Consider the following 253527-nt stretch of genomic DNA (forward strand, 5'->3'; position numbering starts at 1 on the left):
CATTTTATTTCAGACCAAATGGTCTCCAGTATAGAGAAGAACAGAACAGGGGTTCCACTGGAGTTCTAATAGAGAACTCAGCACTTAAGCTTGTACTTTTTAACCACATACCTTTTTAAAACTCGTGTTGTTTTTTGTCGCTGCGTTTGCGTCTACCTGGATCATGATTTCACTGTAGTAACAGTGTTTTTATTTGATGAGTTTTATTTTGCTCTGCCCAAATTCTGCACCTCTGTAGGCGATATGGGGAAGCAGTCTCTTTGGGCCCCCGAGTCACAAGGGGCACCATGTGTATTATTATTTCTTTTTTACTTTATTGGTTATTCATTTGTTTTTGTTTCGTCACATATAAAACATACAAAAAAGTTCACAATATCGTTTCGTTCGTCGTAGCATTTAATCCGTTTCCTGATCAAAATGAAGTGTTTCTTAATTTTCAGTCTTACACGTAAAGTAATAGGATTGTTGTGGCTGGTTAAACTAGAACATATCTGTATTAATTTTAATGTTATTGCTGTTAAATTCTAATTGTTGTGCTCTCCAAAGTAAATGTAAGTTTGGCTGCGTCGTCAATGCGCAGGATATTTTTCCACATGCCTAAATGACGCAGACATGCGTTTCTTTCGTGTTGCCCACACTGAGAACATCGCACATCGCGCGCTCTCCATATGCCACTCAGCCTAATTTTCCGCTCGAGCGCCTTTTCTGAGCTCGATTCCCAGGGAGGGTTCAGCCTCGTGCCTGGCGCGTGCCACGCTAACAGCCCGCCCCCTCCCCTTCATCATCCGTTTAACCGATCCGCACGCGCCAGGCGTATGGAGGGGGATTCCTCTGGGGGGGCAGCGAGCAACAAGTCCCCAAAGACTGGGAGTGTGGGAAATGTCTGCGCTGGAGTACAGCGGAGTCTGTCTGCTGCAGTGCTGTTATTAATTTTCCACAAGACGCTTCATTTTTACCATCGCACGGTTTTGGAATATTGTCTTCAAAATGGCTTTAGAGTTTAAGAAGCATTTGTGTTAAATATTACAAAATTGATTACGTTTTAATGTTAAAAATGCCAAATAACGCTTAACATTAATATTTAAGTAAAAAGAAAAACACGTAAAAATACGTTCTGGAAATCATGTGGAATGATCGGTCCTATTTTTAATAAAGGCCACTCGACATGGATTAGTTTAATCACTAACATGTTCAGCTACTGAACAGTGTAGCAGCAGCTGCTGTTAACTGAGTAACCCCCATAAGTGGTTATTCGAACAGTTTGGACCCTCGTCTACTTGCTATTAAAATCCGTGTCATGAGGCGTAGACTCATTATCTTCTAACCGACGTGTTGAAATCCGTGCGACCCGGGTCGTGTGAGAGTTCCCAGGCGAGCGTAGATGAGAGCAGCTAACTGTCTCTGAGTGCTGGGAAAGTCTTCCCACCTGCATTCCGACAAGCCCCGCCCTCCTGTTTTACCATTGGCTTGCCGCTCTGACATACACAAAGTTCTACAAAGCTTCGGTTGCTTGCGAGTGTGAACTTATGGCCAATCCTGGCGCAGGAGGGCGGGGCTTGTCTCAATACGGGTGGGGAGAAAAGCCCCGCGAGGCTTAATCGAGCGTCGTTCAAACCCTGGGAAAAAAGCAGGGATATAAGTGGCACGCGTCAGGCGCGCGACAGTTATTCAAATTTCCCCTCCAATTATTCCCTTCAGGAAAGGCCAACCGAAGCGCCTATTGTATCAGCCATCTGGTGCTCCACACGGGAGAAACCAGAACAAAACAGAGCTGCTTCGCGGTGAGAGTTTTACACGTCACATCATGAAATCCCCACACTGACGCAGAAAAGGCGGGAAAGCAGTTCTAAAATGGCGCGTTAGAAAAACAGCGTTTGAAAATACAGCCTGAAAAAGAAAAGCTGGGCTAACTGAAACATAAGACCTGCCTAATCTACAGGGTGTTTAAACTGAGGGAAAATCAGTTAAACCGCACAAGTAGGACCGCTTTTATTCATCATTTGTGATAGAACAGGCCGTCGTTGTCCACTGCAGCTGCTGTCATAAACAAAGACATGCTTAATAGAAAAGGGGACGGAGGAGGAATTTCACTTTAAACTGCTTTTATGCTCGTTTCACACTCGGTTATATGTTTTTATGCTGTTTTTGAATTCCTGAGCTAATCGTTCCTTTACACTTGACCACAGCACTGCTACTGCTTGGCCCAATTGCCCATCTGCCCCTCGCTCATTCCTGCCATTACTGCCGTTTCACTGCACAGAGACTCTAAACAAGATATAGCAAAATACGGATTCACTGCACAGTAGATTATCTACAGTTTTATACCGCAGTCAGGGCAGGCTGTTTATTTGTCTAGTTTGTATACTGTGTGTTGTGTGTATTGGTATGGAAAAGATACCGGATTGTGTCTTTTATGTTCATTGCCGCATGTTGTCTCTGCCACTGTGTGTCAGACACATATAATCAGTTTGTGTAAATAACACGCCGTTCTGAACCCAAAGGCCTTTACTGTTATGTTCAGCTGGCCAGACTCAAAATATTAAAAATTCTTCAAAATCATTAATTAAAAATCAGGTGAAATCAGACCACGCAGACAGCAGAGGAAAATTTTTATTGTTGTTTCTGTGTGTGTGTGTTTAAAGAAGACGCCATACGCAGAAAACGCAGAAGAGTCTTTATTCCCCCCCCCTCTCTCTCTCTCACACACACACACACACACACACACACACGCACGCAATCATTCATCATTTAACCAATAACAGTTTATAGTCAAGCTTCTTTATGTTAGAAACAAAAGTATATAATTAATAAACCGCATTAAACATCGACATTGTATTTAAAAAGTTTAGGCACCCCTGGTCAAATGATATGTTTTGTTAACCCGTTCATCTACAACCTTAAACAAACTTAAATATGGATTTGTCTGCAAATTTTAGTCCACAATTCCTTTATTATTTTTATTTATTTATTTATTTTATTTTATTTATTTTTTTTGCAATGTATGTGCCGTAACCTTTGCACAGGCCATGCTTTATTTATTTCCCCATACGTTCAATTTAGCCAACAAACAGCATATTCACTTGTAACATTAAAGACTTTTTAGTTTTTGAGCAGAACCTGCTGTATTTATATTTGTGCCACACTGTTAACATTTGTTAAAGCTACATTTCTTTGCATTCTATGTAAAGCATTAACCCTTAAACCATTCAGATCCCTCATTTTCAATGAAGTCTTTTGTTCTCATGCTATCTGCTATGATTCGGGTATTGTCTTTTATTGGTCTTGCTATTGTTCAGGCTTACCATCTGCATTTTCACAACTAGACATAGTTTTTCTTCCAGTGGTTTTGGGGACAGCAATTAGAAATACCTGAAACATTCAAAAACATGCCATAGAAGATCACAGAAATCTTGACAGTCCATAATACAAACTGAATGCACACTATTAAAAACAAAGATGGTGAAAAGAGTTCTTTGGCTGGTGCCATACAGTATCCACTTTTCACTTTTAGTGTAATGCTTTTTAGACCACCAATCATCTTTCAACATCTAGATCAAAGTATGTTAGCAGCTATAACAGCCTATAAACATGCATGACTTTCTTCATTATTTGCTAAACCTGCATTTATTAAAACAACAGGCTCAGGCACAAAGTCTAAAGTACACATTTTCTTAGCCATACATAAATAAGCCTATAGCAGCTAAAAGGTCATCATAAACTTTCCACATGCCAAAAAATCAGCATGTCACATACATCCAAGAGATAATTTGAGGCCTGAAACATTATACCACTGGCAGAAATTGCTAAGTTGCTTATTTGATACCCTTTCGAAATATATACTAAAAACAACAGGTGATTCCTTAAAGGGAAATTTCACAGATTTTTCTAAATGTCTTTGTAATTCAGTGGTTGAGATGTAAACAAAGTAGTTCAGATTGGTTTGTTATGATTCGGGTTAATGTACTCAGATTTTCTTTACAGTGGTGGTGATAGGAACCAGGGATCATGATTTCTACAACACTTATTATCCAAAATCACTAGTGAATTATCCAAAATCTCTAGTGAACACACACATCTTCTTAGTTTGTATATATAACGTTGATGATGGTAAAAAAAAAGTGGTAAATCAGAAAAAATATGTTGTCTTTGGGGACTATTTTGCCTCACAGCGTCCTTCAAGTGCCTCTTCATCATTAATCTATATTAAAATACCGGATATTTTCCTCCAAAACCTGTCGTAAAACAATGTCTCAGGCATCAGGCAGAGTAATTGTAACCATTTCATGGTTTAACTTCCTGTGAGGGAGCTTTTAGGGGCGTGATGGTTTCCATCACCACCACTCTGATCAGTTCTGACTCTAAGTTTCTTTAGAGCAGAGCATTTCACACCAAACCACTCTGAATGACTTTGTTTACATCTTAGCCATTTAATCATGCAGAAAATAGGTGGAATTCTCCTTTACGAGACACATCTGTATGTCCAGTTACGGACAATGTGCTAGAACACATAACAATAGGATACAACATGTGTTGAAACAGATAACAATAGTGTGTTGCTAATTAACAAGTATTTCTGAGGATGTACTATAAATTTCAATTCGTCACTATCATAATAGTTAATTAATAATTCAAAATAGTTATTTAAGCCTACTTAAGCCTTAAAATGAATAGTTGATTTAGTGTAAGCCTAGGTTTTTAAGGGCTTATGCTATTCATTTAATTCTTTGCTTTAGTTCTACATTCAGTTTTTGAGTTGCATGGGTTACCTGTAGGTATTCTAACACAATAGCAGCATTAAAATGTTATGGAGACAAAATGAGTCTAATGAAGTGCAAAAATTCCTACATGTAGGCTACATTATTCAACACTATCATCTCTAAACCATGATTTTCTCCCAGGACTGAATGTCCTTTCCCCACATACCTACCAGAATTCTCAGCTGGGCTGGGGTGTGCTGGGCTGGGATGGCCTGGGATGGGTGGGAACCCTTGTAGTTGAAGTTTCTCACGCGGCTGGCTCGTTTCTTAAGACAATGAATCTCCTTGTGGAATAATTTAGTAAACAATTCATTGACAGTTAACTGTGAAACAGTATATAACATTACTGTGCATGATGTTAAGCCACTAGTGTCCCTGAGGTTATAATGAGCATGAGCCAATAACAAACCAACCTGGGCATTAATAAAGATCATTGAATAAGCGTGATGGGTTTTGGTAACAATGGGCCTCATTCTCCTCCAAATAAAATAGAATATTGGTGAATGAGGCCCAGTGTTCACAGTCCTTTAAAAATTGCCTAGTAAGTCTATGTCATTAACATGATTTACACCAACCAATATAAGTAAATAGATGTTTTTTCAACTACACTTTTAAAGAAGATGGTTCTTTAAGAGGTCTTTAGTAAAGGGAATGGTTCTATTTAGAACCACGAGCTCTATATAGAACCATTTCATGCTTAAATAGTTCTTTACATAGTGAAATGTTTCTTCAGATTGATGGAGGATGTCAAGACTGTAACAATATCAGAACCCTTTTTTTGTACTCTATAGAACCATATTCAAAAAGGTTCTGTATAGAACCATACATAACACATTCTCCATCAATCTGAAGAACGATTTTACCATGCAAATAGTTCTATGTGGAGCTCACGGTTACTGAAGAACCCTTGAAGAACCATATTTTTCAAGGGTGGAAATAATTGGGTTGCCTTAAAATGTCATTCACCTTCACACAAACACACATGATGCTGTCTGAGCAGCACTTGATTATCAGTAAAACCACTATGTGACAGCGATGCTAACCTTACAGAAGCTAATGCAATTTTACAAGTGAACGCAGACGCACCTAAATGAATATGAGCTCGTGAGTAATATGAAACTGCTGGATGTGACGGGACTCACCGAGCACGAGCTCCTCTTTCCTTCTCCACCTTCCTGCAGTCCTCGTGCAGTCTGATAGGGGCCGCGTGGCACGGAGGGCAGGCGCGTGCGCTCGTATTGAGCGCCTTTTCGCTCGAGCGCAAATGAGGACAGAGCACGCGCTTTGTGGGCGGGGAACATCTCCGCCCTCTCTAAACCTGCTCCATCAGAACATGTGGCCTCAGCGTCTGACACAAAAAAAAAAAACATACAAATGAAACAGATCAGTTCAAAATAACCAGAGAACATCAATATCATTAAAAAACGCCATGGTTTTACAGCAATGCGCAGTGAACTTGTATTATAAGCCTACACTAAGGCTAAAATCGTGAGATATTACCGTCACATTATAACATTATAATACAGATAATGTTATCTTTGTATTATCAATGAACAGAAGTGGAGCGAATCATCGTTGATTTCCAAAGAAAAACAAGTATCTCCAACTTTGCAGGAGAAGACAAAAACATTCCTAACGTTATATATATATATGCTCTCAATACATACATACATACACATATATATATATATATATATATATATATATTATATATATATATATATATGTGTGTGAAGCTGTCCCATCGTCCCATTTTTCTCTCTTTTCCTAAAATGAGACCGGCCTATATTTCTACTTAAACACCTTTCATCATTTCTTTTTCGCTATGAAAGCTTGTTTCCACACCGTCTTCCTTCGCCTCGTTAAGCACTACAGCTCAGAGCTGGAAAAGCACGAGTTTGCTGTCGGCTCGTCTCTATAATTCATTCTAATTGAGAAGCCATCTGCTCTATTGTCCTCTCGGCTCGTGCCGTTCTCGTGCTCTCAATATCAGCACGAGCGACCCTCAAGGCCCCCAGGGCCCCATCGACGAGTTTCAAAAAACGCGCCTTTTGTGTCCGTCCAGCACGCGCTCTGAAGCGGACAGGACTTCATAACAGTAATGCAACGAGACCAACGAAGACGACTAACTCAGTATAACAAACTCAACACGACCAACCGGTACAACGTAAAGACAAACAGCTAAAGCTGAAATACGATACAGTCACCGAGTGAAGCTGCACCTACAGCGGTCTGCTGACGCACTGAGGAGTCCTCCACTGCTCCAGGGCTCCTCTGCTCCATTGCTGCTCCTGAGCTGCAGTTATTGGCGGAGAAGGTTCCAGCATTGCTCCACGTCACCGAGTGTACAGCAAGAAGTGTTTGTGCGTAAAGTTACCTCGCCAGATGTTCACTCCATTTGGCTTGGTGTTTGGCGTGGCTTTTCTCTCCTTAATTAAACCCAAATTTCCTTCACACCGTGTGATGCAACGCAGGGAAAGCCTGCACTACTTGAAGACTGGCAGACAAAGGGTTTGGCTATCGGACGCGATTGAAAGCTTGATCCTCTCTCGGGCTTCGTTTGGGTCGCGCGACAAATAAACAAGACAGAAAAACAACAATAGCTTAGCTCAACAGGGCTTTGTGATTGTATGAAATGATTGATTGGAGGTGAAATTAAGAGTTATTAACTCTATATTATTATTAATAAAACGATTCATGAGTTCCAAAGCTTACACTGTTTGAAATAAAGGTTCTGTGCAGGCACATTTTTCATTCTTCAAGGTAGAAACAGTGTAAACGTTCCCTCAAAGGTAGAACAGTTGTTTTAAGGTTCAGTTGTGAACCTTAAATAGGTTTTCCGAGGTGAAAAGTATATATTTGTACCTTTTCATAATCTAATGTTTTAAAACAGAACAATAAAATAAAAACCAGGGGTGTGTGGAGTCAATACAGCTTAGGGTTCTATATAGAACAATTTCATGCCTAAATGGTTCTTCGCATGGTGAAATGACTCTTCAGATTGATGGGGAATGTGTTGTGCATGGCAAAAAGGGTTCTGTTGTTGCAAGCTTGACATTGTCACAATAGAAGAACGCTTTTTGGTGCTATGTAGAACCAAGTTCTATAAAACCTCACACAACACATTCTCCATCAAGCTGAAGAACCATTTCACCATGTAAGGAACCATCTACACATGAAATGGTTCAGTATAGAACCTATGGGTCTAAATAGAACCATTGCCTTTACTAAAGGACCCTTGAAGAATCTTCTATTAAAGTGTATGGACAATTATAATGATACAGGGAAAATGAAAATAAGAAATGCACTTAAAGATAACTAAAGATTGAGGCATGCAAACATATACACATATAAAATGCCATTAAATGAGTCAGATTCTCGATTCAATGTCATTAATTAAGAATTTGACTTCTTTAGCTCAGTTGATTATCTGTCAAAATGTAAAACAGGGAGCTTTATTGGCTTCACTGCTTTTAATTATTTATGAAACTTGTGATTTTAAAGGAATCCCCCCTCCCCCACCCCACACACAGGAGAGAAAAGGACGCTATACCCCACGTTCTTCCATCACACCACATCACCTCTTTAAACTGTAACAGATGCTCAGCATACAGCGTTAGTTTAGGCTTGGGAAGCTCTCGAGCAAATTTAGAGGGCTCATTTATTGGACATTAGAAAACTGGTAAACAGCTTCCCAAGCCAGTGCATATCAGTAAATCTCCTTTCCCAATGAGATTTGTTTAAAATACTCTAATATTTTGTACATAACATCTGTGCCTCCAGTTAAATGAATGTTAATAATGTTATTCACAGTACTGTACACAAGTCTACCCATCATTTACTTCAGCCAAAACAGCCATTAAGTACAAGTAATTAATTATTTTGATGTTTCTGAGGAGATCAGATATAAGACAATCCATTTGCGCAAGGAAGGAGAAACACAAAGCAAAACAACTGAAAAAAAGCTTTCAAAACTGGAGTTCAAAAAATGATTAAAAGATGTCGAGAAAATGGGACTCCTAACAACCGTGCAAGACCTGGCAGACAACCAAAGCCAGGGGCAGATTTAGTGATTCTGGGGCTTTAGGCAAAAGCCAGGAATGGGGCCCCCTAAATGACATTTTAAAAGTCTACACTGCAAAAAAATGATACCTTAGCAAGAGAAATCGTGTTAAATCCGGCTGTTATATCTAATTCTAAGAGTATCTATATCTAATTTCTAGCATTGTTACCTTAATAAAAATGAAATTTTCTCATTATATTGACAGATGGGCATGAAACAAGCAGAAGTGTCTGCTAATACAGTGAGATCATGTAAAGTAAGGTGAGGTAATAAAGTAGCAGGAAAGTAATGAGTAGTAAGATTACTTTTTTCAGGAAGCTGTGTGGAATGAAATCCCATTCAATTCTGAGAAAAGTAATTAGTAACTTGAATAGATGATTCTTTTTGAGTAATTACCCCAACACTGGTGCTGTCTATACTAACATTAGCACTAGCATTACGCATGATCTGCTGAGCCTGTGCAGCTCTCTCTTTTTGTGCTTTTTTGCTACACTTGTATAACTTTATTAGAAGAACCTCATCCTGCAGTGGAATTGCTGAAAATAATCACTACAATGCCAAATATCAGGTATTTTAAAAATGTATTTATATTTAAGAATATGTTACCTATCAACATATGTTAATATCAACATGTACAGTATATCTAATTTGTATTTTCATGGCTCATTAGGGCCCTATGCAGCTGCCTACCATGGCCTAGTGCTAAGACCACACTGACCAAAGCTGTCATCATCAGATTAACAGTACATGCTTTTATACTTCGCAGGTGTTCCTGTTCATACTTCCACTGTGAGGCAACACTATGGGTCTGAAAGGTTGTGTAGCTGTCAGGAAGCTGTTACTAAGAAAAGGAAAGGTGGAACGGGCATTCAAACAAGAAGCTGACTTCAGCTTCGTGACTCTTTAGGATTTGACAGTTTTTGTTGCTGATTAAACGTATCAGGAAACCAGCTGGAGATGTAAATGCAAATAATTCCATTCATCTCCAAATTATCCATATTCGTCATAAATCTCTCACTTTGCCTTTTCGTTAGCTACTAGCTAGGTGAGACTGTTGTCTGCGTTGCTGTGGTGACCAGCAATCTGCGCGCCAGCCTTCAGGGTTAAAGGGTGAATTAGCAGTTATACATTAACTCCAGTGTTTAAGATCATTTATTGTTCAAACTGTGTTAGAACGATTAGCAGAGCTTCATTTTACTGCAAAGGAGGATTATTTGATTTTTACTTTAAAATTGTGCTGTGCAGCTGCAACAGGGCAGTAAAAGAGTAACTAGTAACTAGAGGGACTCCAATGCAAACTGGTTGAAGTAGTCTTAGGTTAAAGAAATGTGTAATAAAACTTTGGTCCTGTCAGCAGGCCCTGGCCTTTTAAGGGTTTAAGTTTAGATATTACTCAGTAATTAAAGACTGTCATGATGTAGCTTCAGACTAACTTGAAACGAGCTACTCTCTGTCCTATTATAGCTCTTCTTTCATGCATTGAGTGACTAGGGTAAAATGTTCTTTTCTGCAAAATTTCTATAAATAATCACAAGTAGTTTAATGCAATGTTATTTATTCAACCAAGATACATAATGAATAAAATGGTTGAGAACAACAACCAAGTAACAGGTTAATTTCTATATGACAATGTCAGATGTGTGAACGGTCAATATACATGTCCTAGAACAGCTAATCAGTTAAGAAACGACTGTAAAATGGACTGCAGAGGTGTTTCTTATAGTTTCTGCAGTCACTCCAACTGCAGGTGTTTGTTAAAACTTGAACACCTTTCTGCATGTGCATAAGCACAATAACATCATTAGTCTTACAGCAACATTTGCTTGAGAAAATTAATATAGTCAAAGCAACTAGTTATTGTGTGTATAGGACAGTGGTCATAACCTAAAGTTCATTTAACAGGTTATTCAAAATACTATTTTTCAGTCTCACCTAAATTAAAACTCTTTTAATGAGTAATATGTGCCCCTTTACTTGTCTTTCATTCATAATCATACCGTCTGACGTCATTGCCCCGTCACAGATTTCACATAAAAGTTTCTGCCAAATGAAGTTATTCAAATGTTATTCAAAGTAATTCAGAGTGGTTTGATTGAAATGCTCCATCCTAGAGAAACTTACCAAGTCGCTCAACTGTTCACAATGGTGGTGATGGGAAAACATTTTCAGATTTACCACTTTTTTTAACATTATCAGCATTACAAACACACTTAAAAAGATGGTTCTTCCAGGGTTCTTCGGTAAAGGGAATGGTTCTATTTAGAACAATAAGTACTACATAGAACCATTTCATATTTAAATTGTTCTCTGCATGGTGAAACAGTTCTTCAGAGAATGTGTTGGATATGATGCTATATAAAACTATTGTCTTTACTAAAAAACCTGTGAAGAACCATCTTTTTTAAGAGAGTAAAAGAACCCTTTTTGGTGCTATATAGAACCATTTTCAGAAAGGTTCTATATAGAACCATATGCAACACATTTTCCATTTCCGAAAAGGTTCTTTGCCCGGTGAAATGGTTCTGCAGATTGATGGAGAATGTGTTGTAGATGGTTTTGTAGAGAACCTTTTTAAAAATGATTCTATATAGCACAAAACGATTCTGGTGTTGTGACAATGCCACACTTGTAACAATAGGAGAACCCCTTTTGGTGCCATAATAGAACCATTTTCAAAAAGCTTCTATACAGAACCATATACAACACATTATCCACCAATCTGCAGAACCACTTCACCATGCAGAACTCATGGTTCTATACAGATCAATTCTCTTGAAGAACCATCTTTATTGAGAGTGTAGACTATAAAAACTGTGAGAAGACAGAAAACAGAAGACACGTGTAGGTTCACTGGTGGTTTTGGATAGTAAATAAAATGGCTATATTTGTGTTGTAGGCAGTGTGACTCCTGGTTCCCATCACCACCAGTGAACCACTGCACATCAAACCACTCTGAATGCAAAAATTGGCGCAATCTTCGTTAACATTGTTCATTTAAAGTGATTTTCCTTCATTCACACTTACTTTTGCAGCTCGGCTGCAGAGCTCCGCTTACCTTTTTGTTTATTTGGTGTAAATTAAGATGCCAGCGTTCTTTTAGCCAAAACATGCGTATAGAACGTGCCATAAAGCTGCGGTTGCTGGCTCAATAAATAATTGATAACTAACTGAAACGTGTACCCAATGAAAGAATAAGCCTCTTAAAGGAAATTCGAGTTGCATTTGGAATGTATAGCCCAGTGATTGCCACCAAAAAGGGTTTAAACGGAAGGACTGCTCTGTTTCATTATTATGCGCCACAGAGCGGAGTTGCTGTAATTCAACCTGCTTCAGGTTCGATTCAGATTCTGTCCTCGACAGAAACAACACAGCCTTGTTCAAGCGTGCACAGATGGGACACCCACGCCATAAATATGCACAAAGATGGTCCCAACCGAAATTATCCGGTCCACCCCCCACCCCACCCCCCCCACCCCTACACCAGGAGTGGAACAAGGAGAAGCTGCAGTCTAATGACTCCCCTGGTTAAAGGAATGACGCGTGCACAGCGCGCACCATCCATCTGAGGCAACACACTCCAACAATGCAAACGCTGGTTGCGGCTAAAACATGTTTTATTTGAATTGCAAACGGGATCATATACAATAGGCTAAATGTGAGTCTAATAGGGGTCAGTTGCAGTTTCAAATACAATACAAATGAAGCCACGTTCACTGTAAACTTAAAGTAGTTGACTTATGAAGAGCATGCACACTTAAAATAAGCTACTTAACAGGTTCAAGCTTAAATAACTGCATATTTGAGTTATAGTTGCTTCTAATGTTCAGCGATCCACGCTTCTTTAGCCAGCAAAGTTAACCCAAACAGTCCAGTCATTTTAAATAGAGTTAACTTTAATCAGCTTAGTTGGATTCATCTCTCATTTATTTACCAAATAACGTCAATAAAGTTGTTCAAAGTCATCAATCAACACAAAACACCACCATAATAACAAAATATGTAAAATCCAAACTTTACATTGTAAGTAAAACATCACTATGCGAAGAGACCAATGAACATTTTGGGAAAATAATTTAATAGATTGAAACCAACAACACTGCTAAGAATGCTGCGAAGCTTTTTGGGCAAAAGACTCTTTAGTCTGTAGAACGTATCCAAATGAACTGATCTTAGCCAGAGTTACCTAAGTAACTAATGCATTAGCAAGAAATATAATGGAATAAGTTAGCACAACTGCACTGTATTTTACAGTGTTTAAATAAATGTGCCACTAGACAAACAAAGAGTGACGTAGACACAGGCGTGATTAAAAAATAGCTTTACAAAATTGTGATTATGAAAAAGCAGCCATCTAGACAAGCCAAGGCTTCGTGCGTAACCGCCCCCTCCCCAGCGATGGCTAATGCGGCTTGGACGCTATTTTTGAAAAAATAGTACGCTATGAAAATGCTGGTGGGATGAATGTTGGTGGGACGGTCCGGACGCAGAAGAGGTTCCAAAAGAGTTTGGCGAGACAGATTTGTGGGGGTGGTGGTCTTGGTAACGGTGGCGCGCTTTGGTCAGGGTCACAGGCTTCCATCTGTTACGCATTCATGGCTCGTGCCGAGCGCGTGAGACCTGCATCCATCAGACAAAAAAACTAATAAGGACTCCACGGCGAACGGCTTCATACGTGCCTTCAATGATTCTCCTCTGTTCCTACATGCTTCAGAACCGAACAGAAAGAATGGACCCAAGTGGAGACGCACCAAAAACGCACAGACGCACAGGGAGAACTCCTCAAACTGTAGTTATTATTAGTTTGCTTTGCATATATTGAGTACTGGGTTGTGTTTTGGACCCTTGCACACACACACACGCACCCGCCCCAGCCCCAGTGTTCATAGGGAGCTGAACGGCATTAAACAGCCTCGTTTGCATCCGTGTTTGTCATTGTAAAAGTTTACGCGTGTGTTAAGCCTTCTAGCGTGGCTTGGGTAGCAGCATGTTATCGTCTTCTGGAAATCGAGAAATTTGACACCACCCCCAGCTAGAGCCCACTGAGCCTTTCAGCTTTTCTTTATCAATGCAGCGTTGATTCAGGTGGGATATCAGGTCATAGTGGATGGGGTGTTAAATAATACATAAATAAGACACGTATATTATAAGCTCTGCATTATAAAGACATTCTTTTATTCTGTTTCCCATTAAAATGACTTTTGTAATGTAATATCCATTTGCTCTAAGCACCAGCTCAAAGTGGAACAAACAAGAGCGTCTTAATGGCTCATAAAACCTGAATCCATCCCATAGCTGTCATCAAATTCAAAGCTTGGAAAACCAACCCAAGGAAAACCAACAAAACCAACACGATTATTTAATATAATAAAATTATATCAATATCAAGTTTAAACGCGGATTCAAACTGTAAAGTCAGCAGACATTCAGAGAGGTTTTGCATTGTAAGGAAACTAATGGTTTACAGTGGTGGTGATGGGAACCATGATGTCTGCAGTGCAAATATAACCATTTTATTTTATTTTATTTTATTTACCATCCAACACCACCAGTGAACCTACACGTGTCTTCCGAGTACTGTATACATCTAAAGATGTTTCTTCAAGCGTTCTTTAGTAAAAAAAACTGGTTCTATATAGAACCATGAACACCAAAAGAGCCCTTTGTATGATTAAAGGGTTCTTTGCATCGTGAAAGCGCTCTTTAGATTGATGGAGAATGTGATGGAGAACCTTTATTGTAAAGGGTTCTATATAGCACCCAAGCTTGCCGTCGTAACAATAGAAAAACCCTTTTTTTGGTGCTATATAGAACCATCTACAGCACATTCTCTATCAATTTGAAGAACTATTTCATGATGCAAAGAACCCTTTAATCATTCAAGAGGTTCGTTGAGTGTATAAAGTTCTATATAGAAACATTTTCTTTACTAAAGACCCATTGAAGAAGCATCTATTTTGAGAGTGTAGAACCCTTTTTGCTAAGACTGTATGGTGCTGTTTTGCCTCTCCAATTGCCCGCATGTACCTCTCCGCCCTGGATGGATAACAAAATATATTGGTTTTATGCCAATATCTAATCCTAAAAAGCTAGTTTTATTGTTTCACTTGTTATATTGCTTTAATTTCTTGATAGTTGTAGTTTTATTGTATTATTGCCCTTTTTTGCTGCATTTATTTCATTTGCATATTTTATTTTTGATACATGTTTTACTTTGTATTCTGAAGCACTTTGTTACTTATTATTATTATTATTATTATTATTATTATAAAGCAAATTACAGGCTTATACTGAAAGCTGCATGTGCGAAATAAACAGTTTTTAAATATCTTATATAAAATAATTTTTATTTTTGTTTTGCCTTTGTTTTGCCTTGTTTTGCCTTTTAAAGTTGACTTATTGTGCACGACAAGCCTTGAAGCAAGCCCGTCAGACGCGGCGCGTGCCAGCAGTCCTGAATAAACTCAAACATCAGTCAACAGATGGTCGCTTGCTGCGGTGGGAATATCCACGGTGTTTTTTTTTTTAGTGGTGGGCGGACTGCTTGTATGAACTACTGTTCAAGCCTTGCGCTGGAGGAGGAGGGGGGGTGCAGGTAGCCAATCCTCGCTCTGGGGTTGGTTTGAACGCGGATGGGGGAGGCAAACCAACGCTCCTCTCCACGCCTGAGACCCTTATAAAAGCCCCAGCTCGGACAGTCCGTCCACAAACCGCTCTGTGCATCTTCCAAGCGCACATCCAGCAAAGGTCCAATCATGACTCCCAGCATTCTCAACACCTCGAGCCCCTCATACAGCTCCCCAATGACGGTGGCTCAAAGAAAAGAGGCGAACGAACTGAGAAAGGTGAGGACCACCCTGATGCTTCATCACTGAACCACACATGAATTCTCATCATAGCGTTCAGGCAGATTCTGATCACTGTTGCTCTGTTTTGCAGACTCTCAAACCACTGATGGAGAAAAGAAGGCGCGCGCGCATCAACGACAGCCTCAACAAGCTGAAGGCGCTCATCGTTCCTCTGGTGGGCAAAGATGTAAGCAGTCCCCTTCTAGAAGGAGAAATATCTCTACACTCTTCAAAAAGAAGGTTCTTTGAGTACCCATGGTTCTATATAGAACCATTGTCTTCACCAAAGAACCCTTGAAGAACCATCTTTTAAAGAGTGTAGCCTACAGATTCCCAACATAGCACGTTTTTGGATTCATGTACTAAACGTCAATCTAACGTTTGGAATGATTTCTCCTTTTGCAGACCTCACGCTACTCGAAGCTCGAGAAAGCTGATGTTCTTGAAATGACCGTCAGGTTCCTCAGAGAACTTCCCTCCTCGCCAGTAAAAGGTATATTTTCACGTTCAGTTGCATTTACTTTAGTAAGTGCCTTAGAACACCATGCATTCAGGCTAAACGTTGGCAAAACATCTAAACAGTCTTCCCTTCCTCCACAGACCAGGCAGACAGCTACAGAGAAGGTTATAAAGCGTGTCTGCAGCGAGTCTCGGCGCTGCTCCCTCACACCGGCCTGGACCGAGAAGCAGGTCTGCGGGTGAATGAGTTCATGCAGCGGGCGATGCTCTCCGCCAGTCCGGCGTGCCAGCACTGCTGCGGCCACAGTGCCTCGGCAGCCCCGCAGCCCCAGCAGCGCCTCCGCGGCCTCCAAGCTGTTAACACCCCACGCGTCCAGAGCACCTCCAGCCTCGCAACGCCAGCTCCCAGCCGCTCTCAGCCCGCAGCACAGGCCCTCAATAACAACATGTGGAGACCTTGGTAGACCAGAGCAGCACTGAGAGACTTGAATGAGAAAGTAGCCAATGACTTACCTTTCACTTTGTATAGACTACAACATAAGCACGTGAAGCCCGTTAGAGAGATTATGTTCAATGATGTATCTTGCTACAAACATGGCTTACTGAATGAATGCTTGTCAAATGAGCCAATGAGCACAGATCATGGATACTGTAGATGTGCCATGTATGGTGACTTAATGCAATCCTCTCCGGGGTTTCAAGGAAAATGGGTTGTAAACAACACAATTGTAAACCCCAAGGGTTAAAATGTATTTGATGAGGTTTGCACGATTGACTTTTGTATATTTGGTCTGTGCAAAGAAGCGGTAAACACTGTGTGTTAAAGTTTAATTGTGAAATGAATTTGATGTAAACGTCATTATTGTGAATCGGGACAATAAATTCACTGTGGAAATGTGGAAATGACTGAGCCTGGAGTTTTCTTTCCCCAAATCACTCAGAATCAAATCTCTAAACAGCTAGCAGATATAAGAACGAGTGACAAAGACTGAAAAAGAAATAGGCCAGCAGGTGTTGTCTGGTTCTGATACGGTGTTCTTCATTATCCTCTATAATAACAAACAAAGAAAACGTGATGGAAAGAGATAATACTGAGTCATGTGACGTCATATTATCCATCCAGAAAGGTGCCTCAGTTTGCGCGGGAAAAGCTTGTGAACTCCTCCCCCTTTGGAGATTCCTCGAAGAGGGCTTCTAGTACTCCACTGCAGACAGACTTACACATACAATTCAGACAGGTTTATTCATTTAAGCTTAATAAGGAGTGTCCATGCAGTATTTTTGCTGTAAAGCCCCTGTCAGCATGGTTTCACATGCTTACATTTTTGTTTTAATGGTAAAGATATGTCACGAAAAAAAAAAAAAAGTTTATCAGTATTACATTCAAGAAATAGAGCCCATTTAAATGAATACAGCTTAATAGTAGATAAAGGCTCCCATTCCGAGCTGCTGTCCGCTCAGAACTGTGTGAGTGATTGACAGCGGCGTCTCCCAGGCAACGTAAACTCAAGCGGCAGCGCAAAGCGACACCGCCAATCGTTGCGTTTCAGCCTTCCGCGGAGAAAAATAGTCCCCTCTTCTCCACCGCTCTCTGAATGGTGAGTAAAAAGTGCAAAATGGAGAACAAGCTGTCTAACGGTCATTTTAGAGATTTAATGACGTTTTTATTTTTATATTTTTTGATTGAATTAACACTCACGTTATATGGGTTTTGCTTCTACACTATTCTACTGCAAGCACTCAAAAGGAAAAATAACTAGCTTGCAGTCAGAGTTAGCCTGCCTCATAATACGGTGGGTACTTGTTAGCCGAGGTTAGGGCTAATTCATAAATAATTAGCTGGTGTTAAAGTTACTAGGATGTTCAACATGAGCTGAAGCGAATTATCAAAGATAGCAGCAATAATTTTAATATTAGCCAGAAGAACTGGATCATTTTGCTTCACCTGTAGCAAAAAGTCCTGGCCGATGCCAGTATTAGAATGTCACTAGTCTAATGAATCACAAAAAGTGTCTTTTTTTACAGTGTATGTGAAATCCTAGTGAAGGGAAAGCAATGAATTCAGACTGACTTGTGTTAACCTGAAAACAGGACAAAAGCATGATATTTTATGTTTTACCTTGTAAGATTGTTTTTGTTTTTTACAGTCTCATCTCTTTACAGTCCCAAATCTGATGCCTGTAACAAGTTCCAAAAAGATGGACAGGAGCATGTTTACCACTGTGTTACATCACCTTTTCTTTTAACAGCAATTGATAATTGTTTGTGGACTAAACACATCAACTGATTCAGTAATGAAAGCAGATTTTTGTGCTATTCTTCCTTTTTCAAGTCTTCAGGTGTGCAACCATACAGAGCCATTGTTGTTGTATAGTGTGTGCTTCAGAATATGCCACACATTTTTACAGCTCTGGACTGCAGGCAGACAGGCACTCACACTCTCTGATTCTGCAGCCATGCTGTTGTACCACGTGCAAGATGTGGTTTGATGTTGTCGAGTAAAAAAAGCATAGGCAGCCTGAAAAAGACGTCACCTAGAAGGCAGCTTATGTTGCTCCAAAATGTTTATACTTTAAGAGACCCTGGCTTTTGAACTTTATGCTGGTAACAATCTGAATGGTCCTTTTCTTCTTTGGTCTGAAGAACACAATGTTCATTATTTCCATAAACAGTTAGAAATGTTGACATGTTACACTACAATATAAATTTTCACTGTTCATCAGTCCTTTTCCTATGAGCATTGCATTTGTGGATGCAGCAGGAAATGGTGTTTCTTGCCAACATTTTGTCAAAATGTATAGCCATGGTGATGCCTATAACAGAAGCATCCTGGTTTTTAATGCAATGTTTTCTGAGGAATCAGAGTTCATGGACATTCAGGTGTGGTTTTCAGCCTTGCCCTTTATGCACAAATATTTTTTGGCTTCCCTGAACCTTAAGATGGTGTTTTGCACTGAAGAGGATGAACTACGTAAAATCCATGTCTCAGATTTTTTTAAATGCCTTTATTGCTTTTATTGCAGGCATTAATTTCATGATGAGTATTAGATTACATTAAAGATCTTTTAACATGTGTGTACATTTGCACTGTTCTTGGTTAAACACAAGTGAAAGTGGATTTACAAATCTCTGTGTTCTGTTTCTGTTTGCATTTCACATACTGTCCCAAGCTTTTTAGAATTGAGGTTTGTATATTGGTCTTTTGACATTAAAACAGTACTGTATCTGTGACTGTAAAAAAGTTTTAAGAAACAAAGCGAGGAAGAAACACAAAAGAAGAACACTTTTTAACAGCAAAATTAGTTAATTACTGTGTTCGGTTAGCTAATGCCTTTTTCTAAAATCTGGGCATTTTCTTCATTTCCTTCTCTTTTTTGCTGGCTATAATGAGATGACCGAGCTGACCAGCTAGTAATAAATAAAAAATATGGTGAAGGCTTTTATGTTAAATCTGACAATGATTAAAAAATGGCAAAATGCTACAAAATAATGTTAGCCAAGTTTCTCTCAGCATTTCACTGCCCACTTGCTTGGATATTGTAACATCCTGTCTTGCTCTGTTGTCTTTCTCCATGTCAGCCTTTGTTTTCCTGTTCCATGTGCTTTTGTTTACATAGGCCATGTATTTTTGTTGTTGTTTTGGTCTTTGTCTCCTCCCTGGTCCTGCTTTCTTGTCATTTGTTTCACCTGTCTTTTGTCTATTGTGTGTGACCCCATAACCAAAAAAGGCCTTGTTTTGGTGATCGATTTGTTTTCTAGTTTTCTTCATGTCCCTCTGTCTTTGGTTTTCTTTGTGTTTCAGTGTTTTGTTCAGTAGTGTTCTGTCTTGTCACCTTTGTGGATCCCTTAACGTTACAGATATAGCCAACCTTTTGAAGTATTCCACTGCATCCTGCTCAGTTTTTTTCATTTCCTTTGAGGTGTCACCATGCTTTTTCTACTTTTCAAATGACTCATGTAGGAAAATTGCTGCATTGCTAAGCAATGAAAATGTTAATGCTCTCTGCAGAACACTGTCTGTTGTATAAACTAACTCATGATTCACACTGCCATGCCAAACTTGAAAGGCTAATCTCTAATCACTCTACGACATTGATTGTTTTCATTGAGAAAACAGGGGCTGCACCGCTAGAGGAGAGAGCACTGACTTAACCCCAAATTGATACATATATAAACTTGGTTGTAATGTTTACAGTTTGTCTGTACATTCATATGTTTATATGTGTGAGGTTAGGCATTAGCCCTTAGTAACTGGCCTAAAATGGGCCCGGCCCACTAGAAGAGTCACCTCTGACTCTCCTGATTACGTACTTAGGCACTGAAGAAGTTAGAGAAAGCCAAAGGGGAGTGCAAAGGGCAAAACACATAAGAGGAATGCATAATGAAGAAATCATGTACAAACAGAACAAACAAACGGCACATTAATATCAGTACTATGAGGTACCTTGGAAAACAAAGGGCTGTATATACAAAGTACAAATACCTGGCAAAAACATTCACTGAGTGAGTTTAAACACAACACACTGGAAAGCAGGATAACAAGGGACTAAGCTAGGGAAACCAGGAGACAAGACTAATGCTGGGGTACTTTGCAAGCACTAGTATACGAAGGCTTCTCTTCAGTAAATAATAACATGCACTGAGCAGGCATTAAGTGTTATGAACTTGCGCAGTCTTTAGGGTGGATAAAATCACTGCAAGCCTATTCTCAAATAACCAGTTGGACACTCCTATTACAGATTCAGTTTCATACACTCTTAAGAAAGATGGTTCCTTTTTAAGAGTATATGAAAGAACTTTTTGGCTTTATAGTTTAAATGTCATGATTGGCAAAAACAGAACACTGCATTTCAGCACAGCATAAGGACCTCATCCCAATAGTGAAACATGGTGGTGGCAGTTTCATGGTTTGGGGCTGTTTTGCTGCTATTGGACCAGTATAGCTTGCCATCAGTTGATAGAGCTTGAATTCTGTATTGTATGAAGAAATTCTACAGGAGAATGTTCCTTCATCCATCCGTGAACTGAACTTTAACAGAAGGTGGGTCCTGCAGAAAGACAGCAACCCTAAAAACACCAGTTAGTTTACAAAAAATGACTGAAGAAATTTTGCCTTTTTTTGTTGGAGTGGCTGATTTGAAGTCCAGAGCTTAAACCAATAGAAATGTTGAGGCAAAACTTAAAGTGTGACATTCATGCATGAAAGCCCACCAACATCACAAAGCTGAAGTAGTTCTGTAAGAAGGAATGGACCTCCAAGAAGATTCCTCCAAGTGAATGTGCAGGACTGATCAACATTTACAGGAACTGTTTGGTAGACGTCATTGCTGCTCAAAGGTTACTGAAAGCCGAGGTTCATATACTTTTGCAACACTGACAGTATTGAATTACTTTTTCAATAAATGAATGAACAACTATGCAATTGTTTGTGTTATTTGCTTTCTTGAGTTCTCTTAATCCATTATTATGACTTAAATGAAGATCTGATCACATCATAGGTCATATTTATAAAGAAATTCAAAGAATTCTAAAAGTCTACACACTTCCCAGCACCACATTATTTACTATATATAATATATAGTAGTATAAGTAGTAATGTTACATATACTAATATGTTTATTCAGCCTTTTAAAAAGACCATTGCATGTCCCCCACTACTCCAACTCTTTCCCCGCACCTCTGTATTAATAAACCCTATATCCTACCCACTCCCATCTCCTAGTCAACACTAGCGTCTGGCAACCCCCTACTTTGAGGGGGGTGGGGGAAAGCAGCTGGTTATCCCAGTCAAGGTTTTTCTCTTGCTTGACACTGCAGAAAAAAAAACCTTCAGACTACTTTCACAATCATTTATTTACTGTAGGCCATACACATTACACAACACATTAAACTGATGCACTGACATAAAATCTGTACCAGTACTTGTTGCATTTGTGGCCATACTGACACAATGCAAACATTAATATAAAAATATATCACATTAAGCAGTTAAAAGCCTTTTGTAAAACAAAACTGTTGCTAATAGAGCAGTGCTAATAAAGAAAGAAATCCATCAATAACATTATAATCACATTAAAATGATCATCAGTGAAAAGTATTCACAGCAGTTTTAATATTATATACCATGGTACAATCTGTTTCCAGCAAATTAGTCATGCAATAAGACAAACAGGAGTAATAATATATATAATAGGAAATTGCTTTGGTTTATGTTGTTGCCATCCAACAAAATAATTCATTTGAGATGCTTTATTCTGGATTTCCACAGTGCAGAATCACCTCTAAGACTCTTAATACTCTCATTCTACTTAATTTGAGTGAAGCTTTTGATACAGTGTATCACTCTGTCCTTCTCCAGAGGCTCAGAGATGTGGGCATTGCTGGCACTTCATTTGTGTCTAATGGAAAACATTTCATTGCTCTCTACTTCTGTGGTTCCCCAAGGTTCTATCCTAGACCCAATGCTCTTTATCATCTACTCACTCTATATGGACTCAATATTACCATGACATTCTGCTAATGAAACTCAGGTATACTTTAGCACAAAGTCAATTCATAATTCACCTTTGACTCACACTAAGCTTGTTTACTGGAAATATAGACAAGGATGGGGTATACCCGAGCTCAACATTGATAAAAATGAATTTATCCTTACTGGCTCAAAATGCTTGAGTAAATTTTACATTGATAGCAAACCTATTTCCCCTTTTTCCAGTTGCAATAATCTGTGAAACATAGAACAGGACAGAAGTTGTTTTGAAGCGTTTTTGAGGTTTTAAATGATGTAAAATATGGCTTTTGCTCATCTAAACCAAAATTTTGCTTTACTTTAAAGTACTTATTTGAATAAAACCAGTAAAATTGCTTGTTACCACATGAAGACATTTTTATAGGTTGAACCGACAAACTACTCTTTTACAGCTTTTTTTAATGCTCAAAAACTAGAATCTCAACAAAAATCTTTCTTATCCTGCTGCTCAATCCTTCATTCATGCCTTCATTTTAGTCAAGCTCAATTCTCCCCTCATACCTCTCAGGCCTAGATCTCTCCATAGGCTCAATAGAACTAATCTGAACTCAACTTCTTGCTCACACTCGATCCCAGAACCACATGGAAAGTATTCAGTACAAAATCCTTCTTCTCGTATAAAAGGCCATCGGTAATCTTGTTCTCTTGTAGTCTTGATCTTTCTGATCATGCTTCCTCCTACATTCTTATAAAAACATGGTTCAAGTGTTCTTTAGTAAACAAAATGGTTCTATTGAGAACCATGAACACTCAAAGAACCATTTGCTTGCTTAAGTAAATGGTTCTTTGCATGGTGAGATGGTTCTTCAGATTGATGGAGAATGTGTTGTCTATGGTTCTGTATAGAACCTTTTTGAAAATGGTTCTATATAGCACCATAAGGAGTTCTTCCACTGTTACAAGCTTGACATCACAACCATAGCAGAACCCTTTTTGGTCCTGCCATTTTCAAAAAGGTTCTATATAGGACACATTTTCCATCAATCTGAAGAACGATTTGACCATGCAAGGAAACATTTAAGCATGTAAAAGGTTCTTTGATTGTTTATGGTTCTATATAGAACCATTGTCTTTACTAAAGTACCACTGAAGAACATTATAAACATCTTTACTTACTGGTTACTGAAAAATGCAATATAGATATTTCAGATTTACAGACAAGTAGCCTACAGCAGCCGTTATTCCTATATGTTTCCAGTGTAAAATGTTCTGAATGGCATCTTTGTTGAATCTAAGCTCATTGTGCCTATAAGATAGCAGACAACTCCCCTCCCCCACTTCATCTGATACAGCGTGCCAGTTACAAACCCCCTTGACACAGGATTATGGTCCAGGGTGTCTGAGAATACAAGTGAGACAATGGCAAACAGGAGAATGGAAAGAAGTGTATTATAATTCAAATGGATAAAGAAAGAAGAGCGTATACTGATTTCCCGATTTTGAGGTGTAAAACAGTACATGCTCTTATCTCCTTTTGAACAACATTGCAGCATTTTTATGGTATAGTCTTGAAGATAATATGAAGTGAAACAGATCTCAGAGACATTAGACTGATATTATGGTGGTGTCCCAGTATGAAGGTAGCAGAAATGTGGAAAGCAGTAAAGGGAAAGGGATGAAAACAAAAGACAAGAAAAGAAAGTTGAGACTATTGATATAAAATACAGTCAAAGTGAGTTTAAAGGGTCATAAAAAATGTGTTTGTGGTTAATTAGCTCAGTCAAATGCTGAGCTGAGTAAATGTAGTCTAAGATAACAAAAAACGCTTATCAAAAATAATATTTTTCAACAAGCCCATGTCACAATGTCCCTTTGCTAGCATAACACCAATGAGTCTTCTTTATAATGCATGTTATGATAAGAGAATACAGAAGAACAAGGAATCTGAGAGCAATCTCTCCAAGTCGTCTAGGTCCTTAGATCTCCTCCTTTGCCTCTTCACTCACTTCACAAGTGTTCCATGGGGTTTAGGCCTGGGCCTGGGATTGGCTTGATTCTATGGACACATTTTGTGTAGGTTTGGACATATGTTTTAAATCTCTGTCCTGCTGGAAAATCCAACCACAACCCAATGTTAGCCTTTTGACAGATGCAATCAGATTTTCAATTAAAATTTCCCAAACTTCATGGAGTCAATCCATAGGCAATGCCCTTTGCAGCTATAACAGCTTCCACTCTTCTGGGAAGCTTTCTACAAGATTTTGGAGTTTGTCTGTGGGATTTTTTGCCCATTCATCCAGAGCATTTGTGAGGTCAGACACTGATGTTGGACGAGAGGGCCTGGTTCACAATCTCTGATCTAGCTCATCCCAAAGGTGTTCGATCGGGTTGAAGTCAGGGCTCTGTGCAGGCTAGTCAAGTTCTTTCACACCAAACTCACCCAGCCATGCCTTTATGGGCCTTTGTGCACTGAGGTTCAGTCATGCTAGAACAGACAAGGGCCTTCACCAAACTGTTCCCTCAAGGTTGGAAACATAGAATTGTCCAAAATGTCTTACTATGCTGAAGCATTAAGATTCCCCTTCACTGGAACTAAGGGGTCTAGGCCAACCCCTGTAAAACAACCCATAACATTATCCCTCCTTGGCACAGTTGGCACAGTGCAGTCATGCAGATACAGTCTTGTCCATTAGACTGCCAGATAGAGAAGCGTAATTTCCACTGCTCCAGAGTCCAGTGGCAGCATGCTTTACACCACCGACGTTACCTGCCACAACAGCTGGTTTATCATCATTCTTGATTTTTTTACTGCTTTTAGTGCTTGGTGACATGGCAGATTTTATTACCAGCTGGTGGTCCTAAAGCTCCAAGGTTTGTAGTGCCGTCTTAAGAAGGTGTAAGTGATTCTTGAAAAGAAAGACACTTTTCTAGGCTCATCAAATGCCAAAAGGCTTGACTTCTCCACCTCTGTCAAATTAAGACTTAGGAACTAAACTTTTAGATGGTGTTCAATACTTTCTTAAATATCAATAATCTTAACTCAACACCTTAAGGCTTTCTCGTTAATTGAAGACCTGGTAGGCCACCAAATCTATCAACCTCAAAGAGCAGCAGAGAGGAGAAAATCAAGCTCCACTCTTGCTTCAGATCTGAATAAATCCACAGGTGTTTCTTTCTGTCTGTCCTTCCACTGTGAGAAGACAACTCAACACTAAGAGTCTGAAAGGATGTGTAGCTGTCAAGAAGCCCTTACTGAGATAAAAATAGATGAAAAAGAAGAAACCAACCAACTCCTAAGACTGAAACATTGGAACTTTGTCATGCCCAGTGAATGAACTGAGTGACTAAACACTGTAAACAATAACATATGTCAATAGTTGTATATGTATGGATGTATAAACAAAGTGTCAGTGCAATATGCAATATGTATGGATGTATGAACAAAGTGTCAGTGCAATATGCAGCATGTATGGATGTATAAACAAAGTGACAGTGCAATATGCAATATGTATGGATGTATAAACAAAGTGACAGTGCAATATGCAGCATGTATGGATGTATAAACAAAGCGACAGTGCAATATGCAGCATGTATGGATGTATAAACAAAGCGACAGTGCAATATGCAGCATGTATGGATGTATAACAAAGTGACTGCAATATGCAGCATGTATGGATGTATAATTAAAGTGTCAGTGCAATATGCAGCATGTATGGATGTATAAACAAAGCGACAGTGCAATATGCAGCATGTATGGATGTATAACAAAGCGACAGTGCAATATGCAGCATGTATGGATGTATAATTAAAGTGTCAGTGCAATATGCAGCATGTATGAATGTATAAACAAAGCGACAGTGCAATATGCAGCATGTATGGATGTATAAACAAAGCGACAGTGCAATATGCAGTATGTATGGATGTATAAATAAATTGTTAAGGCGTCTGTGTAATTTTCTTCTTTTTTCCTTTCCATAACTTGTAATTAACATCTTTTCAGGTAATTCAATAGGCGACATTTTCTCAGTACAGTATTTTACTGTATTGATGAAGGATATTTGAATACCCTTTCTTTCCTGCTCAAGTAAGCATAGCTACAGTTCATAGCCCCCTCCCCACCCCACTGGGCTCACAATAAAGCTGAAAGAAGAAGCTGGGGAGGAGCAACAAATTTCCAAAATTTACGCAAAAAAACCTCACACACTAAACTTCAAAGATATTACCAGCTATACTGAAGTTGCCAGGCTATATGAAATCAATCAAATGCTGAAAGAAATATCTATGATAGACAAAAACAGCCTAAAATGAATTAGGAATTCAGTTTTGGTCGAAATGAACTACAAGACAAAATTACCACTTCAAGTTTGGACAAAATGAACTGAAAGATGCTGGCATAAAGAGAACAAGTGGAAACAAAATTGTTCTATTGAGAACCATGAACACTCAAAGAACCATACACTCTGGATGTATAAATATTCATCATCGTCCTCTGCCGAATATGGGTCAGTCTGTTGTTTCCAGGGCTGGATTTAGACCGAGGGCTTGCAGCTATGAACATGTCCACTACTGTGTGATCAAGGCAAGTCAACACGAAAGTCAACAGTAAAGGTGTGCAAAAGGTTTTATTTAGAGTGATGCCAGAAAAGAACCACTTTTGGTTCCCTAAAGAATCTTTGAGTAGATGGTTCTGTGCATCCATGTGAAGAACCATTTAGGAACCTGTATTTCTGAGTGTAGCCAATTAAGGTGCACTCTTATTATTGCACCTGTACACTTACATCATTTGTAGAACAAAAATGTACCTGCACTGTACTCTGTTTAAAAAGATGGTTCTTCAAGGGTTCTTTAGTAAAGACAATGGTTTTATATAGGACCATGAACACTCAAAGAACTATTTGGATCTGTGCATGGTAAAATGGATCTTCAGATTGATGGAGAATATGTTGTATACGGTTCTTTATAGAAGTGTTTAAAAAAATGCACTGCCATTGTGACGATATCAAGCTTGTAACAACAAAAGAACCTTTTTGGGTCCTATATAGAATCATTTTCAAAAATGGTTCTTTGAGTGTTCATGATTCCATCTAGAACCATTCTCTTTACTAGAAAACTGATGAAGAACTCTTTTTTTTTAAAGTGAACATTTTTTCTGACAGGTTAAGTGCAGGAAACATTTGGGAACATTGGATATATTAGGGTGTGTTTGAACATTACAGTGCTAAAAGAGTTCTTTGAAGTGATACCATGGAAGAACCACATGTTTTCCTAAAGAACTTTTCAAAGGATTATGCTTTAATGATCCATTTTGGTATATGACACGTGTGAGTTTGAAGAACCTTTTAGAAGAACATTAGTGAGACGTGTGAGTCTGCCTTTCAAAGTATAAAGAACCTTTATATATTGTACTGGTTCTAGGGAGAATGCTTAACTGAATATAGAACCTTTACATTATGCATTGAAAAGTTCTGCACACTCACAAACCAAAAGTGGTTCTTCTATCTCTGAAAAACTCTTTGCGGCACCTTTTAAAAGACTGTATTTGTGTGAGTGTAAAGATGCTTTTTAAGAACCTTCAAATCGTGTAGAGGCTCTAAACCAATTAGTGTTCTTTTCTAGAACCGTACATCCAAGTCAAGAATGATTTATAAGCTTCATTTTGCATGTGAAGGAAATGGAGAGAAGGAAGATGAATAGAGTCAAAGTGATATTTTTTCTGAAACATTTTGCACTGAATGCAACCCTGCAGTTACACACACTCACCTGCTGTTAGACTGTAATACCTGTACAGCTCCTCTTGCAGGGCCCTTTTACGCTCTTAAAGTGTTTTTTCAAGGGTTCTTTAGTAAGGGAATGGTTTTATTTAGAACCATAAGTTCTATATAGAACCATTTCATGCTTAATTTGTTCTTTGCATGGTAAAATGGGTCTTTATATTGATGGAGAATGTGTTGTATATGATTCTTTTCAGAACATTTTTGAAAATGGTTCTATATAGTACCAAACAGGTTTCTTCTATTGTTACAATCTCAAGCTTAGGTAGAACCATATACAACACATTTTCCATCAATCGGAAGAACATTTGTTTGTATATGAAACGTGTCAGTTTGAGGAACCGTTTTACGGTTCTAAGAACCTCCAAGTGCCAGTGGTTCTTGGCACAATGCTGTATAAGAACCATTTTTGTTTTCCTGAAGAGCCCTTCAACGGATGATACCTAGATGAGACGTGTGAGTCTGAAGCTTATTACAGTTTAAAGAACTTCCATATAATGTAGTGGTTCTAGGGAGAATCTCTAAATTGAAATAGAACATTTACATTATGCATTTAAAGGGTTCTTCACACTTACAAATCTGCTTCTTTGTAGGAAACCAAAAGGGTCCTTCTATTGTGATAATATCGAGCTTTCAATAGCAGAAGAACGCTTTTGGTGCTATATAGAACCATTTTCAAAAAGGTTCTACCTACAACTTTATACAACACATTCTCCATCAATCTGAAGAACCAGCTCACCGTGCAAGCATGAAATAGTTCCATACAGAGTTTATGGTTCTAAATAGAACCATTCTCTTTACTAAGAACTATCTTTTTGAAAAGTGCACCTCATCGTCTCCACGCTCGGAAAACCCTTCAACAAAGGCTGTTCGGCGCGCGCAGATGGGCGACCCCACGCTAATCAGCGCTTCAGAGGACAAAGAGGGGCCCCAACCGAACGCCGTTCATGGACGTAAAAAAGTTCTTGATCTCACGGTTCCCGGTCATTAGAGGCCCCGTGGGGAGCTGTGGGGGCGCGTGCAGGGCGGATCGGTTACCAGCTTCTGCCCGCTGCGCTGTGGAGGCCAGTCTGTCGCCCCCACGCGGTGGTACTGCAAACATTTTACACTAGAAAATCTCTACAAATGTTTAAAAGGAGTTCGATTAATAAATAAACAAACAAATAAAATTAAATAAACATATAGCCGTGCACACGCCTCACGTCTTTATTGCGCACGCATGTGCACAGAAGGATGACTGTTTGTAGGACTGATACTCAACCAAAGGAACAAAGAAAAGCATCCCGAACACATAAGATGTATTTCTTTTCCATCACAGTGAATATATTCAAACTTTATAGAATTAAAAATGATCCTTTATTAAAGATATTGAATGATATTTCTTATTAAAGACAGCAATCTTCAAGAATTATGGACTCTTTTATTAATATGGCTTGTATTTTGTATTGTATTGTGTGTGTATATTTTGTATTTACTATAATTACTCTTTTTTTCCGTATTAAAGGTCGGTATTCTTACTTATCATCACATTAACTGCATTTCTGTGTAAACCCTGTAAAGCAGCAAATTTATTCTTCTTTTTCTTTCTTTCTCCAAACAACATCTGTTTTCAGGGCTTGCTAATGACACACACGCGTCGCTTTGTCCCAAACCCATATTCCCCCATTCCTGCCCATAAACATTCCCAGCCAATGACGTTGCGCAAAAATCCCCAAACCCAAACGCAAAGCGCTTCTGCTTTTGTCTCCTCGTCTGTAACCCAATGCCACGGATGGGCCACTGACGCCAAATATTTCTTTGAATAAAACTAAAGAACTATACGTGCACAAAAACTTCGTGAGACGACGGGCACGCGGAGGTGGGAGGGGAGAGCAGAGGGGGGTGTTGGACACGGATGGGGCCATCTGGTGTCCCCATGGCGCGTGCTGGACGCGTGGATCCCACGGGGGACCCAAACTGAAAATATGCGACGGTTTTCCATTTCACCCCCCTGCCACCCACCCCCAAAACGATCTCATGGTTCTAAACAGGACAATTGCCTTTGCTAAAGAAGCCAAAACCATCTTTTTTAAGAGTGCAAGTCGTTTTATTGAAGTCAAAAGCAAGTCTTCACTGAACTGAACCAAAGCAAAGCAAACGACATTCCAGATGAATAAAAGCAGCGTTTTCCATCGACAAACACTTCAAATCGACCTCTTCTCTTTTTCATCTTTCACTCTGAACGACTGGATCACAGACACCACAGTCTGAAGTCGTGCGTAAAAGCCAAAGCAGCCACATTTCATTATTACGCACGATGTATTCTAATACAGCACAGTGCCACTGATGCATGCACGGATACGAGTGCGTCCTGTGCTCAAAGCTTAACCCAAACGTGGACTCGCCCTGCAACTCCAACCCCCACCTCCTGTCCGCACACCCCCCCTCCGCGCGCACCACGGGTGCAGGTGAACCCCGACGTCATCGTAGGCATACGTCAAAGGACTAACTATTGTTTGCAAGCAGATGTTAGTCAAATGTAGCGTGGCTTGGGGATCTGTGCTTTTAATTTAAATTATAGATGCGCGTGCATGCAACCGCCCCCCCCCCGAACCCCACCACCATAAAGTTGGATAACAGCCCCTTGTTGATCTGTTCAGTTGTTTTCCCTCCTTTTTTGCCCCTCCCCCCATATAGGACACATTTAAATCTGGATTTGTATTAACAATGTGTTTTTATGCTACGTAAATATATGAATATTTAACTTAGAATGTCGAATCTTAAAGTGTGGTGAGATGTTGAGGATTGGTAAGGATTTAAAGACCTAAATCATTTGTCATACCATCAAGAGTCTGAAAACAAAGAAAAAGAAACATCTTTGGAGATTCCAAAGCTTTGCGTTAACATTTATTCGAGTTTATAAGTGCACTTAGGTTTGTTAATGCACTGTAAAATGGGAAAGGATGGAGATTTGGACTGGTTAATAAAAAGAAAAAAAGAAAAAACAAAAAACAAACCCCAAAACATTCCTTTTGTTGAAGAGAACTGAAAAGAATACAAAGAAAATATAAGTTTATTGTCTAACCAAAGCGAAAAAAATGATCTGAAAAATATTTTACACTGTTTAAAATCGGGAAAATAGTATGTATGTGTGTTAATATTACTGTGCATTTATCAATATATTTAACAATGAATTGCTAAGAAAATGAAAAGCATTTCAAAAGCGTACAAACACATTTCAAAAAGACGCTTGAAATCAAACGCTCAGTCTATTGTTCTCGAGCCCCCAACTTCAGCTGCCCCGCGCGCTTGGTGGGCGGCGCGAGACGCGCTCCGTGCAGATATAAGGCGCGCGCGGCCACTACACCGCCACAAGCTTCTCCGCCGCGAACTCAACGATGACTCCTCACGCGCCCAGCACTGTAGCCATGAGGAAAGAGGCTCTCGAGCTGAGAAAGACTCTGAAACCGCTGGTAGAGAAGAGAAGGCGCGCGCGCATCAATGACAGCCTGCACCAGCTAAAGACCCTCATCCTCCCTCTGGTGGGAAAAGAAGTGAGTTGAAGTTGAATTTCCCGCACAGTCTATGATTATAGTACATATGGCGGCGTCCACGACCGCGTACTATACTGATAAATAACGTTCTACTAATGCTGGTGATAGTTTGTAGTTTTGGATGCCTTTCTAAACGACATTCGCAGCTGCTGCGAATTATGGGTAACGTAGTTCCCAGCTGAGCTAACCGTCGCTTGTTTTTTTCGTTTCAGAAATGCCGCTACTCGAAACTGGAGAAAGCTGATATTCTGGAAATGACCGTCAGGTTCCTGACTGATATCCCAGCGACTCCGACAAAAGGTGCTTATGTTCTTCTCTTTATTCCATTAGCAAGAACCGGTGTGACGGTTCACATTCAGTTTACTCACTTTCGTATTTAGCTTCGGGCTATCAGCTGTAGCGTGTAGATACAACTTACACAGCGTTTAGTAGTACATTCTTTAAAAGGATGGTTCTTCAAAGGTTCTTTAGTAAAGAGAATGGTCCTATTCTGAACCATGAAATAATGGTTCTTTGCGTGGTTAAAAGGTTCTTGAGATTCAAGGAGACTGTGTTGTAGCTATATGGTACTATATAGAACCTTTTTGAGCACCAACAATGGTTCTTCTATTGTTACAAGCTTGTCATTGTAACAATAGCAGTACCCTTTTTGGTTCTATATGGAACTCTTTTCAAAAAGGTTCAGTATAGGACCCCATACAACACATTCTCCATCAATCTGAAGTACCAATTCAATCATTTCAATGCTTCTGTATAGAATTCATGGTTCTAAATAGAACCATTCACTTTACTAAAGAACCCTTGAATCTTTTTAAGAGTGTAGCTACTGAATAACGTATAATATCCTGATTACTGAATAAGTATTAAGACTAATAACTGAATAAAAAGCCTTAGCTTTAGCATTAGCTCCCTCAGTAGCCTAATACTTTGTTAGTAAACATCTTTTAACCGCGCTAAAAACTAAACCGAGTTCTTTCTTTCTTTCTCTTCTCAGAGTCTACAGACAGCTACAGAGAAGGTTATAAAGCGTGTCTGCAGCGAGTCTCGGCGCTGCTCCCTCACACCGGCCTGGACCGAGAAGCAGGTCTCCGGGTGAATGAGTTCATGCAGCGGACGATGCTCTCCGCCAGCCCGGAGTGCCAGCACTGCTGCGGCCACAGCGCCTCGGCAACCCCGCAGCCCCAGCAGCGCCTCCGCAACCTCCAAGCTGCTCACGCCCCCAGGAGCGAAATCCGGGCGAGCGTCAGTGCGCCGGTCTCTGGCGCCCCCGTGTGGAGACCCTGGTAGTTGCATCAAAACTCGGACTCTTTCCTTTCTGAAACAACAAAAAATGTACATAATCGCTTGTAAATAAGTCGTAAATAAGCAGCTGGTGTGTGCTGGCGTGCTCTTAATTTGACTTGGGATCAACCGAGTCAAATTTCCCTGAGTATTGTATACTTGTGCTACTTCGCTTAACCGGTCTCAACGGGGCTCGAAACGGTTGTTTTTCTTCTAGATCCTGCGCGTAACCTGTAAATAACGTGGTTCTGTTTAGTCCTCTTCGACGGGGGGGGGTTAAATGGGTGGGGGCTGTGGAAAACGCCTATGTAAAACCCCACGGGTTGTTCAATGTAAGACATTTGCACGTTTGGCTTCAGTATTCTGGGTTTGTGCAGATTGTTCGCATGTAAGCACGATGTGTTTCATTTTAAAGTCTCTTTTTGGGGATGTGCTGGTTATATCTTTGTATATGTATGTTATTCAGTACTTTTGAATAAAAGCAATGGGCTACCCAAATACTGTGTCCTGCTTTATTAAAATATATAAGCAATGAAGGTTTCATCAAAAGACTCTTTCAGAGGGAATGATTCAGAGAGAAAGGAAAACAAAAATACAACCTGGGACAGCTGCTCGGGTAAAACAGCCTATGAAATGAAGGCTCAACCAAGGGTGCCATTAAAGGGGATTCCACCGATTTTTCAAAATTTATCCAAAATTCAGTCGCTGAAATGTAAACACAAAAGCCAGTCAGAATGTGTTGATGTCTAATGGTGCATTGCAGAAAAACGTATCAACTAAGATTTCTTTACACATGTGGTGATACGAACCAAAGGTCGTGATGAGTTTTTAAATACTGATAATAGTAAAATGGTAATAAATCTGATACACTCCCTTAATGTATCTCTCTGCCATGTACATTTTAGGCCAAATTTGTATCCTAAAGGTATTGCAAAAATGTGTACACAGGCAACAGGCAACGTATTCATAAGCATTTCATGTAACGACGTTCTGTGAGGGAGCTTAGGAGGCATCAAACGCTTCAGACGTCTGGTTCCCATCACCACCACTGTGAACAATTCTGACTTGGTTACGTTTCTCCAGAACGGAGTGTACTCTGAATGACTTGCTTATATGTTTATGACTTATTTAATGCTTATACATTAACCATATTATTATGCACAAATTTTATAAACTCACTGGAACCGTCCTTTAATTTTAATGGGCACTGTATCATTGGTGTGCACGGAAAGCTCAGAATTAGTGTGGGAAAAACGCGGTCTCTGCTGCCACCGTGTGGTTACATTGGGTTATGCACGCTTGAACGGCGGGAGAGTTTCATCACATGTGAAACATGAAGGACCCATTAAAAAGCAACATCCTCCACAATATACCGGTTAAAAAGTACTAAAAAAGGTCAGGAAGGAGATTCTTCTCGCTCAAAATTGGCCAAAACCATTTAATAAAATACCCTAACCTTATTTTATAAACCCAGCTTACGCGTTTATGACAGAAAGGACGAAAACGCCACAGTGACGACAGCAAAGACTTTCTAGAATCGCGTCAGTTTCGAATTTTAAACCGTTTTGACCGTCGAGCGTTTCCTAAATAATTCACATCAGCGCTCGAGTGTCCGGTTTTCGTGACGCCTCTCTCTGTGATAGCAGCCCCGGCGAGCAGGAAATCGATTCACCCTTAAAACCCCATTTGGCTTCAGCCAAGCCAGCCGGGCAGCAGCTCTTTCCAGTTTGTCTCTTTCCTGCTCCGGCACTGGGGGTCGACGCGAGCTGTCCATGATGTCTGCCGCCAATTCTTCGCCAACCTCCCCGTCCATTCAGATCTGCAGGTGAGAACCCAGCTCTCGCCTGACATTGTACTTCCTTTCAGTGTCGATCACAAGATCTGCATCAGCGAGAGCTGTGAGAGGTGTGAGAGGCTCTTTCTCAAGTAGCTTAGCCTGCATCTCAAACGTGCAGCGCAGCTAGATAATCTCCAGCTTTTAGCACAGATAGCTAAGATGTGTATTCAGTATACAGCCGTGTTGGATCTCCATGTCTAAACGGTGTATAACCACTGAGAGGGGAAAACTGCGTTTAAGCCGGTTTGCCGATGCAATTCGACACCATGTAGCTCTTACCGAGCATGTCGCATGTCGTCTGTGATGACCTCAACAAATGATGCTGGGGCTGAGGCATGATGCCGGGACAGAGAGGCAGTCATACAGAGGACGATTCAGCTGCTGCAAGACATTTCATATGTTCAGAGAGGTTTATGTGGCTTAGATGGGGAGAAGATATGGAAAAGACATCATTTGACATTGAGATATTGAGCATGTATGTTAGTTTGATTCCAAACTAGACGAGCACGAAAAAAGGTGGACGTCACCTGAATCAGTCTCATCATTAATCCCTGTACAAACGGCATTAGAAACAGCGGGCGCGTTAATACCGGCTATTCTCTGATGCGTTATTTTTTGTAGGCCACCACTGTTCCGACAAACCCCGCCTCCTGCTCCGGGATTGGCTAGAAGTGTCTTGGCTCCAGCTCTCCGATTGGCTGGTTAGCTTCGACGTAAGCGGACTGCGCGTGATTATGGGCTACCAGCCAATCCTGGCGCAGGAGGTTGGATGTGCTATCCAATCGTAGCGAGGTCTGAGTTTGCCGGAAAACGAGTGGAGAAAGAACAACCGCTGGCTAAAGCTGCGTCCGAAACCCACACACAGTTATGCTGCACTTACTACACCAGTGAACGGACTTCTTTTGGCAGTGTACTATTTTTTACACCCTAGTTAGTGTGGTAGTTTGCGGTTTTGGACGCAGCCTACGGGTCTGAGGTGTTCGCCCTCTAGTGGAGGACAGTTTACATTCCTCAGCGTTCTGCGTAAGCAGAACGTCATCAAGCAGAGCACATGGGGGCTTGTTTCTTGGAAATGTTACGTGTTCCTGTAGGGAAAGTGATGGCTCGTCTGCTGATAGCCACCTCTAGGTACGTAGAAACTCGCGTTGGCAGCGATAAATCACGACGTCTGACTGGTTTCTGCGAGCACTGTTGAAACTAACTCGCACTGAACTCGCCTTGAAGTTAGTTTGTGCTAATCACTAACTCCTTTGAAGCTGGACAAACTAATAAAACTAAGCCCTTTCACCTAATTGTTCTGCTTTTTCCTGATCCCCTGTAGGCTGATTTAGCAGCTGCCGTCAGTGAAAGTCTATTGGAATGTTTTTTCTTCTTATATGCTGGAGGATTATGGATCCTGGTGTGCGGGCTTCTCATTCCGAATTTTTAGTGTGCTGCACATTTTTTCCCAGCTATTCTAGCTCTACAGAAGCAGGCATGTCACTACTCTCACTTTAGTGTTTCAGCAGAGCTCAGTATTTGCATTGATTAATCATTAAATAGAGTGTTTTATTTTTTTTATGTCGTCATAAACAAAAACAAACTTGGTACCTGGTAAGATAGACGCTCACCACCTCACTGACCGAATGAAACACTGTGTCTGAATGATCCTGTATTTATTACAGAGATACTTTGTATATATGTCCTTCTAGAAGGACCCTCTTGTGAAAAATAAAAGATGAATTTTATATTTATTGTATATTTATCTATGCAGACACAATTTTTAGAGAAAGTTTAATGTCCAGTAATCATTTGATTAGTATAATAGACTCAATGTCTATTATTGTTACAAATGCAGTCATTTTGAAAAAACATTTTGTTAAATATTTATTATCTATAAACTAAACATTTCCTGAATTTATTTCTGAATTATTATATATACATATATAATATGTGTAATAATACATACAAGTCTATGTACTTTACTTTGCCTTTTTTACACTAGATTGATTACACCATTTGTAAGTTCTAGATATAGTAATGTAAACCAAATAGTAATGTAAATACTTTGTTAAAAAGCTCTTTGTTTATTATTACAATATGAAAATGATTTAATATTTTAGCAGCCATTCACGCAGAAGTTCAGGCAGTTCCAAGAGTTCAGAAACTTTTTCATGCAACTGTACAGCAAGCACAGGAAACACTGAGTGTTTGCTTTGTGTCTTGCTAAATTAGGGATAATAAATATGATCGTATTTCAAAACGATATTTAGTATGCAGCAAAGAACATGTTTCATAACAAAACATTATTTGTTTTTAAAGTGTCCAGTCTTGGGGTTGAAGAGGTTACATCTACATTGTCATAGGATTACCAAGACCAGTGCAGTTCTTGCATCATATGAGGCAGCATGCTCTTACGACACTCCTCAGGTTACGCTGTAAGCACTAAAGGTACAAGAGTTTAGAACAGCAAAGTAGAGACCCTACCACTTTGTGTTATTTCATCAGTTTCTGCATAACTTACTCATCAAGATGTAAACAAGGCCATAGAGAGTGGTTTAATGTGAAATGGTACATTGTGGAGAAATGTACCGACTCTGATTTCTTTACAGTGTTGGTAACAGGAACCAGGAGCCGCAGTCTTTACAGTGCAGTTATAGCCCAAAATCAGAGTTGATTTCACATCAAGGCACTCTTACATGTTATAATTAAAGATTAGCATTGCCTTGATTTCCAATCATGTAACAAATTCATGTAAAAAGTTAAAAAGGCTAGGGCAGAAGAGAGGAAGCTACCCATTGCCTTTATCAGGATGTGCTGTGTGAGTTGAGCATGCAAAAAAGCTTCCATTTTGCAGTTCAGAATCGACCAGTATGCCTACACAAGTTATTATATGTCATGTTGAATATGGTAAAATAGTGTTTTTTTAATGTTTTAACCAAAAAGCTTTATCTCAAAACTATCATAAAACAATGCCTCAAACATTAAGCAGCGTATTTATACCAAACTCTTGTAATAACTTTCTGTGAGGGAACTTTTAGAGGCATTAAACACTTTTTGAAAATCTGGTTCCACCACTCAGCAAGTTTCTCTAGAGTGACGCATTTTGCGTCAAACCACTCATTCATTTGTTTGTATCTTAGTCATTTAATTATGAGGAAAATACTGGTACAGGTATACTGTAAGGGCTTCAGTTAGTTTCCTTGGCAGAGTTTAGGACCTATGTGTCAAACACCAGGCCTGCAGGCCAAGTCAGGCCTGTGGCACAATCCTATTCAGTCTGCAAAATAATTTTCATTTTCTATCAATATTAGCCCTTTTACCATGAGCTGCACTACAGTTCCCAGCATGCACTCTCCCCAACTAAAAATAAAAGATGCCAGGTGTCTAGTTCAAGCGAAGGGGCAGTTTTAAAAACCTACTGTACACTGGGGACATCAAGAGAGCCTCAAGGGAGACACAAGAAAATGATGTGAATGCGAATATATACGAATGTATTTGGATGAGGAAATCAGCTAGGAACACGGATGAAAGGCAGTAGCTTATTGTAAAGATTATATAAGCAACATAACTTCATAAGTTATGTGAACTTATGTAGCTTTCACTTGTAGATTTGAAACCATTAAACAACATAACCTGGCTGAGAGACATAACAGTGTAGCACTGATCATGGAATGGGAGAGGGAGCGTTTGAACTGACTATTGTGTGCAGACTGTAGCAACAATGCATTTGGGGAAACTAAATCCTAAGTGCACTATGATGTTGGGTTTGTGAGCTTGCTGAGCTGAGCTAATGCTACTTTTAGCTGAACTAAGTTACTTTAGGTTCGGCTCAATACTGCATCAGATTGTATTAAGGATGCGATCACCTATAACTGAGCTAAACAAGTAAACATAATGCACTGTCTGCAATAGTCATCTGCCCTTATATTTATCTCTTTGCATATTGAATTATGGCTGAATATCGTGTCATAGTTCATTATAAATCCAGAATAATGTCACAGTAGCATATATATGTATAGTCTACAGGACAGCGCTGATTGCAATAACAAAAATAAATCCAAAGTACACGAGAGAGAGAGAGAGTACAGCAAACACACCACATTCGTTTGGGCTGGACACACATTTTCTGCACTCACAGCTGTTGCACGGATACCAAATTCACCTGGTAGTGTGGATCGGGCTGATAATTGACGTCAAGGGCATATATGGAGCGTTTTAACTTCGAGTGTTGGTCGCCGGACTTAGGTTTAATTTTTGATCAAACCTCTGCTGCAACATGCTGAATGGCAGGATCTTTCTGAAAGAAGTCAGATGCTTCCTTCACTACAGTATACCGAGGTAGGTTTATGTGAAATCTTGTGATTAGATGGGGTGCTTAAGTGAAATCAAAAGCTTAAATTGCATGGACTACTCCCTGCGAATGATGTGAATGTTGTGTGTTGAAGTAAATATGTGCTGGCTTATGGTTTTGTGCTGATATTGTGGAGTTCTGTACTGACTGAGCTGTTAATATGACAAAAAGAATGGAAACAATAAAAAGTTTTAGGAGAACAGTGTCAACGTTGTTGCCTGTTCATATCCCTGTTCATCTGACATACACCGCCTATGATTATAAGAATGTAGACTTTCATTCATGTGTGATAAATAGGAAGAGACTGAAAAATTAAGCATTTCCTGTCAATGATCAACCCCATACGTCAGACGATCGCCATCTGGCACAAGTTAACTCGCTCTACTAGTTGGAAACACCCATCTATTTGATAAATGCTTACTCATTCTAGAAGAGAGGTTATCAAACAAGTCCTAAGCACATTTTTGCTCCCAATGCTTAAGGGTAGAGCAAAAATAGCAAAAAGAAGTGGTGTAAGAAATACTGTTGTAGAGAACTTTGTGAATCTTTTTGTACCTCAAGGAAAAAAATGACAGAAAAATATAGGACATTGACTTTTAAGCTAGGCTGTGGTAGAGGTGGGCTGAAATTATATACAATCAGAAGGAGCCAGTCAAGAAACCTTGAGAAATTCTGACCCAAAGAAAGTGTCAGAAGAGAAATGCTGGTGGATGAAACCACGTACTACATGTTTAAAAAGGCCAGCAAAACATAAAGAAAAATGTATAAAAGTGCACTTTTTTTGCTGGTGTATCTGTTTAAAAGATGGTGTGAAATGCACCTGTCTTTCCATTGATTTGAAATATAAATGAATGAATGTTTTAGCTTCTGGATTACGTCATTCTCTTGCCAGCTTACTATTATTCAGGAGGAGACGTTGCTAATTGTATGTTGTAATAACCACGATTAATTATTTAATTGTCTTTTTGGTCATTTTATACTCTAAAGCATCTACTTTGACTATTAGCCATTTTGCTTGCTAGTCAGCTTAACATACAGGTTGATTTGAAATAATTTACTGCAGTGTACACACTCAAAAACATCGCCCTTTACAGAGAATCATGTGCTGAATCATGAAAAGCATCAGTTTTTCTCTGTCAAGTGTGAAAATACTAGAAAAACTCATTCCGTTAATCGATAGTGGAGGTTATCACAAGTGCTAATAGCGTTAGCTGTAGCTTCCTAACTAGCTTATGTCACCTTTTACAAAGTAAGGAATCGACACATCAGCATACCGTTCTAGTTCTAGGTAACATTCTGTTGCTCTTAATGGGCTTTTATCTTCACCTGGAAGAGTAAGGAATCAACTAACTTCCTATTGGCTTTGGCTGCAAGAAGGGAATGCCCTCAAGTCCTTTAGGTACCGATCTTAGGCAGCTACTGAAGCCATAAACCTGGAACCTTTGGTACTGGACCAAGGGCCATTGAAAAAACACAGTTCCAGTTTTGTGCTATGAAAGGATCTCGTGCAGCGGTAAAACGCCTTTAGGCACAGGCTTCCTCAGACACAAAACCACAAAAAATTAATCAGCATTCGAAGAAGACCCCGGTGCCCCTGACCACGACATTGTACACTTTTGGCCACTAAAAATGTGGCCCGAGTTGTCGCTTCACTTGGAGACTTACTTGCATACTTTTTCTCTTCTAACAAACCAAGGCCAAGTTTCCCAAAAGCAAATTAGTATTAAGTTCATCTCAATTGAAAGAGTGTTAAGTGTGATGTTCACTCTAAGAATCATCTCTGTGTTGAGACGCTTTTGGAAACCCAGGCCTGTTTAGTTGGACAAGGAACAGATTTTTGTTCATTTGTTAACTTTAACCTCTGTGATGGTTAACGTGACGATGTGGTGACTGTGATGGTCCTACTGGGCTGAGCTGGTATTGATGTCATAGATGCTGTTCCATTAGCTAAAATTTGCTAGTAAAACTATATAAAATAAGATCTTGAATAAAAATTAAGGTGTTAAGCAGCTCAGCAATCATAGCAAACTCAATTGTCATCCTCACTCTTTCCCTTGCATTTGTCATTGTCACAGTGACAGTGAAAGTGTGCAGCTGCTTTCAGTTGACTTCAACAGCACGTTTACAGTGTGTGGTTAGGAAAATCAACAGTGCCTCCACGCCTCTTATCATAAGCGTACTAAAATCGCACCAGCCCCTTTTAAAAACATTTCCTGTCCATTTCCTCTTACTCAAGAGGTTGCCTCAGCAACCCCTGCTGCCGGGTGGCTCTCATTGGCTGAGGACCATGTGGCCTGAATCAGGCTGGATCAGTCAGAGTGAGAGCAATGTTAGTGGTGGAGGAAATGATGATGTCATGGCTGATGTTATGTAGTAGAGGGAGGGATGAATGAATGAGTCTTCTTCGGCTCAGAAAGGCTTCAGGCAGCTTCTTCCTAGTCTCCTTCTCTCTTGCCCAGGACTTTAGACTGATTTGACTGCTACCACACATGGCTCCTCTTCTTCAGCTTAGCAGGTACTGTATATGTACATCACACAACACACAGACAGATGTGATACTGCTCTCATATGTGGGCAGTTAGTTTCTTCCGTTTTCTCTCGGTTAATAACTGTCTTTAACAGTCAACGCACCATGTACCTCTGTCATTCTATTAAATGCTCTTTCTCTTACTTAAATTATAGTTCTTAGAAGCCTAAATAAACAGATTTATTAAAAATATCTCACGTTTTTTTCAACCTCCAGACGTGGCTCAGGTTACTTAAGGGGAAGTATGCAAAGTATGTGAACTTCTCTAGTTCTCATTCAGAAAAGCTTGCTACCAGACCAGTTTTGTATCACCAGCTCTATCAAAGCAGATATGTTTGTGTAGCACATAGTACCCTCATTACTGTCTTCAGGTGAAAGGTAATCTACTGTATCTAGAAGAACCGTACTGGTGGCCTAGTAATGAGACAGGCTAAACCCACAACTGGAAGGACATGGTGTTCCTGGTTAGGGTCTTGGGCAAGACAGAGCCCACCTGATCTGCTTGGTGATGCTGTGCTGTTCCCAGACTGAGCATGGTTGTGTCTGATTTCCATTGTAGGATGGATCATAAATGTGTAACTTCACTTTCTAAGCATGCTGAAGTAAATGCTGTTTCTAATGCTGTATGTAGCCATAATAAGATAAAGCAAAATAGCATCATACCCATGTCTGGGTAGTAAGTGCAGAAGCAAGTGCTCTGTATAATGTTGTTCTTGTACTCCCACAGATCGTCGCAGCATCTCCTCTGTCTTTGACACACATGAATGCGATGATGTCGACTAACTCATCCCTCAGAAACTTGAATTGTGGAATACAGGGTTTCTTGACTCGTGACTGATGTCCATTTTGTAAGGTCCAAATAATTAACCATTGATTCTTGTGTTCTCAGGATCATGCGTCCTGATGACGCCAACATTGTGGGTAATGTCCATGGTGGCACAATCCTGAAAATGATTGAGGAAGCTGGGTGCATCATTGGAACGCGCCATTGCAACACTCAAACCGGGGTAAGTTACTGTCCTGTGGACACTGCAGGTCCCACACTTTAAATCACAGAATGAAGCCTGAGATCCAGTCGTTGTCCCTTGTGCAATTTATATTGTGTAGTAACACAGAAGATAGCACAAAGTGCAACGTTGGGCTTTTGAGCTTTTGGATGGATTTGACTCCTATTATTTGCGCAATCAGTTCTACATAGGAAAGATATTCTGTTGTCCGCTCATAGGTTTGGTGGTCAGGTGGCAACTTCTAAATGTTAAAAAAAAACTGCATATTCAAAAACAAGTGCTGACCTGAATGGGAACCAACAGAACTTCTAGTTCTAGCTAATTTTTCCACCTTCTTGAGACAGCTGAAACCATCATAACAACCACAATTAATGTAAATGTCTTTTTGGTCATTTTAATGCTCTGCTAAAGCATCTACTTTGACTGTTAGCTACCTTGCTCGCTAGGTAGCTTATCCTCTTGGTCCATTTGAAATAATATACTGAAAAACATCTACATTTACATAGTATGATGTGCAAAATCACGTAAAGCTTCAGTTTTTCTCTGTGTGAAAAAACTAGCAAAACTCATTCTGTGCATCAATGGTGGAGGCTAGCATAAGTGCTAATAGCATTAGCGTTAGCTTCCTAACTAGTTTATGTAACCTGAAAGAACTTTTATAAACTGCAAGAAGACCCTCGAGTACCACGAAGTTCTGTTGATGCCAGTCTTAGGCAGGTATTGACAGTTCAGTTAGAGGACCTACAAAATACTGATAAACACTTTTGTTGTCTGTTTGCTATGTTTGCATTCAATTTTGGTGTTAATAATAATTTTCTGCTGTAATGCCCATAAAGTAGCAGTGTCCCCTTAGTCGAACAGTCTGTTTTTAGCTTTTTAATTGCATTTTGTGTATTTTTAGTTACGATATTCAGTCAGTTCTGACAGTGTAATTGCAATGTACATCATTTACTGGGTGCTTCAGATTGCTTTGAGTTTGAAATACATAAATGTTAATGCAAATGGGCCTTAACAGTCCAGTGAAAACAAAGTATGGCAGGTTTGTAAGACATTCTATTAGCAGGGAGTACCAGCACTCAGGAAGCAAGGGATCATTAACTTTATTAAATATTAAATATCATCCGGTATTATAGCATAAATTATAACATATAACATAAAATCCTGTTGTTGAATTTCATATATTTCAGAACTTGTATTTATAATATTTTTGTCAAAGTACTGCTCAGCCCTAGTTTGGGCTCAGTTCTTCTCTCAGATCAATGAAAACGACCATCTGGATGTGCTCTGCACCTGCTTTATATCTTCAATGCCTAATTGCATCACTTTCTTCTTGTCTTACACCTAGTGCATCATTTGTGTAGCTTATATAAGAAGAATTTTGGAGTACAGAGCAAATGAACTCAGTAATATGTTACAGCACTGAGCTGAAAAAGACACATCTGTTTTAAACATGCCTACACCCCTTCTACAATGGTGCCATAGTAATCTCTACAGTGAGAATTGCTTATTTAAAGACTAGGAAAACGTTTTTTTTCTGATGATGTAATTCTTTCAGCGCGTTTACATGCTCTTGGGTAATCAGATAACGGGAAAACTCTGGGTCCACATGAGTCGGGCAGTAATTGGATTTCTACTTTGCAACCCATCAATAAACTCACAAAAAAAGATGTGACGTAAACATAATGTAAAGCTCAAACATCATGGTGCTTTTTTTGTGGAAAATATGACGATACATCAGACTTTAACAGAAAATATGAATATACATCATCTGGAAGATTAAGGAAAATATGAAGGCATATCATCTAGAAGAACATCGATCCAAAAGTGATTTGTTGCTGGACTTGTGGGTGCTGTGTTAAACGCTACTTGGTGTTTACAGGATGGCAGTCTGTTTTTGCACATGCACAGACTGAGAAAAACAAAAGAAATCAGAGTAAGAGTATGCATGCACTTAAACCTGATTGCTAAACTGAAATCCAGCTCTTTAGCAGGTTTCTTAATCAAATTTCTAGACCTTAATCCAATCTAAGAAATGGGCGTGTGCTGTTTACATGACCATTTAATCAGCTAACTGATCGGATTATTAAGTGCATATAAATTCACTCAATGTCAGAAAACAAGGTACTGTACAGACACAAAGAGTGTGGATTTAGTGTACATGCAAGGAGATGTAGGTTAAAAGTAAGGTTTCATTCCTGTCCCTTGGAGACGATAGTCTAAGAAAGACTCTGCTGCTTAACTGAATGCTGAGGAAGTGAGCCACTGCTGGTGTGACTAAATGGTATTGCTGTGGGGAAATTCCAGTTACATTTGCATGGTGTTTTAACACCGCTGTGGTGTTGGTGGAGCTCAGTTTATTTCCAGTAAAAAGGCTATTAGTCATTGCGGTGTGTGTTTGTGGTTTTGGAGGCTGAGGTGTGTTTAGGAGGGATATAACAATATAATGTATCTTGTGTATCAAACTATACCATATTGTATAGTGACTAGCATGCTACATCTATACACACAGTGTTGTATTAAGACGCTAAAGCACAGATCTTGTTTGTTATTGTACTTTTATGTTGAATACTAATAAATTAAAAATAAAAACATGAAGATATAATGTAAGATGCATTTTCTGCTGCTTCTTATTTTTCCTTGGTCGAAAAATGTATTGAATCAAGATACCACTGTACTGTTTTGGATCGAATTCTGAATTTCGTGATTTGTTACACCTCTATCATTGTTTTCTGACTAGAATGTTAGCTGGTGGCTAGTGTGTTAGCTTGTGGCTAACATGGCTTCTGGCTAGAGCATTAGATAAATGTATAAAATCTATACATAGATAGATATAAAAAATATAAAGCTCAGCTTGTTTCAGTTGTACTTTTCGAATTTTGAATGCTCTAATAAACTGAATCATAAACATATTAATGTAAGGTGCCTTTTTAACTGCTCCTTTTTTTTGCTACATCAAAAATATATCGAGACACCATATCAAATCAAATTAGGAATTCTGGGAATTGTTTCACCCCTAGTATCGTTATTTTGTGTCCAGCATGTTAGCATGTGTCTAGCATATTAGCTTATGGCTAACATTAGCTTGTGGCGGGAGCAATAGATGCAAAGATACAAAGCACAGCTTTTGCTTCTACTATACTTCTATAATGGTGAATGCTGTAAAAAAACCGAATAAAAACAATGTAAGACACATTTTCAGCTTCTTATTTTTGCTGTATCCAAAAAAATGGTTTAAATTGAATTTTGTGAATTGTTGTTTTGTGACTAGCATGTAAGCTTGTGGTTAGTGTGTTAGCTTGTGGCCAACATATTAGCTTCTGGCTAGAATATTAGATCAGAAAACAAAGTACAGCTTGTTTTAATGATTGTACTTTTATAATACTGAACGCTCTAATAAACTGAAACACTAATGTAAGGCACTAATTTTTGCTGTACTAAAGAATGTTACAAATCGAGGCACCACTGTAATACATTGAATCAAATTCAGAATTTTTTTGAATCGTTACACACCAAGTATATTAGCATGTGGCTAGGGTGTTAGCCTGCGGCTAGCATATTAGCTTGAGGGCATTATAGTACACTAGAAAGCACAGCTTTTGTTTAATAAATTGTGCTTTTATAATGTTGAATGCTCTAATACACTGAAAATGGAAACATTAACAGATTAATGAAAAGCATTTTTTCAGTCCTTGTTTTTACTGTATCGAAAAATGTACTGAATCGAGACACCACTGTATCATTCTGAATTATAAAGCATTACATCTGTGGTGTTTCACCATTCGACAATGGCCTTCAGAATGGCTCAAGTTTGAGTTCAGTCTAGAAAAGGATCCACTGTACAGCCCTAAATGAGAAACGCTGGAAACATCCTTGTCAAAATGTTACTTGGCTTTAGTTGTTTTTGATAAAAAATTCAAATTATGCAAAAAGAAAGATTGTTTCATCTAAATATTTGCTCATTTAGGATGCCTCAAAAAGTGCAGTGCTAGCTCTGGCCACTAGAGGACAGCACACAGCCATAAATTGTGCAACACTGGCCATTTAAAACCTGCATTCACACTGTTGTGATTCTGTTTAGCTCTTTAATTGCATACCCATGTTTTTGCCTAGCAGTTTTAAAGTTACCAAGACATAAACACAGAACTGGTGCCGTGCAACTATAAAGTTCTGCTTTTAAACTGACAAAATGGCGACACTAACATATCTGTAGGAGCCACGTATGGATTTGTTTCTTGCTGATTTAAAATAACAGTGCCAGATCAACTAATCTACCTACGGAGTACTTGATGATTTTTTTTTTTGAAGCTTCAATTGATTGGTTTACTTGTAAACATGATAATACAAAGAAGTAGAGGCAAGTTCATTCAAACACAGTTACCTGAAGGAGGAGTTATAAGCTTCTTTTTGTTTGTCCGTGCAGGATCGCTGCGTGGCTGCCCTGGCTCGAGTGGAACGCACTGATTTCCTGCACCCCATGTTCATTGGTGAGGTGGCCCACGTAAGCGCTGAGATCACCTACACTTCCAAGCACTCCGTGGAAGTTCAGGTCAATGTTCTGTCTGAAAACATCCTCACAGGTTAGTGTCTATGAGAATATTCTGCCTCCTCTCAGTGTGCTGATTATATATTAACTGAGTGTTCTATTAGAGCTGGACAATAACATTATATTAACATTTAAACAATATTAACGCTAACGTGATGTTAGCGACATCCCAGTATATTTGTTGGTGTTTTCCTGAGCATATCCTGGATATATAAACTTTTATATATATATATATATATATATATATATATATATATATATATATATACTTTAAACACACTTTCCATTACAAAGGGGGCCTGATTAGTCCTGTTTAATTGCATTTAGTGCAGCACAGTATGCAAAATATTGAATACAAATAATTGGATGCATACTTTTTTTAATATTGTGATATTACATTTATGTCCTATTGGCCAGCTCTATATTCTATACACTTCATTCCAGACTAATTAGGCCTAAGCCTAGAATAAAAAAAGATTTTACTAGTATTACAAGTTAGTCCAAGCCTAAATGTAAATCCAAGCATGGCTGTGTATGTACAGTATATTTTGGATGTATATTTTGATGGGAAATTGCATGTATTCAGGAAAGGCTTGATTGTCACCTAAATGGTGAGATAAAGATGTTAGAAGTGATGCATGTTTTCCAAGATAAAGAATGCTTACTTTAAGGTTTTCTTTGCCAGACTTGTCAAAAGCATCATCTGGTGCATCTAAAAACAGAACTAAGTGATACCTACTTTGAAAAGTGTGCAAGTTTTAGTCATTCCCACCCACTAACTAGGGTTTCTTCCATCACATGATGATACCAAGCTGAGAGAGTAAAGTGTTACATGTGCTTTCACTGAAACCAGCCGCTGCATCTTTTCAAACTCCCGCTCAGACAATGCCATTGGGCAGCCCAACAGGAGGAGAATTCTAACTGCCAATTCCATCACATCAGCTAACAGATGCTCATGTTGGCTAGAACCACTTGGTAGTTTTATGCGTCACACTTTATACGACACTTTTTCTGAGCAGATCACACAAAATAAGTGCCTCAATTTTACACAGATGAAGTGTGTTGAAATGTAGAGAAGAGTCTTGACTGCACCTACCTTGCCGTGTTCTAAATTCATTACAAGAAACAATCTGATAAAATCATTAGTACTAGCCAGCTTTTGAATAGGGGAGGCTATGAAGGTATTCAAGATAAGAACGACTGATAGCACTTGAATGTACTTTTGGGTAAACACGCTTTGTTTTTTTCTCTAGTTTACATATGTCTTTAAAAGTCTGTTTGCTTTGATACAAGTAGAGTTTAGTCTGACCTGATCTGAACTGTAGAACATCACTGGTACAGCAAATCTGCAGCTAGCTTTGGCTGATTGGCAGTCTTGTACTGAACTGCATAATCATCTGTGGAGTGGATGAATCACAGGATTTGAAAATTATCCCACAAAGCAGTTGGTCGTTGATGCTGTCCGTTCCAGATTTACTGATTTACTTCTTCTGGAGTCATATGTGCAGAATGAAATCTGTAAAAACCTATTGGTTGGACAATTATAAAGAACCTTTTCAAGTACAAAATTTAATACTTCTCTAATACTATATAAAATGGCTTGACTTTTTGCTCTTTTCTCAACTCAGCTTCAGCAAAATCAGAGCAGAATGAAAGGTCTATTTGGCTTGATTCAGTAGACCAAAGCTTGGAATCTAAAATTGAACAGTTCACACATTTTCTCAACTCAGAAAGGCAGATTCAGTCCATCTCAAGATGGTACCAAAGCATTATGAACAAACTTGCCAGCAATTATGCTCATATTCTAATCTCTGAGTCTGAATCTGTTATGATTATAAATATAGACCCATTCAAAACCACGAGCAGGGCTAGCTCTCTTAAAAATGACAAATTCTTACCTTCAGAGATACTTCTTTGAAGGGGATAATGAATCAGTGGCAGTTAAAGAGAAGGAAAGGGAAGGCAGCAAACATATTAGGACAAAACAAAAGAGGTATCCCCAAGGTGCACAGCGTTACCACAGCAACAGAGTTGTCAAGGAAGCAGGGCTGCCGCGGCAGGGATGAGCTACAGAGTCGATTTGAACATTAGAAGGAACAGGCAGTGACAAAGACACACCATGGTGGGTCCTTCCAGGTTAAGATGAATGATGTCATTGGGAATATGAAAGGACTCCTTGCAAGAAAAGATATCAGCAAAGCTGGAGTCAGTGTGCATCAGCTGTATAACTAGCATTCATTTATTATGAGCAGCGTTGACATTTTGGGAGTGGTGCATTCCCTTAATGACAGCTCATAGACCTCTGTAAACTCTGAGTATACAGACAATACCAAAATGGTCTTCTTTTTTTACTTACTGGCTATAATAAGATACTGGCACGCTCAGTGATGGAGACATTTGACAGACATTAAGCAACAGACGAAGAAGTGTCCTAAGAAAAGGGTCTTTCTTTCAGGCCTCAGCGCCAGACTGTGATTTATAGTTTTTCCACTGCCTAAACAAGGCCCAGGCCTTAGATGGAAAGTCATAGTTTGACTGAAATCTACTCCACATCGTACTAATCATCCTGCTGAAGTCAGCAGCAGCCTTGAGGATATGAAGTAGACTGTGGAGGCCTTAGATAGTAAAGATGAAATATGGTATTTTATAAATAACTAGGAGTGCAAGTTAAACATGCCACACTGTTGATGTTCTCATCTGTAGCATATAGTCCTATACTATGAAAATAATGTTGACAAGTTTCCGTGTAGGTTAGAACAGGCACAGAGGTTTGTTGGCACAATGCTAACTTTTTGGTCAGTATGGGGAACTCTGAATGTTACAACCTCTTCAGGTGGGGATAACTTTTCTAACAGTATTCAAATGTTTAATGGCGAGATATAAAAAATATACTAATTTTAGTTACTCGAAATGGCAGTCAGCTTCATTTTGATATACACTCACCGAGCACTTTATTAGGAACTCCTGTACACCATCTCGTTCATGCAATTATCTAATCAGCCGATCGTGTACAGCAGTGTGTAAAGTCAAGCGGGACCTGCAGCTCCAGGCATATCTTCACATCAAACATCATAATAGGAAAAATGTGATCTCGGTGATCATGGCATGATTGGAGGTTCCAGATTGGCGCCATGATTTTTGGGGCCAGGCGGGCAGTTCTGTAGAAGAAAACATCTTCCAAAAAAAAAAATCAGACTGGTTTAAGCTGACAGAAAGGCTATGGTAACTCAGATAACCACTCTGTACAGTTGTGGCAAGCAGAAAAGCATCTCCGAATCTTGAGGCAGATGGGCTACAACAGCAGAGGACCACATCAGGTTCCATTTTTGTCAGTCAAGAACAGAAAGCTAAGGCTGCAATGGGCCCAGGCTCACCAAAACTGGACCGTTGAAGACGGGAAAAATGTAGCCTGGTTTGATTTCTGCTGAGGCACACAGATGGTAGGTTCGCCAACAGCATTAATCCATGGATCCAACCTGTCTTGTGTCAACAGTCCAGGAGAGTATTCCGTTAATTTGGGAGCTACTACACTAAATGATCAACCACCCATGGAAGTCAATTTAAACCTTGGGACATGAAGAAGTCCCAAATTAAAGTATGGGATGGGACATATATATGAAGAAACTCAGCCGAACATTGAGGAGCCAGGCCATGCAGAGCTTTATATGTAAAAACTTTGTACTGAACACGGAATGTAATAGGTAACCAGTGAATACTCTAAAGGATAGGGGTGGTATGATCATTCTTCTTTAAAAAGGCATTTTGAACATACCGTAACCTAGTGAGGGCTTTGAAAGGGAGGCCAGATAGGAGAACATTGCGGTAGATAAGTCGTCCAGCCCATACCTACTTTCACTTGAGCTGCATACTTTGTCCACCACTGTTCGATACAAGCCAATGATAAGAATAAATTAAGAAGAATTCCTAATGTTTAATTGATTTGAAAAAATCATTTAAAGTTTATATTTGTTTTTTGGTTTTAATTATGATGTCTGATTATTTCTGTTTTGTTACTTCATTCTTTAAAAATTATACTCTTTTAATGTTACTATCGTCTGTTTGTTAGCCAAGATGTTCAGTTTTTGTTTGCTGCTAATGTATACCTGGGATATATTCTGAATTATGACGTGTGTGAAAATTGTTCCGACCGACCCCACTCACCCCTGCGTAGAAAAGAACAGAAGAGCCTTTTGACTCACAACACAGTTATAATAGAAACTAAAGGGCAGTTGCATCAGTCTATTGTAAGCACTTGTGCTCTTATAATGGGCAGTTGCGTCAATCAAAGTATTATTTCAGTCTCTGTTCTTTTACTAAGTACAGAAAAATGCCTTGAAATGATTGTCAGTGGTAATTGACTGTACAATACGATTCAGCACATAGAGGTTATGCATGAAAAGCTGTAGAATTAATTTAATCTCTCTTGGCTTTTAGCTTAGATTATGTCTTTGGTCATTAAACAATATACCAGTGTTTGTTCTAAGAAATTCTGGCCACATCACATTTGCCTTAAACATGATAACAAACAGAATTAAAAGCCCTTTTAGACCAAGATTGAAAAAATAGACTTTTAAGGCTGAGATTCATTAGAACTCCCATTAATATTGCTTTACATCATTCAAGGTGTAATTGTTGGTTACAGTGATGATACTTTTCACTATACATGATATGATTATACATGTAATTCATAATGTACATTGATGGTCACTCCAGGGATCAGTCCCGCTGTTCTTAAATTGTCGTTGGGCTTTCTAGCACTGCATTACTGGGTGGTCCCGCCTTGTGTCAGCATTGCCCCTTTAAGGGTTCCTGCTGTGCCAGAGGGGAGCGCGAGGAACGGGAGCAGACTTTATGTGCCGCTGTCATGTTAGTTTAGTGTCACACTTCACACGCGCAGGCCACAGTTCCAGAGCAGCACCTGCACACACAGGCTCCAAATGCTCTCCTACGTATCAGGAGCTAACGCTAGCGTCACCTTCTGTTTCATGTGTGTGCGTTTAGTAATGAATGTTACAGCCGGCTGCATGCATGTGCAAACATACGCACACATGAGGTTACAAATAAAAAAATCACACATTGTTTTTGTAGGTTAGCCTGTGATGCTCAGCATGTCCTTCATGCACACACATGCTGTGCTCTTCTCAAAATATGTCCTGTGCTCTGTGATCAGCTCTAATAGCTCTACTAATCAATTCTCAGGAGCTTGAGATGCCTACTAAATAAATAAAGCCTACCAAACCACTAGGCAACATTCAAAGAATGAGTCAACTGCCCTTAGGAGGTCTTTTAATGGAATGTTCCAGCGTTTTTCGGTCTAATCTGGAGGCCCATTCCTGCCAGGTAGAGGAAGGAAAATTGCACCTATGTTTTTTTTTCTCTCACTCTCTCTGTTTCTGGCAGCAGTGTGTCAACATTTTGACTTAGTATCTTGAAATAATGATTTACTTTCTTGAATTACTGTGTTGAAACACTGACTAACTTGACAATTTGACCTTCTATTCTAATTTCAGGTTTTTTATTTAATATGTGAAGTTTAACAGCATTACAATACAATGCAATTACAGCAAAAATTCTTTGTCTCATGCTGTACCCACTTTGTCCCTATTTCCCTGCCTTATTAAAAATGAGATACTTGATACACAGGACTAATAATAATAATAACAATCAAAATTTTGACTTACTTTCTAGAAATTTTGACAACTCAATCTCTAGATATGTCAACTTATCAGAAAAGTCATTATTTCAAGATACTAAGTCAAAGGTTTTGAGAAAATGTCATTATTTTGAGATTCTAAATCAAACTTTTGAGATACCACAGCCAGAAACAGAGAAGTCAGACAGAAAACATAGGTGAATTTTTTCTCCTTTGTTTGGTGGGAATAGGCAGAAATTGACTCAATAAACACTTGTGATAGAAGCCAATGGGAAGCTGCCTCAGCATTTGCCAGTTAGCGTCTGTTGTATGTATGTTTTGAATCAATGGGTTTTCGGTTATTGTAGTAAGTGCAGGGAAACATGTTGAAATGATTGTGGTACAGATGCAGTAGACAGAGAATAGGTTGAATAATACTGGAGTTTTCCTATAAGCACTGACATGTGTATAAATACACAACCCAGTATATCCAGCCAGTAAAGGCTTTTTAGTGCTACATAGCTAATTTAAATGCAAAGCAGCTGTATTCTTGAATACTGGGAAAAAATGCCCATGTACCCCTGCTTCCTGGTATGACACACTCACTGTTAAAGGGTGTGTGTATGTGTGAGTTTGTGTGTGTGTGTGTGTGTGTGTGTGTGTGTGTGTGTGTGTGTGTGTGTGTGAAGAGAGAGAGAGAGAGAGAGAGAGAGAGAGCTGGGGCTGGGCTTAGGGCCATCACATGACTCCTTTCCTGGTTACAACTGCGCACACACACACACACACATATGCGCACATACACAGTCAGGGCAAATCTTGTCAGCCTCGTCTCACTCACACTCCTTAGGGGTCTCCTGGCTCCGAACGCAGGGGCCGTGATGATTGTGGCCGCAGGGCACCCCCCCCTCCACCCCCATCTATTTCCCTTAGTTTTCCCTCCACACTTCCACACAAACAACTACGCACAATACACACATGCAAAGTCACAAAATGCAAGGACACATTTGAGCCATTTCTCTCTCTCTCTCTCTCTCTCTCTCTCTCTCTCTCTCTCTCTCTCTCTCTCTCTCGCTGTAGCTCTCACTTGCTTGCGCTTTCGCACATACATGTGAACACATATGAACGTATGTGTTTATGCAAACGTGCTTGCTCAAATGAACGCGCACGCTTATAGACTCACATTTGCTTTCTAAGCGGCATAAAGCAATATGTTTCGTGTAAAATCAGAATGAGTATAGCAATTTGAATTGACTTTATAGGCCAAGCTAGATGTTATCTTGCAGTGATCAGACATTGCAGTTAAATTAAATTAAAATGAAATTGATAACAATAATTTCTCACGCATTTTCCTTTGACGTTTCCATTCATTGTGCAAGTCTCATGTCTGATCTCCTCAGGAATGTGTTCGGAATATCTTAATGACTGTTTTGAGTGGAAGTTAAATAAATGAAAGGTGGTCTCTGAGTTTTGCAAAGTGCTGTATGTATTAGAATAAAATACGATACTTACTCATGTGTTTTTATGTAAATGCATGTACTGTAATATATACAGTCTGTATCACAATACATGCGTGTTGTTAGAGCAGCACATGAATAAGTACGGTGGCCAGAGAAAGAGGAGGAATGTGTGCGAGATTAAAGTAACAGATGCCCACATGAGGAGCTGACCGTGGCTTCTGGACAGAGCTTAATTAAAATAGGAATTAATTAACTCTTTTCAGAAAGCACATCCAAAGTGTTTACAGGGAGCGTTTACAAACTCTTACTCGCCATATGTCACAGAGACCACCACAAGTCAACTGTTCCAATCACATTACGCTCACATACGTGCGTGCACACACACACACACACACACACACACACACACACACACAGTAAATATACCTCCCTGATGACCAAAGAAAGATATTCAGGTTCAGCAGAGCTTGTGCTAATTACTACTGTACTACAAGCTCTACAGGATCAGTAGACAGTGACACTGATTTTAGCCTTTGGGGCATGTGTGTGTGCACATTTGTGCGTGTGTGTGTGTTTGCCTGTTTGTGTGTGCATGTTTGTATGTGTGTGTTTGTGTGTGTGTGCCTGTGTCGTGTTTGTATGTGTGTGCATGTTTGTTTGTGTATGTTTGTGTATGTGCAAATACATATGTGTTTGTGTGCGTGTATATGTTTGTGTGTGCACGTGTGCCTGTGTGCATATTCCTATGGGTGTGTTTTTGTGTGCATGTGTTTTTTGATGCACGATGAATCCACATGTGTGTTTGTGTGTGTCCATATCTACTTGTGTGTGTTTGTGTGCTTTTATGTGTTTTTGTGCATTTGTGTATGTGCATATGTGTGTTTGTGCATGCGTCTTTGTGGGTTTGTGTTTATGTATATGCATATAGGTGTGTTTGTGTGCATGTTGGCGTGTGTATTTGTGTGTGTGTGTGCGTGTTTGTGTGTTTATGCGTGTGTGAGTGCGTGTTTGTGTTTATATGTGTGTATTTGTGTCTGTGTTTGTGTATATGCATATGTGTGTGTGTGTGCAAGTTTGTGTGTTTATTTGTGTCTGTGTGTTTGTGTTTGTGTGTGTGTGTGCAAGTTTGTGTGTTTATTTGTGTCTGTGTGTTTGTGTATTTGTGTGTGTGTGCGTGTGTGTGTGTGCATGTGTGTGTGTGTGCATGTGCATGCATGTAAAGCTGTAAAAGCGCTATGATCTGTAAAGAAACTGTACTGTTCTGCCTCACCATCTGAAATCATTCCCTTTGCTGGAACCCACAGTGTAGGTTGTTGAGCATTGTTGCAGGATTGAAAGCAGTGTGCACATAGTTGGCAGGCGTAATGGAAACTCTGATGGAGATGGTGATGCGATGTCCTAACATATTAAACAAGCCAACTATTTTCTCAGTCTACTGGCAACAAACTCTTCCTGTGAGGTCACTGCTAGTCGCTCATCTAAGCCGCTTTTGTCTGTGACTTAACTCCTTATACTGTAAGCATATTATTCAGTTAATAAAAATAATAATAATAATAAGAAGAAGAAACTTTATAGAGCACTTTTCATACAGATAGCAGATCAAAGTGCTTTACAGAGTTCAGCAACAATAGTAAAAGAACATAATGAATAAATAAATGTTGAATGCTAATTAAGATAAACTGAGACAATAACATACAATCGTATGCAAATGTTAGGGCATTCTAGAGAACACATTTTTATTTTATTTTTGCAGAGTTTATTTGCTGAATTTGGCATAATGGAAGAAAAAAAAACATAAAATGTGGCAAAAAGTTATAATAAATGCCTAATTAAAGGTAGAATTGAGTCCTGTAGTTCCACAAGCACAATAATAGGGTGAGGCCTCTCCATTCTTTCTGTAAATTATGTAAGATATTTGCAGAATGCCACTATCTGCAGATGTTGGAACATAAACAGACAGATATTCTCTGAGGTATGCAGGTGCTAAGACATTTAGAAAAAGTAAAAGATAGAAGTAGCCAGTGCAGGTCTTTGAAAATACGGGTGGTATGTGCATTCTTTCCTGTTATCGTTAGCATTTTGTACACATTGTAGTGTATCACGTGTTGTTTTCAGTGAAAGTACAGTGAAAAGAGCACTACAAATATTAATTCTGAAAAGTGCTATGAAACTACTATGTAGGCTATGTAGAATTAAGAGTGGGGGATTGAAATGTGGGCCCACCTACAGAACTTTGCAGAACTTTTTTTCAAATCTCTTTGACTGGCAATTCTGGAGCCACAAATGCATGATAAATTAACATCAGACAAAATGTTGAGCATGTTCTGTTTCCAATAACTTGTTTGGACGCATACACAGTATATTTATCTATCTTGCAAGAAAGCAGTGTATGTGGTAGGGCTGTGTATTGGCAAGAACCTGCGATACGATACATATCATGATACCTGAGTTACGATTCTATATATTGTGATATATTGCAATACTGTAAGCTAGGTGATATATTGTGAGTTTTTAAATCTAATTATAAAATAGTATAAAATAGTATAGTATAATATAGTATAAAAACACACCACCATATGCATAAAATCTGAGTAAAATACAATGTTTAATTTTTATGCAGTCAGAACTGCGAACTCACAGTTCCTGTAACACCCAACATCATAGCACTACTTAACGTTTGCCTATATCAGAAAATAAATAAAGTTCATTTTTACCTCCTTGTAGAACTTGGGAGGGTGTTGTATAATGAGGCTTCATTGGATTCACCATATTACAGAAGCCTTGCTGGGACACATTGAGCTGCCTGTAGCACATATTTATAGGAAGCACCCTGCTTAAAACCATAAGTAGGACATTTTGATAGCCTATACACGCAATACCCACAGACCCCAACACTAAATAACAAAAAAAACATGTATACACAACTTAAACTAACAGACAGCTACATGAACAACATAAATAGTCCCTTTTCAGGAAGGGCATGCACTACACAACAGTAAAAAGTCCAGCAGACAAAACTTACTTTACAGTACAAGTACGTTTAGTTATTGATGAAAAAATCTGTAAAGTAAGTTGTTTTAATTCATAGAAACACCTTTTAATGCCTTTTACTGTAGTTCGACAGTTTCAGTAGTTCAGCTAGTTATTCTGACATAGACTATTTTACCATAATAAAAAGGTTTTTTGTGAATTTACATTTGCATTTAACCTTTAAAAGAACTGGAACAGCAAACTACTGACCATTACATTTTACAGCACTTTGACAGTGTAAAGAAATTGTAGTTTGTTTTTTTTTACAGTGTAGAAATGTTTATTTGTTTTCACTGTAAGTGAATGTAAAATGTTTCTCTTTTTGATTGTGTGAAATTCATCCATCCTACATACATGGCTACAAACAGAAACTTTTAGGATTATTTTGGAGTTTATTACATTGGGTGATTATATATAGGCCACGTTAAGTGATTTGATAGGCCACATTGATCATTGGGTGATTTTATTTATTTATTCCTGTATTTATTTATTTTTTCGATTGCATTTGAAATGGTCAGTTAAAAATTCTTGAGGGAAGTGGACGCTTTTGTGGTCGGTTGCGTGGGTCTAAACCTGCTCATCATATCATGGAAGACACTTTGATGAACATACAGCTGATAACTGACAACTATACCTAAACTATTAGTAAAGTGTTATTTTACATTAGCAAAACTGGTCTTATTTCTTAATTTGCAGCAAGAAAAAAACGATTTCATGCAAAGGCATACCGAGCCTTTTGACGGGCCTACTGCCTCTTGTTGGAGAACAAGGCACCTGTGTTACAAACAAGCCACAGATTCATTAGTTTGGGCTTCACGCCTTGGGAGAGGCTCCTACTTTCGGGACTCTTTAATTTCACCAAGGCCACATCAAGAGGAGAAAAACCTCTCGCTTTAATATTCGAGGGCAACAAGTGAAAGAAGATAATGATGTCGTGGAGGCAGCCAAAGAGAACTACACCTTCTCTCCGGCGGGTCTTCAGCTCATCTAATTACGCTCTTAGTCACAGCTGCAGTGCCAGATTAATTTCCTTTTTTTTTCCCCTTCCCCACTTCTTGAGATGCACTGAGCCATCACAAGACCAGAGAGTTTTTCAGAACTTTCTCTGCTAGACATCTCCATGCGAAAGGTCATGGCGTTGACCGGAAGAAGTTCGAAACGCAAAGGAAAGCGTGCATTGATATCCAACCTCCATCTGTCCGCCACACTGTGCACGGACTATTTTTAGCCGACCGGTCTTTGCCAGCTGAAGACATGTAAATATCCCTCATATGTGGAAGCAGAAGACAAGCTGCCGCGGGAACCAATTAGAGGAGCCATTCTCTCACCATGGTAGCGGCAGGATCCCTGCGTGGTCGCCATGGCAACCGGCCTTGTCTGGATGCCTCGAATGGAGTGTAAAAATGCAAATGCTATTCCCAAACGCGGCCTGTCAGGATTCATCTCTCACTTTCCGCTGATTCTGTACAGTCAGACTCAGCTCAGAAATAATTTGCTCCGTGTTGACTGACTGTAAGAGAAACGAGCTATTTTTGTAGTGTCACCCTGTCGTAGACAAGCACGCTGTTGTGTTTTTTTTTCTTCACTCCTTTATATTCTTTGGTGTGGTGGCCTTGGAACAAGTGTTGGGATTTCCATCAAAGCTTGTCTGGTAAATGAAATCCAGAGGTTAGTTGGTCAAAGAAGAACACTGTCATCATAGAATGGTTTAAAATGTCTGAGCACTTTATGTTAATACACAATTTTTTTGAGAAGGCAAAAGGGTCCATTCCTAATTGAATGGTCAGTGGACAATTGTCCACTTTCCAAATTTTCCATTTTTTTGGTTTAGAACTGGAGCAGTGAGGCTAAAATTGCTAACAAACACTAAAACTCAATAATGAGCCAACTAAATCCTTGGTTTTGAATGTGCAAACGTGTTACCGCCACACTATTTGCTTTTAGTGTCACGTTAAATCTGGCAGTGCCTTTTATGAATCTGGACCAATATAATTTACTGTGAACTATAAACATGAACTAAACTGCAAGCAGCCATTTCCTCTGCCATTACTTGTACTTCTTGTTTGCTGTTTTCTTTTTTCAACATTTGATTCGATTTGTTTTACCTTCCTTTTGCTGTCCTCAGACACTGATGTGATGAGACTGAATAACTGGATAATGTAAAAATGGTATATTTAGAGCTGAGCGATATAGCAAAAATGTAACATCACAATACTTTAAGATGTTTTTACAACACATGATATGTCACAATATATATTTTTTCTTACATTTGGTAAGTTGGAACAGACAGTACAGCCAAATTTAAAAACACATCCAAAACTTTGAATATAATAATTTGTATTTAACGTTTCATACACTGCGCTGCACTAAATCCAATGAAACAGGGCAAATTATGCTGTCGTTATAATAAAGCGTGCAGTTGGGGAGTGTTTTCAAGTACTGACAGGACCCGCGATCCACTAAGAAAAGCATATTGTAACATATTGTGACATTTATCACGATAACAATAAATATTATCAGATTGCCCAGCTCTAGTATATTTTAAGGTAACTTGTATAAAATAACATGATATTGATAGTCTACATGACAAATAGCCTAAAGATTTTCTTAAGAAAAGACTGTCTTATAAGAATTTCTTAATTTTTTGACAAGAATTGTTAGTGTTTGATCCTTCTTCATTTTTTTCTGAAGAAAGCTTTCGTGAATCAGGCCCCTGAAATGGCTGCCCTTAGAAGTGAAGTTTGTCATACTGTGCTCTAAATCACATCAGCAGGTCAGCATGACCTTACTGAAGACCTGGATACAGTTTGAGAAGGTTGAAAGAAGTTTTGGTGATGTATTTTCACAGATATGATTTGGGCTATTTGGGTGACTATTGGGTTCTAGTGCTTGTTAGCAAAATAGCTTCAGTTTTAAAATAAAGAAGCAAATTTTGGACTCCAAACTCCTTGAGTGATCGATTACATCTAGGGTAAGTGAAAAATTGGCTACATTTGATTTTTTGCCTATTTCCTTAACATTCTTCCATAAATTTAAAAGATGTTTTGCTTTATATGTGGACGGAATATGCCTGGTGGTTCCTGCAGCCTGTGCCTTTTGTGCTTCTCGGGGATTGAGTGCAGTTGTCTTATCTGCACGCTTCTAGTTCTAAAAGTGTAGCGTTTGCTCTTCAAACATATGTGTGTCCAGTAGAAAACTCCATTGTCTCTGCAGGAAGAGGATGATGAGGTACTTGCTTAAGCAATAACTCAATAGAGTTTTCCAAGTGAGTGGAATGTAAGATTATTGTATTACATCTCTCTTTGTAGAAGAGTTTTGTTTTGGTGTTCAAGGTCTTATGTACTCTAGACACTAAGCCCTCAAACGTCTGTGCTGACTTGTTACTGGGCAAGTTATCTGGCCTTGGTAGCAGGATAAACAGGACACTGAGTTGCTGATAAAAATGAGCTGAAATGTGTTTTTTTTACATTATATAGGAAAGAACAGGGCATAAAGTTAACTTCTGGGTTAACAGGAGGAACTCTTACCGAAATGTGATATTAAAATGACTACCCTCTTGACCAACATTCATCCATTTTGTCAAGAGCTCTAAACATGACAGTCTGTTAATGTTGTGGTAATTGTTAAATCAAAATACATAATAGTGGATAAATATGTAATAGAAATATTCAAAATATGCTAATCAAACAGCTATATTTTAATATGTAATTTGAAAGTCAGCAGTAAGTAACTCTGTCTAACTTGAAGTAAATGTATGATCTGATGTTGATGGGGGTGGTTGGCACATTGACACTAGGGTTGATGATCCACATGATCAGGATTATTTTATATTGTACACTGCACACATAGTAAAAGGCATACTAATTAACACAACTGTAATGCAGTGTTTGTTGTATTGGGGCTCTACTTATTTTCTAACATTGAAAGTGTCTGGTTTTTCAGATGTTCAGCTGCTAGTTGGGTTATCCTAATGCATGCTATGCCTACTATACAGCAAAGAGTGACAATTGTGCCAACATCCCCCCTTTTATTCTACTTAAATTTGCCTTAGTTGCAGCTATTTATAGTAGTACATGTGGTACACATAGCCAGTGCTTTAGGTATCGTGTCAGATGACACTGTCTAAAAGCAAAGGCTCCAGTTTAATGTGTACATTTCAATCTGTCACTGTTCCTTTTTATTATTGTAATATCTGATCTTAAGTCATTCAGTGTGAAAGGTTCATAACAGTGTTCCTCAGCACTCGCACGTCGCTTTTTCTCCCTGAAATCACTCCAGTGGCACATAAATGCAGCCTACCCAAAATAGCCTCACTTGCACTTTGGAGAGAGCGAACGAGCTTCGGTTGGAGATGCTGAAGTCTCCATGACAACTAAAGTAACACTAAGCAGCTAGCAACCCACTTTGCTGAAAATTTATTGGAAGATGGGTTTGTTTCCGAGTGGCTCAGGACAACCCTTTACAGAGTCGAAATTGCTTTTATTGAGCCCAGGGCGTTACGGTTTTGAAATCTGCGACTCTTTTGGAAGTGAAATGATGGAGATAGTAGGGAGGGATATTTAAGAACACACTGGATATTGGCTTGATAAAGCTTTGGTCTTGCAAAGAGGACTGGGAGGTATACTTAAAATGATGGTTTAGCCAAAACTCAAATGAACACCATTTTCTCCTTACCCTGAATTTAATCGATCATCCAAAGTAAGGCTAATATAGCTAACAAGTAATGGAAGTTGGTCAGCTGGCAGCATTACTACCCTCTCAGTTTGCCTATTGCCGCTATGATTCCTTACTAAATCATGTAAAAAGTCTAAAGGCTCATTTAACTAACTAGCTTAAAAGCCCTTTAAACAGTGTATTGCTGAGCTTGGACATATTCGTTTTGATTGGTTTTCCAATGGAATTTTTGATTGGAAACATCCTTACTCTAAGTTAGTGTTCAATCACTATGACAGCTTCAGTTAGGACTGTATTCAGGAGAGTAGCTTTTACAGAGTTCATAATCTTACCGTATTATAGAAGCATCCTAACTAGACAAAATTTCCTATATTTAGGATGACCCCAATGGTGTCCTAACTGTTGTTTTAATCATCTGTTTCTATCATTTTTAAGCAACAGTGACATGCAGCATTGTTCACTATAAGCAGCGTAATGACATTACATTTATTTATATTGCAAAACTTCACGATCTCCACTATACTCTCTCATCACTTTTGTTTGTTAATGTTGCTAAAAACTCTAAAATAATACATAGATGGTGGAGACTGAGTTGAATGTTGAAGGCTAATATAGCTAACAAGTAATGGAAGCTTATACCAGACGGGTAGCATTGTGCAAACTGCATGTCTAAAATGTCGCACTTGCCTCAAACTGGGTCAAGTTATCTCAAATAGACTTGTTTATGTAAACAGTATGATGATATATGATATACCATTATCTATAAAAATGGTCAAAATCTCAATTTCTTTTTAGGTATTAACTAATCTGACCTGAAACTTTGGTCTTACCTAAGCTGATCCTCTTCATTAAGCTTCGAGTCCATACCTGACCCTGACCCTTCTAGCTTGAAAGTATGAACATGACAATATAAAAAACCATGTCCAAAATTGACCCGATCTTGCCCATCATCATCCAAAGCACAAATAAAACTTGGTATTTCTAGAGACACTGTGGGATAAATTACCATGTAGTGACAATAACAGCCGTCATTAGATCACAAACAAATGAAACGTCCTTTTGGCTGCACTAGACTGCACTTTCTTGAATTGATTTTGCTGTGTATTTACCTCACATCTATTTTCTCACGAGCATGGGCCTTGTGTGCTAAATTCTGTCAACAACATAAGTAGCCTGCCAGCTTTTAAGATTATGAATGTAAGGGGGAAGAATAAATTAAGAAGAAATACTAAAGTAGGGGAAATGCAAAGGTGGTCTAGGAGAACCCAAACATGACACTTAAATCCGACCCATGCCCAACACATATTTGGAAAATGATGTCAAAACCCAACTGAAGAGGATATGAGCAGTTGTGTCCTATTGGGTTTGGGCAGATATTTCAAGCTCTATTGTCTGTCGTTATGCCCAAAATATGCCTCTTTGTAAGTTATGCACCTCTTTCTCAGGTTCCAAGAAGGTGACCAACAAGGCAACTCTGTGGTACGTGCCCCTCTCAATTAAGAATGTGGACAAAATTATTGAAGTCCCTCCAATTGAGGTAAGACCCATTGTATCATATTGATTAATGCATCTTCTGTTTCCCTTTTAGGTACCTTTACAGAACAGACACTATTATGAAACTGCAGTGCCACGTTAAATTGTGATGCCTTGTCAGTTTGCTTTGACATATTAGAAAGCAGTTGAGAATTAGGCTTACAAGAGGAAGTGTAGTGGCTGCAGTACATTTAAGACCCTTTTTTCATGTAAATTCAAAGCACTGTTTTTTTTACAATGTGTGATGTGAAAACGCAGTTTTTCTGTTTTGAGGTTAGCGTGTGTATAATTTATTTGAGCATGTCTTATTCAGAAATCTCATTGTCTCTGTTCTGTGCTTCAGTGTGTGACTATCTGAATTTGTGATAGCAGAGAAATGAAATGGTTTGCAGTGGCCTTCTTAAGAGCATACGTGGGGGTTTTGTACTGTCAGCATTGCTCACAGTACTAGTGAGGCATGAGTGCAAGGTCATAGCAGTCTTCAGGACACAGGCTGGACACTTACTCTCAGCTCCTTAGTGACTATTGGACTGTACGAAGGCGGTCGTGCTGTAGGATAGCGTTACGTAATGTGTTATGGTGAAAAATGTGCCGGCTCCTCCCCACAGAAATTTTAGCTCCCACTCATTACAGTATGTTAAACATACAGTCTTATGCAAAAAGTCTGAAAAGTCTGAATTCCCCCAGTCAAATAACATGTTTCTAAGTGATAAATAATACTCTCTGCAGGGAACAAGCTTAAAACAAGCACATTTTAGCGCCTGATTTCTGTTAATTTTCTGAGTTTAACATATCAGAGAAAATCAGACATATAATGTAAAATGTGCCATAACTTTTGCACAAATCATTTTGTGCATTAAAATGTGCCAAATGCTGTAAAAGTAATAAATGTAAATGTAAAATGTGCAGATATGTGTTCTCTGTAGAGGATTATTTTCACCTAGAAAATCAACAAAATGTCATTTGACCAGGGGTGCCCAAACGTTTGCATACAACTGTATCTTGTTGTTATTTAAGTTTAGCACATCTGATGTTAATAGTGAATTTTCTGAAAGCAGGAAGGGGTACTGCAAGGGTCAGTTCTTGGGTCTTTCTGGTTTTTCTGTTTTAACTACACTGAGTGCAGCGCAAGTAGATTTTTGTTCATCAAGGTACAAACAATGTAAATGTTCCCTCAAAGGTTCAACAGTGGTTTAAGGTCCAGTTGTAAACCTTAAATGGGTTTTTCCAGGTGAAAAGTACATATTTGTACCTTTTCATAAACTAATGTTTGAAAACAGAACAATAAAATAAAAAGCCTGGAGACGAGACGGGGTGTGTGGAGTCAATACAGCTTAGAAAATATGATTTTAATGGATTGTAGTATGAATATGTTTCCTGACTACAAGTACTAAATGTACCCTTGAGGGGACCACCCCAGTGACAAAAGGGGTACTGCCCCGGTGACAGTTTAGTAGCTTTATTTCTGAGAGTGTATATATGACTTTGTTTAAGCCCTTAAACATTAAGAACTTGTGAGTGGACACTTCAGTTCCTCACTGTCATAACTACATACCTTAGATTAGTTTTTAGTAGTTACTGAATAATTCATTGTAATTGCTGGAAAAAGAGACTTAAGTTTAATAACAGAATAATATGGCTGAATTTCATAGGGTTGAATTGCACAGTTCCTAAGTACATTCAGTGGCTATTGTGTAAAACAAATGGTGTTTCTTTGTGTGCATTTCAGTACTCTAAACCAGACCAGGAAGAGCTGGGTAAAAAGAGGTATGAGTCTCAGAAATTTGAACGAATGGAGACCAAAGAGAGGAACGGCGAGGTCATCACAGCAGTCTCTCTCCCTGGTAATTCCTTCACACACTTTTGTGTCTATCTATCATGTTGTCCCTGTCCAAAGAAAAACAAGTATCTCCAAAAGATCACATTACAGGAGTGGGTGTAAACATTTTTACCATTTCAAGTTAATGTAAAAAAGTGTTATAAGTGATTTTTAGAGCTTTTTTATTGATCCATTTCTCATAGTATGTTTGCATAATTTAATGGAGCTGCCGTGTTTGTATGATGTAGAAAAAAAAAATTAAAATAAAAATGGAAATACATGTTTTTTTGGACAGCAACAATATATATAGAGAGCATTCTAGGTTGTCTCAGTATACTTTGGATGGTTAGCGACACATCTTGTTGCTGTATTCAGGCTTAAACTAGCACCTCATTGCTGAATTATGTATGCTGCTTTTTTCATGGGAACAGCCTGTTTTTTAACTCCATATTTCTGTTTTTTTATATTTTTAGACGGTTTAAAAAGGCCAGCTGCCTTTTATATTGTATGAACATTTCATTATAAATTAACCAGATTTTTAATTGCTCAGAAATAATCAAATATTAAAATAAATACAAAACGTATGAATACAATGGATAATTATTTTATGTATGTTAATGTGTTTATTTAACCCTTTCCAAGCCTCTACTTATGACAGTCCTACATTAATTGTACCAGTTACAATCAAACACCTGATTTGGCTTATCAGTGGTTTATTAAAGCTGCACTATGTATATTTTTTGTTTAAAGAAATATATATCCATGCGCTGCTGAGAGTCAGGCCTGAAATAATCATTTAAAAGCCAGAGGCATCAGGTCGAATTTCAAGGGACTTTTTGACTCGTAAAGAAGGTCAGACCCAAAGTACATACTTCACATACACCCTCAAATGACAAAGAATCTCTTGCTTTTTCAATCATCAGATTCGTCCACTCGAGGAAGTGGTCTGAAGGAAAAACCAATGTTACAAAATGTTGTTCTGTTGCAGGTAGTTACTCATTTCCACCAGAGAGGTCTCCAAATCCCAAAACATACATAGTGTAGCTTTAAGTTATATCAGGTGTGCTGGTGGTCAACTGGAACTAATGTATACAAGCAATAACTGGGGGCAAGGAGACATCTGAAACCAAACTGTTCTTTATCCTTGTTTAGAAGATAAAGAGCAACTCTGAAGTACTACTTTTTTGGGAGAAAAAGAAATTATTGTTACTTTTTACAGTATTTGTGTTTATTTGTACTTATTTGAAAATGTATGGTGTAATTAATGGCAGAACCACACTTATCGCTAAGATAAATGGTTTTAAATAATGTGCGCTCTGTACATTGAGGTAAAGAATGTTTATTTAACATTTTTCTTCCCTAACATGCTAACAAAGTTACCATTTATGAGTTTTTGTTACAGCAGCGATGATAAACTCAATAAACAATGCTTGAACATTTTTACCTCATAGTTGTTACTGTATCTAGTTCAGTTTCCCAGGAAAAAGTTAAAGGACTCTAATATATATTTTGCTGTTCGTTTTTTTTTTGTTCCTTTGCTTTTCCTGAACGCTCACAGAAAGACACACAAAAGGTAAACCTAATTTTAGCATCCGGCTAAGGCTTAAGTTAACAGTTGTTCCCTTATTATTGCTGCAAATGGTTTGCTCATGGTTCTGTTAATGAGTTCCCAGTAGCGGATAATTTAGTTCATTTACCGTGGAGCACAGTCATGTTCACAGCTGAATATCTTGACAATATATCTGGTGTTTCATAAAGACTTTAATGATTCAGTGTGCAGTGCTCATGGCTGTGTAATTTCCTCATGGCTGTGTATGTATGTATGTATGCGTGTTGTAGAGCCCTATACTGTTGGATTCAGCCAGTCAAGTCTCATCCACCTGATTGGCCCTTCAGACTGCACTCTGCTTGGCTTTGTTCATGGAGGTAAGGAACACTACAGCTTTTCCTGCTCTGTATTCACTGGATAACTTGTGAATATCATGTAAAAATCGCTTTTCTTAGAATTAAAAACCCTTTGGCTTTTGATAAATGATAGCTTTTTATGTTTTAGCTTTTTTTTAAGAAGGCTTTGAGCCACGTCTTACATCTTTACATACTAATGTCAGATGCGTAGGCTCAAAAAGAAGGTCCGACCCAATGTTTAGGTCTCAAATACAGAAACGCATTAAAATGATAAAGATATGATGAAATTGGTACGTAGTTCACTTACATCCTCAGAAGACAATGAGTGTCTTTGAATGCTCTTTCAATTCGCACTCATCAGATTCATCCACTTGGGGAAGGGACAACCGAAGCACAACTGACATTATATAATGTTCTTCTGCTTGTTGTGTGCAGTTCCACCACAGAGGTCTCCAAATCCCCCAAACTTATATAGTGTAGCTTTAACTTAAAATAACTTTAAAAATGTAAAAGGAAAAGTGAATTTCATATAAATGTCATTTTCTCGTAGAATGCCTTTAGTATAATATGACTGTGGACAGCCCTTTATGTTTTAAGGAGCCTTTATTATCTTTTGTCCACTGCCATGTTATAATAAAAGCTTTTTAATTCTAAGAAGATCGACATGGATATTTACTTTTGCACTGGATGTTCTTGCTGGAATATTTGAGAAGCTAAATGTCCAAAAACCAGATGATCCTCTTGGCTGCATTGCATCGCATGCTAACATATTAAATAGTCTGCCAAAAAAGGCACACTGTCCATAGAGGTGCATTCATTAGTATAGTATCAACAGTATGCTTGTACATGATTTTTTCATACGAAGAGAGCTGCAGTAGTGCTGTCCAGTTTTTTCTCGGTTTGGCTATTTTTGTAAAGAGGTTTGATGTTTTTTTTCACAGAAGGGGGCTGTCAGCCCCCCCTTTTCACCCCTCACTGCTTACTAGCAGCTCAACACGCAGTCACAACGCTTCATGGATCTACTTGGCTGGTTCCAAAACTGTACACTAAAGTTGTAAACAGTATGTCAATAATGGCACACCACCATTCGAAGTGCATTCATTAGTACAGTATTTATACTGTAGCGTGTTTGTATGGGACATTGGATGCGGCTGAAGATTCTTGTAGAAGAAAACAAAGAGAAGAATTACTGGAATTGGAGCATAACAGTGTAGTGCAGTGTAGAGAGAAATGTAGATGAAGTATATTGGAGTGGGACCTTCATGTCATGTCCTGTAACCTCCACTCACACGCACAGAGCGAGAAGTCCAAGTCGCTGACCTGAATGAGTTACGTAAAAACAACAACATCAGCAGCAGCCCAGCTATGCTCACACAGCATCCCTAATGAGGGAGAGAGAGAGAGAGAGAGAGAGAGAGAGAGAGAGAGAGAGAGAGAAGCTAAACTGAATCTAGACAAATGCTGAATCTTTATCTCCTAATTGGACAGATTTGCTGCCTAGTAGGGACATAAATCTCTGACCTCACTATCATGATTCTTTAGGAAATGATTCAATACATTATGAAATCGCAAACTAATTGAATTAAATTGTGACTGGAGGAACTATTTGCACAGTTTATGATAGTAGCTAACAGTTTATGATAGTAGCTACAACATGAACAACACACTGTGCTTTTTAATATTCCTATGCATGGTATTTTTATATTGTAAATCAGACTGCAAATTTAATGTCGGTGAAAAATATGGAGGTACATTTTTTTTGTTCATCAAGGTACAAACAATGTAAATGTACCCTCAAAGGTACAACAGTGGTTTTAAGGTCCAACTATGTACCTTAAACAAGTTTTTCCAGTGTAAAAGTACATATTTGTACCTTTTCATAACCTAATGTTTTAAAACAGTACTGCCCCTGTGGCACTTGTGTACCTTTATTTCTGAGAGTGTACTTTATTGAATATCAATGTAATCAATTCTGATATTTTAAAATCTGTGCAGTTGAATGGTCACTTTCAGCTTGGTGCATCATGATACATTGACATATTTTTACAACCCCTGCAGCCTAATCATAGAAGAATTGTGAGATCTGTAGATTTTTTACATGCCCTCTCTAAATTACATAGGCAGGCTATTGACTGAACTGCGTTTATTAGTAAAAACATTAGTAGGAAAGGAAATCACACACATATTTTTCCAGTTCTGTGCAAAAAATCAGAGACACCCATTCATTTATGTACATTTCAGTCAAAAATGTCCATTCATTTTTCAGGAGATTTTTTCTGAAGAGATGATCCACTTGCATAAGAAAAGGGAACGTCAATGGACAAATATAAAAAAAGAGTTTCCAAAAGTGGAGCTCAAAAAATTGATTAAAAGATTTAGAGAAAATGGGTCTCCTAACAACCATGCAAGACCTGGTAGACCGCCAAAACCGTCAGCATCAATTGAAACTTAAAGGCTTTTTCTTTGAGAGAGAGGAGAAAATCGAGCTCCACTTTTGCTTCAGATCTGAAAAAATCCACAGGTGTTTCTGTCCATCCTTCTACTGTGAGAAGACAAGTCATGTGTAGCTGTCAAGAAGACGTTACCGAGACAAGAAAATAGACAAAAAGCTTGCATATCAAACAAAGAAACTGCTGGTGTTCACAGAATGTTGAACTGACCACCACAGAGTCCGGACCTCAACATCACTGAATGTGTTTGGGCTTACTTGAATTGTGAGAAGCAGGAAATGCAACCAACTTCTAAGACCGAACTTTGGAGGTGTGGAAAAATACCACTGCAGATTTCTTTGAAAAACTGAAATCAAGTCTTCTGAAAAGAATGGCAGCTGTAATAAAGGACACACTAAATACTGAAAAATCGTTGGTTGTTAAGGCTTCTGTGGAATTTTCTGGTATGTGTTCTGCTGTTTTTTTTCCCTGATGATGTAAAATGAATGACATTTACTTAATAGCTGTGTTGACCGGATATCATATAAATGAAGGGTGATCTCTTACTTTTACACAGTACAGTAGTTTCAGCAGATCCAAGGACAACAGAGAGTTGTGTATTAGGGAATATATTTCAAGACAGACAAGAAGCCAAGAGAGGGGAAATAGAGCAATTAACAGAGGAGTCATGTCTCAAATGGAAGACATCATTTGTTTCAAGAATAACTCATAAACCCCCCAGGTCAATCAATACTGTTCCATTCTGTTCACATGCGTATGAGCAGATCATATTTCAGTACCATATGGCCAGTTTAGAAGGCTGGGTAGAGGTCACGTACATTGTGGAAGGTGAAGTAAGTAGAAATGGATCTGTATGAATTAGTCCTCATCGATTTCAGCAGAGTTAAGCATGATAAGTGGCTCTACCAAAGCTAAAGCACGCAAGAAGAGCTTTAAATGTGAACAAAGCAGCTTGTGTTTTCTCTATTGTGCCCAGCATAAAGAGTGATTTGCCAGTGGTGTTTATGTTGGTCTGCTCTGTTCTTTTTATCAATAAGGCATTCAAGGCCTAAAACGAAGGTCTTTTCAAAGAGAACAACTATCTTGTCTCAAATGAAAGCAAACTTCAAAAGCCAAGCAGTACTTTAACAACAGTGCAGCAGAAAAAAAAGCACCATTGATGTCTGTCAGCTCTTTTTTGGATTTCATCCCCTGTGCTGAAGATCTGTGGAGGAAGAGGGAAAGAATAACACTCCCAGCTCATTTATCGATTACACGGCCATCTGTAGTCAGCATCGACCATCTTCTTCTTCTTCTTTTGCACCAAAGTTCTGTCTTCAATTATTTGTCGAGTCCAGTTCCCAGGCCGAGGTTTCTGTAATTGGATAGCAAGACAGCAAACTCAATGAGCCTGTTTACACCCTGCATTAACTAAGTGTAATGTCCGGATTGTATTTGGATAAACTTTGCACGGATTCCATTTACACTTTCCACTAAAATGCGTCCCTAGTTCGGCCAGATGAGATCTGATTGTACTTTTCCCACATAAAAAGCAAGTCAGCACATATGTTGTTTCCGTTTCACTGTTGTTTGCTCTCCATTATGATAAGAGTGGACAAGCTTGGCTTGAATGCTTTCATCGGCCCAGAGTGCGTGAAGGTTCTTGGTATCTGGGGTTAACTTCAGCCTTACTTCAGCCTCCCTCTTTCATGTCCCATTCAATGCTCTTGAGATGAATGAGAGTGCTGACTGTCAGCCAGGCCTTATAGCACATTAGTATTTGACTAATGGCCTTGTGGGTGAATGGAAGTGAATCCGTGCAGCCATGTTCCATAATGTTGAAAAAAATCTAGAAATGATCAACAATGTTCAGCAAGTATATGTGGATGCAATGTTGTGTCCACTTACTTTTGACTATGTAAGGCATGTCATTGTATGCACTGCATAGCTCTGATACCTTGGCACTGACAGTCCAACTAGAAGGGGAAAGTTTGTGAATGAACCTTAAGTTGGCTTGACAAAGCCATTGCTATGAAATCCCAGGTGGTTGCTAAGATGTTATGTTATCCCAAGTAGTTGCTAAAGTGTTGCAAGGCTATAGCTATGGTATCCCATGTGGTTGCTAAGATGTTGCTAAGGGTGATTGCTGATTGCCATTTGTTACAAAAAAGGGAAAAAAATCACGTTTGAAGTAACGCTATGCAAAAACTGTGCGATTGGTCCTAAAAGCACAAGCACACTATTCTCATATAGGCTCTACTACCTTGCATTGTCACAAGTTTCATTGTTCTAGCTGGAAAACTATGATTCAAAACTGAAAACTGAGAAAATACAGAGAAAACTGTAGAATAATAAAACAGTAGGTTGGCTTTACCAAGCCAACTTAAATATCCACCACAGAAATATCCCATATGTGCAAATTTATCTCTGTGTCTGATTTCAACGTTTTATTTGAGACTTGAAGAGGGTAATGCTAGCACTGAACGTCTGGTCTTTGTCTTGGATGCTGGACCCCCACATCAAAGTGACTCAGCCCATACCAATGGGCAGAGTCTTGCATCTGTGTGTTTGCTGAAAATAGCAGCAAACGTTTCCTTCAGCAGTCCCTGCTAGATGTTCAGGGTTATTATTTTTCTTGAGAGTTGTATTTCTCAAGGGCATAGTATTGCCAGAAGCAAGCAGCACTGACACGTAGTTTAGGACTTTGAAAAGCTTCTCTAAATCTAAGCAGTTGCGAGATAAAAGATAGAGACAGCCAAATGGTGCTTATTTGTCATTTATATCTACAATGGCACAACATTGTTTTAGGAGCTGTATTACTTCATTCATCATATGCATTTTTAAGAAGGAATGGATGTGCATGAACTAAGATGCTGGCTAGTATTCACTTTTGCCTCAGATCCTCACCAAAAGCTCTAATTTCCTTTATCTTTGATATACTTTATGCGTTATGTTTTATTCACAAACCTTTAGCTTAAGGGCTAGCCTGTCAGAGTAACTGGCAAAAACGCTAACAGATTTGCAACTAGGCTAATGGCTCAAGGGGAGCCAAAAATGTAATCAGGATATTAATTAAGCTTAGTCATGGACCATGGACTTTTCAGTGGACCATTAAGGCACATCCTGCTTCTTAGTATTGTGTATCTACATTGAAAACAATACAACAATAGGTTATTATTAAGTCAGTAAGAAATGAGAAATAGAGAAATGGAATTCTAGGCTTGATGATAGAACTATGACCCCAAAATGCTAATGCTACTAATCATGAATGAGAGCCATTATGTGCCAGATAACATGATAAAAAATAGTGCCTGCTAGTTCTCATTTTTTCAAGTTCTATTCCCCCTGAATTAATATCACTTTTCAGTTTGGAACATTTTTTTAAAAGAGCAAAACATATAAAAGATGTTTCTTTGAATGTTTTACCTCACCGACAGGTTAGATCTCTTGTATTTTCAGTGCGAGATCAAGCTGACAGACTTTTCATATAGCCATTTGTGCCCATGTTCACCAGGGGTGCAAATAATTCTGGAATGTTCGGAAACTAGTTCTCAGTCTTGCGCTATTGTGGTGAGCGTGAAATCTCACTGCTGTGAGGCTAGCCTGTGAGCTCTGAGGAGTTCAGAGTGTGGCATTTCTTTTACAGTTTGTGTCACACTTTCTCACCTCCATATGGAGAATTTCTCTGCTGTGTCCTGTTGTATTGGAGAATAGGCCTTGTTAACCCCTGCCGAACATGTCGTCCGGAATACATTCAGAGACTTTGCCTTTGTCCTGTTTAACTTGTTAAAATCTGCCCCCAGAGTAGTCAGAACCTGTGCATGTAAACGTTGGGTGTAGCAAAATGCATGAGCATATGGAATTGGAGGTTTTTAATGTGCTACCATGTTTTCTATCACTGTATAAAAGAAGCGTGATGCTGCCTTTAGTGTTGGATGGGGCAGCGAGCATACACACCCATTCACAACAAAAGATCTGCCCTGATCAAATGTAAGTGCTGTTATTGTTAAATGGAAGCAACTAGAAGCACCGATATGTCAGCCTCAAAGCGGTAGACCACACAAACTCTCAGAGTGGGACCGCTGTGTAGTGTGTAAAAATTGCCTATCCCTCTGTTGACAGAGTGTCAAACTGCCTCTGGAAGCAACATCAACACAACATCTAGCTTCATAATGTGGGTTTCCATGGCTGAATAGCTGCACACAAGCTTAATATCACTATGTGCAACGCCAAGCGTGGCTGGAGTGGTATAAATCATGCCGCCACTGGACTCTGCAGCAGTGGAAATGTGTTCTCTGGAATGATTAATCACACTTCAGGCTCTGCCAGTCTAATGAACGAATCTGGGTTTGAGGATGCCAGGAGAACACTACCTACCGGAATGCACAGTGCCAACAGTAAAGCTTGGTGGAGGAGGGATAATGGTCTAGGGCTGTTTTTCAGGGTTTGGGCTCAGTCATGCTGGAACAGGAATGGGTCTTCCAACTTAAGACCCTTTCCTATTCCAGCATGACTGTGCCCCTGTGCACAAAGTGAGGTCCATAAAGACATGGTTTGACAAGTCTGGTGTGGAAGAACTCCAGTTACCTGCACAGAGCCCTGACCTCAACCCCACTGAACACCTTTGGGATGAATTAGAACGTTGACTGTGAGCTAGGCCTTCTCATCCAACATCAGTGCCTGACCTTACAAATGCTCTTTTGACTGAATTCCCAAAGACGCGCTCCAAAATGTTACAGAAAGCATTCCCAGAAGAGTGGGGGCTGTTATAACTACAAATGGAGACAAATTCCATATTAATACCCTTGATTTTGGAACAGGATGTCCAACAAGATCAAATAGATGTGATGGTCAGGTGTCTATATACTTTTGGCCATGTAGTATATGTCAATATAGTGGCTTCCGTGACGTTACAAAAAAATGATTTCAAAATGGGCCGTTTTTGCAGCTTGGTTTACATATATGGACCATATGGACTGGGGATGGAACGGTACCTTTTGAAAATTTAAAAATGTTTATAAACTCTTTCATTTAAAAAGAGCAAGATCTGTATGCTTATTACTGGTTTGTTCATCAGAAAACACTCCAGTGGCTTTTGTTATTATTACTGTTGATTTGTTTGCTTGCTCAAAATCGTAGTTTAACATAAATATGTTATTAAATATCTACAACTTTCAAATTAAAAAATCTATGTACTATACACATCAAAATGTGGCGCTTCAAGGAGAATTCCACTTATTTTCTTTAAATTCTACATAAATAAATGATTCAGATGTAAACAAAGTCATTCAGAGTGGTTTGGTGTGAAATGCTCTGTTCTAGAGAAACTTACCGAGTCAGTAATGTTCACAGTGGTGGTGATAGGAAACCAGACATCCACCTCTAAAAGCTCCCTCACAGAAAGTGATTACATGAAATGATTATGAATTCACTGCTTGATGTCTTGATACATTGCTTCATGTGATAATATTTTGGCTTAAAATGTATCTTAATTACTTTATTTTAACCTATTCATAGCGGAGGGGTGCATGCAGGCCGTTGTGAGGCAAAATAGTTCCCAATGAAATCTTACTTTTTCAGATTTTCCACTATTTTACCACCATCAACATTATGTAGAAAATCTCAGAAGACATGTGTAGGTTCACTGGTGGTTTTGGATAGTAAATAAAATGGCTATATTTGTGTATAGCCACATTGTGACCCCTGGTTCCTATCACCACTCTATCACAGCCTGTATTGTTTCTCTGTAATGAACCATTTCAGCAAACCACTTTCAATGACTTTGTTTACATCTCAAAGGCTGAATTATTCAGATATTTTGAAATATTGGTGGAATTCTACTTTAACCGAAATGTGCTTTGAGCTATTTACCTGATGATCTTCTCGTTCTCCTTGCCACTCTATTCTACAACTGCACAGCATCTCAGTACACCATTACTGTGAGTGCGTATCTCTGAGAGAGAGGGAGAGAGAGGGGGAGAGAGAGGGAGAGTAAAAGCATCAGAGAAAATGAATGGCTCAATTACACCAACATATTAGTGCCGTCAAAGAGAAGAGCATCCAGTGGAGAAGACACCATGCCTGCTGTCTGGGCCAAATCCATCAGCTGCAAATGCTCCTCCTTATCATCTTCTCCACTCTCTTCCCCTCCCAGTTTTTTCAGCGAAGGATGCTCTAGAACGCCTTAACGATGTTGGCTCAAATCAATTGCCGCTAATTAATTTGCCCTTGCTGAGGACCGGTCAGAGACAAATGGAGCTGTTTTGAGGTAATTCAATTAAATCTGAATGCGAATGAGGGCAGAAACATTATTTGAATTCAAAGTAGTGGAAAGACATGGATGGGAATAGAGTTAATTAGAAAGTTAATATCGAGAGTAAACGTTGTGCATTGCTGTTTATTAGTATGGGACCACCTGAGGTTGTTCCTGGAGCTCTGCCATCTAACGTGTTCTGGGTTGCACAGGTAATGTGTAAAACTGTGCATGAAGCATTTAGCTTCAAGCTATAGTTAGCTTGAAATTGTAACTTAAATTATTGCTTATAGTGAATATCGCTAGTGAAATTATAACTAGCCTACATTTAAATTTGCATATAGCTGGTGCTGTATCCTGTTCAAACTAAACTCATCTGTGTTTTAGCTTCTTTGCCTTTGACTCTTGAAAATGATGGTTCTTCAAGGATTCTTCAGTAAAGAAAATGGAATTTTCTTTACTAAAGAACCCTTGAAGAACCAACTTTTTCCAGAGTGTACATCAATCTGAAGATCCTTTTCATCATGCAAAGAACACTTTAATCATGCAAAGGGTTCTTTTAGTGTTCATGGTTCAATATAGAACCATTTTCTTTACTGAAGAACCCTTGAAGAACCATTTTTTAAGAGTGTACATCAATCTGAGGAATGCTTTCACCATGCAAAGAACACTTAAATCATGCAAAGGGTTCTTTCAGTGTTCATGGTTCTATATAGAACCGTTTTCTTTACTAAAGAGCCCTTAAAGGACCATTTTTTAAGAGTGTACATCTGAAGAACACTTTCACCATGCAAATAACACTTTAATCATGCAAATTGTTCTTTGAGTGTTCATGGTTCAATATAGAACCATTTTCTTTACTGAAGAACCCTTGAAGCCCCTTTTTAAGTGTGTGGAACAAACTGATTTGCTGTTTTTTTTTTGTTTTTTTGTTTGTTTTACTCTTTACTCTTTACTCTGTCTATGAGCACAATTACAGTATAATAAGAAAAACTGCAGAGGATTATTAGAGAACATCTTGCCTCTTCTCTCACAGATACAACCTCTGAAGAGTATAATCAGGCAGCTGTAGATGACTAACAGCTCATCACCATCGTCCCTATTCAGAAGCATTAAGATCAAAGTCCATGCAGGCTTTTTCGCTGTGTGACGGGGCGATGATGAACTGTGGGGCCGAATGCCCTCCCCAACTCTAACATTACAACCCTTAAACACTGTTATAAAGAAGTCAGTTTACCCTAGTACAGTGGTCCACAAGTGTGTGTAGGTGGGCATTTTGGTCGCTGTGACTTAGGCTCATCATGCATGTAGAATCTGGACAAAAATACAAATATTCAATTCAAATATAAAACAAAATAAGAAAAATATACCAAAATATCTCCAATTAACAGAATCCAAAAGTTTGGCCAGGTAACATGCATTTATGTACAGTGTAAGATGACAAGTCCTCATCAGTGTCCAATTTGTACCAGTTAGCTGTAGTTTAGCTCACACCTGAAGAAGCGGCCTCTGTTACTCATGCAGCATGAAGACTACTGACATCCCTCTGCTTTCAAGCGTACTCCTCTACTTGCTGCAATTTTTTTTAGCCTCCTACCCGCAGAGCTGTAACCCTCCAGCGAGCGCAGAGAGCAAGCCTCCAGACGCATCCTTATGTTAATTTCCATCTAAGTACCTTTTTTTGGCCATTTTTCAGCTTTTTCCTTCCCCGCGGTCAGCCAGATATCTGTTCGTTAACTCTTGCGGATACTTGAATATCAAAATTACATGGAATGCAAATAAATGCTTTTCAATTCATGGCTCAAAAAATGTCACGCCTGTAAAAACAACCAATGCTAAATTTTAAGCAGTGCTAACTTGGATAGAGTAGTAGTGCTAGCACCAACGTAGCTGGCAGGCTTACAGCTCCCACACACCACAGTACAGGTGTGATTCCAGATAGCTGTCACTCCAACACTAATCCTCCAACACCAGACCAACATAAGCCTCTAAACTTGTAATGGTGGAGCATCAGTTAGGCCCCCATATGTCGATCACAAGGCCTGCAGGCCAGATCAGGCCCGCAACACAATGCTGTCCAGCTCACAAAATTATTTTTCATTTTCTATTAATATAGATCTGACATAAAATTTGTGCAGGAACGGGAGAAAAGGAGCCTGGTTTGTTAGAATATGGAATAGGCTGAGGTTTGGGGTGGTGCTGTGGATTGAAAGACAGCTCAATGGGGGCTATGAGCAGCCAGAGCTGGAGAAAATAACACATTTGCCCCCCTGAGCCTTTTCTCACAGCTGGGTCTTCTACGCAAGGACATCTGGCACACATGCACAGACACAGACGCGACACTCACACAATGCCTTTGCTTCTTTTCCTCATTCTGTTCCTCACTCCCTGTCTGTACCTATCTCTCTCTCTCGCTTGCTCTCTCGCCCCACTGTAAAAGATGAAAGTGGATGGAAGCTCCTGGACGTCCTGAATGCTTTTCTAAAGGATCAGAGAGAGCAGGCACGTGTCTTGGGGGGGGTTGGTCTTTAGGTTTGTGTCTGGCCCTTGGCAGCCTCTGTTACTGGACACAAAGCCAACACGGCTGCTCAGACAATGGAAGCGAGTGACACACCTCTTTGGAACGGAATCAGCTCGTCTCCTCTTGTCTCCCTCCCTCCCCGTCCTTTTCCGTCCTTTTCGTCCTCATCTCTCTAATACTCTCAGCCTCTTTGGCCTTTATATGCTGTCTCTGTGGCTGTGTTAAAATGACAGGTTTGAAGTGGCACAAATCCATTGTTTTGTTTTGTTTTTATGCCTAAATTTCAGATCTGATTTTTACAGAGCTGTGTGAACATGAAATTCTGATCTTTTTAAGTCAGATTTGAGACACTTTTCCTTATGTAGTCGTTGATGGCATACGTATCTGGTACATGCTACTGTAATTCATTCAGTGGTGCTGGGGTTTGGACTCTGAAGTGGTCAATCCATTGTTCTGAGAACACCAGCAGCTCCTTTGTTGGATTTACAGACTGTTTTCTCAGTAACAGATTTTTTCAGCTACACATCCTTTCAGACCCATAATGTTGAGTCATCTTTTCTCAGTGGACGGATGGACAGAAACACCTGAGGGTGTTTTCAGATCTGAATCAAGAGTGGAGCTTGATTTTCCCCTTTCTATTAAAAATGAAAGCTTTAAAGGAGCAATATGTAAGACGATGCAACCTGTCGAATTCATACTCCACACAGTCCCTCCCCCCTCCCTCTTCACTCCTCCCCCTGTTTCCTTACCAGTCTAGAAGAAATGTTGCAAGTTCAGCATCAAACTTCATCCTCATACTTGCCAGGAGCTGGAAAGCAGCGTCGGTGTTAACTCTTGTTTTGCTTCTATTTATGTCACTTCTTTTCTTTACTGCTGAATGTGTTTTCTTGCCGGGTGGCGTGTGTGCTGCTACTTCATCCTCTCAGCTGGACTCATGGCAGATTTGACGCTACAGTGACTCACTATCGCTTCTTGAGTTACAAAGTGGTAGTATGAGGTAAGACAGGCCAGGGCTAGCAGGTTAGCATGCTAACTTCAGTAGATATCTCTTCAACACGACACATAGATGTGTTTGACATAACATAAAAACTGTTATTCTTTCACGTTCTTAATTAATTTTTTAGTTAATCAGATGACCAAAGCTGCTAATAAAGTGAATTGAAAGGTTTCTGAATTAAACATTGCTATGCAGTGAAATGTACTGGCGCAGGGTTGCATCTGAGTCTCAGTATAAAGAATATGAAGAATTTAATGAAATGATATGTTGATGTAATCCTGGTATTACAGATGTAGCCGCTACATGTAGAAGCAGTGAGCGAATCAAACACGGCCTAAATGTAGATGTCTTGGCGAATGTGCACTACAGTCCCATTAGGTTGAATGGGGTTTTGCAAGAGTTCTGTAAAGCTTGTCCGACTTCACTAAAAAACACGAGTCACTTATATACTCGGTTCTTTCATCTTTTCTGTTTCTCCCTTTTTCTCACCTCTGTTTTTTTTCTGCCCTGTTGTGTACTTCCTTTTCTCTTCTTTTCTATTTCTCCGTCTTTCCCTCCTCCTCCTTTTTTCTGTCCCTTTTTGTATTCTCTTCGTTTTCTTTAGCTCCCTTTCTCCGTTCCCATCTTACCTCGTTTCTTTTTTGCCCCATTTCTATTTAATTTTCCCTTTCTCTGTTTCTTTTTCTCTTTCATTTTTTGATCTTTCATCCCTTCTTTTTCTTCCATTTTCTTTCTCATCTCTCTACCTTTCTTTTTTCTTTGTTCCCTTTTCTCCTCCCTTCTTTTTCTCCCTCTTTCTATGTTCCCTTCTTTTTCTGTCCCTTTTTGTCTTCACGTCTGTCTTTCTTTCTTCTCCTCCATCTTTCTCTGTCCCCTTCTCTCTTCCTTTTTTCCTCTTTCTCTCATCCTCTCTTTTTCTCCCTTTTTCTCTTCCCTCTTCCTCTTTTCTCTCTTGCTTTCCTTTTTTCCCTCTTTTTCTCTTCCCTTCTTTTCCTCATTTCTCCCTTTCTCTCTTCTTTTCCTTTTCTCCCTATTTTTCTCTTTCCATCTCTATTCCTCTTTTCTCCTTCTTTATCTCATTTCTTTTTCCCTTTTCCTCGTCTCTTTTCAATTCTTTTCTTTTTTCTCTTTCTTTCTTCCTGTCTTTTTTCCTTCTTTCTCTCTTCCACTTCATTCTTCCTTGCTTTTTCTCCCTCTTTCTCTCTTTCCTTTTCTCCCTCTTTTTCTGTTCTTTCTCTCCTTCCTTCTTTTATGCTTCCTCCTCTCTTCCTTTCTTTTATCCCTCCTTATTTCTTTCTTTTTCTCCCATTTTCTCTGTTTCTTTCTCTCTTTTTTTGTTCCTGTTCATCCCTTCTTTTTCTTCCTCTTTGTATCTTCCCTTTTTTTCCTCCTCTTTTTATCTTCCCTTCTGTTTCTTCCTCTTTTTTATTTCTTTCTCTTTTCTCTCCTTTTTTCTCCAACTCTTTGTCTCTTCTTGTCCTCCTTTGGTTGGGGGCGGGGGGGAGGCTGCTTGCTAGCCGTTTCTGTGGAAACAGAGGTTGATCACTAAAGACAAGGAAGAAAGCAGCATGGGAGTCGGATGAAAACGAAACAACGGGAAATGAAACGGCGAGCTAACGGAGCGCACGTTGGTGTGCGCATGAGTAGACTCATGTAGGACGAGCGAACGTTTAAAACGTTCCCTGCTCAAATACGACCTGCCTAAGTGACAGGCTGCTATAAATAGGCACCGTGTGTAGGCATGACATGCAGGATCATGTCTTCCCTTCGTTATAAAGTTACGCTAGAACCAGCTAGAACCATCCCACACTGCCCACTGTACACGGCATTTCCAAAGCTTCACATTACATTTACATTACAAAAAATGCCTCCATTTGAGCTTTGTTTTCTGCTCACTGTCTGTCTGAAGACACAGTGAATGAAGTATAAATTAAGACATGTAGGCTTTCCTAACAGGCTAAAGGAACAGGTTTAAAGGGGCCATACCATGAAAACTGAATCCTTGCTTCCTTGCTTTTTTGAAATAAAAGATTTTTTTTTTGACATACTGTGTTTCAGAACAAACCATGCACTTCCTAGACTATTTAAAGAAACTTAGCTGAGGGAACATCCCTGTTTGAATTCATAATGTTTGTAAGATCGCAGTGCTAAACATATTTACACAGTCCATTCAGCCTACCCACCCACCCCAGCCCACCCACTCATAAAGTGATAAGGAGTGTTGTTGCTGCAGACATCGGCCCTTATTCATAGAGGTGGGTAATCCAAGTCCAAAAAGTAAAAACCCTCCCCAGGATTTTGTTCCAACTGCTTGACTTCTATAATTTGCTCAAACCAGCAGCAAAGGTGTTCAGGCAGTTGGAACAAAGTCCTGTGGGTCTTACCCACCTCTACTTATTCATCATAGTTGAATAAAAAAGAGCTCAGATTTGACCCTGTGTAATGACGTACAAACCACTTTGCATCTGATTCATGAAACTTTCGTACAAAGTGGGGAACAAACAAGTGCTCCCACTGCTGACCAAAGTTTAGTGTTAAAATTCCAACGACTGGAAAGAATAAAATGTGAAATAAACAAAACGTCTTTATTTTTGTTTTTATTTTTTAAGACAGTAGAATAATGTGACAGTGATTTGTTTTCCTAAAATAACCTATTTAAATGCTGTATTATTGCAGTGTATGAGAAGCTTCTGCACTTATGTATTTTTAAATGTTTGTCCGGTGTCAGTTGTATAAAATAAAAGTCCAGTGTGAAATGCCTTTAAGTGGAACTTGGAGTAGTTTGTTTTTATCAATGTGCGTATAAAATAAGTACATCCACTTTTATACTGGATTGCCATGTGCACAAATTATTATATTATAGATGATATTGATAATAGTTTTGGTTACAAATCAAGTTGTTATACAGTCGTTTTCGGTGCAGTCGTATGCAAAAGTTTAAATAGTTCCCATCAATTTACATGTTCTGTTGTATTTCTGTGTAAAAATAAGTTAACGTAAATAAGACATTCTCTAAAAAGAACAAGCTTACGTGTCATTTTTGAGAATATTTTTGTAGTTTAGCATAAATGTCAGTTATAAAATGTGCCATGACTTTTGCACAGACCCCATTTGATTTTCTAGTTTTTTCCCCAGTGTGTTAAATTAAGCAAATAAACAGTAATTCTGCATTAAAATGTGTTCTCTGTAGAGGATCTGTTAACTTATTTTCACTTAGAAAATCAACAAAATCCCATTTAACCAGGAGTGCCAAAACTTTTTATATTCAGCTGTACATCATGTAAATGTTATAAAAGAATAAATTACAAGAAAAGCTTAGAATATTGGCCTCATTGGCTTCCAGTGCTCATGCAGTTTGGATCGCGAATGGCCGTTGTTGACAACAAGATGAAGAAGGAAACTGAAAATAGCAAGTAGATGCATCTCATAACCTGCTGTATTGTAACCAGACCAAACGATCTAAGGGCCTTTTAAGACTCTTTTGACCTTCCCTTTCTCCTCACTAACCTCACTGCTGATCTGCATGAGCAGATGCTGACTCATAGTGGAAAATGCAATCTGGAACACAATAAACCAGCGACTTCTAAAAGCAAACCTGATCCAGCAGCTCTTAGACAGCCTCATCAATAGCTTACACTGGCTCTGCTCCCGTATACAGAAGCTTGAGTGTGTGTTTGTGTGTGTGTGTTTGAGTGGGGAGATTGCTTGGCCAGCGATAGAGAGTGTGTTTAGACAGAGAGGGTGTCCTTAAACCTTAAACAAATGGGTGCCTAAATGCATCTGGATTTTCTCTGGCCGAGCTCCTCCAGAAATGATTATAGTGCGCAGGCAGGCTACATCCATCATTACTAGTGTGTGTGCATTACGGCAAATCTCTTGCAAATACGGCTCTTTCAATGAAATATGAAAGTTGGGGGCAAAAGGGATGAGAGCTTATTCCCAACACAGTATTCCAAATTGTTTAGCAGAAATGCATTGCAATGCCATAGGTTTCATATAAACTTTGGGGTGAGGGGGGCGGGGGGATAAAACTGCTCATATGACCCCACCCAACGTACACTATATGCTTCTAGAAGCAACATCAGCACAAGATCTGTGCATCATCATCATCATCGTTAACCGCTTAGTCCAGATAGGGTCGCGGTAGCAGTTGGGAGAGCAGAGAATCCCAGGTGACCCTGTCCCCCGCAACTTCCTCCAGCTCATTCCCGGGGACCCCAAGCCGCTCCCAGGCCAACTTGGAGATATAATCCCTCCAGCGGGTCCTAGGACGACCCCGGGGTCTTATTCCGGTAGGCCGTGCCTGGTACACCCCCACCGGGAGGCGTCCCAGGGGCATCCGGATCAGATGCCCGAACCACCTCAGCTGGCTCCTCTCAATGCGGAGGAGTAGCGGCTCTACTCCGAGCTCCTCCCGGATGGCCGAGCTCCTCACCCTATCAAATAGAGTGTAGCCTGCCACCCTGCGAAGAAAGCTCATTTCTGCCGCTTGTATTCGCGATCTCATTCTTTCGGTCATTACCCACAGCTCATGACCATAGGTGAGGGTCGGGATGTAGACCGATCGGTAAACAGAGAGCTTCGCCTTACGGCTCAGCTCCCTCTTCACCACTACAGTCCGGTACAGCGACCGCATTACTGCTGCCGCTTGTCCCAGCCTGCGGTCGATCTCACGATCCTTCTTCCCATCACTCGTGAACAAGACCCCGAGATACTTAAACTCCTCCACCTGGGGCAAGTCCTTTCCCCCTACCTGGAGTGGGCATACCATCCTTTTCCGGGCTAAGACCATGGACTCAGACTTGGAGGTGCTGATCCGCATACCAACCGCTTCACACTCAGCTGCAAACCGCTCCAGTGTGCGCTGGAGGCATCCATGTGATCCAGCCAAAAGAACAACATCATCTGCAAATAGCAGAGACGCCACCCTCCGGCCTCCACACATAATGCCCTCCTGACCCCGGCTACGCCTTGACACCCTGTCCATGAATATCACAAACAGGAGTGGAGACAGGGCACAACCCTGGCGGAGTCCAACACTAACACTGAAAGAGTCCGACTTAATGCCGAGTATACGAACACAGCTCTCACTCCGGGCGTACAGAGATTGAATGGCCCGGAGTAGTAACCCCGGCACCCCATACTCCCGGAGGACCTCCCACAAGATATCTCGGGGAACACGGTCGTAAGCCTTCTCCAAATCCACAAAACACATGTAGACTGGGTTAGCAAACTCCCATGCCCCCTCAACAATCCGTGAGAGGGTGAAAAGCTGGTCCATTGTTCCACGGCCAGGACGGAATCCGCATTGTTCCTCCTCAATCTGAGGTTCAACTATCGGTCGAAGTCTCCTTTCCAGCACCTTGGCATAGACTTTCCCAGGGAGGCTGAGCAGTGTGATACCCCGATAGTTGGCACACACCCTCCGGTCCCCTTTCTTGAAAATAGGGACCACCACCCCGGTCTGCCAGTCCAAGGGTACTGTTCCCGAGGTCCATGCACTATTGCAGAGGCGTGTCAGCCACGACAGCCCCACAATATCCAGAGCCTTAAGCATCTCCGGACGAATCTCATCCACCCCCGGTGCCTTGCCACTGAAGAGCTTGCCAACTACCTCAGTGACCTCCACCAGGGAAATGGAGCTTGACACGCCAGAGGCCTCTGGCCCTGACTCCCGTGAGGGAGGCATGTCACCCGGATTAAGGAGTTCCTCAAAGTGCTCTTTCCACCGACCGACAATATCCTCATTTGAAGTCAGAGTTTCTCCACCCCTGCTGAATACAGCCTGGGCGCAGTCACCCCGACCACTCCTGAGTCGCCGGACAGTTGTCCAGAACCTCCTTGAGGCCGACCGAAAGTCTTTTTCCATGGCCTCACCAAACTCCTCCCACGCCCTGGATTTTGCTTCTGCCACCGTTGCAGCTGCCACCTTTTTTGCATGTCGGTACCTATCTGCTGAATCGGGAGTCCTTCGGGCCATCCAGTCCCTAAAGGCCTCTTTCTTCAGCTTGACGGCCTCCCTCACCACCGGTGTCCACCAGGGGGTTCTTGGGTTACCGCCATGACAGGCACCAACAAGCTTTTGGCCACAGCCTGCCTGGCAGCTTCCACAATGGAGGTTTTGAACAGGGTCCATTCAGACTCTATGTCCCCTACCTCCTCCGGGACATGAGAAAAGCTCTCCCGGAGGTGGGAGTTAAAATCATTCCGAACAGGGGCCTCCGACAGTCGTTCCCAGCACACCCTCACTATTCGCTTGGGCCTACCGGGTCTAACCCTCAGTCTTCCCTGCCATCTGATCCAACTCACCACCAGATGGTGATCAGTTGACAGCTCAGCACCTCTCTTCACCCGAGTGTCCAGAACATATGGTCCCAAGTCAGATGAAACGACAACAAAGTCGATCATTGACCTTTGACCCAAGGAGCTCTGGTACCATGTACACTTATGAACATCCTTGTGTTCGAACTTGGTGTTCGTTATGGACAATCCATGCCTGGCACAGAAGTCCAATAACAATTCACCATTCGGGTTTAGATCGGGCAGGCCGTTCTTCCCAATCACGCCTCTCCAGGTCTCCCAGTCATTGCCAACATGAGCATTGAAGTCTCCCAGTAAGACTATGGAGTCTGTAGTCGGGACCCTTTCCAGAACCCCGCCCACTTGCTCCAAGAAGGCCGAATACTCCGACCTGTTGTTTGGTGCATAAGCACACACAACAGTCAGAGTTTTCCTCTCTGCGATTTTAATACGCATTGAGGCGACCCTCTCGTCCACCGGGACAAACTCCAACTGTACTGCCGCCAGCCGGGAACTCGTGAGTATCCCCACACCCGCCCGGCGCCTCTCACCTTGTGCAACCCCGGAGTAGGAGAGGGACCAACCCCTATCCAGGAGTTTGGTTCCAGAGCCGATACTGTGGGTGGAGGTGAGCCCAACTATATCTAGTTGGTACCTCTCAACCTCCCGCACAAGCTCCGGCTCCTTCCCCCCCAGTGAGGTTACATTCCACGTACCAAGAGCCAGTTTCTGCCGCAGGGGCCTAGGCCACCAAGGGCCCCCCTGCAATCTCCCACTGCCTGTATGGCACTGCACCACTCCCCCATGCTGGACCTTGCGGGTGGTGGGCCCACATGGTCCCCCCACGTTGCCTCTTCGGGCTGAGCCCGGCCGGGTTACGTGGGCTGCCCGGCCACCAGGCGCTCGCCGAGGGACGCTAACCCCAGGCCTGGCTCCAGGGGTAGGTCCCGGTGACCCTCTCCCGGGCAGGGTACACGATGTTCTATGCCCGTTTTTCATGGAGGTTTTTGGATCGAGTTAGTCTGGGTCTTCACTCCAGACCTGTTCGCCCTGGGAGACCCTACCAGGAGCATGTTGCTCCCGACGACTTAGCTCTGAAGATCCCTAGACCACACAAGCCCTTCCGCCACGACAAGGCCCCGATCCAGGAAGGGCCTCATAAAATGGGTTTCCATGGCTGAGCAGCCACTCAATAAGATCAATTGGAAATGTGTTCTCTAGAGAGATGAATCGCGCTTCTCTATCTGGCAGTCTGATGAATGAACAGGTTTGGCAGATTCCAGGAGAACACTACCTTAGTGCCAACAGTAAAGTTTGGTAGAGGAGGGATAATGGGCTGAGGCTGTTTTCAGGGTTTGAGCTCCTTAGTTCCAGTGAAGGGTAATGTTAATGCTACAGCATACAAAGACATTTTAGACAATTACATGAGTCCAACTTTGTGGTAACAGTTTGGGGAAGCCTCTTTCCTATTCCAGCATGACTGAGCCCCTGTGTACAAAGTGAGCTCCTTAAAGAGTTTGGTGTGGAGGAACCCCAGTGGCCCGCACAGAACCCTGACCACACTGAACACCTTTTGGAATGAATTGGAATGTTAATTTTTCATCCAAAATCAGTGCCTGATCTCACAAATACTTTTGGACTGGGCACAAATTCCCACAGACACACTCCAAAACTTTGTGGAAAGCCTTTCTAGAAGAGTGGAGGCTGTTTTAGCAACAACTCCATGTTAACCCCTTAAATGGCGACTTAGAAAATCTGTGTGCGTGTTAAATTTAGTAAACAAAAAGTAAATGTGTATTAATATGTGCATGTCATTTGACCAGGGGTGCCTAGACTTTGCATATGACTGTACGAAACAGCAGTACAAGCTGTGCACCAGACAGCAGATCAGACCGTATGTTTTTGTATGTATATATTTACGCAGCAGTTTCTTGACAGAATGTAAATTTTTCTCTGTGTTTGATAAGGTATATATGTTGTAGCACCGCTCTTGTGACCCCCCAACTCTTCCCCTGCCGAGACCACATTACAACCCCCAAGGGAATCCTGACCCCCAGGTTAAGAACCCCTGATTTAGACACATACAGTTGTTAAAAAAGCAAAATCATTTTGAAATTTGTTTATTCCCACCAAATTTAATAACCAGTTAGCAATTACAGCACACTTTTAAGAAGTCACATAGATGCATTGAGTGGGAATCTTAGGAAGGACAATGTACTTCCCTCCAAACATTTGGAGGGACTTGCCCCCTCCGCCCCTCCCTCTTACCTATGCCTATGGTGTATTGGTTTCAATAACCAAGTATTCAGACGACTTTGCACATTTTGGGCCTTGACCAGTTCAAAGGGCTGACAGTGCCAACAATAGATAAAACTGAATAGCCACCATTATGTAAAAGCAGTCATGCTAATTTGTGGCTACTAACTATAATTTGTTATCCACGTTAGCATATTTGTTTTAGCTGTTAAGGTCACTGATATCTTGTTTGTTTGGAATTAGATTAGATTAGTCTTGTTTTAATGCTTCACAAATGGTTCTCAGGCTGTTTGCCAGGCCATGAGTCTGTCTGTTCATGTACTTTGTAGTGCAGATGCAAATAAAGTTGGTCCAGCAGGCCCCATGCAACGATACTTCAGGAGCAGCTGGAAACATTAAGACAATGGACAAATATACATAAAATCCGCGCCTCCTCGGGCCATTTGTGACAATACCCCAGAACCTGTTGCCATGGTAACATTTCATTATGAAGCAGTTCGGTTCAGGCCTTTTGATTACACCGCTATGATTAAAACACTGGCGTTGGTGGGGGAGAGTGGGGGGAGACACATGCAGAGAGAGGTGGGGGTGTGCATTTTTGAGTAGTAGAGTGGCAACAAATGTTATTTACAAGCCATAAGCACCCTTGTTTTTGTGCATAGGCCCGCTATTAAAACGGCCTGAAGAGGAGTAGAGAATTTGACAAAAGCGTGAGAGCACAGAGAAACTGTCGAAAGGTGACGCAGAGAACAGGAAAGTTGTTTTGTCAGCTTAAAGCAATAGTTTGGCAAATGGTCAAATTCACGCAATTCCCCCTTACCAGGAAGGTTTGGTGTCCAGATTTTTGTTTTTTTAGGTTTGCGCTGGAGCTACGAGGCTATGTTACATATGTACGCTAATTAGCATTGTGCATGCATAAATCTTTAGAAACTTGCCTCATACACTGTTAAAAATGTTGGTTCAAGGGTTCTTTAGTAAAGAAAATGGTTCTATATAGAACTATGAACACTCAAAGAACCCTTTGCATGATTAAATTGGTTATTTGTTGTTATTTACATGATTAACTGAATTCTGTGTCAAAGGGTTGTTCAGATTAATAGAGAATGTGCTGTAGATGGTTCTATATAGAACCTTTTTGAAAAGGGTTCTATATAGCACTAATAGAGGTTCTTCTATTGTGTTGATGTCAAGCCTATAACATTAGAAGAACCCTTTTTGGTGCTATATAGAACCTATTTCAGAAAGGTTCTATATAGAAACATTCACCGCACATTCTTCATCAGTCTAAAGAACCTTTTCACAATGCAAAGAACCCTCTAATCATGCAAAGGGTTCTTTGAGTGTTCATGGTTCTATATAGAACCATTTTCTTTACTAAACAACCCTTGAAAAAGCATCTCTTAAGTATGTACCACATCATGTTGTGTATCTCAAATACACTTACATTTGTGGTTTCTGACGCTGTATAATGTAGTGTTCTATAAAAATGAACAAAGGTACACACACTAGCTAGAGTTTGGTCTTAGTCTTGAGACCATAAGTTAACGGACTCACTCTTGTCTTGGTCTCAACACCATTTGGTATCGGTCTTGTCTCGGTCTCAGGGTAATTGGGCCCAGCTGACAACAATAATTCTGTCATTGTTGAAAATCAACAAAACCTTCAGAGTAAAACAGTCCTTTCTCTACATGTGTAAATGCAGTGTGCTGCCAGTTGGGGATCTGATTGATCATTTCCATGATGGCTTTACTGGGTATTATTAGTTTGTTGATGTTCTTTGGTTCTAAAATTTAAATATATCCTGAGGGCGGGTCAGAATATTATTATTACTGTGTTTTCATCTAATAACAAAAATGAATGTGTTTCGTGTATATAAAGGTTTAGAGAAGTGAAAAAGATTAACCTCACTGGTCATGCCATATTTGACAAAATGTATTATGAAATACAATATTATTTATTAATATTTATAGTGTCTAATGAATGATAATGAATGTATAATGAATTACAAATGAATTTCAATTTTTCCCCATCTTATTTTATTTTTTATATCCTGGAAAAAAGCTTAATCTGGTCTTAGTCTTGACTCTGACCCAACTGCCACAAAGCCTTGGTGTTAACTAGTGCCCAGCTCTAATGGTCTTGACAACACTAGATAGCAGTATATCATACATAAGTCTGTATGAGATTACCTAACAACTAGGGATGTGCATTCTGACTATTTTTGATATTTGAGTGTCCAAAGAGTTAACAAGCGCGTTATGTTGGCTGAAATTAGTGTACAGCTGGATGATTATTCTTTCAGGTGTTCATGTTTTCATCATGGTCATCATGTTTTAATTTTCAAAAAAGTCAGTAATTTTCATGTTGGATGAGTAACAGAGTTTTCCTTTTCAGATGAGGGCAGATGTTTGTCTGACAAGGACTCATCATCTTACATGAGGTCTTTTCAGTGGACAATCTGCCAACATTGGAGAAATTTGCTTCCAGTTTTTCTGTACTGAGCCCACATCAGCTACACTAGTCAGCCTAGTTGCTAATTCCAAACAAAGTACTACATCTGCCTCCTCAGTAATAGATGGATTACTTGAGTACCCATGCACATCCCTATTAACAGTGTTGCAGTTTGTACAGTTTTGTAGTTCGCACAGTGCTAATTGATGTAAACTTCAGTTTCTGGTTAGCTACATTAGCCTCGTAGCTCCTTTATGAAACTAAGGAAACAAATTCTGATCGGCTGCATTTGGGGTAAAGGGAAAAATTTTGTACATTTCATTGTTCCCTGAACTACTGCTTAAATGGCCACTTGGCTCAGTGCATTGTGGGAGAAAATTTGGGACTAATCGTCACTAGAAATCTAATCACTGAGCCGAGCACCCACAGCGAACTGGGCTCCTCCGGGAGTGGCGTTCTAATTGCCCTTTTCCCCTCTATTGTGTGCGCGGCTCTTTTTCTCTTTCTCTCAGTTCGCTGGGGCTCGAGACCGGAGCGTCACTCTTTCATTCTGCAGCCGAGGCCCCCTTAGGCTGGCCTGGCCTTGCCTGTCCTCTGCTTGGTCCCCGAACAGAGGGAGCGCTGCCCTTTGCAGTCACTCAGCGCCTGGCTGAGTAAGAGCAGGGCTGGAGCGGGTGTAGCGTCGCAGGCAGCGTGCCATTTTAGCGCAGCCGCCGCAGCCCTAATACAGATGACAATGCCTTGTTGTAAAGGCTGAGAAATTCACATTGCATTTTTTTTTAGGTTTTTTGAATATTGTGATGTTGGGAAGCAAAAAGTGAGTCAAAATAATTGCTCATATAAACTATTGAAAAATTAATTATCCCTCTAGTAATGGAAAGAGTGTGTTTAGAAGGAGAATCAAGGCAGTGGTTAAGGTTTTCTGGTTAGGCCTACTTAAGTAAATTGTCATATAACCGTGAACAGCCGTGCTCCACACATTTTTGCTTGAACTTGAATGAATGAAGGGGAGTCAGATTCGGCGTAGGACATGGAATTCGGCACATTTTAACTTTTTGAAAATGGATGCCCGCTGTGTTCAGCTACACAGTGAAGTTTTGTTCATTTTTATAGTTCACAGTAAGTTGTACTGTGTCCTAAACAAGCAAGTCTGCACACCCTTAGTCAAGACCTGTATGTGGTCTGAGTGCGTTGAGAGCTGTTTTGGAGATGTATTTGGGTGTCTATTGACTTCTAGTGTTTGTTAGCAATGTTAGCCTTGGTGCTTCAGAAGTGAAATTTGATGCAGTGGAATCAAAATGTGGATCCTTTTTTTGCTGTGATTGACCACTGATTAGGCAGCAGGGAAACCTTGGGGTTTTTTACAGCAGGTCAGAAGGTCTTTTATGAGCTAATTAAAATGAATGTACTTTAGTTCAGAGGTTTGATGGAATGACGTTCAGATGCAAGCATGGAATGACATGTAGTTAAAAAATTAAATATAGATCATTTGTATTGGTTCCCATAGGGAAACTCAGCAGTTCCAGAGTAGCAGTGTGCAAGCACTATATAAAGTAGATACAGTCTTAGCAGACAAACAGATACAAATAAATAAGGAGACATATAAGTATCTGTATATAGAACAGATACAGTGGTCAGTTACTGCACACAATACAATAAGATAACATAATGAATATTGCATGGCAAAGTGAAGCTCCATGATGAGAAGCAATGACAAAAAGTATCCTCTCACCATCATCTGAGTGAGTCATGGAAAGACTTTTATTTCACCTTACTGTAGGCAGCTAGAGATAGATGGGTGGGGGCTTTCATAAATTTAAATAACACGGTTGAACACCTGACTATTTCATCTCTTCTGGAAATGTATCATCTTTATGAGACGTCAAATGCCAGTGATTCATTGTTTGGACCCCCATTGTTCTTCTTTTGTTGGAGAGAGAACATTTTAGACCATCAAACTTCGAGCAGGAGCATAATTGCTTCAGACTGCATGATGTAGAAAGTCGGTTTTAAAAGAACAGTCTGTCCTCTTGACCACCACAGTAGCCTAGATTCAGCTGAAGAACTCTTCTTGAAAAACTGCATTAAATGAATATTGTAATGTAGTTAATCAGGGAAGAGAAAATGACTTTGCATAGCTAAAAGCATTAGTATCAGCAGTTTTGAGGCTGATTTTTGCCTGTACTTTTGTTCATATTTATGAACAACAGTATGTCACACAGTGTCAGAAATCATATAAGCAAGAATATTTGTGATAATTTACCAATTTAAAATGGTTTGAGTTGAGTGTGTGGTGATTTAGACCTGTAGTTTGCGCAGTGCTAATTGTTGGGGTCTGAGCTTCCACTGGTTGTTAGCTACATTAGCCTTGTAGCTTCAGCACAAAACTAAAGAAGCAACCTCTGGACACCAAAGTGTCCTAGCTGATTAGCTGATTATATTTGAGTAAGGGGAAAATCATGTAAATTAGATTTTCTACCAAACGTTTAGCATTGTGGTGCATTTTGGAAGAGTATTTGAGACTAAACTTCACAAGGAAACTAATCAACACTTTAGCCAGAAATGTTACTAATGCTAATAGCGGTGGGAAAAAGTAATTGATTCTTAGAGGCATTGCGAGTCTCTCTTGAAAGATTCTAAATCAATTCACAAAAATGTAATCAGATTTAAATGTAGGCTCTGCATTTCCCATTCTCACGCTCACCAGTGAACATTATAAAGTAAGATATTTTTGGCACAATCCCTTTTAGAGGAAAGAAAATGCAGGATCTCACTAATGCCTGCATGTTTGCAGTCACAGATCAAATTTATGACCTGAACACATAGTAAACATGACCCTATGTAAGAACGTGACACCTGCCTCTGCAACAACCACCTTGACAAATTGCTCACAGGCTAACAGGCTACACTACTACAAAAGCCAACATAGACCAGCATAGCTGGTCATCAGCAAAACCAGCATATGTTGTGTTTTGGATGCAGGTTTAACACCTTTTCATTCCAGCAGAAGAGATAAAAGAGCTCACTCCTCTACTGTCCACTTTTAGCTGTTATGGCTGTTGGAATAGTAAAGCCTGTTTTTTTGTCCGTTGAGTACTGAATGTTTTAATCACCACAGTAATGTAAGAATACATGTTGAGTTTGTACAGAGGGGCCTTAGATTGAGTATGTTTACTTGTACTGAGTATGTTTCTGGTCTAAGTTTAAGGCTAGAACACTAGGTTTTAGTCTAGAGCTGCTATAACTAGTATTAAAACCAGTCTGGATAAGTCAGGGTACAGCAACGCTAACTTGCTAACATAATACTGGGTCGCGGTGGGGTGCTGGAGCCTATCCCAGCTGTCATTGGGTGGAAGGCAGGATACACCCTGGACAGGTCACCAGTCCATCACAGGGCAGACAGACAGACCGACAGACATACACATTCACACCTAGGGGCAATTCAGCATGTCCAGTTGGCCTGACTGCATGTTTTTGGACTGTGGGAGGAAACCGGAGTACCCGGAGGAAACCCACGCAGACACGGGGAGAACATGCAAACTCCACACAGAAAGGACCCTGGTCACCTGGCCGGGAGTCAAACCCAGGCCCTTCTTGCTGTGAGGCGACAGCGCTACCCACTGCGCCACTGTGCCGCCTACCCTCATATAGTTCTCATTAAAGTAGAGGTTTCCAAACATTTCAAACATGCTTAACATAAGTGCATTACATTGGTGGGGAACAAGTTCATTACTGAGCTTTGCTTCCAAAGTGCTAAATTCCTTGTCCTCTAATTGGAGTTTATTGGGTCAAAATATATTTTCTAAAATTCAGCTCAGCTCAAACTCCAGCAATATGTTCCGCCAGCCATTTTCAAAGCGGATACATGAGTTTCCTTAAAAGCTAGTGAACAGTTCTTTTAACAAGCTTGATTTCATACACAACAGTTTTAGCAAAGGAAGGAATTAAGAGAAATCATGTACAAAAGTAACAAAATTTATACAATAGTAATTTTGCAGGAGGAGGGAGAAGGAAAGAAAACATTCCTAGCAGAAATGGGGACCTTAATGTGATAAATGAATAAAACCTTTTGTTTGCCTGTCAGTTTTGCTACAGCCATGTCCAGCCATTACCACAGTGCTACAGCTTGCAATGGTGTCAAGTTTGATACGGCTTCAAAAATGCGCCTTTCATTAAAGAAAAACCTTCCGTCAGATGAGCAGAGTAAAGCGCTTCCACGCGATAAATGCAGTGTTTAAAGGAAATAGGTGGCTACCATGTAGTTTGGATAGAAAGTATCCTAGCTAGTGCACTCGCTATTATAAATGATGTCAGCTAATGTAGCTGACATTTTAGTAAGTTACAGATCACTTTTCTTTAAAATTTACTAAAACTTCAGCCAAATTAGCTAATACGCTAGCTAGCTAGCATACTTGCTATCGACTGTTTCTACTGGTTTTGCCTCTTTCCCTTAAACACTGCATTTGCTGCTATATAGTGCATTTTCTCTAATGAAAGGCTCATTATTTAAAGCCATGTTAAACTTTATGAGCTTTTAGTAGGGGGTTACATACCTGCAGCTACTTATGAGACTAAACTAAAATTCTCTACTAAATTTCGCACCGCAGAGGTTCAAGGCTCAAATAAATCTTCTTGTGAACAACAGGGCCGTTTTTAAAACTATGAGAGGGAATTGTATTTTCGAGTGATACATGTAAGCCACAGCAGAGCCAAAAGCTCTAAATCTTGTCATTTATTTCACTGATTCACAACCACTCTGAAAGAAATGAAACGTCTGATCCATTTTGATTTTTAAGCCAAGGGTTCTGATGTTTATAGAAATATTAGCCTACAGTGAGGGAATGAGGCAACTGCTAGACACATGGGAAAAAAGGATGCTGTCACACACTCCTTGCACCAGTTTCCACCGATACGGCAGCATTTTTGCCACGGTAAAAGCAGAAAATCCTTTAATAAGGCTAAAATCTGGCACTAGTCTCTGGTGTGGGCTTGGCATTAGGGCAGCAGCCTTGTGTCTTAGGTGACAAATCTGCTCAAACTCCTTTTCAGAATAGACTCCCTGGTAAATCAGACGAGCGTGAACATGACAGATCATTTGTAGAAGGCTGCAGGTGGAGGCCGCTTTCCCTCCACCAAATTCTCCTGTTCAGTTTCAAAATGGCTTCATCCATCTCTTGCGCAGAGTGCACTTGCCATCCGTTTTTTCCACTCCCGTTTTTTCTTCTCCAGCAGCACTTCTGGAGGTGACACCAGCCTAGCGCTGTGAATTGTGGGGAAGCTTCCGCCACGAATTGTCGAGAGACACTTCGGAAGGCAGCAGAGGGTTTTTTTGGGCGGCACGTGTAAATTGAGGGAATCTCACTTTGAGATGAGACTCCCCTTGGGTACAGCTAACACCCCACGCTAAAGCAAAGGCATGTCTGCACTCGTGGAGTACTGGGAACATTACAAAACAAGCAGTCGCAGCTCTGTAAAACGGAGGGCAGTTCTGTATGAAAACATTTGTTTGGCTACGTTGTGCTAATGCTATGTGAATAGGAATAGCTTTGTATAGCAAAGAGTCAGTTAGCAACATGTACTGAGCCTTTTGTGCCTGGGTTCAGGTGCAAATAGGACACATTCTACCCAAAATAGCTAGCATATTGTGTACAAAACTGGCATACGAGCCTAAGTACTTTGTACAAGCCTGATGCATATTTGAAAATGCATTTGAGGGATGATTGCATAAAAATAAGTGGAGATATTGGAAGTGCATTCGAAGTCTTTCGAAACCAGGCATACATCAGTGTTAGTTTCTTCCATATTTGCTGTTAGTAGACTTCCTTTAACAATGGCAGCAGTCATAGTAAATAACCAGGGCTGCCAAAAGTGTGGCCCAGGGACCAAAATTGGCCCCTGAGGATGCTTGAATTGGTCCACTGTAAAAAGTTACCCTAAACTCACTCCTTCACCCAATCATAAAGCAAATATTTTTGTACTTCATATAACTATTTTCACTTTATGGTTGTATTTTTTAAGTACATTAGTAACAAAATAATGTAATGTTATAAAATACATGCCGACCTACCTTTGTTATTAGTATTATTAGTATTACTGTTTTGTCTTTTTGGCCCTGGGCCCACTACAAACATTGCACTTTGGCACCCCAAGACAAAAAGTTTGCACACCCCTGTGCTAAACAGATGGACAGTCTTTAAAGACATTCTGAAATAATATTCATCAACAGAATAACTTTTTTGTTTTTGAGTTTACATGTTTGACTGAACATTATTGTCTACTCCCTTTTTCATCCTATGGAATGATTTTTTGGGAAACAAATTCTTTTTTTGCCCAGGGTTTGTTGACTGCGCCACTATCTTACAGCCCCTTTTAAGCTCAGCATGAGTATAGTACAGTATGGGTTGCCCTGTGCAATTTTTGCGTTGTTAGCTACAGTCTTAGTAAACTAAATGTTAATTTCAGATTCATTGTGAACGATTCAGATGTATTATGACCACATAAAGGCACGTCTTGCACTTCGCATGTACGTACATCTGGCCCAAGTGTTGAATTTAGTTTCTTCCTATTTGAGCACTCAACCCCAAGGATTATTAATCTCCCCTTTCAACATTTGGGGTTGCTGCCCGCTTTTTCCGGTTTTAAGCCGTCAGGAGTGAAGGATCGTGTTTTAATTTTACCTGTGAATGCTCAAGGCAGTAATTTTCTCACAGAATTTCCCACACAAGAGAACAAAAAGCGATCGAAGACAGCTATATCCTTTCAAACGTTAATGGATCTTATAGCCATGTGGAGCATGTCAGCCTGAAGGCTAAAGACGAGGGGCATAAAAGCTCCTCGAATCCAAACAAGTGGAAATGCTTCCCGCTTGAAATTCTCCAGAAATCTCAAGATGAGTTCCTGACTGCTTGGAGAGGCACCAGATGCTTTCCCAGGGCCAGGATGGGTGTCAGGCCTGCCAGCTGATCTCGGTACAGAATCTGATGAGCTCTCCATGGGCTGTCCTGTGTCTATAATGAGAACACTGCTGTCTCAGTTATTGGCTTGTCTCCGGCAGAAGAGTTACTGCTGTGCCTCAGTCTACTGGAGAGGTTATTTGTGCTGGGCTAGATTTGGAGAAATTGGTGCCTGTGTGGTCCAATTTGTGTTCAGGTAAACAGTGAACTGATATTGTTTTGCTTTCATCATGTTTGCTATTGCTTGATGGACAGTGCTTGAACTTTGCAATACAACCAACTATTATGAAAATACCGATCAGGCATAACATTATGACCACCTCCTTGTTACTACGCTCATTGTCCATTTTATCAGCTCCACTTACTATATAGGTGCACTTTGTAGTTCTACAATTACAGACTGTAGTCCACCTGTTTCTCTGCATGCTTTGTTAGATCCTTTTACCCTGTTCTTCAGTGGTCAGGACCCCCATGGACCCTTGCAGAGCAGGTGCTATTTGGATGGTGGATCATTCTCAGCACTGCAGTAATACTGATGTGGCGGTGGTGTGTTAGTGTGTGTTGCGCTGGTCTGAGTGGATCAGACACAGCAGTGCCGCTGAGACGACATTGCTAAGTAACGACTTTGACAGCTGTAGGAGATGTTTTTACCTCTTACTTTGCGCACAAACAGAAAATGAATACTTTTAAGATTACATTTGACCCACAGCTGATTTGGTCAGACTCTGAAGATGAAACTACACTAAATTCCCAAACTGTCATCACCACTGAGCAGCTTTTCAGTCTGCAGCTGTGACAGAAGAACACCTAAACAACCTGGAATCAGCCAGAAATGAACCGAATACTATTCACCAAACAAAATGGGCTGTAAGATGCTTTACAGACTGGCTGGAACAAAACAAAATTAATAATGATTAAGCAAAAATGACAAAACTGAGCTAAACTTGATATTCCGGCAGTTTTATGGCTCAGTCCGTACTTCAAAAGACGAGGCTTACAGCAGACTGTGCAGCGAGTGAGTGGAGTTCATTACTCTGACATAGCAACAAGCTGCTTGTTAAGGAACTAAGTTTGGCGGAAGGAACTGCTAACATTAAAACATATTAAATGCGACGTTCACGGCCCAATTTATTTATTTATTACTTTATTTATTTAACTGCTGTATAAAAGCAATAGAACACTCGAGGTCATGTGTAATCGCAAATAACATCACAGCTGTGATGATCTATGGCACTCGACTTCGGCTCGTGCCTGCGACCAGCCGAGCCGAAGGTGAGTGCCGTAGATCATCACAGCTGTGATGTTATTTCGCGAATAACACACTCCCTCTCATGTTCTATTGCTTAAATATCGCTCAACCGTGGTTAATCACTAATGTTGCCGTCATGGATAGTTGATAGTGCTAAGTAAAAACAACATGCTATTAGGTCAGCCACAATGGAGATATTTTACTTTTGTAATATCAGATAAAATCTTAAGTAATTTAGGCTTATGAAGGTGCATACAATTAAGTCTGACAACATCTGAACACTACAAACATTCAAAATGCAACATTAGATAGAACAGATAGATTATAGACTATTAAAGGCAATCCTCAGATGATGTTCTATACAGACAGCATTTACTATCCATGATAATTTATACTTTTTTTAACTTGAGAATTTAGACTTGCACACCTTAGCAGCTTTATTTATTTATTTATTTATTGACTTATATCTACAAGAACACTTTGTACTTTTATGTAACTTTTTCATTTAAGAAAACTCACATATGCAATTCGCAGGAGGCGTGACCTTTGGAGCACTCTAACAGATTTGTACAGTGAGGCTATTGATTTTTTGATCCTAATGTATGCAGAGTGAAGGCAGCCTACAGTGCGTGAGTCTGAACACGGTGTGCGATCTGTATTCGGTGGAGGAGAGCGAAGCGAAGCAGATGGTGAGGTCATTGCAGTCCCACTGTGACGGTCCACTTTGTGTGACAAACAAAACGTGGGAAGACTCAAAACATCTGTCATTGTTCTCGCAGAGGCCTGCACAAGACCCAGCGTTTTCCGCTTGGCCCTGTGGGTGAACGTTCACAGTTTTGGCTAGCTTTGGAGATCGCGCCTGGACAGCATAAAGAGGCTTTCTGCGCAAAATCCATAATTTAATAGCTAATTCCAAGCTTTGAAAATGATTTGGAGAGCGAGCACCCAAACTTTCTGAAACTAGACAAAAGTAGTGAGTCCGAAAAGACACATGAATGTATCCATGGTTGTGTTCCAATTGTAGACTAAATGTACGAAGTACATGTTGTTTAGTAATGCAAAACATTAACATAATGTGCAGTTTTGTACTTATATATCTATTTAAACCAAAATGTTTTGTTGTGTTCTTTGTTTATTTTTATTAGTTTATTTTTGGTTTTCAGTAACTGCTTTCTTGATCATACTGCTTTAAGATAACAAAGAGGCTCCCAAATCGCAATTCTGCATTATTCACTGACCTTACTGTTTGCTAGCTTGCTTGCTAGCTATGTAATGTTAATCTGTCTGCCATGTTTTCAGGATTTTCAGCTGTGAGTAGCTCCTACCTTTTTGATTGGCTTTGTTTTTTGGGACAGAGATGCCTATTAACACCATACCGGCAAAGTATACATGTTAGCTTTTTGGAGTAACATAAACACTTGTGAGTATACTACTGATTATATATTCAAAGACTAGTATGGATGTGTCAAGTACTTGGTTAACCATTTGAGATGCCAGAGTTCAAATACTGAAATACTGGTGGATCATTCTCAGCACTGCAGTAAGACTGACGTGGTGGTGGTGTGTTAGTGTGTATTGTGCTGGTACGAGTGGATCAGACACAGCAGTGCTGCTGGAGTTTTTAAACACTGTGTCCATTCACTGTCCACTCTATTAGACAATCCTACCTTGTCAGTCCACCTTGTAGATCTAAAGTCAGAGACGATAGCTCATCTGCTGCTGCACAGTTTGTATTGGTCATCCTCTAGTCCTTCATCAGTGGTCACAGGACGCTGCCCACAGGACGCTGTTGGCTGAATATTTTTGGTTGGTGGACTATTCTCAGTCCAGCAGTGACACTGAGGTGTTTAAAAACTCCAGCCGCACTGCTGTGTCTGATCCACTCAGACCAGCGCAACACACACTAACACACCACCACCACATCAGTGTTACTGTAGTGCTGAGAATGATCCACCACCCAAATAGTACTTGCTCTGTGAGAGTCCATGGGGGTCCTGACCACTGAAGAACAGGGTAAAAGGGGGCTAACAAAGTATGCAGAGAAACAGATGGGACTACAGTCTGTAATTGTGGAAGTACAAAGTGCACCTATATAGTAAGTGGAGCTGATAAAATGGACAATGAGCGTAGAAACAAGGAGGTGGTCATAATGTTATGCCTGATTGGTGTATACACAGAGACAAATGGCATGGCTATATCGCTAACTAGGCTAACTAGGCTAGCTACTCTAGCTGATGTTAGCTAGGCCTAGAAACAGTGAAAATATAGTTCTCTGACAAATGAAAATGGCACATCGTTCATCTGAAAGAAGACGATGAGTCCTCATCTGCATCCAGTGCTGTACTGGTTAATCCTAGTAGCTCAATAGCTCATCTGAAAAGGCAGCCTCTGCTACTCATTCAACTCAAAAACCTAGTGATTTCCCTCAGCTATTTTTGTATAGTTAAACACGTTTTTAAATGTGCTCCTCTGCGTGCTGCTACATAACGTCACTTAAAAAGGTGAGCCTACAGCCCTACTTCATTGTCTTCCCTGTGATAAATAGATTATCTGTTCATTAACCCCATACCAATACTGAAATATCAAAATTAGTTGAAATGCTCATCCCTAATAATTAGTACTGAGAATACAAGTGAGAAACTGTGCAATACTTTTGACTAAAAGTAAAAGTTAAAACCAAAAACATGGAAATTTCATGCAGACAACCTTCCGCACCAGAAGGTCTGAAGCTCTGGCCTTTGTGTTTTTTGCCTCCAGCAGTTTTTGAGCATTTGGCTCTCATTAAGGTAACCACATTTCCCCGGAAGAGACGTTTAACTGAGAGTTAATGCTCCGTAGCTGCTTCATTAGTCACCAGGTCAGCAAGTGTCTCTTATTCCCTCATCAACACGATAACTGACCATATTAGCTCAGGGCATTTAGTGTGTAAACAGAAAAGATTTTCTCTTTTCTTCTTGATCATTTCCTGCAAACCCCCCAGCAGGCACGTCCATCTGCTAAAACCTTATTCAGAACGAGCCTAGCCGACTGCTAATGCACGTCTGATTTTACAATATTTACAGTGGAATCTAATGACTAGACTGTTGCCCATCTAATGACTAGCCAGAAGATTTCTGCTGGGTCACTGGGTGCAAGCAGGAAAGATCAAAGCACAGACAAATATATTTATAATTTTAGGCAATCAGTAAGTTATAAACAAACAGAAAGCTGCCTGCGAATAAAAACCTCAAGTCAGGATTGGGTTGGAACTCATTAGCTGCTAATGCCTGAAATGGACACCACATGTCAGTGGTGAGTGTTAGCCTCGTTAGCCCTTTTGCCATTCAGTTTGTGGATATTGTGTGATCTTACAAAATGCTAGTTACAGTCATACAGTGTTGGTCAAAACATGCTTGGTGTCAAAAGTTTACTTGTAGTTTTACACTGAGGTTACAAGCATAATGTAGTGTAACAAGGCTGTTTTGTTGAAAAGTAAAGAAATTCACTTCACTGTATGGAAATATTTGAGGCATCAGTAAAACCTGCTGAAAAGAATTCAGGCACAGTATCTTTTCAAAGAGCATTTCATGTTGACTGTATTGGAATACAACTACTTCGTGTACCCTCATTGCAAGCTGAAGTTAAATGCCAATTATATTTACTGCTACTACTGTGTCTTACTGTTTGGTGCTAACAGGTTAATACTGTACATTTCAGCCATGCTCATAGGCTGTATATTGAGGGCAGTAAGTTTGGTAGATAAAATCTGCAATCTGTACTGCTTGTTTCTTCCCTTGCCTTACAGTTTACCTTAGTGTTTATTCGACTTTTTCCGATCAATATAAATGAACAAGCCCACAGGCTCATTGAAACTTTGGATTTGTCCTATTTTTTGCGATTGAAGTTCTGTGTGATTTTAATTTATTTCTATTTTTTAATGGGTAAAGCTTTGATTGGGTATTGTATTAGTTCTAAAGATGAATCTATTTTGTCTTTTGTACTTCTTGTTCATCAGTCATTGATTAGTAGGTTAGGCCACACCTCTGTAATTGGGTCCAGGAGTGACTAGAGTTCTTGTATTTATTTGCTTCTGACTATGTGTTTGTGTAGGATGGAAGTCTATTGACTGAAATGCCTTGTTTCTATCTAACCTGTGCACTTTGCACATGAGCATCTATGTCTGGCAAATAAAGAAAAGCATCTGATATGTGAGACTAAAATCTTTTTAACTTTGTGGCTTGTTTTTTGGCCCCCTTTTGGGTGTGTGAGTCATTTGGTTACTTGTACTATGTGTAGTTGTTTTTGACCTACACACCCAAGTCCAAATGTTTTAATGGTAGTTATTGCATTAAAGGTACAGTTTTCATCTTTAAATGTGTATTTGAAACATTAACGTTTTAGGCTTTCAGTTTGGGGCTTATAGATCTCTCCTCATTCAAAGAGATGGACGCCTGTTAAAACTAGAAATAACTGCCCATGGCGTTGCTAAGAGGGTCGCTGAATGAACAGACTTTCCTGTAAGGACTTTGTTATTGCTGCAGTTCCATTCTGTCTTCCAGTCTGGCCCACCTTCTCCCCTCCATGTCCTAGTTCCATTTACGCAATGTGAAAAGAGCTGAAGTGATCATAGCATATCACTTATGCCGTGGGCTTATGCTATACATTTCACAAACTCCCCCAAAGAAACTGCATCAAAGCCACGAATGATTGTGGCTTTTTATATTACTTCCGGTATTGGTAAAAGTAGCAGTTTAAAGCTAGATTTTTGCAAAGAATCACAATGCATAAGACAATTAGGTTCTTGCTAAAAATAACCTCTTTTTCCCCTCTCTTAAAAAAACAGTCAGCACTGCTGATTACATTGCATAGAAGATCTGGAAACATATCCTGTTTTTTCCCTTCGTAAGTAGAAAAAATACTGCTGCTGGGACTCAATGTAGTAACAAGATAAGCATTTACTATTCTCTGTCCTTTCATAAAGGAATAAGGAGGCCCATATTTCACTGATATGAGAATGCTACGCGAGTCAGATAACGCAATCTGAATGCATTATAAAGGTAGAAAACTCCATATGAGGTATAACTTCATCATTCTTTCCCTTTTTTTGCCTTGGGTTGTTTTGTTCAGACTGCAAGGTCATTACTGTGATGTTTTGGTGTGAATACAGATTCATTCATCTTACCTAAGTCCTGCAGTGAGTCTCCTGTCATAGCTGTTTTTACTATTAGGCTGTGTATAGGGCATTTCTGCTGTATTCGGATGCAGTAATCTAATGTGCTACTTTTAGCCTGGATAATGCGTTGGAGATGGTACCTGCAATTTTGAATAAAACCTATTAAGCTCTGATATGGGTGTTTTTTTCCTTTAAAGCTCCGGTCATCATGGTTTCAAATAAATAAGTATATGTACATCAACCCCTTAAATGGCCAGAGCCCAGCGGTAGGCCCAAAGTTTTATTACACTCTGCTAAAAGCTATGAATAGCTCAGCCAGTTTGCACTGAAGTCCCCATGTTCACTGAATAATAAGACTTAGTATGTAATAAACCTGAGATTTTAAGGGGTTAACACAATTTAGTAGGAGATAAATGCTTTAAAAATTCTAAGATGCTGCCTGCTCACAACTGTGTGGGCATGTCAGAAATCAAAATGATTGACAGTGACATCTCCCAGACAATGTAAATAAACAGCCTGGTTTCAGTGGCAGTGGTAAGCAACGTCGCCAATCATTGCGGTTCAGCCGTACACGTTTAAGCCCCTCTCAATAATGTGCCTTATTGTGTACCATGCCTTGATGTTAGGAGGGTACTCTGATTGGTACTTGTTATTGAATTATTGACTATGATCAATATGATCAGAATTGCATATTGTGGCATAGTGTGATGTAATTAATCACAAATGCGATACATAGTGTTATATTGCCCACCCCAAATTGATGGACAGCAAAGTGTAAGCCCTATTGTCCATGAATCCTAGTGTGGCACAGTGCTTCCAGTGAGAGGTTTTCTGCCTAGCCATTGGAGTTGTTATATTGGATCTGCTGAAGTAAAGCTAGCAGGGAACTACATCAAACAGTCACAGGGCTAGTGTGTATGCGCAGGAGGTCTCTGGACACGCTGAAGGTATGAGCAGTGTGCTCCTCTAGATTTCTCTGGCACATACAGTATTCCACAGCCTACATGCACTGCATGGTACATCCTGTTACCCCTGCCCAAACCTCCGTTCTCTTCCTCCTTAGTGATGTGATGTGTCCAGGTTCTGGAACACTCGAATGGCCCCTAAAGAGCCGTCTATAAAATATGGTGCGTTATTTGCCCATCTAGGGCAAACCAAGTGCATTTCCAGCTAGTGAGTTTATTCCTGTCTGTGGATGCTTCATCTAATCTCTGCCATCCCTGCGGATCTGCAGATTCCCATGTCAGCTCATGCACCACGTCTGAACTCCAGCTTGAATGAATGGATTGTAAAAATAGCGTTGTAGAGCATCTGGAATGTGGCATGGGCAAATTAGATGGTTTAGTTAATAGTTCATAAAAAGAAGGATGAAGACTTGCTTGAGTAGGGTTTTAGATTGACAGATTTAACTGGTGCTGTTCTTTAAACAGCCTCTTCTTTCTCCGTCAGATTCAATGTGCTGCAAAAAAACTAGGTTTAGCTAAATAACTGAAGAGTAATTTGATGTTGTGATTCTAACTTTTAATTCAAAACACAGCTTTTTGAAATTATCACAATGTTAGCCTGTAGCTGTTTTCATTTAGTAAATACACAGAACTCTGAAATATGACTGACAACTGGGTTGATTATGTGTGCTGGGCAATTTTGGAGCATGGAATTTCACTTTTTCATCGAACTGTAGTGCAGAGACATCAGAATGTAATGCGCTCAGTTCTTTAAATGGGGTGGAACATTGATTGCAAATATTAGAAGTACCTTAAAGCTTAAGCATATATGACTGGGTGATTATTAACCAAAGTAAGATTTGAAAAGAAAAGTTTCACTCCATAATATATACATACATAATGTAAACTTATTTAAGCTTCTGTTTCCTGGCAAAAATACTTTGAATCTGTGTTAAACGTCGCGTTGTGAAGGTCTGCTGACCTGCAGGTCAAAGCCTGCCATATTTGTAACACACTGCTGTCTGTTGGAAAATCTCGGCTTCGGCTTTGCGCTTTATATTTTGCTCAGTGTGCAGGCTCTCAACATTCTACACACATTTGACATAAAATTTTATAAGGTATAATCACCTTCTACTGGGCTGGGATGCTCATGGCTTGTTTTTTGTGTTCTTGTGTGGGCAGAGATTTTTAAAAACGCTTTGAAAACTGAGGACAAAGCACTACATTTTTAAAAATAACCAGACACGGCTTTTCTCTGACCAGCGAATTTCACCCTGACAAGAAGCGGAAGTGTATTTTGTTTATGGTTTTTTGTGTTTATCCTCATTATTAGCATTAGGTGGAAAACTGTCAGGTCAGTAAAAAAGCCCGGGCCACAAACTTGGTGACGAAATAATAATGATTGAAATGAGAAGAGTTTTCCACTTGGCTATTTCTGTTCTGTCAGTGTTCTAGTCAATGTTTCCTCACCAGCCTTCATTCACTGTAGGCACAGCTGGATTTTGTTGTGTGAGGGTTTTTGCTCCCCCTTTTTTCTTTGAGGGGGGGGGGTGGCATGAGAATAAATATCAGACGATATGTTGACTGACCCATCTCTTTAGCTCTGCTCCTCACTGTCTTTCTTATCACCATTATCATGTGGTTCCATCAAAGTGAAGTTCCTTCAAGAAGCAATTCTCTGACCAAGCCAGCATTTAGCAGATTATTCTTCTCCTCCACATAGCAGGACTTGGCCCTACTGATAGCATCTACATCCATTTACTTGTCACTTGAAAACTGTCATGAAGCTTCGGAGCCTACAGGCAGCACGTCAGCTCCATTAGCCTTGTGCTGTGCTGTGAAATTGCTAACACTAACCTGGGTTTTGAAAATAAATGGCCTACACCAGAACACAAAGTGTAGCAGTGACTTTTGGAAATTGAAATCATGTCATCGGCCCAGTGGTGCAAAAATCTTACTCAGTGGATGTGTCTGGCCAGATTCGGGCTGATTTAACAGCTTTTGTGACAGGAAATAATCAAAAAGAAGATGACTCAGGCGCTGTTGGTATTGCGCTGCTGTCAGTCCAGTGTAAATGTTTTGATTCACTGCTGTATCGAAGCCAGGAGCTTTGTCATACTGAGAACGCAGAGCATTCTGTAAATTTTCGCGATTTTTTTGGTGTCCAAAATTCCCGCCCACCTTCAGTACCATGGCTATGTTCGTCACACTTTCATCCATTAGCATCCACAGCATTTCAGCTAACAGATTATAAAGCTCAGTTGGTTATATAAAGATGTAGAAGCAGACAGAGTAGTGCCTCTGAAAACATTTCATTGTTCAGCTTTACATATTCAGTGTAGACATACACGTTTGAGAAGTGACAAAATATGAATAGCATTGTTTTTTTCCTTCACATTTTACAATAATCAAACCAGAGCTCTTTAGCCACTGGCTGTTAAAACAGTATGTTTTAATGTCTAGGAGGAGAACTGAGCACTAAAAGCTGTCTCTTCAGATAAGCTAGCACCAAAACTAACACTAGAGTTAGTAGGAGCAATAATACATCTTGAGGAGGACGCGTTGTCTTGTAAATCCAGTCCTTCAATAAAACAAGCGAACTTCAATAAAACAAGCACGAGTGTGAATGAGTACTGTACATTCCTGTTCAATCAAATTAATCAAGCTAACTGTCAACACTAATTTTAGAGAAGCTAGTTTAGCTAGCTAACTAATCTTAACAATGTTCTGTAACGTTATCAGTGTTAGCAAACACAGCAATTCAGATCAAGTTTAGCTTAGCTTATCCAGCATAAGCCTGCCCGTTAATAGTTTTGCCATTGAGCTGAGTTAGGTGTTCCACAGAGTTTAACCCAGAACTTTTTCAGCTTAAAGAATGAAATAAAAACAGCACTACCCTCCATATGGTCTGGAAGGCGAGTGTCTGAATTATAGGTTCCTCAGTAAAGCCTTTATACAATTTCTTAGTGTGATAATTCTGACTGATTTGCTGCCACCACCATTCTCACAGCAGGTTTGTTCTAAAGGTTTCCAAGTTTGATTCATTTGCAAATGGTCAATTGGTGTGATATGAGCTTTCATCATTCATTAGTGTCAATAGCATGTAGCTCTAAAGCAAAGTACCAAGCATATCTTGCCTCATCAGTTACTTTTATTCATTTTTTGATGGCCAGTAAAGGTCATTAAAGGTCACCAAAGATGCATTTTTCCTATTTTTGCCAGTGTAAGTTAATGTCAACATTTTACGTTATCAAAAGTCCTAGAATCTTCTCTAATGTCTATTCCTTGTTCATCAAGAAGGTCTCCATTATAGTCTTTAATTAATGTTATCCCATGTCTGACTTGACATGTTGCAGCATGGCCAGTAGTTATGGAATTAACGTCACTCAAGTGGTTTCATATTCATGCATCAGATTGATGTTTTGTGTCAGTTGGGAATATGCATGAAAGTCTGCGCTATTACTTTATATAATGCGAAGGCAGTTTGCTGTGGGGTCTAATAATTATAGTCATTATGAAATGAATTTACATGTTTATGTAGATCGATATGGCTCATTAGCGTGCTGCTTATAAAAATGACTTTTGATGACTTTAGAAGCAAGATGCAGCAGTAACCCAAACCTCAAAAAAAACAGCCAGAGCACCAAGAACAGCCATAAGTGACGTGTTTTGATATCTGTTTTTATTCATTTCCAGGTGTGACCATGAAGCTGATGGATGAGGTAGCAGGCATTGTGGCAGCCCGTCACTGCAAGACCAACATTGTGACTGCATCTGTGGATGCCATCAACTTCCACCGCAAGATCAAGAAAGGTAAACAGAAATATGAATTACATTAGAGAAATATAGGCACGTTATGACGTGCCACCAGCTGCAGCTTTATAGTCCTAATTCAGTAGTCTTTCATAGCCTGACTGATATATTGTTTGAGGCAGTAAAACTGGTTCTGTCATGGCAAATTCATCTTATTGAAGGCAGAAGACTGAATGAGAAATCATTTATTATTATTAAGCTTGGCCGAGGGGAGAAATCACAGCTCAGTTCTGCATAGTGTTCCTCAAAAAGTGTACATAAGTTTAAAACAATCATAAGTAATACAGTGTCTCAAAGATTTTGACTGGGATACATAAGAGGGTTTTTTTTAACAAAAGTGAAGAATAAAAGCATAAAAATATAAAATTCTTTCACAGTTCCGTAGATTGGATACACCAATAATATCTCTTTAAATGTAACCGTTAAATGAAATCTTTGTCCAAGAATGTGATGTTACTTTTAACAGTCACCAAGCATAGTGCTAAGTGCTACAGTAGATCTCACTTAATAGTTCAGCTTTGTGATAGTAGTTCATGTTCTTTACCCGTTTTAAGGGTAAGTTTTAAGAGATACTGTCATATGCAAAAGTGAAAAGAAGTTAACATTTTCTACAGTGAACTTAAATATGCCATTTCCCTGCAAAGTTTAGTACAAAATTTATTTGCTAAGTTTAACATATTGGGGAAAAAATAAAGCACAAAATATAAAATGTAAATGTAACTTTTGCACAGGCCACATTTTATATTTTATTTTCTCCTCCAGTATGTTACGTTTAGCAGATAAATCATAATAGTGCATTAAAATATGCAGAAGTGTGTTTTCTGTTCAGGATATGTTGACTTATTTTCACCTAGAAAATCATTAAAACATGCTATTTGACCAATGATGGGCAGATCTTTGCAGATATATCGTTGCTGTCCAAAGAAAAACAAGTATCTCCAAAATAGTAATTTTACAGGAGAGGGCAAAAATGCTTTTTACTTTCAATGTAAGTTAATGGAAAGAGATTTTATTCTAAGCAATTTTGGAGCATTTATATTGGTTCAATCATCTTGAAATCTTCACACAATGTAAAGGACAGCCGCTGAGCTCAAATGATGCAGAAAAGTGAAAATCGCAAAAAATGGAGATACATGTTTTTCACTGGACAGTGACGATATGTAAGGTTTACTTTACTTTTAAAGTAAGGCAATGGAACCAGACATCTTTACAAGAAATTGTGGGTCATTTCTTTTGGTCCATTCATCATAAAAATGATGCACAATGTAAAGGGCAACAAGCATTTTTTAAGCTATGCCAAAAACTGAAAAACAACAAAAATGGAGATATGAGGTTTTGTTCCGATAGCAGCGATATATTATTGTTAGTTTTTGCTGTTTATTAAAAAAATGACAATCGAAAACAAAGGAGCACAAAAACTATCTGAAACTATATCTGCTAATAGTATTGTTTTTTGAAAATTTTAGCATCTTAAAATTGGTATTGGAATTGGTGACAGAACCTTTGTATTGGTCAGGCCATAGTTCTTATGAACACACACACACAGAGTGAACGATGCCATTAGTGTTTTTACGCATGTCATCTTTTCCGTATTCAGTCACATGGAGCTTCTGACTTCTTGTGTCTACATGTCAGCTTCCTTATAAGGTGTTTCCTGTCCTCCACCTCTGGGAGACAGCAACCAGTGAAATGAATCTCTCGTCCAATCCATACCAGGCGCTGGCTATATTTATATCTCAGACGACCAAGCAATATCCTACTCTACAAATGCCAGATTGGAGTATCATGTCTCCAGAAACAATAGCTAAGATACTTCCAGGACCGCTTTGATGGGTAAAAGTATACACAAATGCTGACAGAGCATCCAAATAACTTAGATAAACAAAGCAAATGGAGTAGTGGAAAATTAAATGGACGTAAAATACGCCACCCACTGCATTGAAACCGCTGCAATTTTCTGCCTCCTGTACAGGATAAGGTTGTTATCTGACAGCTTACTGTGCAAAAAGACAAAAAAAGAAGTCTTAAGTAGCCATAGCTTCCGTAAGAGGCAATAGATAAGAATTGTTAGTACTGGAGAAGATAGAATTGTTCTCCTGTCTTCATTTAAACAATAACATACAGTATTTATCGATGTACTTGAGAGCTCAGTGCTCTTTCAATGCTACAACATGGTTCATAGTTTCAATATTGCTGGTGAATTGGCTTGTGCATTTGAATTCAACTGGGATGGGTAGAGATGTTACAACTAGCAGCTCTAAAACAGTTTAAGAGTTTTATTTATTAACATAATGTCGCTGTTGGGACAAAATTTTATATCTCCATTTTTGACATTTTTTAAAATATATGTATTTATTTATTTATTTTTATAAAATTTGAAAATGTCAGGTGCCCATTACATTCAGTCAAAATATCATGATGAATAAACCAACAGAAATGGCATAAAATCTTGTTATATTAAATACTGTGAATCATGTTTACTTCTCCTGTAAAGTTACTTTCTTGGAGAAGCGAGATTTAGTCCCAACAGCCATGACATGTGATCTCGTGCTTGCGGAAATAATCAGCATAAAGTTTACTCTTTTGCTATTTCGTTAAACACAGCGTGTGTTGAGCGATGTTAGGCTTGATTGTATTTCTCATTGTTATTGTTCCTTCAGGACATGTTGAATAAAACCATGTTTAAATTATTTAGTGTATATATTTGATACAACATTTGAAGGGTTTTGTATTGGATTTGAAGATCAGAGCTGATAAATATCAGCCTGACCATTAAGAACATAATATGACTGATAACAAGACTGATTTTAAGGAGCTAAACAATCACATAGCAGAAAATATCAGCCAATAAATAATGTACTTTAATGAAAAATGAAACAGCCTCCAGTAGTTTTAGTTAAACAGTGCTTTATTTACTCAGTTCTTAACTATAAGTTGTCAAATATGATTTCTCAGGCTCCAGTAACCAGCAGAAACTCACAAAGTTTGTTATATAAATATTACATTAAAATATTAAATTAAAAATGTAGGGTTTAATTCCCCGCCCAGGCAAGAACACAGCATTTACCAATAAGAGACCCTGGGCAAGACTCCTAATGCTACATTTGCTGGTTAACATTCTGGATAAGTATGTGTCATAAATTCAGTGTAAATGTATAAACAAGCTACCAAATATTAGCGCTTTTTTGGCAGTCAATACCGATAAATCCAGAGGATTGCAATATTGGCTGATGTTATTGGCCAACATACATGCATCAGTCAGACCTGAGTTAATTAAGCTGTTACTATTTAATTGTTTTTCTGAGGATTCGGATGACAAATGTTTGATTTTTTGTCATACGGTTTGGTGTATCATGTTTTGTAAAACTGCACCTCATATCAGTGTCAGAATTCTAGTATTGTGACAACCCTACTGCACAGTACAGTATAACAAGCCATACCATGTAGTGCATGTGCGCAGTGGGCAGTTCAGTAAATGCAGTATTACTACAGTTGACAAACTAGTTTTATATATTTCTTTTTTGCAGTCTGTAAGCTAAATTGCTGTTTCCTCCGGCCTTCCTTTTTGAAACCGAAGGCGTCTGCAACCGGCTATTGTTTCACACTGAGCCAATGAGTGAAGATGAATAATTGATCACATTAATAATTGAATCGTTTGCTTTCTCCATGGCTCATGTCTGGAGACATCTGTGATTGAATTTATATTTGTCTGGAGCCAAAAAAAAAAAGATCAAATGATTGACATGCTAATTTTATTGACACTGAGCAACAAAGATGTTCATTTTGCAATCTAAAAAGAAGCAGATGTTCCATTCGCATCATGATAACACTGCCATCAGTTTAAAAATGCTTTCATAGTTTGTGTCTCTCCTTGACGTGAACTCGATAAAGCTTTTATCATTGTGAATTATTGACTTTCCTCTGAATCTTCTTTCAATGCTAAGGTAGCTCCAGCAATAAGCAGTCCTCAAATTGCTCTGGCTTACCACACGGCATCGCCAGAGCCGTCTCAGCAGCTATAACAGGCATGACATCACTACAATACAGATGTCACACTGTGCTCAAGTATTTTCTTTTAAACATTTCAGCTGAAATGGCTGTTTATCTTGAACTTTGCTTGGAACGGGGAGGTGCTGTATACATTAGTTTCTAAGGTTCAGTAAACAGCAAATTAAATCATACTGTGGTTATGCATGGCAGCATCGGCAGTAACAATCATCAATGCTGTTGATGTTTTAGGACCCGCGGGGCGCTGCTGAGATTGGCTTTACTTGTGCTTTCTTGTGCCGACTGCTGGTTTGTATCAGAGTGGAGTCTGCCAGCAGGAACACTCTATTATTGCTTTTCTCATTTGCAGCCATAAAATAGAAAACGACTTCACTATCAGTAAAACTAATCAGGAGTCCTTTATGGTTTATCAGCTAGTTCTGTTTTTTTTCCCCTCATAATGACACATTCAGCACCATAACATACAGATCCACATCCACAAAATGCTTAAATAGAGCTGAAGTTTTCACAGCAGTGGATGGCAGAAGACTAGACTAAATACAGGATGAACATGCTTCATGTGGCAGTTGAATGAAAGCTATATTTTTAGGCAGAAAGTAACAAATTAAAGCTAATCTTGTTACTTGAGTACTGTAAAATGTTCCCTTTCACATATTTTTGACTAAATAAGTCAATAATTCTGTGTTGTGTTTTGCTGTTTTCATTTTTCATAAGCATTACAGACTTTTTTTTACAAACGTTTTTCACATCGCAACTTCCAACATGAGGCAACAAAGAGCTGGCTAGCTAGCTAATCTTAGCTGTGTAGATACTGTGTTCTTTTTCTTCTTTTACTATTTTCCTTTTTATCCTGTCATTTACAAAATCAGTCATCACAGTTCTGAAACTAAAGCTTTGCTTATATACTCTACTATGACTGCCTGTTAGTTAGCTAACACAGCTAATCTGAGCTAACGTTCTAGGTAAGATAACTTTTGGCATTTTAACCTTTAAAGCTAGTGAAAGCTTGAATTGGACTTCAGCTAATACATTCCAATAAATGCCAGTTAGTTAGCTGTTAGTTGTTTTTAAAAAGCACTACAGAGTAAAACCTTTTCACAGCCCAGCTTCCAACATGAGGAAACATGAGGAGGCTAGCCAGCTAATCTTGGTTAAATAGGTACTCTGTTTTTTCTTCTTTTACTATTTTCTTTTTATTTTCTTATATGTTCTACTATGAATGTCTGTTAGCAAACATAGCTAATCTGAGCTAACATTCAAGGTAAGCTGTTTGCTTGGTAGCCTATTGAATGTGCTTGCTTGGTAAGCTAGTGAAACCTTGAATTCGACCTTCTTTCTCTGAGGTAAATATTCTCTTAAAGTAAGTTAAAGTAATTGGCCAAGGAGGTTTTTAGTAGTATTTAGCTTAACTGCTGTTTTTGAGAGCAAGGGAGGTTTTTATAAGTGTCTGCATCTCTATAAATGACCAAAACATGCATTTACTACCATATTTACAATACAATTTTTGTAAAAGTGCAAAATAATAAAATTATTGTGACTAAAATGACCATGAGAAGGAATTTTCTAACTTGTCTCTATCACTCCCAGAAAAATGACTCTACAACTGAATAGAGGGGCATATTGGAAGCTGTAAACAGTCCTATGGAGCGAGTTATTTGTTTTGGCTGCTCAAATTCAGCACTCGGTGGCTGCTTGAATCCTGCGTGGAGAAATAGCTGTTGAGACTCCATGAGTTTTCTCTATGAGGCAGAAGTTCAAATGTTCCATTCCATTTCCTTTCCACACATAACTGCTGCTCTATTTATGGTGAAATGGAAAATTTGAATAAGAAGCTGGCTAGCTTTAGCTTTGCGTTTTGTCCTCGCTCTGGTGACTGACGCTTTTGGGTGATCTCTTCACATTTTAGCAAATTTTAGCACGGATGTCTGATCCTAGCGTTAAGTAACGTAAGCGCACGGTCACTGTTTGATCTACCACTCTTTGCCCGCTCTTTGTACTAATCCAAAGTGGTCTAACCAAACCAGTTTTTATTAGTTCCAAGAGCTGCTCGGTGGAGTGTTTTTTTTAAACGTATCTTTACTTTTAGGAATACCATGGATTGTATTCAAGCCATTTCTGATATCATACATTTTCTATTTGATTTACAGCTTGTATCGTCTCACGACCCCCGTATAAAACAATAATATTACCATGTATATTGTGACACCTCAGTACTGAGAAACCACATTATTAGAGACGCATCCTAGCCAGACCCTACCCCCCCAAACCCACTGTTCTGCCACCATAGGAGATATGCCATGTGAACATTTTTGTTGGCAACGGTTAAATGATTTTAGATTCAGGTTTTCTGTCTCTGTATAAAAGATGCATGAGGCTTCCTTTCCTGTTGGATGCACCAGGTTGTTTTCCCCCCAAGCAAATGCATAAGCTCATTCAGGATACAGTTCAGATTGGTAAGCACTTGTTGATGTATTTCTGTTCTTGTGTTTTCTTGTTCAAAAAGGGTAGTTTGTGAAACGAACTGAATAAAATGCGTATTACATCACATTTTGTACAAAATAAAGTCTGCTTAAAGGGTTAAAAGACAGAACTAGCTGTTTTTGCCTCTGTATTACAGTTAGGAATGTGTTTAATTACAAAACACTCTATTAAGCTCTGTTGAACTAGTGCTATAACACAGTAATCTACAATGAATATAAGTGGCAATTAAAGTAAAAAAAGCTTGAATTATGCAGGAGTTACTCCACTATCAAATCAAAAAACTGATGTTACGTGAAACTAAAACAGTACTGTGGACCTTCGCGTTCCCTTGGGAGCTTGATTCATTGTTTGATCTCAACTAATAGGCTCTCTTTCTCACAGAAGGTCTTCTCCATAGACTGATTCTAGCTTTATGAGGCAACAGTTATGAAAGCAATCAAAAGTAAACTGTTGCAGGACAGAAGGCAGAAAAGGGGCAATGTGACTTAAGAAATTGGAGAACTTAGTAACTTTTAAAACATAATAAAAACATCTAGCGGGAGCAGGAAAACTACAGAAACTATTCATGCTTTGGTTTCGGCTAGAAAGAATGTCGGCTACAGATATTAAAATGTAACAAACATCTCGCCTCAGTCTCTATTTGCATGGAAAAGACAACACATTAAAGATGACAGGAAATGAATATTAGTATTAGATGACCTCCACATTTTCTGCTTCTAAATCACAGATCATCATGACTCCTATTCTGTGAAAGTGGCAATAGGCACTTTTCTCCACTATACCTAGCAATTCTGAGCTCTAGGGCCTTGTTTAGCTATTGCAGCACTCTGCTCAGCATTTGATTAAATGAAGTGTATTTACATTTATGTGATGTCTTTATCCAGCATCCATTACAAGAGCAGTGCAGTAATGAAGCGCCTCCATTATAGGGCCACGTTTCATAGGGCAGGTACTGAGGCAGGGCAGTCAGAGACGGGGCCTGTGTAATGGAAAAATAAAAGAGCCAAAGTGACGCTCTGGGAGGAAAAAAAAAGAAAAACCCTTGGATGATAAGATCAAAGTCGGCAGACATGAAGCTGCAAGCAGTAATTGTACGTTTTCGAAGGGGCTGCTTTTTCCTGGTAGTGAACAAAATGTCGCCAGGATAAACATACAAACCCACTCACATACAAGGTTTGAGAACGCTTACATGACGTCACAACCCAGCTGCACAAAATCACTGGTTCTGCATGCTGAAGGCCATAATATTTTATTAGCATTAGCTTGTGTTTGTCACAGCCTTGCACATGTTAGTCTATTCTTGTGCAGTAGGATTGTCTAATATTAGTCAGTACCCGACATCAGCAAAACTGACTCTGCAGTGCAGCGAATGTGTACACCTCACCCTCAGAAAACCAATAAATCATACATGATCAATGGACCTAACACTTAACCCTGTGGCACCCCTGCAGGTTGTGTGATCACAGTATCTGGACGGATGACCTTCACTAGTAACAAGTCAATGGAGATCGAGGTGTTTGTGGATGCTGATCCATTGGCGGAAGCCGAGAAGGGGAAATACCGGGCAGTCACCGCCTTCTTCACTTACATTTCACTGGACAAAGACAACAAGCCCTTGCCTGTGCCCCCACTGAAGGTAGGCAACAAAGAGCTCATTACTGTATAGCATTGTAGCATTGCAGAAGTCTTTCTCACTTTCTCGCACTGCTCTGAAAGACAGATAGGGAAGTCATTTGATTGTGATTTGTGAAACTCCTTTTCAGTCAAGCATTTATGTTGTAGAGCTGCTTTCCTATGGGGATTTAAATAAACTAGCTCATTTATTCCTTTAGAACTTGTTTTGAGACTCCATTAGTCTGCGATTTCAGAATATTTTGCCAGGATATGGCCGACCACTGAATAAATCCATCTCTTGGGAAAAGATACTGTTTTCTCCCTGCAGCTTCTTTCTGTCCTCTTTGTGAAGAAACATTGAAGAGTGTATGGCTATTTTGGGGTACTTTCAGTGAAATTAGCTATTCGGATTGTTACTTATTGAAGAAATCTTTACTCACTCATACTGGGCTTGGGTTCTTTTGGCAAATCCCTGAGCAAATCTGACAGGTTTCTATACACAAGATTGCTACGAAACCTAAGAGAAAGCTTATCACCCTTGTTTAGCATGTTAATTTCCTGTCATTCATTCTACAAAACCAGCCCTGCTTTAATATGAACTTCGGTTTGCTTTCTGTTCTCATCAAATACAGGACAACAAAAAGAAGATTCACTGATTGTCATTAGCAAGTCAGCATTCTTTGCAGCTGAATGATTAACTAATGTGCTACTTTATATGTTCATACACAACTTGCACAACAGGTTCTCTGTCTTTCTGCAAGACAACAAAAAAATAGCTACTGGTGATGCAGTGAAAGGAATGTTCTTGGCTAAAACCCAAAACTGAATTTCAGGCCAGATTGGGCCAAAAACCAAAAAAACAATAAGTAAAAGCAGTGTACATGAAATAAACCTAAAATGATTACAGTACGTTTACAGTGGTGTGTACCACGAAATCCATCTTCCAACTTTGACAACGGTTGGTCATCCAAGGCAGTGAATTCCATTAATTTTTAGCTATACTTTGCACTTTGGCTCTGTTATTCATTAATTTTTTTGTATTTTTTTTTTATCACAAAAGCTACGTTCTGTTGACATGCTAGCAAAGACTTTCCTTTTTTCTTCTGTTATTTTGCTGTACTTTGTGCATCAAGTGAGTTGTCATGTTTTCGTATGTTGTATCAAAGCCGTAGTGGAGTTATTGGATGTTGTACCCCCTCAACAGCATTTTTAATCACTATTTCTCATTTTCATTGCCATAAAAATTATTGGTAAAGTTTTTTTTTGACATTTCTTGTAGGCCTATTTAATGTTTTGGTCAAAGTTTTTGGCTTTATTACTCTTTTAACAGAAAACTGAAAGTGCCAATTTTGACCATTCACAGCCAAAAATATTTGGTGGCTAAAGTTTCTCCATTAGCTATATATTATCAATTATACAGCTACTACATTCAGGGCTATTTAGCGCTTCCACAAATAAATTGCTATGCCAGCCTGGAACAGAATTGGTCAACTAATAGATATCTGCCTTATCCTAATTCTTTTGACTTTTAGTGGCTGTAGGCGTATTTTGCAGCATCTGTGGACTATAAAGATAACACACATGTATATATATCGCTTATATATTTAGTGAACGAAAAACATAGGAAGCACTGCGCATTTTTAAGCTGACAGCTCACATTAGCATGCATATTTTCCTCAGCATCTAAAGGCTGGGTAGTCAGTCTTAAAAGGCTTATCTGTCCGACAACAGAGTAGCTGCATTCAACGTATGCCTGTTTCTAATCAGTGCAGCGCATATATGTTAGTATCATGGTGCTTCCTGCATCTGCGTTATGGCATATTTAGATGTTAAGTGTGGCAGTGGGTTTTTTTAGGATACGGACCCTGCTGGGCTGTGTATTTTGGCATTACAGATGGTGTGGTGTTGTTAAGTTAGGGCACAATTTTCAGAACCTACTATCCATCTTCCAGATGGGCTCTGTGCTGTGGGAGAGCTTCTGTAGATGTGTTTGCATCACAAGATGCTCAGTATCTGTCCTTCTGTTATATAACAGACTTGGAGACACCCAGGAGGTATATTTACACTTCAGTATGCTGCTCTGTGTCACTGTCTGCCTGAGACATCTGCAGGTCTCAAATGATTCATCAATAGGATCTCACAACTGAAAGACCTTGTAATTCTTTTCTCTTTTTTGTGTATTTTTTACATCATTTGGTAAAGCCAGCCTTTACTTTGTGCAAGCAATGTCCATAAAATTCCATTACATTAACTTTAAAAAACATTAAAAGTAAGAATATTTTTACTTCTCCAGTAAGTTTCCTTTTTCGAGTTATGAGGATTTGGCAGTGACTTTATTTCAAAATGGCTAATGTTAAGGTTAGGGGCAGACTAATTTGTTAAAGCTTTTCTCATTACCTAGCCTTAGGGCCACTAAAAATTTAAACCGTTGCTTTTAATGAAGGTGCACACACTGTTGCAGGGAAAAGCAATCTAAAGTCTTAAAGAAACACAGACAAATGCTAGTTTTCTAACTTTCTTTTCTTGAAAACAATTAAAAATCAAGAATTAAGTCATTCTTTGGATAACAGTTTTATTCCATTAAATCTATAGGAGTTAAGTGTAAAAGGAACTTGAGCTTAATGTTCAGCACTCTCACTATGACACATTTTATGTGGTATAGCTGCGCTTTGTACTATGTGCTATGCTATGCTACTTGATGCTAATTTGATGGTTCTTCGTTTTCTAGTGCAACTTACGTTAAAGATGTATCACTCAAAGACAGCAACCACAGATCAATCAAAATGCCACAGCTAATCCTAGAGTTAGTGTTAAAACTAACAATAGAGCTAATGCTAAAGCTAACACTCAAGCTAATGTTAAAGCAAACACTAGAGCTGATGCTAAAACTAACACTAGAGCTAACACTAAAGCTAAACACTAATGCAACCCCATTTAGTTGGGACGCTGTGCAAAATGTAAATAAAAACATTATGCCATGACATGCAAATCATATAAACCCTATATTTAATTGAAAATAGTACAAAGACAACATATCACATGTTGAAACTGAAAAAATGTATCGATTTTGAAAAATATATGCCAATTTTGAATTTGATGCCAGCAACATGTTTAAAAAAAGTTGGGACAGGGGCACGTTTACCACTGCGTTGCATCACCTCTTCTTTTAACAACACTGTGTAAACATTTGGGAAATGAGGAGACCGATTGCTGTAATTTTGAAAGTAAAATGTTTTCTCGTTCTTGCTTGATATTGAATTTCAGCTGATCAACAGTTTGGGGTCTGCTTTGTCGTATTTTTCTATTCATAGTTTGCCAAATTTTAATTTTCAATGAGTGACAGGTCTGGACTGCACACAGACCAGTTTAGCACCTGGACTCTTTAACTACGAAGCCATGCTGTTGTAATACATGCAGAATGTAGTTTGGCATAGTTTTGCTGAAATAAGCAAGGCTTTCCCTGAAAAAGATGTCGTCTGGATGGCAGCGTATGTTGCTCCATGACCTGCATATATCTTTCTGCATTCATGATCCCTTCACAGATGTGCACATCACCCATGCCATGTTCACTAATGCTTTGTTATATCATCACGGATGCTGGCTTTTGAACTGTGTGCTGATAACAAGCCAGAAGTTCCCTCTCCCCTTTAGCCCAGAGAATGCGGTGTCTATGCGGCATCATTTCTGCATCCTGTTTAAATGTGATTTCTTCTTTGTGTGGTAGAGTGAATGTAGTGAATGCAGTGACAAACTGTGTTCACAGACGATGGATTTTGGAAGTGTTTCTGGGCCAATGCAGTGATTTCCACTACAGAATTGTGTATGTTTTTATGCAGTGCTGCCTGAGGGCCTGAAGATCACAGCCATCCAGTATTGTTTTTTTAGTCTTGTCCCTTGCACACAGGGATTTCTCCAGATTCTTTGAATCTTTTAATGATATTATGTACCGTAGATGATGAAATCCCCAAGTTCTTCGCTATTTTAAGTTGAGAAATTATATTCTTGAATTGCTACCTGTGCGGTGAACCCCTCCCCATCTTTACTTCTAAAAGGTTCAGCCTCTCTGGGATGCTCTTTTTATACCCAATCATGTTACTGACCTGTTGCCAATTAACCTTTACAGGAACTGTCTCAGTCAGCCACATTCCTAGTACAGTGAGCATGATATGTTATGGCATGTTAGATATTTCTAGATTAACAGGGAGATCTTGGCTTGAGTTTTCCATGTTACACATACACCAACTGCCTACTTTTTAAGTACACCTACTTGTATCTACACTTGTCCATTTTGTCAGCATCACTTACCATGTAGGTGCACTTTGTAGTTCTACAATTACAGACTGTAGTCCATTTGTTTCTCTGCATACATTGTTAGCCCTGTTTCACCCTGTTCTTCAATGGTCAGGACCCCCAAAGGACCACCACAGAGCAGGTATTATTTGGGTGGTTGATCATTCTCCACCACCCACTAATACTACAGTGACACTAACATGGTGGTGTGTTAGTGTGTGTTGTGCTGGTACGAGTGGATCAGACACAGCAGTGCAGCTGGAGTTTGTAAACACTGTGGCCACTTACTGTCCACTCTATTAGATACTCCTACCTTGTTGGTCCACTTTGTAGATGTAAAGTCAGAGATAGTAGCTCATTTATTGCTGCGCAGTTTGTGTTAGTCATCCTCTATTCTCAGTCCAGCAGTGACTCTGAGGTGTTTAAAAGCTCCAGCAGCACTGCTGTGTCTGATCCACTCAAAACACTCAGCAAATGACATACATTGCAGTTAACTAAGTTCGTGTTACCTGTCAGTACCGCTAAGACTGAGAATCCATATTTTTATGTGACAACAATAGCAGACAATACACTCACCAAGCACTTTATTAGGAACACCTGCACACCTACTCATTAAGATAATTATCTAGTCAGTCAGTCATGTGGCAGCAGTGCATAAAATCATTCAGGGCCACCAGCTTCAGGTAATGTTCACATCAACCATCAGAATGGGGAAAAAATGTAATCTCTATGATTTTAACCGTGGCATGATCGTTGGTGTCAGATGGACTAGTTTAAGTATTTTAATAACTGCTGATTTCCTGGGATTTTCACACACAACAATCTGTATAGTTTACTGAGAATACTGCAGAAAGAAAATAAACATCCAGTAAACAGCTGTTCTGCAGACAGAAAAACATTGTTGATGAGAGAAGTCAAAGGAGCATAGCTAGACTGGTTCAAGAAGACAGACTATGGTAACTTAGATAACCACTCTGTACAGTTGTGGTGAGCAGAAAAGCATCTCAGTATGCACAATACCTTGAATCTTGAGGTGGATGGGCTACAACAGCAGAAGACCACATTGGGTTTCACTTCTGTTAGCCAAGCACAGAAAGCTGAGGCTGCAGTGGGCCAAGGTTCACCAAAATTGCACAGTTGAAGACTGGAAAAACGTAGCCTGGTCTGATGAATCTCGGTTTGTTCTGAGACATAGATAGTAGGGACAGAATTTAGTGCCAGTGAGTGCAAGAATCCATGGACCCAAGCTGCCTTGTGTCAACAGTCCAGGCTGCTGGAGGTGGTGTAAACGTTTAGGGAATGTTTTCTTTGGGCCCATTAATACCAATCAGTCATTGATTGAATGCCACAGCCTATTTGAATATTGTTGTTGACTAGTGCATCATTCATGGCCACGATTTACCATCTTCTGATGGCTCTATCCAGCATAATAATGCATGAGTGTTTATCACACAGCACTACTCTCAGTGGACAAACTAGTCTAGTAATTCTTTATACCTTAAGTTGTAGCTTGTTTAATTTCTTGTCTTGCCTTAGAGATGGATGTATTTTACCCTCTGCTTATAGTGATTCAAAGATAGCATGCTTTGTTGTACACATTTGTGGAGAGGAGAAGACTGAAGTCTAACCTGACCTAACTTTATTTTCTATCATACTGGTTCAAGGTTGTGCTTTCTTTTAGCGGTACCACTGTCAATGGATTGTGGCAGCCATTAACTTCATGTGTAGCTCCAACACTTCCACAGGTTCATGACCCCTGGTGACCTCATGGGCATGATTCCAGAGACTTCCTTTTCATGGATATTTTTTCTTGCTCAATGCTGTAATGTTTGGTGGAATGTGTTTATATTTCTTTTATTTTACATTTAGCAAAGATGTGGTCAAGTGGCTGTAAGGATATGGACAGTTTTGTTTACATGGAAAGTCCATTGTATAAGCTCAACACCGTTGGGCTAGAAGTAATATGTCATTCAGTAAGGACCATACTGATAAGTGCTGCCATTTAAGTATTTACAGTCCAGGAGTTTCTCAATTAGAAATGTAAATGAAGATGTGAGTAAATAAATAATAGTCTTAAAATTTAGCATTCAGATAGAGCAGATTAATTGATTATAATTTATTATAACAAGTCTAGTATGTAATCATTTTTTGGCCAAATTTAAAAAACTGTCAAAGCTGTAAGTTGTTTGTGATTTTAGCATGAAAATGACTAAAACACATGGGTAATTGAGGTGGAACTGTTTAGTTCATTGAGTTCAACAACTACGCAAATACAGGTCGTCCAAAAACTGTTACATTTTTTAACTGCTGGTTAAAAATGTGTTTTTACCATACCAAGGACAAAAGGATGATATGTATGAAATTTGACAGACTTTATTTACGACCCCACATCTGTTTTACATTCTAAAAACTTTGCCCATCGTATGTGTTCTGCAGGCTCCACTTGTGAACTAAATAAAAGCTGACTGTTATGGTTGCTGATATGATAATGATAATTTACACTTATTAACTTTTTGCCCACCGTTCAAAAAGCTAGTGAAGAAAGAAATCTGAACATGCTCACTAAAACATGGCCTGTGTGTCACATTTCAGTAGCGTAATCTTAGTTCTGATTTGCCATCTGTGCACTCAGAGTATTTGAGTCAGATTTACACCTCTGCTTTACACTACAGCAGTCTCAAACCAGTCTTCAGGGATCCCCGAACAATTGGGGTGCCTGAGGACCATTTTAAGAGCTACTGCATGAGTGGTTTGCATTGTTTTGCAAGTTTAAAACCCAAACCTACATTTATTGCCACACCACAAACCCAGTACTTCACTGACATACCTTTACCACTAGTGTTTGGGCTTTGCTTCATTCACACTTGCATCCTTTAAACACATTTTAACAGGATGCATGCGTTTTCATCTGACTCAGAAGTGAAAATGGCAGAATACTGTAGCTCCTGTGACGTTTTTCTCAAGTGAAAACTGAAACCTCTGCTGTAATAACATAATTCTTACAGGAACATTCCACTTTGCCAGCAATGCTGTCAATTTTGCACAGTAGCTGCCATGCACGCTCAAAGGAGCAGTTTTTACCACTTCTCGGGTGCTATGACGCTAGAATAATGAGCAGTACAGCTTATAAAATGTATATATTAATAGAGCTTTGTATGAATGGAGCTTTTAGCCACAGTTAGCAAGACTCTTAGTTAGGCTTTGCGTGCAAGAGAGAAATTGCATAAGTGTGCAAAATTTATCTAGGCACAGTCTTGCAAATAATAATAAAAATAATAAAATAATAGGTTAAATTTCTATAGCACTTTTCACAAACCCAAGGACACTTAATAAAAACAGAATCAACAAAAAATTAAAAACAAATCTACTACACAAAAAACACCACTCACTAGAAATCAAACCAGAGCCGTGTACATGGTAAATCCTGATATTTTGTCAGGCCTCATCGTGCTCAGGTCGGGTAGCAGGCCTCTGCTGTAGAGTAAAGTTGAGCTCTAGCTTGTATGTTCACAGATTTTCAGATTTATTTAGGGTACAACATTTTCTGCTATTTATCAGCAATGTGTAGTGTAGGTGTAGTGTATGAATCATGACAAATCAGCGAGGCTGATGACTGTGGTATTTACAGCCCTGTAATTTTAACTTTTGATGATTTTACTTTTCGAGTGTGTGCTCCTCTAGTCGTAAAAATGACAATTTAATGGTGACGTGCATATCCATGCTTATGATTACATTACTTATGTTAAGAATGATGTTTGGTGGCATATAGATCTCCATACAGTCGTGCATAATTGGCAGGAGAATTCAAAATGAAAGTTAATAGCTTGATAATGGTGAAGTGGGTAGGACACTCAACTGTGAGGTTAATTACACCCCCTCAAACTCTCCTATAATTCGAGGTAGCCAAAAATCATTCCCACCCTTTAAGGTATGTTTTCCGGTTTTAAAATGCAGCACAGTAGCTTCTGAAGGTCATGGCTGGTAATTACAGCCGATATAGAGTTAGCTTTCTGTCTTCCACACAATAAAATCATTCCTTAGGACTGCCACACCTTCCTGGAAATCATATCATTATGTATTCTTCTGCGCTACTCAGTCGTTCTAGGGTCAGTTCTGGAGCACACATTTTCTACAGCTGCACGTCCTGCACCCTCAAATGTCCCAGGGGCTTTAGCAGTGCTCATTTTCATTTCAATTTTTCCCCCTTTATCTCTCACTCAGATCCTGCCTCTGTGTTCTATTTCAGGAATGGCAAAGATAAGCCTTCTTCTTTGTTTCTCTCAGTCTACCAACATGCATCAATTTGTTCACACCATATTATCAGGCATATTACATCTTTATTCCTATTCTCACTTAAAGTATTGACAGAGATTACTGTGCAAAAGTCAGGGACCAGCCTGCATTTGTATATTTCATTTCCAGTCAAAACATGTTCAGGAGATATTTCTGAGGATGTTAGATAAAAAAAAACTCTCTAAAACTCTACAGAAGAAGGCAAAAGCTTTTAATATTAGTTATTGTAAATGGATGGCAGTTTTGGGGCATTTTTTTTTTTTGGTCTGTTCATCATGAAACTTTCATGCAATGTGAAGGGTGGCCTCTGTGATCAAATGATGTATGAAAAGAAAAATCTTGAAAAAAAAATCAAAAGTTAAAACTGGAGTTCCAAAAAAGTTGTTACTGAGAAAAGCAAATAGGCAAACAAAGAAGAACATCAGCAAATAAAACAAAGAAGCTGATGGTGTTCTCAGAACAATGGACTGACCAGCCCAGAGTCCAGAGCTCAATATTAATGAATGTGGTGATTTCTTGGATCATTAGAAGCAGAAAATGCAACCAACTCCTAAGACTGAACTTTGGAAATGCAGGGAAAAAATCCCTGCAGATTTCTTTGATATATATGTGTATGATATATATACATACACATGTTTTCTGCTTTTTCCTGACATTGGAAAATTAAATAATTTGTGTATGATGACTGTTTTGACAGGAAATTAAAGAAATGGTGGTCTCTAACTTTTGCACAGTACTGCACAATAGGAGCCTTTTGTCTGCTTTTTTGGAGCTACCGTGTTTTCTATCACTGTATAAAAAGCACAATGCTGCCGTTTTTGTTGCATGCACTGCAATAGTGTGCACACATTCAGAATTGTGGTTTTGTGTTGATTGAATAATAAAAAGTGACTGGGGAATATTTATATTCATATGTTTGCTTCCTTAAAATGGTAGCTTGACACAAAATAAAAATCTATGAATTGTTAGGTCATGTTCTTTATGATCTTCTCATATCAAAATAAATGCGACAAAAGCACTAAGAAATCACATTATTAAAAAAGTAGATTAAAAGGCAGAACCAGACACTTTTTGCTTCAGTATTGTCATGTATGAACATAAGACCTTTGTATTATCATCCCACTACTGTCACATTAAAGAGAGAGCTATTCTTCCAGATTATAGCAATTTTTTTTTTTTCCTCAGTAATGTCTCTCTTATGAAGAAATATAAAAAACTGAAGACAGTTCAGTGTTAAAACTAAGCCATGAACAGCTTACCCTAAAACAGGTTGCCAAACCTTTTTGTGTTGGAGAGGGGGACAAAGTGCAGTGTTTGTGGTGGAACAAGAACCAAAAAGACAAAACAATATGGACCATTCTAACAAATTAATTCAAACGTTGATCCCTCAAAAAAAAAAAACTATTTTAAAAAATACAGTTAAGCCTTCAGACCTTAAATATTTACAAGGATTATGTTATGATCTGTTTAAACACAAGGCAGTAATTGAGATGGTAATAAGCTAAATCTGTACAAATATCTGTACAATATTGTACCATGTTTTCATGTCACCACCGAAACAGATGTAGTCCATAGGCGAAGCTTTGTTTTAGCCACGCCCCTGCATTTTAAGCAGGATGTGAGACTGCATGCCTGACCCTGTTGGCCACATAGTGAGCAGTTAGATCCCATTGTTTTGAAGTAAGTGTTTCCCAAAGTCTGTAAATCAGTGCGTAACCAGTGCGTGGTCACTACCGAAACACACATTTTCTGCATAACGTAAACTTTTTAGTGTTGTAATGGCAAATATTATGATTTTATGTGATTGTGCAACTGCAGAAAGCTATGTTGGCTAGTTACGCACAGGCTAGTGTTTTTGAGTTCTAGCTAAAAAGCTAAAGTTGTCACTACAGAAACAGTCATTACCAAAACATTTGATAATGTTTCGTTAGTGTTATTATTGTTTTGGTAGTGACAAAGAGGAGTGTTCAATAAACACAGTTAAGATCACTCAAAGCAAGATGATTTTAGTCCGATATGTGTTTTTAACGCTGAATTTGAATCAGTTTGGTAAAATGATTTAGAAACAAAAAGAAGATGGATGGTCATTCAAAAAAAGAAGGATGGTAGTGTAAAAAACACTACAAAATATTTTGTTACTCATTTTTTAAAATATAATTTTAAAGTCAAAGTCAAAAACATCTTTGTTGTTCATTCTCACTACAGATGTGTTACGTGAAGAATGAAATGTAGCAGCTGCAGGACACGGTGCTACATTTAACACAGAAGAGCAGCTGACAACCGTGCAAAAGACAATAAATGCAGACAGTAAATTATACAAACACCATATAGAAATAGGAAAATAAGAATGGAAGACATTATATAGAGTTATGTAGAGTATAAAAATATGTTTGTTGTTTCATTTGATGAGGGGATAGGGTTAGGGTAATTTTCTGGAGTGCCTAATCAGACGCCCACACTGTAGGCAACACAGCTCTAGAACAAAAACTTTCTCAATCCAACTTTTGACCTGATCTCTCGCTTCGTAAGTTGCACCGCTGCCATATGATTACAGGTGTGACATCTATGCAAGCGTGTATGAAACTGTGTGCATATAGAGCAATATTACAGTGCAGTGCTGCTGCCCAGTGTAATATAGGAGCTGCTGCCTGATTTGGCCTGTCATGGCTAATCGATTAAACTCAACAACTGGATCTAAAAAAAATTGATTAAATTGATTAAAATTGATTAGTCGCCTCTTTGTCTACTGATAATGCACATTTTAAACTCTCTTACAGTAAGAAACAAAGTCTGGTGGACGCATCTGTATGCACTGTTTTTTGCCAAATAGTATCTGATATATAATCTATATTCTACTTTTGGTATATATATGTGTATGTGTGTGTGTGTGTGTGTGTGTGTGTGTGTGTGTAGAACCCTTTTCAAAAAGGTGCTATATATAACCAGAGTTCTTTGCATGTTCATGCTTCTAGATAGAACCATTTTCTTTGCTAAAGAACCACTGAAGAATCATCATTTTTGAGATTGTACTCTCTCTTTTATGTACCAAAAATAATCATTATTCATTTTTACATGAGCAATTATAAAGGCTGGTTTGTTACTATGTGTTTAAGACTGATATATGTAAATGATTCTGTTCTGATTGGCTGTCCTGTACTCAAAAAGCAGTCCAGACTGAAACACTCCTTATAACTTCAGTGTAAATGGGTGCAGCTGAACTGCTGTAGGCTGAATAGTTTTGACCTTATTCAGACATAAATGCATGATATGCCAGTGACAGAAGGTGAGCTCTGTAGGTGCTGCATCCTCCCCTGCCTGACTGAAATCCAGAGTGGCCATGCTGTGCAATATTAAAACACCACACTTAAAGCCATCTGTGTGCACTGCTCTGTAATGCATGTGCAGACTCCGAAACGCATGATTGGTATAAAAATAACTCCGTATAACATCACGTCTAAAAACGTATTCAGCTGAGGTCTCCTTTCTGCAACTGGCTGAGCACCCTTCATTTAATTAGAGTTGTCAGATGTGGCCGTTGGTAAGTGTGTTGCGGGTTATAAATAGCATATCGACAAGGCTGCTGCTGCTATTTTTTGACTTCAGGTGTTTTTTTTTCTCGTCGTTCCCCTCCCAAGTGAAAGATCTGTCTCTATTTTTAGGCTTTCCAGATTTAGTCCTTCACAGAAGGGGGGGGTTGTGGGATGGGGGAGGGGAGAAGAGGAGGGATGGAGGGAGGGTTGGAGGGATGGAGGGAGGTCTAGGCATATCCCGACTGGCCTTGAATGCCACGGTGCACACAAAGGCAAAGCACAAAAACACAGTAAGGATCACTCAAAGGGCCATGTTGGCCTTTTTTGCAGCCGCCGTCCACAATAGAGGCTCCTCTCCTCGGGACAGCTTTCCGAGGACGAGGCGGGATGAAGAAGCGAGAGCAGATAAAGGGGAAGACTCAAGGTTTTATTCTTTCCTTTCAGTCACCGTCCTTTTTCCAGGCCCATTAGCGCAGTCCCTGCCGCACAAAACAAGTTTCGTTACCGTAGCAACCTCTGGGCTGGCGATGTGAAATTCGTGTTTATTTTTAGGCACAGCTCATGTAGTGTGTGTACACTATGAGGTTAAAGTGGGCGCTGATCACTCGTTTCAGGGGTTGCACCGCTGCCATTACCGCAGATTCTAATTAGAGGTGCGATATCTATGCAAGCAGCTATGTAACTGTGTGCATATAAAGCAATATTACAGTGCAGTAGCTACTGCACAATGTAATATTGTAGCTGCTGCATGTTGTAATTTGGCCTGTAATGGCTAATCGATTACACTCAACTTACTGGATATAAAAAATAGTTGATTAAAATTTAACCTCTTGATAAACCAGCAAGGATTAGTTGGCACTTTGTCTAAAGATAATGCACTTTTCAATTTCTCTCATAGAAAGAAACAAAGCCTGGTGGACACACCCACATGCACTGTTTTTTTTTGTTTTTGTTTTTTTTTGCCAAACAGCATTTAATATGTAACTCATATCCTACATAATTCATATCCTCCTTCCCCTTATATACGCTGATGACATTTGTGTGGTTTTAGGCACCAAATATAATAATTATAAGAATGTAATTACTGTTTGTTACTATGCCTTTAAGACTGATATATGTAAGTGACCCCTGTTCTGATTGGCGGTCCTGTACTCAAAAGCAGTCCAGGCTGAAACACTCTTTATAACTTCAGTATGAATTGGTGAGGCTGAACTGCTGAAGGCTGTATTAGTTGATGTAAGTTAATGTGATGTTCGTGTCTGGTTTTCGTGACATCACAAAAACAATAAATTCAAAAGGGGGCCTTTTTTTGCAGCTTAGTTTCCGGATGTGGTCTGTATGTACTGGGGAGTGAATGGAGCATTTGAAAATTTATCAGTGTTTAATCAGTAAAACAGACTCTTTTGTCTCAAAAAAGTAAGGAAAATGTGATTTCACATGATATTGGACCCATTCCATGTCTTTCAAGTCTTTCCAAAGGCTTCCTTGTTCATCTTTTCCCAAAAATGTATTTTGATATCTTTGAAAGATGTGTGGTTTATTGTTCAATTAAATCCAGTTTTGTGTATATATATAATAAAATATAATGTATGAATATAGTAGCTGCTGCCTGTTGTAGTATAACTGCTACATATTGTGATATAGTAGCTACTGTCTGTTAGTGTGAGATATTTGAGAAGATTAGATATAAGATAATCCACTTGCATTTTAAGTCTATAAGTCAAAAATTCAATAATAAGTACATTTTCCACTTCACTGTAGTCAGTGCACTTTAGCTTATTATAATATCGCTGCCATCGGAACAAAACCTTGTATCTCTGAAATGATCATTTTGCAGGAGATGGAAAAAAACAACCTTAATTTTAATGTAAGTCAATGGAACCAGACTTTTTTCCAAGTCATTTTGGGACACTACTTTTAGTCCACTGACTAAAAGATCTAAAAAAAAAAAACACAGTCCTTCCACTGTGAGAAGACAACTCAACACCGAGTCTGAAAGGATGTGTAGCTGTCAGGAAGCCCTTACAGAGAAAAGTAAATAGACAAAAACGAAAGTACATTGAAGTTGCTGGTGTTGTCAGAACAATGGACTGACCACCCCAGAGTCCAGACCTCAACATCACTGAATGTGCTTGAATTAATTTGATTGTGAAAAGCAGAAAATGCAACCAACTTCTAAGACTGAACTTTGGAGGTGTGGAAAAATATCCCTGTAGATTTCCTTGAAAAACTGAAAGCAAGAGTCCTGGTAATAAATAAATGTAATAAAGTAATAAATGTAAAGGATGGACACACTAAATACTGAACATTTTAATGTATATTTAGTTGTTGATGCTTCTGTGTAATTTGCAGTTGAATATATATATATATATATATAACTTTATATATATAACTTTTGAACGGTACTGTAATTACTGCGACATATTGTAATACAGTAGCAGCTGCATTTTGGATTATAGTGGCTATAGTGGTGCATGTTGTAACATAGTAGGTTCTTGACAGTGTAATATAGTAGTTTCTGTATTGTGTGTTATACCAGTTTCAGCATAGGGTGATAGTATTTTTTGCATAGTGTAATGTAGTTGCTGCTGCTCAGTGTAATATTCTAGCCACTGAATATTGTAATATAGCAGCTGCTGCATATTGTAATGTAATAGCTGCTGTGTATTGTAATGATGATAATGAAATCATTCAGTAACATATGCAGAGAAGCATGCATGCACACTACCATGGCACATACATATGCACATGCACATGCTCACATAGGCATCCAAACGCAAGAGTGCCATCCTAGTGAAAAGCAGATGCATTATGCACAAGTGCATTTTGGCTATGTGATGTAAAAAATCAATGCAAATTAACGCAGGCTTAACATGCAGCAAACAGTATCTGATTTATTTAAACCTTTTGAGGGAAGAGTTTGAAGCAATGGCTGCATGTCCCTGGGCCCACGTCCAGGTGCTTATTTTCCATTTTACCCCGCCATTCACTATTTAGTGCCACCGTGCTGAGATTGGCATTTGGCACACGAGTAAGACCCCTGTCTGCTCCAGCAACGGGCAGTGCCAAGACAGTCCAGACTTTCTGGCATTTCTCCATCGCTGTGAAAGCTAGCACCTCACAGTAAGTGCATCATTGTCACATGAAACTACTGTATCCAATAAGGGATTCAGTCATGTGTAAGAACTGTATTATGAAGTAAACCAGCTAATTGCCAATAAAGCAGTAAGCTATGAGAAGCTGTATTTTAGTTTATTTTTTCCTTATTGGTTGAGGGATGTTGCACCACACAATGGCTAACAATTCTTTTGCCAAGCAATGTAGTTCATTAACAGTAGTCTGTGGTTGTCAATTAACGTAATCAAATAGTTCAGTATTCAGTGGACAGCAGAATGGGTTTATATAACTATATTAGTACTGAATTCCACTTTGTTTGCTATCGTATATATGTGTATCAAAGTATACAACGACTTTGAATGTAGTTCAGCCAATCGGTTTTTGAATCTAAATTGTCTCAGTTATATTGCTGACCAGTGGAAAACCTGGACAGTCACTTAAATGGATCCATATTTGCGTTTTAGGGAACTATTATATAGATGCAGCATAAAATTGTAAAATGTAATCCCAGATTGATTTCAGGGTGCTCTACGATCTCCCAGCAAAAACTGAATGGCGTGAAATAAATGTGTAGCATAGAAAAGGTTTGTCCTTTTTTCTGGTCCCTAACCCCTTTTTTTTTCTTTTTTGTTTTTGTGCTTTTACATCCGTCTCTGTGGCTTAGAAGAAGAAGCCAACATGAGCCCTGTTCAAGCCTTTTGCAGGTTTGCGGGAGTTTTTTGGACCACCATCTTTATGCTTTAATGTTACATGCCCATGCCCCAGTAAAAGTTACTGCTTGATGATTAGGTCTGAAATGCAAAATCAACGTTTTACTGATGAAGATATGATGACATAAGCAGATAATTTACATACATCTTCGGAAGACAAGTCCTTCACCAAGTTTTCACTGAGTTCTCTTTGAATGCTCTTTCAACACACTCTCAATCATCAGATTCATCCACTCAGGGGAGGGTTCCAAAGTCCAACCTATGTTACTCATTGCTCATTGGTGCAGTTACACATTTCCACCAGAGAGGTCTCCAAATCCCCAAAATGTACATAGCGCACCTTTGTTATGTAGGTATGTTTACAATGTTCTCGGGCCTTTTGTGAACTTATTATGCTTTGTAAATCGATTCAGACTGTTAGGAGAGAGCTGTGATAGGTCTAAGAATCTGTTTTTCCTACCTCTAATTCAAATACTGAAGATCTATTTGTGTTGGAGACGAAAAGGCAAAGAAAAAATGTATTTGTGAAAAATAAAAACCAAGCAGCCTCTGTCGTGTTCACAAATGTCAGTAGAAGCTGGTAGGCCAAGAAGAAAGTTAGAGGAATGTAGATTTTCAACCCCAGTGGAGCTGCCTGAACGGTGCATTTTCTGCCGTAACACCCTGATGCTGTCTGAGTAGGTCTGCAAAGGTCACCAAAATAACAAGTTAACCAAGATACTGTGAGGCAACAAGCTACAGTGTTTTTCATTTGTGTGACAGCTTCAGTAGCACTAACAGCGGGAGAGCAGCAGTTTGAGAATGTTATTAATCATCTGCTCTCAGTCGCAGATAGGGAGTCTTTTAATGAATCATGAGGTAAGTTCAAGTAACATAGCTGTTATGCAAATCCGATGGCATAAATGTGCAATGTTTTTCTTTTGATTATACCAAATGTGTTGAACTTGAACACATCCATGCTATAGGGGTTGGCATCTGCTCTTGTAGTTTTGACATATTCTGCTTTTCAGCAGCACAGATGAGTACAATATTCTGCAGAATGTCTTACGAAGTGCATGGATTTCATATACAGTAGTGCTTGTAATTGTGATTTCTTACTTATCTATCGTTAGATAATTAGACTAATTAGTCCTCCATGGCATGAAGTCTTTTAGTGAAAAGATTGAGAAATTCCTAGTTGCTAGTTTGCGATGTCTAGAGGAGCGAGGTAGGGCCTTCTGTGCTTGTGTGATTGATGAGTGGAGAATTTTCATGCATTCAGTGATTTGCAATGATAAAATTAATTACAGTAAATTTTGTAAAAATTAATGGATTAATAAATAAAATGGGAAAAAAAACTCAAATACGAACACTTGACCCTTTGTACAACTCAAAAATTGCTAAGTCAGTCTGTTCTTCCTATCTTGGCCAGAAAAGGACTGGCAAGAGAATTCTTTTTAGGGCCAACAATAACTTTGAGAGACTTACAGATGTCAATGACTGAGAGAACACTGAACAGAACTGACCTCAGTGTCTCTGTGACAAGAAGGAGGCCATTTAAAGACTTGCCTGAGTTTGCCTGAATTTCCCAGCCAAAGTGTGCTGTGGTCACAAAAATAGATGTTTTGGATTAAATGCTATGTGATATGATTGCTATAAACACAACACAGAGCATTACCCAGTCAGTACTATCTATATGGTGAAGCATGGTGGTTGCACTGGCATTCAATGACGTTGCCTTTACATATTAGGCACTAGAACCCTTGTTAAAGCTTCAATATGTAAGTGTTTTGGGTTAATATTATCATTACTGAGTCAAGACAAAAAATTAATGGTGTTTATGCACTGCTGTGAGTTGCTCTGTAAAGCCTGAAAGGCATCGGGTCGGATTTTGTGGGAGTTTTTGGACCACGTCATACATCTCTATGTGTAAAAATCACATGCACAAGCTCAAAAAGAAGATCTGGTCCGATGTTTTGGGGCTGAAATGCAAAATCAGCATGAAGATATGAGGACAATAGTAGGTCATTCATTTACATCCATGAAGGACACGTCCTTCACCGAGTTTTGACTGAGTTCTCTTTGATTTCTCTTTCATCGCACTCTCAGTCATCAGATTCTGCTTCAGACTGCTCAGGGAATAGACCTGAAACATGACCTGTATTATGAAATGTGTGCAGTTACACATTCTCTAAATCCCCAAACTAACATAGTGTCGCTTTAAAGAAAAATGGGAGCATAATAGCAGAATAACAGCACATATTACAAGAAAACCCAGATATTAAAATAAATTTATTTTTCAGCAGTCCCAAGAATAAAACACAAAAAATGATCAAAGAGGAAAGCAAAAGTGACCTTGTGGTGGCTTCAGAAAGTGGCTTCAGAGTGCTCCAGATTCTGAGGGCACTTAAAAATATGCAGCAAGCGTTAATAAAAACTGATATCTAGCAAGGTGGCCAAGGAACTTCAGGAAGTTTCTCAAGAGAAACAGAGATAAAATTCCTGAAGTCAGCATGCAGATTTGGCAAAGACTTGAAGCTGAAATTGTTGCTTTAACCTAATATGGAGGTCATGTGTGTGAATGCTTCTTCAGTTTTTAAATAAAGGGTTTTTTGGCTTTGTGTCAGTGTATCTTACTTAATTCATACTTTTCGCAAGCAACTGTACATGTGCCATCTTCCAATGCCTCCTGATTTTTTACTTGCTTCAGAATTTTTAAGCTGATTTTTGGGGGTAGTTACAGATAGTGATTACTTGGTTGTGTTTAAGCAGTAGATTAATATACATTTGTCGTATAATAATACAATATAGCTTTTGCTGCATTTACATTATGCTGGAACATGAACGATGGCAAATCAGATATTCCATGTTTTTCAAAGGGGCCACCACAGCCAGCAGCAATGGCAGTATACTGACAGTGGTTGATCTATAGCCTTGTTTTTTTTTTTTTTTGTTTGTTTGTTTTTTTTTAAACCACCCCACACATTTTTTATGGCTGCATGCTTCTTTAAGACATGGTATAATTTTTTCATATGCCAGAATGTAAATGTATCCCTAGGGCAGCAGGATATGAACATAATGCTAGTAATGCAGTTATAATGCTACATGTTGTGATTGCGATAAGCCCTGCAATATATTATAAACACTTGTAAATCAGTAAGGGGCATTGTTAAAAATTGGCCTCAATATTATTTCTGAAACTGTGTTTTTGACCAGGATAATATACTTTTGTTTGATTACATTGATTTGTTTGAGTACATTTTTTCATCACCTTCATCCGGAAATATCTTAATATAAATGTCTTATTATAATATCTAGTTGAGGCACTTGTACTACACTGCACAAAACATTGTGTTTTCACTTGCATATTTAGCCTTCTGCCAAAAATGTTTTATAATATTGCGATAATGATTAACGATGTATTGTGCAGCCCTCAGATACACCTATTTACAAACCCCAAGCTAAGTTGATCTGACTGACCTCTGCTGTCCTATTAAATGTGTTATCATCACATTATGTAATCGGTCACTCAGTGATGGCACAATGATGTCCAAATGGACACACTTCCGTCCAGAAAACTCAGTGCACTAGTGCTGGATTAATTGCCTCTCTGATTGCATAAAGATGCCACTTTGCGGCTGTTGGTTCATTCGAAGCGGCTTCCGGTGTAATTTGTGTAATTAAGGAGCCAAAAGGCTTGGGGGCTTTGCAGCAAGAGATGATTATGCCCTCCACAGGACCCCTCCCAGACCACATCCATTTCCCTAATTAATAGTCAGGCGCTCAGCGTCAGCTCTCTCTGGCGTGAATGCATGTGCTTTGCCGGGTCAGGTGATCCTTGCTGATTCAAAACCTGTTCCGTCCAGTGAAAATGAGGCATCTGACTGTGCGACCAAACGGCAGCTCAGCGTTTTGTGACAGTTTCTGAGCATAGCATCCACTGCAGTTTTTAGAATTTAGTATTTAGGACTCAGCAACAGTCCTGCCTACTAGTGCTGTGACAATGTGTTGATGCATCATGGTCTGTTGATCTATAGGTGTGGATTCAGTTGCATCAATTTGGGGATGTTAGATTTACAGAACCTACATGTACATGAAGCATTCATGGCATATTCATAAACCGTTCAGTAACAACCCATTATAATTACATCATTACATCATTTTGAAACTTTCATGTAATACATTCATTAAAGAGTAATGAATTGAAATCTTGCACAGTGATGTTTGATGTGTACTACAAGATTAATTTATAAACTAACATATGCAAATACAATTCCAAGCACATGATACTCAAAATACATCCATAATACATTCATTAATGATCCCTTAATAACTGTCAAAACGCCAGTGCAAAGTAATGAAATTGTACCATCGGTACATTTCAACTGCATAGGTTTCACAAAATATTCACAGTCCATAAACGCTATAGGAACACTTCATGTATATGTAGATGTTGCAGTTCACTTAGATTTCATATCAATCATAAATGCACTGACCAGTAATGAATGTAATTTCTCAAGTAGGTCCACCATGTGCTTAGTATTGTAGGCTGTTAAAATTATTTATGAGCATATCAAGAAGTACTCATTAAGCATCAATGAATTTTCATTTCATTACATCATTTGTTTAGTGCTTATTAAAGAATGTGTTTAGAAAATGTTTCAAAATTTTCAGTTGTATGCAAAGGTTTAAACACCCCTGGTCAAATCACATGAGTTTCTAAGTGAACACTTCCTTTACACTTCCTTGTTTCATGTTTTCCCATTATATTAAATTCAGCAAAAAAAACAGTAATTATGCAGTAAAATGTGCATGGAATTTGACCATGAGCACCTAAACTTTTGTAATTGTACAAATATGTTGCGCCACAAAGCTGAATGTAGGGAAAGCTGCGGAAGAAACAACAATCCGACAATCAGCTTATCTGCAACAGAGGTCACGCTTACACACAGGCTAATGTTCCGTCACCGCAATGAAACGCCACTGCTGACACAGAGCGCCAAAATCTCATCAGTGTCAGACTGGATTAAACAGGCTTTACTCATGTGGGCTTGTGGGCCATTACAAATCAAATTTTATCAGCTGACTTGCAAAAAAGTCTTGCGACTTTTCAGCGAAACTCCTGTCATTGCATCAAACATGTCAAAGGTTTGTGGACATCTACTTTTCAAAAATGTTTCTATGAGCAAATAAGCATTATTTTTTGTTGATTTGCAAATGCTTAACGTATTACAGACCAAGCAGGCTTATTTTGAGGAACACAATGTGCGACAGTATTTGTGACAGTCCTAGCTTGAGAAATAACGCCAAACCCCACAATGTCAGTGTTTATCAGCATTCCAAACTTTTAAGTGTTTAAGCTACAGTATTGTGCAAAAGGCAGAGAACACCTTTCATTTATTTCATTTTCTGTCAAAATGGAAATGCAAGTTATTAATTTTTCTGCTTCATGATAAAAGCAGAAAGCATATATATTATACTCAACAACTAAATATAGTATAATATTTCTCAGTATTTAATGTCCGCCCTCGGCCTTTATTACACCTTCCAGTACTTTCAGGATACTTACTTTTAGTCTTTCAACTAAATCTGCATGGATATTTTTGCACACCTCCAAAAGGTTTAAATTAGTATATTAAGCTGTGAGAACTCTGGGAGTGAGAGTTATTACCCTTTCTGATAACCAGTATCTGCTTCTAGTACAGTCACCTCCTCAGAGGACAAATAATTTTTAGAACGCTCCTATGCTACTTAGCATTGATAGCACACTACCTTTATCTTCTCAGTGTATCAGTTGGCCAATTTCACTTCCATGTTGATTTAATAGCAGCTCTTAATGGCTATAATCCCCCCCCCCTATCAGCGCTCCTATTTGATAGTGTCTCACGCTCTCACGGCCTATGCAGAAGATGGTCATCTTGGCCTTGTGCCGGGCGTTCTCTCTGACTAAACTTAATTTAATTTGTTCAAGACAAGCATGGCTGCCCTCCCCCCATAGCACACTCCTCCCTTCACTCATCCCGAGCCCCCCGAGCACCAGGGCAGCCAGTAGAGGGGGTGCTTCTGTGTTTTTTTGTTTTGTTTTTTTAAACTGGCTGTTCTCATGCACAGAAGCGTCTAGATTTCATATCCAGGCTGAGATGAATGTATAAACTGTGTCTTGGGAGTAGGAGGCCCTCCACAGGAAATAGCTGCGTTCCTTCTCACGGATGGCATTATGGATTCACTGTTATTTATTTTTTACCCCTTTAACCTCTACAAGTGTTGCCCGCTAAGCCGCTAATAATTCACTCGTCCTTGTTTTAGCCTTCACCGATAAAACTGCTTACTGATGAAGCTCACTGTAAATTTACATGCTCACATGTATTGACTGGCATCAGCTTGTAAATATCACCACCCAACAAATCCAGCCTAAAGTCATTTGTAAGTTGTAATTAACGTGTTCATCAAAGCCATCCATGCACTATGTAGCCTATATTTGGCATGATACAGGGTGATTCAGAAAGATTCATCCAATTTCAAAATGATTTATTTCACTTGTAAATCATCACAGAACCATGCAGTAAACTGTAAATGGTTTAAATGAGCATGAAGTTTATCATGTAAATTTACAAGTTGGGTGTTGCTGTACTCGCGGCTCTTTCAATACTATTTCGGAGATCATCCAGTGTTGTGGAACCAATGACGAACGCTCTGAGCTGTTGGAGGTTCACTGCTGACAAAAATCACGTTGCACAGTTATGACGGACTCACTGTTATTGAAGTGGAGAACGCAAAACGGTTTCTGCTCAGGGGTCTCCATCTCCTCGCCGACTGAAGGGAACCATCTTCCAGTGACAGTCAGAAACTCTATGACCCCCTCTTTTAGTTGGAATGTGATTGGTTCCTAGGTGCCTCATGGTTGTAAAATTACTGCGCTTTGAAAACGAATCTTTTTGAGTCATCCTGTATTGTGACATCACAGTCATTATGAATTTTAAAAGGGACTGTTTTTGCAGCATAGTTTCTAAGTATGGACTTTGGTTTAAAACTTTAACACTGTTTACATAGTATGCCAAACATGATCTTGTGACATCACAACCATGATGAATTGAAAAAGAACTGTTTTTGCAGCTTAGTTTCCAAATATGAATTGTAGAACTGCAACGATATTGATTATCGTGTCAATAAAAATAAAAATAAAAAATAGCTGCCAACAAATGAGGCTTGATGAGGTTTGCGGTCCTTATTTACATCAGCTGATTGAAAGAGGGAAAATACAGTTGGCAGAGACTACAGTACTGGGTTATTCACCCACTTAGTCAAAAATATGGGAACACTTCTCTTTAACCTCATCTAAAATGATGGTTGCTGTAAATTGTGCAAAACCAAGCTCACCTTGGTATGGCAGCACGACTGCGCGAGGGTCTAGAGAACATTCATTTCTTAATTCATTAATATTACAAAAGCTCAACATGGAGAGCAACTGCAAAAAATGCAGTGAAGCTGTGTTAGAAGTTAAAAACGGTGTGTCACTGTCTTCTTTACAGCTAGTTCTGTTTTAGTTTAGCAAAATGAACTCATTTGGCTGAACGAATGAGCTGCATTTTTGTTCAAACTGCACATTTAAATAGTACTTAGCTGTTAACAGAGTGTTTGTGTGCTAATGCATGCATTCTTGAGAGATCTTTTAGTCTTCCACCCACGAAAAACAGAGTTTATTAAAAAATTTATGATTGATTTTTTTATTATTTGTGCACTTTTCCGTTTTTGAGGGCAGTGCAGAAGATCTCTTGGTACACCCTTGATAAAAGTCTTGCAGACTGCTAGCTGCACTTTTTTCCCAAATAATCGTTTAGTCAAAGCCATGGAGAACCGATGAATCAATTATGGAAATCATCATTAATTGCTGGCTTAATGGACTGTATAGATTGGAAATTGAATTGTACATTTTGAAACTTTAGCAATGTTTATATTGAACATTAAATGTATTAAAAAAAAAAGTGCACAGCAATTTACATGTTTTTACCTGCACATAGTAAAAGAATAAAAGCTGTGTGCTGAAGCTACTGTCCATTGGCTTCTCTTACAATAATAACTGGAGTGTATCTTTAAAGAATTAACCATTGAAAGGCTCTTTAGGTAAATAAAGGTGGTTCTTCTGTGACATTGCTCCCAATAAACCTTTTGGCATGAGGGCAGGTCATAATGCCAGGCCTCATACGTTTCGTCCTGTTGTTATGATGTCAGCACTCACCAGCGCTCACACCTTTGCATCAGCTTTTAAACAGCACATTCAGGAAAAGCAGCCCAAAAATTGCATGCTCCAAGCTTTTAATCAAAGCCAACCATGTACCATGTGTGTTTACAGCACAAAATTACTGTTTTACATTTCTGTGCATGTACTACAGATTTTTAGCTGATGTCCTCATCAGCCAGGCTGCTTCAGTTGTCATTGCACAGTTCTTTCCCGAAGGTTTCCTACCATCTGCCACTGCTGTGCATGACTGCCTGGTGACCTATAGCCAATGATGAAAATAGCCACGGTGCAGAGGGCAGCTGGGAACCGACAGCCTAGCATGTACTGATGCTGCTTCATCTTTCAGCCTTTAAATCTGTGAGGATCTTGATTTAGACCTTCTTAATTTTGAATGAGAATATGTATGTAGAGGTTCCAAGTGTTTAACAGTATTAGCGTCCTGCCAGTGAAGGTCTGATATTCCTTTGAAGTGAACGTACACATCAGAACTCAGTTTTTAATGAATTTAGATTAATTAATTTAATAATCTTCCTGTGCAATTCTTTAATAGGACTATTAAACTACACTGTAGACTGGGGTTCAGTCCCCTGCCTGGGCAAGCACCCTACACTAAACCAGTAAGAGTCCTTAGGCAAGACTCCAAACACTACCTTTGCCATCCTCTGTAAAATGATCATATTGTACGTCGCTCTGGATAAGAGCATCTCCCAAATGCTGTGAATGTAAATGTAAAATGATTGAAATAGCCATCATCTAAAGTGTTTAATTTACCATTATGATACAGTTATAACAAAAAAAAAGAAAAAAGAACTTACTGACAGAAACCAACAAGAATGCTAAGGATCTCCACCCCCACACTACAATACTGAAATAAACAAAAAACAAAAGAACAAAAATTGTGACAGTTGAGTTATAGTTCTAGAGATGTTTAACTGTTTGATTCCAGAACCTATAAAGCTTTATTCCTACATCTTCCAGAGTTCCTTTGTAATGTTTCAGTTGGTACCACACCCCCCTCATCATCATCTTCATCATCGTCGTTAACCGCTTAGTCCAGCCAGGGTCGCGGTAGCAGTTGGGAGAGCAGAGAATCCCAGACGACCCTGTCCCCCGCAACTTCCTCCAGCTCATTCCCGGGGACCCCAAGCCACTCCCAGGCCAACCTGGAGATATAATCCCTCTAGCGCGTCCTAGGACGACCCCGGGGTCTTGTCCCCGTAGGCCGTGCCTGGTACACCCCCACCGGGAGGCGTCCAGGGGGCATCCGGATCAGATGCCCGAACCACCTCAGCTGGCTCCTCTCAATGCGGAGGAGTAGCGGCTCTACTCCGAGCTCCTCCCGGATGGCCGAGCTCCTCACCCTATCAAATAGAGTGTAGCCCACCACCCTGCGAAGAAAGATCATTTCCACCGCTTGTATTCGTGATCTCATTCTTTCGGTAATTACCCATAGCTCATGACCATAGGTGAGGGTCGGGATGTAGACCGACCGGTAAACAGAGAGCTTCGCCTTATGGCTCAGCTCCCTCTTCACCACTACAGTCCGGTACAGCGACCGCATTACTGCTGCCGCCTGTCCCAGCCTGCAGTCGATCTCACAATCCCTCTTCCCATCACTTGTGAACAAGACCCCGAGATACTTAAACTCCTCTACCTGGGCAAGTCCTTCCCCCTACCTTTTCCGGGCTAAGACCATGGACTCCAGACTTGGAGGTGCTGATCCGCATACCAACCGCTTCGCACTCAGCTGCAAACTGCTCCAGTGCGCGCTGGAGGCATCCATGTGATCCAGCCAAAAGAACAACATTGTCTGCAAATAGCAGAGACGCCACCCTCTGGCCTCCACACATAATGCCCTCCTGACCACGGCTACGCCTTGACACCCTGTCCATGAATATCACGAACAGGAGTGGAGACAGGGCACAACCCTGGCGGAGTCCAACGCTAACACTGAAAGAGTCCGACTTAATGCCGAGTATACGAACACAGCTCTCACTCCGGGAGTACAGAGATTGAATGGCCCGGAGTAGCAGCCCCGGCACCACATTCTCCCAGAGGACCTCCCACAAGATATCTCGGGGAACACGGTCGTAAGTCTTCTCCAAATCCACAAAACACATGTAGACTGGGTTGGCAAATTCCCATGCACCCCTCAACAATCCGTGAGAGGGTGAAAAGCTGGTCCATTGTTCCACGGCCGGGACGGAATCCACATTGTTCCTCCTCAATCCGAGGCAGAAACTGGCACATCCCCCTCATCTACCACAAATCACTTAGCATTACAACTTAAGTAAAGAGTCAGTCAGTATGTCAATGTGTGCAGGAAAATCCAGTCATTGTTGTGTATTGATTAAAGACAATAAAAAAGAGCTACCAATTAATATGTTGCTGCTGCTATAAATAACCTGAACTGCGACAAAACTTTTATACCAGCATCAAATCAAACTGGAACTCAGTATATTTGTGGTCACTCAACAGAAACAGAAGACCCGAGCTGAGGTAGGCTGTCTGTAATACAGTGACAAATCACTGCCTTAGCTTCGAGAAAGAAAAATGCTCACTTGATAATATTACAAAGTCTTTGTCACTGCTTAGTAAAGTTACCTGAAATATACTTAGGTAAATTCGTTTGCATTCATGACCTGCCTTCATAGGCTCCACTCGCCCAAAAAATAGCCATTTCCTTAAATCAGTAGGCAGAGACTTATGCCGCATGCACTCCCCATTGGCAAATAACACAATTATTTTATCAGTTTCAGGATGTAGAGCCAGAGCTTTCTGTGTTTTTACTGTTTTTTTTCCACTGTGTGAAATATGCACTAAGCTCTCTTTGTTTTTTTGTTGCATGCACTGGTATTTTTTTCCAAGCGAATGTGCAAGATCATTCAGAGCACAGTACAGTTCAGCACTTAGTATTGATCAGTTTAATCATAATAATGATAAAGCATGACTGATATATGACTTATATTCCAGTTTGGTTTTTTTTTCTTATTCAAAGTGTTTTCAGCTCTGTTAAATCACATCAAATAACACACAAGCGCACTGTGAAATCACGTTATTAACAGAAAGAGTAAATAAAATGGCCGTATTAGCCACTTTTTTGTGTTCATTTTAATGGTTTATGAAACTATGGTAGTGCATTCAGGACCATTTGGACCATATTACATTATATCTGCCAGTATTATTGATTATTGGAATGTTTCGATTTTAAAATCAGTTTTGGTATCGGTGGCACAATTTCAGTATGGGTCAGCTCCTAATTTGCATATCCTCTGGGATGGGAGAAGTTCAGACTACAAATCTGACCTTATAGACTGTACAGAAAACCATGAAGCAGAATGGTTAGAGGAAAAGGATGGAGAAGAGATAACTGCATTCTTTGTGTTGAATCCCAAAATAGAAGTGTGTAAGAGTGTGTGTTTGTGTATGTGTGTGCGTATGTACCCACATATGTGTGGTTTAATTAACATGAATGCATGCATGCATAATGTGTTTACATGTGTGTGTGTGTGTGTGTGCCCCCACACGTGGTTTAATTAACATGAAAGCATGCATATATAATGTCTGCATGTGTGTGTAATCTCTGATGCAGCTATATAGCTATTTAGGGCAGACTGAATGGAGTCTTTTGTATATACATATACACTTAAATTCACATAATTTGCCAGAAGTGGTTTCCTCCTGAGTTGAATCTTTCGCTTCAACATGAAATATGCTCAGTCGGAGAACTACACTAGTGTAATTAGAAGCTTAGTAGAACAACATGAAAATGAAAGTCTTGCTGTGAATAAAGAAGTCTGTCTTTTTTGGTGTGATTGTGAATGTGATTAAAACATCCATGATGGCTCTGTGTTCAGACCATTTAAAAAATTAGTGGTGGGCAATATAGCAACATATTGTCACTATTGTGATAAATGATGCGTATCTTGAGCATTGTGAGTATCGTCAGTGCTTCTAGAAGAATGAACACCTGCATATATTATACATTTATAATAAATCACAAAATCTTAGATTTAGACTGATCAGAGAGGCTATAAGCAAAAACAATAACCAGTGTATCATCGATGTTGGAACAAAACCTTGTATTTCCAAAATGGTAACTTTACAAGTGAAGGACAAAATGTGCTTTATTTGTAATGGAAGTTAATGTAATAAGATTTTTTCCAAGTAGTTTTAGAGCATTCCTGTTGGTCCGTTCATCATGAAATTCTAACACAATGCAGGGGGCAGTTAGAGTTTTCAAAGCATACAAAAAAGTAATTAAAAAAAGACAAGAGTGGAGATATAAGGTTTTTATGGGACAGCAATGACATATTAACACTATAAACTGCATAAAAGCTGATCGGGTGTATGTCTTTACCATATTTTGTTAGTCTATTTATGCCAATTGTTTGATTTTTTTTTCCCTCCTGTTCCTTCATAAATAATGGTATTTTGCAAAATTTGAGTAAAAAGGTCATCATACCCCCTTTTCCCCTTCTTCAAATGTCTCTTATCTGTTCCAGAGTTTTCACAGAAAGTATTGATAAGCTATGTCTTTTAGAGTCTGTGTATCTTATACAGACTCTAAAAGTACCATGACATTATAGTCTTGCCATATCACTCACACTTACAAGAAATAGTGAAATGTCTGTTATGAATTTCAAATGTATGTGTTCAAGCAAGAAAACTGGTATAAATTGTTAATATACAACATTATTAACTAGGGATGCACCAAAATTTCAGTCACCAAAAAAAGAAAAAATGCAGAAAAGTCTGGCCAAAAAAGCAAAAGCTTACACAAGACTACAATGAAGTGTCAAGGTCTACCACGTAATAATCTTTGAATGGTAATAAAAATGTAAACTAGGGTTTGTTTCTTTCGCTGTCCTGCACTGGTCATCACAGAAGTGTTCAAACAGTTTGAGCAGTAGCAGCCTTTAACTTGCATGCTTTTTATCATTAACTGATTTAATGAAAATCTTTAATGGATATCTTTAACTAAATATCTTTTCATAATAAACCTTTTGACGTCTGTTTTTGGTAGTTGTTACTGCAGATGCGTGGGTTTGTTAGATCCTGCTAAATTGACTAACTGCACGCTAACAGCACACAGGAGACAACTAAGAGGGAGTTCCAAAGCCACATCCTCGTGCTTTACATATAAATAAAATTAAGTATTTTCTGTAATTATATATATTATAACCCATTGGGTTCTCTGTTGTTTCTTGATTTTCAGTTTTGGTTTCAGTCAAGGACATTCATTTTGGTGCATCACAACATAACATTGAAAATCCTAGTGGTGGAAATAAACAAAAACTGCTCATAAAGTGAATTTCTACATTAAAAATTACTGTATAATGACATGCTTGCCGGGCACATGCTCAGTATTTAGTGATTATATTTGGCTGTCAGCGTAAACAAGCTTAAAAAGTTGATAATTTATGTCTCTCTAAACTGTGCTCCACCACATTCATTGTTGAGATCTCCACATGTCCACACCCCTACCCAGCCTTCTGCGCTGAGGCAGCAAGTGACAGCAGTGGCCATTAACTTATAAAACCAACATGTAGAAAGTGGCCTTTTCTTCACTGAGGAATAAATGACAGTGTCTTTTTTTTGTACTCTTAAAAGTTGTCTTTCAATCTGCCTCGGGAATTAAATTAAATTGGAAAAAAGGAGTGAATAATGTCTCCTTTAAGCAGCTAACAGGGTCTAGCAGTGCTATTGTAATTCAAGCCGGAATATTTCCTTAATGCCTTGGGGCTTTTTTAAGACCCCAGCGGCAGAGAGGAAATCTACACCTCAGCCTCAGAGCCACACTGTGGCACCGCAATGAAAGTGATGTGTTTGACATGTTTCATCCAGTCAAATTCCTTGTGGTTTAATTAGCACTGTGTTGATTGTGCAGAGTGAAGACGCAGCTGATGCTCTCACTCACACACACAGATAGACACACATACATAGAGATTCAGCTTAAGCTGACAGGTGTTCTTCACACAGGTGGGAAAGTAGATGAAGCTCATACTGTCAGATTTTACTCCAGAGACTGGAGCTAGTAATAATTAATGACACACATTGTATGCCTGTCTGAGCTTCTGTATGATGTTTTGCAGCGAAGGCTCTCTGGGGACTCCAGTTTTGATAGATCAGGTGATGTTCATGATCACAGCACATCAAAACTGTTGGCCAGGAAGGGTTAAAGGAATACTCTAGCAATTTTTCAGCCTATTCTCTATCGGCTGCATGTGAAGCATAAGGTCAGTTACCATGTACAAGCTTTCGCAGATGAGTTTTATGTTCTTTTTCTAAAAAGGAGGTAGTGAAATGAGAATTCTTGGCCGAACATGAAATTGAAATTCAGGACACACTGTGTTGAACATTAAACAAAAAGCTGTCTGGATGTCAAAGCAGTGAAGACAAACTTGTTAACCCCTTTTCATGATAGCCATAAAAAGAATGCTGAAAGGAGAAAGCTACAGTTGTGCTTTCTGTTTTGTCTCGGTACAGCCTTCTTTTTGGAGAGATGTGAATTGTTTCCTCAGCAGGGGGTTCTCACCCTCCCCTTTCACCCCTCATTGCTCACTAGCAGCTCAATACAGAGTCCCAACATTTCACACAGAGCCAACAGTATTCTAGTTAGTCTAATAACTGAGTTACAATGAAAAATATGTTGTCTGATTATATTCATGAAAAATATCCTAGGACCCTTTCCTTTCCACCGTTGGATGGCAAAAGTATTACAGTATGTGCTATGAATTCCAATGTCAATGGGCAAAAGATAAAGGTTTTGTCTTCTAATGAATTCTATTATTTCTTAGTTATTCTTTGCACATTGCCATTAAAGTTTGTGAAGTTTCTAGTCATGTTAAAAGTTGTGGCTACAGATGGCATTGCTGTATTAGCACACACTTTTCTGATCAGCGAAGGAACAGAAAATCGAATCACTGTTTCTAATTTTTATTAACATAGTTTTTAATTTTGACATTTTGTTGTAGAACTGTTTAATTTTTTTCAGTCAAAATTTCATCTTTTTTCTCTTGCAGTCAAAAACTTAGTGCCCTTTTTTTACCATTTTCAACTGAAGATTTTCAGTGGTCAAAATTTTGGTACATTCCTAATATGGGCGGAAAATGTCAACGTTATTGTAAATGATAATCACCCGTTTGCTGATGTGGCAGATTAGGTTGATGAATGCTCGAGTATTACTTTGACGGTAGAGTCCTCTTGATTTGCTGTTGGTTTGAAAGCACTGCACTTGGAGTCCATGTGTTAAGAGGTTAAGCCATAATCATACATAACCAGTGGCTAATTTATTAGGAGCTCCTACTGTATCTGGTAGCTCCACCTTACAATGTACAGTTAGACTCAGTCCCATCTGTTGTTGCACAATTTATGCCTGTGTTCCTCTAGCTCTTCATTAATGGTCAGTTTCTGACCACAGAATTGCCCTTGGCTAGATATTTTTGCATGATGAACCACTCTCTACATATCAGTGACACTTTTGTAAAAACCCCGGTATCATCACTGTGTCTGATACACTCATACCAGCTCCACACACACTACCATGAGCTACCATGTCAGTGTCTCTGCTGTGTTGAGTTCACCACCCAAATTACAGGGACTTTAAGCACTGAAGCATTGATGGCCATAGAGATGACTACAGCAACCGGAAATAAATCTGTGTTAATGCCGTAGCCATGGAAACCAGTGTCACTAAGCAACAACTGTAACTTCACGGCAGAGTGGAGTGTATCATTTTGCTCACCTGATGACGTTCACTCAGTGGTCACTTTATCAGGTACCTTCTATCTACATTCACTGCAACTTTTATCAGCTCCACTTACCATTGAGGTGCACTTTGTAGTTCTGCAATTACAGACTGTAGTCCATCTGTTTCTCTGCATACTTTGTTAGCCCCCTTTTACCCATTCTTCAATGGTTAGGACCCCCACAGGACCACCACAGAACAGGTATTATCTGAGTGATGGGTCATTCTCAGCACTGCAGTGACACTGACGTGGTGGTGGTGTGTTAGTGTGTGTTAGTGTGTGTTGTGCTGGTACAAGTGGATCAGACAGAGGTTTTAAACACCTCAGTGTCACTGCTGGACTGAGAATAGTCCACCAACCAAAAATATCCAGCCAACAGCATCCTGTGACCACTGATGAAGGACTAGAGGATGACCAACACAAACTGTGCAGCAGCAGATGAGCTATCGTCTCTGACTTTACATCTACAAGGTGGACCATTAATGTAGGGGTGTCTAATACAGTGAACAGTCAGTGGACACAGTGTTTAAAAACTCCAGCAGCACTGCTGTGTCTGATCCACTCGTACCAGCACAGCACACACTAACTCATCACCACCACATCAGTGTTACTGCAGTGCTGAGAATTATCCACCACCTAAATAATACCTAGTCTGTGGGGGTCCTGAACATTGAAGAACAGGGTAAAAGGGGACCAACAAAGTATACAGAGAAACAGATGGACTACAGTCTGTAATTGTAGAACTACAGAGTGCTCCTATATGGAAAGTGGAGCTGATAAAATGGACAATAAATGTAGGTACAAGGTAGGTGGACTAAATAAAGTGCCCGGTAAGTGTATGTTTAGAAAAATGGAAAAAATTGACTACTAATCAGTGTCTTACATACTGAACAATCACATTAAATTGTAAAAGTTTTCTTGATGTAAACAAATTTTAATTGAGCACACATGACAAACGTGAAATTAACTCACTTAAATCTCATATTTTATATATTATGCAAATATGGAAAAAATATTGTTTCTGCTATAGTAGGGCTGTTCGATACCAGAAATTCTACAATCAATTCAGTTTCAAATTCTAAGCGACAGGAATTGATAGATGGGTTTCCAAGGGTTGATTCCAAGAGTCAATTCCACACAACATATTTTTTTTGATTCTGAGTTCCAAAAATCAAGACATAAGCCCCTTTCACGCATGCAGTTTTATACAGAAATTTAACAGTAATTAAACAGGAAGAGGTTTGGTGTGAACGCAAGCTGGAGTTGAAATTAATGAATGCAACAGTTTACCTGCGCAAGACCGATTACAGTTCCTACAAAATTGCTGTGACTGCTCATGTGTAAACAGATGCCAGATCATTACTGGGAAAACAATGTTGTCTTGATGATTTTGGTTTAACAGTATTTAGTTTTCAGGTTTCACAAATAATTTTTTTTTTTCATTTCTGTGAGGCTTTCACTTTTAGTACCAAAAAACATCTCAATTGTTAGCCACTTTCTTGTTTTCTACCTTGCGCAAAGCACAACAAAGCCAATATATTATTGTGTGAGTTGTGGAAGGACACATTTTTCAGACAGGCTTGCTAGACCACGACTCTCACTTTGTGTGTGCAAGGGTGCAAATACAGTCTGAAGGTTTGGAGTCGACTCTCAATTCCCAAATACCTGGAATCAAAGAATGGACTCTTTTGGGGATCAACTCCCATCCCTGTGCAGTAGTAGAAGAACAGGCAGCAGCGAGCCATAGCTATTCCTGTCACTAACATTGCTTAAAGTCCCTACTATCTGGTCAGCAGCAGTCCTGTGATCAGAAACTGACTAATCATGACTGAGGCACAGGGCAGCTTACGAATGGCATTACAACAGACTGGCTACAGTCTGTAACTGTGCACTTAAAGTAGACCTATAAGGTGGTTGAACCTTATAAAGTGGGCATAAATATACTCTGAAAATGTACTTTCTTTGACTCTATTTACAACTGCAGTCAGGACTTTATCCTTTAATTTGATTTATAAATACCTCATAAGCTGACCTTCAAATGAAGTGTTACCGGAAACTTCATCAAGCAGATGGTGAAAGGTCTCACATCTGTCTGACTGTTCTATGTGCTAAAATGAGTCATTTCTCTCTCTCTCCCTCTCCCTCTGTCTGTCTCTCTCTCTCTCTCTGTAGCTGGAAGGTGAAGAGGAGCAGAAGCGGTTTGAAGAAGGAAAGGTGCGGTACCTTCAAAACAAGGCAAAGAGGCTGGCGGATAAGGAGCAGAAACAATGACACATTCCTCCAGAAAAGCAACATATGGTATTGTAGAGGAATATTCCAAAATAGTCCAATACTGTCCTACGTCGTGTTATTAAAAACGTCTCTCTTACTTGTAGCTGACTAAATGGAGGGGAAAACAAGTATTAGTATACTTGAATTGAATCGTTCTTTTGACTTCTGTTGTTTCACTGCTGCATACTAAAGCACTTTGTGTATGTGGATGTTCTCTGAAACTTGAGTATTATATAACGTGAATCCTATTTTAACTCTAAAGAGATTTATTTATGAAACGCTTCAGTCATTCTGTGCAAAAATGGAAAACAACACAATGCACTAATAAAGGCTTGCGCATGTAACCTTAACCTGTGTAGCATCATAATTCTTCATTGACCAAATGTGTTGCATTGTGGTTTATGAAAATGTCTGTTTTGGTAAAAGATTACTCATCAAACAGTTATCGACAAAGAACGCGGTCACTCTCCCCTCGGTTTTTCACATAGTTTCATAATAGTCTGTTGTTTTCATAGCAATTCACAACCATAGCATTTTCTGGAAAAGTGATAAGGGAAGGTGAGGTAGAGCTGAAGGCCTTTTCCCCTTAAAGTGCAGTTTGATGTGTTGCTATTTTATCCTTTAGCCAGATTGCTAAACCTAGATTCCCTTATACGCCTCAATCAGTCAGTCTTTACTTTGACAGATCATCACTTATATAGGACTCTCTTATATAGGACAGTACACTGCAATTCGAAGTGCCTTATAGATTGACACACAGTTAGAACAAATACTTAAAAAATGCTAAAACAAAAATGAAAATCGATATAATAATAAATAAATAAATAAAAAAACTTACATTATGTGGAGATTCCTCACATTGTTATAAAGGAGTGGACAATATGACAAAATGCATCATTATGGTGATCAATTGTCACATTACATCACAATATGCTTGTCTAAGCACTTTGTTGATGTTGTTAGCACTTAAAGAGCACTGACCAACTGCGTGTTTCGTTACAAAGAGAGCACAGTTAGTCCTTAGTTTAATTGCGTTTATTGCAGCACAGTGTGTGAAACATTGGAAAAAAATCATTCTGTTCATTGTTTTGATGGTATTTTTTAAATGTGGTACTACTGGTGCTTTTTTGTCTGTTCCAACTTATCAAACCTCAGAAAAACTCAATATCGTGATGCATATTGTGTATCCGGAATGTATTGAAGTATTGTGATATTATATTTTTGCCATATCGCTCACCTCTACTCTAAAATCTCTTTCAGAAATGAAAAAATGGCTCGTTCAGACTAGCGGTGTGCACGGGTACTCGAGCACTCAGTTAACCATTCGTGGTTTCAGTATTTATATATTGAAATCACTATTTGGGTATTTGGTACGTTTTATCAAGGGAAAACAGAAAATATACATGACAGCTTTGCTCATTTTTGCAAGTATGTCAAACTTTGCTACTCCAAAAGAATAGTACCTGAATGTGAGTGCATTATTAAGGACGTGGATAAGGCAGAGATAGCGCGGCTGTATCACTAACTAGGCTAGCTACTCTAGCTGATGTTAGCTCCAGACACATTGAAAATCTATATCTATTTGTCTGCATACTTTATTAGCCCCCATTTTACCCTGTTCTTCAATGGTCAGGACCCCCGCAGGACCACCACAGATCAGGTTTTATTTGGGTGGTGGATCTTTCACAGCATTGCGGTGACGCTGACATGGTGGTGGCGTGTTAGTGTGCGTTGCGCTGGTACAAGTATAGAAAGAAGGAGGTGGTTTTAATGTTAGGGCTGATCAGTGTACTCAGTGAACTCTTACGGATATTTAAATATCAAAGTTGGTCAGTATGCCCATCCCGACTTCAGCACTATCCACTGAAAGGTTCTTTATGCAAGTGGACTTTCTACAGCGTCAGTCCAAGAATGCTTTTAGGTGGCTTTGTTTTTCAAAAATGTTGTAAAAATAACTTGATAAAGCAAATACGTAAGAATCAAAAAGAACTGAGGAATTAAACGTTCGAAGAAAACTAAGATTTTCCTTATTCCATCTAGTTGGAACAGCACCGGTCAGCGCTTGAACCCGAGTCAGGTGAAGAGGTGTGAACAAATGTAATGATTTGTAACAGATCCCCTTGTCGGTCGCTGCCTCTGTTTCAGAGTATTATCGCAGAGGCCTGTCCGCTGGCCCATCAGCACTGCTCCCCTAGCGCTGCCATAGACAGAGAGATCATAACTTAGCATGCAGCAGCGCTGACTCATCCTTCTGCCACGGCCGATGATTGATGAAACACGGTTTTTCACCCCCCAACCTCCAATGACAGAAGTGGGAAAATTACTGAGTGCAGATCCCCAAAGGATGCTCAATGGCTCAAGCTGATGTCAGTGAGGTCGAGGAACATTTCACAGAATTATGTGGCAATGGAAGGGTGCCAAACACTGACTAAGACTTTTTTTTCTTTTTACTTTGGGTTTTTTTGAATGGTTGATCCAGTTGAGGTAGTAATAGATGACATCATTTATACCCCATGCAATCCTTAGTGCTGCATATTTTCTCACAGCAAATATTTCCCCACTTCAGTGTGTGTAATGCCTCCATGCGATAAGACGTTTCATTCATCCCAACACTGTCGGATTAGCTCGATAAACAGACTTCTCAAATACTGTGTTGATGTTCTGGTTGTTTGAAAATCGCTGACTGTACAGTCAACAGCATAATACTTGTGGTTTGTTTGCAGATCAGATACACAATACTAGCTTGGGAATATAGAAGGGATTTGTTTGTTATTTGAATGTTTATGGGCTCTTTTTGAGGACTTTTTTTTTAACACCGTCTCAAAACATACCATTCACTCACCAGTTCATATGGTCCATCTATTGAAACTAAACTGTGAAAACAGCCTGTCTTGAATTCATTATTTCTTTGATGTCATGAAAAACCAACACATTTACATATATCCACCTATTTTGGCTTTAACAGTATAGCTTCACCTATTCACGCTGAAGTTAAAAGGAGTGTTTCATCTGGGCAGCTAGTCAGAGCGGAGAACATTTGCATATATCAGTCTTAAAGGCACTGTAACAAAAATAGACTATTTAATTTTAAAGGATAAAGAGAGGCTGGAAAATAACCATGTAAAAATGCATTGTTTTTGGTGCATAAACCAACACAAACATATATAAAATACAAGAATATAAAACAACTGGATAAAACAATACAAGAGAACTGGAGGATATGAACTTTTAATGTGAGTCAATGGAGCCAGACTTTTTTCCAATTTTGGGCCATTTCTGTTGGTTTATTCTTCATGAAATTTATACAGAATGTAAAGAGCAACAGGTATTTTCAAATGATGTCAAAAAGTGAAAAACAACAAAAACAGAAATACAAGGTTTTCTTCCGACAACAGCAATATATATATATATATATATATATATATATATATATATATATATATATATATATATATATATATATATGTATATATGTATATACGCACATATATAGTAACTGCAGCAAGTGACATAACATATTTTGGCTAAGGGCAATAATAACAATGTATAATGCTGTAAAAATAGCATTTCCTGTGATGCTGAAACCCATAATCTGAACCTTTTATGAGTTGCATGCCACCCCTGATAAGCGCATGCATCTTTCTTTGTGTCTATAAATAGAGCATTTCCAGCTTAATCAAAGGGAAGGAATAAGGCTATTTATATCTTAGAGTGAACTTCATAGTAGTCTCATAGGATTGGACAAGAGGGAGTTGGGATGAGGGAATAAAATCTGTTCAGCTGGGAGAACAGATCATGTGATTGGATGAAAATAAACTACCCAACAAAGTCTCAGATGACATCATTCAAGCAGCACCGAGCCTTCGAGTTTTCCCACAAAAACAGAATCATATTTGTGCTTTTATGATTACCAGGCTGCAAGATCTCAACACTGATTGCATTTGGATCTACACTATTTATCCACTGATAATCAGCATTAGTTTTACAAGAGCTTCTACTCCAGCACTGGAGTTGATAAAGGATCTACAGTCTTCAATGAACTGAATAATGTGCAGAACACAATGTTATCTAATGTGGACTGACTGAGGATTGGTTCAAAGAGCTCTGCATGAAACTAATTGAAGAGAATTTAGACAATATAATTGCTGTTGCCTCGAAAGCACCCAATTTGTCTGTGCTAATGTTGCGAGACAAAAATGACAGATCACTGATTTCATAGCATAAAACATTTATTAGTCAGCGACCAGCATTTGATTTTTGCACGTTCATTTCAGTCTCAAGTCCATTACGCTCTGTTTCACATTTACTGCTCAGTGGCTGCTTAAAGAACTGCTTCAGCCAAAAATACCAACATTGCTAATAATAAATGGAAACTAACAAAGCATAGCTACTTAGCATAATCTCATTAGCATGCTAACTGTCCCCGCCGCCTTGTGTTCATTATTAGGAAGATTAGCTATTTTATTTAAAGTATTTTGTTTACACAGAAGCATTTTTAGAAGGAAAAACCCAAAGCTAGATACAAGACTGCTTCAACTGAAAGTACCAAAACTGCTAATAACAAATGGAGGCTAATGGAGACTTGCTAACCTCATTAGCATGTTACTGTTCCCTCTAGGTTGTATTCTTTACTAGCAAGATTAGTAACTTTGGTTGAAGAATTCCTTTATCACAAAAGTCTTTTCAGTATGGAAAACCATACTGAAATGCAAATTCTGCCTTAAAGTCGTGTCAGAATGTCATAATTACAATAATATTTGCCCTGATTTTTCAGTGAGCCCCAGCTATACACAGCACATCCATCTTGTTTCCAACCAAAACCATTGAACACATGTCAAATCATACTTACGACCTCTGAAGTCATAAGTAGGAACTTCCGAGAAGGTCTTTAAGGTAGCATAAATGCACTCACAGGATCTTTGAAGTAATGGCTACTTGAAAGACTGCTTCAACTGAAAGTACCAAAACTGCTAATAATAAATGGAGGCTAATGGAGACTAGCTAACATGATCTCATTTGCATAACTGCCCCCCCACTAGCTTTTATGTTCATTATTAGCAAGATTAGCATTTTTTGTTAAAGTATTTTAAGACTTTTGTGCAGGGAAAATCCAATGCTAAATATAAGATGGATTCGATTGAAAGTATCAGAAGTGCTAATAATAAATGGAAGCTAATGGAAACTACCTAACATGATCTTACTAGCATGCTAACTGTCCCTCACTGGCTTGTGTTCATTAGTTAGCAGGATTTGCAGTTTTGGTTGAAGCACACAAGCGCTGAGGCTAAATACAGACACACACACTTTCTGAAGCAAAGACCATTAAATGAAAATGATCAACACTGTTTTAAATGGAAGCTAATGGAGACCAGTATACCATTTGCACTGGCCTTAATTCATTATTAGCAAGACTAGCATTTTAGGTTCAAGTATTCCAACACAAGCCGATTCTGCAGGGAAGCTGCAGAAGCTAAATATACACCCGATGCTAAATATACACACACAAAACTGGCAAAGCTCATTTATCTGTGCTTTTATTAAGCTTTGTAGGTGAAATATGGGAAAATGGTGGCTACTATGAAAATGTCAACATGAAAGTGAATCTAGGTGAGAGGATATCCTCAGAGTCTCTGCTGGGCGGTTTGCACCGGCGTGTGTGTGGCTACCCGGTTCTGCTGCTGGAGCTTCCGGAGAGTTCCCCAGAGCTCCATGGAGCAAAGCAGAGAAGAGAGAAGAGGGCTGTACGCTTTGCCCAAGGCTATGATATGGGGGTGGCTGCCTTCTGCCATATTTTTCAAATTTTCATTTCCAGGTCACCTGGCTCTGCACAGGAGCAGAGCAATTCATCATTTCCCCATCGTCTGTGACATATGTGCTTTCCTGTGTGATATTTTATGGAATATCAGGTACTGATCCTCCATCTCATTTCTGATCAATATTTAATGAGAAAAAAAAAATCTCTTACTTGTATGTGGGAACCGAACCATCACAAGTCTTTTTGTCTGCATTCATGCATTGTAGTTGTGAAACATATATTTAACAAAACCCCACATTAAAAGAAAAACACACTTGCTAACAAACTCATATATTAGATGTGTAAAATGTGTGACAAATAAAAGTCCTTACTTTGATGTACCTTTAACATTTACATTATGTGGAGGTTCTTTAACAAATATAAAAAAGCCTCAAACATTTCGGAGCATCACGTCCCAAGAAACACCAGCCTTCTAATATTGGCAATTGGATGGTATAGTGGGTAACACCTCTGCCTTCTATGCAGTAGACTGGGGTTCAATCCCTGGCCTGGTAAGTCCCTGGACAAGACTCCTAACACTACCTTCACCTACCTATGTAAAAAGGATGAAATTGTAAGTGGCTCTGAATAAGAGTGTCTGCCATAAATGTAGAAGAGTGTGAATGAGAAGACGTTGCATGTAGGTATCGTGCACCAACCTGATGCCAGGCCATCCACTGATTGGTTCCTTAAGGCACCAAAGGTGGTTCTTCTGTTGCATAATTCCAAAAAAAACCTTTATGGTACCTGTATTTTAAGCAATGTAGATGAATTGAAATGCTGTCACACCTAATGCTCCACTCCGTGATCCTGCAGGATGTAAATGTCCTTCATTGCTGCCACCCTTTTCTCTCTCAATGACAGCTGTAGCACTGAAATTATGAGTGAGCTGCCATAAACTGAAGATTTACCAGTAATAGCATCCAGCCAAATCATTACACTACTAATGGCCTTTCATTTTTCCTCTGCTGTGTTGGCAGCTTTCCTAAAAACTGCACCGCCAGTGTTTCTATTCCATGCACAAATACACAAACTCACAGAGGAGTGAGTACATTATCCGGCCAAATTTCTGTTCTACACTCAAATGAAGTCATTTATCAATAGCTTCCATTAATAGTAATCTGGAAGAGTGAAGACAAAATGTAAATTAAAACAAATGTAGCCTTGAACATTTCAAGTGGGCAAATATTTGATGAGGCTTCCCAAGCTTAAGTTCTGAAATTAGTAGTAGAATGTAGAAAGCCAAAGGATTAAAATGGTTGAATTCTCCTTTATTCCTTCTTCATTGCACTGAAGGGTCTTTGCTACTTTGTCTATTCAAAACCCAACACTCCTTTACTTTCTGCGGCACAAGTGGTGCCTTGAAGCCGAGGTTTCAAAATGGATATTTTAAAGTTTTTTTTTTGCTTTTGTTGCAATTTTGCCTTTTGAGAAGTTACAAAAGCCTAGCATTACTGCCAGGTACAAATGCACACAAAGGGTCAGTAACAAAACAGCATTTAGGGTCATGGGGGCCAGTGCTTCACTACTTTTGGAAAAGCCTGTCTAGTCAATCTCTAAAAGCAAATGGATGGTCTCATGTATTTCAACCCTGCAATCCACAGTCAGCAAGGCTGCATTCTGTGCACCACCAAACAAACTGCTTTAAAAGGAACCATTTCAGTCATAGCAGTGCCTCTGGACAAAGCTATGTGGAAGGTTATTTTAAAGTGTATAAAATGATTTGTTTTTTTAACTGATATGTCCTGCAATTGTTTTAGCTGTTCTCAGTCAACTTCACACATAAGGAAGTTGCATTTACTTATGTATCATCTGAATATGAGGCTTGAGTTTTTGGTTTGCAGGTAGGCCTGTGCACAGACATTTTGGAGGGCGGGGGCTCAGGGAAGAAGAAGGCAGTCTTTACATGAATGAAACGTAATTTACAGCATATGACAGACACTGTTATGTAGAAAAACAGTCTAATCATGTTTCAGAGAAAAGCAAAAGTGTTAGGAGTCTTTCCCAAAGCTAAAATGTTAGCATTTCTATCAGTGCCAGTGTTTGGATCCTACTCTGTCTAATAGCTAGGCATTAGTGAGCTATAACTCTCCTTAAGGCCCAATCTCATTTCTTATTTTTACCCTGCCCCTTGTTTTCGAGTGTCACCTTGCCTCTTGGAACTGAGTTACGAAGGGGTAATGATTGAAATCTTCCCCTATGAAATGGGACCCTCAAATAAAAAGAACATTACTTCATTAACAGGCTACTAGCGGTGCTCTGTAGGTGACCCTGCCAGTCTGCAGTGATAACAGAGGAGAGTAAAGTTCAGCAACCTGGCTGCTGGGCTTTAGTTACATTTAGGGAATCATATGCCTTCAAAGAGGCAGATGAGACCATTATTATTATTATCGCCCACCCCTAATTCTTCAGTGATGTGAGGCTGAAGTCAGTTATTCGGCAGCTTCTCGTATGAATTTTTCCTGATCCACCTTAATTGGAGCAGCAGTTACATTCTGGCACTTCAGCCGTCAGAACTGCTGCACTATTTAAGGTGGAATGTTTAAGGTGGATTTCTATGCTTGCTGTGAAGAAAATGACTAATTTATTGAAAGGATATTAGATGTATAAGATAATACAATAGATATCGTAATTTCTTAACAGAGAAAATTCTTGCATTTGTGGGTTTCTTTGGTCGCTTGCTCGGCCATCTTGCTAGTTTTTCTTTTTTTCTTGTAACACTCTGTTTGGAGTGCGCCTCTGAAAAAGCCCTAACACTTCATCCTACCCCTCCAACTCAACAAAAATCAGGACACCCTACACCTAAACATGAACATGCAAAACGGAGGGGTATGGGCAAGGGGTGAAATGGGATTGGGCCTAAGTCAGGGGTTACAAAGTACCAACCTGCAAATATTTTTTTTTCCTATATGTTTACATTTGACAGGTAGATTTCCTTTACCCTCCTGACCCTGCAGTTGGTTATAAAATCAGCTTAGACTGATGCTTACGGGGTTAAACAAAAATAGAGTGTTGCAGAACCATTCACATGAAAAACCTGATGCAACATGAATTCTGTATATAGAGTCGGTATGGCTGTAATTTAGCTACAACTAACTTATCTATTATTCTAATTTAGACTGATAATTATTCTAATATTCTAATTTAGATGCCTTTGTGGATTCATTCATGTAAATACAGCTTGTCATAAGAAGGAAATGAATGTAATTATCAAAGGAGACCACTGGGAATGCAGATTTGACCACTTTGTCAACACTTTACTCACAGTAGCTTCACCCATTTGGCAGGTAACCCCAATGCTATCACAATAAGAGTCCCATATAATTGCACTGTTGAATGTAAGTTTACCTGGTTTAATTGAATGTTAAAATATTTATGAAACATTATGTATGTTATTTATGTTACTACTACTAAAAATAATGATGATGATTATTATTGTTGTTATAGTGATCATTATTATTATTAGTTGTTGTAGTAGTTGTGGTTTGTGGTGACAGAAAAACATTGACTAAGATGTTCTTAAACAAGTGTATATGATGCATTCCTGAAAAAACTTTTCCCTGCATTTTTCCAAATGATTTAACCCCTATTTAATATTGCTGGTTTTTAAATCACTGCTAGTTTGTAGGGCTACAACACAGGAACACAATTAAGCCTTTGGGAACTCTATAATGACAATTCATTTCCTTCAGCTACATATATAAATCCCACCCATACATGTGTTCAAAAACTGAGAAGACTAAGAAGAAACTGAGACACAGTTGGAAGTATCTTATGTAAGTTTAAAACTCATGGTATAGCAGCAAACCTACCTGGGCATGGAAGAAAGAGCAAACATGTCACCAGGAACAATCAGACATTTGAACAGAACATCTGAGGAAAAACCCTTGCATTACTGCTAAAGACTTGCAGCATGACCTGACGAAGACTGGAACAAAATGTAAGCAGACATGTCGTGCTCCACTCTTGCCCAAAAGTACATAAAAAGTCGACTTGAATATGCAAGAAGGAATTTGGACAGGCCTGTGGAGTTCTGGGAGACAGTTTTATGGAGTGATGAAACTAAATTACAACCATTTGGATCAGCGCTATGTCTGGCGTAAGAAAGGAAAGGGTTGTGACAAAAATAACACCATCCCCACGGTCGAGTATGGAGGTGGGTCAGTCCTGTTGTGGGGTGTTTTGCTGCTGTTGGAACTGGCAATCTTGACTGTGTGACTGACATCATGGATTCTTTGAAATACCAGGCCATTTTTGAGGAAGAATGTGTTGTCTTCAGTGTGTAAATTGAAGCATGTTGATCACTGGATTTTCCAGCAAGACAGTGATCCAAGCACACATCCAAGCTGACCAAAGCTTGGTTCAATGATTGGTTGTGAATGTCCTTGAGTGGCCATCTCAGTCCCCAGATTTAAATCCCACTGAAAATCTTTGGTGTGGTTTAAAGAAAGCTGTGGTGCTATGGAAACCAAGGAACATTAATGAGCTGGAAGCTTTTGCACATAAGGAACAGGTAAAGACTCCAATAGAGAGCTGTCAGGAGCTTGTGAGCACCTACTGGAAACGTTTATTAGAGGTTAGAAAGCGTAAAGGATGTGCCACAAAATACTGACTTTAGAGGTTGAACAATTTTGTACATGGACATTTGTGGAGAGAATGTTTTTTCAATTGAACTTTTTTAAATTCGACTTCATGTTCTCAAAATCACTTGAACATGTAGTAATACACCTTCTTTGTTTAGTGAAGCCTTAGTTGATAGATTTTCATTTAATTGTATATATATTACCAAACTGCCTTGCACTTTAAGGGCGTTGAATATTTTGGGTGTAACTGTTTAAACATTATATGGACCAAAAATATTGGGACACCTACACATGACACCCACAGGAGCTTTCATGACATCCCATTCTAAATCCACCAGCATTAATATGGAGTTGGTCCCTCTTTTGCAGCTATAACAGCTTCCACTCTTCTGGGAAGCTTTCTACAAGATTTTGGAGAGTGTCTGTGGGAATTGTTGAGCACTGATGCTGGACGAGAGGGCCTGGCTCACAATCTCCATTCTAGTTCATCCTAAATGTGTTTGATGGGGTTGAGGTCAGGGCTCTGTGCAGGCCAGTCAAGTTCATCCACACCAAACTCAGCCAGTTATGCCTTTATGGACCTTGCTTTGTGCACTGGGGCTCAGTCATGCTAGAACAGAAAAGAGTCTTCCCCAAACTGTTCCCAGAAAGTTGGAAGCATGTAATTGTCCAAAATGTCTTGTTATGCTGAAGCATTAAGATTTTCCTTCACTGGAACTAAGGGGTCTAGGCCAAACCCCTGAAAAACAGCCCCATAGCATTATCCCTCCTCCACCAAACTTTACCGTTAGCACAGTGCAGTCAGGCAGGTAATGTCCTGGCAGTCGCCAAACCCTGACCCGTCCATCAGACTGCCAGATATAGAGTAGCGTGATTCATCACGCCACAGAATATGTTTCCACTGCTCCAGTGGTGTGGCTGAAATGCCTGAGCTCAATAATTAGGAGGTGTGTCTCAATACTTTTTTGAATATAGTGCATGTAAAATATAAAAAAAGTTTGGTTCATAGAAATATCTTTGACTACTCTGTTGCTTGGCATAACATATTGTTAACAAACTGATTATTATGAATTACTAAATTTTTTAAGAACATTGCAGTTTTACCATATTGTGCCAATAGGCCACTTGCACTTTCACACTATTTCAAGAAACCTCCTTTAACACAGTGTCTCATGGTTTATCACTATTTTATGGCTTTGAATGTGGCTCAGCCAATCGGCTTCTGAAGCATCCTAACTATCTGTTTTTACATTCCATTCCTCTATTTTTAGACTGGATTCATAATATGAATGATGTGGAGTCCATTGATACAACATGTACATATCTGTGTGAATCATGGGGGAGGCTCAGTGTTATGTAATACTTGAGCAACCAAGCTTACAGAGCTGTTGGCTTCCACTGTGCTGGCTTTCATTCTTGTATATTTCAGTTGTGCAGAAACCTCTTTAAAGCAAAACCACTGGAGCGACTGTTATGATGAAACAGTCTGAGTGTGAATGTTCAATAACCCTCTCAGTTTATACATTTTATACTTGATCAGTGTCTAGGGGTTGTCATTGTTGTGGTGCAATGTTTAAATTCATTTCCTTCCTCTAAAATGAGTGCGTAGGCCTGATGCATTCATTTCATCCATGGTGTGGTTGTGTAGGCCCGATCCATTTGTTTTTTGCTGTTTTTTTATTTTTTTCATTTTTCAATCAGGACTGTGGCTCATGAAAATTTTGCAGCACATTAATTCTGGTTGTAACAGTTGCCGTTTCGTTGTGTGTAGTTTGACTGCAAAATTTTAAGCACCTAAAAAATGACTTTTCTCTTCAGGCCCACAATTCATAAGGTGGCAGAACACAAGAAGGTTTCTAATGTGGTGTGCAGTTGTGTGTGATGAAATTCCTTTGAGTTTCCATTAATGTTTTAAACAGAATCAGAAAGGAGAGAGTAAGCCTTCAACACTAAACAGGTTCTACTGAGCACTGCTTTAAACATGCCTTGGGATCATTAACTGAGCCTGGATGGATGCTGTATGGCCTGTAATGTCTTTTCTTACCATCGCAACCAACAACCTCCTTCAAACCTCAGGAGGCTGATGGAGATGCAGCACCACACCTATGCACGAACGCTGCTGAATTCTAATGCGCTACTAAATGCTCCTCAGTGCTCTTCAAAGGGGAACACTCTGCTCCTTAACTGAAATAAAAAAGGGACCACCCAAGGGCTTCAATACCATTTTTAATTAACTCTAAGAGGGACCTGCATGATGGAGACACGTATTATTACAGAGGAGACTACTGCAGATTACACACCATCTACAAGATGATGACAAGATAGAAGACGAGGTACAACTGGAGCCAAAAATACCCTAACAGTACAAGTATGGTGTTGTGCAAAAGTCAGAGACCACTCTTTCATTTATTTAATTTCCTGTCAAAACGGCTATTAAGTACTTCTTCATACAGGTTCAGCCTCAGAAGTTGCATTTACTGCTTCTCACAATGCAACTAATCCCAAACACATTCAAGATGCTGAGGTCCAAGTCCCTATTTTTCTCTGTCTTTTAATCATTTTTAAACACAGTTTTGGGAACTTTGAGAACTGTTTTTGTTTGCTTTTACTTATTTTACTTTGACTTTCCTCTTCCTCATGCAAGTCAGTTATCTTACATCTAACCTCCTCAGAAATATGTCCTTTAGCCATTTTAGATGCACATGAGAAAGAAATTTGTAGTATGTGGACTGTTGAACATCCCATCTCAAAACCAATGGGCTTTAATATGGAGTTGCCCCCCCTTGACAGCCTTCACTCTTCTAGGAAGGCTTTCCACAAGATTTTTGAGTGTGTCTGTGGGGTTTCAAAAGAGCATTCGTGAGGTCAGGCACGGAAGTTGGACGAGAAGGCCAGGCTGGCAATTGATGTTTCTGTTCATCCCAAAGGAGTTGAGGTCAGGGCTCTGTACAGGCCACCAAGCTCATAAAAGCATCTTTATGGACTTTGCTTTGTGCACAGGGGTAGAGGAAAAGGCCTTCCCCAAACTGTTGCCAAAAAGTTGGAAGCATATAATTGTCTAAAATGTCTTTGTATGCTGTAGCAGTATCATCACCCTTCACTGGAACTAAGGGGCCCAAACCCTGAAAAACAGCCACAGACCACCCAGACCATTAATCACCCTGCACCATGCATTCTAGTAGGTATTGTTCTCCTGGCATCCGTCAAACCCAGATTCATCCATAGACAGATAGTGAAGCGTGATTCATCACTCCTAAAAACAGGTTCTCCAGAGTCCAGTGGCAGCATGCTTTACACCACTCCAGCTGACACTTGGTATTGCGCATTTTGATCTTAGGCCTGTGTGCAGCTGCTTGGTCATGGAAACCCTTTTCATGAAGCTCCCGACACACAGTTCTTGTACAATTGTTGCCTTCATAGACAGTTTGGAACTCTGTAGTGAGGGATGCAACACAGGATAGGTGATTTTTATGTGCTATGAGCTTCAGCATGTGCAGCCCCACTCTGTGAGTTTGCTTGGTCTGATTCGTAACTGAGCTGTTACTAATCTCAGATGCTTGCGTTTCACAATAATAGCACTTACAGAAATTTCATGAACCAACTTGTCATAAGGGTGGCATTCTATGAGAACGCCACATTTAAAATCACTGAGCTTCTGTATGATCCATTCTATGATCTAGTCTATGATCCATGCTGCCAGTGTTCATCTGTGGAGATTGCAAGGCTATGTGCTTGATTTTATACACCTGTTAGCAATAGGTGTGGCTAAAATACCTGAACTCAATTATTAGGAGGGATGTCCACATACTTTTAGCCACATTGTTTAGCTAAGGCTTCTTGTGTGAATGCTAGTGCCTCTTTGAAGGGACAGTTTTTGTTGCAGCTGTAGCTTTTACCTTAAAATTGGAAGGATAGAAGAGTTAAAGTGACAGGGAGCACATAAGTAAAGAGTGGACAAATGAAATACTGATAGACTTGATATTACTCTCAGTGTTGGGGGCTTTGGTGTATTTTCTGGTTACATGTTTCTTGCTTTTTTTCTGACACTGAAAAATTAATAACTTGTCCTTAATGACTGTTTTGACTGGAATAAATAAACAGTGTCTGACTTTTGCACAGTACTGTAGGTGTACAAGAATACACCATTAAATACAATGAATATAAACATATAAACAGAATATAATAAGATGGTGTTATAATAGTTTGTGGGGACTATGTAGACATGTATATTGCATATTTTTTAGATTAGTTAAAGGTAAAGTTTCTATGTGAGGTCCATTTTCATTTTTTTTTCCTCTTTTTATTTTGACCAGGGCCAATTCGATTCTAGTTAAGCCACTACCACCCACTACTAGTGTAAATATTAATAGTGGGTTGACTTGCTAGCATTGCTGCATTGTATAATTATAAGCCGTCATAAGCTGGCACTCCAGAAGAATGCAACATGATGATATGCTATTTATTTGATAAAAATACAGTGAAAAACACTTTGAACTTATCCATCATCCATCTGCTGTGCGCTACTCAGACACTTACAGACCATAAATCTGTTTCTCTCTTGGGAACTCTGCCTCAAAACATTGCACTAAATTGACCAGGGCTGGCTAAAAGATTACGCTACTCAAGTTGATATTAATAATGACTGAGCTGCGATTTAAACTCAGCAGCACTCGCGTCCCTGGTCTGGTTCATTGAGTTAGTTCTCATGTATTTTTCTCACTGGCTGCAACAGCAGCCTCAAGGGAAGCTTTATTCATGCATTCACCAACTCATGAAGAAGACAGTCTTCCCTGTCTGCGTTACATAACAGTGCTACAATGTCAATGGAAACATGCAGCGTTAAAGGGGATGCGTGCAGCTCTTGAAATATCATTTGGCCATTTGGTGAGATGTGCTTGTTGAGGACATGAACATTAAAGGAATACTCTGGTGTACAGATCTGCCACATTTGTACCGCATGGTTGTTTACCATAAACAGTCATTATGTAACACATTAAAAACCCATTGACTCAAAACATACTTGTATAAGTCAATGGGCAGTTGCTTCACGTTGAAAAACCCCTTCAACAGCGTTGCTTTAATAGTTGTGCTTTCTGTACTCAGCGCTCAATATTACTATCTTACAGAGCTTCACAAACTACAGTTCAACCTTCTGCATCCAGTTCAGAGGCTTCTGATTCTGCTCCCTAATGGCCACATGAAAGAGAATCAATAAGAGGATGAAGAGCATGCATACTCATTTGGAAAGACAATTCCATCCAATGTAGCACTGCATATGTAAATTCTCCAGTGGTAGTGGTTTAGGAGAATTTTCACATTATAAATCTAAAGGCCGACTGGACATCTGGAATTGGTAGCCCATACATCTGAAGAGAAAGCCCACTGAAAAATGGCTGTACACCCTTACAAATTTAATTGCCACAAAATGGCTGTTTGGAGTGGTTAAAGAACCACTTTTGCTTCCCTAAAGAACCTTTCAAGGGATGGTTCTTTAAGAGGGAATTCCACCAATTTTTCAACACTGCTGCATGATTCAGTGATTGAGATGTAATCATTCAGAGCTGTTTGATATGAAAAGGTTCACCATACATTCTTAAAAAAAGATGATTCTTCAAGGGTTCTTTAGCATGGGAATGGTTGTTTAGAACCATTTTAGTGTCTTATAATAATGATTTACTATGTCATAATTATGACTTAATATCTCGTCATTATGACTTTTTAAAATAATGACTCAATTATTACTTACTTTCTCAAAATTATGACTTGCTATCTCATAATTATGACTTAGTATCTCATAATAAAGATTTACTATGTCATAATAATGATTTACTATGTCATAATTATGAAGAACAATCTCATTATTACAACTTTATCATAATTATGACTTAATTTTTCATAATTGTGACTTTTTAAAATAATGACTGTCATAATTATTACTTACTTTCTCATAATTATGACTTGCTATCTCATAATGAGATTCTATCTCACAATTATGACTTAGTACCTCGCATTTTTGACTTGCCATTTCATAATAATGTGATCCTATCATTATTATGATTTAGTATCTCATAATTCTGACTCAACATCTCATAAGTATGGCTCACCTTCTCATAATTATGACTTAATATCTAACAATTATGACTTAGCATCTCATAATGATGATTTACTTTTTTCTAAATTATGACCTACTTTCTTATAATTGTGAGAACACGTTCTTATTATTATGAGATGTTAAGTCATTAATATGAGATAGCATGTCAAAATGACGAGATGCTATGTCATAATTTTGAGATACTAAGGCTTAATCATCGAAAACTTTCTCATAATTATGACTTATTAAATGGCTGTATGTTTTTCTCCAGTGGGCTTCCATAGTTTTGGCCACACTAAGAGCCAAAACGAGAAGAAGAGCGCTGGGGTCGCGCGGAGGAGGTCTCTGATGGAGGCAGCCCTTCATCATGAGCTGAAGAAGAGGAGCATGGATTCGGCATGTGATCCACTCTTCCTGTCCATTCACTGCCTCCTCCTCCAGCTGCTCAATGGGCGGTGTGAGAGGAGGCTGCGCGAGCACGGCGGCGCGGACGCCTTCCCTGCGCTCCTCCGCGCGCTTCAAACGCCTTTTAACGGATTTCTCGCAAACGAGGGTTGCTGAGCGGCACGCGGGCGCGATGAGGGATGTACCGTTAGACCATTTTTGGCCATACGGTTGCCATTTTTCTCGCTCGGCGACGTTAAAGCTGCAACATGCCAGTTTTTGAATTGGAATTTTGAACACAACAAAACAAAGGAAACTCTGGACATAGCAGGAGTGGAGGAGCACGGAGGAGCACGGAGGAACATCTGGGGTTCGGTTTTCGACGAAGTGTAGTCGAGGTACGTCGCGAAAACACACTACAAAAAAAACAGTACGTTTCTTGCTGATGGGTGATTATGGGTAATGAGATAGGTCTACGATGTGTTGTGCTCATAGCCATCTGGAAAACATTGTGTTTTTTAGTTTTTTTGAAGCTAAACTGACTCTGTGGAGATGTTTTCCACAGCTGCTTTAACCCTCAACCCTCCCCAAGATACTTCCGAACGTATTGGTGCTGGAGGACGAGGCTGAAGTTGGCTTCTTTTTCGAATTTTCCGTTCCACCTTAAATGGTGCAGCAGTTACGCTGAGGCGCCAGAATGTAACTGCTGCACCATTTAAGGTGGAACGGAAAATTCGACTAAGAAGCCAGCCGCAGCTCTGTTGCTGGAGGCTTGCGAAGTGAATGAGAGTGGTTTCAGGGCTGACGTGAGATGCTCAGCTATTTCCAGTATCACAGCATGAAAAGAAGCAAAGCTAAAGCTGCTGATAGCCTGTTATGGCTATTCAGTTGCCTGTTATGGCTACGTGCAAACCCGTGCAGCTAGAATGGGTTTCTATTTGTAATTACTAAAGCCCACTGTGGCTGAGAAGCAGTGTGTAATGTTACTGTTTTCTGATTATTGCCCATCTCAGAGGAGAACCTTCAGAAAGCTGTTACAGAACCCACTGTCTCCAGTTTCCATAGAGTAAGAACACTGTGAGAACTCAAGGTCTGCTCATCTTTAATGGCTTAACTATGGGCTTCCATTAGCCACATTCAGAGCACACGCTTTATGGCTGTGCACAGCCATCATCAGCTTGACAGTGAGTAACCATAACAGTGCGCGCCCCTCCTCCCCACCCCGGTGCATGTAAGCTCAGTGCTATTTAGAACAAAGAAATCACAACTGGAGTGCTGATCTGTACAGCCATCGCCTCCACACTGTTCCTCTCAACAGACTCTAGTTTATGTTCATACCGCCTTGAACGCTCAAGGATTCCATGAAGAACTTCTCAATGTATGGTTCTCTCAGGAACCATTTTTGCAAATGAGGTGTGAACCTTTGTAAAGTTTAAAGAACCTCCATATAATGTGAAGTTTTTTTTTTCTCATAGCTGTAAGTCCAAGCCAAGAACCCTTTAGGAAGCCTTGTTTTAAAGGTGATTTTTTACGATTGCTACGTAAATAAATTGTTGAGATGTAGAGTCATTTAGAGTAGGGCTGCTCAGTTATGGCAGAAATCATAATCACGATTACTTTGGCCAATACTGAGCTCACAGTTATTTAACACGATTATGTATTGACTGTAAACATCATGCAATTATGGAACTTTTTAAAAAATGTGTCTTTTTGGCAGAATTTGAAATATTATTAAACTGTAAAACAATAAAAACAAATGTAAAAAAAGAATAAATAAAATGTATGATATATTATTTATACACATATGTACATTTAAATAAATATTAATTAAATAGTAATTAATAAAATAAATAAACTTAACCGTGTTGTAGTGCACTTCCACAGCCTACTGAAAACTTCACAACATAAAAATAATAATAATAATAAAAAAAATTTAGACCAAAATAAATTAGGCGACGTAAGTTTAAGCTTGTAGTGAGTGGCGAACGTGCACTGCTGTAAATGAAAGGAGCGCGCTGGATTTATAACACGAGCATCATGGCGGCAGAATAATCATTTTATCTCGATTATCTTGTTTTTATAATCGTTGGAACAAAAAATCATAATTGAAAATAAAATTTGATTAATCGCCCTAATTCAGAGTGGATTGTATAGAAACTTACAGACTCAGATATCTATACAGTGGTGGTCATAGAAACCGGGGGTCTCGATGTCAAAGTGGCCATTTCATTAACGATTTGTGTATTTTTTACCTGCATGTGTTTCTTCACTATGAATGTAATGTCAAGAAATGTTTTACTTCAAACTTCCAAACCTGTCACCACCACTACTGAGCAATTCTTACTGTGGAATGGAGAACGACACTGGCACAAAGGTATTAAGTGCCTTGGTCCCATATAAAAGAAAGAGAACGGACCAAAACAGCACTTGCTTTCCACTTGCAGGTCACTGTTATCTCAGACTTACTGTAAATGGTTCTAAGTTGTATGGTGTCTAGACATTTGCTAATCACAATCCTATTAAATGCTTTAAAAAAGCTTAAAACAGAGAAAGCTTATCAAAGTGGATGCACATATTGTTACAGCTGAATGAGTGAGTCAGTCACCTGTGCAAATGGCTTCCTCATATGGTCCTACAAAGTGATTTAAATGTAAATTCCCAAGCTTAGCCCGTGAGCCGAGAGGTGTGGGGGGGTGTAATTATAATCTGTTACTGAAATCTTAAAAACGGGTACTTTGAATGTTGTGTCAGAGTGAATGGAACATCATTGCAAGGAGAATCTGTGATGAGTCAAATCAGAAGATTTGCTACGGCGAGGTAAGCAGTTCAGGAGGTGCGTCCCTGGGTAATTTCCCACGGGTTTAGAAGCTAAGTCAGTCCGTGGAAATCAAGCAAACAGATGAATCTCAAACACCTCTGTAATAGACTCGGTCGTCCCCAAGGTTTTCATGTAATCAAAAGTGCATTTTGGATCACAGAACTTTCCCTGATGATTGACATTATTGATTTTTTCCCAAGCCAAGTTGATTAAGACAGGTATGTAGATAAATCTTGAAGGGTTGGCGTACCAAGTGTAGCTTTGCTGGATGTGATGTAAGGATGGTTTGAAAATGCACCAAAATGGAAATCGTAGGCCAATGACATTTAGCATTATGAGGAAATATAACATTTATTTCTGTAGGATTACAAATGCAATAAAATGAGTACATTTTTTACAGTAATCCAGTGACTCCTAAATGCTGCTCTTCTGTCACCAAACATCAGTCAATACTTAACATCTGACCGATGTTTTTAACGAATAAATCATTGATGCCCAAAGAAAAACAAGTATCTCCAAAATGGTAACTTTACAGGAGAAGGGAAAAAGTTGTGTTCAATGTAAGTTAATGTAAAGAGGTTTTATTCTAAGCAATTTTGGAGCATTTCTATTGGTCCAGTCGTCATAAATGAAATTGTAGGTGATAATTAATTGTCATATAAATAATTATAATTAATGATTTAATTGTCTTTTCTTGTTCATGGCTTGTAACTATTAAACATAAGCCTCAAGGGGCTGAATTGGCTGATTAGCCACATTATTTGCTATCTGTGTTTACGTAGTAGCTAACCCTGATTGTACTGTTGAATCAGCACTGTGCGGTTAGTGTTGTCAGCAAGCTTACACATGTCTACAATTACACAGATTCATATGTAAGTTAGGCAAAGCGACATGTTCTTCATGAGACTGAAAAAAGCAAAAAAACAGTTAGAATTTGTAGTTTTTTGTTTTTCATCATTTCCGCAATGTCTCAATGAATGAATTTAGTGCTTTCTTTTATTTACATTTACTCACCACAACCCAACACGCCCAATTCACATTGTGTTTTTTGCAGCACAATATGACTGCAAAATCTACTGACTGTGGAAAATTATTGCAGTCAGCTTAAATAATTACGATCAGGCGATTATGTAATAATTGTGACAGGCCTAAATGTAAAGGACAGCTGCTGTGCTCAAATGAGAAAAATAAAAAATGGAAAAAAATTTTTTTTTGACAGGAATGAAATGTTAAGCAGTTATCGGCTGATACCAATATAATTCTGAGATCATCTTGCGTCCCTGATAATTCTGATAACTATATACAGTTATCCTCTTTTTAAAAAGTCACGGTGATGCGCCAGACCAAAGCCTGTTTACATAGTCATAATCTAAACAGTATCATGTTTGTTTAAAATGACAGAAGGCGCTCATCCGCTATGCATTACTGCTACTACGGCTTGTAACGGAAGAAAATGCTATTGATGAAAAAAAAGAATGAGTCAGATCTAATTCTGTAATAAATCCAACTTAAAATATCCAAAAAATCGCTTGTATCAAAAACTGTGACAGTTTTGGTCACTAACGTCATCATAGGACATTTGCCTACTGTCCCATCTACAGTTTGATGACAGAAATTTAATCCACAGGCTTCAGTGAGTGGGTTATATTCAGTCAACTACTATTGTGACTGGAATGTGAAACAAATACAGCAGTTATTATGCTGTATGGTCTTCTACTTGATCCACTTGACATCAGATACTTCATTTCCCTTCATAGCTGCTTCAGGTTTCTGTCTCCAAGATTCAGGCTTTGTAAGCAGGAGCTCTCCTGGCAGTTTGCTTCTCCGCTTATTTGTTCATGTAATTTACCATTTTACAAGTTAAACATTTTGTTGCTGAGCACAGTACTTGGCCCATCCATATTCATTAGATTAATTAGCTCACTTTGCTGTCTCTGGTGCAGCGTTTCGGGTACAGTTAGGCTGGTTTAGTAGTGAATTATGCTCAAACTCACTGGAGAAATTGATGTTTGAAAGTACCAAAGACTGATACAGGGACATGTGGGGTGGTGCACTGAAATAGCAGAGTTGTCCTACTAACATTATCAGCCATTTTGGAGGGTCAGTGCATTCTGTAATGAAATCTGCTGTGTATATGAACAAATCTATTGAGTTTTTGGAATTCATTTAAAACGAAGATTCCCCGAAACCAACATTTGACTCAAGAACTACAGAATAGCCCATATTTGCACTGACATTATATAACAATAACCCTCTGGGGTCTAAAAGCATTTTCTCGATTTTTGCATTTCTTTCTAAATTTGCCTTTAAAGGTACTTGCATATCATATGATACCCATGTGTTTCGTATCAAAATGTTCTGTTATCTTCATTACTACTTTCCAGAACTTCTACAGCATTCTACATACCATTTCACATGTGCCTCTGATGTCGACTAAATCAAGAATGAAGGGTTGCAACGTGATGAGGAAGTCCTTACTGATTTCCTGGGTGTCCATTGTTCAGTATCACACAAAATGGAGATGGACACACAAATCCACCAATAACACATGGTGAGAGGCAGATGAGGTGTATCTCCACCCCTCTTCATAGCCTCATAACTCTGGGTGTGAGTCATGTGCGATCTCACAATAACATGGAATCAAAAGACTCTTTCTGTGAGGGAGCTTTTAGAGGTGGACGTCTGGTTCCTATCACCACCACTTTGAACAAAATCGGCAAGTTTGTCTAGAACAGAGCATTACACATCAAACCACTTGGAATGACTTTGTTTACATCTTAACCAGTCAACTGTGCAGAAATTTTGAATGGTGGAATTCCCCTTTAAAGGCCAAACCATATTGTTTGGTGATCATCTCCAGTTCACATTACACTGATCACCTGAGAAATCCTGGAAAAATAAATATATCTGCTAAAACACTCAGCTCACTCCTTTCACCATAAGAGATCCAGATTGTACTGTCAGAGCAGCTCATTTGGTGGATATTATATTGAGGCAGAGAAAATCATTTAGGTTCCATGTGAAAAGACTAGGGAAATATTCAGCAATATAATCATGACTAAATGAACATTACTGTACATTAGCACTGTGGGCGCTGAGTTCATATTGCCAATATAATACAGTCAGTGAATGAAAATTCTTTATAAATAGTGCACTTTCTTTTTATACAGTACCCAAAAAAGGTTTAAAGATTGTCTGGCCTTAAGGAAACCCCCCTAAAAGCAGAGCAAACGGAGGAGACTTTGGGAGTAGGCAGAATTGGCAAGGGAGCCCGTCTTCTTCTGATACGTTTAGGCCTCCGTCTTTATCCTGTGTTCGTTCTATGCCTTACATGGAAGACGTGAGTCAGACGTGAAATCAGTCTCTGACTTCTCTGATAAGTAATTCGTATTGTGTTATTAGAACCATCGAGCAAAGGTAGGAGGATTTAATGCAGAACTGTTTGTGGCTTGTTATTACATTAGTTTATACAGAACTTGTTATGTGACGTGGTGTCAGTTTTAATAGGTGAATGTGCCTGTGCCATGGTGTGCATTGCTCCAGTTGTGGGGGGTAAGGGCTACTCGGGTAAACAGGGTTGACTGACGAGCTGGATATAGACTAAGGCTGCAAGCTGGGGCGGATTTAGTTTTTCTGGGGCCCTAAGCAAAAGACAGGAGTGGGGCCCCTGAATGCACATTTTTAAATGGTGTGACTGTCATCACTGCAAAAAATGATACCTTGGAAAATGAATCTTAAATTCAGTTGCACACATTATTTATTATTATTTATTATCCCTTGCATTTCCATACAACAGACAGTTCACTGTATATAGAATACAACACATAACTGCTTACTCTAACAGTATGTAACATACCTTATATATTGTGTTTAAAGTATTATGTGTATTTATATATATTTATATATCATTCATAAATATTTTTATAATTGTGTATATTTTGTTCATATAGTTATATATTTCATAGATATGTCATGTTTATGCCTGTTATTGCACATTTGCACTGTCCGTTTTGCACTATTGCTACTATTTGCACTTCTGGTAGATGCTAACTGCATTTTGTTGCCTTGTACTTGTACTGAGCGATGACAATAAAATTGAATCTATCTAGTTGAAATAGCTTAGATTTTTTTCATTTTGAGATTGTTGTAAGGATATTACAAGATTATTTCACTTATTTCTAGGCATTTTTACATTTTTACATTATTTTAATAAGTGAAATTGCCTCACTATACTGGCAGATCATGTTGCTTGTTTTAAGAAATAATGCATGAAGCTAAATTGTCTGCCAACATACAGAGTAAAAATGAATCTGTTTTTTAACTTAAAAAGTAAGTAAGCTGGTTACCATTTTTGAGTTCATTGAACATCAAATAATAAGTTAACAATGTAAAACACATATTATTATTCTGTTAACTTACTGTTAAAACTATTAGAAGGCAACCAGGTTACTTGTGTTAAGTAATGAATCAGTAATGAGAAATGAAATTACGTCTTCCAGGAAATAAAAAGTCACATAATCTCATGACAGTTTTCAGAGATGTAATTAGTAACTTGTAATGGATTACTTTTTTGAGTAATTACCCCAACAGTGGATCTGTCGGTACTACCATTAATGCCAGCATTATGTACTGTTGAGTAGGGGTGGGCAATATGGCGATTTTCACAACACACTTTCCTGAGCATATTGTGGATATTGTCTGTATTTAAAGAACACTGACTAACTTCGTGTTTCATTGTAAAGTGAGCATAAGTAGGACTGTTTAATCAGATAATTAAACAACTATTAAACATTTTTTATATGTGGCACTACAGGTTCTATTCTGTTCCAACTTATTAAATCTCAGAAAATGCATATCTTTTATTGTGAAAATGTTTTAAAGTATCAGGATATAATATTTTTCCTCTTTCTTTTTATGTTTCTTTGCTGCACTAAGACGACTTTATTCGATTTTCTCTCAACACCCGGAAAATCATGCAGGAGAACCTCCTCTCCACAATGTAGATTATAGTGTAATTGCCTTGTTTATACCAGTTAGTCTTTAAGCAGTTGTGTCATCAAGTATCCACAACAAAGTCCGTTATAGCTATGATGGGGGTGAGGCTGCATTGAAATGACTGAAAATAATCGCTATAATCACTATTAAAAACTATTTATTAAAAACAGTCCAAATAGGTTATTCAACATCAACACATACAGCATATCTAGGCTGCCGCCTACCTTTGCCTAGCGCAAAAAGAGTGCCTCGGCTGCAAAAAAAACGTTTGATATTTGATTATTTATGTGAATTAATGGACTAATAACTGATAAATTGGCTTTTATGTGTCCTGCAAATGAAGAGCTGTAACAATAAAATGTTCTGACAATGTTCTGACAAACGGAAATACGGTTTGATACAATATATAATCAGTGTTAAAGTTTTAAGACGTGGCACTCAGTCTCCAGTCCATACAGTCTATACATGGAATCTAAGCAGCAAAATCAGCACATTTTGAATTTACTGTTTTTATAATGTGACGAAAACCAATGCATTTACATATATCTATCTATTCAGCCTACAGCCGCCCCTTCACGCTGAAGTTTTAAGGAGTGCTTTTTTGAATGTGGCACAATACAGAACAGCCAACTGAGTATGGCGGTCATTTGCATATATCACTCTTAAAGATACAGCAACAATAACAGCCTGTTCTAAATCTAAAGGATGAAGAGAGGTTGGAAAATGGTCATGTGAAAAATTAATGATGTTTTTGATACAGAAAACTTCATATGTGGACTTCAGGGGAAAAATAAACTACTAATAATGTTGGATATGGGCCCTTTAACAAACCACCAGACCAGCTGAATTTTCACACATATATGAATCAGTTTCACACATAAATGACCACCATTAATAACAAAACCACTACTTTCCACCCTCCTGTGCAAGATCCAGAGCCTGCTTGGTTGAACATGGAACTGCATCCGATCAGATTTTGTCAGAATTTGCCAACTGTAACAGTAACAGTACCAGCGCGATAGTGGAGCTAGAATGCTCAGAGAATTTCTCCATAGTGGCGATGGATGGGTTATTAAAATATGGCTTCACTTCCACTGTCAGTGCTGACAACAGTAAAGAATCAGATAGCAGTGATGACTACTATGTTGTCGGTTTTCACAAAAGGTAGACACCACAAGCTCAGTAGTAACTCATTTAAAACACAATATTCAAAAGCACAGCCGCATGATCTTCAGTGATCTCAATAACAGAGTAGAGTAGGGCTGACTGATCAAAGCCTGATGAAGATGGAGGTGGGTCAGTGGGATCAAATGATAAAAATCTTCAATCTAGCTGAATATATTGTGGAAAACAAGGATCCCTTCACATCCTTTCCTGGTTTGACAGGTATAATAAAAAATGGAGCATACTTGAAGGGCTCATAGCTGAAAGCAACATCTGTGGTACTGAAGCGTGCTTGTTAATGTAATATAAATGCAATGTACATACAATAAACATGCTTCTATTATTGTGGCCACAAATGTTTCATTTTGGCTGCAAGATTCATTGCTTTGTTGATCAGTGGTGAGAGCATATTTTTGTATCTGTTTGCCCCTGCGTAGGACAGTTAATGGCCCTAAACACATTGGTTTCCTGTCCCATATAATTACATTTAGGCATTAAAGGGCCTGTATCCTGGAAAACCAAATTTGCCTCACTTTTTATGAAACAAAAGAGTTTGATGTTTTTCAAACTGTTGCCACAAAGTTGAAAGCATAGAATTGTCTAAAATGTCTTTGTATGCTGTAGCACTAACATACCAAGATTATTATCCTTCCTCCTCCAAACTTTACTGTTGGCATTATGCATTCTAGTAGGTATCATTCTCCTGGCATCCACCCAAAAAATCCAGATTTATCCACCAGACTTCTAGATAGTGAAGCTTGATTCATCACTCTAGAGTGCATGTTTCCGCTGCTCCAGAGTCAAATGGCGCCATGCTTTAAAAAGCTGACGCTTGGCACTGCACGTAGTGATTTTAGGTTTGTGTGCAGCTGCTTGGCCATTGAAAGCCATATCATGAAGCTCCTGACACACATTTCCTGTGCTGATGCTGCGTCCAGGGGCAGTGTGGAACTCTGTAGTGAGTGATGCAACAGATGATAGGAGAGGTTTACGTGCTATATGCTTCAGCACTTGGTAGCCCCGCTCTGTGAGTTTGCATGGTCTACTGCGTCATGGCTGAGCAGTTGTTGCTCCTAGATACCAACATTTTACAATAATAGCACTTACAGTTGACTGGGGCAGATCTAGCAGGGCAGAAATAGTCAAAGACGGCGGCTTTCTATGACAGTACCACGTTTAAAGTCACTGAGCTCTTTGCAATGGAAGACCAGTTCTGCTGCCATTATTTGTCTTTAGAGATTGCAAGGCTATGTGCTTGATTTTATACACCTGTTAACAATGGGTGAGGCTGAAAGACTTGAACTCAATCATTAAATCTGTTTTAAAGGCACAGAATGGTCTTATAAAAATGAAGTAGGACAGTTTTTGGCACAATAAACCACAAATACCAGAAGTGGAACAAAATATAATACAAGAAAAATGTAAGATATAGGCCATTTAGTTATACAATAAGAGGTCACAAAAACATATTGGAGTTGTAGAGCCACAGCAGACTACAACGAGGAACTATATTTTTACTGTCCAGACATGTCCTGGATGTAACAAACTTGCTTGACTGAGGGCGAAATTAATTTACGAGAAAATCCCCCTAATCCAAGCCTGCTTGACTCCCTGCACTGTCAAGACTGGCACGGCCCCCTACCCGCGCCTTTTCACAAGCGGGCCTGCTTTTTGTCACGGTCCTGCCAGACGCCCTGACTTTCATTTTGTTTTGGAAACTCACTTCTCACTGCAATTACAAGCAGAGTGTTTTCACTCGGGTCCCTGTCCCCGCAGATGCGCTCTTCATGCTCCTCTCCACATGCTATATCAACAACGAAACAGAAGCTACTGTTTTTAATGAGCCCATAATACCAAGGCTGCTACACTTTGATCCACCTCAAGCAGGGTGTTAGTCTCTCTCTATATATATTCCTCGCTCTTTCTCTTTCTCTCTGTCGTGCGCTCACACTGGCAGTGACGTTGATTTTTCTGACAAGGCAGAGCCACCAGTGTTTTCTACGGCCTTACAGACCTGTGCTTTCTGGCAACACAAATTCATTTTAATCAGCATGCTTCTGTAAAAAACTCAGCTGCGTGAAAAGATGTAGGTCAGCGTCACACCCTGAAGCATGGAGACTGACGTGTTCTGTTTCAGAGGCGTAGCTGGGGTGAGGGGGCCAGGGGATTTGGGGTTTGAACTACCCTGAATTATTTTAGCCCAGCTACAAACACTTATTCATGAATGTAAACACGGCCTACGTGAAGCATAGCCGATTGTGTCACTTATGTCAAATAAGGTTGTTTTGTGCTACAGTGATTTTCAGAAAGGTAAACAAATTCATCATTAACAACTTACATATTTAAACACCCGTCAAATGAATGTCCGTTGGCTTGTTCACTCCATTTTATTGGCTACCAGTTGCTATGCTATCAGGCTTAACCCTCCTTCACAGTAGCCATAAAATGCAATTTCTGCCTGTTTTGGAGGTCCCTCAGTTTTTGTGCTGTTCATTATTTATCTTCAGTAATGGTGATGGAATATGTTTCAGTGGAATTGTGTGCGATGTACAAAACCGGAAGTGAAATGTATGAGGAAACAAAAATTTATTGAAGAGAAGCCGTTTTTCACTGGGGCAGTTTTACACAATTTTTGATATGAAGAAAGCTGCTGTGTGTTTTATCTCAGTGCAGCCATCTTTGTAGAAAGTTATGAGCTGGTTTTGGAGCAGGGGAGCCTACGCCTTATTTCTCACTAGCAGCTCAACAAAGAGTCACAACATTGCACAAACATGGGGCCAACAGTGTCCTACTTAATTTGATAGCAAAGTTATAGGGAGAAATATTTAATTTGCCACAAGAGAGCCTGCAGAAAAGGGGTTTACCAATCAGGAATATTTATTGTTCCCAATGGTTGGAAAGCTAGTGGACATTCAGTAACACAGTTGTAATTCTCACATGTCCTAATGTGGTTGATATGGTAAGGTTGGTTTACAGTCTTAGCCACCATCGTCTCTCATCTTTTGCATGCTAATCTGGTCACAACTATCAGGATTATGTCAGTTCTTTTCTGATTGCTGTCCACACGTCTACTGCTGTACAATGGGTTTTACCACCGATGACCAAACAAACAATCCTTTCTGAGCAAAAGTAGTGTATTGTGAAAAGTTTGTGAAGTTCATGGCGTCTTTATTGAAGATTTTTTTTAAGCATTTAGTAGCTTTTAAGCAAGATATGCTTGTGTTTGCCAGTGCATGCTGATGTGCTTCCTACTAGAGGTGGGAATTATTACAATATTGTTTTCTTTTTCGTAATCAGTTTTGTTATCATGATACACAATATGCTTTTTGAATATTTCATGGACATTGTCAGGACTGACTCACTTCCTGCTTCATTACAAAAGACAGCATAATTAATCCTGTGTGATTGTATTTAGTACAGTGCATTATGTGAAATGTTAAATAAAAAATACTAGTCATAGTTTTAGAACAGCTTTTAACCTGAATCTGTAGAGTTGCCCTTTCGATTCCGTCTTGTTACAAGATCGTATGTGACTCACATCCGGAGCTGTGAGGCTATAAGGAGGGGTTGGTCATGTGTCTGTCTTCGAGTGTAATTGGTGGATTTGTGTGTCCATCTACATTTTGTGTGAAACTGACCAGTGGATGTTTAGGAAATCACTTACCCAATCAAGGATTTACCCATTATGTTGGAAACTCTTCCATCTTCACTCAATCTCCAGCTGCTGAAGTTGCTGCAGCAGTTTTGGAACGTAGCAACAAAGATAACAGAGCATTTTAATGTGAAACATAAGGCATTTTCATGTGATATGCAAGTGCCTTAAAGCCGAATTTAATAAGATATGCAAAAATCAAGAGAATGCCCATATTGTCATACATATTATGTACTGTCTTTTAAGTATCGTGATATGATATATTTCCAAACTGGCCAAACCTACTTCCCGCGGGTTTGTTTTTCTTGTTAGCCCTGGTTTGAATTGCCTGCCCTACACCTTATTGTGCAAGCCTGTCAAAAGTTAGCAGTTAACCTTTTTAAGGGCCAAAATGTGACGTGCTTGCTAGACTTCTTGGCGGTAAAACAAGCCTCAAAGTCATTGTGAATCAGAAGTCGTAATGCATTTTCCTTCGTTACTGGAAGGGTTCATTTGTATGAAATTTTCCTGCAATGTTGTTTTTTACAGCTAACAATTCTGTTAATGAGGTTCTTAAGAAGGTTTCCTCATAAATGCGTTTCTGAAAACAAACAGCTTCTAATGCATGAGCAGTTAATAAACCAGTCAGAAGCCAGTGGTTTTGCTCAGCAGTACTTAGCTCGTAATCTTGTTTTTCTGAGTTAAGCACTGTTTTAAGGTGGGTCTCTGAAATAGCTGAGCATTTTCACTCAGTGATGGGGGGGGGTGGCTGGTGTTTGAAACATAATAATATTAGTTAATATTATTCCCCACCTGCTGGCGCACGGTGATGTAACAACGACTTTTTAGTGGCTGGGCAAAATTCATTACATTTTGATTAAGCAATAAAGAGAGTTTTATTTTTTAAAAGATCTAAAGATAACCTTGTTTAAAGGTAAAGGTTACCTTTAAACAAGGTAAAAAGTTAGGTTTTGAGTTCAGATTGGCTGCTTATGCTCTGCTAATACGTTCATCTACTGCCTGACATCAGCCCGAAACACATGAGCTCATTGCATTTATCAGTTTAGTGTTAAAAGTTACATTTTAGGCAGGCCTATTCAGAAGCCCCCCCCCCGCCCCCCCGTCACTGTCTCTGAAAAGTAGGATCAGGTTTGCACACACACACATAGACACACACAAACACATGTTCTGAGTCAGATCACAGTCACGTTGTTCTTGGATGTTTTCCACATGTTTTTTTTCACATGCATCCAATTTACATACTAATAGCAAAACTGCAATACATGCGCACAAAGCCGCTTGTCCCGCAATCTTGAGGCTTTTTGAATTCTTAGAAGTGCGGATGCATGTAGCCCCCCAGTTCGAGTGCTGGCGCTTGCGAAGCAATCTGATTTGCAAAACCAGTGCATTACTCATGGATAAGGAGTGGGAGGGTATCTAATCTAATTCCGCTCTCTTACGCAACACCCATGCAGGCTCCTTCATTTAAATTCTACTCTCAGGATTACAGCTAGCATGTTGTCTAACAACTGCACCCTACATTCGTTTTGTTTGCTTAACAAGTACCCGAACCGTCGCAATAGGTCAGACTTGGCAGCGTATTGCATCGTGGCTCACTTTAAACGCAAGGGATTTTTGTGGTAAGCCACGTATCAGATTCAGTCACTTTTTTTTTTTTTTGAAAATGAGAACACTCTGAAAACAGCATGATGACAAAAACGTTACCAGTTTCCATAAAATTGGTGCAATTAATCATTCGAGCTCAGTAAAAAGAGTTCTGAAATAGTCAGGCTATAGACATTTGATAAGTGCACTCAAAAATAGCCAATACAATGAAAATCCATCTCTGACTCACCCAAGGTTATTTTTTTTCCTCATTGTTCAAAGCCCAGCGCCTCAGCTGAATGACTGATTTATGTATCTGATCTGGACCCCGCTGTCATTCTCTATTCTGTGTGAGGTGTTGGTTTTGATACCGCACCTTCAAGTTCTGTACACTGCCAATGGGAGAAGTTTCAGCGGATTGAGAAGGAAGGCTGAGGTGAGAGGAGTGTTTTTGTGGCTGAGGTGAGAGGAGCGTTTCAGGGCACGTTAAAGGGAGTTTCTGGCAAGGCTCCAAAAAAAAGAGGCAGACAGAGGTTTTAAGAGATGTTCCCACAACCTGGATGTGATTCATTATTCAGTGTGATTTTAAAAGAGAAGGTAATGTCAGTTATTTACTTCTTTTTTGGAGCAGAACCACAAATTTCTGGGCCCTGTGTAGCCATGGGCTGTATTAATGAGCACTGGGATAATGTGAAGTGCTGATGTTATGCAAATTACTGTTCTTTTGTTCTCTTTTATGTGCTATGTTTTTTATTTCTTCACCTTGATTTAAAGCTGCACTATGTAAGATATTTTTGTTGAAATTGAATGAAGTAGCGTTACTGAGCCAGGAGGAAAGAAACTGTTAGGCCTGAAATAATAATTTTAAAAAGTCAGAGGCATCGGGTCGGATTTCACAGGAGTTTTTCAGACCACATCATAGATCTTTACATATTAATACCACAAAATCTATGTTGTACTGATGAAGATACGATGATAATAGTGATCATTCATTTACTTCCTCGGAACACACATCCTTCACCAAGTTTTGACAGAGTTCTCTTCAAATGCTCTTTTAAGGCACTCAGAATCATAAGATTTAACCGCTCAGGGAAGGGGTCCGAAGCATGAATGATGTTACAAAATGTCCCCTCTGCATGTTCCATGTAAGTACAGATTACCACCAGAGAGGTCTCCAAATCCCCAAAACTTACATAGTGCAGCTTTAACTGTTCTCTTTGTACAATCATTCTAGTCTATGGTTCGTTGAAAAATGTACACAACAGAAAATGGTATATACAAACAGTATATCAACTGATAAACTACACACATACATACTTTGTATGTAGGAGTGGGAATCTCATCTGCGATAAAATGCGCTGTGATGTGATGACTTAAGATCCAGTGGTAATGGATGTCCACGCAGCACGTTACAGCTGTCCTACCTGTTTTCTTTAGTGATTTCATAACTTCAGTTTTGGCCTCATTGTAGAGAGTGGGGGGTCACTGTGTCAGTACAATATCTTCAAGAAGGGACGCTGTATCTCGGCTCCAAAGTGTGCAACATAGCGCGAAAGCCCTGGTTCTCAACGACTGAGAACTGGCTTGCAAACTGCAGGTCACATAGCAACACAACGTTTCCTGGCAGAAAGCGGCTATAGCTAAAGCTTAAAGCAGAGCAAAGTAAATCTGTGTTTTCGTTTATATTTTTTAGCCTATACTAGGACATCAGCACATACTGAGACATGGACATGGCTCCCAAGGTGGTTTGATTTTTGTTGAAAGGAAAAAATGGCTCTTCTTAAGATTGGGGTTGTCGACTCTGGACCTGACCTAGCTTTTAATGCAAAGGATGCCGGTTGGATTTCTCGCTCATCCAGTTGTGTCGTTGTTATGTGCACATCACAGAGTTTCTGGGCGCTGCACTCCCCCAACTTCCAAGTTCCGCCTTTTGCGTTCCGTCAACATTACGTTAAAAATTAAAACTTAGAAAATAAATTTTTGACGTTTGTGAATCGATTCAGAATCGTTCACGTCCGTATTGCAATGCATCTAAGAATCGAATCCCTCCCCACCCCTATTTATATGCCACATGGAAAGTTCAGAACATAGATTTTCAGTCTGGTGAATGTTTCCTGTCTTCATTTTCTATAACATTAATTACATAGAATTTAAAATGTTACACCTAATCAAACTTTTTAGTCCAGAGCCCCCAAAGACCTCCTCCACCTGTGCAATGAGTTCCTCCAGCTGGACCATATGGACTTCACAAACTAGCACTTTGTATGCCTGTGGACATGAAAGATTCATACAAGAATGCTTTACAGTTAACACTTGATGTTGTCATATACTGTCAAAGTCTTCTTGATTGGATCCCACTAATGTTGTGCTACATTGTCAAGTAGTGAAGTCAACATTCTTTTGATGTGATGGTAGAATGAAGCTAATGCACACTGTGACATGTTGTAGGTTGTTATGTTTAGTTTAAATGGCAATGGATATTAAAAATACGTTGAAAAGGCTGTTGTTGAAAGCAACACAAAAATTCTTTCTTTATTCTGTGTGAGGTGTTGGTTTTGATACTGCACTTTCACATTTGGTGAGCTGTCAAAGGGAGAAGTATCAGCAGACTGAATAGGAAAGAGGTGAGAGGAGCATTGACTATGGTAGTTGTCACATTAGAGTCCTTGCAAAGGAGAGACGGAGCTGACAAACCCAGTCGGGTCGTTCTAGTGACTTTAGTCAGACACTAGGGGGCTCTTGGCCTGTGTAGATTTTCAAGTCAGACACAGCCCGCATAGTTAACTCACAAGTAAGACAAATGGATAAGTTTGGCTGGTGTAATGCTTGACCTCAGATGCTCCTCCCACATATCTACACGGACCATCTGATGTTTATTGCATGCAAAGATAGCCACAAGTATTGATGTTTTGTCAGTCACACACTGACTGTCCACACAATTGTGCTCATGCACTTCTGTGCACTGTTTGTTTTATCTGTCCAATGTGAAACTAATTTTTGTCGAACAAGTCACCTGTAGCAGTTGCCTGCTCTCCACACCATGACAACAGTGATCCTTTCAGAGAAAGACAGAAGCACTAGATTGAAAGATCTCCCATGTTTAAAAGGTTATTTAAGAGCTTTGTTTTAAGCGTTCAATAAACTAAATGTTTTGTGTGTTTGCCAACAGGCATTCCATTTGATTTGTGCCATTCGTGGCAGTGGCATGTTTGTGGCCGGTCATTTTGCCAGTCAGAGGGGAGTCATACCAGAAGAGGAACATACCACTCTCTCTGATAGTAGTCCCAAGTCTGGCTTGAGAGGCTAGGTGGGTATAACCACCGATAACACAGTCTGACGCCTAGTGGGTGAATGAAAAGTAAATGAAGAAGAAAAACAAAGTCAGAGAAGTGGCGGCATTGCAAGACGTATCTGCTATCTTTGCTTTTTCCATAAACCAGAGCTATTGAGAGACTAAGCCGATGAAAAGGTTAACGGTAAACCACAGAACATGATGTGAATGGTTTGTTGGTGTGTGTCTGTTGGTGCTCTGTGAAGCTTTGAGCCCAGGGGCCCAGGATTTATTACTCCGTCCCCAGTGTCCCTTTAATAGACTAGTTGACATCAGAAAACAGAAAAAAAAGAGAGCAGGTAGAAAAATTTGTCACAGGGATAAGGTTAGAAAGCATGGAGGTAGAGTTTCAGATGTGGACTTTCTCCCAAAGCTCACTTATTTCATAAATATTTGAGTTTTAGATCTGCTTCTGTATTCCACTCCATGTATGAGGTTGGTACAAATGAGAACTTTCAGTTCCCTGCAGTCAAAAATCTGCTTTAACTGTGATTAACTCATTATCGTGATAGTGCATGACGAGTGCGGTGCCTGAGTCACATCACAATCAGAATCAGAGCTTTCCAGCTTGAGAAATGCATTTCCCAGGGGCTGTCAATCATTTTTTATTTATCCTGGATTTCCAGATAAGCACAAAGGTGGAATTTAAAATCGAGGTGACATTTCAATAGCTTCTGGGTCAGTGATTTGGAATAAGGTCAGTAATTTGGAATATCATGAACTGTCTGCAGTTTAATGACAAGGTATTCATAATTTAATAACAGATCAATCATTGGTCTGATGACTGAACTATAGTCGAAGCCTACTGGGCCTGTTAGGATATGCTTTATAGATGTATTATAAATCCAAAAGAAGCTTATTTACCAGAGAAAGAGAAGGTTCCACTGAGTAAAAAAGGTCTGTCTGAAAGGTCATTACACCAGTGAGCATCAATGCTAAGTAGACAGCTTAAGTATAGTGTATGATGAGTGAATCAAAGAACTGTTCGCTCACCCAGTGGTAAAAACCTAACATCTTAGTAAAGGGATGTTACATCTTATCTGTATTTTATGACTTCAGTCACAAATTTAGCAAGAAGCAACAGCCTGTGTTAATACTACTGGTTAATGTTAATGGTATATATTGGCTGTTAGATAATGCAACTGAAGTAGAAGGCGTAGTATTTAATGTTTGAATAGCATTTCACCAGCTTTCTTCGCTTTCCTAGCTTAGGCTGTTTTATACTACTGTCCAGTATTCAGTTTTTTTTATTGGTTTTTTGTTGGGATAATTGCTTTCTTCTTTTTATTATGAATTTATTGTCTAGGTGTGTCACTGCATCATATTAGGGATGAGTCATTTTCAAATAGTCATGAAAATCAAATAGTAAATTAGATTGTTTAATAAACAATTTAGCAAAGTGATGTATTCTCATATCTGAGAACTATGAGATATCTGAAATCTGTCCTCTACCAGAAGGCAGTGTAGAGCTAGCATCTTACACCACATTGTGCTGCGCAACAGATACAGGCAAAGCACAGCTGAGGCTCATTATAGGTTTCATGCAGGTAATTGATGAAAATCACGTTTGGGATCAGCTAACCAGCTCTTTACAAACTCTCTGTTTTCGAGCTAAAAGGTGAAATAAGTTAGGAAGTGACTAGGCTAGTAATGTTAGCTGAGGTAGTAGACAATTACAATTTGTCTTTTTATCCTTAAGACTTTAGATTTAGAATCTCTGTTAAAATTTTAAGTTACATGTTTGTCCAACTGTGGCTTTCTGTACTGTGGTTCTGAATTAACATAATTAATAGAGAGATACTGAGTGGTGCTTAGAAACAGTGAACAGTGCTGGAAGTTGCTCACTGGCCTTCATTAAAAACAATAACTTAGTATTTTTGTATGCCTCAAGAGTTCTATGTGGAACTTCTTCCAAAAACATTAAAGTGAGGTACACTGCAAACAGACTACCCAGTCAGAGATTTTTTAAGGGGGGTGGGGATGATTTTTGGAATAGTTTTATATATAATATGGACAAACCTCTTTTTAGGTGGCAAATAAACACCTGCTGAACATGTCTAACTTGTTGATTTGTATTCTTCTAATTGCCAAGGAAAAGGTTCACAGCTGCTGGCCTGAAAGGGATATTTCTCATTTGCTCAGCTGTAATAGCTAGTTGGCAGGTATTTTATGCCAAATTTCTGTCAGAGATTGTTCTTTGTTCTATGACTAGCTGAGGTTTTCATTAATGTCCTCATATACTCTCACTAAACACCATTCTAAATCCTGAGTAGTGGCAACTTGCAGTAGCAAAAGCTTTCAGCTACATCTAAACTTGCACTTGCTTTCTCATGCATGTATACATTATCCACAGCCTATAGCTGATTAAAATTGTGTGATCCAATCTTTCTTGCTGTATAAATGTGTTGTTCATTCTTCTGTTGCTTGCTAACCACATGGGACCGAACCTCCTGACCTTGCTTTGCAAATGAAACAAAGTTAAGAGCCAATTAAAAAGGTTTCCCTCTGGCAGCCACCCCCACTGGACAAATGTGTTTTATTCTAACCATAAAACTTAAAAAAAAGCAATGATATCTGAGTTCAGAGTCAGTTTACAGTCAGTTAGGACTGTAGATTTATCATACTTGCAAATAGTAGAGAATGGCCAATTTATGCTACCTCTAACCAAGGCCATCTTTCTAATTTAGGCTGAGGAAATCAGCTAGATCGCTTACCTCTGCTTTCTCACTCTGAGGTCCTAGAGTAATCAACCACCCTGGTTCAAGTAGTCTGAGCACTTTATATGATGATCCAATGCAAGTTTCTCAAAATAGCTTTTACATTATCTCACATTAATTGAAGAAATTCAGAGACCGCTGAAAGACAGGCAGTCATATCATATGCTTTTCAGAAAACTAGTACATTTCTAATCTTTTCCTGGAAAACTTAACAGAGTCACTTAGAGCCACAATAAGCAGTCACTGAAGCCATATTAGCCAGTGTTCACTTGCTGATAAAAAGAACAAAACCATTTGAGGATTAGAGTCTATTGTCTTTTGAGGCTTTGTGACAGACTGAACAGGTAGGGCTTTCCACTGGAGTTGCATGCAGTTAAATACTGTTGGTCAGCAATAAGATTTGCCCAAAGGCATGTTTGAAAATTTCCCTTTCTTTCTCAGAATGTCAAGTGTTTACAGTCCCAGCACAGGCAGTCATGTTTAAGTGGCAGCCATATCGCGCCTGCTTCTCTAGGCTGAAGCTTTATTGGTGCTGGGATACCAGTGAAACAGATGAAGTGCCATTAAATCCTGTGCTGGACTATCAAACAACTGTGTTATATAAGTTGTATTCTGTGTTGTGTTGTGTGTTACCTCAGATGTCATGTCAACAAGCATGGCAACAATTCATTAAGAAGTGTTAAAAAGGAGTCCAAGAGAGCATAATTGGCCTTGCTCTCTCTGGGTGGGTAGGATGGCCCTCCCTCTCCCCACATCGCACAGCATGATACTAGTCAACAAGAGCGCCTGTTAGCTGACTCAAAAGTATTAGCAGTTAGCGTTCTCCTCAGGGCTGGAAGCTTACCCCAAAAAGAAATGATTCCTTGATTCCAGGCATTGGGGAATTGAGAGTCAACTCCAGATCTTAGTACTTGATTCCGCACAGAGACAGTCAAGTTTGCCCACACATGTGTGCATATGGAGTGTCAGATATTCAGACATCATCATCAGTGTCATCATCTTAAATCGCTTGGTCCAGCTAGGGTTGCCGTAGCAGTAGGGGAATCAGAGAATCCCAGATGACCCTGTCCACTGCAACTTCCTCCAGCTCATTCTGGGGGACACTGAGCCACTCCCAGGTCAACTTGGAGATATATTCCCTCCAGCGGGTCCTAGGACAACGACAGGGTCTCGTCCCAGTAGGCTGTGCTTAGTAAACCTCCAATGGGAAACAGCCAGGAGGCATCTTAATCAGATGCCTGAACCATGTTAACTGGCTCCTTTCAATGTGGAGGAGCAGCTCTACACTGAGCTCCTCCCGGATGACTGAGCTCCTCACTTTTTTACGTAGAGTGAACCCACCAACCTGTGAAGAAAGCTCATTTCCGCCACTTATATCCGCAATCTCATTTTTTCGGTCATTACCTACAGCTCATGACCATAGGTAAGGGTTGGGATGTAGACTGACCGGTAAACAGAGAGCTTTGCCTTATGGCTCAGCTTCCTCTTCACCACTACAGTTCAGTACAGCGACCAAATTACTATTGCGGCATTTTCCTTACTAAGGTCAAATGTAATCAACATTGTACTCTTTATTTTTGCCAGATGGCCTTCTCTATACCTTGGTTTTTGAAATCAAGATTATTGTGTGGAATCGGCTCTTGGAATCCACTTCATTGGTTCCTGTCACTTGGAATCGAAAAGTTTTCTGAAATAGAACAGTCTTGGTTCTCCTTTATGCGATTTGAGCTGTCCAGTGGTGTTGCATTAGTGGCAGTTCTAAAAGTTACAGTGGAGCTCTATGACTTGGGTGAAGAACGTGCTAGCCTTCACCATCATAACTTGGTATCATCATGTGATAATGGGGAGATTTATCTAACAGGTGAAATAACAGTGACTAAACTGGGGAGAAATTCGGGTAAAAATCCAAAGGTCCACATTTGTTCTCTCAAAGAGAATGTTTGCTTTGAAATAGACAGCCATAAACCAAAGCTGTGCATTACTGAGCATATTTTTTTATTATTACTACTTGTCATGTGACCAGAACCAGTTACTTGCAATCCATCCATCATTTATGTTTGCACTGAAGGTAAACATTTTATTTGCTGGATTATCTGTGCAGTAACTTTATACTAAATATTAGTTCTTAAATTGTCTTTGTGTGAACAAAGAGCCAAAGGCTTTTTATAGCATCTTAAATCTGTTCAACTATATGATACATTTCAACTTTAGCACCAATCTTCAATGTCATTTTGGCTTCAGTAGACCAAATAAATTACGTGATAGATTAGTCAGAGGACCTAAATTTGGCACTTTAATGTAACTACAAATTGGTTATCTCCATAATAGTCTTAAATAAAATTATACTCATCTATGTCATATGGTTGCTTGTTGTTGCCATTATGATAATGCTTTGTGAACAAAAATCACATTCCCCTCTCAAATGTAGTTACATTTAATTAGTAATAAAAAGATTATATGAGGCTGACCAAAAGAGCTCTCTTGGACAAATACTGACTACTATAAACTGACTACTGTAATTAGTGGTCAGGATGTACATTCAGGTACAGTGCCATGTGTCCATCTGTAAGATGCCATCCAGTAATAATGCTCTTTCTGAAGCCCTTTCCTGCCTGTGAAACATCAGTTCTCAGAAAGCATTGCTGTAGCTCGTTCCAGGGACTTCGGTAACATTATGAAAAGCGAAGATCTGCCAGTTGTTCCTTGTATACAAAACTTAATGTCAACCTGACAGTGAAATAGACCATGTAAGGATATGGCTGCTTTGTGAAACACAATAACCAACCATCACTATCCTTTCTCCTCCGGCTCTGAGCTGCTCTGGAGGGAACAATATCGGGCTGATTATCATATTTTGCTCAGCGCTGCTTTGTTGGCACATGGGAGCAGATGGGCTGATGCTTTGCTGTCTTGCTGTGTGTTTTTTTTAGAAGACAACGCTGTGGATGACACATATAGGCAGCGTGTTTAACATACGTTCTTGTCTCATTTAAATGAAGATACGGTCGTGAATTAGCTGACGGTCTGACTGAATGTATTGAGTCACTGGTTGTCTGTGTATGCTAATGATTTGTAGTCGTTTCCTCTGCTCTGTCGCCTGTAACACATTTCACAACTGTGTTGAGGACTGCACTTGAGCAAGGGTGTCATGCACCTAATCCTCGAGTCCACAACTTTGTGTTTATTTTGACATAATTTAAAACATAGGTTACCAACATGCTAATTAGGGAAAGCTGACTTGGAGCAGATAAAAGTACAAGATACATCTACAGTAATGTTTAGCTTGAGAGCCTTCATTCTTTACCCAGTACCTTTACTCCAATTTAGGTCAACTGAGTAAACAGCTCAGCACACTTGGAGGAGAACTTTACATTAGTTAACAGATGCCTGTGTTGGCTAGCATCCCACTTAGTGAATGGAGGAAAGAGAGGTTCATCCTACCCACGCAGAGAGAGCAAGGCCAATAATACTGTCTTGGCTACCTGGCTTCCCTGCTGGAAAAACCAACCTAGATCAGCATAGCTGGTCACCAGCAAAATCAGCATATCATCTCTTTCCAAAGAATAACAAATATTTCCAAAATTGAGGAGACAAACATGTTCTTAACTCTTAATGTAATTTAATGTAAAGAATTTTTATTTCAAGCAGTATTGGAGCATTTCTATTGGTCCATTAACCATGAAATTTTCTCACAATATAAAGGATAGTTGGTGTGCTTGAATGATGTAGAAAGGTGAAAATCAGAAAGAGAAAGAGATCTTTATTTTTTGGGCAGCAATGGTATGCTGTGTTTTGGATGCTGGTATGCTGGTCAACCAGCATGACCATGCTGGCTGACCAGCTGAACCAGCACTAGACCAACACTAAACCAGCATAAACCAACTTAGACCTGCATGGAAATCTTTTTTTTAGCAGAGGCTCCAAGCTCTGTACAGTAAAGTCATGCCTTTCATATCAATATTGTTTTAACATGCCCTCACCATTTCCCAAACACCACCTTAAGGGCTGTTCCATTGAATAACTCATGTGAAGCTTGGTAGATGAACCCTTGGAGGTGCAAGGAATCAAGAAGCATAAATGTAGATTTCAGCAGCCAAACTTGCAGAGAAATCATTGCAATCTGATGCAATTCCCTTTTCAAAACTGAAAATAATACTGGACAAACGTGTGTGTAAGCCAGAGCAAAAGTTACCTTAAAATACTTAATATTTCAAAAACTATAACAGTTTGTTCAAACTGGGCTTTATGACACAGGCATTGCGCAAACAGTTCTCATTCTAAGACTGACGCTTAAGCCAGACAAAGCAGTTATTATATGTTTTTGTTTGTTATGTTTGGACTTTTAAAAAAGAGTGTGCTTAGCTAGTTAATTAGCTCACTTGACATTCCTATTGAAGAATCTGCTCCTCATTGTTCACTCTTCCCATTGTCCTGTGAGTGCCCACTTGTCTAACATAGGTTGTGGAGTTGTGTGGCAAGGGCATGTTAAAAAGAGTATTGAAAATACTGAAATAGTAAATATTTCAATAAGTGGGACCATCTGTGTTGTCCTATATCAGCAGTGTCCAATCTTATCCACAAAGGGGCCATTGTGGCTGCAGTTTTTAGTCCAATAAAGCACAAGCACACATGATCGGTTGTTTAAAGGCTGAGAGTAATGGAATAAACAAATATTGTTCAACGGCCTGATTTGAATGAAACGTGCAGCCACGCTGGCATTCTGCAGATTAGATTGAGGATCGAAGATTGAAGGAAACCAAGTTGCTACCCAAACGTGGAGGGGAACTTGTATAGCTTAGTTGTAGTTTATATTGGGGGAAACAAGTACAATAGGTATCCAGAATGTTTCTATAATCTAAATAAGGTATAATTACTTGCTAAAAACAACAGAACCAAAATATTTGTGAGGCTGTGGCTCCTCACAGCTTTAATGCCCTCAGCCTCTCTGCATTCCAGCATCGGAGTAGGAATTCCTTTCTTTTGGAAGAGCACTACAGTTGTCTTCTGGGTATCAGCATTTGAGCAGATTGTAGTGCATCTGCCTAAATAGTTTTAAAATGCTTCATTCAAGACAGTCATTATAAAGTAAGTTGCTGTAGGTGGAATTTTGCAGACTTTTTTGTTTCACTGTACCAGCCTATGATTAGGCTTGTCCATATTGTCTAGACGTCAGTTTTCTAGATAGCTGACACTTTGCCTCTAACTTGTCACCCACTTGTCTTGCCATGACTCCATTACAGCATGCTGACCATGTGTCTCAATTAGCTGTCACAGACTAGCGGAAAAGGCCTCTCTGACCATGTGTCTCTATTAGTTGTCACAGACTAGCAGAAAAGGCCTCAGGGCACTGCCTCATTTCATTGCTTCTTTTCATTAGTAAGGCTTTATTTTTTCCACTTTTTCTCCCAAGAATGCCATCAAAAGCAGCAAGAAAAGCTATCAAAGTTTGGCACTGCAGTAAACAGTGAGCACAAAAGAACAGTGAGCACAGAACCAGTTACATTTAAGTCCTAGAGGCTTATTACTTTCAAATAAGTGCTTGTGCTCAGCCCCAATATAAAAGAAAAAGTACAGGACAAATGCAGAGAAGTGTAGCTACATAAAACACAAGAAAAAAAATGGACTTCTCCGAATCCACTAAGCCCAGCAAGCTGGAGGCAAGAGTTAATTTGTTGGTGTAACGAAATTCAAAGTTTGAATTCGTTAATGCTCCAGCAGTGGGACTCATTTGGCTCTCATATTTCTTGCTTTATTTTTCTTTATGTCTCGCTGCCTCCAGCCCCCCTCTTTCTCCAATCCCTCCTACATCTTTCTCCTCTCATCTTCACTCTGTATTTCTCCTGTCCTCAGCTTCCCTCTGGCTCAGGCATCTCTCTCTTCTTTTTTCCTTTATTCCTCTCTCCTCCACCTCCTTTCAGCTTTCATTCCATCTTCCGATCTTCAGCTCTTCCTCCTTCTCTTCCCACCTTTCCTTCTTTCCATCTGGCATTCGCGTCCCCTTCATCAGAGGATTCCTGAAGCACACTGGCTTGACTTGGTCCCCTTCCTCCTCCTCATCCTCCTTCTCTTCCTCCTCCCAGCACTGGAACCTCCATCCAGCCGTTACGCTCCTCACCTCAACTCAGCTCAGCCTTGTTTGTTACATAGCACTTCTTGTACTTTAAAAGTATCACCAAAGTAGACTTCCATAGTATTAAACGAAATGATATGAAGGAAAGTAAAAGAGTACATTAATAGATGTAAAAATACAAAGTACAAGTACAAGAAGTGTAAGAATTAAGGTTGAAAAAACTTGAATAAAGTCAGAAGTGTTCACAATGGTGGTGATTAAGTGTAATGACTTTAAAAGCTCTCTTGCAGAAAGTTATTACACAAAATGGATATGAGTACCTTGCCTGCAGCCTGGGACATTGTTTTACTGTAGTTTTGATGATAAAGCTTTTTTTTTAATACATTCATGGCAGAGAGGTACATGCAGGGCATTCTAATGCAAAATAGTTCACAAAGAAAAAAATATATTTTCAAATTTACCACTATTTTACAATTTTTTTGGACGGTAAATAAAATAATTAACTAATGAAATAAATAAATAAAAAACAAGCCCTAGTTAATGTGATCACTGCTGTAAAGAACTTGATAAGTTTATTTAGAATGGATAATTTCACATCAAACCACTCTGAATGACTTTGTTTGCAATCTAAATGATTGTAATATGCAGAAATTTAACAAATTCCCTTCAACATACCCTTAGATTCATAAAGCCGTGTCTTAATTGCAAGGCAGGAATTTTGGAATATTTCCAGTCAAAATTGCCTAAAATTAATGATAAAATCTTGTTACATTAATTTACACTGAAAGTTAAGAAGATATTTTATTTCTCGTTACAAACAGTTTTGTTACAAATCGTTGAGGTTTTTTTAGAATCATTCAAACACTGATTGCTAGATTGTTCCATAATTGTGGTCCTCCTACAAATGCCTTCTCTCTCCTATAGATGATTTGACCCCGCCCCCCTTCCATCTGACCCGTCCAGGAGAAGGCCCGCCCGTCCCAGTAGGAATGCCCCCTCTGGCCCGGTGCCAAGCTCTGCCCGCTGCCACGCCCACTGCTCCTCTTCCTCTTGCCTTCCCGCCCCCTGCCGCCATCACCGCCATCTGCAGGCTCCTGCATCATGAAGGATGAGGTCATCAGCACCAACGCGCTGGCCTGGCTGGTGTGCTCGGGCGTGTCCATCCTGGCCAACGCCTGGGGCATCCTGAGCGTGAGCGCCAAGCAGAAAGAAGTGGAAGCCACTGGAGTTCCTCATCTGCACGCTGGCCGGCACGCACATCCTCAACATGGGCATCCCCATCACCATGTACTGTGTCATCCAGCTCCGGCGCCAGCACTCCAGCTACGAGTGGAACGAAGGCCTCTGCAAGGTGTTCGTCTCCACCTTCTACACCCTCACCCTGGTCACTTGCTTCTCCGTCACCTCGCTGTCCTACCACCGCATGTGGATGGTGCGCTGGCCCGTCAATTACAGGTGAGGCCCAAGATGCTCATGCTGGTCTTTTCTTCTGGCTTGTGGAACCGGTGGTTGCCATGGTGGCAGCTGAGCTGGTAACTGTTGTCTTGGAGATTGATTTGCAAAGCTAAATTTGTTTACATTGATTTTGGAGTGTGTGCTGATTGATTGTTTAAGATTACATTTTTTGGATTCTTTATTTGTGAAGAGCAGTCATTCTATTCTGTTATGAGCTGTAATAGGAGGGATCACGGCTCCTCCACTATAGTCAGTGTAAACAAACTCTTTTGAGCCTTAAAGAAAAACATAAAATTATTTTCCTTTTACTCCAGATGTAGTCTATCAGCCACATACAGCAACATACAGTCTAATTTAAGACAAAGTTTTTCATTACAAATGATATTGTGAGCAAAGCAATGTGAATGAACAGTAGAATCTTTGAAATTTTAACATAAATTTCAGAGTGTCTTAGTGTTTATCCCCCTTTTGCTTTAGTGATAGCATTCACCTGAGCTGACATGGACTCTGATCACCAACAGTGACAAAAATCCTCTAATAAGTAGATCAAATCCAACTGAGAGTTTCTGAACTCAAGTTTTAATAGAACGAATACGACTTTTCTTTGGTTTTAATTTTTCAAAATTCTCAATCTTTCTGTTAATCTGTTGCAGATTAAATTAAAACAATCCTAGATTTTCAAAGTGGTCTTAGACTTTTGGACCCCACTGTCCCAATGTTTGACTTAAAAGGCCCATTTTCACTTACGGTCCACTTATGACACCTGTGTGGATGTGTATGTAAAAGCAGTCAGAATTTATTTTTGCGTGACCATTTTCCAACCTCTCTTTATCCCTTAGAATTAAACAGGCTGTGACTGTGCCTGAGCCTGATATATGTAAAATAGTTCTGATTGACTGTCCTGTATTGTGCCTCAATCAAAAAGCAGTTCAAGCTGAAACACTCTGTATAACTTCAGCTTAAATGGGTGGAGCCAAATTGTATAGCTTAATTTCCAAATAATATACTCTATGGACTGAATTAACAGTTATTAAAGTTAAACAATGCTTATATAGCACATCAAATTGTTTTATTTCAAAAAGTGAGGAAATTTAGTTTTTTTCCAAGATATTGACTCTTTAATACAAATGGAGAAAAGTACAAATGAATTTCAAGCTTCAGGATGGCTTACAGCAGGGGTGCCCAGTCCTGATGACGTACCTCCTTCAAGAGTTTAGTTACAACCCTCCTCTAACAGACATGATACAGTTCATCAAGGCCTTCAGTAGTACCTGAGTATTAGAGCCAGGTGTATCCAGCCTTTACTAAACTGTGCTTTTATTAACTGATTAAGACTCAGTTCACTTTGTATCACTGTGTTTTCTCTAGAGTCTGGTTCAGTGTCTCAAAATTACTGGAAGGTAAAGTGTTATTTATTTATAATTGTATTATTATTATTATTTATTATTAATATATATTTAGTAATTATTATTGTGATGTGTGAAAAAATAAACATTGTAGGAATAAAAAAATAAAAGGTAAAGCAAAGAGAAAAAGTCACCCCAAAATTCCACATAAACCCCCATTTTTTGAGATGATCGCAATTTTTCAATCTGACCACAGTTATTTTCCACAGTCGTTTGATGGCACCGTAATATCTTATTGCAACAAATGTGAACTGGATGTGTTTTTCAGTAGTTGAGATTTGAGCTAAATCAATGTAAGTAAAATAAATCATTCTTCTAACTGTTCTAATTCTTTTAACTGTGTGCTATAAATCATTAAGGGGGAATGTTTGTTAATTTTAGAACGTATGCAAACATATTGCAAAACTATTAATAAACAATTTTTACATTTCTACAAAAATAAATGGTTAAGATCTCAGTCATTAAGAGTGGTTGGATGTGAAATGCTTTGTTCTAGACTCAGAATTGTTCGAAGTGGTGGTGATGGGAACCAGTCTTATGATTGTGCATCCTTAATTTTTATAGATAACAATAAGTCAAACATTGTCAGAACCCACATAAGCAAGAATATTTGAGATACATAACAACTTGCAACACTGATGCAAGTGTGTGATGATTTAGCCATGCAGTTCCCATGATTTAGCCATGCTACTTGGTAAAGTATAAAATTACATGACTTGCTCTTCATTTGCCTCATAGCTCCAGTACAAACACTAAAGAAACAAACTTTGGAGAAGAAACATGTCTTGACTGATCGACTACATTTTGGGCTAAGTGGAAAAATGATGTACATTTTCCACTGATCTCTACTTTAAAATACAGGCCTTTCATAGCAGAGGCTGCTGGGTTCTTGCATTCAGGGCTTTGCTTATTCATTTTCTCAGAGGAATGTCTCCACTTTTCCACTTTTAGATATTGCAGTAGTGCCAAATCTATATTTATGCTATGCTTTTGCCAAAGAGACTTGTTAATTAACTGCAGAACAGTCCCCATGGAAGAGGCTGGGGTTAAGTGCTTTGCTTGAAGGCACAATAATGGCAACGATCAACCAGGACCGTACCTGACCTCTTGAGTTAAACCCTGACCACTGGTCGACCACTGTGTTGTTCTAAATTTCCTGATTGTGACCTAAAGACAAGCAGATGATTTAATTTGAACTATGCAATGCAAGGACATTCCAGACTGTATTAGCTCTTGGTGCATTAACTGTTCCATTTTTCTGTGGAACCCTTGAGCTATTTTCCAGGTGCCTTGCTACATCCATTAACAGTGGACAAATCAAGTGCGTCATTTGTAATGACTGAATGTCTAATGGTGATATTTCAGCTTAGTTATCTAGCTTGCTGTTGACCCTGTGTTTGGTGCCATATTCACAGTAAGAGAGCTGATGTAATCCAAGATTGGCACATCATCTCATACAATATAATAATATAGCCTCAGGTCAGTCTCCTCTCTGAAGAGTACAGTACAAACTTAGAAATATACTGAAGGAAAAAAGACACAGCTCTGCACTGCAGTCTGCAGAAATTGTCTAACTGCCATATAATTAGCAGTTAAACTGGGGTATTCTATTACTTCAGACCCTAAAACCAGTTACAGATCTACCATTATTCCAATTATTGGGTGGACATTTTAAGGCTAAAACAATTAACTGACATCACTGATAATGCTGCCAGTAAAAAAAACGGTGACAGATATTTCTGTAGTCAATTTATTTTTCGTTTACATGATGTTCAACCTAAAGTGAGTTATCGATTTAACCTAAAGAGGAAGCAGTTCACTTGTAGTGTCATAGCTATGTGAACAGATAGCAAAAGAAAAAGGAAACGCTTCCACACCTTACTTTTTTACCTTTAGCCATAATTGTTCTTTTTCTTTCACTATCTGCTCACATAGGTACAACGATATAAGTGAATTGCTGCCCTCTTCAGGTTAAGATATATTTGTTGACCTTTATATTGTTGACATTATAAATAGTATTGAATGATTGTTTTAACCCTACAGGTTTCTCTGTTGGAGACAAGTGTGTGATTTTGGCTTATGAGCCCATATCAGCTTTGTAGCTCCTGTGCAATTTAAAGAATATAACAAGAAACTACATTTGGGGTAAAGGACAATTGTGTACTTTTTTTTTAATCAAATATATCAAATCTATTTTAAAAGCTACATTAGCTTTAAATGACTGAGCAATCATCAGAGCTAAAGACTGCTATAAGATGTCTGCTTTATACCATTATAAATTCATTACCTTGTTTAACAGTTGGGCTCAGACATGGTTTGAAGGCATTATTTTGTTTTCTCCAAATGCAGACATGTCCAAATGTAGGACAACAGGTGAGAAACAACTCATTAGACCATATTACTTTTTCTGCTACTCAGGAGTTCAAGTTTTGTACTCTTTCTGATTGTGCATATTCATGGATTGCATCCAGGTAGGAGACCTGTATTTTAAAGATGTCAAAATTTTTTAGACTGTTTGTTAAATAACTGCAGATTTTAGAAAGACCTGCAAACTGTTTGGTCTATTTGAAAATCTATGACTTCATTTACACCTGGATGTTTCAGGTGTCTTGAGCATCAGGATTAGATCCCAAAGGAGATTATCCACGTAAAAATGCACATGCACCCAAAAATGCACCCAAGATGCAGTTAAAACAAATTTAAGTCTGATCATTCAAACCACTTCAGGACTTAGAGGAGTATACTGAGTTTAATTCAGTAGCCTTTATGGGCCTGAGCTAGTTAAAATAAAGTGCCAGTTTGGTTAATCTTTAATTCAGCTTATTGTTATTTATCGTGTCTGTACAATGCATTACATTAAAATCGAGACCGCAGCCATTAATTTGAGTAGAACATTTGTATACGAGCAAATTTGCATATTACATGCCACAAAGCAAGTAAATTTCAGTCTGAATAACTGGTGACACATTTGATTACCAAGTGTAAATGCATGTGGTTAACCACTTATCAGATTACAATCCAGATGCAAGTCACATTAAACGGCCAGGTGTAAACAGTGTCTATTAGTTGGCTCAAACATCAGTGCTCTCTTTTGATTTGTCGACGACTTTAATTGCTAGTATATTCTGCTAAATCGGCAATGTGACTGCTTTATACATTTTGAATAAAGCTACACTATGTAAGCTTTGAAGATTTGGAGACCTCTCTGGTGACAATGTGTAATTGCGCAAAACATCACAATTTTGTAGTATGGGTTGTGCTTCGGACCCCTTCCCCGAGTGGATGAATCTGATGATTGCGAACGCGTTGAAACAGTATTCAAAGAGAACTCAAAGTCAAAACTTGGTAAGAGACGTCTTCTGAGGATGTACGTGAATCATCTACTATTGTAATCATACCTTCATCAGTACAGTATTGATTTTGCATTTGAGACCTTTTTTACAGGGTGACTCGCAGCAGCACACGGACTCCATATTTTAGTGTTTTTAGCGAATTAGTAATGCTACTTCTTTCAGCTTTGCCAAAAAACATCTTACATGGTGCAGCTTTTAGTTACTTCCAAGTTAGAGTCCTTTTTCATGCAGTGTTTCTGTTATTTTGTCCAAAGATCAATCCCATCTTGAAAGGCTTTTTCAGTTAAATGCCTCTGATGAAGCCCAAGGCACCAAAGCGCTTAACTGTATCGTGCTCTGGGTCATTCAGACTTATCTTATTAATCATCATCCTTTTGGTCAGATCAAAATGGCATATCCAGGTAATCCAGCTTCGCTCTGTGGTGTGAAGAAAGCTGGATCTGCCCTGCATGATGCGACAAAGCTGTCAGTGCATTCAAAACTACTTTTGTCAATGCTTTTTAATCTCATTTTGCTCCACTTTCTTTTTTCTTTTTTTGTCCTGTGCTGTGGTCATTAATCTGTTTCCAGGACTGCCTTGTTCTCCCATTGCAAAACGCCGCACAGAATCATTTGCAGATGAATGCATTTCTGGAGCACAATGATGAAATAAATAAAGAAGAAAATGGGCACTCGTGCTCCGAAAGCGCCATTATAAAGCGCCATTAAACAAACAAGGACAAACAACATTGTGGTGAAAGCATGAGCGGGTACTGCAGTCAGCTTGGCGAGAAAAAAAAAATGCAACGTGCAGAACGAAGAGAATAGTAAGAAGTGCATGTTACTGCTTTGCTGTCTAAACATCATGACAGTGGATAGTGGTCATATGTATATTGTCTGAATGCTACCTGTAGTTTCAGAATATTTTCCTGGGAGCAGCTAATGAAATCTTCATAAATGTTACGAGGCCTCAAAGCACCTTCGCCAAGTGTGCCCTGAGTGCATGTAATAGTCTGTCTAATAGCCTGGTTCTGTGAAAAAAGGAATCTGATGCCTGTTTCTAATTTTGCATCTTGCTACCTAATGGAATCTAAAAGCTAATGTACCTTTTAAAATAAATAGAGCGGGAATTAATTCTTCAAGTCAAATGTCTTTAACGGAACAATGTAGCAAAAAAAAAATAATAATAATTTACGCAGTTTACCTCTTATCTCAAATATAGTTGATTAGCACATCTTTAGTTCTTAGGTTTTGCACTGGAGCTGCAAGGCTAATTTAGCTACCATGTAATGAAAGAAAATACCTCACCAATTAGCCCATGTTTCTCCAAAGTACTCTGCATTTAAGAAATGCTGTTTTAATTAATGAAGAGTTTAGTTATTGTCACTTAATTGATATTGGAAGAATTCGTTTGTGACTGAATACAGTTATGAGTGGGCCAAAGAATAACTTGTCAAGTCTACAAGAAAGCCCAAATAGATCTGCATTTGATTATTAGAGACTGAAGGATGCTATAGGAAGTTGAATGCTTATGTCTACAAATATCCAGAAGGGGGAGCTGTTGTTGGTATCGCTACTTGATCTATGTCCCTTGCTCGATTTGCACCGTGCATATGCACCATTGTCATGCATGCACAGCGAACATTATTTTTACCAGCACTACCCGTAGCATTTTACAGACATTTCTTCAAATTGTTGTTGAGCTGTGACAAAACCACCATATTCTTCAGTAGTAATTATGTGCGTATTTTGCACTCTTTCCTGCTCATTTGGTGAGCTATCCTACTTGTTCATCATTCAAAACACACAGCGTTAAAGTGCTTGTACAGGCATATAAACAAAGCTGGGCAAAATACAGGCTTAATCTCAAATGGCTTCCTACTCCCTATGTAGGACATTATATAAGGGCTTTTGCACACAAACAGTGCATTAAATGTCTAAATAAAAGCTATTCATGTTCAGGTATAGCTGCACAAAATTCTTTCTAATATTTAGTGCCCCATTTGGTTGCATAATTTCATGACCTGCACTCTGCACTACATAGAGAAAGGAATAATTTGAGATTTGGCCACAGATAAAACTAAAAAAGCTAAATCATAATAAGAGTAACGTTGAGCAGATTTTTGTCTATATCTCTATCGTCTCCCGGTGCTCTAACCTGAATGATTTTACCCATAGAAAGAATTTAAATACGAAGTAGTATTATATAGTGGTGTCAGCATTAAACAACCCAAGCTAATCTGCTAATACAGCGTCATAAAAACATGCGGCATGTGGGGTACAGACAGAGCCGGTTTAAGGCCTGGCCACTCCTGTTATATGAAAAACATGACTGCAAAACAGCAGAGGGCCAGGACGCTGAAAGTGGGGGTGGTGAGGGTGCAGCAGCAGCCCCAAATTTTAGGATTGTCTAACTTCAACTGCTACAAAGTAAACTAATTTGAATTCATAAGACAAAGCCATGCTTGTTTTCGAGTAGAGCTTGTGATTTAATGATATATTGATATATTTTCAAAATCTACAGTAGCTGTGTGCTGTTTAAATTTAATGTGTATATTCATTAAAGCGAGTCATTTCGTTTCCCCTTATTACTGTTGGCTGCTTTAGGGACCTGTCACGTACATGTTGAGATGCAAGGAAAGAAAGTGTGTGCAGTACTGTAGGCCAGTCCCAAAGCAGACTGATATATCAGGGTGCAGTTTGATGGCCACTTATGTGTCTCACCACATTATGGCAGAGTGACACGTTACGTTTAATGTAATAAAAAAAAAAAAAAATTAAAAAAGGCAAATGCTTTTGCATGACGTCACTTTTCATGCCACATATATACTGGATTTAAAACACCTTCCCACGTCCCTCCCAGAGGGCGCCCACGATTTATCCCTAAGTGAATAGGGATAAATTAAGCTAAATGGCTAAAAACGACACATTAAAATACAGGGTGATTTCGGAGATCATCCGCTGTTGTTGGGAGCGGTGGCACATAAACAGAATTCTTAACGTACCCCCACCAAAAAAAGTCATGAAAAGTCAACGTCATGAGATCTGGTGATGCTGGTGAGCTTTTTCTTGGAACTGTTTGTACCAACGACAAACGCTCTGAGCTGTTGGAGGTTCACTGCCATACTGACAGTCAGAAACTCTATGACCCCCTCTTTCAATTGGTATGTGATTGGTTCCTAGGCGCCTCATGGTTGTAAAAATATAGCGCTTTGAAATCGGATAAATCTTTTTGAATTATCCTGTAGTTTCTAACCACTTGTCTAGAACCTCCCTTTAATTTTGGAAAGTAGAAGGATGTATTTCACCAAAAAGTAATGAAAACCGACTGTTTTTTTTCTACAGCAGACGGGTTTTAGGCAGTAGGATGCTAGCATTACTTCTACTGAGTGCCGTTAAGTTGGCATTTCAGCTACTGAGTGTTGATTGGTTGACAAGTGGAGCAGCTCATTGGCTGAATGAAGCGGTTCTTGCTCACTGACGTCATAAGCGTACATGAGGTGCCGTTATAAAGTCCTATAGCTGGAGTTCAAAAACACTCAAAAATATAAGAGTACGATGTCAAGCTTGTAACAAATGAAGAACCCATTTTTGGCACTATATAGAACCATTTTCAAAAAGGCTCTATATAGAAACATATACAACACATTCTCCATCAATCTGAAGAACGAATATTCTATGTTAAGAACCATTTAAGCATCCAAATGGTCCTATATAGAACCATTGCCTTTAGTAAAAAAGCATTGAAGAACCATCTTTTTTTAAGTGTGTAGTCAGTCATTCAGACTTCTCAGTCACGTCCATGGCACGTTAAGGAACTCATGTTTTGTATTAATGATAGCAAGGTAAAATAATATACAGACCTCTCACTGGCTATTTGGCCTGCTAAACGCATCTTCTAAACGCTGAATTAAACACCAGGTTGCTAGGCTGAACGCAGAGACGTAATTATGGTACTGTGGAAAAAGCGTTTGTACGGTGTCAACTTCTTTCACCCTTAACTTTCAACATTTACAGTTTTACATGTGAGAAGCTGAAGCTCTGAGAGTCTGGCATCAGCTTTTGACAGTTTCAACTATTTTTGTTAAACTGGTTTTGAGCTCTGTTGTCCGGTGACCAGTTGGCTGTAAAATGTCTGATTAAGTCTCTCCCCAAAGGCATTTGTTTCGCTGAATAGATACAGTGCCATTCTGGCCTTATCACTGCACTTTGGCTACACTGGTCTGTGTTGGAGAGGAGAGATCTGTATGTGTTAATAGTAATAAAGAAAAGGAGGCCAGATATTACAAGTTTATGATGTCAGGTGGTATGAGCAGTGCCACCCCCTAACCACCCCCCCAAGTTGGTATGAAACCAATGCCACTGATTTTTAAAGATAAAGTTATGTCATACAATGTCAACTACTCTTTTAATTCTTATACACCAAGGAACTGATACCAGTAAACAATGGCTTTCCCATTTGAGTCCAAGAAAACTGCATGTGAAAATGAATAGTAGCCATCACTGTCAGACTGAGTTGTTCATAGACTCAGTCCAGAGACACCTTCTAATCTACTCCTACATAAACCCAGGCTGCCTGAGGACACGTTTGCAGACATCACGCTCACCGATACGTTTCAAGACGCTCCGGCACCTTGAGCCACATTGACAGCCTCGGACACGAAACTATTATTTGTGGATCAGCAAGCCAAGGCCTTGTGAGATTCTCGGCGGATTTTAGCCATGAGTGAACGAAGAAGGGAGGGGGGGGAGAAGTTTGTCTTAAGAGAAAAGTCAACATGATTCGCCTCCTTTGTTGCCCAGCCGCCTGCTGCTTTAATATGGGAGCGTAGCTTGCGTTTCTGCTGCACTGGAATGTGCAGGCATGAAATATAAATGGATTCTGTGCTCTGGAAACCAATGTTTCAACATCTGTTCTCGTCAGACTATAACACCAGGGCACTATCTCGCTCTCTCTGTCTCTCTGTCTCTCTCTCTCTCTCTCTTTCTCTCTCTCTCCCTCTCTTATTCCCTCTCTTCTTGGTTGTGGCTTCAAGCAGCGCGATGACGTAAGTCTCCCTCGTGGCATCCTCAGGCGTTTGAGGAAAGGCTAGCATTATGACTCTGAGCTCCCAGAGACCTACTTCTGCTCCTGCTTCCTCCTGGCTCCAAGCTGGTTAAAAGGAGCATTCCAGTATTTTTCAACCTTATCTTTATCTGCCAACTTTTGTATCAAACCGCTCAATACCACAGACAATCACTTTGGCGTGTTTACCTGAACTAGGAAAGACCAGAAAAGAAAGTGACTCCAAATTCATTTCTAATAGAAGCCAGTGGGCAGTTGCTGAATTCTGTGAATAAATATTTGAATACGTGCACATCCATGGCTAAAACAAGTGCCACGTTGCGCTACTGATGTTGATTCTAAATCACTTTTGTGCTCTAGATCAGTTATGAAACAACATTGGCAGTATAACAAATAATTCAATATTACACTAATGCCACACAAATAATTTTTCAATTCTTAAAAACTTCTATTACTGCAGTAAAACCTCATCAAAACCATCCTGCTTTATCTACAGCAAGAACCATTTCTTAAAAAGCCAACTGACCTAAAACAAACAGCAAAACTTCCCATCAGTTTCTTTACTCAGATGTATTGAATTATAAGATAACAAGAAAATGTTTTAGAAAGAACCTCTCAGTAGTGCAAAATTAGTCACATGCGCACATTCAGTAATTCAAAAACACCAGAAGACTTACTTCACAAGATCTTCTTCTTCTTCCTCAGGGTTCTGAACAATAAAAACAAGAAATTAAGCTGTGTTCTTATCCAGTCGTTGTACGAAGAGCACAGAGATAAGAACATTTCTTTCTCATTTCCCAAACACTGCTGAATGTTATTAAAAGGAAAGATGATGTAACACAATGGTACACATGCCCGTGTCCCAACATTTTTGGAACATGTTGCAGGTATCATTATTTATATTTTTCCTACTGTCCCAACATTTTGGGAATTGGGTTTGTTGATATTTTACTGACAGTATTCTGCAGCTGCACATTGACTTCTATTATAAGTGTTCTTAGAGTCAACAGGATTTCTGTTCTTTCTTAGGCAGGTTTTAACAAACATGGAGGATGCTATGCTCTCCTCCTCCTCCTGCTCCTGGGTCCTCAACTCCAGCCGACAGCTGAAGAGCGTGGAGGATGAGTCAACACCTTGGCCCTTTCCTTCTTTCTTTCTTTGTTGTCCTCCTCCATCAGCGGCGTCAGGCTCAGCTCATTGACTTGGGTGAAGGCAGGAGAGAGGCTGAAGGACAGGAGACAAATAGGAGGAGAAGGGAGAAAGAGAGAGAGACAGAGATAGAGAGAGAGAATAATAGGCTTTGAGGATGAGGTGTATATCACTTGGCAGGTTTCAGAGTCCTGAGCGATATGCCTGGCCTGAAAAACCAGCCAAATCTATGATGGTGGCCACTTAAATGTCATTGTTTTGGTAGGTTAAGGACAGAGTTCAGAGAAATCCTATTTGCAGTTTTCCCATTACCCCAAACATTAGTCGACTGAGCAAGACATGTTTGGTGTTCAAAGTTTACTTCTTTGGTTTTGCACTGAAGCTTTTAAGTTAATGTAGCTCACAAGCAATGGATGTCTGTGTCACTGAGATCCTCTTATATTAGCCTCGTAACTCCTTTAATTATTTTTATCTGGTATTTTTACCTGGATAGCATCACTAGAGCAGTGTTGATAGGGCACGCTAATATGTTTCATATCATAGTATCAACAAAGAAAAACTGAGCAACCTATGTGTTCAATATTAAGGCAGAAGCTCTATTTGAGACTTGTATCCAGTTGAGAACCCTCAGGGCCTTCCAGGCCTTCAGAGAAGGCCTAATAATTTCTGAAAAACTAAATATCTGAACTTAAACTTCTGTGATGGCACCACTAATCATGAAAAGCACAGCAACACTTAGTGCTTTTGAGACGACATCTTTTCCAGGAACGCTCATGCATATTTCAAGAAGACAACGCAAAACCACATTCTGCACACATTACATAGGCATGGCTGCCAAAGCGGGTGTGGGTGCTGGACTGGATGCTTGCAGTCCTGATGTGTCCCCAGTAGAGAATGTTCACGCATTTTAAAAAGCAAAGTGTGACAATAAAGACCCCGTACTGTTCATCTTAAAACGTCAAGAAAAAGTTATACCTGAAACACCTTATTGCTTGATGTCTTCAGTCCCTATACGTCTTTTAGGGGTTGTGAAAAGGAATGGCAACATTACAAAGTGGTCAATGCTTTACTGTCTAATTTTTTTCAAGTATGCTGCAAGAAATGAAATACGTGTTGATTTTAAACAATAAAATTCATGAGATAAAGCATCAAATAATGCTGTTGTATTGTTTTAAATGTAATGCTAGTCAAAATAATTTACAAATCACTGTTTTCAGTTTTAATTTCAACATATCGTCCCAACCTGATTTGGGGTTGCACATCAATAACCGAGTACAAGTGGTAGCCTAACCATTGAGTTTCAGTTCTTTATTAGAAGTGGAAAACAGTGGCAGGTCTAGGCTAGAGCTGGATACTAAATCACTGTAAAAGTGCTGCAAGGTAAAATATATATCTTTTACAAGCTTTAAATGTCCATGTTTAATCTATAATAGCCAAAGAATAATCCCATAAGAGCATAAGCAGTAATTAGCAAAGAAGTGTATTTTTCCTTGTTTTTTTAAATGTCCAGGTTTTGACATTTGTGGCCTGAACTGGACCTGGCTCTAAAAATCACAGTTCACCACTGCTAATATTGCAGAGGGTTATAATTGCAAAATCAATCATCCCAGATTCTGCCACTTTATCATTTAAAACAGGGAAAGCTTTACAATTTTATGGGTAACTAACATGGCAAATTCTTAATTCAATATTATTTATCATTTAACATCCTTTGCATTGAAATTGTGTTAGTAACATGTATGCAAGTAGTAGTAAAAACATTTTAATTTAAATACACAGCATTTGGCTTTTTAATGGTAAGTTAGACAAGAAACCTGTTCCGAAACTTAGAACTTTAAGATCCTTAAGGTTTTTCTTGGGTCTGCAAGAACAAAAGGAACAAGATAAACATTGTTCACGGTGCTTCAGGCTTTCATATATTTTAGAAATGTTTTAAGCATGGCTAGGCTTTAACACTAGTAACACTGGGGAATACTGGGAATGCTTTTCTGAGACTTGAAGCACTCCATGTAGTCCATGTGCTATTTACATTATAAATGAGGAACATTTTAAATCTCATCTTAACCCGTAAATGCACAGGTACATGTTTTGCATACCTTTTATAACTTATATCTAACTCCAACTATATGGCCTTGATAGTGTAAAACTGTCACAACATTTCATTGACAACACCAGAATACACAAAACAGAAAGGTGGGTACAGTGAGGTCACTCTAAATGCTTCCCATTTGTTGAAGTAGATAATGTGCCTTTCTAGCACTAGAGAGCGTTCCTCTCTGTCTCTCTTTCCCTCACTTGTACACGTGCAGGGGTTTTCAATTGTGGTAATGGGTGCATTCTGCTGCTATATACTGCATATACCGTACTGAATAACACATCTAATAAGTACATCACCAGTGGTGCTATATATCATACTATTTAGTACAGTAGTATAAATTTTATTTCTTAGGCGGCTTTCAAAAGCAATTAAAAATGTATCTTCAGCTGTTTTATGCGTTGCTTAGCTTACAGAAGACACAGTGCATTAACTGTAGGTTACCTTAATTTTGTTTATTACAATGCCAGAACAAACAGTAGACTGGAAGATTGGTTGAAACTGGAAAATGTATAATGTTCCTTGTAGAAAACCTATATTTTATCCTACATCGTTCGTTATACAAGACACAACTAAATAACCCAAAGACAATTTTAACCATTAAAAAAAGCCAGAGAAGATAGTATTACATATATAATAAAGCATGTATTAGATGCTTGCTTGACACCCCCGACCTCCAAAGGGCCCCAGATTGTTTGATTTTGCCACCGCTGAAATCTGGCAATTCCAGCTAGCCTAATGTAGCTAATGTAGCTAACAAGCAGCCTAATGGAACTTTGTGGCTACCAATTACCAGACAAAAATAAAGGCTAAAAACAGTTGCAGTGGCCATCCTGATGCCTGAATGTCCATGCATTTTTTTCATGTCATAGCAGTATGTCATACAGTGTCAGAAACCATGCAAACATCTGTTTACTGAAAAACTGAAAAACTCAACACAGTTTAAGGCAGGTTTGTGATAATTTCGCAATGCAGTTTACACAATACTAAATAGTGGTTATAAACTTCTGTTACTTGTTGGCTACATTAGCCGTAGCTCCAGTGTGAAACTAAATAAGCAAATGTCATACATCAAATGTCTTGGCTGATTGACCACATTTGGAATAAGGAAAATTATGTAAACGTGATTTTTTTTTTGCCAATCTGTCCCCTAAAGGCTAAATCTGTTAACTGTTTATTGATCTTTTGTTATTCATTATGTTTTTTGCAGCTATTTTAGCCACTCATTCTTCTTCTTCTTCTTCTTTTCCCTCACTCCCAGGTTGAGCAACACAAAGAAGCAGGCTGTGCACACAGTTATGGGCATCTGGATGGTCTCCTTCATCCTGTCCACTCTGCCGGCCGTGGGCTGGCACGACACCAGCGAGCGCTTCTACGCCCACGACTGTCGCTTCATTGTGACGGAGATTGGCCTGGGCTTTGGTGTCTGCTTCCTGCTGCTGATCAGTGGCAGCGTGGCCATGGGCGTCATCTGCATCGGCATCGCCCTCTTCCAGACCTTCTCCATCCAGACGGGACACAACGTGGATAAGAACAAGTTCAACGTGCCCACCATTGTAGTGGAGGACGCGCAGGGCAAGCGCCGCTCGTCCATTGACGGCTCCGAGCCCATCAAGACCTCTCTGCAGATCACTTACCTGATCAGCGGCATCGTCTTCATCTACGACTTCCTCACTGGCTTCCCCATTCTGGTGAGTGAAAGCAGACATGGCGGGGATGTTAATGAAGGGTTTGATCATGAATTTGAATACGTGAGTTGAATTAATCTCCTTGGCTGAGAAAGACTGGTGTGTTGGTTGGTTGAAAATAAGTTAACACATCTTCTACGAAGAATACACTTATTTGCTGAATTTAACATATTTGGGGGGGGTTATTATTATATATTATATTAAATTATGGGTTAGATTTTATGTTTCATATTTTCCCAGTACTCACCACACAAAGAAGAAATGTGCACAATTGCAGAAAAAATGCCATATTTACGTTTCCTGTAGAGGATGTGTTACATTATTTTCACTGTGGAAATAATGAAAACATATGATTTGACCAGGGGCACCCAAACGTTTGCATATAACTGTATTTTTGACAATGCGCATGGCTGATTTTCAACTGTGGTCCCTGAGTCATGATGTTATAAAGCAGAAAAAAAATCAATAAACAAAATAAGAGCTTCCGTATAAAGTAATATTGGAATCATAAATAAACAGAAGGCCCATACTCAGGATTTTATATATTATTTATGTATGTATAACACAATCATAAACCCTGTATAGCTATTTGACATTTATGCTTTACAACTGTCTACCCAAATATTCATCTATGTATAAAACTCATAAGCAAATTATGTATGTGCTCTAAATATTTAATGCATTTTTATGCAAGGGCCTTAAGCTAAACTCTCACTAGTATTATGCATAATGCACAATACATATTCTTATAACTGAATTGAAATGTTTAGAAAAAAGTTGGCTCTTGGAAAGGCATTGCTGTTTCATTTTGACATTCATGACTTTTTATCCTGGAGTATAAAGAGTGGAAGTGGTGTTCAGATGTGTGCCACCTGTGCTCCATGGAAAAGATTGATGTGTCTGTGACAAACTGGGCTGGATTTGTCCCCGGCTCCGGCCACTTAGAGAGACTGTGAAAGCTTTCATCCACTATGGTGGAGCAAGGGCTCTGTGCTTAAACTTTAATGACCAATTTCCAGTTCCACGCTTGTCAGCAGTGGAGGAGTTACTCTTAGATCAGTGGTGTGCTTTTTATTTTTTTTACTCAAAGAGACCAGGGTTCCCGAGAGAGAGGGAGAGAGAGAGAGAGAGAGAGAGAGAGAGAGAGACAGAAGATGAGGTTGTGAGGAAGTCGAAGTAGTCTGAAGACCACAGGATTATTCATCTCTGGAGAGCTGGCAAAAACACTCAACAGAAAGTTGGCATAGCATTAAAAAAAAAGCTTTAAAAAGTGGTTTGCTCTTAATTACAGAAGTAATGTTCCCAATGGATCACAGAGGTGCTTATGTAGACTTTATTATTATTAAATGAACCTTTGCATTTAACCTCATCTAGTGCTCTAAGTGGGTCAGGTTACCAGAGAGCAAGAGAGAGAGCTAAACAACAGTGGCCTTGAGAGAAGCTACACATTTGTTTAGTATTGTGTGAATAGAGTAGCATGATATGGACAAACCAGTAGTATTTCACTACGCAAATATTTGCACACCCCTGGTCTAATTACATGTTTTCTTGATTTCCTAAATGAAAGTTAACACATCCTCTACAGGAAACACACTTAAATATAGCATTTCCTGTGTATTTTAGTGCACAAAAAAAACCAAAAAAAACATGAATTAGGGTTGGGATATTTACCGATCAGGCATAACATGACTTGTTTCTATGCTCATTGTCCATTTTATCAGCTCCACTTACTATATAGGTGCACTTTGTAGTTCTACAATTACAGACTGTAGTCCACTCTATTAGACACTCCTACCTTGTCAGTCCACCTTGTAGATGTAAAGTCAGAGACGATAGCTCATCTGCTGCTGCACAGTTTGTGTTGGTCATCCACTAGTCCTTCATCAGTTATCACAGGATGCTGCCCACAGGATACTTTTGGCTGGGTATTTTTGGTTGGTGGACTATTCTCAGTCCAGCAGTGACACTGAGGTGTTTAAAAACTCCAGCAGCACTGCTGTGTCTGATCCACTCAGACCAGCGCAACACACACTAACACACCACCACCACATCAGTGTTACTGCAGTGCTGAGAATGACCCACCACCCAAATAAGGCCTGCTCTGTGGTGGTCCATGGGGGTCCTGACCACAGAAGCACAGGGTAAAAGGGGGCTAACAAAGTATGCAGAGAAACAGATGAACTACAGTCTGTAATTGTAGAACTACAAAGTGCACCTGTATAGTAAGTGGATCTGATAAAATGGACAATGAGCGTAGAAACGAGGTGGTGATAATGTTATGCCTGATCGGTGTATAACGGTCATGAGGTACACCATAGTATTTAAAATTGATGCCAGTATTGAAAAATTATGACAGTGTTTAAAAATTATGATGTGTCAAATTCCTGTTTCACATAAAGGTGGACAGTATGACAATATTTTATCATTATTGTGATCAATTTTATTAGCGTGATACACAATATGCTTATCTGAGGATATCGTGTATATCGTCAGCACTGCATGTTTCATTAAAAAAAGAACGTAATTAGTCTTGTTTAATTGGTAAAAATCATTAGAGTTTTTAATGGCTGTATTTATATGTGGTACTACCTTTTGTCTCTGTCTTGAAGTACTGTGATATGGTACTTTTGCCATACCACCCACCCCTAATTCCACATCTGAACAGCTAAATAAACACATTCCACTCATTTATATTTTGGAGGGGATTACTGATTGGTGATGTGGGAGGTCAGATGTGGGAGGGACAGATGCTTTTGTAGGGTTTACTGGCTCTAACTTCAGGTTTAGCGCTGCTGCCATGACAACGCTGAATGATGGTGCTCGCGCAGTGAAAAAAAAACACATGAATTCCCTGAGTGTTCTTACTAAGGTCGCATGGCTGTAAATCACATATGTATCCATTTAGAACAACATATGAAAGTGGTTCAGATCTGATTTAAAAATAGATCAGATGGGTGTGTTCACACAGCTCTGAAAACATTTGTATCTGATGGCAAAAAATCGCATTTGTGCCACTTCAGTCTGGTACTCTGAATGTAGCTTTTCTTGCACAATTGTGAACCATCATGTTAGAAATATTAGAAGTGAGCAAAATAATCAGAATTAAGCAATGAGACTTATAATGTAAACATAGCCAAAATATATGGCTGGTTAGAAGAATAATTTTAAATGTTTTCATGAAGCTCACAGTATGGGCCAAATGACTCCTTGTGAGGAAAGATGAACTTTCAAACTGACATTCAGGGAAAATTATAAAGTATAGATGGTATGGTTTCTCCGATATTAGCACTTTGGGCAGCAGAAACTTTAATGTGAGAGAAACTCAACCAACTGAAAATTGTCATTAGATCATCTTTTTCCTTGCTTACGAAAGGTTTGCTATAATAAACCCTTTAAACTGTCAACTTTTGAAAAGTCTAAGCTATAATGAGACACTTTTGCCATCTTCAAAAATGTCTGGTGTATATTAATATTTATTTATACTTTTGAGTTTTCCCATTTGGCCACCGAGTACCACTATATTGCCACTCTACCCAGCACATGGTCCACAGCCTGTGATTTTAATAGTCTGTGGTGCATACGCACTTTATAAGCTATGAATCTGGAACTGATTTACATTTCGCCTGCTGAACCATCTTCCAGTGGCCCACACAGATGCATTGTATGTAATGACCCTCACTGTTTCCACTGGGCTGTTGAATGGCTGACTAATGACTCCAGACTGGAGCAGATTTATTGCATGCCTTTGTGAGAGAACTCTCCACTTCAGAGCACTGGGGCCTCCAACGCCGCCCTAATGCCATATACTCTTTTAGAAATAAAGGCTCCTAACTGATTCTAAGCTGGGATGTACGATTCTAGGAAAACCTCTAAATGGTATAGAACAGAGTTGCCCAAAGTGTGGCCCATGGCATGCTTAATTTAGCCCTCCATAAATTCCCCACCTGCTCACCCCATAAGAGAATAAACATACTACATACACAACATATAAAAGTATTTTTGTTCTTTTAAAATAGGATTTTTTAGTTTTCAGTTTAATTTTAGTATCAAAATGCAGTGCAGTGTTATAAAATCTGTCACACTTGCTGTTGCTTTATTTTTATTAAACAATTGTATTTAAACTTATACAGTGTAGACTGAAATACTAGAAGTGAGACAACAAAGAGTACTTTAAAATGTTTTATTCAACATTTGAATAGTATTTTTATTTAAAGTAATTCTTTGATATGTTATCTGCCTGTGATACATACATTTGTACAACTTCCTACAAATTAGTTGAAATCTGTTTTAGAGTAGTACTTTTGTTATAGAATAATTTTATACACTCACGCGTGTAAGGTTTCAAGCACGGTCAGACGCTCGCAGATGCAACTTAAAGAAAGGGCTTTACTGATAGAAACAGAGTTCAAAGTCGTAGTCGATAACCAGGCAGAGTTCAGATCCAGAAGGCACACAAAAGATACAAAAATCAGCCAAGGCAACAATCCAAAAAGGGAAAAGCAGTAGCGTGGTCAAAGGTACAGGCAAGTGGTCATAATCCAAAATCAGAGACAAATGCAACCAAATCCAAAGGGAAGAGCAAAAAGGGCAGAGACGGGAAAACGATAAGCAAAGGTCATACACGAAATACACAACAATGAATAAACGCTCAGTAGATCTCAAACTGGATACAATACTTCACAACTTTACTAAGCTAAAGCCCTTTTTTACCATCTACCATGTGTACAGTCATTTTCATAAACAGTAATTGTACTTTGAAATGTGCAGTTCTCTGTAGAGGATGTGTTAAATTACTTTCACTAAGAAAATCAAGAAAATGTCGTTTGTCCAGGGCGCCCATACTTTTGCACATTTTCAAATGCTACCACTTATGCTCATCACATGATCACATTTTTAACATGGGAAGTGTTTATGCACATGTGAAATTCATGTGACATTACTGTAAAGGCTGGTGCAGAACCTTTTTATTATGTGGAGGTTCTTCAAACTTAAAAAAGGTTCTTCACACTAACAAACTATTGTTCCAAAAAAACATCCATGAAGATGTTCTTTAGGGAACCAAAAGAGTTTCTTGTTTGTCATCGCTTCAAAGAACCCTGTTGGGCACCTTTATTTTTAGGAGTGCAGTGGCCAAATTTTAATGGAAAATGTACCTTGAAAGAAACAAACAGGTTGTTAATTCAGATGTACTATGATACATGCAGTTTACAAAACTACATTCCATAAAATTCATAATCTAGAAAAATAAATGTTAAGGCCTTAACAGTTTAGTGCACTGGTCACTCGCCCTCTTCCTGGAGATCTACTTTCCTACAGAGTTTTGTTCCAATCTGCAGCTAACATGCTGCCCGTCCTCTCATGTAACGCCAATGCATCTGATTCAGCCAATTAAAGATTTCTGAAGAAGTTAATCACCTGGAGCAGGTGTGGCGGATTGCAGTTGGTTCTACACTCGAGGACCAGGGTTGATGACCACTAGCTTAGTGTATTCCTGTAGACACAAGTAAATAACTTTAAAGAACCCTTTGGTTCTTGCATAAATATATTCATATTCTTGCATATTTCCACCCCCAAAGGAAAACAGAAAAACATTTTTGATTCTGTTGTGTAGCTGAACAGTTGCAGACATTTAACATGCAGGTGTCATCAAGGAGCCTCAAGAGTCCATGCATCTTGCTCCAGTTGTGTCAGAGCTTGCTTTATTATCCAACTCTCCTACGAACAGTCCATTAATATTTAACACACGCCTGTTAGTTTTCCATTTTCTCTACCTCTGTAACAAAGGCCAGTATGTCTTTTCCTTCCGCTTTGCTTCTTCTGTTCATTTGTTATACCCCTGCTTATCACTGCCTCATTTTTTAGTAATTAATAGAATAGCTCATTTCTTTAATGTATAGTTACACTGATATCACACTTCAGGCACATGCTTGAGGTACATGAAAAAATGTCCACAAAGAGGTTATATTTAGAGTATTTAGAGTTATGTCAGGACATCCACAAGGCCCTGCTTCTTTCTACTTCTCTGGAATAATGAGCTATTTAAATGCATTGACATCTATAGCACATCACACTTCATTTATGACTGCTTTTATGGAGAGCGCATTGAACGTTAGCTTACGGCCCACCTGAGTGCCCTTTAGAGCATGCTTCACAGCGATATGCTACACATGCTTATGAGTATGTATTATGAAATGTTGTGATAACTAATGGGGTGAAATAGATACTTAAAGGCTCTCTTGTGTAACTGGCTGAACTAAGCCTTGCATGAAGTGGAATGGCTATGCTAATAGTAGCATAACATTGGCTTTGGGAGATTAAGCACTGAAGCTGTTTCACTAGCCTATGTTTCTCCACCCAAATTGGGCAAGTGGTTATGATTGTGTTTTCAAAAAAGAGCTGAAATCAAAGAGTGTATTCTTGGCGGGAATATACCAAGACAGAAAATCAGTAACACTTATCTGGGAGAGCGGAGCCTCCTTCACTGTGTTTATTCATTAGTGCAGTAGCTACACATGGCTTACGTCACACCAGTGGATAACGTAGAATCTCACTGTTGTCGGAACAAGACCTTGTATGTCCATTTTTTACTTTTTCCAGTTTTTGACATAATTTGGTACCTGTTGCGCTTTACCTTGAGTGTAAATGTCGTGATGAATGGACCAAAAGAAATAACCCAGAACAACTTGGAAAAAAGTCTGGTTCCATTGACTTACATTAAAAGTAAAGTGTGATTTTTCCTTCTCCTGTAAAGTTATCAATTTGGAGATATCAGGTTTTGTTCCTACAACAGCAGTAAGCTCATCACTACATCGTACCCTGTGAGTGATGCTAAAAACTTGAATAGACAAATAATGCTACACACTAAAACAATATGCTGAGCACTACATCCTGCCCTGTGAGTGACACTAAACTCTTGAATGGAAAAAGAGTGGGATAGAAAGACAACATGTCAATGACTATGCCATGCCCTGTGAATCATGCTAAAGCTGGGACAAAAGTGCTACATTGTACAGGAAGACAACATACTAACGTTCTTATAGGAAAGCCTATTCACTTGATGGCCATCTTTTCAATGCCACCGGGCAGTTATTTCCAGCCATTCAAAACCAGGCTCCTATCTGTTTGAATGGGAAGAGATGAAAACACTCAAAACTGAAGGTCAAATTACTGTTTCAGAAACAGATTTGCAATCACTGACAAAATCTAACAAAAAACTTCATAAATAGTTTGGCTAAATAATGCACAAAAACATGCTTTTTTGTGTTGTTCTGCCTACTGCACTTAAGCATATCAAGTTTTCCCCACTAGCAGCTTTACCATCAAGCTGACTGGCTCTTTCCCATTCTAATTTCAACCATTGACCAGTCTCCTCCTTTATAATGATACTATTCACTGTGGCCATTTACTGAGAATGATGCTAAACCCTTTGACTGAAACTGTAATGTTACATCTATTAAGACAACATGCTAATCGCTACATTCTTTGCTGAGGACAATGCTAAATTTGTGACTGGAACAAGATTCTTACTCTTGAATGGAGCAGGAATGTTACATCTGATAGTAAGACAGTGTGCTACTTGCTACAGTGTCCAGTGAGAACAATGCTAAACCTTTAAATGAAAGAAGAGTGTTGTTATAGTAAAACAATATGCTAAACACTTCAGTCTTCACTGAGAAAAATCCTAATCGCTTAAATGAAGCTATAATGTTACATCTTACAGTAAGACAGTATGCTAAACGCTATACTCTTCACTGAAAATGGTACTGTAGCGTCATTGCAGGAGAAGACCCGGAAAACACTGCACACTGGGGTCTTCCGGGACACAATTACTACAAACAACACAACTACACTAATAACTTATCCAAACACCAACAACAAATGTCCCTTTTAAGCCAGGAGTGTGGCAACCTTGCATGGCCACACTCCTTGAACTCCCTACAGGAACAGGGCCTGTGCGGACACCACAATACTAAACCCTTCAATAGAACAATAATGCTAATCACAAATTCCATACCTGAGAATGACGCTAAACCCTGGAATACAACAAGAATGTCACATCTTAAATTAAGAGATGCTAACAGTTACATTCTTAACTAAGAATGAATCTAAACCCTTGAATGAAGCAGGAATACTGCATTGCACAGTAAACATGCTAATTGCTCCATTCTGCCCCATGAATAATGTTAAACCCTTAACTGAAACAAGAATGATATTTCCTACAGTACAATAATAGCACCATTGTTACAAGCTTGACATCAAAACAATAGCTGAATCCTTTTTGGTGCTATACAGAACCTTTTCAAATAGGTTCTACATAGAACCATCTACAGCATATTCTCCACCAATCTGAAGAACACATTCATAATGGATGTGAACTGTGCATGACCAAAGGGTTTTTTGAGTGTTCATGGTTCTATATAGAACAATTTTCTTTACAAAAGAACCCTTGAAGAACCATCTTTTTAAAGAATGTGTAGTAAGACAGTATGCTAATTGCTACACTTTGAACTCTGCTGATGAGATCTGGTCACTTCTTTTACAGGTGGTGAGTTTTGCTAGTTTGAAGTACGACCGCTCCTACAGCTGGATGGTGCTGTGTGTGCTCTGGTGCTCCATAGCTCAGTCCATCCTGCTCCCCATGTTCCTCTGGGCCTGTGACCGATACAGGGCTGACGTCAAGATGGTCTGGGAGAAGTGCGTGGCCATTATGTCCAATGACGACGTGGACGAAGGTAAGAGCCACTGGGAAAACATGTGCATGGTGCCAGAAGAGAAAAGGATGTGGATAAAGCAGCAGGAAAAGAGGGATTAGGGGAAGTTTCCCCTTTTCATGTTTTTCATAGAATTAGGTCACCCATCAGACATCATTTGCTGTAAATCTAAAAATGAATTTGTGCTGAAACTGGAGAAAGGGTTCATTTAAGAAGTGCTAGACCTCTCTTTGGGACAGCCAATGATTAGTCTTATTGGATTTATCATGTGACCTAGTTTTTCTTGAGAGAGAAAATCTCTCCCTGATATAATGAGAACTGTACTTTTCCTGCCTTAACAGAAACAATGAGAAGGCAGTGACTTTTCCTGAGGCACTTTCAAAGACAGTTACTTTAGTAGAATTTAATAGTGCAATAGATTGTAACAGAGCATAGAAGTCGATTGTTGTCTCACTTGAAGTGACTGTATTCACTTTACAAGAAATGATAGTGTCAACTGAGCCATAACTGATGCACGCTTCACCTGTAATGTCAGTTCTTTTTGTATTGTCTTACTTGTTTCTGGAGGTTACTGGTTGTTATTTTATTCAGCTTTGTTTAATTTAATAGCTTAATATAAAAAGTAAATGTGAAAACTTTATTTTAACCAACGTTGGGAGGGTGAATTATACTGCAAATAAAGTCAGGTCACATGATAATAACATTAGGCGAAACTTTCTGTCCTAGGGACAGTATTACATGTATTACATAGTGTTTAGTAACAGGGAGACATTTTGGATTTTGCATCTTGCCCACCTTTTTAATCCACTGTCAAGGGATTAGTAATTATAAATCAAATGTGCAACACGTTATTTTAATTTTTTTATTGTGCTCTTAATATTACCAGTGCTTCTGCTTCTTTTCAGAGGGCTTGCCTTGTATAACACAGCTCAGTTGTATGTATAAGGGTCGTTTCTTGTTCTTCTCTGCCAATGATTTGCATGATAAGCTGCCTGTGCTGATAGCTAATGTCATCTTTCATCCTGCAACCAGTCCACATTTGCCTAAGATCAGCATTTTGCACTGCCCTACAACTGTTTATTTTCCCCACACAAGGTTCAACCTTTAGCACTGTAACAACTATTACTAACATGTTACTCCTAAAGTAATCATATGTAAAATGATTACCTAAATGAATTTTTTTTTTTACGTAGCTGAGCTTAGTGATTTCCTTCATCAGCGAGTTTCTCTAGAGAGGCCGTTTGCTTTTTAGCAGCACACTGGAGTACTTCCTGTTTGGTAAACGACAACGGTCATGATGTTAGTAAGAGAATCCCCCCAAATGCAAATGGTTTTGCTCTCCCAAAAGACTTCTTATTAATCTGTCTTTTTTTGTTTGTTTGTCCTAAACGGCTTCAAAATTTCAATGCGGACCCAAAACCAAGAAAAGTGAATTGTCTTTCTCTACCTATTCGTCTGTCTGTCTGTCTGTCTGTGTATCTGAGCACGTTTATTTTTAATCCTGATGTATATGCTTTCTGCGTTTGCAGAAAACAGCCAGGATGGAGGCATTCATCCGGACTTAATATATGACAGACCATATGACTATAGCTCTGCTGCTGATATCATGACGGTAGACCGTATTGCCAAGTACGAATTCTCGACCTTAGAAAGGGGGGTCCCCCAGGGTTATCCATTGAGGGAGCCTCAGGAAGATAAAATGCACTATTTGCAGGTATATTTCCATTGATTTTTTAAAAATTTCCTCATGAATTTATCTTTTTTGCTACTAATATAGATAAAAAAAAAAACTGTGCATGCTGCAATGGCCCTCAATATTTTTACATCTTTAATTATTGTCGTATCCTCTTCTGGAATCATTTTACATTTCTGGTGTTTTACTCATAAGAAATTTGACTGGTGTTCAGCAGATAAAACTCAGATTAGCTTTCTGGCTGACTGTTGTTTGGAATATGACCTAACGGAAGGCTTTCTCCTTACATTTTAGTGATGCCTTTATGATGTTCCTCATTGTTATGATGCAAAATTTGCAGGTATACAACCTAATTGCAAGTATTGTTTGAATATTGAGACCTTTTAAGTACAGTTACATAGAGCGAACATACTTTCATTCAGTGTGCTTGTGATTATAGTGACTAAAGTGTATTCTATAAGATGCTGGCAATGTCGTTACGGTCCTCAATGTGGGTACGGTCCAAAGCATGTGAGGGCCTGCAGGTCTTATAATGTACCCCATTATATAACTATACACCCCTACCTTATGTTCAGCTCCACTCAGTTAATGTGCATTACTTTGCAAAAATCTAAGACCACCTTTTTGTTTATTTTATTTCCAGTCAAAATGGCCATTACATACTAGTTATTAAATTTTCAGTGTCTGAAAAAAAGCAGGAAACGTATTTAACCGAAAATTACACAAAAGCCTCAAACCACAACAAATATAATATCAAATCTGTCAGTATTTAATTTCTCCACTTTTTAGTTCTAACTTAGATTTTGTTCCACTTCAAAGGGACACTGACATCCACACAAGCAACTTTCCAAACACAGCTGCATTGCAAATTTCTTTCTCATGTTCATCTAAAATGTTTTAAGAAGATATTTCTGAGGAGAGAAGATATAACATAATACATGTGCATAAAGGAGGGAAAAGTCAAAAGGAAATAAGACCTGGTAGACCACTGAAACTGTCACCATCAGATAAACAGTACTTACAGCTTAAATCTTAGAGAGAGAGGAGAAAAACATTTCAGAAACTCCACAAGCGTTTCAGTTCATTCCTGAGAAAAGGAAATGGACAAAAAGAAAAAAAAGCACTAGAAACAAAAACTGAATGCCTGGGGAGGTGGAGTAGCCTCAGTTGTGTCTAAATTTGTAACTGGGATTACTTAGACTGAAATGCAACCAACTTCTAAGACTGAACTTGAATGTGTGGAAAAATATCCCTGCAGATTTCTTTGAAAAACTAAGTCTCCCAAAGAGAATAAAAGCTGTAATAAAGGCAAAGTGTGGACATCCCTGTCCTGGAAACCAACGCTTTCTGTTAAATAAATGTTTTCTGCTTTTTCCTGACACTGAAAAAGTCATCACTTGTACTTAATAGCCATTTTGAGTGGAAATTAAATGAATTAATGCATGGTCTCACTGTACTTCAGCTAAAGGCCTACTGTAACCAGCGTGGTTGAGATATAAAATTAGCAAGTAAAAAACCAATTACATTGTCGTTTTTCTTTATTAATTGAACATAATTTGTGCTTGAGAGGTCACTACTGGTGAGAAGCGTCTTTGAAGTACTACAAAACGCAGGGGGTTCTCCAGTTACAAATTAGCTGTCTAAATTATAATTATTACATCATAACTGTGTCACATGGCTTTGGCATTGTGAGCTCTATGTAATTGTTCCTAATCTCATGACATGACTTCAATTCAAAGCACTCTTTTCAGTGCTGGCTAAATCCAATTCCACCACGAATAATAAAAACTGTGCTTTGAAGGGACCAAGACGATAGTGTTAGTAACAAAAGTTTACCTTACTGCTTTGGTGAGAAAGTCATATTGTATCCAAACTCAAAGCCAGTTTTAGAGCTGTGAAATGCTCCTCTTCAACCCGATATCACGTTTAACACTTCTAACTCTGTTTCTCTACATGCAGTCCTCAATTCCACATGACTGATCTCTCTGTGTTAGTGATATTACGCTCCACTCATTGTATTCATAATTGCTACAATTAACCAGCAGTCAAATGATACCAAAACTAATTCCTAAAGTCTGGACAGAGATCTAATGTGATGAGGCCTGAATGTAAAAAATGAGTGCTTAACATGCCCCCAGTTCTGTGCCAGTCACCTTCAAAGCTTCCCCCATCGTGTCATCTCTCATTTTATTGCAAAAACATGCAGACTATTACGCAGAACTATTTTTCAATTAGATGCAAACACAGTGCCACAGTGGTACTTTACTACAACATGCAACAGTGACATTTTGCAATAAAATGCTGATGCACTTAAAGTGATAGTTTGGCAAAACATCAAGTTTACACAGTTTCCTCCCTAGCATCAAGTGTGGTCGATATGCCAAGACATGTCTGGTATCCAGAGTTTGTTTTCTACTGAAATGGAGAAAAGTATGGATAAACTTTGTGTAGTTCTATTGATAACAGTATGTCATATAATGTAAGCAGTACATCCAATACGCCAAGTTTTGTTCTCGTCAGCTACAAAAAACTAAAGGAGCACATTTAGACACCAAACATGTCGTGGCTGATTGACTTTGGGGTGAGAGGGAAAAAATTAGATTTTTTACCAGACTGTGACTTTAACGTATTATTAAACTCATATTGCTTCAGTGTGGCAAAGAGCCAGCAGAATAGTATTCATTAATGCAGGTAACCAGTGAGGTTTCAAGGAGCAGGTTGAAGTGCAAGTTTAACCTCCTTCATCCTCACATAGTATTGCTTTCTATCAGGTGTTAATACATATCACTGCACCAGAGATGCACCAACTCTCAATACATGTGATGTTCTTAAGGCAAGAACAGGTTTACAGATTTTTTTTATTATTTGGTTAACTTTTCCTTCCAATGAGGAGATGTGGAGAAGGTGTACGCCTTTCTGTTCGTGTGTAATAAGAAGTGACACTGTTTATACAGTACTGTGCAAAAGTCAGAGACCACTTTTCATTTATTTCATTTCCTGTTGTAACTAGGGATGCACATTCTGACTAATTTTGATATTCATGTATCTGTTGAGTCCATCCAGATATCCAGTTAACTGCAGGGACGGAAAAAACAACAGCAAAAAATGCACTTTGGCCGAATATTATATAATGCAAATATAATCTGGGCTTACATTTTAGGTTACAGCACTGGTGCTGCTCGAGCACAGAGCCAAGAAACATGTTTTATTATTCAAAAACAGCCAAGGGGCAGGTTTTCATGTTGGATGAGTGGTGGATGCTGCCTCTTCAGATGAGCTAATGAGCTAACAGAGCTAACCAGTGTCACGTCGGATGTTGATAAGGACTCACTGTCTTCTACACAAGGTGTTTTGTCCTCGGTGGAATACAGATAACATGTTATGTCAGAGAAATATATTTTTGTTGTTTCTGGCCCGAGCTAACATCAGCTAGAGTAGTTAGCCTGGTTAGTGATACAGATTCACTACCTCTCTCTTCTCAATCAAGCCCTTAACAACACAATCACATTCAGGCACTTGTTTTTTGGAGCAAAGTATAAATACATCAACCCTTAAATATGAGCAAAACCACCATGATGCACATTTTCATTGTCTTCAAATTTAACTAACTTTGTCAGATTTACAAATTATCTTGTTTTTTTTTGTTTTTTTTGTCTGTTTTCTTCTCTCAGCAACGACTTTTTGACAACTACACATTCTTTCAGACGCAAAGTGTTCAGTTGTCTTCTCACAGTGGAAGGATGGACAGAAACACCTGTGGATTTTTCAGATCTGAAGAAAGAGTGTAGTTGATCTTCTCCTTTCTCCTAAATACGGTTTAACTGATGGGGGTAGTTTTGGTGGTCCATCAGCTCTTGCATGTTTTTTTCAGTCCAGTTTTGGAAACTTCTGGCTGCTTTTTAATTTGGTTCTTTGACTTTCCTCTTCTTTATGCAAGTGGTTTATCTAATATCTAGTCTACTCAGAAATGTCTCCTGAAAAATTGAATAGCTTTCTGTCCATTTTGACTGGAAATTAGATAAATGAAGGCTGGTCTCTGACTTTTGCATAGTACAGTAAGTCAATGTTATAAGGTCTCCTCATTCTATTACGACAGTGTTTTTACCAGTCACTCTTTCTGATTGGTTGTTACTGATCTAAATATAAGGACATACAGAAATGCAATTTCTCGAGAAAATCCTGCTCGAATTTCCCATTAAATATCTGTTTCCCAGTGAAAGTTAAAAATATTTTTGTATTCTAACTGATTTTACAAGTATAAGAATACATACACAGAAGTCACTGTGTTGCACAGACGATATATTATTTTACTGGCTCGATGGACTTGACCTGCCCACTATCGAATCTGACCTTCAGCACCATGACCAAAGCAGTGCTGTAGTACTCCATTGCTCATATAGTAATGCTTTGCTTCCCTCTGCTGGCCAAAGTTTGCACATACTCGCTTCTAGCCAGTCACCCTCAAAATTCAGCACAAGAACAAAGCAAGTGTAGAGCTTCAGCTGCTGTTTCATTCTGTCATTAACTAAGGGTGCTTGGTTCAAAGCTTGTGCTGTATGTTTCTGGGAGCACAAAAAAGATTTCATACTAAATACTAAACAATTATGTCTCTCTTATGTAGTTCTCAGAACAATGTGGAATGTGAGTATTAATCTGTAAACTAAGTAGTAATGACTGACTATCTGTAAACTTAGCAATTAATTATGACATTTTAGATGCTTGTGCACTTTCTATGGAGTTCCTATAAACAGCTTTATATATTACCTTTGATCGTAAGCAAGTCTTTAACCCAGTAGAGCAGGGGTGACCAATTTTATCCGCAAAGGGTCAGTGTGGCTGCAGGTTTTTCACTTTTTCACTTAGTCTTAAAACATTTAATCAGGTGACCTCCTGCTTTGTTAAAACCTGCAACCACACCGGCCTTCTGCGAATAAGATTGGACACCCCTGCAGGAGAGCAACTTTTTTGTCCCGCTATAACTTTTCAAAGATTACATGTACTGAGTGTTAAAACTCAAGTCTTATGTCTATTTTTGTGTCTTTTTTGCTTTGATGTAGGTGTGCTTTAATGGTGAAAAAAGTACATTTTATTATTTGCTTAATGGAATAATGGAGTAATAATTGTGTGCAACCATTACAGTTGTATGTAAAGGTTGGGCTGCTCATGGTCAAATAACGTTTTGTTAATTTTAAGTGAATATGAGTTAACATGTTTGCTACACTTCTGTCTTTTTTAATGCAGATTTACTTTATTTTTTGTTTTTTATTGAATTTTTCCAGTATGTTAAGCTCAGCAAACAAATAGAAATTGTGCACTCAAATTTGCAGAATGTGTGTGCAACCTTGTTACCGAAACATGCAAACAGGTGACAGATTACAGGAAAAACCTACATAAAGTGTCTTAGTAAGGTGCTGGACCACCACAAGCCACCAGGACAGCTTCAATGCACCTAGACATTCATTCTACAACTGTAGAATGAATGGAACTGTATTGGAGGGATGGAACACCATTCATCCAAAAACACAGAGTATGTCTTTATTGCGGTGGTGGAAAGCACTAACATGTTGGTTCCAAATTTCCCATAGGTGTTTAATTGGGTTCAGATCTGGTGATCATTCTTGGTGGTCACCACACATGCTCTTGTGGAAAATATTGTGATGACTATTCTGACCAGGTCACTTTTCCCTGTATCTCTGTAGACCAATGCTATAGTTTTTGCATCACTGAACTTCTTGTTGAAACACTAGCCAGTTGAGCAGTCTTTGTGTCTGAAGCTCCTGACATCTGTTATTTGCTTAATTGTATCATGAATTTGCACTTCTCAGAAAGGATTCTCTACTTTAGGGTTAGTGAGGTTTTTCTTTTTTCTTAATTTGTCACCTGTCTTTATTTGTCCTGTAGGGGAAATCCTGCTTCTCCAGGCCAGGGGGCTTATTGTTCTCTTGGACAAGATGTTAGGGTCTTAATCATTTCTTATTTGAGCACGGTAAATTGGTTTCGGTAACACTGTTGAACACATAATTTAATAATTATTATTACATGCTTAAAAATAAAGGTGCTTTGGAGTGATACCATAGAAGAACCACGTTTGGTACTACAAAGAATGAATGGTTCTTTATAGAATCCTTTTTGTAAATGTGGTGTGCAGCTTTTTGAAGTTTTAAAAATCCCAGATTCTGTACCAGTTAAAGGCCGTTACTAGAACTGTACATCCAAGCCAAGAACTTTTTAGAGGAGTATTTATTTGTTAGTGTACTTAAAACATCCTAATAATGCAAATGACTGATTTCACCATTAATAACTGTTTTAAATGTCATTTTAAATGTTCTGCAAATGTATTCTTTAAAAATGTATGACGGGACAAATGGGTACTTGCATTGGTGGAATGTCTCGAATCTTGGTAGCGCTTTACTTGAACTCTGCTGCATAACATTGACATAAACATGCAATAAACATTGCATGGTAGGTGTCAAATGCCATCATAGGTGTCATGACAGATGTCATGATGGCTAACTAGAGTATACTTAGCAAATTAGGGTCCCATTTTATCTGAAGTGTCTCTAATAACTGTGTAGTTACACATGAACAATTTGTGCAACCATAAGTACTGTTACAGATGCATTACAGTAGTACAGTTTATGTACGGTTAGAAATCTGAAGATACACTTGTGAAATTACAGGGGTAAAAACTAAAGTGATACAAATATATATTCACATAAGCTGTACTACTGTAATCCATTTGTAACAGTGAGTACATCAACAGTAGTTGCGCTGTTGTTGCATGTAATGTTACAGTCTAACTACACAGTTATTAGAGACACTTAATATAAACTGGGACTAATATTAAACATGAAACATTTTGGGGCAATCACACTGGGGCCCACAGCATGGGAGGCCCACTGTGACTAAGCCCCCTTTAAGACTTTATTGGGCCCCTCATATAGTGAAGCAATTACCAGTCTGCTTCCATTCTCACTACTCCCACTACTTAATACTGATTATACACCTTTTATTTCTAATGCATATTTATAACTTTTCTTAAATAGGTAACATAAGATTTAGGTTAACATGAGATGCTAGATTTTAGAGCATCAACTTGTTTGAAACATAATAGCTAACAAAAAAGCAAATTACATTGTTGTTTTTTGTTCATTGAAAGTAATTATTGTATGGCGGAGCCAATTCATTCTTTTTTGCACTGGGACCGATAATATCCTCGTTATCCCACTGATGACATCTGTCTTGACAATTATTGGTAAAGATGACATGGCACTCTTATATTACTGAACAAAATCTGTCCTGACAACTCATGACAACATATGACAGCTGCCATGACATGTTAATAGCATGGTTATGTCAGTGCTGTGTAGCAGGGTTTAAGTGTTCCCCAAGTCACATTTGACTTTGGCTGAAATAAGCTTATTGTAGTAATGGATAAAGAACTTTGAGAGCATGCCCCACCTGTTTGCAGTCTTCTCTGCTAATACATACTGGTACTGACTGTCAGTGTATATGATTAATGGAGCCACGCCGTGTGTGTGTGTGTGTGTTGCGCCAGGTGCCCCCTACAAGAAGATACTCCCACGACGAAACCGACATGTGGACCACCGGGCAGATCCCTTCATACCTGCATCGCTGGGGCTCCACCGAGGACATGGTGGGGATCCCGCAGTACAGCTCGCCGCGCCACGAGAGGCGGCGGAGCAGCCTGGTGTCCTACCACGAGGAGAGCCGCCCGCAGCGCATGCGCCGGAGGTCCGAGGACACACACTCACTCAAGCAGCTGCCGCGCGTCGAACGCTATGAGGACGACTTCAAGTGCTTCAGCCGTGACGAGGTGGTCAACTTCATTGACGAGACGCCGCTGGCCAGCCCCATGAGGAGCCCGCGGCGTGCCTCCGCTGTCTCGCTTGTGCCCGACACCTCGTATGAGCAGCACGTCATCCTGCTGCCGCACTTCCCGCTCACACACTTCGAGCGCGAGCCTCAGGCCCTGCGCCGCAGCTCCGAGCACATCAAGAGTTCCCGCAGTGAACTGGCTCAGGAGTCACCCAGGAAGCAGGGCTCAAGCAAATTCTGCGGCGATAACAAGGGGTGCCGCGAGCACCGGCAGGACACTAAGCGTGTGCATGAAGCGGTCCTTCCGGGCCAGGGCATGCGGACAGAGGTGCACTCACCGCTCAGGGGAAAAACAGGACAGGCGGAGGCGCTCGCCTGGGCAGTGGACCACAAGCAGCACGTGACTAAGGGCGAGGGCAAAGGAAGCACAAATAGTTTCTTAAACTCGGCGGCCGCGTCCTCGGGTTACGTCACATTTCACGATTCCATAGGATCGACGAGCTAAGGAGCCTACGGCAGTTTTGTTATTGTATGTCATGATAATCTCTTAATATCAATATTAGTATTAACGTTATAACTATACAAGTGGAATGTTTTTGTAATCTAGGCACTCCGTTATTGAGTCTTGAGGAGTGGTCGACGGGTCGAGGCAGAGAGACATTCTTTTTTAGCTATTTTATTAAATGTTACAAGCATATGTAACATTGTGCTCTGTATCGCATACTTTGGAGTTGATATGTCAGGAGCCAGTTCGCTTTGGAGCTTTCTTGTTCAGTTTCGTCCTTGCATTTCATAAAGCCTCAAGTTGGGAGTAGAAAGGGCCTCATGTTCAGCAGTGTATAGCTTCTGTTTACAAACATACACTAGCAACACAAATTTTTATCTGATATTCCACTCTTTCCAGTGTTTTTGTTGTTTCTGATTATGTGACGTTGTTTTTTTAAGTAATTGAATAAATGTACAGTAATCATATAATTTGCATCTGAAAAGGAAGGCTCTCATGTTGGAGTCCAACATTTTCCAAAGCACTTTTACTTCACGCTTAAAAGTTATAAATTATTTTGTTTATAACAAAACATACTGAAGCTAAAGTTGCAGATTACATATCAGTATCGCAACCCAATTTCTTTGCTATTTACTAAAATGTAGTAAGGGATCCGGAAAGAGGTCAAAGACATTTTTTAATTGGTTCTGTATTTAGGGGGAAATGTGTAATTAGCTTATATGGATCATTCTACCAAATTTGTTTAAAATCAGAGTTGAAAACGCATTTCAGACTTTTTGCTGACTTGAACTTTACACTAAAATAGGTTGGCTATATACCTTTTATTTATTTTAATTTGTTTTATTTAAAAGAGTGAATATTCCATTTTGTCACTACCAAAGCAGTCAAAACACAGTAGTGACTGTTTCAGTAGTGCAAATGAAAGCTTTGGGTTTAAATACATCATAATTTTGTTGTTACTGTTTAAATACATCATAATTTTGTTGTTACTGTTTAAATACGTCATAATTTTGCTGTTGCTGTTACTGTGGGAGAACAGTTTGAACTAATTTAGTAGAATGATCCATATAGTATACTGTAAGGTAAAATGTCCCCCTCCCACAAGTTCATTTATATAGAAAACCACCAATTTCCTTTTCGAGTTTCTTCTGATGTTTTGGGTGCCTGAACATATTAATAAACTGTTATTATTTATTGAGATTCAGTATCTCTACTGGGACAAAATGCCCTGTGTTCCTCTAAGCTCTGTTTATACTGTTTCAAGCTGTAAAACAGTGTAAGATGTAATATGTGTTATATTTAGGTTCATGTCATATTGGCACAAATTATAACTATGTTAGATAATGCAGCATGTAGGCTTGCTAGATAGTTAAGCCATGGATTACATCTGTACAGTTGTATGCAAACATTTGGGTGCCCCCGATCAAAAGACATGTTTTGTTGATTTTCGAGGTGAAATAAGTTAACAGACCTCTACAATGAACACATTTCTGCATGTTTTAATGGACAGTCATTGTTTATTTGCTGAATGAAACATATTGGGGAAAAAATAAAACATAAAATGTGGCCTGTGCAAAATAAAATTTAAATAAAATTTCATGTTTCATTCAACCCCTTAAAATCCCAGACTTATTACATGCTAAGACTTATTATTCAGTAACTACAGGGACTTAAATGCAAACTGTTTGAGTTACTCTTAAGTTATAGAAGTGTGCAATAAAACTTTGGGCCCGCCAGCAGGAGTTGGCCATGTAAGAGGTTGATTCCCTGTAGAGGATGTGTTAATTGCTTCTCACCTCAAACGTTTGCATACAACTGTAAACATTATTCCATGATTGAAGGGGAATTCTGTTCCTTTTTCAAAATGTAGGCATGATTGAATCGTCAAGATGTAAACAAAATCATTTAGTGGTTTGATGTGAAATGGTTCACTGTAGAGAAACTTGCCAAGATTTTCTTTACAGTGGCAGTGAGGGGAACCAGGGGTCACAAAGTTTACAACACAAATGGCATTGAGTTATTCTATATATTGTTGATAACAGTGAACTAATGGTAAAAAAGTTTTTGTTTCAGTACTATTTTGCTTTATTATGCCCCGCCCTTTTACAAAAAATTAACTTTAGTTACCAGCAGTAGAACAAGAAGTTTTGTTGACTTGCTCACAATTTTAAAGCAGCCCGTTAACTCATGTTTTTGAGCTAAAACAGTATTTTTACAGTATCAGTGTTTCTGTCTGCTATGTTCTAGGCCTATATTTTATCTTAAAATGTCTCAGGAATAAGGCAACATATTCACTACCATTTAGTTTTGTAAGAACTTTCTGTGAGGTAGCTTTATAGGCGTTCAAAGGTCTGGTTCGTATCTCCACCACTCTGAATAATTCTGGGTGGGACCCTTTTACACCTAATTTGTTTGGCACAGACATATAGAACTTTTTCTTTAGTTAAGTCTGTTTTGACAGGTGTGAAACACTCTGTACTTGGGTTGGCATGGTCTCGGCCCACTTCAATGTGAACCCAGGAGCCCCAGTAGGATCACATTTTTACGATGCAACATCAGAACATGCATTTCTTGTTTTCTAGCAGCATGTTTGATTTTGGCACATGGATAGCATGTATTTTTGGTCAAGCATCTGCGACCTGATTGGTTAAATTCAAATCGACAAACTAATCATAAAGAAGCAGACTTATTATTTTTGCTTTGACTGTGACAAACACAGACGTTAAGCATCTCTATTTTCTGTTTTTCTATGTTCGTGGTGGCAAATGTGACAGAAACTGAGCACTTGCATCCCTGCAAAATTTCTGACCAATAACTAAACATCAACATGTGTGATTTGGTGCACCTGAGCCTTTGCAGTGAAGTGAAACCAACTGAAACAAATGAATAAAATACAATGTCACAAAAACCCAAACTAGGTGTGAAAATAGCCAAAGTTTCTATAGAAAGCCACATTTCACATCAAACCCTGATTGATTTTGTTTACATCCTGATCATTTAAATATGCAGAAATTGTCAAAAATCTGTTTACTGTACACAACATATATGTTTAAGAAACAAAAGTACAAGTACGTACAACTGAGAAAAAATTTTAAATTCATGTCAAAGTGAGTAATGCTGACGAATGTGCTACTTCACTGAAATTAAGTTGTATTTTATATTCACTTAAGTTTTAAAACTGTAGTACTTCAAATTCCAATTAATCTGTGAGTTGAATATTCATTCACAGGGTGATTTACTCCCTATGTATTTGTTTTTTTTTTAAACGTGTTGGCCCGTAGTTAGGGAAATGTACACATCTAAAAAAGCTTTTTTGATAGAACAGTTATTTGGTTTGTCAAAGGGTGGTGGGTGTTTTCCTCCCATGGTTTCCTGCACACAATGGGTTGTTATTATTGCTATTTGGTGTATTTTTTGTCTTATATATTGAAACATTCCAAAAAAATCACTTACGAATAATGTTTTTAATATTTTTTGAGGGTTTGTAGACTTCATCGCTTGCTGCCAGCATGTGTTTTTGGAACGTTTATTACAGCCAAACACTTGCGTCAAAATCTGGTGCTTGATATTTTGGCAGCTTTGGATGAATTTGTTGTTATTAGTTGCCCTTGAGGTTTCATACAAGAATCTGACACTGCCTTTTTCTATATTTCAGACCAGACCATCCATTTTTTTCTAAATTAAGATCTACCACAAGAGTCTTCCTTGTTCTATCTACTCTGAGTGGCTTATAGCTAACCCGTAGGTCTCATTTTTAGTTCTCCATAATCTGTCTTCATTGGCATAGATTTGTTTTAAATCTGTCATTATCGAAGGCATTCCTTCGAAATGAATGTATTCAAATTGGATTGGTACGTGGATATGCATTAATCAACTTGAAATGGGTCTGTTATCTGAGCCTTAGCTATGTTACACCTAGATCACCTTCCTCCTCACTTTTGTTTCTTGAAAAACTATAAGATGTAGCACTAATCCTTTGTAAGGCACTTTGACACTCGCATCTCAAATCTGCTATGAATGATCCACTTCGTAGTAGCTTAATGCTTGCAATCTCTTAAATTAGGGCATTCCAGATGTCACTGTTTCAGTCTCCCACTTTAAAGAAGCAAATATGTTCAGAAACTGAAGTCGCTTTACAGTTTTTTCGACGTCACAAGGTGTGCGTTTATTTCCGCTTGTTCTCTTGCAAACAGGCTCTTTTTAGTCGTTTCATGTGACGTTCTTTTAAAGTTGAATATAAAGTTTTTATTTTGTATCATATCTGAGATTAAAGACGTCTTTCTGGTAAATGAATTAACAGCGTTTGATGTTTTGTTGCTCAAATGATGGTCATTATTTTTCTCTTTTTTTGTAAAGTGAAGTACAAAGAGGACATGCCAGTTGTTTGAAATCGTTGGAACTGTATTTGCCGTTTGTATCTGTAAAAGATTCTCCAAAATCTCAACGATGTTTTGAGGTTCTGGGGCAGAATTCTAAGACGTGATGGAGAGATACACCTCGAATTTCAGCGGTGATCATACCTTTTAAAATATTTCAAAAATGATTGCTGAAATGATTATTAAAAATAAATCAAATGTTTGAACATCTTGTAAAACACAGTGTTTTTATTATGACCTCCCTGTTATTACTTGCATGCACTGCTAAAGTCGCTGTTTTGGCACATTTTAATATTAACGCTGATTTAATTGTGCAAATCTGAAATGTAATTTTTAAGAGGGTGACTGAAAGGAATGATATATGAAACAGAGGGTGACTCTGAATGACTTTCCTTCTATGTTCAAAAGATAAAACCATATAAAATGTTTTAGCACTTACAACTTTTGAACTAGAACCACTAAACTTTGTGCTTTGAGCGATTGTTGAAAGACAATTTTCCCCATGGCTGAAAATGGTGGAATGTTCAAATTATTACTGTATCATTTATATCCACTATATACATTATCTACATATCTACACAACCATTGTACAGCTCCTGAAGCATTACTAACTAGCTTTGTTGAGCCATCTTAAAGTTGGTTCACAGCTTCCCCCTCTAGTTGGTTTTGAGCTTTTTGCTCATTTGACTTCATATTAGTGAAGACCCATGGAATGATACACAGTAGGCCACTAACTACTTTCTAATGAGTCCTGATGGTTTAAGTCTATATTTTAACCAATATTGTGTGGTGTTACTTCACAGATGTTACCACATTCTGAAAAATACATCCTCCTAAATGGTTCTTGGCCTGGATGTATGGTTCTGAAAACCTTTAACTGGCTGGAAACTTTACATTATGCAGTGGTTCCTTAAACTTTGAAAAGGCTCTTCACACTTGCATCTCACTTTGTGAGGAAAGGTGCTCCAAAAACCCTTTTTGGCAACTTCATATTTTAAGTATGTACAGAATAAATCTGAGCCTTTAAACTGTTCACAGTTTGTTTTTCTACCATTGCATCTGCTTTATATTAGCATATGTTGTTGATGAACTTGAAGCTATGTGTATTTATGAGGTTCTACACACAGGGCTCAAGGAGGACCTCGGGACTTTTGCGCAGTAAATACTCATCCGCTTTTCACATCGCATGACTGAACGCACTATAATGCTAATCGAAGGCTTTCTGCTCCTTCTTTTTTCTGATCTTCAGGTCTGCTGCTCTTCAATCAGGCCAAAAGCAGTTAAACAACAGCTTCACGAGTTCACAGAAGTTCTTAAAACTCCCAAGACTCAAGTCCATGTGTTACTTACCCTAAGCTGTGCATAAAAGAGTCTATTCCTCAGCACTTGACTATCTTAGGAGTGCAAATAAAGCAGGTTATTGAACAGATCGTTCAAATGAGTGTCCACACAATTGGAGGCGATGTGCATGGGAGTGTTTTAGCACATGGAGAGGAAAGAAAACAGTGGATGGTCTTTTTTCCGTGTTGTTTGAGACTGATCACTGTCCAGTCTGTGCTTTGTCCTTAGAGTGTCCACAGTACACCAACGCTCCTGAATAAACCGTGTAAATCCTCTTGTCTACAATACATCTGCCATTATGCAACTTAGGGGCAACACTAGTGGTTAACGGACAGGGGGCTAAGCCTGTGTTAAGATTTTTTAAAAGGCCCCAAAATGTCTGCTCAGCATTAACTTTTAGAGTAGGAACAGCAAAAAATGCATCAAAAAATGGCTATTTGGTCAAATTGCACACAGTCTGTATGTCTCGTTGTAGTCTGTATAAAGCACAGAACTAATGTCCACTATGTCCATCCACTTACAGCTTACCCTGATCAAGCAAAGCTACTGAAGTCTAGTAATGCAATCTCCTCACTCTTAGTTAAGCTGCAAGGTCTTAAATATTTTGTTCAAATTCATAGACTATAGATCAGTTTAGTCTCAGTTGGCGCTATCATAAAGAGTGTGATTTTGCTCTGCAGGCCTGTTTAATGAGCTAAGTGACAGAATTTCATGGTCATGGTGGCAAATATATTTTCTCAGTTAAGTTCAATTAACTTAAGTATTAATTTCAGTATTAGTTTAAACAGCTCTCCCTCGCTTTCCTCTTAATCACTAACCTCCATTAAATTTGCTCCTTCAGCCCTGTCAGTCTCCTTCAGCCTCTTTCTCTCCCTCTTTTCCTGTGTTTAGAAATACATTATTTTTGTTAAATTCAGATTTACAAGAACTCAAGGACATAATGAGAGACCAATCAATTCAACTTTTGTGGTTTTAACTGGTAAAATTTTTATCTGACTGACCTTCAATGGAGCTGCTGCCACTTCATTTCCGTCTACAGGTTGAGGAACCTTTTCTCTGACGTTAGCCTACTGTAAACAATAATACTGGTGTCATTGTTTCCAGTTATTGAAGAGAAATACAAAATATATATATAATTAAATATAAAGAGCTGTCAATAACGTTATTTCTATCTCTCTCGCTCGTTCACACTCTCACACTCTCGCCATGAGGTGAAGTTTCTTCAAATTCTTAACCGAGTTGTCTTGTTTGCTGGCTAATATCACTGATAGCTGAACCGGTTTTCTTTGCCTCACGTAAACCCAAAGTTAGCTGACCTAGCTAGCTAACAACCAACTAAAAACACGATAGCCAGCTATACTGACCATAATTTGCCACAAATCCATATTGTAGGTGAGCATCTTCACTCTGTAACTAATTACTGTTTCATTATGTATGTTAAACATTTTGAATAAAGCCTAACGTTTTCAGTGAGCTTTCAGCCAAAATCCTGTCACAGCTTCAGCTGTTGCCGACTGACGTTACCTTGCAGGTCGCAAGTGAAAACAAGAGACCCGCCCCCAGGCCTGATAAAACTGCCCTACAACTGACAAGGTCTGAAATGATTGGCTTACAACGTATGAGATCTGATATGATTGGCTGAACCGGGGTTCCACTTTTCACGTTAGCGCAGCAGAGGCAGACGTGTATGCTGCTTAAAATTTCAGCACCCCCAACTTAAGAACTTCCCATGCCCGTGTCTACGGCAGCACATTACAAATTCAAATGCAAATTTGAAAATGCTGATTTAATGGTGCATTTATCGGTGTATTTAACTGCATTTCCCATGTGAGTGTGCACTGTTAAAGACATTATTCGAAGTCAAATGCAAAATGTGTATTTGTGTTTGCATTTCTGTGTATAATGGCTGAAAGATTTAACATAAAACAGCAAAGCGCTTTTGACATTTCATTTTCATTGTCTTAACGACCTGACTGACATATTAAAAACAGTGTGGGCGCGACGTCGGGAGTGCGGGGCCTGCTTTAAGAAGCGAAAAAGTCTATACATTGGCAGTAGTGGAGCCAGAGAACTTACATAGGATGCAGCCCCTGATTTGGGACACAGCTGTAGAGAGGAGAATCACCACTCTGTAATGTCTTCCAGGTTTCTCAAACGCTAGAAGGCGCTCCCGAGAGAGCCCAAGATGAATGGGTTAAGATGGAGCATTTGAGCAAAATCATAATTACATACACTCATTTCCTAAACATTGCGTAGCATTAAAGATTATGAACTGAAGGAATGGCTGACTCTGGCTACTCCCATTACCACTAATGTGCCGGATTCGGGAGTGCTAGCCCACCACAGGTGATTGGTCAGAATCACAAGTCCAAGTATAAGCTTGATCCCTTTATTGAAGGGTTTGCCACTACCGCACAACTTGAACAGGGAAACTTCTAACCTCTGACGTACAATGAAATAATAAAATGTGTGTGGTTTCCTATAAAGCAATAGGAAACATATACAATAATAAACATTAGGGAATTAACATGAAGTACAACAATATAAGTGTCAATACTTAGTTTAACCACTAGATGAATCTGGAACTCGATGATTAGAGTTATTGCTCTGCCATTTAGCTGGCTATCATTTAGCTAGGGCAGGCTTAGGCATGGGCTAGTTAGCAAGGGGAACTACAGAGGGATATGAAACATCTAAGCTAGCCAAACCATACTGAAGACACATTATATATAAGATTAAGGTCAAAACATCACAACAACACTACTTACTTTACATGCACGCACACCAAAGGAAATAGATGCCGCAGCAGAACAACTCAACAAGTGTCTTAACTGGCTTACGTCCTCCTAAACGATTACAAAACGGACCGTACCAACTGCGAAATTGGAAGGAACCACCGCAGAGGGGGGAAAAGGGAGGCCTTTTAAACAGATTATATATATAAGATATATATATATATATATATATATATACACCATGCAAAGAACGTTTCTTCTATTTTCTAAAATGAAAGGAAAAAAAATCTGGGCAAGTGATTTGAAGCTACTTTAACTTTTCGTTTTTAGTCGTTTAGCCCCTTTCACCCCCATTCGTTGAGGACTCGCTCGCGGGCGCTCTCCGCTGTTTTGCGGTCATGTTTTTGATATAATGGGGGAAATAGGAAGAGGCCGAGCTCCTCATAAACCAAATCTGGTGAAGCATTAACCACCGCTGCTAGTGCCAACTTCCGACTGATGGAAAATGTGTTGTGTATGGCTCTATACAGCACCAAAAAGCTTCTCACCGTCACAATAGCAGAACCCTTTTTGGTGCTATATAGAACCATTTTCAAAAAGGTTTGTATAGAACCATATACAACACATTCTCCATCAATCTAAAGAACCATTTCACCATGCAGAGAATCTTTTAAGTATGTAAATGGTTTTATACAACTCATACTAAAGAAGCTTTAAAGCACCATCTGTTTTAAGGGTGTAAAGCATGTCAAGTTATTTTCACTTAGACAATCAACAAACGTCATTTGGTCAGGGGTGTTCAAACCTTTGTATACGACTTTATGAACAGACAGACAGACAGATATACGGTCATTTTCTGCCTTTTATTAAAAAAATAGACATTTGTACAAAAATGTGTCCCAAACAGGATCTAGTGCAACAACAAGAGCCAATTATATCTCTAACAGTAAAGCATTTCTATACATTCCACTCATCTCTCTGTGCTACCAGGGCCGCCAGTAGTTCGGCTGAAGGGCTGTAGGTGCATCACGGCTTCTGTTAGCATGAGCGTGTTTGGGCTGATCGAGGAATCCGTGTGCAGGTGTTTGGTGTTCACAGATTTCAGTCCGCTTAGACTCGCCGCTGTGGTTCCGCCCCCTCCTCGCTGGCAGGGCTCTGGAGGAGTCGCTGTCCGCGGTGCTGAAGTCTGGAAGCGGCGCTCCGAGGCGGGGGAGGCTGCGGGTCATCTGAGCCAGCATGCCGGACCTACACGCCGCGTCTGCGTCAGACATCAGGAGATACTGGTTCACACTGGCGAGACAGCTCGCATAGCCCGCCTGGTACTCAGCAACGCCGGAGTTAAGAGGGAACCCTGCGGAGAAATGAATGGATTATAGAGGATTATTTAAACACTTTCACCGACACGAGGGCTTCTTCAAGGGTTCTTCAATGATTATATGCAGAACCGTGAGCACTTAAAGAACCATTAGAGTGTTTTAATAGTCCTTTGCATGTTTAAATGGTTCTTCTCTGGGATGGAGAAGCTGTTAGAGAGTCGTGTGCAAAAGTTTTGGTACCCCTCGTCAGATGACTCGTTTTGTTGATTTTTTTTTTTTCAGACGAAATAAATCAACACATCCTCTACACTGTAAACTAAAGATAGCTGACTTTAATAAAAGTTTGTGAACTTATTGCCTCGATACAATTGTTACTTAACAGGTTCAATCTTAAATAAATGTACATTTGAATTATAGTTGCTCCTAATTTTCAGTGATCCACACTTCTTCAGCCAGCAAAATCCAATCATTTTAAATAGATTTAGTTGAGCTAGAAGCTCTACTCTTGTAAAATCCAATCCTCACACTGTCAGTGCTATAACATAACAATAGCATTGCTATGTAAAGAGAATAAATGAAAATTTGAAAAAAAAAAAAAAAGTTAGTTAACTAAAACCAACAAAACTGCTAAGAATGCTGGGAAGCTTTTTGGGCAAAAGACTCTTCAGTCTGTAGAAAGTATCCAAATGTATTAATGGTAGCTAGGTTCACCTAAGTAGCTAATGCATTATGCAAGAAAGAGTATGTTAGCTTTTCATTAGTTACTTAGGTTAATGTAGTTAAGATCAATTAACCCCTTACATGGCCAGGACCCAAAGTTTTATTACACACTTGTATAACATAAGAATAGCTCAGCCAGTTTGCACTGAAGTCCCTGTAGTTACTGAATGCTAAGCTTTAGTACGTAATAAGCCTGGGATTTTATGGGGTTAATTTTGATGTTTTACACACTGAAGAGTCTTTTGCCCCAAAAGCTTTCCAGCATTCTTAGCAGCTTTGTTGGTTTCAGTTAACTGATCTTGATTTCCTGTACCTAGTAACTAATGCATTATACAAGAAATAATGTTTTACTGGATTGGCATTAGTAAGTATGAGTAAATGAAATTATTAGTAATGAGTAAAGTAAACATAATAAAATGTGGCCTGTTTAAAAGTTGGTGGCACATCAATATCAACAGAACCTAAACGAGCAGAAAAGTGCTTTTACTTAGAAAATAAACAAAATGTAATTTGAGTATGAATGTGTTTGCTTTTATGCTTCTTTAAAGTATCTTTTTTTTTAATTCCATATAGAACCACTGCTTTTACTGAAGAACCTCTGATTAACCATCTCTTTTAAAAGTGTGTACCATTTTTTTAAAGTGAACTGTTCATTGTAAAGTACACACATTACAGTGTGTGTTAAGTGTCTAAGTACTGTCTGCTGGCTAATAATTGCTGATCAGTGTCATCTCTTTTCTGAAAATGTAAATTATCTGGGTATAGTATTAGTTTGTTCTGACTCACTCAGAACCCTGCGGTAAAGTGTACTGTACTGTACCTCGTTTACAGTGTGGAGGAGAGATGTGATATTTAGCTCTACAAACCTTTCTCAGTCTTTTGAAGATGTTTCAGATGTTTCACTGTCAGCTCCAAAATGTCCGCTTTTTCCAGCTTCCGCTTGCGGATCTGAAAAAAAGGAAAACAACACATTTTATGAATAAGCGTGAAGAATCACCAGCAGAGGAAATGCAGACCAGTGAGGCCAATAAACAAATAAACAAACGACTCGAATGCTGTAAATGCGTACATTGCTGGAGTAGAGACTTTCCAGAAGAGTCTTCAGCTGATCCAGGCACGTGTTGATGCGCGCTCTTCTCTTCTTCTCCATCAGCGGTTTGGAGACCTGGAGGAGTAAAAGATCTGATTAGCTCAGCTCTCAGCGGGCAGCTCGGGCTGTACGACCTGTCAGCTCTCATTGAGGGCGCTCACCTTCTTGTGGCCGGATGCTCTGCTCCTGACGAGGCTCTCTGAGACCATGTTTCCGCTGCAGAAGCTCTCGTGCTGCGCTGCGCTGTGGATGTGCTCTCGGGTCTGACTGACGGAATCTGCGCTCGCGGCTCGATTTATACAGACACACTCACTTAACATCTCAATGCGGCGCGCGCCCACACTTTCCCACCCATAAGCCATCAATCACCGCCCTCCCGCACTGGGATTGGCTAGTGGTTCATACTCATAGTCTACAGCTCAGGGGGCGGGGCTCGCCGGAATACAGGTGGGCAACTAAACACCAGTGCGCGCGCAAAATCTGCAATTTCCAGCAACCAGTAAGAACACAGCTCTGCGCTTCTGGTGATATGTCTTCAAAAAAGAGGAAACTTTACAGTTAGTAAAGTTATGATGGCTTAGTAAAGGGATTAGATATCATCTCTTAGCACAGTTAGTAAAGTTATCATCATTAAGTAAATGTATAATCACTTAGTAAAGTGAGTACAATTATCATCTCTTTGTAAAGTCAGTAAAGTTATCATCGTTAAGAAAAGTTATAATTACTTAGTAAAGGCAGTAAAATGATAATCTCTTAGTGAAGTTAGTAAAGTTATCACCTTTTAATAATGTTATCATCTTGTATTAAAGTTATCTCGTAATAAAGTTATCATCTCTTAATAAACTTAGTGAAGTTATCATCTCGTAATAAAGTTATTAAAGTTAACATCTCTTAATAAAGTTAGTAAAGTTATCACCTTTTAATAAAGTTATCATCTCTTAATAAATTTAGTAAAGTTAGCATCTCTTAATAACAGTTAGCAAAGTTATCATCTCTTAATAAATTTAGTAAAGTTAGCATCTCTTAATAACAGTTAGCAAAGTTATCATCTCTTAATAAAGTTATCATCTCGTACTAAAGTTAACATCTCTTAATAAAGTTAGTAAAGTTATCACCTTTTAATAAAGTTATCATCTCGTATTAAAGTTATCATCTTGTATTAAAGTTATCATCTCTTAATGAACTTAGTAAAGTTATCATCTCGTAAAAAAGTTAGTAAAGTTAACATCTCGTAATAAAGTTAGTAAAGTTATCCTCTCTTAGTAAAGTTAGTAAAGTTATCATCTTTTAATAAAGATATCATCTTTTAATAAAGTAATCATCTCTTAATAAAGTTATCCTCTCTTAGTAAAGTTAGTAAAGTTATTATCTCTTGATAACATTATCATATCTTAGTAAAGTTAGTAAAGTTATCATCTCTTAATAAAGTTAGTAAATTTATCATCTCTTATTAAAGTTATCATATCTTAATAAAGTTATCATCTCTTAGTAAAGTTAGTAAAATTATCATCTCTTAACAAAGTTTGTAAAATTATATCTTAGTAAAGTTAGAAAAATCATATGGTGCTAAAGTTAGTAAAGTTATGAGTCATCACTTAATAATGCTAGTAAAGTTATTCTCTCTTAGTAAACTTGGAAAATTATCCTCTCTTAGTAAAGTTAGCAAAATTATTATCACATTGTAATGACAGTAATGTTATCACCTCTTAGTAAAGTTATTAAAATGATCTCTACCTTGGTAAAGTTAACATACTTCTCTTAGTAAAGTTATTATTACATTGTTTATAATGGCTAATGGTAAAAACAAATTGTGACACTTGTATGTAATAATAATGGTATTTTTATGCAGGGCTATAAATTACTATAATTCTATTTATTATTAAGGGGTTTAGCTTATTTACTATGCAAGAACTTTTCTTATTGAAGTTGACTATTGGACATCTTACGTTTGTTTACATTTAAAGTAAATTAGTTACACTCTTCAAAATAAAGGTGCCAAAGGGATTTTTTCAGAATGATGCTAGAGAAGAACCACTTTTAGTCCCTTGCTTAACTGTTTTTTGTAAATGAAATTAGTGTGGAGAACCGTTCAAAGTTTAAGGAACCTTACATGTAAAGGTTCTACACTCTTTGAATGGTTTTCCTACAAAATAACCTTTTAGGAACCTTTAGGCTCTTTGTGAGCATGTATAATATTTAGAAGCTGAAAAAACTTGACTGTGAAGTCTGTATCAGTCAGACATGGCAAAACTTACCACAAAGGCACCATCGTGTGGGGTGATACGGAGTGGAAAGGCGTACAGAATCACCATAAAATGGGGAATAATGTTACAAATACCGAGTCGCTCTGTTGGGGAACTTGTACCAGTTCTGCCCATTCAGCCTTTTTTCTGTGTGTTTCACGCCACGGGGGCTGTGGGGGCCGCAGGGGCCGTGGGCCGAACCGTGGAAATCATGCCCATGTCTTTGGGACGCAGTCATTTTCTGCCTGTAAAGAGGACAGTGCAGTGTCCACATGCACAACTGACCCCAATCACTGCTCTCCACCAAACCTATAGTACACACTTACTCCACTGTCTTTGGTATTAGGCTGGACGTTCACAAAGACAGTGTATTTATTTTAGCGTTGCTGGATTTGCTGAGTTTGTATTAAACTGAGGTGGATCTCTCCCAGATGTTGCCTTCAGAGCACAGAGCGAGGAGAATCAGAGGAACGCCTCCTGTCCAGGGGCCCTGTCTGCCCAATTCTCCACACTGCCCCATCAATACACCAGGGCTTGGGAAAGTCCATCTTGCACATGGGCCCACACTGTGGTGGTCTGCAGCATTTCTCTAACAAGAGTTAGCAATCTCATAGCAAGGACCATATACAACATATTCGCCATCAATCTGAAGAACCATTTAACCATACAAAGAACCATTTAAGCTTGAAATGGTTCTGTATAGAACTCACGGAACCATTACCTTTACTAAAGAACCCTTGAAGCGCCATCTTTTTTAAGAGTGTAGTTCTACTGAGTTGTGTGCGCAGTGAATCATGGGCGTTGTAGTTTTTTGACGCCTACCCGCAGAAGTCCGTTGAAATATAACTTTAAAAAAGAGATGCGGATCAAAAACAGGAGAAACTCGAAATCCGCTTTAATCATAGAAAAGGACTGAAACATTCGCTAAACCGTTCAGTAGCCGTAGCCTGATACACTGGTAGCGGGTGATTGGCAGCTCTGACGTAGTGAGGGACAGAAGGGAAGAAGGGAAGGTTCTTAGTATTTGATGTTTTGCCTCCAAAGCCCGACACGCGACAGAATGAAAGGCGCCCCACTGAGCGCGCTGAGAGGTGCGCGCCTCTGCAGCCGGACTGCGGACAATAGGCTGTTGTGGCCGCGAGCGCAGCCTGAGAGAGGCGCGCGGGAGAGACGAGGGGCCTTTAGGAGGCAGTGAGTGAAGAATGCAGTTTAGATTTAAAGATGCAGAGCCCATTGATCTTCCCTCCAGCCGGCTGTGCGCCCCTCGAAATGAGGGCAGTGAAAAGAGTCCCTTCACTTTCAAGCGCCTAAACGCTTTGTTGTGCCCAGCTTTGAAAAGAAAACAGTGGAAAGTGGAGCTTATAGAGCGAATGAGAGCTGCTTCTATGAGCTTAAACCACCAGGTTTAAATAAATAAATAAATAAATAAACAAACAAACAGATAGATAGATAGATAGATAGATAGATAGATAGATAGATATGGGTCTATATAGAACCTTTTTTGAAAGCTTTTTTCTTTCTGGATAGCACCAAAAAGGGTTCTTCTATTGTGACGATGCCAAGCTTGTAACAATAGCAGAACCCTTTTCGTGCTACATGCCATTTTCAAAAAGGTTCTATATACAACACATTCTCCATCAAGCTGAAGAACCCTTTCCCGATCCAAAGAACCCTTAAATCAAACCCTACGTCAAAGGGATCTTTGAGTGTTCATGGTTCTAGAACCATTTTCTTGACTAAAGAACCCTTGAAGACCCAACTTTTTTAAGAGTGCACCAAAAAGGGCTCTTCTGTTGTTACAAGCTTGACACCGTAACAACAGCAGAACCCTTTTTGCTGCTACATAGAACCCCTTTCAACAAAGTTCTACATGGAACCATATACAACACATTCTAAATCAATCTGAGGAACCATTTCACCAACAATTTAAGAAGAACAATTTAAGCATGAAAAGGATTCTTTTGAGCGTTCATGGGTCTGTATGGATCCACTGGCTTTTACTAAAGAACCCTTGAAGAACCATCTTTTTAAGAGTGTAGCAGTGATGAGCTGCCCTTTTTTGGAACTCCTGCTCCACACATCACCTGCATTTGACTCTCTGGCGCAATTTTTACAGAAGCCTTTTTTACAGTGTTTACATGTTTTGTATATATCCTATCTATATTTTAATGCACCATCGCTGTTTATTTGAATGTAACATTTTCAAATAAATACATAAATAAAATAAAAAAATAATAAAAACAAAATGTTGGCGGTGCAAAGGTTTTGTGTTATATTTGATTTTTTTCCAATGTATTAAAATATCAGTAAATGCACAGAAAATGCCATATATACGTTTCCTGTTGAGGACATGTTAACCTGTTTATAATTAGAAAATCAACAAAACGTCATTAGAGCAGAGGTGTTCACACTTTTACACACAACTGTCACACCAAACAGCCCAAACAGCTCTGACAACGATCACTGTGCCTGAATAAGCAAATGAAATGAAATGGATTCTCAAAACAGACCAAAAAAAGGACCATTTATTTATGCATTTATTTGTTTATTTATTTCATTTGAACCATCTAAGCAGGTTATAGTTATAGAGAAGTGCACTTCAGAGGTTCAGTCATGTATCTTGACGCAGTGAGCTGGAGTGTAATATTTTCTTTATCATGAACTGAAGCTGCAGTTGGCAAACTGTAGTTACTGGGACAAAGAACTCGCAGCCTGGAGCAATTTGTAGTCTAATTACCCTGAACGCTCTAAAGGCAGCGCTCCGTTTTGCTTTGATGACGGCAGGTAGTGTAACACGCGCAGATTTGTTAACATCTAACGCTTATTTAGCGACATCTGACGGGACCATTCTGCGCGCATTCGCAATAAACTTGCATGTAATGCACCGAAAAATTGGTGCAAATCGCAGCGCTGCTCGGTTCTCAGGGTGCATAAAGCGGCGCTAACTCGGTATGAAATTGGAGTGAAGCACCCCCGCGCATAAAGGCCGCCTGCGCTCCATTGTGCTGCCTGCACGCCATTTACACGCTCAAACCCAACACGCTGCACCGCGTTAACGCAGGTTTTCAGAGTCACAGTTTCTCCTTCCTTTATTCAACCTAATTCAGAAATGCCTTGAGTGAAGCGCTGCACTCTTAAAAAGACGCCTCTTCAAGGGTTCTTTAGTAAGGGCAAAGGTTCTATTTAGAACCATGAACACTGAAAGAACCAGTTGCATATCTAAAAGGTTCTGTGCCTGGTGAAATGGTTTCTCAGATCGATGGAGAATGTGTTGTACATGGTTCTGTATAGAACCTTTTTAAAAAGTAGGGTTCTGCTACTGTAACGAGCTTGACATCATCACAACAAAAGAACCCTTTTTGGTGCTATCTAGATAACTGTTTTTATATAGGCCCATAGGCAACACATTCTCCATAAATCTGAAGAACTATTTCACCATGCAAAGAATCATTTAAGTGTTCTATATCAAGTGGTTCTATATAGAGCTTATGGTTAAGAACTATCAAAGAACCATCTTTTTGGTTTGATTTTGGTTTGAAGATTGTAGAGCATCAAAAAGGGTTCTCCTATTGTGAAGATGTCAAGCTTATAACAGAAGAACTCTGGTGCTATCTAGTACAATTTCCAATGAAGGTTCTATATAGAATCATATACAACACAATCTCCATCAATCTGAAGAACATTCTCACCATGCAAAGAACTATATAAGCATGCAAATGATACTAGATAGAACTGATGGTTAAGAACCACCAAAAGGGGTTCTCCTATTATAAAGATGTCATGCTTGTTACAGAATAACTTTTTTGGTGCTATCTAGAACCATTTTCCAAAAAAGGCTCTATATAGACCCATTGTGCAACACATTCTCCATCAGCCTGAAGAAAATTTTCACCATGCAAAGAATCATTTAAACATGCAAATTGGTTCTATATAGAGCTCATGGTTAAGGACCATTGAAGAACTGTTTTCTTAAAGAATGTGAAGATGTCAAGCTTGTAACAGATGGACTTTTTGGTACTATCTAGAACCATTTTCAAAAGGTTCTATATGGAAACATACACAACACATTCTCCATCATTCTATGAAAAAACCTTCTCACCATACAAAGAACCATTTGAGCATGCAAATGGTTCTGTATACAACTCATGGTTAAGAACCATCGAAGAACCATCGATCTTTTTAGGGGTGTAGCCTTATTTTTTTGTTATTATCACGAGAGAACTTGGCTAAAATAAGTTGTGTCATGAAAAAAAGAGCTTCAGAAGAATAAAAGGTGGAACAGTCAGAATTTCCCTCCTTTTCCTCTTTAAAGAGCCTCATCAATAACAATAAAGCAGGAGCGGCTTGTGCGCGCGCTCGGCATCATAATACCACAGCACTGAAACGGCACGTTGAGTGGATGTTTATCAAAAGCGCTCTGAGCCCTAAGAGCACCTTCACTTCTCCCTCTGTAACTCATTAACCCTGAGGGGCTTTTGTCAGGCGCTCTCAGCGGGGAGATCCTGCAGTAATTGGAGGCCTATACGACTTGTTAACAACAATTAGTGAGGCAATTATACAATTACCTGCAATAAACGTTTGCTTTTTGGAGGGAAGAAATATTCTTCATTTGCACACCAATAGCAGGACAAAGTAACTACACGAACGTGAAGGAACTGACGGGCGCCCAAGATGGGATCTAATGTCCAGCACTGCTGGGCTTCGGAGGGAAGGGAAAGGCCAAAATGCGATGTGAGTGATGATCCTGTGACATGACAGTGGAGCCTAACTCGTCCTGTAATAATCAATCCATCATTTTCATTTACAATGTAACCGAACATTGTTCAAAAAGAAGGGACTGAAAAGAGTAAACACACATTTGTAATAGTAAATCAAATATAACCAGGAAATTATTAAAACAGTACATAAAAATGACAAAACAAATACAACAAATCAGGACAGCAAGTTAAAACTATAGAGCAGTAATATAGTTATACAAAAATAGTAATAAAAGTAAATAAATAGAACTACTGAGTAGGGTAAGAAGAAAAAGATAAAACAGAAAACAATACTAAAAGTAATAGTAATGCTAAATGATAAAATAATAAAAATAAGTACACTGTAAAAAAAAACCAAAACATTTACAACACCAATTTTCATAGTAAATATTTTACAGTATTGTACTTTTTGTACTGTAACTTTACAGTACTTTACTGGCAACCCAGCTGCCAGTAAATTAAATTGTGCTGTTTGGTATGTTACTGTAAAGTAATGCACCTCTCTAAATGTTTTACAGTATAATTCTGTAAAATAACAAACCATTATTTCACTGTAAAATAAATACTGTGTAAGTTTTCTACAGCTCTGTAAGCAGTAAAAGTTATCAAACTCATTCCACTCTTTAGGTGCCAACTTTGAAAATTTGCTCCAGCAAGTTGAGTGTCAAGTTTGCTGGAGCAAATTTTGAACTACTTACACTCAGCCTGCAACTGTTTTAGCTAATTTCTTTTCTTTTTTTTGTCTAGGTTGATTTATGTATTTTTGTCAGTTGTTTTGATGTGATGTAAGATGAAAGAAATAGAAGCCAACACCTTCTAAATAAAGACCTCTGCAGTCTTGAACATATTTAACATAATGCAGCATCTTTTTAGATAATAACCACTTCTAGCTGTGGTCTCCTGATATGCAAAGTATCCAGGCCGTCTCCAAAAAGAGAAGAAAATAAGGTCATCTGAGAGCGAAGCAAATTGGAGAACCGCCTCAAAACTATTCAGAGATTCAATGCGATATAAAAGGAAACAAATGGCGCACCGCGCGGCTCTACACTAGGGCCAGTTACATTGTGCCCTACCTGTTATAGTAAGTCTACGTGGTGACATAATATTTCATAAAATCCACACAGCGCAGAAAGCCACGCGACGGCCCTGCTCGCCTGGGTCTGATCAAACATGTTCTATCATGAATTTCTATAGACTCGTCTGTAGGTTATTTAAGAGTCTTTACTTTGGTTCAGGCGCACAATGGCCTGTGTTTGGCTGTGTGCACTGGGGTTAGTGTCTGAAAAGACGAGAGGCGAACATTAACATCGCTTTGGGTTTTCTCAAGGCCTGAAATGAACTAGTGGAAAGTAACTTTATAACTCGGTGAAGGATGAAGCTTTTGTCCAGCTCCCCTTGGAAAACACAAGTGACTAACAAAAGAGAACCCCTCTCATTGTTAAGCACTAAATCTATGGCCATTGATGCGCCTTGAATTGCAAAACATCTGCCATTTACTCCGCAGACTCCGGGGCGCATTTGTATAAGAATGAAGTGCTGCTTGTGGGCACTGGATTCTGCCAAGGACTATAACAACAAAGAAGAGCAGAGAAGCTGCAGAATCAAACAAATACTATTGCAAATACTGTCGAATCGAAAGCAGCAGAGATGATATCACAATTGTTGGTATTGAAAAGTAACTCTTCATTTTGAGGTTTTAAGGACCTGCTGGGACTGATTTTTAGCCATCACTCTTAAAAAAGATATAGATTAAAAAGATTATATTATTTATATTATTGTACAGATTAAAGGGGACTAATAAAATAAGATGAGAAACCGATGGATCACAAAAGTTTGAGCACCCCGGCCAAATTACATGTTTTTCTAACTACATTTTAAATGAATGCATCACTGATTATTTGCTGAATGTAACATACTAAAAACAATAAATAAATAAATAAATAAATAAATAAAACAGGGGCTGCGCAAAAGTTATGGCACACTGTACATATGTATATAATGTGCCAGAATGTGCTATATTTGGCATTTCGGAATTCGTTGGTTGATACACCTCATTTTTACCTTTGGCCCATTTGTACCAAGTCGTATGCAGAAGTTTGGGCGCCCAGGTCAAATGGCATGTTTTGCTGATTTTCTAACTCTATTTTAATGCACAATTAGGTTTTGTTTTCTTTCTTTTTTCCTGAATGTAACATATTGGGGGAAAAACGTGGCCTGTGCAAATTTTATGGCCCATTTTATGTATAAAATGTTAATCCCAATATGTTAAACTCAAATGAACAGAAACTGTTCACTAAATAGCAGAAAAATGCCATATATGTTATAAACGTTCTGTAGAGGATGTTTTAACTTATTTTCAGTTAGAAATTGACGAAATATGTCATTTGACTAGAGGAGTCAAACGTTCAGACGTTTGGATACGACGGTATGTCACACCAAATAGCCCACGATATGCCGCTATGACAGTGAGCACTTTACGCGTCAACGGAAAATAAGGCAGAACCGGGTTAGTCAGGTTCTCTAAACGCTCTGGAGGCAGCGAGAGAGCAGCGGCAGATAAAGCTCTTTGAGGGCTGTGCGTGGTATGTTCAAAAGGCAGGGCAGGTTTCCCAGGGTGGCTCCTTTATCCCCCCAGCAGTGGAAAATCGGGGTTTGAGTCTGAAAAGGCGAGAGGCGGCCCTGCGATTCTCCTCGCTTCGTATTTTCAGGCCTAAAAAGCGAACCCTGTTAGCAGAGAATGTGTTCGCTGGTGCCTGAACAGCGCCGAGAGAGCAAAAACCAACTTGTTGAGTCTTAACACCTGCAGTCAATGGGATTCAGATACAGTCGATTGTATAAAAGAGTTTAATATAAAGAAGCGCCGGGCATATAAATGTTTGGGAGATTTTTAAGTCTCTACAATGAGCTCAGCTAATCTTCCTATGAATAATATTTCTGTTGCTTTTGTTGCAGTTCTAGACCAGGCGTTCTAGACATCGCCTCTGTATTAATGACAGTGTAATACGAAGAGTCACAGCCATACATATCTTTTAGATAACAACAATAACAACAACAACAACAACAACAATAACAATAATAATAATAATAATAATAAGAAGAAGAAGAAGAAGAGGAAAAATCTTTAATTATATAGCCTTTTTATACAAGAAAGCGGTTCAAAGCGCTTTACATGGTAAATAAATAAATAAATAAAAGAATAAATCAGAAAGGAAAAAAGGAAAAGCAGATTTTTCATTAAATACATTTTATAAAAAATACATTTTATAAACAGCACTTCTGCACAGTTAATGCACTGTTTATTATTTAAAACAACATATTTGGGAAAGAATTAACACGAAATGTGGTCTGTGCAAAAGCTATGCACATCATATTTTTTATATTTTATTTTATATGTTAAACTCAGCAAATCAATCGAAACTAAGTTAGCAGAGAAAAACAGAAAAAAATTACATTCTCTGTAGATGTTATTTTTACTTTGAAAATCAACAAAACATCTAATTTGACCACTTTTGTATGATCGCTGTGGACTGTGATGTACAGTGTACTGTAATGTACAGTGTACCGTGATGTAAAGTGCTATTTTGGTGCCTGTGAGAGAACCTGTCGTTCAGTGCTCCGCGTGGGTGGCATGTGTCTCACCCTAAACAGAAAATTGGTATGAAATCGACAATTTGTTGGTGTCAGCGTTCGCGAACGGAAAGCGCCATATGCCACGCTGGGCTTCCCCATTCAAACCATTCGCTCCTGGCTTCACGGTCCGTCCTCCCGTTCCACATGCCAGAGCTCTCAATGGTGGAACAAAGCACCAATTTACCTCTCAAATGAGCAGACCCCAAGGTGACTGCGCTGCTCTCCCAGCCCCTCAGGCCGTGTCAGAGGGGCTTGACCGAAAACTTGTTAGGGCGATGCGCCAGCATCCAAACGAAAAGACTCTTAAATGCTTCCTGGACTGGACGTACGGTTCTAAAATAAAACAGCTTGAAACCTTGACAGGATCCACGTCCTACGGTTTTCTTGTACATCATTTCCCCCCTAAGGGTCCACTTATGACGTCTGTGTGGTTTTATGCACCAAAATTAATCCAATTCATTTTTACTTGAACATTTTCCAACCTCCCTTTATCGCTTAGAATTAGAACAACTGTTGTTATTACTGTGCCTTTAATTTTGTCCTGTGACCACTGACCTCTGAAGGACTAGAGGATGACCAACACAAACACAAGCAACAGATGATCTAGCATTGCTGTGTCGAATCCACTCATATCAGTTTCACTGCAGTCTGTGGTGGCCCTGTGGGGGTCCTGATCATTGAAGAGACTAACAAAGTATGCAGAATATATACATACATAACTAACTATATATATATATATATATATATATATATATATATATATATATTGTTAGTTATGGATGTATGTATATATATATATATATATATATATATATATATATATATATAGATAGATAGATAGATAGACAGATATCCACTGTAGGCTGACCCTTTTTACTCTTCCATATTTGCCAAAGTGGAACTCGTAGGGAAAACATTACAGCAGTGGCTGCGTTTATGAATGAGAACATATAGGACTTACATTCTCATTAGATATTTACTGTTAATAATATTGTTTCTGTGTTTTTATATTGTCATATAAAGTATGAAACATCAATATAACAAATTATTGCTATATAGCCTCCTGATGTTGGCCCCCCACCATCAAATTTGTACCCTTGATTTTGGGTGACATAGACTTCCATTACTTGTTGGCTACGTTAGCCTCATAGCTCTACTGCAAAACTAATGAAGCAAACTTCAGACACCCAACATGTCTCAGCCAGTCAAGCGCATTTGGAATAAAGGGAAAACTGTGTAAACCTGAACCATTCCTATATGACTGTACTAATAATAAGGCTTGTGTTCAACATCTCAGATGGCACCATGAATACAGCTAGGGCTTGAGCTAGAAAACACAGATTTGGGATTTTGTGAGATTTACAAAAGAGGTTTCAGAATATGTGAAGATGATAAAATGCTTAAAATTAAGTAAATGGCAGCAAGTTTAAACAATAATGTCACTCGAGAAAAATATGGACAAAAAGGAAAAGAAAAAAGGGAAAAACAACTACTTATACATTTGTCATGTTTAATATGTACATAAGAAGACAGCATGGAAACATGAGGATGTCTATGGTAGCTTCGGGTCAAGTGGCATAACTATGATATTATGAACATTTCTTTGAATTAATATAGATGAGACAATGCAATCTGCAGGTTTACCCACTGTTGTTTTGTCTTAAACAAGATTATGCTCTCAAGGCATCCACTAGCATTTAACATTAACCTAAATGTTTATGTTAGACTATCTATTTCAGATCATAAACAATATTGATGCAGGTGGTGAAGGATCCATTTGAAATGTTTACCACACATGCATTATGAATAACAGGGAGATAAACAGACATAAGTAGAGTTAATGGAAGCTAATTGGTAAGGCATATGGTTATAGAAATTTGATCTTTCCTTGAGTCATGGGTATAGAATTATGTTAGCATCTATATTGTTAAAGATTTTAAAGGCCCCCATCACCGTCCCCCTGCTGCCCAAAGTAGTTATGTCATTGATCAGGTCCTAAATCATTTATATGTTAGTAAACATTTACATGGAGTACCTGGTGAAAATGTAATACAACCAACAGATAAGAAGCAGCATTTTCTGTTTACTTCAACACACTGCAGAGTAAATCCATATTCACACA

The 253527-nt window shown here is 39.0% G+C and overlaps 4 protein-coding genes across 9 annotated transcripts; all 4 read left to right on the top strand.

Moving 5' to 3' along the window:
* The first annotated feature begins 15572 nt into the window (after positions 1–15572).
* Positions 15573–16588, top strand: hes2.1 (hes family bHLH transcription factor 2, tandem duplicate 1). Its single transcript, XM_036578037.1, has 4 exons — positions 15573–15662; positions 15757–15852; positions 16071–16158; positions 16266–16588. Exons 1-4 carry the CDS (start codon positions 15573–15575, stop codon positions 16586–16588), a joined length of 597 nt encoding a protein of 198 aa, XP_036433930.1.
* A 15153-nt stretch (positions 16589–31741) lies between these two features.
* Positions 31742–33184, top strand: hes2.2 (hes family bHLH transcription factor 2, tandem duplicate 2). The gene is made up of 3 exons (XM_036578038.1): positions 31742–31897; positions 32110–32197; positions 32892–33184. The coding sequence occupies exons 1-3, from the start codon at positions 31742–31744 to the stop codon at positions 33182–33184; spliced, it is 537 nt and encodes a 178-aa protein (XP_036433931.1).
* Positions 33185–34827: 1643 nt separating this feature from the next.
* Positions 34828–151426, top strand: acot7 (acyl-CoA thioesterase 7). Of its 6 annotated transcripts, none has more exons than XM_036579000.1 (10): positions 34828–35003; positions 42765–42882; positions 47303–47459; positions 63664–63755; positions 65481–65595; positions 67129–67143; positions 67410–67496; positions 108677–108793; positions 116734–116918; positions 150978–151426. In XM_036579000.1, the coding sequence occupies exons 1-10, from the start codon at positions 34951–34953 to the stop codon at positions 151074–151076; spliced, it is 1038 nt and encodes a 345-aa protein (XP_036434893.1). In that variant the 5' UTR covers positions 34828–34950; the 3' UTR covers positions 151077–151426. The 6 variants fall into 6 exon arrangements, with proteins under 6 accessions (XP_036434893.1, XP_036434894.1, XP_036434890.1 ...); XM_036578997.1 differs by lacking the exon at positions 34828–35003 and adding an exon at positions 35859–36143; XM_036578999.1 differs by lacking the exon at positions 34828–35003 and adding an exon at positions 39060–39335.
* A 16616-nt stretch (positions 151427–168042) lies between these two features.
* On the top strand, positions 168043–230664 carry LOC118813586 (probable G-protein coupled receptor 153). Its single transcript, XM_036579003.1, is given in 7 exon segments — positions 168043–168326; positions 195184–195465; positions 195467–195714; positions 210023–210452; positions 218992–219181; positions 220690–220874; positions 228412–230664. Coding segments are annotated over 6 exon segments (1944 nt in total). The 5' UTR covers positions 168043–168326; positions 195184–195360; the 3' UTR covers positions 229198–230664.
* Positions 230665–253527: the final 22863 nt, after the last annotated feature.

The sequence above is a fragment of the Colossoma macropomum genome, unplaced genomic scaffold (genome assembly GCF_904425465.1).
Source record: "Colossoma macropomum unplaced genomic scaffold, Colossoma_macropomum, whole genome shotgun sequence".
NCBI classification, from domain to species: Eukaryota; Metazoa; Chordata; class Actinopteri; order Characiformes; family Serrasalmidae; genus Colossoma; species Colossoma macropomum.

What these genes read in the sequence shown, in the direction of transcription:
- hes2.1 (XM_036578037.1), top strand. Translation starts at nt 15,573, where the DNA reads ATGACTCCCAGCATTCTCAACACCTCGAGCCCCTCATACAGCTCCCCA. An exon ending in AGGCGAACGAACTGAGAAAG is followed by an intron (nt 15,663 to 15,756) that starts GTGAGGACCACC and finishes TCTGTTTTGCAG; the next exon opens with ACTCTCAAACCACTGATGGA. An exon ending in TCCCTCCTCGCCAGTAAAAG is followed by an intron (nt 16,159 to 16,265) that starts GTATATTTTCAC and finishes CTTCCTCCACAG; the next exon opens with ACCAGGCAGACAGCTACAGA.
- hes2.2 (XM_036578038.1), top strand. Translation starts at nt 31,742, where the DNA reads ATGACTCCTCACGCGCCCAGCACTGTAGCCATGAGGAAAGAGGCTCTC. An exon ending in TCCCTCTGGTGGGAAAAGAA is followed by an intron (nt 31,898 to 32,109) that starts GTGAGTTGAAGT and finishes TTTTCGTTTCAG; the next exon opens with AAATGCCGCTACTCGAAACT. An exon ending in CCCAGCGACTCCGACAAAAG is followed by an intron (nt 32,198 to 32,891) that starts GTGCTTATGTTC and finishes TTCTCTTCTCAG; the next exon opens with AGTCTACAGACAGCTACAGA.
- acot7 (XM_036578997.1), top strand. Translation starts at nt 36,067, where the DNA reads ATGGGGGCTTGTTTCTTGGAAATGTTACGTGTTCCTGTAGGGAAAGTG. An exon ending in CTGCTGATAGCCACCTCTAG is followed by an intron (nt 36,144 to 42,764) that starts GTACGTAGAAAC and finishes TTGTGTTCTCAG; the next exon opens with GATCATGCGTCCTGATGACG. An exon ending in CCACCGCAAGATCAAGAAAG is followed by an intron (nt 108,794 to 116,733) that starts GTAAACAGAAAT and finishes GCACCCCTGCAG; the next exon opens with GTTGTGTGATCACAGTATCT.